At 50.9% G+C, this 231,405-nt stretch overlaps 82 protein-coding genes across 82 annotated transcripts; 37 read left to right on the forward strand and 45 right to left on the reverse strand.

Moving 5' to 3' along the window:
• Positions 1–3,431: 3,431 nt before the first annotated feature.
• Positions 3,432–5,557, reverse strand: AtWU_05943 (arginine--tRNA ligase; the record flags this gene model as incomplete). The annotated part of the gene is made up of 4 exons (XM_035501053.1): positions 3,432–3,438; positions 3,492–3,905; positions 3,959–5,253; positions 5,333–5,557. The coding sequence occupies 4 exons, from the start codon at positions 5,555–5,557 to the stop codon at positions 3,432–3,434; spliced, it is 1,941 nt and encodes a 646-aa protein (XP_035356946.1).
• A 562-nt stretch (positions 5,558–6,119) lies between these two features.
• Positions 6,120–7,211, forward strand: AtWU_05944 (phosphatidylinositol phosphate kinase family protein; the record flags this gene model as incomplete). Its single annotated transcript, XM_035501054.1, has 2 exons — positions 6,120–6,392; positions 6,453–7,211. The coding sequence occupies 2 exons, from the start codon at positions 6,120–6,122 to the stop codon at positions 7,209–7,211; spliced, it is 1,032 nt and encodes a 343-aa protein (XP_035356947.1).
• Positions 7,212–7,475: 264 nt separating this feature from the next.
• AtWU_05945 (cytochrome b5 reductase family protein) lies at positions 7,476–8,583 on the reverse strand (the record flags this gene model as incomplete). Its single annotated transcript, XM_035501055.1, has 4 exons — positions 7,476–7,625; positions 7,683–8,302; positions 8,373–8,515; positions 8,579–8,583. The coding sequence occupies 4 exons, from the start codon at positions 8,581–8,583 to the stop codon at positions 7,476–7,478; spliced, it is 918 nt and encodes a 305-aa protein (XP_035356948.1).
• A 657-nt stretch (positions 8,584–9,240) lies between these two features.
• AtWU_05946 (GIG1 family protein) lies at positions 9,241–10,332 on the forward strand (the record flags this gene model as incomplete). Its single annotated transcript, XM_035501056.1, has 2 exons — positions 9,241–9,355; positions 9,710–10,332. The coding sequence occupies 2 exons, from the start codon at positions 9,241–9,243 to the stop codon at positions 10,330–10,332; spliced, it is 738 nt and encodes a 245-aa protein (XP_035356949.1).
• Positions 10,333–10,739: 407 nt separating this feature from the next.
• On the reverse strand, positions 10,740–14,575 carry AtWU_05947 (chromosome segregation protein SMC; the record flags this gene model as incomplete). Its single annotated transcript, XM_035501057.1, has 5 exons — positions 10,740–11,032; positions 11,087–12,984; positions 13,051–14,261; positions 14,312–14,471; positions 14,538–14,575. 5 exons carry the CDS (start codon positions 14,573–14,575, stop codon positions 10,740–10,742), a joined length of 3,600 nt encoding a protein of 1,199 aa, XP_035356950.1.
• A 376-nt stretch (positions 14,576–14,951) lies between these two features.
• Positions 14,952–16,655, forward strand: AtWU_05948 (serine/threonine-protein kinase RIO1; the record flags this gene model as incomplete). The annotated part of the gene is made up of 1 exon (XM_035501058.1): positions 14,952–16,655. The coding sequence occupies one exon, from the start codon at positions 14,952–14,954 to the stop codon at positions 16,653–16,655; it is 1,704 nt and encodes a 567-aa protein (XP_035356951.1).
• Positions 16,656–17,867: 1,212 nt separating this feature from the next.
• On the reverse strand, positions 17,868–19,508 carry AtWU_05949 (autophagy-related protein 17; the record flags this gene model as incomplete). The annotated part of the gene is made up of 1 exon (XM_035501059.1): positions 17,868–19,508. The coding sequence occupies one exon, from the start codon at positions 19,506–19,508 to the stop codon at positions 17,868–17,870; it is 1,641 nt and encodes a 546-aa protein (XP_035356952.1).
• Positions 19,509–21,098: 1,590 nt separating this feature from the next.
• Positions 21,099–23,232, forward strand: AtWU_05950 (F-box/WD repeat-containing protein; the record flags this gene model as incomplete). The annotated part of the gene is made up of 2 exons (XM_035501060.1): positions 21,099–21,449; positions 21,529–23,232. The coding sequence occupies 2 exons, from the start codon at positions 21,099–21,101 to the stop codon at positions 23,230–23,232; spliced, it is 2,055 nt and encodes a 684-aa protein (XP_035356953.1).
• A 472-nt stretch (positions 23,233–23,704) lies between these two features.
• AtWU_05951 (mannosyl oligosaccharide glucosidase family protein) lies at positions 23,705–24,789 on the reverse strand (the record flags this gene model as incomplete). Its single annotated transcript, XM_035501061.1, has 2 exons — positions 23,705–24,693; positions 24,765–24,789. 2 exons carry the CDS (start codon positions 24,787–24,789, stop codon positions 23,705–23,707), a joined length of 1,014 nt encoding a protein of 337 aa, XP_035356954.1.
• A 2,146-nt stretch (positions 24,790–26,935) lies between these two features.
• AtWU_05952 (ATP-binding protein) lies at positions 26,936–30,256 on the forward strand (the record flags this gene model as incomplete). The annotated part of the gene is made up of 2 exons (XM_035501062.1): positions 26,936–29,126; positions 29,187–30,256. The coding sequence occupies 2 exons, from the start codon at positions 26,936–26,938 to the stop codon at positions 30,254–30,256; spliced, it is 3,261 nt and encodes a 1,086-aa protein (XP_035356955.1).
• Positions 30,257–31,211: 955 nt separating this feature from the next.
• AtWU_05953 (uncharacterized protein) lies at positions 31,212–31,839 on the forward strand (the record flags this gene model as incomplete). Its single annotated transcript, XM_035501063.1, has 2 exons — positions 31,212–31,675; positions 31,725–31,839. The coding sequence occupies 2 exons, from the start codon at positions 31,212–31,214 to the stop codon at positions 31,837–31,839; spliced, it is 579 nt and encodes a 192-aa protein (XP_035356956.1).
• A 1,904-nt stretch (positions 31,840–33,743) lies between these two features.
• Positions 33,744–34,302, forward strand: AtWU_05954 (uncharacterized protein; the record flags this gene model as incomplete). Its single annotated transcript, XM_035501064.1, has 2 exons — positions 33,744–34,229; positions 34,285–34,302. The coding sequence occupies 2 exons, from the start codon at positions 33,744–33,746 to the stop codon at positions 34,300–34,302; spliced, it is 504 nt and encodes a 167-aa protein (XP_035356957.1).
• Positions 34,303–35,508: 1,206 nt separating this feature from the next.
• AtWU_05955 (uncharacterized protein) lies at positions 35,509–39,751 on the reverse strand (the record flags this gene model as incomplete). The annotated part of the gene is made up of 4 exons (XM_035501065.1): positions 35,509–36,541; positions 36,594–38,274; positions 38,424–38,522; positions 39,352–39,751. The coding sequence occupies 4 exons, from the start codon at positions 39,749–39,751 to the stop codon at positions 35,509–35,511; spliced, it is 3,213 nt and encodes a 1,070-aa protein (XP_035356958.1).
• Positions 39,752–41,890: 2,139 nt separating this feature from the next.
• AtWU_05956 (uncharacterized protein) lies at positions 41,891–43,296 on the reverse strand (the record flags this gene model as incomplete). Its single annotated transcript, XM_035501066.1, has 2 exons — positions 41,891–42,968; positions 43,028–43,296. The coding sequence occupies 2 exons, from the start codon at positions 43,294–43,296 to the stop codon at positions 41,891–41,893; spliced, it is 1,347 nt and encodes a 448-aa protein (XP_035356959.1).
• Positions 43,297–47,518: 4,222 nt separating this feature from the next.
• cpdS (putative serine carboxypeptidase (CpdS)) lies at positions 47,519–49,333 on the forward strand (the record flags this gene model as incomplete). Its single annotated transcript, XM_035501067.1, has 5 exons — positions 47,519–47,693; positions 47,748–47,893; positions 47,950–48,370; positions 48,437–49,159; positions 49,236–49,333. The coding sequence occupies 5 exons, from the start codon at positions 47,519–47,521 to the stop codon at positions 49,331–49,333; spliced, it is 1,563 nt and encodes a 520-aa protein (XP_035356960.1).
• A 421-nt stretch (positions 49,334–49,754) lies between these two features.
• AtWU_05958 (putative lipase) lies at positions 49,755–52,174 on the reverse strand (the record flags this gene model as incomplete). Its single annotated transcript, XM_035501068.1, has 3 exons — positions 49,755–51,966; positions 52,021–52,105; positions 52,168–52,174. 3 exons carry the CDS (start codon positions 52,172–52,174, stop codon positions 49,755–49,757), a joined length of 2,304 nt encoding a protein of 767 aa, XP_035356961.1.
• An 829-nt stretch (positions 52,175–53,003) lies between these two features.
• On the reverse strand, positions 53,004–54,507 carry AtWU_05959 (battenin family protein; the record flags this gene model as incomplete). The annotated part of the gene is made up of 4 exons (XM_035501069.1): positions 53,004–53,511; positions 53,570–53,623; positions 53,675–54,284; positions 54,369–54,507. The coding sequence occupies 4 exons, from the start codon at positions 54,505–54,507 to the stop codon at positions 53,004–53,006; spliced, it is 1,311 nt and encodes a 436-aa protein (XP_035356962.1).
• Positions 54,508–55,145: 638 nt separating this feature from the next.
• On the forward strand, positions 55,146–55,565 carry AtWU_05960 (succinate dehydrogenase assembly factor 4; the record flags this gene model as incomplete). The annotated part of the gene is made up of 1 exon (XM_035501070.1): positions 55,146–55,565. The coding sequence occupies one exon, from the start codon at positions 55,146–55,148 to the stop codon at positions 55,563–55,565; it is 420 nt and encodes a 139-aa protein (XP_035356963.1).
• Positions 55,566–56,390: 825 nt separating this feature from the next.
• On the forward strand, positions 56,391–58,070 carry AtWU_05961 (serine/threonine protein kinase; the record flags this gene model as incomplete). The annotated part of the gene is made up of 3 exons (XM_035501071.1): positions 56,391–56,682; positions 56,753–57,124; positions 57,181–58,070. The coding sequence occupies 3 exons, from the start codon at positions 56,391–56,393 to the stop codon at positions 58,068–58,070; spliced, it is 1,554 nt and encodes a 517-aa protein (XP_035356964.1).
• Positions 58,071–58,236: 166 nt separating this feature from the next.
• On the reverse strand, positions 58,237–59,384 carry AtWU_05962 (hydroxymethylglutaryl-CoA lyase; the record flags this gene model as incomplete). Its single annotated transcript, XM_035501072.1, has 2 exons — positions 58,237–59,046; positions 59,130–59,384. The coding sequence occupies 2 exons, from the start codon at positions 59,382–59,384 to the stop codon at positions 58,237–58,239; spliced, it is 1,065 nt and encodes a 354-aa protein (XP_035356965.1).
• A 281-nt stretch (positions 59,385–59,665) lies between these two features.
• Positions 59,666–61,055, forward strand: dph1 (2-(3-amino-3-carboxypropyl)histidine synthase; the record flags this gene model as incomplete). The annotated part of the gene is made up of 2 exons (XM_035501073.1): positions 59,666–59,813; positions 59,902–61,055. 2 exons carry the CDS (start codon positions 59,666–59,668, stop codon positions 61,053–61,055), a joined length of 1,302 nt encoding a protein of 433 aa, XP_035356966.1.
• A 221-nt stretch (positions 61,056–61,276) lies between these two features.
• On the reverse strand, positions 61,277–63,520 carry AtWU_05964 (uncharacterized protein; the record flags this gene model as incomplete). The annotated part of the gene is made up of 1 exon (XM_035501074.1): positions 61,277–63,520. The coding sequence occupies one exon, from the start codon at positions 63,518–63,520 to the stop codon at positions 61,277–61,279; it is 2,244 nt and encodes a 747-aa protein (XP_035356967.1).
• Positions 63,521–64,668: 1,148 nt separating this feature from the next.
• Positions 64,669–66,246, reverse strand: AtWU_05965 (ankyrin repeat domain-containing protein; the record flags this gene model as incomplete). The annotated part of the gene is made up of 2 exons (XM_035501075.1): positions 64,669–66,080; positions 66,138–66,246. The coding sequence occupies 2 exons, from the start codon at positions 66,244–66,246 to the stop codon at positions 64,669–64,671; spliced, it is 1,521 nt and encodes a 506-aa protein (XP_035356968.1).
• Positions 66,247–66,708: 462 nt separating this feature from the next.
• Positions 66,709–68,108, reverse strand: AtWU_05966 (putative MFS monocarboxylate transporter; the record flags this gene model as incomplete). Its single annotated transcript, XM_035501076.1, has 2 exons — positions 66,709–67,803; positions 67,860–68,108. The coding sequence occupies 2 exons, from the start codon at positions 68,106–68,108 to the stop codon at positions 66,709–66,711; spliced, it is 1,344 nt and encodes a 447-aa protein (XP_035356969.1).
• A 668-nt stretch (positions 68,109–68,776) lies between these two features.
• AtWU_05967 (dienelactone hydrolase) lies at positions 68,777–69,639 on the reverse strand (the record flags this gene model as incomplete). The annotated part of the gene is made up of 3 exons (XM_035501077.1): positions 68,777–69,133; positions 69,189–69,444; positions 69,497–69,639. 3 exons carry the CDS (start codon positions 69,637–69,639, stop codon positions 68,777–68,779), a joined length of 756 nt encoding a protein of 251 aa, XP_035356970.1.
• Positions 69,640–72,389: 2,750 nt separating this feature from the next.
• Positions 72,390–72,999, forward strand: AtWU_05968 (uncharacterized protein; the record flags this gene model as incomplete). Its single annotated transcript, XM_035501078.1, has 4 exons — positions 72,390–72,436; positions 72,501–72,590; positions 72,684–72,841; positions 72,908–72,999. The coding sequence occupies 4 exons, from the start codon at positions 72,390–72,392 to the stop codon at positions 72,997–72,999; spliced, it is 387 nt and encodes a 128-aa protein (XP_035356971.1).
• Positions 73,000–75,227: 2,228 nt separating this feature from the next.
• Positions 75,228–78,820, forward strand: AtWU_05969 (uncharacterized protein; the record flags this gene model as incomplete). The annotated part of the gene is made up of 9 exons (XM_035501079.1): positions 75,228–75,351; positions 75,431–75,446; positions 75,535–75,557; positions 75,616–75,733; positions 75,789–75,888; positions 75,954–77,400; positions 77,452–77,548; positions 77,602–78,387; positions 78,448–78,820. 9 exons carry the CDS (start codon positions 75,228–75,230, stop codon positions 78,818–78,820), a joined length of 3,084 nt encoding a protein of 1,027 aa, XP_035356972.1.
• A 648-nt stretch (positions 78,821–79,468) lies between these two features.
• Positions 79,469–81,208, reverse strand: AtWU_05970 (cyclopropane-fatty-acyl-phospholipid synthase; the record flags this gene model as incomplete). Its single annotated transcript, XM_035501080.1, has 4 exons — positions 79,469–79,651; positions 79,724–79,832; positions 79,894–81,017; positions 81,092–81,208. 4 exons carry the CDS (start codon positions 81,206–81,208, stop codon positions 79,469–79,471), a joined length of 1,533 nt encoding a protein of 510 aa, XP_035356973.1.
• Positions 81,209–81,737: 529 nt separating this feature from the next.
• On the reverse strand, positions 81,738–82,769 carry AtWU_05971 (F1F0 ATP synthase subunit 5; the record flags this gene model as incomplete). The annotated part of the gene is made up of 4 exons (XM_035501081.1): positions 81,738–81,851; positions 81,908–81,997; positions 82,057–82,371; positions 82,602–82,769. The coding sequence occupies 4 exons, from the start codon at positions 82,767–82,769 to the stop codon at positions 81,738–81,740; spliced, it is 687 nt and encodes a 228-aa protein (XP_035356974.1).
• Positions 82,770–83,205: 436 nt separating this feature from the next.
• Positions 83,206–84,292, reverse strand: AtWU_05972 (Mob1/phocein family protein; the record flags this gene model as incomplete). The annotated part of the gene is made up of 4 exons (XM_035501082.1): positions 83,206–83,447; positions 83,539–83,672; positions 83,731–83,824; positions 83,899–84,292. 4 exons carry the CDS (start codon positions 84,290–84,292, stop codon positions 83,206–83,208), a joined length of 864 nt encoding a protein of 287 aa, XP_035356975.1.
• An 899-nt stretch (positions 84,293–85,191) lies between these two features.
• AtWU_05973 (putative intracellular protein transport protein (Sat1)) lies at positions 85,192–87,765 on the reverse strand (the record flags this gene model as incomplete). Its single annotated transcript, XM_035501083.1, has 3 exons — positions 85,192–86,069; positions 86,124–87,167; positions 87,234–87,765. The coding sequence occupies 3 exons, from the start codon at positions 87,763–87,765 to the stop codon at positions 85,192–85,194; spliced, it is 2,454 nt and encodes an 817-aa protein (XP_035356976.1).
• Positions 87,766–88,458: 693 nt separating this feature from the next.
• rrg9 (mitochondrial ribosome assembly protein RRG9) lies at positions 88,459–89,313 on the reverse strand (the record flags this gene model as incomplete). The annotated part of the gene is made up of 1 exon (XM_035501084.1): positions 88,459–89,313. The coding sequence occupies one exon, from the start codon at positions 89,311–89,313 to the stop codon at positions 88,459–88,461; it is 855 nt and encodes a 284-aa protein (XP_035356977.1).
• Positions 89,314–91,153: 1,840 nt separating this feature from the next.
• AtWU_05975 (WD40 repeat domain-containing protein) lies at positions 91,154–94,373 on the forward strand (the record flags this gene model as incomplete). Its single annotated transcript, XM_035501085.1, has 4 exons — positions 91,154–91,690; positions 91,743–92,014; positions 92,074–92,901; positions 92,963–94,373. The coding sequence occupies 4 exons, from the start codon at positions 91,154–91,156 to the stop codon at positions 94,371–94,373; spliced, it is 3,048 nt and encodes a 1,015-aa protein (XP_035356978.1).
• Positions 94,374–96,147: 1,774 nt separating this feature from the next.
• On the forward strand, positions 96,148–97,301 carry AtWU_05976 (short-chain dehydrogenase/reductase; the record flags this gene model as incomplete). The annotated part of the gene is made up of 3 exons (XM_035501086.1): positions 96,148–96,226; positions 96,285–96,563; positions 96,625–97,301. The coding sequence occupies 3 exons, from the start codon at positions 96,148–96,150 to the stop codon at positions 97,299–97,301; spliced, it is 1,035 nt and encodes a 344-aa protein (XP_035356979.1).
• A 65-nt stretch (positions 97,302–97,366) lies between these two features.
• AtWU_05977 (bZIP transcription factor) lies at positions 97,367–98,298 on the reverse strand (the record flags this gene model as incomplete). Its single annotated transcript, XM_035501087.1, has 2 exons — positions 97,367–98,085; positions 98,181–98,298. The coding sequence occupies 2 exons, from the start codon at positions 98,296–98,298 to the stop codon at positions 97,367–97,369; spliced, it is 837 nt and encodes a 278-aa protein (XP_035356980.1).
• Positions 98,299–99,044: 746 nt separating this feature from the next.
• Positions 99,045–100,148, forward strand: AtWU_05978 (NAD(P)-binding protein; the record flags this gene model as incomplete). The annotated part of the gene is made up of 1 exon (XM_035501088.1): positions 99,045–100,148. One exon carries the CDS (start codon positions 99,045–99,047, stop codon positions 100,146–100,148), a length of 1,104 nt encoding a protein of 367 aa, XP_035356981.1.
• A 621-nt stretch (positions 100,149–100,769) lies between these two features.
• AtWU_05979 (uncharacterized protein) lies at positions 100,770–102,096 on the reverse strand (the record flags this gene model as incomplete). Its single annotated transcript, XM_035501089.1, has 5 exons — positions 100,770–101,198; positions 101,284–101,571; positions 101,622–101,719; positions 101,799–101,957; positions 102,003–102,096. The coding sequence occupies 5 exons, from the start codon at positions 102,094–102,096 to the stop codon at positions 100,770–100,772; spliced, it is 1,068 nt and encodes a 355-aa protein (XP_035356982.1).
• A 36-nt stretch (positions 102,097–102,132) lies between these two features.
• On the reverse strand, positions 102,133–104,257 carry AtWU_05980 (uncharacterized protein; the record flags this gene model as incomplete). The annotated part of the gene is made up of 13 exons (XM_035501090.1): positions 102,133–102,320; positions 102,370–102,515; positions 102,571–102,698; positions 102,755–102,980; positions 103,027–103,062; positions 103,118–103,169; positions 103,228–103,312; positions 103,359–103,437; positions 103,583–103,737; positions 103,791–103,933; positions 103,999–104,049; positions 104,104–104,157; positions 104,209–104,257. 13 exons carry the CDS (start codon positions 104,255–104,257, stop codon positions 102,133–102,135), a joined length of 1,392 nt encoding a protein of 463 aa, XP_035356983.1.
• Positions 104,258–104,917: 660 nt separating this feature from the next.
• On the reverse strand, positions 104,918–106,677 carry acuM (gluconeogenesis transcription factor RDS2; the record flags this gene model as incomplete). The annotated part of the gene is made up of 6 exons (XM_035501091.1): positions 104,918–104,969; positions 105,025–105,221; positions 105,284–106,038; positions 106,089–106,228; positions 106,377–106,512; positions 106,656–106,677. 6 exons carry the CDS (start codon positions 106,675–106,677, stop codon positions 104,918–104,920), a joined length of 1,302 nt encoding a protein of 433 aa, XP_035356984.1.
• Positions 106,678–108,080: 1,403 nt separating this feature from the next.
• On the reverse strand, positions 108,081–109,091 carry AtWU_05982 (uncharacterized protein; the record flags this gene model as incomplete). The annotated part of the gene is made up of 5 exons (XM_035501092.1): positions 108,081–108,233; positions 108,294–108,401; positions 108,462–108,626; positions 108,680–108,764; positions 108,832–109,091. 5 exons carry the CDS (start codon positions 109,089–109,091, stop codon positions 108,081–108,083), a joined length of 771 nt encoding a protein of 256 aa, XP_035356985.1.
• An 834-nt stretch (positions 109,092–109,925) lies between these two features.
• AtWU_05983 (basic helix-loop-helix domain-containing protein) lies at positions 109,926–111,326 on the reverse strand (the record flags this gene model as incomplete). Its single annotated transcript, XM_035501093.1, has 2 exons — positions 109,926–111,208; positions 111,263–111,326. The coding sequence occupies 2 exons, from the start codon at positions 111,324–111,326 to the stop codon at positions 109,926–109,928; spliced, it is 1,347 nt and encodes a 448-aa protein (XP_035356986.1).
• A 1,467-nt stretch (positions 111,327–112,793) lies between these two features.
• AtWU_05984 (uncharacterized protein) lies at positions 112,794–114,637 on the forward strand (the record flags this gene model as incomplete). Its single annotated transcript, XM_035501094.1, has 4 exons — positions 112,794–112,849; positions 112,945–113,056; positions 113,196–114,377; positions 114,515–114,637. 4 exons carry the CDS (start codon positions 112,794–112,796, stop codon positions 114,635–114,637), a joined length of 1,473 nt encoding a protein of 490 aa, XP_035356987.1.
• A 1,126-nt stretch (positions 114,638–115,763) lies between these two features.
• Positions 115,764–116,689, forward strand: AtWU_05985 (cytochrome c oxidase assembly protein; the record flags this gene model as incomplete). Its single annotated transcript, XM_035501095.1, has 4 exons — positions 115,764–115,954; positions 116,008–116,077; positions 116,140–116,581; positions 116,640–116,689. 4 exons carry the CDS (start codon positions 115,764–115,766, stop codon positions 116,687–116,689), a joined length of 753 nt encoding a protein of 250 aa, XP_035356988.1.
• Positions 116,690–117,357: 668 nt separating this feature from the next.
• Positions 117,358–118,713, forward strand: AtWU_05986 (replication factor C subunit 5; the record flags this gene model as incomplete). The annotated part of the gene is made up of 6 exons (XM_035501096.1): positions 117,358–117,444; positions 117,510–118,132; positions 118,196–118,364; positions 118,418–118,516; positions 118,575–118,630; positions 118,689–118,713. 6 exons carry the CDS (start codon positions 117,358–117,360, stop codon positions 118,711–118,713), a joined length of 1,059 nt encoding a protein of 352 aa, XP_035356989.1.
• A 612-nt stretch (positions 118,714–119,325) lies between these two features.
• On the forward strand, positions 119,326–119,958 carry AtWU_05987 (WD domain, G-beta repeat family protein; the record flags this gene model as incomplete). The annotated part of the gene is made up of 4 exons (XM_035501097.1): positions 119,326–119,375; positions 119,441–119,499; positions 119,562–119,708; positions 119,864–119,958. 4 exons carry the CDS (start codon positions 119,326–119,328, stop codon positions 119,956–119,958), a joined length of 351 nt encoding a protein of 116 aa, XP_035356990.1.
• A 74-nt stretch (positions 119,959–120,032) lies between these two features.
• Positions 120,033–120,871, reverse strand: AtWU_05988 (mitochondrial 54S ribosomal protein uL16m; the record flags this gene model as incomplete). The annotated part of the gene is made up of 3 exons (XM_035501098.1): positions 120,033–120,211; positions 120,284–120,751; positions 120,814–120,871. The coding sequence occupies 3 exons, from the start codon at positions 120,869–120,871 to the stop codon at positions 120,033–120,035; spliced, it is 705 nt and encodes a 234-aa protein (XP_035356991.1).
• A 338-nt stretch (positions 120,872–121,209) lies between these two features.
• Positions 121,210–124,629, forward strand: AtWU_05989 (replication factor C subunit 1; the record flags this gene model as incomplete). Its single annotated transcript, XM_035501099.1, has 5 exons — positions 121,210–121,296; positions 121,380–121,401; positions 121,457–121,544; positions 121,598–123,963; positions 124,016–124,629. 5 exons carry the CDS (start codon positions 121,210–121,212, stop codon positions 124,627–124,629), a joined length of 3,177 nt encoding a protein of 1,058 aa, XP_035356992.1.
• Positions 124,630–125,474: 845 nt separating this feature from the next.
• Positions 125,475–128,161, forward strand: AtWU_05990 (Sin1 family protein; the record flags this gene model as incomplete). The annotated part of the gene is made up of 3 exons (XM_035501100.1): positions 125,475–125,497; positions 125,603–126,070; positions 126,136–128,161. 3 exons carry the CDS (start codon positions 125,475–125,477, stop codon positions 128,159–128,161), a joined length of 2,517 nt encoding a protein of 838 aa, XP_035356993.1.
• A 2,284-nt stretch (positions 128,162–130,445) lies between these two features.
• Positions 130,446–132,080, forward strand: pkaC (cAMP-dependent protein kinase catalytic subunit pkaC; the record flags this gene model as incomplete). Its single annotated transcript, XM_035501101.1, has 4 exons — positions 130,446–131,228; positions 131,297–131,550; positions 131,611–131,985; positions 132,053–132,080. The coding sequence occupies 4 exons, from the start codon at positions 130,446–130,448 to the stop codon at positions 132,078–132,080; spliced, it is 1,440 nt and encodes a 479-aa protein (XP_035356994.1).
• Positions 132,081–133,066: 986 nt separating this feature from the next.
• tim13 (protein translocase subunit TIM13) lies at positions 133,067–133,434 on the reverse strand (the record flags this gene model as incomplete). Its single annotated transcript, XM_035501102.1, has 2 exons — positions 133,067–133,243; positions 133,312–133,434. The coding sequence occupies 2 exons, from the start codon at positions 133,432–133,434 to the stop codon at positions 133,067–133,069; spliced, it is 300 nt and encodes a 99-aa protein (XP_035356995.1).
• Positions 133,435–134,034: 600 nt separating this feature from the next.
• AtWU_05993 (legume-like lectin family protein) lies at positions 134,035–135,287 on the forward strand (the record flags this gene model as incomplete). The annotated part of the gene is made up of 6 exons (XM_035501103.1): positions 134,035–134,136; positions 134,191–134,214; positions 134,269–134,339; positions 134,404–134,485; positions 134,535–134,795; positions 134,847–135,287. 6 exons carry the CDS (start codon positions 134,035–134,037, stop codon positions 135,285–135,287), a joined length of 981 nt encoding a protein of 326 aa, XP_035356996.1.
• A 251-nt stretch (positions 135,288–135,538) lies between these two features.
• On the reverse strand, positions 135,539–136,564 carry AtWU_05994 (uncharacterized protein; the record flags this gene model as incomplete). Its single annotated transcript, XM_035501104.1, has 1 exon — positions 135,539–136,564. One exon carries the CDS (start codon positions 136,562–136,564, stop codon positions 135,539–135,541), a length of 1,026 nt encoding a protein of 341 aa, XP_035356997.1.
• Positions 136,565–137,111: 547 nt separating this feature from the next.
• On the forward strand, positions 137,112–138,443 carry AtWU_05995 (PRCC domain-containing protein; the record flags this gene model as incomplete). Its single annotated transcript, XM_035501105.1, has 1 exon — positions 137,112–138,443. The coding sequence occupies one exon, from the start codon at positions 137,112–137,114 to the stop codon at positions 138,441–138,443; it is 1,332 nt and encodes a 443-aa protein (XP_035356998.1).
• A 331-nt stretch (positions 138,444–138,774) lies between these two features.
• On the reverse strand, positions 138,775–153,583 carry AtWU_05996 (AAA family ATPase midasin; the record flags this gene model as incomplete). Its single annotated transcript, XM_035501106.1, has 2 exons — positions 138,775–145,581; positions 145,637–153,583. The coding sequence occupies 2 exons, from the start codon at positions 153,581–153,583 to the stop codon at positions 138,775–138,777; spliced, it is 14,754 nt and encodes a 4,917-aa protein (XP_035356999.1).
• A 302-nt stretch (positions 153,584–153,885) lies between these two features.
• Positions 153,886–156,820, forward strand: AtWU_05997 (chloride channel protein; the record flags this gene model as incomplete). The annotated part of the gene is made up of 7 exons (XM_035501107.1): positions 153,886–154,028; positions 154,090–154,628; positions 154,682–154,785; positions 154,837–154,989; positions 155,039–155,153; positions 155,200–155,291; positions 155,342–156,820. The coding sequence occupies 7 exons, from the start codon at positions 153,886–153,888 to the stop codon at positions 156,818–156,820; spliced, it is 2,625 nt and encodes an 874-aa protein (XP_035357000.1).
• Positions 156,821–157,427: 607 nt separating this feature from the next.
• AtWU_05998 (CTD kinase subunit gamma) lies at positions 157,428–158,244 on the forward strand (the record flags this gene model as incomplete). The annotated part of the gene is made up of 2 exons (XM_035501108.1): positions 157,428–157,586; positions 157,666–158,244. 2 exons carry the CDS (start codon positions 157,428–157,430, stop codon positions 158,242–158,244), a joined length of 738 nt encoding a protein of 245 aa, XP_035357001.1.
• A 509-nt stretch (positions 158,245–158,753) lies between these two features.
• AtWU_05999 (uncharacterized protein) lies at positions 158,754–159,808 on the forward strand (the record flags this gene model as incomplete). Its single annotated transcript, XM_035501109.1, has 2 exons — positions 158,754–159,241; positions 159,307–159,808. 2 exons carry the CDS (start codon positions 158,754–158,756, stop codon positions 159,806–159,808), a joined length of 990 nt encoding a protein of 329 aa, XP_035357002.1.
• A 741-nt stretch (positions 159,809–160,549) lies between these two features.
• Positions 160,550–162,200, forward strand: AtWU_06000 (YagE family protein; the record flags this gene model as incomplete). The annotated part of the gene is made up of 2 exons (XM_035501110.1): positions 160,550–162,068; positions 162,124–162,200. The coding sequence occupies 2 exons, from the start codon at positions 160,550–160,552 to the stop codon at positions 162,198–162,200; spliced, it is 1,596 nt and encodes a 531-aa protein (XP_035357003.1).
• Positions 162,201–163,064: 864 nt separating this feature from the next.
• Positions 163,065–163,988, reverse strand: AtWU_06001 (uncharacterized protein; the record flags this gene model as incomplete). Its single annotated transcript, XM_035501111.1, has 2 exons — positions 163,065–163,520; positions 163,602–163,988. 2 exons carry the CDS (start codon positions 163,986–163,988, stop codon positions 163,065–163,067), a joined length of 843 nt encoding a protein of 280 aa, XP_035357004.1.
• A 523-nt stretch (positions 163,989–164,511) lies between these two features.
• Positions 164,512–165,686, reverse strand: AtWU_06002 (putative mitochondrial phosphate transporter Pic2; the record flags this gene model as incomplete). Its single annotated transcript, XM_035501112.1, has 5 exons — positions 164,512–164,563; positions 164,622–164,745; positions 164,812–165,462; positions 165,525–165,530; positions 165,596–165,686. 5 exons carry the CDS (start codon positions 165,684–165,686, stop codon positions 164,512–164,514), a joined length of 924 nt encoding a protein of 307 aa, XP_035357005.1.
• An 849-nt stretch (positions 165,687–166,535) lies between these two features.
• AtWU_06003 (F-box and WD repeat-containing protein) lies at positions 166,536–167,730 on the reverse strand (the record flags this gene model as incomplete). The annotated part of the gene is made up of 5 exons (XM_035501113.1): positions 166,536–166,861; positions 166,944–167,143; positions 167,209–167,426; positions 167,512–167,558; positions 167,649–167,730. 5 exons carry the CDS (start codon positions 167,728–167,730, stop codon positions 166,536–166,538), a joined length of 873 nt encoding a protein of 290 aa, XP_035357006.1.
• Positions 167,731–169,689: 1,959 nt separating this feature from the next.
• AtWU_06004 (putative C6 transcription factor) lies at positions 169,690–171,436 on the reverse strand (the record flags this gene model as incomplete). Its single annotated transcript, XM_035501114.1, has 3 exons — positions 169,690–170,490; positions 170,552–171,262; positions 171,377–171,436. 3 exons carry the CDS (start codon positions 171,434–171,436, stop codon positions 169,690–169,692), a joined length of 1,572 nt encoding a protein of 523 aa, XP_035357007.1.
• A 910-nt stretch (positions 171,437–172,346) lies between these two features.
• AtWU_06005 (F-box/WD repeat-containing protein) lies at positions 172,347–174,535 on the reverse strand (the record flags this gene model as incomplete). The annotated part of the gene is made up of 4 exons (XM_035501115.1): positions 172,347–172,538; positions 172,614–173,325; positions 173,387–174,033; positions 174,113–174,535. 4 exons carry the CDS (start codon positions 174,533–174,535, stop codon positions 172,347–172,349), a joined length of 1,974 nt encoding a protein of 657 aa, XP_035357008.1.
• Positions 174,536–176,665: 2,130 nt separating this feature from the next.
• AtWU_06006 (Mn(2+) transporter ATX2) lies at positions 176,666–178,009 on the reverse strand (the record flags this gene model as incomplete). Its single annotated transcript, XM_035501116.1, has 3 exons — positions 176,666–176,849; positions 176,904–177,875; positions 177,960–178,009. 3 exons carry the CDS (start codon positions 178,007–178,009, stop codon positions 176,666–176,668), a joined length of 1,206 nt encoding a protein of 401 aa, XP_035357009.1.
• A 582-nt stretch (positions 178,010–178,591) lies between these two features.
• Positions 178,592–179,611, reverse strand: AtWU_06007 (3-hydroxyacyl-CoA dehyrogenase; the record flags this gene model as incomplete). The annotated part of the gene is made up of 1 exon (XM_035501117.1): positions 178,592–179,611. The coding sequence occupies one exon, from the start codon at positions 179,609–179,611 to the stop codon at positions 178,592–178,594; it is 1,020 nt and encodes a 339-aa protein (XP_035357010.1).
• Positions 179,612–180,397: 786 nt separating this feature from the next.
• On the forward strand, positions 180,398–182,111 carry hat1 (histone acetyltransferase catalytic subunit HAT1; the record flags this gene model as incomplete). The annotated part of the gene is made up of 4 exons (XM_035501118.1): positions 180,398–180,413; positions 180,491–180,766; positions 180,837–181,101; positions 181,151–182,111. 4 exons carry the CDS (start codon positions 180,398–180,400, stop codon positions 182,109–182,111), a joined length of 1,518 nt encoding a protein of 505 aa, XP_035357011.1.
• Positions 182,112–182,273: 162 nt separating this feature from the next.
• AtWU_06009 (similar to An02g04090) lies at positions 182,274–183,059 on the reverse strand (the record flags this gene model as incomplete). Its single annotated transcript, XM_035501119.1, has 1 exon — positions 182,274–183,059. The coding sequence occupies one exon, from the start codon at positions 183,057–183,059 to the stop codon at positions 182,274–182,276; it is 786 nt and encodes a 261-aa protein (XP_035357012.1).
• An 874-nt stretch (positions 183,060–183,933) lies between these two features.
• Positions 183,934–184,441, forward strand: AtWU_06010 (U6 snRNA-associated Sm-like protein LSm4; the record flags this gene model as incomplete). The annotated part of the gene is made up of 3 exons (XM_035501120.1): positions 183,934–183,936; positions 184,004–184,195; positions 184,271–184,441. 3 exons carry the CDS (start codon positions 183,934–183,936, stop codon positions 184,439–184,441), a joined length of 366 nt encoding a protein of 121 aa, XP_035357013.1.
• Positions 184,442–184,803: 362 nt separating this feature from the next.
• Positions 184,804–186,943, forward strand: AtWU_06011 (pentatricopeptide repeat protein; the record flags this gene model as incomplete). The annotated part of the gene is made up of 2 exons (XM_035501121.1): positions 184,804–185,442; positions 185,501–186,943. 2 exons carry the CDS (start codon positions 184,804–184,806, stop codon positions 186,941–186,943), a joined length of 2,082 nt encoding a protein of 693 aa, XP_035357014.1.
• Positions 186,944–188,456: 1,513 nt separating this feature from the next.
• Positions 188,457–188,879, forward strand: AtWU_06012 (uncharacterized protein; the record flags this gene model as incomplete). The annotated part of the gene is made up of 1 exon (XM_035501122.1): positions 188,457–188,879. The coding sequence occupies one exon, from the start codon at positions 188,457–188,459 to the stop codon at positions 188,877–188,879; it is 423 nt and encodes a 140-aa protein (XP_035357015.1).
• Positions 188,880–189,654: 775 nt separating this feature from the next.
• On the forward strand, positions 189,655–191,478 carry AtWU_06013 (putative phosphatidylinositol-3,4,5-trisphosphate 3-phosphatase; the record flags this gene model as incomplete). The annotated part of the gene is made up of 3 exons (XM_035501123.1): positions 189,655–189,657; positions 189,731–189,815; positions 189,881–191,478. The coding sequence occupies 3 exons, from the start codon at positions 189,655–189,657 to the stop codon at positions 191,476–191,478; spliced, it is 1,686 nt and encodes a 561-aa protein (XP_035357016.1).
• Positions 191,479–192,104: 626 nt separating this feature from the next.
• Positions 192,105–194,768, reverse strand: AtWU_06014 (putative phospholipase A2 (PlaA); the record flags this gene model as incomplete). The annotated part of the gene is made up of 1 exon (XM_035501124.1): positions 192,105–194,768. The coding sequence occupies one exon, from the start codon at positions 194,766–194,768 to the stop codon at positions 192,105–192,107; it is 2,664 nt and encodes an 887-aa protein (XP_035357017.1).
• A 358-nt stretch (positions 194,769–195,126) lies between these two features.
• Positions 195,127–197,146, forward strand: AtWU_06015 (EXO70 family protein; the record flags this gene model as incomplete). The annotated part of the gene is made up of 3 exons (XM_035501125.1): positions 195,127–195,410; positions 195,472–195,689; positions 195,753–197,146. 3 exons carry the CDS (start codon positions 195,127–195,129, stop codon positions 197,144–197,146), a joined length of 1,896 nt encoding a protein of 631 aa, XP_035357018.1.
• Positions 197,147–197,426: 280 nt separating this feature from the next.
• Positions 197,427–199,391, forward strand: ade13 (adenylosuccinase ADE13; the record flags this gene model as incomplete). The annotated part of the gene is made up of 9 exons (XM_035501126.1): positions 197,427–197,478; positions 197,557–197,643; positions 197,710–198,437; positions 198,506–198,622; positions 198,679–198,751; positions 198,805–198,883; positions 198,946–198,952; positions 199,010–199,067; positions 199,141–199,391. The coding sequence occupies 9 exons, from the start codon at positions 197,427–197,429 to the stop codon at positions 199,389–199,391; spliced, it is 1,452 nt and encodes a 483-aa protein (XP_035357019.1).
• Positions 199,392–200,601: 1,210 nt separating this feature from the next.
• AtWU_06017 (uncharacterized protein) lies at positions 200,602–202,210 on the reverse strand (the record flags this gene model as incomplete). The annotated part of the gene is made up of 5 exons (XM_035501127.1): positions 200,602–200,628; positions 200,684–201,108; positions 201,186–201,491; positions 201,589–201,791; positions 201,909–202,210. 5 exons carry the CDS (start codon positions 202,208–202,210, stop codon positions 200,602–200,604), a joined length of 1,263 nt encoding a protein of 420 aa, XP_035357020.1.
• A 4,858-nt stretch (positions 202,211–207,068) lies between these two features.
• AtWU_06018 (PDK/BCKDK family protein kinase) lies at positions 207,069–208,599 on the forward strand (the record flags this gene model as incomplete). The annotated part of the gene is made up of 4 exons (XM_035501128.1): positions 207,069–207,180; positions 207,278–207,426; positions 207,487–208,478; positions 208,536–208,599. 4 exons carry the CDS (start codon positions 207,069–207,071, stop codon positions 208,597–208,599), a joined length of 1,317 nt encoding a protein of 438 aa, XP_035357021.1.
• An 859-nt stretch (positions 208,600–209,458) lies between these two features.
• AtWU_06019 (uncharacterized protein) lies at positions 209,459–210,524 on the reverse strand (the record flags this gene model as incomplete). The annotated part of the gene is made up of 3 exons (XM_035501129.1): positions 209,459–209,908; positions 209,981–210,144; positions 210,266–210,524. The coding sequence occupies 3 exons, from the start codon at positions 210,522–210,524 to the stop codon at positions 209,459–209,461; spliced, it is 873 nt and encodes a 290-aa protein (XP_035357022.1).
• Positions 210,525–211,655: 1,131 nt separating this feature from the next.
• AtWU_06020 (SKN1/KRE6 family beta-glucan synthesis-associated protein) lies at positions 211,656–213,895 on the reverse strand (the record flags this gene model as incomplete). The annotated part of the gene is made up of 6 exons (XM_035501130.1): positions 211,656–211,707; positions 211,762–212,239; positions 212,300–212,822; positions 212,875–212,976; positions 213,036–213,216; positions 213,285–213,895. 6 exons carry the CDS (start codon positions 213,893–213,895, stop codon positions 211,656–211,658), a joined length of 1,947 nt encoding a protein of 648 aa, XP_035357023.1.
• A 3,079-nt stretch (positions 213,896–216,974) lies between these two features.
• On the reverse strand, positions 216,975–218,066 carry AtWU_06021 (HD domain family protein; the record flags this gene model as incomplete). Its single annotated transcript, XM_035501131.1, has 1 exon — positions 216,975–218,066. One exon carries the CDS (start codon positions 218,064–218,066, stop codon positions 216,975–216,977), a length of 1,092 nt encoding a protein of 363 aa, XP_035357024.1.
• A 703-nt stretch (positions 218,067–218,769) lies between these two features.
• AtWU_06022 (uncharacterized protein) lies at positions 218,770–219,335 on the reverse strand (the record flags this gene model as incomplete). Its single annotated transcript, XM_035501132.1, has 2 exons — positions 218,770–219,029; positions 219,089–219,335. The coding sequence occupies 2 exons, from the start codon at positions 219,333–219,335 to the stop codon at positions 218,770–218,772; spliced, it is 507 nt and encodes a 168-aa protein (XP_035357025.1).
• A 681-nt stretch (positions 219,336–220,016) lies between these two features.
• rpL3 (60S ribosomal protein uL3) lies at positions 220,017–221,866 on the reverse strand (the record flags this gene model as incomplete). Its single annotated transcript, XM_035501133.1, has 7 exons — positions 220,017–220,272; positions 220,328–221,001; positions 221,104–221,260; positions 221,333–221,390; positions 221,479–221,510; positions 221,586–221,594; positions 221,832–221,866. The coding sequence occupies 7 exons, from the start codon at positions 221,864–221,866 to the stop codon at positions 220,017–220,019; spliced, it is 1,221 nt and encodes a 406-aa protein (XP_035357026.1).
• Positions 221,867–222,646: 780 nt separating this feature from the next.
• cyc8 (putative transcriptional corepressor Cyc8) lies at positions 222,647–225,641 on the reverse strand (the record flags this gene model as incomplete). Its single annotated transcript, XM_035501134.1, has 8 exons — positions 222,647–224,089; positions 224,145–224,389; positions 224,440–224,596; positions 224,655–224,747; positions 224,799–224,978; positions 225,038–225,120; positions 225,179–225,382; positions 225,467–225,641. The coding sequence occupies 8 exons, from the start codon at positions 225,639–225,641 to the stop codon at positions 222,647–222,649; spliced, it is 2,580 nt and encodes an 859-aa protein (XP_035357027.1).
• Positions 225,642–231,405: the final 5,764 nt, after the last annotated feature.

Here is a 231,405-nt window from a genome sequence, read left to right on the forward strand (position 1 = left end):
GAAGAAAGACAGGGTCCGATGGGTCCCAAAAAGGCAGTAGCGCCCAGTAGTTGGACCAGCGCGCCTTCCCCACTAGGAAACCTTTAGGCATCCGGGTTTTTGCTGCTTTCGGCGTCATCCCGAGACACTCCTTTATTATACTTTCTATTGTTTTCTTATCGATCGCAATAACTATCACCGAGGGTAGGAATTTTCGGCAGTTGGATTCTTGGCCGACGGTTTCTTTCTCTACTGATGAGAAAAAGAGAGCAATTAAGTTATCAACACTTGACATAGCATGGTTCTCGGGAACACCCTCAGGATCGGCAGCATTGGCATCTCGTCGATCCCTAGCCCTACTGCCCTAAGAACTCTCGGCCTCCGCGGCAACCGAGGCGGATACATAAAACCTTCAACCAAGCCCACTGAAACGAGAATGAACCCAACTCCGTAGTTCTCACCCTGAAACAAGCGGATCATGTTGCTAATCCATATCAACCAGGGGTTCGTTCGCTGACAGGTTCTGCACAGGATGCAAACGCCAAGCTTCCATTTCATCCTCGTTCCACCACGCGCTAGGCAATTAGTTTGGCACTGGATCCCCTCCAATATCGACCACTGGACTCGAGGTTATTGATTAATCTCAGGCCATAATTACTGGCTTCTCGGATATTCCGGTGAATAATCTCGGAGATTTTCCCACAACAATAAATAATTATTCCCCTGGTACTAATATAGTGCGTCTAAGATGCTTCAATTGAGGGCATCGGGATACAACCAGTGGGAACTGTCGCGATAACTATTGTTTGCCGTTACCCGACAACATATGACTACCATGTTTTTACCGGCATTGCCGGAGGAGCAACAGTCTGTCAGTCGAGAGTTTGGGCCCACAGGTTTCCTCTAATATCCAGACTGCTTTCCCTGAATTAGGGAGTCATCTTTCCTGAAGCTGTCATTTTCAGCCACCGACTAGTTAATTCTTGACAACAAGATGCTCTACATGGCTAGTGTATTTGACTGAATATGTCGGGGCTCAGCAAACTCCAAGGTAGGACCTCGAGACGAGGGATGGAATGCAAGATAGCTGGTCTGCAACGGTCAATTCAATTTCCGGATATACAGGGACCATAAGGCAATCTCCTTCTAGCATTCTTAACTTAATTGCAGAGACCTTAACTGGCTAGTCTCTCAAGCCTTCCGCTTACAAATGCAAGCCACAATGGATCCCTTGTCGCACCATAAAATAACCGGTCAATCGTCCGTGCTTGGTGGTTATGGCTCTACTATCACACATCCCGTATAGTATACGAGTAGACTCGACCATTGTAATTGACAAAAATGAGCCCGGGCAACCTTGTCAACAACAAAATAGTTATAGACGTCAGAAAATTTGATATTGCAGGCCAGAGAACAATTTGCCTATGAAAGCAAAGCACCCAATACTACCGACTGATGCCGACTAAGCCTCTAATGACATCTGGAATTGCTCCACTAAAAATTCCGCCTCAAGCACTATTGTGCAGCAGCCAAATCACACTACACTCCTTTGCGTATCTTCAATATATACTTCCGGAACCCCATTCCCCACTACCTGACACTAGGTACCTGCCGGCCAAGTTAGCATATTCTCCTTCATCTGGACTAATCAAGGAAAACTGCCCCTGAAGCACACCACTGTATACCCGGATATATATTGAAGCACGCTAGACAGTTACTTGCTATGGATACTCGGGATAAGTACTCTCACCAAGGTATTAAGCGCTAGGAAGCGAAAAGCCCTCTAAGGATATTTGAATGTTCCGTTTACCCGAGAAGCCAACTAATAACCCTCAACGCGAGTCAGACAGTGTCTAATAAGTCAAATATTAATGAATCAGGAACCTGGAAAACTACATGGGGCCAATTTCATTCTGGGTAGCTTGGTCTCCTGGTGGAGTAGGTACTATGCTGTCAATTCCTGTTCCGGACTGCGAGCTGGAATCTGTTCTTACGTGGGAAAAAAAAAAACGTATTTTGTAAATTTCATGATTGAGTTATAGAAGGGCTAAGGGCGTTATCATTATGAGAAGAGCAATATAGGGAATGTATTATAACAATCAATTTATCTGGACACTCTACAGATTCACCGTTACCAGAAATCATAGATAAATTTTTGTGCTAGAAGTCATGTCTGACCTACTTATTTAACTACTAACTACAATAGCTATGCTCGCATAGGACAATAACAGGATAAATGCATGCATATAATACCAAGCACCTGCATATGAGTCTCTTAATCCAGTATATATGTCCACTCTTCCCCTGAATTTCAGTAATTAGATTCATAATATTCCCCAAGAACATATGCCCATTCGACAAGTAGTGATGTCTTTTTCTTGGTATCTGGGTTTACTCCTTTTTCTTCAGAGCTAACTGATGACAGTGAAGCTAAATTTTGCTGTGCACTTAAATGGTGTTTTCACCTAGTATGCTTGGTGGTAGAAAGTAAGTGGGCTTCCGTAGCATCATACTTAAGTATCCATTGAAGCATTGTAGTCTTCCTACTCGTTACATGAGGTTTCTTTACCTCTTATTAGTATCCTTGTAGAGTACTTGATAGTAGTACTTTATCTATGTCGATTATTTACTTGGTAGTTACTACATACTTACAAGTAATGTTCCGTTGGTGTTCACTTTAGGCACATTCACCTCAACCAACATAGTATATATATATACAGCCAGCTATCATGCTCCCAAGTGACCTTTCAAACATGATAAATCAGAACTTCAGGCCGAACCACCGCATGAGATAATACTACCTAATTCCGTTAAAAATACTCTACCATTTCAGATCCACTTGATCATATAACAAAAATCTATACTCATACTTATCCAGAACAAAAAACACTATGACTAGCCTCTCCCCAATGCATACCAACCACGTGATCCAGTCAAGTCCTGAAAGAATAGTTTTACTGTTTTACACGATAACCAATTACTAACCGAAACTCTACTGTAAGAAACCCAAAATAAACTTTCGCAGGAATCCCGAAGATCTGGTAAGACTACGACCTGCAAAATGCAAAAAGCAAAGCCGATCACGTTGACTTAGTCCCCGAGGCCGAGAGGCCCCACTGCTGGTTGTGGTTGTTGTTTCCCGAGGACGGCGTTCTACTTAGAAGTTACATACCCGCTCGGGTGGCTGCCTTGCGGGGATTATGGTTTTGAGTTTCGGTGATTGCTTCAAGGGGATCTAAACACTAGGACGCCGATGTGATCTGATATTCGGACGAGACTGTCGATCAGATCGGGGTTCATGGGGCGGAGTATTATCCCGGCTTAAAGATAACTAATACTTTTTGTTCCTGATACTACGGTGTGATTGATAATCTTTCGGGTGTGATGTGAACGCTGAAAAAGATGCTTGGTATTTGGTCACACTAAATGTATATCTTTTATGGTCGCTTCCATTACATACTAGTGGCTCATTAGTACTGCGTATAACAAAGCGAGAATGAAGCTTGACGTACCGGTTGACAGGGCTAAGACCCAGGATGCGCATACCGTTGTGCAGCACCTGGCGGGCGGACTCGTACAGAGCCATACGGGCCTTCTTGAGCTCGGGCTCGCTACCAACAACCTTGAGCACATCGTAGCTGGAGCTGAGCACGTGGGTCATGCGGAACAGGTAGGTGAGGATGGTAGTGGGCTCCAGAGTGCGGTTCGTGTTGAGCAGCACATCGGGCCACTGGGCGAGGAGACGAGCAAGGTCGGTGGCGTGGGTCTCGGTCAGGAGGCTCAGGTTGGCCGTGTCGAGCTCGTCGACGTTCAGGCCGGACTTGCGCACAATGGAGCAGAGACGGGCGTGGGCGTATTGCAGGTAAGGACCGGTGTCACCCTCGAACGAGGTCATGGCATCCAGGTTGAAGTCGTATCCGTTGATACTGCAAATTCATTAGCAACTGGAGACTACCATGGGGGGATGGGATATACGTACCGCTTTCCGGTCATGTCCTGCACCATGACGGAGGACATACCGAGGATGTCGGCAGTGCCCTCAGGGTCGGCGACCTGCTCGTACTTCTCGGTGTTCTTCTTCATGACTTCGTGCATCTTGTCACGGACATCCTGGAGGATGTCGTCCAAGAACTTGACGGTACCCTTACGGGTGCTCATACCGCGCACCATACCGAAGTTGATGTGCTGGCAGCGGTTGGCCAGATCCTTGTAGCCCATGAGCTCAGTGATCTTGAACAGCTGGGCCAAGTGGAGATCCTGCTGAGCGGCAACGACGTAGATCATCTTGTCGAACTTGTAGGCCTCCTCACGCTCGAGGATGGCTCCGATATCACGGGTCAGGTAGAGAGGAGTGCCGTCCTTGCGGACAATGATGGCCTTACCAAGCTTCTTGGCACCGTGCTTGGTGAAGTCGACGATGACAGCACCCTCGGACTTCTCGGACACACCGGCCTTCTCCATGGTCTGGTAAGCGGAGGTCATGCTCTCCTGCTTGATCTGAGACTCTCCAGAGTAGACGTCAAAGTCAATGTTCAGACGAGCATAGGTCTGTCTGTACTTCTCGATACTGAGCTCACGGAACCGGCGCCAGAGAGCAAGAGCCTCCTGGTTACCATCCTCCATGCTCTTGAAGTAGCGGCGAGCGTTCTCGTCCTCGCTGGCATCGACAAGCTTGGCAAGCTCCTTCTCCTGCTCGGCGGCGTCCTCACCCTTCTCCTTCTTGGCCTTGATCTGCTCCTTGAGCTCCTTGATGGGGCCCTCCTGCTCGGAGACGATGCCGTTGATCTTGACGTAGACGTTGAACAGGTGGTTGATAGGGTCCTTGGTCAGCTCCTCCTCGCTACCGAACATCTTGAAACCATTGGCAAGCAGACCGTACTGCTTACCCCAGTCACCAAGGTAGTTCATCTTAATGACGTCCCATCCCATGACGGTGTAAAGGTTGGCGAGGAAACCACCAATGATGGTACTGCGCAAGTGACCAGCATGGAAGGGCTTGGCGATGTTGGGAGAAGAGAACTCGACGATGATGCGCTTGCGACCCTTGGAGGGGTCGGCGGGGTCGCGCAGACCAACGTTGCCATTGGTACCAAAGGCAGACTTCTCCTTCAAGATACGGCTAACGACGTTCTTGGTGAGGCGCTCCGGGCGGAAGAAGAACTGCATGTGAGGGCCGAAGGCAACGGGGGGAAGGATGAGGTCGGACTCGGGGAACTTCTCGACAAGTTCCTTGCACAGCTCCTGGGGGTTCTTCTTGATCTGAAGGGAGGGGACCTAGAGATAAAATATTACGTTAGTTGGTGTCAAGTGGCCCAATGGAACTCATCCAATTGTGATTTTTATGGTCGCGTACCGGCAACACCAGGTCACCCTTGTCCAACGAGTTCGTCCATGCGATGCGGGAGAAGATCTTCTCCGCGTCCAAGCCGGTGATCTTGGCCAGCTCCTCGGCAATGTGCTCTCTGTAAACGTCGACGGGGTTCAGGGAGGGGAAGCAGTTGGGGAACTTGGAGGTCTCGGAGGTCGACTGAATCGAGAGTCCCTCAACGGAGACAGCGAGGTCGGAGGCGGACGTCATGGCGGCAGCTTTGTTCTTCAAAAGCGACGCAGAGGAAAAAGAAGAGCGCCAGGGGTTTAAAAGAGGCGAAGAAAAAGCACCGCGGGCGCAGGAACAGCGACTATTTTGTGTGTAGTATGAGCGGACAGACTGGAAAATGCCGCTGGAAAATCGGCGTGCCCCGCTTACCAGATGGCGACCCATAAATGGAGGGGAATCGAGAGCCTCGCTTTGGAGGGGGACTTTTTTCTTTGCTCTTTAGCCTCCATTCGGCAATCGCCCATACTGCCCGGGCGGTGAGTACTCCCTCATGACTCATCGAATGTAGTCACGTGATAACCAGATCATCTGACTGCTGCTAGCCCTGATCTCTCCCGTTCCCTCTCAAATCCTCATTTATGTCATGTGAGCGGATATGAGACCACCCCCTTCTCTGACGTCACGGTTCTTTGCAGCGCCAGCAACGCAACCTCGTGTCCCAAACCTGGCCATTCTCCTCTTAATTCCATAACAAGCCTCCATACAGCCATGTCCTACCATCAACAATCTATTCCGTTCTCTATCATCCATATACTCCGCGGCCATGGGTAGTAGTCGTCGTCAAAAGGCCCTATCCAAGTCTATCCAACTCGCCCTATTCCGCGACCCAGCTACCTTTCGGAAGACCCTCATAGGGCGCATCCTAGCCTTCTTTAGCATCTTCTACATCAAGCTCTTCCGATATGGGAGCAATCTGTTTCGAAAGCTGCGCAGCGAGACATGGGAGATCGACGAGAATGAGTACAAGGCGAGCTTCCGAGATGAGAAGAAGACTGTCCCATTGAAGCCAATGGGCGATCTTGGAATGTCAGGATCGGTATGAACACAACCAGAAGATCATGGAAAGTGCGGGTGTACTAATGGAATGCTTTGATAGACCTTCTTCCAGACTTCCAATGGCAAGTTTCTCGTCAAGAGCCTCCCCCGACACTTTGAACATTCCTTCTTCCGTGAGGATCTGCTCGAGCCATACTACGAATATATGAGTGCCCATCGCGATTCTTTATTGGTATGGATTACCGACTATGTGTATGCGCCGTATCAGACGGTCGGGAGCCTTATAGGGTCCACGCCAGCCCATCACATCATCATGGATAATATCTTGTACGGGAAAACCGAAGACCCGAAAGCAGATCAATGGGAGAAATACGACCTTAAACCCATTGACTATTTCTATCCAGAGCGGGACTTGGTGCCAGAGCCGCTGGTTAGCGAAGATACGCTGCGGAAGCTTGCTGACCAATTTGACGACAAAATCCGGCTGTCGCAAGAACAATACGAGTCCCTGAAGCAAGTCTTGGAAGCTGACACGGACTTTCTCCGCTCGTCTAATGCAGTTGATTACTCTCTTTTCCTCGTACGGTTTCCGGCCTCCTCGCAGCCCGAGGTTGTTGGTAGGCATGCTCCGTGGCGCATCGGCGTAGAGTCTGCAGATGGCAAATGGAAGTATCGTGCCGTGTTGTTGGATTTCTTCTGGGCAAGACACAAATTGCACGCCCAAGCCATGACGGGGGTAATTCAGACATTCAATGTCATTGGTCGCCAGGGGCCAATGACAATTACAACGACGGCCGACGAATACCAACAGAAGTTTCTGGCTATGGTGGATTCGATGGTGGAAGTACAGCAGTCTTGATAGACGTAATCATACAATACCTAAAAAGATGTTGTTTGACGCACGCGCGCTCTGCAATTAATATCATGTATGTTGTATCCGAAATGGAAACTCTTGGTCTTCTCGCATTGACTCATGACACCGTTTATCAAGCACCCAGATGACCAACGGTCGGCCCGTAGCGGGCTTTTCTATCGACAATCTATCAATTACCGGAATCTGTGAGGCAGAGACAATCTATGTTATCTGCCAATTCGCTCAAAGAAGTCATCTCTCCTTGCTGCCTTAGAAGCAGAAGATCTGGTCCTCGAGCTTGCTGACGGGACGAGCCTTGGTGTATCCGAGAGACTCGGTAGCCTTCTTCATGGCGCTAACCATGGGAGGAGGACCGCAGAGCAGGATCTTGATGTCGCTAGCGGGGGCAGGAAGGCGCTCCTAAAGGGTTTAGTTAGTGGGCCGTGCTGGAAGACACTGACTGGAGATTCAACAAACCTTGATCATGTCAGGGGTGACGAAACCAACACCACCGGTCCAGCCCTCAGGGGGGTTGTTGAGGACGTAGTAGATGCGGAAGCCGTCGTCCTCCTTGGCCAGCTGCTCGAGCTCTTCCTTCATGAGGATATCGTCGGGGTTCACGTTGGCGAAGATCAAGTCAACCTGGGTGGTGTCGTTTCCACCGTTACGGGGACGGTTGCGGATAATAGCCTTGATGATCTGGTACATGGGAGTGATACCAGTACCACCAGCGATCATACCAATGTGACGGCACATGTTGGGAGTGTACACCATGGCGCCCTTAGGGCCACGGACCTTCATGGTCTGACCAACCTCCAGGGTGGTCAAGTACTTGGAGATGTTACCCTGGGGGTAGGCCTTGACGAGGAGATCGAAGTAACCAGCCTCGTTGTCGGAGGAGATGGGGGTGTAGGAGCGGACAACCTCCTTACCGCCAATGGTGGCGGCAAGCGAGATGTGCTGACCGATGGGCAGACCCAGGATATCGGTGGGACGGGGCAAGGCGAAACGGTAGACGGTGACATTGTGGGAGATGTCGTTCTTCTCCTTCAGGGTGAAGTGCTGGAAGTCACCGGGGTTGAGGACCTTTCTGGGCTCTAAAGAAATTGTTGAGACATGTCAGAAGACCGCAAGCAAAGTCATACGATCAGCGACTCCTGTACGTACTGTTGCTGAAGACCTTCCAGCCGACCAGGACCGCAGCAAGAGCGACGGCAAAGGGGGTCAATTCCTGCTTGAAGAGAAAAGTTCCGGCGACAAAGAGGGCCGAGGGGATGAAGGCCCCGGTGATGTTGTCGGGGGAGAAAGCACTGTTTTGCGACAACTTTTGTTAGTCACCCGTCAATCGCGGAGCGAGTAGCACGCGCACATACCTCATATTGGCAATTACTCCAGCAACCCCTAGGGAACTTGAGAAGAAATAGAAAACAGAAAAAGAAGAAAGGGGGAGGAATGAGAGGGGAAGAGGGAAGAGGAGGAGGGAGAGGAAAGTAATGAGAGGGAGAGGATGTGAGGAGATGAGGAGACAGTCGGGTTTTGTGACGGTAATTTTCGGTGTCGGTCACGGGAAGACAGTCCCGATCGGGCCACTGGATCGGCTTATCGATAAGTTTGTTGAGGCAAAATCAATTGATTATCGATGGAGATAATGATTAAAGTACAAAGGAAAGGAATATGAACTGCCGTCATGAATTGATCATAACAAAGATTACCATAGAATAATCAACAGATATCATGGAAATATTAATTACACCTCCGACGTGCGGAGAAGTCTCACACAGTCAGCATGTGAACAAGCCAACTCATATAGTGCGCGGAATCAGTCCCGTTGGGGATTTGCTTTCCTGGGGTAACCATTCCCGTCTTCGTTCACAATTCCCTCGCTGTTCTTCTTTTTCCTATCTCGACAAATAATTCCGTCCTTCTTAGCTAGCTCAACTTATCCTTCAGTGGAGCCCATCGACTGTCCGCTAGTCTAGTCAATCCTTCTTCCACACAGTCTCATAGACACATCTAAACCGGCCGACAAATAACCATGGCTTCCGAGGAACCTCCGGCCTTTAACCTGACCGAGGTTGATCGTCAAGTCCTCGCGCAGACCGACGAGGAGTTTGTGCTTCATGACTGGGAGGATCTCAAGTCCATCATCGGTAGGTGATTTACACAGTTCAAAAAACCCCTTGGATGGTTATACATACAGTAGAGTGAGAGGCAAAGAGAGAAAGAAAGAGAGAACTACTTACTCCTACTATCCTACCCCTCACATGCTCACCTTCCCTCCCCCGCGCCCTCCTACCATCCATCCATCCATTCCTCGAATCCATCTCGATCATTCCATCCATCCATCAACCAATACCCAATGGTTCCGCATTCCAGTCCCTGACTCTAAACTCTCTCTCTCTCTCTCTCTCTTCCCCTTTACCCCGCAACCCAACCCAACCCAACCCTCCCTACCTACCTACCTACTCCTACTCCTACTCCTAACTAACCCGATCCCCCAACAGCACGCAACGATCTCGGCATCCTAAAACGGAAACCCTCCGATCTAACCCGCTACCTATCCTGGTCACATAAAACCAAGCAACAATACGGCTCTATCACAAACTACATCTGTCAGAAGCGTCTAGGCTGGACTGATACTATCCCCTCTTCCCCATCTCCATCATCCACTACTACCACCCCATCCACATCCACCCCAACTTCCTCCATCACCACAAGCACAGAAACCACCACCACCACCAGTACCTTCCCCTACAAAAACCCCATCCCGTTCGCAGATCCATCCGATTACAAGATCCTGCGCAACGACTGGCCCTACGGTCTCGCGCCGGGGATCTCGCATATTGTAGTGTGGTTGCGGACCCCCGTGGCAGTCAAGGAAGAGAACGGGGACGTGACGGATGAGTCGCGGGCGTTGATCGAGGCGTTTGTGCAAAGGACGTTTGTGGATGCGGTGGTGAGGGATGAAGGGGTGAATGTGGCGGAGGCGAGGGATCGGGTGCTGTGGTTTAAGAATTGGGCGGCGTTGCAGAGTGTCAGGAGTTTGGAACATGTTCATGTTCTTGTTAGGGATGTGTCGGAGAAGTTGTTGATTGAGTGGACTGGGGAGGAGGGGGTCAAGCGGTAGTTCTTATGCAGTTGATGTGGAGTTTCAACGGTACGAAGGATGGGGACTGTTAAGACGCAGTTAGATGAGTGGAGGAGCGAAGACATCATTTACGAGAATAGATCAAGACAGACACAATTGGATAAAACGCCAATAGAACTTGGAAAGAAGAACATAAGATTGGGAATCTCGAATCAATCGAAAAAGAAATCGACCGGACCTGTAGCGTACATCAAAGAGGCGGCAGTATAAACTAAGAAAGCCACACAAGTGTCACCATTCATCGTGCGCTTGTCTCAAATAACATCAGAAGGGAAACTAGATAAGAACAGATAAGAAGCCCATCAAATCATATACGCCTGCAGCCCAACATCCCAGGTCATCATTAAAGCAGCAGCACATCAGTTCGAACTACCACGGCGCTATTTTCACGACTTCTGCTCCTCCACGAACTTCAAGGCTTCTTCTCTCGACACAACGTCAATCGTACTAGCCTTCTGCCGGAAGCTGACGCCGTAGCACTTCTCGGCCACGTGCAACATCTCGGGTCGGAAAGTGGTGCAGATGAATTGGCCGTTGGTCGAGTCGGAGATGGACTTGAGCATCTGGGCAACGGCAGTTCGGTACTGGGCGTCGAGGTTGGCGTCGATCTCGTCGAACAGGTAGAAGGGGGCGGGATCGCAGGCTTGGATGGCGAAGACTAGGGCGAGGGCGCAAAGACCTAGCGATGGGTTAGTACGGAGGATTGATCAATATAAGAACGGTGGTCACTCACTCTTTTGTCCACCACTGAGCTGCTGGATACGCTGCTGTTCATCATGCTTGCTGTTGAAACTGACGCTGATGCCTACTCCAACGTAGTTCTCGACGCTCTCGCGAGCCTCCTCGTCCTCGGAGTCGACTTCGTCGGGTTGCCGAAGGGCGCGGTCAGTCTTACGCTGGATGATCAGACGTCCACGGCCAGCGGGGACGAGCTTCTCGAAGACATTGGCAAACTCGCGGGAGACCTGCTTGAAGGTTCGTTCGATGGCCTCGTCCTTTCGCTGGTCGAGCACGTTGATGAGGTCGTCGATGGACTTCTCGGAAGCTTCTAGTTCTTCCCTTCGGCTTGTCAGCGCCTCTCGCTGCTTGGTGAAGTTGTTGTATTGCTCAAACGCCTTCTTGTTGACATGGGAGTACTTCTTGAGACTCTCGTTGACCTTGTGAAGCTTCTTGACCACGGCATTAGAATCGGTGTTCTTGTACTTGGTAAAAGCCTCGTCTGGGAGGACTCCCAGGTCACGGATATTGGAAGCGCACTCAGCGGCTTGCTTCGTCAAGGCAGCCTTCTTCTGCATGCTCTTCTCCATGCGCCGCTGGTGCTTCTCGATGGACTTGGCCAGTTCTTCCAGCTCTCGCCTAGTCTCCGCATTCCGTTGTTGCAGGTCGCCCACGCGAGCGTTGGCCTGATCGATGGACTCGTCAACCTGCTGGAGACGCTGGCCGAGTTTCTCCAGTGCCTTGTGAAGGCGCTTCATTTCGCGCTGTGTCTCCTTCAGGTTGCCTTGGCTGTCGTCGTCTGCTAAGTCCATGTCCTGGCCGACAAGCTGGTCAAGGCGCGGGTTCAAGTTCTCGCGCAATTCGACCTCGAGGATGGATTTTCTTCCCTCGAGCTCACTGCGCTGGCTGGAAAGCTCCTGGTACTGTCGCCGAAGATCTTGAGCTGTGTTGTTGAGCTCCTCTAAGCGCGCCTCTTCTTCATTGCTGAGCGCTTTCTGGAAAGGCGATGACAGTTCCGCCTCGAACGCGCCAACCTGGTCAGTCACCGCTGCCAGGTTGCCTTCGATGTTGCGAAGCGCCCGTCGCTTCGCATCAAGGTTGTCATTCTTCTTCTGCAGAAGGTCGCGCTTGGCCCGTAGCTCTTGCCGCATAGGTCCACTGCTGTTTTGCACCTGGTGTCTCTGTTGTTCCAGCTTCTGCAGCTCGCCGACCGATCTCGTGATGAGCTGGTCCAGCTGCTCGAGCTCCTTTCGAATCTCAGAACCACGGTTCTTCTTGGTCTCATACTCATCCCTCCATTTAGTGAGGTTCTTCACTGCATCAAGGCGGGATTGTCGTGAATCGTGGAAACCACCGGTAAGGGCACCTCTCTTATCCGAACGGTCTCCCTCAGGAGTGATTGCATTGACACCGTGACTGCGGGCATATTGAGAGGCGACTTGAAGGTTCGGGCAGATGATGGTCTTTCCAAACACGTGAACAAATGCCTTCTCATATTTGGAGTCGTACTGAAGCTTCTCGATCATAGGAATCGTGTCACTTGCCCTGGGCATGTTGATGGGTCGAGATCGTAGTCTGTTCAGGGGCATGAAAGTAACTCTGCCAGCCTTCTCCTGCTGGAGGATCTCGAGCACCTTTGTGGCGGTTTCATCCGTGTCGACGACATAGTGGAACAGACTCTGGCCCGCTGTGACCTCGACAGAGGTCCGGTACCTATCACTAACTTCGAAAAGCTCCGCTAGCGTGCCATACACTCCCTCGAGGTTGTACTGGCGCTTGATTCTCCGGACAGCAGCAATGCCACGGCTCGTATTGTGGTCCATCATCTGGGACAAATTGCGCTCGGCACGCTCCACTTCGTGGGAGGCATTCGACAAGATCGAATCCAGCTTAGCTTCTTCTCTCCACAATTCCCTAGCACATCGTCAGCTAATCACATTCATGACATAGTAAACGGTTAGAGCATCACGGAATACATACTTTCTCTGATCCATCAGCCGGTCTCTCTCATCCTTCGCAGATTGAACTTGCTGCTCGACAGAATGGATCGTGTCGCCTCTGCCATCAATCTGCTTGCGCAAGCGCTCGCTCTCCGGTTCCAGAAGTGCTATGTCGTTTTCGAGTTCCTTGATATCCTCCTGTGTCTGTGCCAATACACCTTGGACAGAAGTGATAGAAGCGTAGTTATCCTTGATCGCTGCTTGCAGCCACTTGTCGCGCTCACTCTTGTTACGGAAGCGAGAGTTACGACCTTGCTTGGCATATAGTCGCTGACGGGCGGTCTCTGCCTCGGTAAGCTGCGTCTTGACAGTGTCCTCCTGATCCTTGGCGGCGTTGAACTGGGGCATCAATTGCTGCAGCTCTTGCTCACGTTCCTGGATGGCACTCTGAACGGCCTTCAGGTCTTCGTCGCGGCGTAGTTTCGAGGCTTGAGCGGCGACTTGATTGTCCGATTGTGATTTTGCCTGCAGTTCCACCTGTGCAAGGGCCTTGGAGGCCTCACGACGCTCATCCTCCAGCTGTGCCTTGTCCACCTTCAGGAACTCAATCTGCTGCTTGCATTCGGCAATCTCAGCATCGATCTGGGCCATTTCCTTCTCTCCTTGGATGAAGCGGTCACGGTTGAGATCGGTGTCCTCGACGCCGGTTTGACGCTGTTCTTCAAGACTGTCCAAGAAACTGGAGATTTCTTGCTGTTCGCGAGAGTAGATTGTGTATTCCAAGCATCTGCGCTCCTTGTCCTTATCCTGGTAGTTTCGCAACTCGTCCTTTTCTTCTTCCAGCTCCGCAAGACGCTCGTTGATGAAGTCCAGTAACTCGTCGATTTTAGATCGCTTGTTGTTCGTTTCGTGCATAATCTTCAATGACTCCGCGCGGCGCGCTTCATATACCTGAGTTCCCGCAACTTCCTTCAAAAGGTTGAGACGTTCAGAGTCCTTCATGTTAGTCAGAGCCGTGACACGACCCTGGGGCACGATGTAGTAGGGGTTCGAACGGGAAAACCCGGCAGATTCGAGCAGGTTCATCACATCGGACTTCGTCGCATTCTTGCGGTCAAGCGTGTATTCGTCCTTCTTCAATCCGATGGTGCGGCGAAGGACCACTTCCGGTTTGCCAGTGGGAAACCGATCGTCAGAGTTGTCAAAGATGATTTCAACGTAAGCCGACATTACAGCGGACCCCGAACCTTCCTATCCTTTTGTAAGCCTCTCAGTATTGTTTCTTGCGACGGGATACGCACGTGAAGAAGGGCCTGGCGTTCCTCTCGGCCCAGGTGGGTGTAAGCATCGCTGAGGACGAATCGAATGGCCGCGAAGAAGTTACTCTTTCCGGAGCCATTGCGACCAACGATGACATTATGCTTCGGAGAGAATGGCTCGATGACCGTCTGGTCCTTGTAGCTGTAAGGCAATTGCTGTCAGCCGGAAGGCGCACTCAAGCATCATGGGTACACTCTTGCAACATACCTTTTAAAGCCTTGAATAATGATTTGTTTAACGTACATCTTGACGAAGCACGCGCGACACGAGGAATCGGGGCAATTACAACAACCCAGTCATCACGCGCCCGAGGCGAAAGATATCAGGAGCCTAGGCCCTGACTAGACGGAGCAGGGTGGCGAGGTGAATGGATGCGCACGGAGGTTGCTGGGGTCGATGCTTGACATGCGACGAAGCTGACTTTGGGGAGAGCCACGCGTTATCGAGGCGATCAGCTCCGGATCTTTTGCACGCGTTTACTTCCATTTGGGAAGCCCGCGGGGTTCTGCCGGGCGGTGAGCCATATGACTGTCCCACACCCAAAAGGTACCCGTTTTTTTCAGATCAATTGCAAGACTTCGCTTCTACACACATTTGATTTTCACCCCTTTACATTCAGTCATGGCTGCTCCGAACGCTGACGCGCAAGCGTCCGGCTTGGCTGATGGCCTAAACCCAGCGCACACCTATATCCCCAACCAGGGATATGTCAACCCCGACGGCTCCCTCCCCGCTATGGCGGGGCAAGACTCTGCGGCGCAACAAAACGAAGACGAAGAGGATGACTACTACGATGATATCTTCGAAGAAGAACTCGATGAAGAAGACTTCACCTCGTCCAACCCCGCCGATCTAACGAAATCCTACAATCGCCAGCGCAAAACGAACGAGCTCTCTGCGGACCCCAACACTCCCAAGTGGACCTTACCGAAGACGAACACCCAGAAACCGTCTGTCAACACTCGCGCCTCCGTCGACGATCAAGTGAAGTCATTGACGAAGCATGCTGGCAAGATCAAGTTGGACGATATGCAGTCAGGCATGGCGACCCGCGGTGATCGGGGTGGCGACAGGGCGGACCGCGCTACCTCCGAGCAGGTGCTGGATCCCCGCACACGTATGATCCTGCTACAGATGATCAACCGAGAGATTGTCTCCGAGATTCACGGATGTCTGTCGACCGGTAAAGAAGCCAACGTCTACTACTCCATCTCATACCCCGATAACGAGGAGACACCCCTCCACCGTGCCATCAAGGTCTACAAGACGAGCATCCTGGTTTTCAAGGACAGAGACAAGTATGTCACTGGTGAATTCCGTTTCAGACAAGGATACAGCAAGAGCAACAACCGGGCAATGGTCAAGCTGTGGGCGGAAAAGGAAATGCGTAACTTGCGCCGTATCTACGCTGCCGGCATCCCCTGCCCCGAGCCCATCCACCTGCGCCTCCACGTCCTGGTCATGGGCTTCGTCGGAAGCTCCAAGGGTGTCGCCGCTCCTAGACTCAAGGACGTTGAGTTCAATATCCCCGATCCCGATGCCAAGTGGCGCGAGATCTACATGGAGTTGCTCGGCTACATGCGCGTGATGTACCAAACCTGCCACCTGGTCCACGCCGATCTGAGTGAATACAACATGCTTTACCACAAGAACAAGCTCCACATTATCGATGTCAGTCAGAGTGTCGAACACGACCACCCCCGCAGTTTGGAGTTCCTGCGTATGGATATCAAGAACATCAGCGACTTCTTCCGCCGCAAGAACGTCGACGTCCTCACCGAACGGGCTGTCTTCGAATTCGTCATCTCCAGCGATGGCCCTACCACCGTCACACCCGCAGAGCCAATGCTCGAAGCCATCGAGCACCTCTTCGCCACCCGCAATGACAACGCCGAGGGCGACACTGAAGTCGACGCCGCCGTCTTCCGTCAACAATACATCCCTCAAACCCTGGAACAGGTGTACGACTTTGAGCGCGACGCCGAGCAAGTCCGTGCCGGTAAGGGCGACGACCTCGTTTACCGGGATCTTCTCGCAGGCGAGAAGAAGAAGAAGGCAGAGGGCCACGATGAGGATGAAGAGGAAGAAGGCTCCGAAGCTGGCTCTGACGGTGGCGTATCTGTTGATGAGGGATCCGACTCGGAAGACGGAGAAAAAGATCCTTTTGCGAAGAAGGCGCCCCGCGGTAAGCGATTCGAAGATAAGGACGAGAAGCGCGACCACAAGCAAAAGGTCAAGGAGGAGAAGCGCGAGAAGCGCGCCAATAAGATGCCGAAGCATATGAAGAAACGTCTTGTTTCTTCGTCTTCGAGAAAGAAGAAATGAGGGATGAAGTTGGATTGAACGCTATTTTTTGCTTTCTGATATGCATGCAGGCATTTATTGGAGATAATTGGGCTACTATGGGAAAAACACAAAAGTCGATTTCATTTATTTCTGTTTTCGTTTTGGAATGCACATGATCTCATGATGTTTTATGACCTTTCATTGGGTGGGTATTGGTTCGTTGGATGCATATATATCTTCCAGTTTATACTATGAGCATATAGATCTGCATATGGGGGTGTACGAAATGCAAACTTGATACGTCGGATTGATTCCAGCACCGGTGTAATTGCCTCATTTCGTTTCTGAATACAGTTGAGTAGTCTATTTCATCAAGGACTGGAGAGGCCTTATCATAGTCACATTAAGGCCGCTGGCTAGTTTCGTGGTGAGGGAGTATATAATGGTAATCAATAGTTTTTAAAGTTTCAAAGTCGTTACTAACAAATGTACATATTTGGTTATCAATGATTATTAACTAGAATAGATATTTGAAACGTGTATTATTCATATGTCTATTCAAGTGGGTTGGGGTACCACCAGTACTCATGGTAGTAATGCCCATCATTGATAAAATATATATCACGGAACTTTGATGAAATGGGTCTATAACAGCAAGGAAAAACACAAGTTACTATAATTTTAACATATATATTTCTATACAGTATATAATACTAGTCACGACAAGACAGCGATCACATAGAGTTGCCTAAAACTATCTTTTACCATACTGCAACTGTACCGCAACGGGTGGGTGATACTACACCGTGGTTATCATCAAACGGCCACTACAGAATAAAGGTTGCTCAACAACAGTTTTAGGTTCTAGGTAGAATGCCCGGTCTGCTTATTTTCTATAGACTGGAAGGAAAAGTAACATGGTTCAATGTAAGATTCTAATATTTGATCAGTTACATGGTTGATTGGACGACCTATCAGAGCTCTCTTTGATCTTCATTCCAGTCCATTGCCAACTGCCAAATGGAGATACACGGTAGCACTTACGTCCTGAGCGAGTCATTATGATGCGCCGGAGTATGTGTCTAACGTATAATTGATCCACTTTACTGGCAAGAGGCATGGCCGGTATCGGATAGGACAAAGCCTGTATGTGTGTTCATCATCTAGGTCATCTACTAGTATGTTTCATGACTGCCAAGAAATAACCAATGGCAATCATGGGATTGACGAGCTCTCAGATACCACAAAAGACTACATGGCTTGTCTATTCCTCGCCTTGAGGCGATGAAGAGCCTCTTCAACCAGGGATTTGGGGAGATGTGGAATAATTTCTCCCTCCTCTGTGCTTTCAGAAGGTACTGGCTGGGGCTCATTGGGTTCAGCAGCTGGCTGGTCTGGTGCATCCGGCTGTTCGGGAGAGACACCCTTAAGGTTACCCCCGGATATGCGTCGGAATTCTATTCGCATCGGCTCGCGGCCGATACCAGGCCATATGTCGGATGGCAAATAGTCCCCTTGCTCGACTCGGAATGTTTCGCGAGCATTGACATCCTCTTCGTACAGCTGATCCAATTTGTGTTTCGTTTCTCGAAGCACCTTTTCCACACGCTGTCGTACGTGCCGTCGGCGTGCCACTTCCAGAATCAAGCCATCATAGGCTTCTAAAAACCCATCGTAAAGGGTGTTGAGATCGGACAAGTCTGCTAGCCCACCGTTGATACGATCGTGCTCTTCGCCCCATACACGGGTGAAGCTGTGTGCCTGAGCAATATAACCCGGTAGACGCGCAGTTGCAAGAGACGACAGGTGTCGGAAGACGCCAGTAGTAGCATTGTAGATGGAGAGAAGAACGTCACGTTGAGACAAGACGTTCTCAAGTATAGACTCCATGTCGCCAATGCGATCTTGGATTTCCATGACCACGTCTTCGGCCTCTGCTGCATCCTTGATCAAGACATTCACCATCTCCTGGTAGTCAGACTCACTCAAGGGATCAAGTGGGGCGTTTAGATTGTCATGAATGCCTTGCTCGATATTCGGGACTCCACGGCCACTGACGGTGACGGCAGCGGGCATATCCCCGGTAATGGATCGCGCGGCAGCTCCACCGCCTTCCGTATGTTTTACAGCAGTTACACAAAGATCGAAATGCTGAACTAAGGACTCTAGCAGATTGGCCATTTCCTGCGCATGCATCTCCAATGACTGTAACATGGGTGGCATTGATGACAATGACGGCAGGCTCGAATTGGACGCGGATGACGATGATGAGGACGAGGAAGCTAACTTGGTAGCTTCTCGGTAATTACCCAGAGCTTGCTTGATGGACTGGAGTTCATCATCAAATGCGGAGTTGGAAGTATCCAGTTCCGCCTGCGCCTCATTGGTGCGATCAATTGAGCTCTTCAAAGCCGCACGAAGCTCCTCAACCCCACGTTCATCCACAAAGTCATGTAAGCTTCGGGGTTCTTCGCCGTCGGGACGAAATGAAGAGTGAACGATTGTATCCCGTAAGGAGTCAAGCGTCTTTCTCAACCGGGCATCAGCCGTGTCCAGGCTTTTCAAGACACTAGCGAACTCCGACCGGCCCCTGAGAGAGACTTCTTCGACTTCAGAGCGGACACTGTATAGAAGCCGCAGTTGATTGTTAAGCCCGCGTCGGAGAAAGCCAGTCCGTGCGGAAATCACGACACTCTCTTCCAGTGCAGAGCGAGCGGAAGTTACAATTTCATTGGCACGCCACACGTGATTGATGGATGACAGGGACCGTTTTGCTGCCACCAGGTGGGAAATGAGAGAATCCAACTGAGGCAATGCGTTACCCTGGTCTCCAGCTGGCGAATCGGGGCCAGACGCATCGCTGCCGGCCGATAATGACCCTGATGCTGACATTTTGGAAAAGGGGCCGGCGTAATTGGCGCTGATTGGAAATTATAGCGAAAGGAGGAATGCTGGCGTGATAGCCTGACAGAATGGCTCAATAATGCCCGATAAAACAGCAGAGTGTAGTGGTTCAGGGCAGAGCCGTTCAACGGCCGGAAGGAGTAAGTTTCGGAGCAACGTTACAGTAGCTATGTCGTAAGAAGTCATAAATCTAGTGCACAATCACCTCATGGGGCTGTAACAATAATGGAATCAGAAAATTTTCGAGTCCTTGATTTCGTCAGTTCTCAGTTTCAAGTGCGATCGACGAGGCCCTGCTGGAAAAAGAAGGATCTGGCGGTGAGTTTGCAGATGACTGGTCAACAAGACCTAGTAAGGTAACACCGGTGTAAGTCTCCGTCGACCGTGCTTCCTGTCGTACCGCCTGCAGTAGCAAACAAGGAAGCCTGCAGAAGAAGCAGGATGGAAGGCAAGAGGGGGGGTTATCGTGCCCAGGACTGGTCTGAGGAGCTGGTGGTTGATACCCAACGCTTCGTCAGTGAGAAGAAGTGTGATATTGTACGAGCTATGGGAGTAATGCCAATCCAGAAAGTCGACGCTAGAATTGGACCCAAAAATACCTGAGCGGAGCAATTGCGCCTCGCAGCAGGGGTCAGAAAGACCAGAGGCCTGAAAATGCGGGATTGGAGAGGGAGGTGACGATAGAGGACGGGATGGATGGAGTTCAGGCAGGCGACCTTAGCGTCTCGGAGAGCCCATGGGAGTTCGGCTCGAGGACCAGCTCGACTGCAGCTCCCTCACTAGCAGACTAGCTAGTTAGCCGATCGTCTGGAGGATCTGAGTCAAAGTCGGGGATCCGCAATTGACCCCGGCGATGGCGACAGCGGCCAGATAGCAATAGTTCGGGGGGGATGATCGCTGGAGAGAAGCACCAGCAGCGGTACTGCTTAGTGGTGCTTAGGGAAAGGCGAGAGATGTTGCGACGGGAGGCGGCGATGGCGCCATCGCTCGCACGTGATTGGACCCAATCGAGACTGGCAGCACGAGTCCATCATCGGCCTTTGCGTGATCACGTCTTTTTTTCCTTCGTTGTTCTTCTGGAATTCTTCTATTCGACATTTATATCTATACTCCTTCCCCAGGATTGTCTGGTCACTTTTCTTGAGATTGGCTGGTCCAGATCAAGCTCCTATCGTTTCTTGTTATCGGTCTATCTACCTACTCTGTACTAACAGCCTTTAATCGCCCTGCACCACTTGCGACCGTCTCCCGCCTCCCGTCCACCCTTCTCCGTCCTCCGCCCCGGTCATTGGCAACTTACTCAACTTTACTCAAACACCCCTCTCTCCCCAGGGTCCTCACCAGTCAACTATCTTGTCACCACCTTCTTTCTCTTTATTTCTGCGCTAGAACCCGTCGCAGAAATAGTTTATCTTGAAGCCATACAGCCTGGTGCTATCCACGACTGCGCTTCTAGCTCGCTGGTTACAGTAGCCGAGGCCACACGCTAGCGGGCGAGTAGCGGCGCTGCGGTTCCAGTGGCACAACTTCGGACTGCCGTCGCGTGGGAGAATTTACCACAGATCTTCAATCAGTAAGATGGAAAGCACACGGTCTCAGGAGGAGAAAGCCATATCCTCACCCCCGGCCTTCACATCGATCTTCGGTGGTCACGCTGACTCCGCGGAGGAGATCGATGCTGATGCCGACAATAGCCAGCTGAAGCCCCACAATCGCAACAACGTAACAGCAACTTCGGCCAAGCTCGTGGGCAAAAGTGTCGCCCCTTTCCTCGCAAAGCACGTTCCCGACCAATACGCCCCCCTCGGATCGCAAAACAGAGAACCTGCCGCCTTGAGCAGCGCAAACTCCCGCTATTGCTATCGACATCGCCCAGACCGTAAGTGTCGCCGGCAGGCCGACGAACCGACAATGGACAAATTGCAAAGGGTATGTCCTCTACCATTTTCGTCCGAAGGACACCGCAAAAAATGTTTGCATTCATGATCGTGGACTAACGGGGGTCTAGGAATTGGAGTCGCTCCCTCAGAGTGATCAGCAGGGCATTGCGCATGTCTGGTCGCTCTTCTCAGCCGCCCCAGCCAAGCACCGAAAACTCATACTCCAGGGAATCATGGCTCAATGCTGCTTCCCTCAACTCTCGTTCATTTCCACCACCGTCCGTGACCTCATCCGAATCGACTTCATTGCCGCTCTTCCTCCGGAGATCTCTTTCAAAATTCTGTGCTACCTGGACACCACTTCTCTTTGTAAAGCCGCACAGGTTTCGCGACGTTGGAGGGCGCTGGCCGACGACGATGTGGTCTGGCATCGCATGTGCGAGCAACATATTCATCGCAAGTGCAAGAAATGTGGCTGGGGACTTCCTCTTCTGGATCGGAAGAGGCTTCGTGAATCGAAGCGCGAGATTGAGCTTCGCGCCACGACCTGGGACGTCAACAGCCCGTCTCCGAAAGAGACTCCTGCGCTCCTTGAGGGTTCTTCGCCTGTCGCCGACAGCAGCATTGGTGCTAGTACTGGTAAACGAAAGCCTGAGCCAAGCGAGGAAGAGACTGCCGTCGTCAAACGCCACTGCCAGTCGCTCGCGATGCGCCCAGAAGGAAGCGAAGATTATTTCAAAACCCGGTACAGACCTTGGAAGGAAGTCTACAAGGATCGTTTCAAGGTGGGCACGAACTGGAAGTACGGACGCTGTTCGATCAGAATCTTCAAGGGCCACACAAATGGCGTGATGTGCTTGCAATTCGAGGACAACATCCTAGCAACCGGATCTTACGATGCGACGATCAAGATTTGGGATACCGAAACGGGCCAGGAAATTCGCACGCTTCGGGGACACGAATCGGGTATCCGATGCCTGCAGTTTGATGACACGAAGTTAATCAGCGGTAGTATGGATGGCAGCGTCAAAGTCTGGAACTGGCGCACTGGCGATTGCATTTCCACGTATACTGGTCATCGTGGCGGAGTAATCGGGCTGCACTTTGACGCTACCATCCTCGCATCCGCATCTGTTGATAAGACTGTGAAGATCTGGAATTTTGAGGACAAGTCAACTTGCCTCTTACGCGGACACACGGACTGGGTCAACGCGGTCCGGGTTGACACAGCCTCTCGCACGGTGTTCTCGGCGTCGGACGACTGCACGGTTCGGCTTTGGGATTTGGATACCAAGTCCTGCATCCGGACGTTCCATGGCCATGTGGGACAAGTTCAACAGGTTGTCCCTCTTCCCCGGGAATTCGAATTTGAAGAGCATGATGTGGAATGTGAGAACGACAACCTCAGCACTGTCTCCGGTGACACCGAGCCGGCATCTCTTCAGGCCACCCTTGGCCTCGAGTCGAATGCAGTTATCTCGCAGAATTCACCATTTGGCCCTTCTTTCGAGTCTGGTCGGACAGCACCGCCGCGCTACATCGTTACTAGCGCTTTGGACTCGACAATCCGTCTGTGGGAGACCAGCACCGGCCGGTGCCTGCGTACGTTCTTCGGCCATTTGGAGGGTGTCTGGGCTTTGGCAGCGGATACCCTGCGTATTGTGTCTGGGGCTGAGGACCGGATGATCAAGATCTGGGATCCGCGAACCGGAAAGTGCGAGCGCACGTTCACCGGCCACTCTGGCCCTGTCACCTGCATTGGTCTTGGCGACAGTCGGTTTGCTACTGGAAGCGAGGATTGCGAAGTGCGCATGTACAGCTTCCAGAGCTGATCTGGGCTTTTTTTTTTCTATATTTATGTTGTTTCTGCTGGCCTTCGGCGCTGGCTTACTTAACGTTCTTCTGACGATCAATACCCTTTAGTAGCGCAAAATTTTTTTTTTGATTGGATGGGTTTGGCTGGCAGAGGGATGGTGCATTTTTTCAAGGACTTATCATGGGGTGCCGGGCGTTGTGACTTCATACTGTGTACTTTACCTACAGAAAGATTAATTTACGGCATCAGTCTACATTTTGCTTGTTCTTAGAAAGATCCTTTCGACTTTCATGCCGCATCGGCTCCCTATGCTATCGTGGTGAGGCAGCATTTCCAGACGCCACTACGTAATCACAATATAGCATGTGATATGCAGAAGAGGAAGTCAAGAAACAGCGTTACAGCATAGTTATATGGCCTTTATCTTCAAGTAACCAAAGTGAGGCATACAGTCATAAATATTCAGCCCGCCATTATCACATAGGTTGCTACCAATCACCATAATCATCGTCATTATTTTCCTGTCTTGCAGTTCTAGACACACCCTTCTTGGGTATGAGTGGTGACGGAGACGGGGATCTGGAAAGTTGACGCTCTATCGCTCTGTTAGATATTCCCATGGGTATCAGGTTCCTCGAAGACAGAGTGACAAGTCTAGACGGGTTCTCTTTGAACACCGGCAGCTCCTTCATTCTCCTGTTACTTTTCATCGGGTTTGTCAACATTATCTTGAAAATAGGGATCAGTGACCGGTCCTCAACCATGCATTTTAGCCATTCCATCACAGTGGCTAGTTCTGCAAAAGTCTTGTCTTTGTCGAACCAAGAAATGGAGTCGATGATGCAGTACACTCTTGTGTCCGCCGGGAAGAGAGACACGAGCGAGTAAAGTGTGTCGCAGAGTGCGTCCAAGTCGTGCTCCTCGAGGTCTCTCAAGTAGTCCCGATTGTTGATGAAATTCAGGTCTAAAATATTCATCTTGAACAGTTTCATCAAGAGCTGCATGGCAATAGAACGGACTAGACCATTCGGCCCGTGCCAGGGATCCAGGGGAGCGGTGTGTAATCCACAGAAAAATTGGACCACCACCTCATCAGGATGGACTTCGATCATGCTAGAGACCAAGGTGGCGCAAAAGACTGAAATGGCGGACACCTTTGACAAGCCAGATGAACTGATGTTCGCGTCGACGAGAATCAGGTCGGGGTGATGGTTCGTTACCCATCGGTGTAACCGTTCATGTCGCAGCAACGATTGGACTTGGCCTTGAGTGGCTGCATTGAACCTACTCTTGTGCACGAGGGCTCGTCTGAAGTCTTCGTTTGGGTGCTGGAACAGGCGCTCTATATCGACTGGCTCGTCTTCAGTAGAGCTAGGTTGGGCTAAAATCTCGCAGAAACGATCCAAGCTGACCACTGCGCCGCGTTTCCGGTTATGGTTCAGTCGTTCTTTCAGCATAGCAATCTCATCATCTTTCTCTGTGAGATTTCATGTCAGCCAAACAAGTGGCTCGGGTGATTGTTTCATCCAGGCCCATATTTTTACTTACGTTTACCCTCGAGAAGGAGCGTCATGAGTTGGTTTTTTAGATTACGCGAGCCTTCTTCCAGGGCGCTCTCTCGCTTGGCGATTTTGCTCTTCGCCTCATCTTGCCCGATGATGAGATTGCATAACTCTTGGTATCTTCTTTCATTATTCTCACTTTCTCTCTTCATGGAGGTGGTGTTTTCATCGATTCCTTTCTTCAGGCACGTGGTTTCCATGGTCATGTGCTCCATGCCAGAGCTGATTTGAGACACCAAGCCATGCACCTCGCCCACCTCGCCACCTACACTCTCAAGCCTCACACCACTCTTCTCAATATCTGACCTCAGGATCTCTGTGTTGCTCTTCGTGGCGCTCACGTCCCACTGAATCATAGTAGTCCTGATGTTAGTATCTTGAGACACCACTGCCGTGCCCTCAATGGCCTGGTCTCGAGCCATGCCAACAGCACGCTCGAATTCCTTGGTTCGATCTGCCACATTTTGCAGAATTGTATCAGGATCGGGAGCAGGTGTCTTGTGCTTGAACTTAGGAATGCGTCTTCGCCCTTAACCATGATCAACAACTTTTACATTCCGGGGACTGATGTACGGTTGCCCACTTACATGTGGATTTCTCCTGCGAGGTCAATAGTATCATATTTTCGATAGAATCCACAACGGTTTGATAGAGATGTTCCGCGCAGGATGCGACTTCCTTGTTGGCTCGAAAGCTCGTTCGTGTTGGATCCGCTCGCATGAGGGCATCTCGCAATTCCGCGAACGTGTCGAATATTTTCTTGCGTTTCTCTGCTGAGTGTTCGGCAAGCTAGCATAGTGAGTCCCAGACCTTGTACAACCCTCAACAAGATATACATAAAACATGTGAGACTAACCTTGAACACCACTGCAAGACCAGTTTTGACTACAGCAAGCCCATACGCATCTGGTATGAGGGCGACCCACCCGTCGAGCATACTACTATAGTCGCCCATCTTGTACCAAATGGAATGCCAAAAACCCTCCTTACGATTGGTATATCGATCTTCTGTGTGATTTATTTTCTCGCACAAGCCATCCCAGCTATCTCCCTGGACACGGATGCCCAGGACGGTGCCTATGTAGATCTTCAAAGCCCTTTCTAACTGTCTGAATGCTTTTGTTAGACTCACATCAGGAAACGCCTCAGGTTGACACAGCAAGAACCGAACGCAGCTTACAAGTAAGGCCGAAACTGCACATATTCCCCCCGTTCCAGGTCGAGCTTAGACGACCCTCCAAACCCGTCATGGATCTTGTGAGCTTCTGAGTCGATGAACGTAGCAGTTGTCGCGACTTCTCTTCTGCCGGGGCTTTCCCAGTTCAAGTCCATTTTGTTTGACCACACATAGATGGAGGACTGAACCGAATGTGACGCTGACTCCCTGATGACTAGTAGGTGTTAATGGTGGGACGAAACTTGAGATAGTGCGTCCAGTACCGAGGAAGGAGAAAGCAGGCCTGCGCTGACTTGAGGGATGTCAACACAATGGCACTGTCAGAAGGCGAGCCAAACCGCTCGATCTACATACGAAAGGTATCGGCTAAATTCTATGGACACAGCCTCATTTTTCGTCCCGCTTATCGCGGCGTTGATCGAAATAACTGGGCTGGGAGCCCGAAAGCGAGCGCTGTGGAGCATGCTCTCTGCATTGATCACGCAGCTAAATACGGAACGAGTATGGTCCTGTCAGCTCCACGATTCAGCTTGTCGATCACCAGCACGTCAATCCGGTGCCACAGGTTCAGCTCTTCAGCTCAGCCATTCTGAGGACGCTATGTGGTTTTGACCGCAAGTGAGATGCGCCGATCGTCGAGAGGAGCCGTGTTATCAATCAAATTCGGATTCTCAGAGGCTCCATAAGTCATCTCCAAAAGTACCCTTTGGACACTCTTCATCCGTGAGATCCTGGTTCAGCCTGACAGCCAACACGCGGCTGCTTTTCCGTTCTTTCCACTACTTAAAGCTGGAGCATTTCTACGATCCGACAATTACTACGACTCGCCCGGAAGAATTCAGTCATAAATTCTCATAAGTTCCAGACAGCTGCCAGCCAGTTTCTTGTTGTTGCAAGTTAACAAAACTGCTGGTGGATCAGTCGTCTTCAAGCCTTTTAGACGGGTTAAAGCAAAACGGTCCTCTTGTCCAATTACAATCATGGCAAATCCAGTCAATGACACTGTGCCGCCAGCCGTCGTCAAACCCACCAGCACCGAGGCCACTAGTTCGGAGGAAAGCCCTTCCGACATGACGAGCCCTGTGGACATTGCTGTCGACTCGAGCAAAGATGATACACCTGCCGACACAACTGTCGCTCCATCAAACGGGGATGACAACATGACTGAGTCTGAAAAGGAGGAAGAATCATGGGAAGACAAGCTACAGAAGACGCCAAAGGTTGTCGACATTAAATGGGTTGATTTCGAACATTTTAAGAACTGCTATTCTCCAAGCGCAGGCTTAGAGATAATCCAAGTCCTAAGAGGCCATCCGCAAATCAACCACGAGATAATGAAAGAATACTATGTGCGGCAGAAGTACCAGAGAAAAATGAAAGGCAGGTTGCCCAAGTCGATCGTGGATGCTGAGTCGAGCTGGATCCAGCGCGTTCGGATCCAATCGCCACCGATTCTTCTTCTGCTCTCGCGCTTGAGCGGACATAATGATAACTGGGCAATCAACAAACCGCGGGTATTCTTTCCACCCTTCCGAGCATTCTACTACTACCTACCCCGGGTGAAGGAGTGTCTAGGAATTCTTGAGGCAAAGTGGGCCAAACTCGAAGCGCAGGGAGACGGGGATCAAGGAGCTGCTACAAAGGCCGAGGCCAAGACCAAAGCTGAGAGCGAAGAAGTAAAGGCGCCAGACGACTTAGACGGCGACACGGATGATGAATTAATTGCTGGTGACGATGCTGGGTCCGTGGATCCGGAAGAGGCCGTCGCCGGACCAGTTGTGGACTCGGTCACTGGACTCAGACATCTTCGACGATATATCAAATTTGTGGAAGCAGAGATCGTGCCGCTCTGGAACCGCGCTGCCGGCACCAGTCAACGTAAGGTTCGCTTTCTCGACCTCTGGATGTCATTCCAACCCGGCGAGCTCCTCTATGCACCCCCTAGGTCAGAGTTCTCGCAGACGTCGGGGACAGCCAAGTCTGCCAATGTCAAGATGTACCAAAGTGCCTGGAGACTTTACTCCATGGTGTTATCACCGATCCAGGATGACTACCTTGATGACACGCGAGTCAATCCCAAAAAAGAATTGACACTCTATGGCTATTACATTGACTACAACGGGTCCTCATATGGACCGGTTCGACACAAGTTCAAGATCCCGGATTATGCTGGGGAGAGAGACATCACGACCCTCGAAGTCTATCCGATGCGTTTTGCGAAGGATTCTGAGGCGATGATGAAGAGCCTTCGAGACCAGGGATCACAATTCCAAAATTTCGTGAGAGAGAGGCACTACTACGACGGATGGACGCTCGTCCATGGACCAACCGGGGATCCTGACTCGGAGCATCGAATAGCCTCCGAGCACATTGATGGTGATGTAATTATTGACTTCCTCGAGGGATACAAGGCAGAGTCTTCTCTGAGTTCACCATCGTTTGACGGTCTAGACTCATTTGATGACACTGACTGGCCGGTAGGAGATGATGAGCTTTATATCAAGCATTGGATAAACGGTTCGCGATCCAAACTTCTCGGGGAAATCACGGAGACTACGCAGCGAGGCGAATGGTTCGGCGACTGGCTGACCAAGCGCCGTCTGAAAGAGGACAGATTTCTCAGGGCATGGGAAGCCGGAACTATGCGACAACTCGGTGGAGATGACCTCGCACTCCTGCCACGCCGCGTCATCGCATATGCTTTTCGCGAGCGCAAGTTCGTTATGGTCGACATTTGCGGCCTGAAGAAGAAGGATCCCGCGCCTCAGAACGTCTTCAAAGATCTTAAGATTGACCGGGATCACAAGCGCATGGTTAGATCGCTAGTTAAAACGCATTTTGCGAAACAAGAAATCCAGAAACAACGACCCAACGCTGGCTTGAATCAGGACTTGATTCGGGGGAAGGGTTCGGGGTTGGTCATTCTTCTGCATGGTGTTCCTGGTGTGGGCAAAACTGCCACAGCTGAGGCTGTTGCTCAAGCCAACAATAAACCCCTGTTTGTCATTACATGTGGCGATCTTGGCTTTACTCCGAAAGAAGTCGACGCCTCTCTCAAGGATATCTTTCGCCTGGCTCATCTTTGGGACTGTGTTTTGTTACTCGATGAGGCTGATGTCTTCCTGTCTCGCCGAGAGGTGAGCGACCTGAAACGGAATGCTCTCGTCTCAGGTAAGGATCCAATTTGCCGCAACCCATATATCATCATAGAATATGCTGACTTTTCCCTAGTATTTCTTAGAGTCCTCGAATACTACAGTGGCATTCTCTTCCTCACTACAAACCGGGTTGGAACCTTAGATGAGGCCTTTAAATCCCGCATCCACGTCAGCCTCTACTACCCACCGCTGGACAAGGATCAGACCCTGTCAATCTTCGAACTCAACATCCGAAAACTGATTGAAATCCAAGAGGCGAAACGAAAGCTGCAAGCTGATGGTGATTCCAGCGCCCTCAGAGAACCGGAGTTGGCAATTAAAAGTAAGTCCATCATGGACTATGCAAAATGGCACTACGACACCCATGAGCAGCATGAGAGATGGAATGGTAGACAGATCCGAAATGCATTTCAGATAGCGTACTCTCTTGCACATTACGAAATGGAGAGAAACTCACAGGACCAATGGGACGAGGATGCCGAACCGAATGTCAAGAAGGCTAGCAACGGTCCCCAGGCAACACGTACACTGGACTATCGGCAGTTCGTTTCTGTCGCCAAGACCATTGAAAGATTCGATGACTACCTCTACGATGCCATCGCCTGTACTAATATGGACAATGCTAGGGACCTTGGCCTTCGAGCAGATGACCACGATCCCAACATGAATCACAGACCTGACTACCGTCCTCAGCCGCCGAGAACTCGGCGTCCGAATCATGCCCCTGCACTTCGTGCCTCACAGCAAAGTTACGGTCCGCCACGACCCGGTCCACCTCGGCGTGGGTACAGCGGCCAAGGTTTGGCGCAGCGGCCTCGACATCCAGGTGCCTCCCGACCAAAGTATCAACCTCCGGGCGAGGATCCAGATCTACAACCAGAACAGCGGCCAGGAAATTCAGCGATGCCGCAGAGGGAGAATGGTCGGCTTCCACCGCGGCTCCATCCGTCGCAGGTTAAGTCCCATCCTAGGCCGACCGGCATGCGACGCGGTGATGATTATTCTGGATGGAGCACACATGAGACCCATACTGCCGCTGTCCCAGATGATGACTATTTCTCGGACGATATGGACGACGGATATGATGAGTATGTGGATGGTCACGATCAAGATTATGATGATGAGTATGAGGAAGGACATTAGGCCTGTACAGCTCAATTACATTTGTCTTGCCGCGACGACGAAACACATTGTACGTGAAGAGTGACTATATGAGGGGCTTACATAGAACTTTCCGATGAGATATACGATGATCTTGTGTGTACTACCATTACATTTTAATAGAAACCTCAGCTGTTCCTGAAGCTGAGATTTACAGACACACTTATTCTCTGCATTGTAGTCTTATCTATAAATAGGCTCGATTCAATCTAAGTCTTTATCAGATAATCTTATGGTATTACGCTGCAATCCATGGAACTTGTCGGATGATACCTCGCACCTGATGACTGTTACAAGCCGCTACAGATTAAGCATGCAGGCTCGTCTTCAGACCTCTCCATTCTATTTACTTCGCTCAGGATTGACTGGTCCCCTGTTTCTTGGTACTACTATATATAATGGTATCGTCGATCCCACCCACTCAATCTGTCAGTTTAATCGATTGACCTATGTCCTAAATATGCTGGTATGAAATCTTCTAGTCCTTCATAGATTACGTGCGGATCTGTTCTACTGACCTATACTCGGGATGTTCCCGTATCCTCCTGCAATGTATACCAGTCACCGTGAAATCATGTATGTACAGCATCACCCAGCCGCGATCACCCCTCAAATTCGCAAAAGACGTCAAAATCACGACTATCATGTTTCCAAAATTTCTATACCCGTCAAGTGGTCACAATGAGCTATACAGAAAGTTCTGTCAACTATAAAACCCGTCCAGATTCCAGTGGGTTTGCTCCAGAACTTCTCCTTCGACAACCACCTCGTTTACTACTATTCCACACTCAACTCGACTTTACTACAACATCCTCACCGACACACTCTTTATTGATATTTATTCTTGATCAAACCTTAACTTCGACTTCTACTTTATCATTTCAACCTACCAACTACTCAACCTTCTATTCCTCCTAATCATCCCCTACCTACCACCATGCCTTCATTCTCATCTACCTTCTCCTCTATCTTCAAGTCCTCCAAGAAGAGGAATCCTACCAACAAGAACTCCTCCGACATTGTGGAGATGACATCTACTTCAAAGGCTTCTAATAAGAAGATCACTACTACTGCAGCCAGTAATGGCAAGAATATCAACAACGTCAATAAGAATACCAGCAAGAGCGACAATAAGATCGCCAAGGACAACTACAACAACATGACCAACAGAAGTTTCGACATGGCCGATAAGAGCCCTAAGAACAGCTATTACAATAATAAAATCTCCGCCACCACTGGTACCAACGCCACCAACAACAGAAACAATATCGGCAACGACTACAATAAAACTGATAACAACATCGCCACCAACGATACCGAGCCAGTCGACCTCGGCATACCTCGCAGAGGCCAGTACATAACCCGCGATGGCATCGACGTCGTGGCAGTCCTTGAGACTTGGTAAGTTCAGCTGACCCTTCTTGTAAAACAGCTGGCTAATATGCAACAGGCATCAAATTTACACTGGATGGCAGATCGTCTCTGCTGAGCTAGAGAGGAAGGAGAAGATGCGCCAACGTCGTCGGTTATGTGAGTATATAAGTCCTTACATAGTAGCAGCGTAGTAAACTAACTGCTGTGCAGAAACGGAGTTACCCGACAACACAGACAGCAGTCGAGGAGTCGATTGGATTATCTTATGTATGGGGATGCTATTTATCTAGTGTAATAGGGATTCCTGTAGGTTTTCGTCCCCATGAGGGTTTTCCTACAGGCTTTTATACCCATTGTGAAGGCAATTTGGTATGTGGTATAGAAGATAGAATTATGATCCTGGAACTAAATATAAATGAATTACTGCCTGTATTCCTCTTTATCTACCAGTAATTTGAGGTGTACCTCTGTATGAGTTGGGTTATGTTTGTAGTCCTCGATAGAAAATTCGTCGATTGAGATTCTCCCACCAGTGTTTCAGTGCTTGTAGGTCATGTTCTGAAGAAAGAAAAAGCATTAAGGATAAGTTTCGAGTCCTACTATTTCTCTGTTGAAAATTGTAACTTTTGTTCTCAATGAGGTCTTTAACCTACAGCTTTGCCATCACTTGTCTTGCAACTAACAGACCAACCAAGAAGGAGACAGAGTATTCCAGGGTTGTAATAGATCCAACCCTCTATAATATCACCACCTATATCTTAGGAACCTGAAATAAGGCGCTTTTATGTTTATAGTGTCAAACCCGCAGCGCCAAATGTCAAAGTCATCTACATCACAATCGCGACACATCTGACTCACCAGGAACAGCTTCACCCTGTCATGACATATTATGGCATCATCACAACGGGATCTCCTATTCCTCATTACGAATCTACATTCCTTTCCTCTCCTTCTCTTTACCATTATACTCTATCCCATCAAACCCACTACTTCATCCGTATCAACCACAAACACATCTAACCCTCAATATACTAAACAACCACCTCGAACTCACCATATACTCCCAACAAAATGAAGTACACAGACGGCCAAGTCACCCACTACTCGTCCCAGATCATCGATCTAGAAGCCAACAAGCAGAGCCCATCCACGGAAAACATCCCCTTGTCGACGTATACCACTGCACCGACTCAGCCTTGTGACACCCCCTGGCCGGGAAGTACACAGGGCCAGACAACGGCTCAGGAACAAACAAAGGCATTGGAAACGAGACCTACCGAATCATTTGGTAAGAAGCCCTCTTGATATTGAGTTATGCAAAAAAGAACATGCTAACAAGCATCTCAGGAGCCGCGGAATGCTGTGGGATCTGTTTCATGCTTTTTATGTACATCATCGGTTTTGCGTCTGTAGGCTTTCTAATGTTTGGGATTTTCTATTGGGCCTTGTAGTGAGTATATACTCCTTTTGTGTGACTAACCGATGAGGTAGAATTTTTTGCTGATGGTGTGATAGTGTGCCTATCTCTGTTACGATGTAGCCAAGACGATGCTTAGAGGTGACTTTGTGGATGAATGATGATTGGGATGGAACGGAGTGAATGTTTGAGTTGCTTGAGGGAGATGGATGACTTGCTGATATGTGTTTGTGATGTTGTTGATTTAGCGAATTTGTCACTTTGGGTTAGTGTTGGATTTGACTGATTTGCTCTTGGAAGAGTCTTTTCTATGTGTTGGTCAGATGTTACTGTTATACTGGCTGTGAGATGTTAGGAGTATCTGCGAGGGAGATGTGAGTTTACTTGTATGATACCCAGGTTACTTGTCAACGACTTCTACATTGACTATTTTGAAAGTGTAGTCTAGTGAAGTATAACCACCAGTAAGCAGCATGTCCCTAACAGCACGGTTCAATACAACCTCACTCTATAATCACATCTCAGCATCCACACCCACAACCTATACCCACCAACTACCAGCCCAGTATCCTCACCTCACTCCCTCCCCAGCCCTACCACCATACCCTATACCCTTCCTCCCCTCCCACTTCCAACACCTACAACCCACCACCACTACCAAACACGACTCTACCAACAATGTCCCCCCCAACTCCGCCAACTCCTCCAACCTTCCAACACCTCCTCGCCCGCCTCGCCCTCGCAAAGCGCCTCTTTCTCAAACCGAAATCCAAACGGCGCCGCACACATCAAACCACCACCACAAAGAAGAAACCCACAACTACCCCTCCCGCACGCGAATACTCCCTCCGCAAACGCCCTCCACCAGTCACCACCCCAACTACCCTCCTCACCTCCTGGCGCGACGAAGAGGACAGCACCGACGACGACGACTACGATCCGCGAATCGAGCGAGCGTACCTAAAACGCAAGAAGCCAGTGAAGCGAGCAAAAACATCCTCATCGGAGAACGGGAACTTGAGTCTGATCGTGAAGATCAAGATCAACATGGAGAGTGAAGCCGGGAAGGCTTTCCTGAATACGTTGGGGATGTATCAGGATGATAATGATGATAACGACCCGATAATCGCTGACGAGGGACTTGGAATTATGGATGATGGAGATGTAGCCATGGGAATGTCATTACCATCATCAGCGTGCAAGCCATGCATCGAGACAGGGCGGCTATGTTCCATAAGCAGCACACATCCCCTGAATGGTCAAGAACCAGACACAGGGATAATAAAGTACCCATGCGAACAATGCATCCAGGACACTATTACCTGTGAACCCATGTCCACCCAACCCACACCTACACTCCCCAATACCCACACAACAACTCTTCCAGAAAACAACACCCCCATAATCCAAACCATAACAACAATAACCACCTCCCTCACCCACCCCATAACCCTAACCCCAACATCCCAAATCTGCTCTTTCTGCCCTTCCATCACCTACAGCCTCTTCGGCCACTACCAACCCCCGCGAACAATCTCCGTCTTACCGATCCTGCCCCGGGGGAACAAATTAGGTGATTACATGGAACTCCACCCGCAATTATCTACTACTACTACTACTGCAGCAACACGCATGTGCGTGACCTGTGCATTGGAACGATTGCGGATAATGCTGTGCGGTACACACACCCCCACATCATCATCATTATCACCATCTTCAAAATCTTCCTCTACATCTGGATCAAATTCCACTTCCGCATCTAAATCCATCTCAACACCAACAACCCACAAAATCCTCCCACTTACGGGCTACGACCCCAACACATTTGACTTCGAGGCCGCGTATGCAAACCTCGCTTCATCATCATTATCTCTATCTTCAGCATGTTCACTACAAACTACTACTACTACTAGTAACACCTGGTGTTCTCTGTGTCCGCATCCTGCATTTTATGGATGTGCGAGATTGCAGAGTAGGGATGTATACCTGGAGGAAATCACAGAGCCTCAGGCGATGGGTGTCGGATGTGGGTTGTTGCTTTGTGAGCGGTGTGAGGTGTTGATGCGGATGTATAAGGGGAAGGTGGAGGATGTGGTGAGGAGGAATGAGGAGGACGCGGTGAAGAATAACTTTACTACTGGTGGGGGTGGAATTGGAGGGAGTAGAGCGGATGTGGGGTTTTTGTTAAAGGGGGAGTGGCTTTGGAGGGTGTTTATGGGGGAGGGGGATTGTCTTCGAACTTTTGCTGGTTCTTAAAGGATTGGATAGTATTGATGGATGCATCGATCAAGGGCATTTGAATTAACTTGATTAAGCCAATATCCGTAGATTAAAGAGTTTCAGTTCGCCACGCCTCGCTAATACATAGAAAATTCCAACGCCGTCAGCTGCAGATACAGTCTTCCTGCAGTCGTAACAATGAACTTCGAGAAATTGCACCGAGTCAAGACACCGGCATCGACTCCTGTCCCTCCAGCGGCTTCCGTCGGGGAATTTGCACCCCGTTTCGCAGCTGCTCCAATTTGATCACTCCCGGTCCTGTGCAGATCCGTCCGGTCTGCATCAGATTGCGCAGGCGTTTGCGCCGCGCCTCGCCACTGCGCTCCTCACCACGCCCGACCCCTTCATCTACCCACTCGACTCGCTGCACCTTGAAGCTCATGCCGTCATGCGAGCCCTCCCAGGCTCGCGACTTCAATCCGAACAACACGCTGGAGTCGTATCGCTCCAACCGGGGAAGAATCAACAGCGTAATATGCAGGTCCTTGTCGTTTGGTGGCACTGGCGGCACCCGGGGTCGCTCGCCATCTTCCGCGCCAACATCTTGCGCCGTTTTAGGTGCATGCTGATACGTGTCCCTGATTTCCAGGTCCAGTAGATCTACATCCACATCCTCACCCCAAGCACCGCGGATGAAGCCAGAGTGGATTGCCGCCGCAACAGGGTCCGAGTCGTCCGTATACACGCCCGTGCCCCAGAGGGCGCGACGCGCGCAGATCTCCTCGCGATGGCTGGTGTCGATGCGGAAACGCGGCACGCGGATTGTAAACGTGCAGTTCTCCTTGCCTTCAAAGCGAGGCAACGGAAGCGGTGTAGTCGTGTAACCGAACTTGGCACTTTCCAAGGTTGCCTTCTCGGTGGGTGCGCCGATCCGGGGCGCATACAAGGTCGAGCCTAGGTGGTGTCGAGGCAGATGGGCGACGCTCGACAGGAGTGGTTCGATAGTAACCACCGTGCGAGGCTCGCGCATAGGTGTGACAGCCGTATTCCCGGCCGGTCGGGGAGCATGATGGTGGTGATGATGGTGATGGTGGTGGTGATGTCCAAGGGCCTGCGCTGCGGCGGATGCGCTGCCTTCCCCGGGCGTGGCCGTTCGATGGAAGAAATTTACCGAAGACAAGGGACGGCTAGAGCCAAGAGCGGCGGCAGCAGCAGCGGCAGCTTCTTCTTCTGGCTTATGGCGATGATGATGATGGCTGTGCACATTAGCATGGGTACTACAAACCTGAAGAATAGGGAATAACGTACTGATGGTGGTGGTGATGGAGATGCCGGCTCCGTCGACCGCGGGCACCTAGGGCGGCCGCCTCGCTCTCGGCGCGACCATCCTCGTCGCGCGACTTTCGCGATCGCTTCCCATTCGCTGAGCTAGGCCGAGCAATCTTGGGATCATCTGTCTCCCCATTGCTGGACCGACCAGCCGCACTGTCGCGTTTGAACGGGCTCGGAGCCATGGGAGTCGAAGGACCACTGCCACCAGTGGTAGCAGTGACCCCTCCCACACCACTTCCAATCCCGGAGAAAACTCGGCCAAGCTCATTTTTAATTCCGGCCTCGCCCGCGGGACCCAGGATCTGAGCCTGGGCACCCTGCACCGCCTGGGGCAGCGGCGATGCGCGCCCCCCTCGCTTCGCATCTAATCCCACCCCGAGAAGGTTACGATGCGCCATGAGTTCATCACTTCCTTTGCGTCGCTGGTCATCCGACGACGCGGAGTGAACGGCCGAGGGTGGGCCAGCGGACGATGTGGGCGGAAACGCGCGAGTCTCAGTCTGCAGCTTGCTGAGGTATGGCGGCTGATCGTGTGACGGAGGAGGCGGCTGATTGGGAGGGGGATGGACGGAAAGCGAGGGCTGTCGCGACCCTCCGAGCTGGGAGCCCAAAGACTTGGTGTAGCTCTGAATAGCGCCAAATCCAAAACCGGCGCCCGCCTCCGGGACAGAGAACCGTTTCGTCTCAGGCGACGGGGGCTGGGACCGGCCCAAGTCCCAGGCAGACGCGCCTTGTTGGCGATGCGCTGCAGCCTCCCGGTCCCCGTAAGGCGGCCCGTACCGTGATGGAGGGTGAGACGCGGCCTTGGTTTCAGCCTCGTGCGCCATCGCACGTTCCCGTTCGCGATGGGCCTGTTCCTCCGCGTGTCGATCCGCATACAGGCCTCCGTACCGGTGATGCTGGGCCTCATGGCCCATATATGATGCTGCTCGCTGATGCGTACCGGCAAATGGACCCTCTCCGGGCCCGGCCACGGCGGCAGGCCGTGACAGCGGACTATATCCAGTGGTGCGAGGCGGCGGTTCGAGGTGCTGCGGCTGGCTGTTGGGACGAGGGGCGGGTCCGCTGAAACTTAAGCGGCGTGGTTCGTTATACGGAGCTTCGGCGGACGATATTTGGGGCGAGGGATGGGTGGAGCTGGGCTTGTCGGGATACTGTGACGATGGCGGGCCGCGGGACAGGCCACCGAATTTCGCCTGTTCTGTCATGGGCTGGGGAACACCGCCGGAGCCGGATCGGTATGGACGCGACGGCTGGTTCTTCGCAAATGTCTTTTCGGGGGTCTGGGAGCGTCGAAAACCTGGGTATTCGAGCGGGGACGGACGCGCTGGCGCGGTCGGCGGGGACATGGCACCGGGGGCCGACGGTGGGTGGGCGTTCCCATACGGGGCGGACGAGACTGGAAGACGCGAAAAGATGGACGAAGAGCCTACATCCCGGCCTGGTCGGTCAGCGTCCGAGCCTAGCATGGACGATATCGACATGCTGCTCCCTGGACGGTGATGAGCCGGGTTGCTGGGAGGCTCACGCGACAAGAAGGGAGTGGACAGGGACGGAGCATTTCCCGTTTGGCCTCTGGAGGGATAGTGTTGGGGTGGTGAGGGAGGAGGCATACGTCGCGGCCCTACTGGCGGCGCAGCGGACTGCTCTTGGACACCTATGATAAGGGAAAAGTCGGAGTTAGCCAATATGTCCGATCAGCATAAACAACAGATACACTGCAAGAGAGAACCAGAGTGGTTGCAGCAAGCAAGATAAAAAGGACATCAGGGGATTGTTGCGCGAGTCCAACGGCCTGCGACTCACCAGGGAACGCGGGACTGCTACTGCTGCCCAAGGACCTCCGGCGACCCTGGTCATGCGACGGGGGAGGATTCATGTCGCATGCAAAGGGGGAGAAGGGAGCTATAAGGGAACGCGACAATCAGGAAAGGGACAGATAAGAGTTCAACCGGGAGGATAGTAGAATTAGGAAAGGTAAGTAAGCGGCAGGGGGAAAAGAAAGGGCCCGAGGGGGCGAAAAGAGAGGGAAGGGAGATGGGAGTGAAGGAGGGAGGAAGATGACGATGGCAGCAGCTGATGGGCGGCGAAGGAAGAAAGAATGGCGCGCGACAAGCAAAGCGAGTTCCGAACTGGGGCAGAACCCGTGACTCTGGGCCTGGACGAGCTCATGTCCGACGCTAGTCCCACCTGGGAAGCGATGCCCTGGCATCCCGGACTAGCCCGGATCGGGCATAGCGTTCCCGAGGCTTCCTGGGCTGGAAGTCGATCAGGCGCCACAGACGCGCCGCCTGCACCGCCCCTGATTGGCTCGCACTGCCGGGCACAAAGTTTGGGTTCCTTGTCGGAATTTGGCAGTGACACTGGGATTGTAGTACGGATAAACAAATGCTGCAGCCGCGCCACACTGCACCCTCGCAGATGGCTAGACTCCGATCAGAGGAGTTTTTTCTTCTTCTTTGCATCTTCCCAGTTCGGACAGCTTCTGCTCCTTCTCGCATCTTACTTGCTTCTAGTCATGCCCCCAGAGGTCCGGTCATCGCGACGCGATCATGGTCTGACACTCCCGCATACCGGGCTCGTAGTCACATCCCAACATGGATAGAATATAAGAAAACAAAAGACCCAGAGAAAGGAGAGAACCGCACGATAGCAGAGCATTATTTGGGGGTTATCGGGCAATTTAATATAACTTGAAGCGATATCACAACCAAAGAAAATGCAAGTTGCCTACCTTCACGATATACCACCCGACGTTCGGGCTTGTTGACGTGACTGATCGGGTAATGAGGGTCTGGACGATGTTCAGGCTCTCGATTGCCCCCGGGAAGACTCTGCTCCTTCAGCGAGACATGGCTCGCTGCTGATGTGTGATACCCATTGCTCTCTGTTCGATATGCCGCGTAGGCGTTCTCATGGGCGTACGAGACGGGGGGCACGGAGGTAGGGACCGAGGAGGGCGGGTAACTGTAGGTTGGGGTGATACCGGATCGAGGCATCTCGGGCTCACGGCGATGAAAGTGGTCATAAAACATGCGTGGTGAGGAAGGGTGTGATGGTGGTGGAGGCCCGTAGGCGCGAGCTGGCGGCGCGGGGGGCGCAGCACGAGGGTCGTGGGCGACGACGCCCAACATGGACGGGTGCGTATGGTATGGATGATGAGGATGGTGTTTCTGAAAATCCATCATCATCTTCAGGGGAGGGGTGGATTGGGACGAATGGGGATTGCTGGCAGCATGAAGGTTTTGATTGATTGACTGGGGGGAAGGAAAGAATTGGGTTGGGGTTCGGGCGCGGATGGATGGTTGTCAGTCAGTCAGTTAAGGTAAGGTCGCGAAATGGCGGTAAAAGTTGAGTTTAATCGACCCCGAACGGGAGGGTGGGGAAGGAAGAAGAAAAACAGAACACGGAGATCTTCAGTCGGATCTGGTAGCCGTTTCAATTCAACCGGTGATAAGGGGAGGGGAGGATATGGAGAGCAAGTGGAGGAAGGGGAGGGAGAGGAATGGATATGAGAAATGGAACTAGAAGCAGCTCCGAAAGCTCTGTGGATGGAGGAGGGAGGAGAGAAAGGATGGAAGCACGCAGCGAAAAGCAGGAGAAGGGGAGGGAGAGAAAGAGGAAAAGACGAGTGGAGAGAGAGGAAGAGAGAGCGAGCGAGAGAGCGAGAGAGCGAGGGAACGGGAAAGGAAGAGAATTAGGGAAAAACGGTGAGCGACGGAGCCAGGGAAACGGCGCAAGAGTTCCCTGTGAGGACACATCGGAGGGCTTTCAAGCCAATCAAGCGCATGCAAAAGAGCTGCTAGTCGGATCGATTTCAATCAGACGAAGCAGAAAGCAGAAAAGGACGAGCTCTCGACTTGAGTGTGGTCGGAGAGGCTGCAAATCCAAGTTGGCCCGATGGGGCCGTCGTGGGAAAGCGGGGAAACCTGGGTGGATCCCTCCTTACAATTAATTCCTTTGGACTTCCAACATACTTCCCTATCTTGAACAATTTCCTCCATATTTTTATTTAGTGTTCGATACATCACGGTTACAACTCTTTTACTTACTACTTAATAACGATGCCCAATCCTTCAACCTGGCCACTCTTCCAACAACCCTCCACCCCTCTCCACCCGATCGCTGCCCGTTGGCATCCATGCCATGCAGCCCGGCGACGTGTCATGCGTCCTTCCAGTGGATAAAATCTACTAGGCGGGTGGGTAACAAAAAAACACTCACATTTAATTATTATTATTCTCCCCCCAGATGTGCAGAATTCCTCACGGACATTCAAGTATGAAGGCGACCTCCAGCATAGCACAGACAATTCGAAAATAATTTTGAGATAAGGGAAAAGGGGAACTAATTAAAAGTCTTACTATCCCTACAACAATGACTGGCTAGTGATTTTCGTTCCCTCCGCCTCAACCCGGCTAGCGACACACAATATACCAAGTATAGTAGCACTATACTTGTACACCCGTGCAGCCCGAAAGGCATGCTGCTGCTGCTGCTGCTGCGACCTGCAGGATGGATTGGCACCCTGAAAGTATCAAGCATGGAGTACAGGCGCAGCAAGCAGCAGGCATGACTAATGACAGCAAGAAATGCCTCTTTTTTTCCCCACCCTGCAATGTCTGAACCTGCCGATCCTGGCCGATGTGACCCTCCTTTCTTATTCCTCAGTCAGCAGTATCAAGTAACTTATCTAGTTACTCTACTTGATTTTTTCGATCGGATCTCATATACTGTTCTCGCATTTAGAATGTTGTAGGTCGTGGAAAAGAAAAATGTAGTACTAATGAGAACAAAGGAGGTCGGGGGTTTTCAACTCACCATACACTCGTAGTAATTACAGAGTACTACGGCATACTTAAGATAAGGAAATCTATATGCAAAATGGGTAGCATAGTATACTAGTCCACACCCCTCGGACGTGTCAGCGTACATTCTTCGGCTTAATCAATCATCCAGTTAATCTTGGCTCTGGATGATTGTAATGCTTAGATACCTGCCAAGGCATGTACTATGAGATCGATGGCATTCCCCACATTACTGATGATTTAAAGTCAAGCTCCCCTTGCATACCCCTTCTTTCACTTCGTTCATGTGGTCGGTGTCATCGCCACTCCTGACCATACCATGTAACAGACTAGTTGAGCTAGCACACTCCTGGGTCTTCAGCATTTACTGACGGAACAAATGTCATGTGCAGTACTGGGTATCATTTGCATTAATTAAAAGCACTAATCATGATCATAGAATAGTTTCTGCCTCACGGGACACAACTACTTGCCCCATGTCCTGGGAGGATGCAGCGGGTGGCTGGCGGCCGGAACGGTCCCCCGCGACCCGATGCTGAAGAATCGCCGCCAGCCCCGGCTAGCACACCCTGTCCAGTCCACCTCGATGAGATCGGCCCCCTCGTTCACCAAGATGCGCCAGATAATGCGGCGCATCCCTTCCGAGTGGCACGGTATGCCTTCGTACCGAGCCAGCAACCCCTTTTGATGCGCGGTTTGCACTTGACTCTGGATCCTTTCGATCTGCTGTCGAGAAAATCGCCCGCGATAAGGAGATCCAATGGTCTCGGCAAAGTTGATGGAGGCACTGTACATTTGGAGCGCCTTGGTCAGAGATGAATCTTCGTCGGAGCGGGGAAAGGTCCCCGGTAAGTTCTGCTCAGAAAATTCCATTTCGTCTTCCGTCGAGGTCTGGACAGCAGCAAACTCTTCGACTTCTGGTACGACTGATTCATCCAAGAAGATACTCTTGCCAACGCTCTCATGGTCAATGGAAAGACCATCAAGGTCCACTTGCTCTTGACCTGTCAGAACAATAGTAATAGGCCCTGGGACAACCTGTGTCCCATTTCGGTGGGTAAGATATCCCCGTTCGCTGAGAAGCGCCAGTTCAGATAAAAGACGAGGCCACACACTGTCTGCAGAGGACCGGATCTCCAAGTACAATTTGAATTGTAGTGAATCCTGTCCAAACAGTCCTGTCGCGACCATGGAGTCGTGGTCGGGCTGAGCTTCAGATAAGCTCATAGCATCAAAGTGGTCCAATAGTGGTTCCAGATACACCTTGCGCAGCGTGGACTCGTTCCTGAGGCTCGACCATGAAGAGCCTACAAGAATGTCATCGTCCTGTAGCCAGATATCGGCCTTGACTCCAGTACAGCCCGCCGCAAGGGAGTACTGGATGGAATTTGAATGAGCTCGTGGGTTGTAGGATATACAAGCAGCTGGCTGGCCTTCAAACTCCGCAGGCCAATGAATAAATCCCGATTGTGCTTTGTACTGCTCGTGTAGGAAAAGATAGGAGACGCCGTATGGCAAAAGCGAGAGAAATTGAATCGCCACTCTACAAGTGAGTTAGTAAGCCCTAATCGCATGCCAGTCGACAGCTGGTGGAAGACATACAAGAACATCAAGAACAAACAGATCAGAGTAAGGGCGCGATCACTCCATCTCTTGTTCACTGCGGCACAGCATTTCCGAAGTACCCAAAGTACACCGGGACAACATTCCGTAGGATGAGAGCGCAACGGATGGTCCTCCAGCAACACCCACGAATAGGCATCGTACTCATCAGCACCGAGCAGGGGCTGGGTGCTACTCGCATCGCGGACGTTGACGTGGGTTGTGGCGGCCATTTGGCGGTCCCAAGTCGCCCGCCCGACCTGCTGCATCTAGAAGGGGGTGGTGGAAGGCGATCGACGGGTAGATACCAGAGAACCCCGGACGGGGAGGTCGATGCGGTGAGTGAGGAGCAGGAGGGACGAGGATGGTCGGATTTAAAAGGGGGCAAAGCGTGACACGAAGGCAGGCCCAGACAGCAAGAGATCCATGGTCCTGTGCGACGCTGGGAGGGCAGAGTTAAGTAACATGCCGACGAACACACGAGATGGAGAAAGTGGATGGGGATGGGGATGATGATGATGTATAGCTCCAGAGCACGCCATTGTCGGCGGCGATGGTTCGGATGTTAGGGAGAAGCACCTCATGGAGATCCCGTCTGCGGTGAAGGGAACACGTCGGTCATGCCCATCATCTTGACTTTCTGACTATTGCTCCGACTGCAGCCGATTTGCGACCTCACTGGCTGAAAAAAGCAGTCCTTGCATTCAATGCATTGATTGCTATTGTTTCCCACGCTTCTTCCAGGGGCATGCTCACATGTTTGTGGTTGAAGAAAGTAGACATGGAAGGATAGAAAGCATCAAGTCTGGGCACCTCGCGGAGCCCCGTTCCGAATATTTGCACCTCTCGTCTTGCGTGAGTTTAATTCAGAAGACCCCATTTATCTTGCGACTAGTGGCACTCCTACGGTAGCACCAGCTCCAATGGGTGGACGGACCATCCAATCATGATGATCCTATCCCCTCTCCCTCATGACGATCATCATCACCCATTGGTGCATCGGTGTGATGCAATCGGATGACTTATTGGGTGCTGCATGCCAATCCCGGCAATTGCAGGCCATCTTCACTTTGTTCATTTTGTATCTTCATCAACGCCCCTCTTTCATCGGATTCTTGCACTGTGAATGGAAACTCGATGACGAGACTAACGGCCGGTTCCTTTGCTGAAGCCGAACCCCGATCGCGTCCAGCAGCTCCGGAAACGGGCCAGGCACAGTAATGGGCATACTTTCCCATCAGATCATTAAACTAAAGCCGCCGTCGCGTGTTAGCGTCGGGTCAATCACCCAGCATTGTTCAAGGGCATGATGCCACTAGCTGCCAAAGCGAGAGAACGCGTCCCAGCTCCCGACCGTGAAAGGGTGTGTGCCACAACGGTCGGTCCGTTGCTAACAAGGATTGGAGAGTGACCACTTAGGGAGAGTCGGTCGCAAATGATAAGATGATAAGTTAGAAGAACAATTTTCGCAGGGCCTCACTACTCCGATCAACAGAGACAAGAGAATAGTCGGCGATCGAACTTCGATCAGCGTGTCTGGTGCGGACAAAATCCAACAATGGGTTGTTCATGTCTAGTCCAACAGAACTGAGAGTTTGAATTATGAAGCGATCCTTAAACCAATAGTTTAAGGTGTTCTCTCGATACGGATAAACCGGCCCCAGTTATCCGACTTGGACGATCTGCCTTTTGAGCCAGACTTTAGAGGTCTAAGCTTAGCAAAAGTCTCGACCGCAGCGCAATGACTTCCTCTACTGGCTTGCGATTCTATGAAGCCGCAACTATCCCAGGGACAACTTGATGACCGTAAAGCGCTTCACGGGGCGCCACCGGGGCTGGATTAACGCAATCAAATGGGAGAAGATAAAAGGCATATTCTTCTTACCCCGTCAAACGTGTCGCGCTTCGGACTTAGATTTTCAATCATCTCCGGTTCTGCGGCGATACGGCATGCACCTATCGCTCCATTTGGTTCATCGAAGTCGTCATGTTGCCTGTCAGTAACAGATATAGTAGACAATTTTGGGTTGGGACTTCATTCAGGGCAGCGGGCTCGAGCGTCACTCGATCTCACACAAATGATCAAGTCCATAGTACTTTCCATACAATAAACCGGCAAGGATGCATACTGCGGTTTCCCCTCAGATAGAAATAAGCCGAGTAAGCTAGCACCATGGGCTTCGTTGCGTATACGGTTCTGTAATCAGCGTAGGATTGCTGGGAGTCTCTCGTTCCGCATCAAGTCAGGAAAAGGTATTTTATGGGCCTTTTCCTGCAGCGTGTTCTTCTCCATAAAGACGTTTTTGAAGCCGAAGCTGCGGTTCAGATAACTTCTGCCCCGGAACTTTCCTGGTCTCAATTTCTTCGGTCGTAAACATCAAGACGGTTCGTATGTTCTAGTTCACGTCAACAGAGCGGCATGCCACCAGCCAGGCACTTCGCCAATAAGTGAACTGCCGATCTAGGGCATTCTTCCCCTACATGATAGACGATCGAGTGCGTACAGCTGCGAGCCAATCGATAAATGCGATTGCTTTTTCCAAGACTCGGGATCGTTTAGAAGTGTGCTTGCTTTTTCACGGAAGACGTCAAATTTGACGAAATGCCCATCATCTTCTACAAGCCTCCGATTATTTGCTTCCTACCGACGCTGTGATTTGGGGAGCTTGGCTGAGCGGCCGGATAGTACATCCTCTCTCCCATGACCTCAAGGCATCAAAATATATTCTGCAACTAGGTTGACCCATTGAAGCAGTTATTAATATCATTGTTAGCGAGAAATCCAGGCTGACACGATACTCGAGACACAAGAATGTCCTTTCCTTACCCCCGCAGGACTAGAGATGTCAGTATACGATGGACGATTCAAAATCTCAAACATCGCAATCGCCCTTTCCATACATAAGAGATAATCAGAGCACTATAGACTGGTAATAAGAAGGCGGTGGGGGCGGTTGGTCAACTCGAGACTAATAGCTCCATGCCTTCAGGTGTCTTCTAAAGAGGAAAATAAGTGATAATATGAAAAGGCCGTGGTTTGTCCCATTCGCAGCGTCATGTGAGCGTAGCAGACTTGCTTTCGCCATCGCTGCCCCCTCCTACTCCTGCGGGTTTCAGACGCTCTCTAAATTCTCGATCTAATTCCCCTCTGTCTATCACTATTACGATGCAATTCCTGGCAGATTAGGTTCAATCTTATTGACAAAGACCGAATCAGATATGTATTGTCTTGAGACAGCTCCTATGATGGCCTGCAGGTCTGAACAGCAGCCAGCAGGGCACAATTGGATTTTGCAGGCATCACGCGCATCGCCTGAAACTGTTGAATATCAGCCAACCACGCTGTCCATCGCTGCATGCAGGCCACAATATCACATTTTCAGAGGTATTATTCTTTGTGACAGAGCCAGTGGATACCCGGATCGCTTCAATGCCTAAATGATGGAAACTTGCAGCCAGTAATGACCAACTTTTACGGAGACGACATCTCGGGAAAGGTTCTGCGTTCACATGAGCATATTGACTTGTTATCTAAGCTCAAGGTATGCTCCCGCAGTATGTGACTGTTGTTGGCCGAGTCCAGCCGGTCCTAACTATGTTTCGGAGAATTGTTTGTATAGTGCGTTGGGAACCATTTTCGTTCCCCATTTTCGCCAGCTCAGCTCGTGTACTACTGAAGCTTACTGTTGAGATAGGTACGATAGGGTTCCACACACTAGGTTCTCGGTCGGTGATTGGTACGCTCGTGGGCCACGGGTTGTCTCGGTGGTTCGTGGGAATAACCCAACCCTAAGGGACCAACAACGTGAAGATTGGGATAATATTGAACCTTTCAGTGTTGGCGGGATGCCTTTGCGAAGCCGACGCGAAGCGTGGTTATGGCGTCATGACAATATGGAAGTGCAGGAAGCCTGCGTCGGTTAGTTAGTATCCCTGCATATCCCCCGACCCGGTATCAGCACATCATAATTTGCCCTGATAATGGCCAGTCACTCGACGTCGTCCTGAGTGAGCAGCTACCGGTAACCTCAAACCTACATCCTGGCGAGTGGATACAGTCCAATTTCCTCGTCATATAGCCTCGTTCCGTGATTCGCAGGCGCGTTCCGCGACTAGATTGCCTAGTCGATGTCAGTATCCAGTTTCCTGCAGATCCGATGCTTCCACCGACCAGTTCAACTGCGGGCCAACGTTACCTCTCTCCAGACCCCGTCCGGCTCTCCGACGGCCTCCTCTTAATCCCCTCTCAAATCAAGCGGAGACCTGCCTGAATAGGGAGAGTTTCTCAATGAGCCCACACGCAATTCCCTCGCTTCTGCATGAGATGGCTCCATTGTTAGCAATGCTGCCTAATGTGCGAAAAGGGCCGTCCTTGCCTCGGGGGAACTACATAAATAGGGACCATGCATGCCCCGACGATGGATGAATTTCTCAAAATCCTCCGCTCAAGTGAGTTCTTTCTCACACTGATCTCTCGAGAGAGTCATCAATATGCGGATTACGTCGGCAATTGCTTCTTTGCTACTGGTCGGCACGGCCACCAGTCTCCAAAATCCTCACCGTCGGGCTGTTCCGCCTCCTCTCACACATCGCAGTGTAGCGTCTCGCGCCGTGCCCGTTGAGCGCCGATCCAACGACTTTGAGTATTTAACAAACAAGACTGCAAGTACGTCATCTCGTCTCCAGCCGCAAATCTCCGTCTTACTAATATCAATTGCAGGATTCCTCGTCAATGGCACAAGCATCCCCGAAGTCGATTTCGACGTCGGCGAGTCCTACGCCGGTCTTCTTCCCAATACACCGACTGGGAACTCCAGCCTGTTCTTCTGGTTTTTCCCCTCGCAGAACCCAGACGCCAGCGATGAGGTTAGTAGTTGTTCCGTTCTCTCGGTCCTGCCTCAGCGGGCTAACAATTGACAAAGATCACTATCTGGCTCAATGGCGGCCCCGGATGTAGCTCCCTAGACGGCCTGCTTCAAGAGAACGGCCCATTCCTCTGGCAGCCCGGCACTTACAAACCCGTCCCTAATCCATACTCATGGACCAACCTCACCAACGTGGTCTACATTGACCAACCCGCCGGCACGGGCTTCTCCCCTGGCCCCTCGACCGTCAACGACGAGGAAGACGTGGCTGCCCAGTTCAACAGCTGGTTCAAGCACTTTGTCGACACCTTCGACCTGCACGGCCGCAAGGTCTACATCACCGGCGAAAGCTATGCGGGCATGTATGTTCCTTATATTGCCGACGCCATGCTGAACGAGGAGGATACAACCTACTTCAACTTGAAGGGTATCCAAATCAACGACCCGTCCATCAACAGCGACTCGGTGATGATGTACTGTACGTTACCCCTCATATACCTCATAATCCACCACCAACACCATCACTAACCACATCACCCACCAGCCCCGGCCGTCCGCCATCTCAACCACTACAACAACATCTTCCGACTAAACTCCACCTTCCTCTCCTACATCAACGCCAAAGCCGACAAGTGCGGCTACAACGCCTTCCTCGACAAAGCCATCACCTACCCCCCTCCCACCCCCTTCCCCACGGCCCCCGAAATCACCGAAGACTGCCAAGTCTGGGACGAAGTCGTCATGGCTGCCTACGACATCAACCCCTGCTTCAACTACTACCACCTGATCGACTTCTGCCCCTACCTGTGGGACGTGCTCGGCTTCCCTTCCCTCGGCTTCGGCCCAGACAACTACTTCAACCGCTCCGACGTCCAGAAGATCCTGCATGTCCCTCCGACCGACTACTCCGTATGCTCGGAGACCGTCATCTTCGCCAACGGCGACGGCAGCGACCCCAGCTCCTGGGGTCCCCTACCCAGCGTCATCGAACGCACTAACAACACCATCATTGGCCACGGCTGGCTCGATTACCTCCTCTTTTTGAACGGCTCCCTCGCCACTATTCAGAACATGACCTGGAACGGTAAGCAAGGGTTCCAGAGTCCCCCGGTGGAACCGCTCTTCGTTCCTTACCACTACGGTCTGGCTGAGCTGTACTGGGGCGATGAGCCCGACCCGTATAACCTTGATGCGGGTGCTGGATACCTGGGTACGGCGCATACTGAGCGTGGGTTGACTTTCAGCTCGGTGTATTTGTCTGGTCATGGTAAGTTCATCTTATCCCCTTGGAACATAGTTTGATGAATATTGAAATGTGCTGACTGTTTTTCCCTTCGTGATAGAAATCCCGCAGTATGTTCCTGGTGCGGCTTACCGCCAGTTGGAGTTCCTGCTTGGTAGAATTGATAGTCTTTCCGCGAAGGGGGACTACACCTCTTAACTTTAGTTGATGAAGATAGATGACAAGGACGTGGTTGGATGGTTTCAGATGGGAATGCGTGCATATATGAGATGAGATGATGTATCAATGAGGGTCTAATGACTTGTACATAAGTAGATCGGTAGGAAAAAGGAAAATATAGGATAGGGTATGCGGTGTATCATGCATGTACACCACGTGGATTCAGTTAAGGGACTTACTACGGTTCCATCCGAATCCCGCGTATAACCGATATTAAACATACAGCCTCCTGTTCGTCATATGATGACTAGTACTGCCTGTATCTAATTCCTACAGTTGCTAAGTCTAAAAACGTTTTACATGAGGTATATTTTGTCGCTAAATGCTCAAGTGTAGTGAGGTATCTATATAAGCTCAAAAAAGTCGATCTCAATGCATACACATCCTCCAAATGCCGTAGCTAAGGCGTCCTGGCACCCTCGCCAATTCCCATCAACCCTCCAGCTATACCATTCATGCGCCGGTCAATCAGGTCTTCCTCGCTGGCAAGGCTATTGATACTTCGGTTTCTCTCCCGCAAAGGAACAGGACTCGGCGATCCAGAGATATATCCGTCTCGAGGAGGGATCGTTAACCTCATGGGTATGGGACGCTGTTTCTTGGTGATTCCTGGTCGCAGAGTTCGCCCTCGGGAGACGCTACGAATGCGTTCCTTTTTAGCATCCTCGCTGTCACCATCCTTGGCAGCGATAGCTTGACTATCAATATCGGTACTGTCGATGGGGGCGCTGGAGCTGCGATGCAGTGGCGTCAGTGGTGTCAATTTCTTGATGCCTATCTCGAGAGGCCTATCCTCGTCGCCGGATGACTCTCCGGTGAGATGGCGTCTATGATTGCGCGAGTTATTTCCGCGAGGAACGGACTTAGGTCCCTTTGGTATCTGTGTACCGTTGGCGAGGGCCTTGGTATAACCAGAGGATGATCTTTTAACCTGCGCGAGATCAAATAGATCTTGAATCCAACTTGCGCAGCGATAGATGTGCTTCCAGCTATCCGGAAAGAAGCCTGCCATTTGCATGAACCCGTGAGAGATTCCGGGCAATAGGGATACCTCGACGTGGTCTTTTGCGTTAAACCTGCGATAAGACTTTTCGAGGCCCAGTTCTTGTCGTTCCTGAAACTGGCGGAGCTTAGCCTGCCTTAGTCGCCCGGCGAAGATGACCGTGTCGTCGACTAGAGGGTCACGTTCTCCGGTGATAATGTACGTCTTGGGAAAGCGTGCTAAGAGGTCTTCGGGAGCCAAGGCTGGGGAGAGTAGGTAGTCCGTATTGAAGTCGGGGCGGTTGTGCGGTCCGATATATAGGATGATCATTGCCCTCATCATCTCAGGGGTTAATATACGATCATTGACGTACGATATCATCGATGAGACGGCCAGCCGTGTTTGGATCTGCTTAGGCTGGTGCTCAGTGATAGCAGCCGCTTCATTTTCAGGAATTTCCATCTTCTGTTGCTGTGCCAACTTCTCCGAGGTCGCGTCAACCAAATTTCCAACTTCCAAGTCTGCATCAGAGAAAGAGTCACGCTGGAAATCTCCGAACGACGTTCCCGGAGAAGTGAACGGCGTCAACCGGTGATAGTCCATATCTTTCCTTCGGAGCACGCTCTCGTTGGTTCGACGTGTGCTTTTCTCTTGGATCAACGCCATCTGCTCTTCCGTCATCCAGCTTTCTATCTTCATGTTTAGCGCGGGATAGGGTAGAACCAGCCCGTCCGGGGGTGGAAGCATGTTTTGTCCTTGCCATCTAGAGGCATGTGTACTGCCGGATTGAAGGATCATAAGTGTAACGCCTGTGGCGAGATTACCACCAGCACTATCACCAGTGATGACGACACGAGGACGAGTCCGTCCGTTGAGGCCCAAGCACCGCCCACGGGTGGAGATAATGGAATGATATACATCATAACACTCGTTTAAAGCATACGGATACGGGTACTCCGGTGCTTTCTTGTAGTCAAGACTCAGTACGGGAACTTTGGTTCTCGCCGCCCAGGCCAGAAGTCGGTCTTCGGAATGCCGAGGGCTCATCGAAACAAATCCACCCCCAGGAATATCAAGGACAATGCATGTTTGATCACGTAGCGCAGTCAATGACCCATCGAAGTAAAGCCATGCATTTGTCGGCTCCTTGTAGATCGAGGACGCTGGTCGCGGGATCCGGATGGCACGCGGAGGGTACCTCGTGAGCCGCGGGCGGCCCAATTTGGCGAGTGTCCAGAGATACGGTGTGGTGCTCTTATTCCAAGACACACGCATGTGCTCTACTGTGAGTGTAGCACGTACCCGGCGAACTTTCTCATCTGCCTGTTCTGCTGCGATAAGGTAATAACCAGAGAAAACCAGAGACGCAATATCTCGTAGCCACTTTGGCTTTATCCCCATTGCCGTCCAGAACCCAGCGTCTAATCCTGTCGCGATCCATGTTGCCCGGAAAAAGGAGCGCGAGTATAGGTTGGCTAAAGGCTCAGGGCACTCAAGGCCGACAATTTTCGCAAAATTGCGGCAAATGTAGAGCCAGAGGAATACAAGGACAGTGGTTTGCCAGACGCTCAGCTTTTTCGAGAGGCGCGACGAGATCTTGCGGATAAAAGGAGGACCATTCTTGTTTCCTCTACGATTGATCTGTCAGCAAAACAGCGGTAAGAGACGAACAATCGAAACGCACCTTAATAGATAGGTAGACCAAAATACAAGTACAGCAAGAACCTGGATCTTCCGGAACTTTGTAGATGGCCGCCCAAGGACGTGATCTGGATGTATATATTAGCAGCAGACTATGACATTCCATGGGGTTCGCTGGGCAGTCAGTTACCTATCATTTTCCCAAGACAACCCCGGGTATGAATCAGGCAGCAGCGGTCTATAAGGGCTTCGAAAGACAATCTATGAAATATACAAGATGCTTAAAAGTATACGGAAGAGAAATAGTGGAAGATAATCAAATGGAAAAATTCATATTTCAACTGTGCACTGGAATGATGGGAGGGGCAGTAAGGAAAGGACAAAGAATGGACAAAAGCGGCGAACCACTGTAAAAGAGGAACAGGTGAGCAGCTGGCAAGCAGAACACTAGCCTGTTTATGATCGAAGGATATCAATAATGGCACAGTTCGGTGACCCAAGTACGGGGTGTGTGGGGGAAAAGACAGAGAGTAGTTAGTTGGTGTAGAGTGAGGGAAACCATGGTTCAGCTGAAGAAACGTAGTTGATGCATGTGAATTCCCCACCAGGGAATGCATGGTGATCCAGTCATCTGGGTAGCGTCAGTAAGCAGCCTTGAATAGCCGGGGTTTTGTGTGGCAGAAGCCCAAAAGCCGGGTTTGGCGTCGATCACTGATGGCCCTCCGCGGTGGCTAGCTGAATGATGGATCATGGATAGCAGGATAGTACGGAGGAATAGTTTGTTGTGGGCGAAGGGAAAAGGCGGAGTATTGCCCGTGCCGGGTCACGGGAGAGCACGGTCACATGCAAATCCCGCCACGAAACAACTCATGTGCCATTCCTCTTCTGGCATTTCCGAAATGCCTCTACGGAAGCTAATGATGCATGAGGGATTCCCATCTATAATATATATCATAGATATTATAGATAAATTATGATGGTATAGCATTTATTCCCCCTTATCTTTCTAGGCTCCTCTACTTCTCCTCATAGTTTCCGGCAATAGTCGCGACCGTGGGCGACCTGCCAATCACACAACCAGACCTCAAACACCATTCCCAGAAATCCCGCTATACAAATTCCGGCGGAATCACTGACAGTTGTCGCTCCGAGTGAGAATTCGCGGTCCTCTTTCGGTACCCGGTCCCCAATTTCGGCGAAAGTATTAACATACACCAGTCCCCCTAACAGCCCTTCCCAAAAGATGATTATAAAGATTATGTACACGCTCGGGATGAAGTCAAATAAGGCGTTCAATGTCAATACGGCCAGATTGATGATCTGCAGCAGTGACGGAAGGTAGAGATCGTGAATGCGGAAAAATGGGGTCGACGATCGTGAGATGAAAACACCAACCTGATAGATCGCATTGTACGCGGGATAGAATGCACGGTAATGCTCGAACGGCGAATCTTTAAGTGGAAACAGAAGGGTTGGAGAGACACCTTGATTGATCGTGTATTCGGCCACATAGACTAGCAGCAGGGGGAGCATACTGTGCGGGAAAAAGTAAGCATGCAAATCGTTGCTTAATGACACTAGCGTGCACTTACAAGGGAAAGAAAAGACCCCTAGCTCGCTGCAGGTTGGCTTTAAATGCCCGCAAGCTAAGAATTTGAGTCGCATCGCTCCCTTTGTTTCGGCTTGAGGAAACTGACGAGCCGAGTAGACCGTGCCGCTCATCCAGAGGGTCATCCCGATCCCGATCCTCCTGGTCAATTGCACGATACTCCACATGTGGAGCAGGCAATGTCCGTATGGGAGCTCTTGGCAGAATGGCGAAGAAGCTCACCACCATGATCGCTGGCAGGCAGGCAGCTGCTAGGAGCGTCGACTTGACACTGAGTCCCATAGAGGTAGTTGCAACGGCGTATGCACCAGCACCGACCAGCCCGGCAGCTCCGGTACCACTACCCCAGGCTGCCAAACTAAACGGGCCGTAGAAGTGCGTCAATGCGAGGAAGCTCAGTTCGCCTCCTCCGCTCGACAAGCTCGCTAGAATGATACCCGCGATTTTGGTGGAGATTGAACCGCCATCTGTATAGGCTGGGCTCAAGGCCACTAAAAGCATACCCAGAGCTGAACATAGCACACAGAATAATACCCGAGCAGGATATGGAACCAAGTGGATAAAGTAGGGTGCAATCAGCTTCGTTCCGAATGAGGGAATGACATCTGCGAGAAGAACAACGCCCTTGGGGACACTAGGCCCTACCAAATCGAGGGCAGCGGACAAAATGATAACATAGAGGACATTGTTGATCAAGCCTATTGGGTTTCACGCATGCCGGTTAGTGAGCCACGAAGAGTTCTTATCAGTTCGCGGAGTCTACAAGACAGCCAACGGCTTACCAAGTAGCCAGAATGCAACACAGACCCTGGGGTCAGCGCCATGAAACAATGCACCGAATCTCTCACGAAATCGGGACCATGAAGAAGACGGGGCTCCAGGAAGAGGCAGCATTGGTTGCCCGTCAGGAGCAGAAGACATAACAGGGGAAGGAAGGAATTCGAATGGTTCTAGTATGCTACAAATAACGTCCCAGAATGAATACAGCAGGACTGATCACAGTTTTCAGTACGATCAGGGAGTAGATAGGCTGCAATGGGGCATTCTCATGGCGATACGGATTGACGGTGAACGTGGTAGTTACTTGGTAGGTACCTGAAGGATGGTAAGCGTGTCACGCTCATCCGCCCAGAAAGAGCGGTCCCACGTGACGCCTTACTCAATGCAGTAGTAGTTGTCGGCACTCGATTCTATCACGCGGTATCGCATATGAAACATGCATACAATGGAAATTAGAGTGAGCAGAACCACCAGACATTCAGACTAATTTCACTTACGAGCCATCAAGGCATCCATCTCTCATGGCTTACTGTCCATCCAGCTCACCGCCGGGGGCGCAATACACCCGGCAGAAAGGCCGACTGCTATCGGGACGATCAGGGCTTATCGGGTAATGCTTTCTGCCATCGCGATTCTTCCTTCTTCCGTCCCGACCTCCGCCACTCCGCATCTTCTTTCTCCAACTCTCCACCATCTTCAAGCAAGACTACATTATACCACAGGGGTTAGCCTCCTCCGATATACCTCTTGATAAAACGGGAAAATATCCAACAATCACAATGTTCCTCCGCACCGCAAATCGTCTCCCCGCCAAATCCTCCCTCCCTCTCCGCGCTTTCTCAACCCGCGCGGCCCTCCTCTCCGACAAGCCTCCCTTCGCATTTGCTAGCGGTCCGGCTCCTCCGCGTCTCCCTAAAGAGGAGCAAGAAATCTTCGAAGAGCTCCAGCGCAAGTCTACCGGCGCCTTCAGCACCCCGCAAATCAACCAATCGCCCGACTCAGAGCCCGCAGTGGCAGCCGAGATCAACGCCACCGGCAAGGGCGAGGAGCTTCATCCCGATGTGAAGTATGGAGTGAAGCCTGAGTTTGAAGGAGAGAAGAACCCCAAGACTGGCGAGATTGGTGGACCGAAGAACGAGCCTCTGAGGTGGGGTGCTGAGGGTGACTGGAGCTATGGTGGACGGGTTACGGATTTCTAGAGACTGAGATGTCATTTCTCTGTTCAATGTCCGTGGATGTTGATATATATAAAATAAGGTGCATGTGGAGGCTGAATTTGGTGCCTGTTTGCATGAGTGGCGTTGGTTATTGATTGTATAATGATTATAGAGCTCTTTCTTCCCCCTCTCCTCTCTCGTCCTGTGCTATATGTGTATATTATCTCGGCATTGAATCATGTTTCGAAAGCCCTTGATCTTGCATGGTCAGTTGTGAATACATCGCTGATTTACTGTCGATGAAGTCTTCTTACATATGTTTCTTTACCTGCTGGTCTACACACAAGATCAGTGCTTTGCAGCGAATTGGGCCGGTTTGTTATTGGCCAAGCAAAGCACGGGAAATTAAATACCAATAGTAAATATATTTGCTGACCAGAGTGTAAATACTCTACTTTCTTATTGAATCTTCAAGGAGTAATTAATGGTGGTCTGCGGGTGTCTTTCGGTCCTGCCTGATTGGTGCATGGCAGCAGTACTAAGAGTACTACATCGGGCCCGGGCTTCTGATAGGGAGCAGGACATAGTAGTCAACAACTAGTAGTAGCAACCACTTCCATATGGGCTAATTATCAGGAGATAGCAAACCACGCGAGACCATGCGCCGGACTTTGCGACGAACAGGAGTCTTTTTATCAGTCATACAGTCTCTGCGATCCTCTCGCTCGCAGCAACGGCAATTATCTGAATGTGGAAATAAATACAGCACTCCGTCGTCACACCCCTTCCTTGATCACCAACCCTCAAAAGAACCTCCTAGTGGGTATACCTCACTCTGTAGCAGAATTATGTCGCTATTAACCATCAATGCAAGAAGACGATCCATACACATACACCGGAGGAAGATGGCTGCATCGCGACAAACTCCAGCGAGACTGTCGCCGCATACAGTTCAACTTCCCTGCCCTCTGTGACAGAGTTATTCATCTAAGTCCAGGTGCAACGAAGGTCGCCAAGTACGAAAAGAAAGATGGTGGGTTCAATAGAGTCTTTATCTTTACCATGGACACAGGCTCTCGTATCGTAGCAAGGCTGCCGACTGCTATTGCTGGCCCTTCATGGTTGACAACCAACTCCGAAGTTGCGACAATGACATATTGTAAGATTGGACCTGACCCTCTATTGCATGATACAACTTGTATAAAGTACTGATAATTTCGATGATATAGTACGATCCAAGCTGTCACTTCCAATACCCAAAGCCCTAGATTGGAGTGACTATCCAGCTAATCCGATCGGCACTGAGTATATCGTCCAGGAGTATGTTGAAGGAGTGCAACTTCATCAGATCTGGCCTCACATGAACTCGGAGCAACACATGCTTTGCACCAAAGCCTTGTCGACGGCAATCAAGCAGATGGCGTCTCTGGACTTCCCAGCTTATGGAAGTCTATACTTTGCTGATGCGCCTCTTGAAGCGCACTTGAAGATCCCCTTCGAACAAGGGTTCTGTATTGGGCCGCACTGCAGTCCAGTCTTCTGGAACAGGGGCATAGGAGAGTTGGAACTCTACGGAGGACCAAGTCCTGACTGCGGTCCTCGTTAGTCTCGTACCCTCATACACTACGCCCAATTCTAACACAGCGTGTCAATATAGGGCGTGACCTCACAAGATATTGCACAGGTCTGATTGAGACCGGCTTCTCTCGACTACCGAATGAAGAAAATGCCAAGCATAGCCTCCCACACCAAGGGTCGATTCAAGATCACGTTCAATTGCTCCGTACAAGCCAAAAAGTGATGCAGAGGCTTATCGAAGATAAGCGCGTCCAGGATGCTGCTGCGCCAGCCCTAGTGCACCCTGACTTCCACAAGAGGAACATATATGTCTCAGCAGAAGATCCTACTGTCATCACTGGCTTAATAGACTGGCAATCAACAAGCATCGAACCTTCTTTCATTTATGCCAACGAGACTCCCGACTTTGCCACTCCTCCTCAAGACATCGAAGGAGAAATATTCGGAAACAGTGAAGGCGAATCCACCTCACTCCAAACAGAGAAAGAGCGGAAAGATGCCTCGATCTGTTATCAGACATACGACGTATGCTTGAAAGGTCTAACCCCTAAACTTCGACCCGCAAGGCTGCTCGATCCGACCTTATTCCGACTCTTCCACTACACCCACACAACCTGGAGAGATAGCGCGACTGCTATCCGTCAAGAACTGATTGAGCTATCGGATCGGTGGTCTGAGTTGGGTTTGCATGGGACGTGCCCGTATTCTCTTACCGACGAAGAACGTAATAAGCATGCTAAGGACTATGAGGACTTTGAAGCGGTGCAGAGTCTCAAGCTGTGGCTCAAACACTCTTTAAATACGAATTCTGATGGCTGGGTTCCGAATGATGTTTGGAATGCGGCTAAGGATGTTCATCGGGCGGCTTATGATGAGTGGATTGAGACGGCGAGGGGGTTTGAGGACAAGGGGGAGCAGGGAATGACGGTGGAGAAGGCGGAGAGGTTGTGGCCGTTTGATGAGAGATAATTTACTATGTATTATTGTAATAGTCTAGCATGATGTTGTTCTACAGCGATGGATGTTAGCGTCGAATGATTAGGGTGTGTAACTTGGTTGAAGATCAGTAAATACTATGAACGATGGCTAAGGTTGCTATGTAACAAGACGATAAAGTTATCTGCAAGCACTGATTTTACTCTTCCATCCGCGCCAATATGGCCTTGCCCGCACGGCTCTCATTAGCCCGGCCCAGCTCCCCACTAATCCAGGATCCAATTTTGGCCATTTCCTCCAAATTGATGCCGGTGTGCATGCCGAGACCATGAATGGTGTGTACAAGGTCCTCCGTCGAGACATTCCCCGTCGCACCCTTGGAGTAAGGACAACCACCAAGACCACCCACACTACTATCGAAGATGCGGATACCATGCTCCAGCCCTACAATGGTGTTGACGAGAGCCTGTCCATAAGTATCGTGAAAATGCAGCGCCAGATCGTTATTCGCAATACCGGCCGCCTTCAGAGCCTGCAGGAGCTTCATAGTACGGGGTGCCGTGCCCATGCCCGTAGTATCAGCCACCGACACCTCGTCGGCTCCCATTTCAAGTAGCGTTGCCGTGATATCAGCTACCTTGGCTGGTGATACATCGGGACCCTCGTACGGGCAGCCCAGAGTAACAGAAACGTAGCCTCTCACTCGGATGTTCTTCGTCTTTGCTAACGAGACAATCGGACGGGTGCGTTCGAGTGACTCCTCGATTGTGCAGTTGATGTTGGCCTTGGAGAATGCCTCTGTTGCTGCTACAAACACGGATACCTCGGTTGTTGTCGGAGGTTTCGTAGCAGAGCCTGTCGTGTCTGCCGGGACGCCTGTGGCATCCATAACTTTGATGAGGTTCTCTAGACCCCGCACATTAGGAACGAGGTAGTTGTAGGCAATGGCATTCTGTGACTGTGGGGGAGTCTGGAGGAGGTGCTCGCAGATCTCTGCAGTGCTGGCCATCTATCATACATATGCATGTTAGTCTTGTAGTCCAAGAAGGAACGGCGTCGTTGCTACTCAATCCGGATGCGGGCTGTCCGTACCTGGGGCACCCATTTCGCTGGGACAAAAGATCCAGCCTCAATTGTAGTTACACCCGTTTTAGCCAGCTTCTCAATAAGCTGGAGCTTTGTCTCAAGTGGGATCGACTTTTTCTCGTTCTGTAGACCATCTCGTGGCCCTACTTCGACGATGCGAACATGGTCCGTGGTTAACCGCGCCTCAGTCGCAAAGCGGCGTCGAGCTGGGGCCGTGCGAAGGGCAGAGAAGAGGCTCATTCGAGGTCGGAAGGTCATCATTTTGGCAATTGATATCAGCTGTGAGACATGTACAAGAAGCTCCTAAGCACTATGGAAGAATATTCAAACCGCGCGACAGCTCCCTGGAAAAGAGGAGGAGAAGTGGTGATGGCAGGATGAACTGATCAGCTCGTCCTGCGGAATGCGGAGAACCGACCGAGGCCGAACGGCGTGACCCCACCTGACCCGCCCTGCTGACTCAGCCTAAAATATCCATCATCCCACTTTGGAGTCACTTTATCGCTGCTCCATATCGCCCTCCATCACACCCATATTACACCATGAACGGCATACCTGAAGACTCCGCGCCATCGAGCGTCCCCTTGCGACAGCCCAAGAAGAGATTCGTCGGTCGCCGAACAGCAGACGCCCAAGCACAGAAGGATGCACCCACCGCACAAAATGTCGAGACAACCAGTATACAAAAGGGTCAGTACCCCTCCATCAGCCAACACTACATGCGTTCACAACTTCACCACCAACTTCCCAACAAACTGACACTATAATCGATATACAGCCGCCCCCCGCCGCACCCCTCGCACCCTAAATCAAGTCCCGCCGGAGATCCTCGAAGACCCCGAAATCCTCGCCGCCATCGAACTCCTCCCACGCAACTACTCCTTCGAGATCCCCAAAACAATCCACCGCATCCGCACCTCCGGCGCCAAACGCGTGGCTCTCCAATTTCCCGAAGGCCTTCTCATCTTCGCTACCACAATCTCCGACATCCTCACCCAATTCTGCCCGGGCATCGAAACCCTCATTATGGGCGACGTGACCTACGGCGCCTGCTGCATCGACGACTACACAGCGCGCGCACTGGGGTGCGACCTCCTCGTCCACTACGCCCACAGCTGCCTGATCCCAGTAGACGTAACCAAAATCAAAACCCTCTACATCTTCGTCGACATCAGCATCGACACCACCCACCTAATCGCCACACTCGAACGCAACTTCCAACCCGGAAAAACCATCGCCACTGTCGGCACAATCCAATTCAACGCTACTCTCCACGGCCTGAAACCCGTTCTCGAGCGCGCAGGCTTCAAGGTCCTCATCCCGCAGATCATGCCTCTCTCCAAGGGAGAAATCCTAGGATGTACATCCCCGACCCTCTCCGCTGACGAAGTCGATATCCTTCTCTACCTCGGCGACGGCCGCTTCCATCTCGAGTCCGCGATGATCCATAACCCGGCTATTCCGGCGTATCGGTATGATCCGTATTCGAGGACGTTGTCCAGGGAGACGTATGTTCATGATGAGATGCACACGCTGCGCCGGGATGCGATCAATACGGCGAAGACGGCGAAGAAGTGGGGGATTATTCTGGGGTCGTTGGGACGGCAGGGGAATCCGAATACGATGGCGATGATTGAGAAGCATTTGAATGAGAGGGGCATTCCGTTTGTGAATCTCCTCTTGAGTGAGATTTTCCCCGGGAAGTTGGCGTCCATGGCGGATGTGGAGTGCTGGGTGCAGATTGCTTGTCCGCGGTTGAGTATTGATTGGGGATATGCGTTTGCGAGGCCGTTGTTGACGCCGTATGAGGCGTTGATTGCGTTGGGGGTGAGGGAGGGGTGGGAGACGGAGAATAACGGAGTGTATCCGATGGACTTTTATGCGAAGGAGGGGCTGGGGAGGACGAAGCCGAGTCAGGCGATTGCGGCGTGAGGTTTATGATGATGTCAAGTGATGTTTTTGCATGATGCATATGAATGACTATAGATGTGATTTAAGTTTGTCTGGGATACAAAAGCTCATGGTTATGGAATAGAATTACCATGTTCTCTTTGCGGAACATGTGGGAAGCATTCGTCTATTTTCCGAACATGTGGGTAATAATAATAATAATAATACATCAATCAAGTACGCTACAGTGCGGCATACATCGTTCATGACCCTTTGACCTCATCCGCACTATCCGTGTTGAGGTCACTGGCACTTCCTCGCCGCAGCGAGAGGATGCTCTTGCTGGCGAACTCGTCCGCCGTCCGCTCCGCCGCGCGCCATCGCGTAACGGCTTGCTCGACATCTTCGAACATTTCCAGCGTATCCTTGATGATACCGCCCTCTTCCTGTTCGGGAACCTGCGTGCTCTCTCTTGACCCGCTATCGCTGATCATAGGGAAGGCAGGCCCAAAGCCACGTTGAGGGATAGGGTTAAACATCACGGCGTTGGCGAACATACGGATCAACTCCTTCTCCAGCTGCGCCGAATTCACAATACCCTTCGGGGGAATAATGTCCTCTGTCTTTTGCAACATAAGGACTGCATTCTTCGAAGGAGTCCCTGTACCCGGCGCCGGTGATTCCCCGTCGCCTGCCGGTGTGCTCGCGGCCTCTGTAGCTGCCGCCAGCGCCCTGCTACCCTGGTGAATCAGCGACTTGATGGTCTTGATATCTTGCGGCCGGTAGATAAGATCGCGGTATCCCGGTGCGTCACGTTCTGTCAGCGGCTTTGAAAAGGTGCCTGCAACCTTGTGCATGCTAAGCTCACTCATGATGGGAGCTCCGGTCCGGGGGAAGTTGCGCGCGCAGACTACATACGACGTCGACTGATTAGGATCAACGCGAGTGAGCTGGCTAAGCTCCGACTGAGTAGGTTCGGCCTCTAGGCTCTCACTCGGAGCACGCTTGCGCTTCGGCCGCCCCCTGCTCGGCCGACTGACCGAAGGACGTTCGGGCTCTGCCATTTCTGAGATACCAGCTGGAGTACTGGGTACTTCATGCTTGATTTTCGCCTGGGAGCCAGTCCCCGTATCCGCTGTGGACTCTTCGTCCCGCGACAACACAGACCTTCCTCGGCTTCGGGACGACGCTGTGCTTCTGTCACGGTCCTTACCGCTAGACAGCGTTCCCCTCTCACTCTTCCGTTTAGTCCCTCCCTTGCTCTCTGCATCAATCGACAGTGTCTGATCAGCGCCAGTTCCATTGCCTTTCGTCTCGGTCCTCCGCTTTCGACGGCGGGGCTCAGGCTCCTCTGGTGTCGGCTCACGAGAACCCGGCAAAGACGGCGCTTTCTCACTGATAGGACTGATCTCCTCAGGCCGTGGCCGTTCGGGCGAACGAGGAGAGTGGGGGATACTCAGCCGTGGAGTCCGCTTCCATGGTGTGAGAGAGCCAGGTGTAAGAACGCCCGTGTCGATCGAAGGCCGGAGAGGCCGCGTGCTCGGTGGCCGCGAAAGGATGGAACCCTGCGCAGGTCCAACCGGGGTCTGGAACGCGGGTGGTGGAATGTTCTGGGCAGGTGTGTGGGCGGTCGCAGGCACAGGTCCTGGAGTTGACGGAGCAGGTGTTGGGCGTGGTCCTTGCGGTCCCTTCTTGTTTTCGAAGGCTGGGGTGGGTGGAGGGAAGGGAGACTGAACCGGTCGCCCAGAAACAGCGGCGTTCGTCGGCTCTGGTTTCGGCTTTGCGAATGCTGGGGGAGGTTGTGGCGTTTGTGGAGGTTTGTTTAGAGACCACTGCTGGAAACTAGCCTGGGGCGGAGGTCGCTGAGGCGCCGGGCTAGCAGCTGGAACAGACTGTCCTTCCTTGGCAGAGGGCTTGCTGGCCAGAACTGGCTGTTGCGGGGTGGAAGGGACTGGCACACTTGCTTTCTGTGGAGCTTGCGAAGGTGTAACAGCGGGAGGGCGTGCGACACCCGGGCTGGGAACTGAGGCATTGGGCGGTCTTGGCGACGGAGCCGGTGGCGCGGCCGCTGGTGCGTGGTTTACAGGGGCATTCTTGGGCACAATAGCTGGTTGTGATGGTGTCGGGAACGCCTTTCCATTCGGGGCTGGTGGCTGCTGAGGCGGCCGACCTGTCGCTACCTGAGGGTTGGGCTGAGGACGAGGTGCCGGTTGTAACGGCTGTTGAGGTTGTTGTTGCGGCAGTGGCTGAGGCTGAGGCTGTTGCTGGAGCTTTGCCTTGTTTGTCGGTGGCAGTTCGACGGGCTGTACCGACGGCGCGGCCAGAGGCTGGGGTTCCTGCGGTGGGCGCGCGACAGGTTGCGCGGGCTGCTTGCTTGAATCCAGCTCCTTCCGCTGCGGTTCCAGTGGAGGCTGCTTAACATCAGCAGCTACCGGCGGGGTCGCAGCTGGCATAGCTTCATCGCGGGGTCGTTGAAGTGGCTTCTGTTCCTTCACATCCACATCCATCGGTTCTGGAGCGGGCTCCTGCTTGGCGGGCGCAATCGGTTGCGCTGGTGGAGGTCTTGCGGAGGTCTCCGAGAGCGCATCGCGTTCCTCCGCCTGTAGCTGATCGATCTCTTTCCTAATATCCCTATATCTCTGCTCTTCGTTCTGAATCTCCCGCGTTACCAGCTCCTTGTATCTGGCATATAGGTGCGACACTAGCCTGGGCACTTTGCTGGCGTGGTTGTAACCTTTGTCCGCCAGTCCGTCCGCTCGAGGGCTGGATATCTTGCGCTTCTTGGGGTTATTGGGGGCCGGGCTCTCAGCATGGTGACCGTTGGGTCCCGCGTTTGCTGAATCCCAGCCATCTCGCATCAGCGTCGCATAGAGATCCTCCAAGGCTTCGGGGCTGAGCCTTGCCGCATCGTAGGCGGCATTCTCTCGAATGAAGGGGTTGTTGCGGAGCACATCGGAGATGGAGACGAAGTTCGCGGGAGGGGATTCTAGGCCGGCGAGAGACTGGAAGAAGAGGAGGGATTCAAAAGGCGTGTAGACCGATAGAGGAGGCATCCCCCATTGCCCGTCGAATCGGCCACTGGGGGGGAAGTATTTGGGGATTGGGGCCACGGTGATAGGAGTAATCGCAGGATTGTCGGCCCGACGAGCTCAGTCCGAAAGGCGACAAAGTCCCTCGTCGTACTACTGGATAGAGTCGTGGGTAGCACCGAAGCAGGATGAGAGACGGATACCTGAGATTCAAGGCCGACAAGACGCGAACGTGAGCGAAAGTCGGGGTAGCGGTTCAGACCATCCGCGCAGAAAAATGAAGGGCGACCGCAAGGGAAAAATCGGAGGGAAGGTCAAAAAGGATGGAGAACGCGATAGAGTCGCGAAAGGGAGGCCGTGGGATTGGAAAAAAAGAAGCTAAATTTGAATTACGTACAGCGGTAATGGGATCGTGAATAAAGAGTGATGGAAAGGATAGGCGAGATGACGGGGACTGGGGATGGATGGCTGAAGGGGACGGACGGGGGGAGGGATAGGATGGGATGGGGATGGGATGGCATCACCTTTGCGGGCAATTCACCGGGAGGAAAGGACTCTGTTTCCTCCAGAATGGGAGTCCCTCCCCTTTCGTTTCTTCCCCCAAACGGGAGCTGGCTGCTCTTGGGTCACGTGGGGGACTGGAATGCCTTTCCGGGCACGCCGGACTTGTTTTCCTGCTTCGGTGTCACTGGCGGCAGCTTTTCCGAGAGCACCCAGTAGTCCCAGCCTTCATCTCTCCTCACCTGCTCTTCCTCCCATCCAAGCCCAATCAGCGCATTTTCCATATTTTGGACTTGTCCCCCATTTTTATGGATCGTGTACCTTTTGCGCTTCATGACATATGTTCGATTTGCTCCGTTTCTCAAGAGCAGCCGAACCATAGACACAGACCGTTGCCGGACGGCTAACATCAGCGGGGCTTGTCTACCCACTGTCGCGCTACGCGGATGATATTCATTTACATCCGCTCCATACTGCAACAGTATCTCGGCAATCTCTTCTTGTCCAGCTATCACGGCCTTTTGCAATGGCGTCCTATGCCGAGACTCCCCATTTGGACTAACTCCAAGTTCCAGAAGCAGCTGCACCATCTGTGATATTCGCTGCCAGGCGCAGGGGCCTTCCATAGCGCTGAGCAGCAACAGTCTACCCTGTTCAGGTGTAAGAGGAGCGCTGAGACGAGCAAACAGCCATCGCACCGCTGCAAACTGTGTGAAGCAAACAGCCAGCCGCAACGGCCTCAGGAGATCATTCAATACCCGGGGATACCGCTCCACAAAGAACTCCATCAGCTCTACATCGCCCCTGCGCGCCAATTTCTCTAATGCTTGCCTGCATACATAAAATGGCTTAGTAGGGTCAGCGTGTTCCTCTTGGTGATGATGCTCAAGCCATAATCCCAGCGCCTCTGTGTTCCGAGATATCGCAGCCATGGCCAAAGCACTCATGGGGATTCTATAGATCCAGGTGTACCACATGGAACATCCATGCTCCACCATAGTTTTAGCGATCTCTCTGTTCCCTCTTTGAGCTGCGACACTTATCGGGATGACCCCAAATCGTAGACATGGCTGCTGTGGATCCAAACCGTTCCGCAGTGCTGTACTCAGTTCCGCACAGTCCCCCCGTAAGATAGCCATACAGGCCAAGATAATCGGCATCGACTTTTCAATCGGCTCATTGAACCTGTCGTTCACTTTATCAATCCACCACTGACATACCAGGCTATGGAACATGTTTGATGGATCGTTGTTCCCCGCTATCGCCACATCAATCAAACCCTCAGTCAATTTATCCTTGTCCTCCAACGCAGGAGCATCCCCCAACTGGTACTCTATCACCTCCTGCACGAAATACGTAAAAGCACACGGTCTGTGCGAATGCTCTCGTAACTTTCGCTGCAGGTAAAGCCGTTTCAGTCGATCAGGAAAAGTACCCCATGGTGATGAGTCCAGTTTCTCTTTAGTCAAGAAAGTAAATAACTCTTCCAGATCCTCGCCATTTATGAGATAGTTGATGATCTCTTCATTAAAGAGGCCTGCTATTCTGTCAGTTTTGATCCTCCTGGGAGAATTACTGGATGGTCGTCACGCACTATTCACTTTTCTCGCACGCAACAACTCCGGCAGATACAGTTGAGGTAGGAGGTGGTGGATGATCTGGCGGAGTATTTCTGTGGGGAGGTATGTCTTTGTAGAACGCATTCTTATCTCAAAGTAATGATGACTTTTGTGGCTTCTGTTCGTTGTTTTCTGGTGTTGAGTCGAAGTACGGGCTGAGATTCTCTGCCCAAGATAAAGAAGCTAGTGCAGAGTAGATGTTAACGTTAACTATATCAGGAATCGGGCTGACATTGGGGCGGAAGGGTCCGTAGTAATTGCTACTAGTAGTAGTCAGCCACAACAGTAAAGTGACCAGTTGGCTACTAGTCAGGGATAGAAGCGATTAATTCCATGTCAACTCCTATTTGATGGTGTTGTGACATGTGAAAATGGCACTGTTCCAAATAAGGCTGACCATGTAGGAGACGTATAGCCACAGACCAGCTGAAGCTACTATACAATGACAACCAACAATCCATCCATGTAAACATCCATCTACACATCCACAACAACTCAAAAAAAACATACATACTTTTATCCTTACTGATCTTCCCTACATAGCAATCACAACCACCCCACCCTCCTAACAACCCAACTCCCACCCCCGACCAACCCCGTCACGCCCGTAAAAACAATCAAACTACCATACCCAGACCCAAACCCGAACCCCAACTCCCCAGCCCAGGGCATCCCCTCCAACAACGCCTCACTCAACGGTCCGGAGACAATATTCCCAACACCCCTACCAGCCGCCAAACAAGCGAACACCATACTCGACTCAGCGGCACCATCCTTCCTGACCACCTCCCTCATAATGCCCGGCCAAGTACTCGTATACGAGCCTGCAAAAAGCCCATACACGATAGCAAAGACAAACAACGGACCAATCGAAACACTAAACCCCCAGATCAGAAACACACCCACGGTCGATCCCACAGTCGAGACTAGAATGCAGGTCGTCACATCCCACCGGTCGATAATAGCCCCCATGACTACGCACCCTACCACGGACGCAACGTTAAATAATATCACCGTGAGAGCTTCCAAACTGCCAGACGAGACGCCGATGGCTCTTGCATATGAAGGTAGGTAGATAGACGGGAGGAAGTACCCCACGGCTTCGATCATGTTGAATAGCTCGAAGAGGAGGAATGTTCCTGAGGTCCAGAGGAATCGGATCTCCGTGAGTCGTGGTCGTGGTGATTGTTGTTGCTGTTGTGCTGGGTCGGTACTATTCCGCAATGCAGGCGGCACTCTAGGCTTAACGAACCAGACTAACGGGGCTGTCAGCACGAAGAGCACGACTGCGAACCCGCGCAACGCTATCCGGAATCCGTATCGATCGAGGAGCGTCTCCATGACGATGGGGAGGATCGCGCCGCCTAGACCGGTGCCGGCCCACATGACGCCGAAGGCGAAGCCTCGGCGTTGGTCGAACCAGTCTTCCATTAGGAGGATGCAGGGCGAGTAGGCGATGCTTCCGCCGATGGCATAGAAGATGCCTTGGGAGATGATCAGGTGGGTGGTGGTTGTGGAGAGGGAGGAGAGGCCCAGTGAGAGACACATGGTTAGGACGCCGAGGGCGCAGCCCAAACGTTGGTAGTGAGGGTAGGTGCGGTAGAGGGTGAAGATTATGGGGAGGTCGAGGTACATTATTCCCTGTTTTGGGGTGCTTGTGTTAGTTTGGGGGGAGAGGGATGAAAAGGCTGACTTACCATTGCGCATGTACCGATGATGGCGATGTTGTTGGAGTTTTGGAACATGGGGAGTGTGCTGTAGTAGTCTTGGAAGACACCGTAGGTGAAGGCGAACCCCCAGACTAGGGCTTCCATGACAAAGCAGGCGGCGAGGAAGAACCAGGCATCTTTGCCGTGATCGATGGGTGGGAGAGAGGCAGAAGACTGGTTTGTTGGATCATGGGGTTTTTCGTTAGGAAAATCTTCCTGGCCTGATAGTCTGACCATGATGGATACTATGACAAAAAAGATAGTATGCAATTGAAAGTGAAGAAGAGCGATTTCCTATATCATAGTATGTTTAGACGGCATGCATAAATGCAGAAAGTATGTAGTCTGGGTAACCGGATTGAACGAGTAATTTCTGTATAAGTATTTCCTATCCCCTATCCTCAAAGATTGAAATCAACAGAAAAACCTATCTTATATTGATCAGGTACTGTGAACTGCGCTTGGGCCATGTCAGCGACGCCCTATCATTGACATGCTCCCGTTCACAGCCCCCATTGGTGGAATAGATGCTAGCGTCTTCTGCATTGTACTATGCTTTTTGCGCAATATTGGCCTTACTATAACTCATAGCTAGCGGAAGTATACTTTTGAATATAGAGAACCGAAGTAGTACTCTGAAGAGGTTATTTCAACGTCAAGCTATGCGGCAAGTGGAAAATGTCCTAGTTCTGCTTTACCTGAGATTGGGGATTTAACGCGAAGACTATCTTCGAGTATCAGTGTTCTATGATAGTGGCGCGTCACATATTTTTTCGAATAAAATCGATTGACATAGATTGAGAAGGTCTAACATTTTTTGATATAAATTGCCATATAGCCTACATTCCATTGAAGTCATCATATCTCCCATTTCAGGTAGGTTATCTTAGACAAAGTCCACACCACTACAAGTGCTCCTTGAACCACTGGACAGCCTGCAAGAAAGCATTCTCCTTAGCATACTGCACCGTGCGGTTGGCAGGGTCTCCACGGACAGCAAAGCCGTGCGCAACGCCGCTGTAAAGGTTGATCTGGTAAGGGAGACCCGAGTCCTTCAGGATCTCTTCGGATTCATGGCGCTTCTCAGCGGGGAAGATAGCATCAGTCTCTGCAGCAGCAATAGCCAGAGGGCCCTTGATGGCCTTCAGCTCCTCCGACTCGACGAAGGAAGGGTGGGCGGTGTATCCAGCATCGATCTGGCCGGGGCGGAGATGGCGCACAACGTACTTGCCACCGAAGCAGTAACCCACGGCACCGATTTTCTGATAGATGTTAATATCTTTCTGAGTCACTTCAACTCACTCGTGGAAGCCATACCTTGCATCCATACTTGGTCCTCATCTCCTTGATGCATGCCTCGATGATGGGATCGACGACCTCGGGAGTATGGGGCTTCTTGTCCTTGTGGTATGCGCCACCCTTCCATGCCATGATATCAAAGCCGTCAGGGCGGTTGAGAGGGATGGCGTCGTTATCGAAGAGGTCAGGCATCATAACGAAGTAGCCATTGGCAGCAAACTGGTCGGCAATGAGCTGGGCGTTGATGAATCGATGGCCGATCACATCCGTGATGCTTCCTTTTGTTAGTTTGATCTGTTTGGGGCATTGCTAAAGGCAGTACATACACCAAGATACCATTCTCGGTGGACTTGTCAGCAGGAGAGCTGGTGTAGATCTCGAAATCGTTGAGCTGCGAGAAGCTACCCTTGGCTTCACCTTCGTGCTTGACGCCTTGGTAACAGCAGCTTCCAGCGGGGAGGGATGCCATGATTGCTTATCGACGATTTATGCTGTGGGCCGAAAAGAAACTTGGAGTATTGAGCTGTGAAAAATGACAGCAATGTTGACCGGAGGGATGAGGGGAAGGGGACTAAATAGCGGGGCATGAGCTGCCACCTCCGACATGCTCGGAGGTACTTATCCGTTATGTCCGAGATGATGTTAATTCCATGGTTAAGCTAGCTTCTCTCAGCCTAGATCACTGAGTAGGATTTATCCCAACATAGACCAGCCACATCTACTGCGAAAGTTGGAAGCGGAGCTGCTCACCGGCATGCCGTCCGTATCATACATTCCCGAGGCTTTGATGCGCAGCAACGCATACAACGCAGATGAGCGAGAAACACAGCTTCTACATCCATACGGTATCACCAAAAGGATCTAATTCGTTTATAGCTACATTGAGAATCAAGCCTACCGTAAAAGAAATATGTTCAAAAATGAAGCCTGGTCAAGGTAAGCTCGGGGCTCAGGTGTGATTAATCCAGTCAAAAATACCAGGTACTCATATTGATAGAGGATGAATGGAGAGTACACTCGCATGGCAGGCCGTCGGTATCACCAGAGGATTGCTTCACGATTAGCTATACATGATTGATGTTACCTTCCACCCGGACTTAGTTTGATGTTTTAGAGACCCTCTTTTGTTGCATCCTTCAGGATTTGCCGTCGGATCCGCGCAGCGTGCGGCATTTTAATAAGACTTACTCGTCACCTGATTCAGTAACCATGATGTTGGCCACATATTCAGCGGGTGTTCTGTGAATCAGGTCACCAAAGTTTTGCCAACTTCCAGATATGTAGCCGCTGCCCTGCTGGATTGGAGGTTCGGCTTCGTGCATGTCTTCGGGCCGAGTTTCTCTTCGTTTTCCTGTACCAAACAAGGGGAAAGGAGTCTATATTCCGAGCAAGGTCATTATGCGATAGTTTCTGGGTGCTCCGTAGTAAGTTTTGTAATAGCAGGCTGCCCATAGTCAGCCCGATGAACTTGGTGAGGAAGAATGTTGTGCAATCCGAAAATAGTTATATGCAGGTACACACGGACGTCTTGCAGCACATCTGTGATATGTAAACCGATCGTCCCAGCTATAAATACTCTGGACCAGGCCTATAGACAGATCAAAGACAGATCGATGTAATATCCCAAACTGAGCATCGGTGCCTGAAACGCCAGATGCTACCAAACCCTTCCTGGAATGCAAAATAGGAGCTAGCTCATTCATACTTGCAGTTGAGCTGACTCCGACTCCGCGTACAAGCCGAGTCCTATTCTATTTCTGGCAAGCAGAACCAAGCTGAGAGGGAAGAATAGGGATCACCGCATTAGTGGCCGCTCTCGTAAGTGACATGCATAATCGCGATGGGCTAAACGGTAAGGTTGCGATCTTCTGGAGCTTGCTTTGCTAGAAATTTGACATGTAAATATCAATAGCTGGAGTGGTGTACCAAAATTGGTGTCTTTGGCAGTCTTTATTGGTCACTACCTATGCGAGTATCTCTAATGGGCACATCCAAGGAAAAAGCAACTCTTCCAAGGCCGATCACGATCAGGATGTGATTAAAAGGGCATGCATAGGAAGACGCGGACGTTGATACTGACAGTCCATAAGCCCGTGTGGAAAGGCCCCGTGAGGAGATAGTATAGTATGGCCACCGTAGTTGCAATGTTTCAGGGTTTAAAATTAAAAACGGCGTCGTGCAACAAGGTGTATAGATTGATGGCACTGGGATCTGCAATAGGAAAGAAGCGAGTGGCCGGGTGGCAATAAAGAGGGGCGGGGGGGTGGCAGCAAGGCAGTCATGGTGAGTGGCCCTCACAAAGACTCAAAACAGGGGCAGATCCGCTCTCACGTGACAGTATAATTTCCCATTGGTTGCGGCTCCGTCATGGAAGGATGGGACGGGATTCAGGGGCACCTTCCAGGCAGAGTGGACGATGCAATTCCACTACCGCCCAACTAGTGAGCAGGATGGAGCTGCACTATTTACCTTCAAAGGCAATCATGGAGCACCCGAACCACCCATGGATGAGTTTCAACTTACCTAAATTGACTATTCTTTGACACAGACCTGACACCCAGCACCCTCCGTCTATCCTTCCATCACTCTCCTTCTTTCTTCGCCATCGCTTCCATCGCCTTTCGACGGCTGCTTCTTTACCTGCGACGAAATTAAAGCCGCGGACGGCCCTGCATCCCACCTCCATCTTTCCCCCCAGCGCTTGCCATCGTCATCCCCGCCGATCGTGCAGCCCCTGTCATTATCCATCCATCCCCATCGGACTCAATAACCCAAAAGTGGTCCCTCCCTACCTGCCCGGTCTCCAGTAGTGCGACGGCGTCCGCAATTTTGCCGATTTCCCCCTCCAGCCATCGCTCGAGTCCTCGCTGCCCCCTTTTATAGTTATTACTTAGATCCCGGCCGGTCCTGGTCTCCGTCATCAAAGCTTCTATATAATCAATTTCTTCGAATCTTCGGTGATTTTTCTTCCTCGCCTTGTCCACTCTCGAATACTCTGAGCGCAAGGTCCACCCCGTCCGTGCTATCATATCCACTTAATAACCCCCTGTTCCGTTCTTGACGCGCGCGCTTCTAAACTCCTTCCCACGTCTTGGACTTCATTTCACATACTCCTTTTCCCCCCCTTCCTAACCTTCTCGCATTCATCTTACCCCCCTTTCGCTTCGATCCTCCATACCAGTGCTCCATAACCAACGCCCTTGACAACCACTAAACAAAATGTCGGACATCGATCAAGAATGGAAGCCCAAGAACCGTCCACAGTCGTTCGTTCTCCTCTCTTGCGACCTTCTTCTCTCCCCAACGTTGGTGTTGACCAAGACGTGGCAGGACCATGGCACAAGCCTTCTCAACCGCGCTGGATAGCGCCTTTTCGCTTGATTCCGATGTCAATCACCTTTCACAGACCATCGATCAAAAGTAGGTTCCACTTGGGTTGTTGATGATTTGCGATCTTGTCTCGCTTCTAAGCTTGTGTCGATGCGGCGAAACTGACAAGCCTGTCAACCATAGGAGACACCAAATGATGATTCAGGAGCGAGAATTAGAACAGCTTCAGGCTAGGATCCGGGAAGCTGAGGAACGCCTCAAAGCCCGACAGTCTTTGGTCCTCGACGGCAACAACACAAGGTCTCCTTCGGCGCAACGAGGGGACCGGTTCTACCAGTCAGGTGAGAATTCCCAGCTGGACAATATCTGCCACGGTCGTCAGTGTTGCTGACAGCGCTTGGTTGCAGCATCCACCTCAGCATCGACATCCCCTACGGATTCCGCCGGCCAATACTCCAGCGGCGACGAACAACAGCGTGGTCAGGGCCGCAACTCATGACTGCCTTTGACGGGCCGGGGTCGGTTATTATCAGCATATAATTTGGGTCAAGGTTTGGGATGGGAGATTACGGATTCGACTTCACTGCTTTCATCTTTTATATATCCTCATTTGGCGGGCATGTTTGGAGAAATCGGTTCTGTTGGCTTGGACGCTCCGTCATTGCTTCCCTCCACCACGTCAACGCCGATCAAGGCTTGGAGGGGAAACAACGCCGGCGCGGCTCACTTGTCGCTCCCTCCCCTGATGTATTGGGTGGTGACCACATCCGCCTCTGTGCGGGCCATCCCAGTCTTCGAAAGTTTTGGAGAGACAGTCGAGCTTGTCGTCCAGTCAGATTTGGCGTTAAATATTGTTTACACAGTCAATATGTTGGCATTTATTTGGTCTTCAAATTTCTGGCATTTGTGTCTCAATATAGCGAAAGCGAAAGACCGGCATCCATGTCGGCCACGTAATGCGGTTGTATTAGGGTGTCATGTTTGAACCTCATTCTTTGCACACCTATATCAGGCGGGTGAGGGGTGGTCAATAGATCAAACTCGATAGCGTGCCGAAATACGCGCAGGTTTCCATGCACAGTGCAGCATATCTGGTGCCAATATAGGACAGCTGTATGCAATATAGAATCTGATATCAGTCAATGAAAGCCGATGCGGTCGCATCGCTGCAAGTTGAAAGCTTCCCACTGGCCTGATGCAGACCGCATCACAAATTGGGCCGACAACGTGTGGCTGCAAAGCGCACATCATCTTGTCAATATTGGACTTGAGGCGAGCATGAAGGTGGGGTAGTTAAGCCAGGCCACGTTAATGCCACTAGCGGAGGATTTTCTTGCCCTATCGCGGGCCATCCGCCAACAGCGTTTGCCCCTTCCCTTGGACTATTGAAGGAATTGTTCCTATTCGGACTGCAAACATCCTCTGCTACTAGCAATGCCGCCACTTGTACTTGTACCGATTTCTTCTCCTCGAGCGATACAAGAAAAGAGGTAAACATACAATGCACCTTCATTTGTTGTCGAAGAGCGTCCGGCTATACCCTTCACGCCTACAGGCCATCGTCTACATCACGTTTCTCTGTACGCAAGAATGAAGTTTGCAGGTTGTCCTCGCTGCTCGGACCTCCAATATGACGCGTCTACCTAAAGAAGAGGAGCGCGGTCGATTCAGCGAAGACCGTACATCTCTGTCTCCCAATGGAAGAATTTCCGAGGGGAGGGTCTGGTCTTCGACTAGGTACTAGCGATGGTTATCAGATGCATGAGAGGACTACTTGGATGATCTGCTGCGAACAGGGCTGCCAGCAAACAATCTCGTCGTCTTGGCGTGGGTGTGACCACATTGACAGCTGCCTGTCCTGACATTAATATTGTCAACAAACTTGACTTTAGTGAGGCGGGTGGGCTGCAGGACATGTTAATTGTTTCACCATCAGCATCTGCAAGCCAAAGTCCGGCGAAGCACGACATTTCTAATAGATGCTGGCCTGTCATCTGATCTGCTAGCCGAATATGGCGATGCCGGGCCTGCATGATGATACCAAACCCGTACTGTACAGTATAGTATGTATGGTATCCGTTGGGTTTGCAGGGCGGCCAGTATAGTGGCCTGAGTCTTGAGGTGGCAACGGAAAAGGGTATCTGAGCGCAGCAGCAGAAGAAGGAAAACATCAACAAGACAGGATGCTATTTTGAATCGTTCAAGCAATTTCTTTCATACCACTCTAAATCAAATTAATCCTCTCGGATTCTATCAATATCGGCCCCGAGTGGAAATGAAAACCTAAAATTGCATTATCAACCAGCTTCACTTCATGATCTCCTCGGGGTAGGACCAATGATGTCAGAATCATCCCCCGGACCTTGGAACTCCCCCCAGACAGAAAGCGCCCGAGCAACGGTCCAGACCCCCCAAAACGATAGATAACTGAGCTCTGAACTGTGAAGTGTCCTGCAGGAGCTGCGTCGGTGCGACCTACCATGTCAGCCACTGGTCCCTGAGCTCCCGGTCATTCCCTGTTCCTCTCTTGCGCCTTTCCCAACCCCTCATCCCGGCCCTGCTCTTCCTTCCCCTTCGTCTCTTATCAGGCTTTTTCTTCCGTCTCTCCTCCCCTCCATATCTCGGACTCCTTAATTCCTTCGTTGTTCTTTCTTCCGCGCAATTGTTTCTTTGGAGCTGGTCTTCTTCTTCATCCACTTGAACAACTCAGCATACCTTAATCCCATCATGGTGCTCATTGATAAGCACGAGTACGTATCCCAAGAAGAGCGTCGCCTGAGAGAGGACCGTGAACACTCGCGGTACTGGAAACGATGGGGGCCGTATGTGGCAGAGAGGCAATGGGCTACTGGTATGCTTCTCTACTACCTGTCTTATCCGAGTCGCGCTGGAAAGTATCTGGACTAATGACCATCCTTGATGCCCCGCAGTTCGCGAGGATTACTCGTAAGTCTTCAATTCATCCACACTCATTCGGTGTCTGGACTAGAAAGCAAGCGACATTTACTGATTCTTCTGTTTCATCAATGATCAGGGAGAATGGAGATGCTTGGAGCTGTAAGTCCCTCAACTCACATGTGTGCCGCGCGGCCAGGGCTGATCAAGTGATGTCTAGACTTCTCTCATGATCATGCGCGGTCTAGGACCTTCCGCTGGGGCGAGGACGGAATTGCCGGTGTCTCAGATACCCACAACCTGCAGAACATTGCCTTTGCATTCTGGAACGAGAAAGAGTACGTTGGGCTACCCCGTGACGACTAATTGGATCTCAAGCTCACCCTGGTCTAGCGACTTTCTGAAGGAGCGCCTATTCGGGTTGTCGAATCCTCAAGGTAACCATGGCGAAAGCATCAAGGAAGCTCATTTCCACGTTGATAATACCCCGACGGTTTGTGCTTCAATTCTCCAAGGTGGACGGATCCCGCGGCCCTTCTGACTCCATTGCGCTCTCAGCATTCCTACATGAAATATCTCTACAAGTATCCCCAGAAGAAGTTTCCGTACAAGGAACTCGTGGAAGAGAATGGCAAACGCTCAAGGCAAGACCGCGAGTATCAGATTCTTGATACTGGAATCTTCGACGACAACCGATACTGGGATATCTTTATCGAAACAGCGAAAGAAGAAGACGATGAGGAAGAACTGCTCTTCCGTATCATCGCCTACAACCGAGGACCAGAGCCTGCCCCGTTACACATCATCCCTCATGTTTGGTTCCGTAACACCTGGTCCTGGGGCTATGAAGATCAGAAAGAGAAACCATCTGTTGAGAAGGTGCATCCCATGATAGCCAAAACATCTCATCATAAACTTGGGGAGCGATATGTGCAGTTCGCCCCCTCGCCGCCTGTTGGTGACGGTCAGGACGATGTATTCCCTCAAATGATGTTCACAGAGAACGAGACGAATAACGAACTGTTGTGGAACACCAAGAACAGTCAGCCATATGTGAAGGACGCCTTCCATCGCCTCATTGTCAATGGAGAAAAGGACACAGTCAACCCTGCGAACAAGGGTACCAAGTTCGGTGCCTGGTACGCCTTCAATGAGGGTGAAGGAATTCCTCCTGGAGAATGCGCTGTCGTTCGATTCAAATTTTCGCGGAAAAGGGGTACATTTTTGGATGAAGAGGTCCTCGATAATGTCATCGATGAACGCAGGACCGAGGCAGACGACTTCTATTACCACATCAGCCCGCTTCCCATGAGCGATGATCTACGCAACATCCAGCGACAGGCATTTTCTGGCATGTTGTGGAATAAACAATTCTATCATTTCGTGTGGGATCAGTGGTCAAATGGTGACCCCGGTCTCATCCCACCCCCACCGGGTAGGAAGCATGTTCGGAACCAGCAGTGGAAGCACTTGTACATGGAAGACATTCTCTCAATGCCTGATTCTTGGGAATATCCATTCTTCTGTGCATGGGATACGGCTTTCCATTGCATTCCGCTGGCCATGATAGACCCTGATTTTGCGAAGAAACAGCTGGACCTTCTCACCCGTGAATGGTACATGCATCCGAACGGGCAGCTCTCAGCGTACGAATGGAACTTTGGTGATGTGAACCCACCGGTCCACGCGTGGGCCACGTTCCGGACATTCAAGATCGAGCGGAAGATGTATGGCCGGCAGGATCTTGATTTCCTGGAACGAGTCTTCCAGAAGTTGTTGCTCAATTTTACATGGTGGGTCAACCGCAAGGACTCTGAGGGTAAAAATGTCTTTGAGGGTGGCTTCCTGGGCCTCGATAATATTGGGCTATTCAACAGATCGGAGCCTCTTCCTACCGGGGGTGTCCTAGAGCAGGCTGATAGTACAGGCTGGATGGCATTTTACTGCCTGTGCATGCTGAATATTGCTCTCGAACTTGCCAAGCACCGGCGGATCTACGAAGACAGTAAGCATACTATATTTTCAAGACTTTCGTCGGCTAACAAAGGACGCACAGTTGCATCTAAGTTTTTCGAGCATTTCATTTTGATCAGTGATGCCATGACATTCAAGTCCGGGGGGCAGGAGACGTCCCTTTGGAATGAGGATGATGGGTAAGCCGTGTCTACCTCTACTTATATATCTATCAATTGCTTACTCTGGGTAGATTTTACTACGACGCAATTTCCTATGGTGATCCTTGGACACAACAGCTTCCCGTCCGGTCCCTCGTTGGCCTGATACCTCTGTACGCTGTTCTCACCCTCGAACCCGAGTTGATCAACAAGTTCCCCTCCTTCAAGAAGCGATTGGAGTGGTTTGTTGAGAACCGGCAAGACGTGGCAGAGCGCAATATCGCCAGCATGAAGCACCGTGGCAAGGATGAACGGCTCCTCCTGTCTCTCGTGAGCAAGAGCCGCCTGGAGCAAATCCTCAAAAGGATGCTTGACGAGACGGAATTTCTTTCCGAGCACGGCATTCGATCCATGTCCAAGCACCATGAGGAACATCCATACTCTATGGAGGTGAATGGCCAGATGTTCCGAGTCAGCTATGTTCCTGGTGAGTCTGACAGCGCTCTCTTTGGCGGTAACAGCAACTGGCGGGGACCGGTCTGGTTATGTGTCAATTTCCTGCTCGTCGAGTCTCTGCTACGATTCTACATGTTCTACGGCGACTCCTTTAAGGTGGAGTGTCCCACGGGCTCTGGAGAGTATATGCATCTGGGACATGTGGCGGAGGAGATCCAGCACCGGCTACAACACTTGTTTGCGCGCAACGACGAAGGTCGTCGTGCCGTCTACAATGGCTCCGACCTTCTCGACTTCGATGAGCACTGGAAAGACTACATGTGGTTCCATGAGTACTTCGACGGAGACACTGGTCGGGGTCTGGGAGCATCTCACCAGTGTGGATGGACCGGGTTGATCGCTAAGATCATTCACGATACGGGGTAAGCTATGCGACACTAATCAATGTCCCTTTATAGTACTTATTCTAACCGACTCAATAGAATCAACTGCCGAGTTCCGCAGACCCCGCGTTCGCCATTCGCAGCAGCATCGCACTACTTTGATGACATCTTTTCACGGACGGCGCGACCACGCGGGAGCCGTCGCCCCAGCGTGCGCCGCTCATCCACCAGCCGGTCGATCGGAAACCGCAGTGACTTTGAGTCTGCTTTTACGGGTCGTAGCACACCTGGGCCAGAATCCGCTTTGGATGACGATGAGAAACTCGGCGAGTCAGGTCTGGGACTTGGAGATGACGAACATGTCTCGCAGTACGTGGAGAGTCAGTTGGAACGTGTCCGCAGTCGGGCATCGATGGGAGCGTATGAGGACGAGTTTGAAGCACAGGCTGATCGAGTCCCGAATGGACATTGAGCGATACACTAGAGGAGGGAGACTTGCACGGGAGATGATATAGTGCGATGATAAGGTTCCATGTTAGTAATGGTTGTGGATACATAGGTTGTAGACGATGTAGATGATTATATATTCGTTGAAACTTCACAACATCATGGGCTAAATACCAGCGTATACTCCCTACCACTATAACTGGGTGTCTCAATTTTGATGACTGCGTTTCCGAAGCACCGAAACTGAAAAATACCACTATTGTGAAACTCCTAAAGTAGTAGTTCTCAGAGAACTCCTAGTCTACTACTAAGTAGTACTGCCAGTACCTAGGAAGATCTATCTCTACCAGAATTCATTCCATTTCATCTAAAATATCTATCTAATCATAACAAATCTTTCTTCCCATATTCCTAATACATACTAACCCCCATCGCAGACGCCAACCACATCCAGTAAGTAAACTGATTAGCGCTGCGAAAATCCTTGAAATGATAGGTCATAGTGCATAAATCATATCTTTCTATCACATTCATATCCAAAGCACCATCTGTCCACCATCCACCTCATATTTCATGAACATATTTCATACATAACGTAACATTACGTATCCGTTCAACCCAATCGCTTATAGATTGGTGATCATCTCACAGAGACGAATCTATCCAAGGTCTTCTAAGGCAGACGGGACTTGCCCGCCTCCCGGCTCTTAGCGAGGGCGCCCATAAGACCGAACTGGCTGGCCAATCCGCTGATACGGTGCGTCGAGTTCAGGTTCTTGACCACCACCATTTGGTAGCAGGTTGCGGAGCCTTGGCGGGAGGCGATGACGGACCAGGCGAGGAAGAGTTCCCAGATCTATTATAGTTGAAAATTGGGGTTAGATGTGTTGCGATGAGATTAAGAAGTAGAGGGGAAGGGTATACGCACTCTGTACCATCTGGGACCGTACTTGGCCTTGATGGCCTCGATGTTGCCGACCCAGTTGCGGTACCATCTCCAGAGGGTGCCCGAGTAGTGGACGCCGACGGTGTCGATACTAATCACAGAGTTGATGTTAGTGTTTGTTTGGAGGACGGGGTTTAGGAATGGTGGCTTACCCCTTGACTTCGAAGCCAGCTCCTTCAAGACACTTCACGTAGTACCAGAGGGGAGTAGAAGCGTCGGCACCACGGAAGATGTACTTGTTCAGATACAGACCCCAGATGAAATCCTCATACTGCCAAGCCTGTCTCAAACCCGAAAGCTGCACATACATGCATCCATCATCGTCAAGCATGTCATAGCATTGGCGGAAGAATCCAGTAAGCTTGCGAATACCGACGTGCTCGCCCATTTCCAGCTGAGTGATCTTGTCGTACTTCGTGCGGGGGATGTCACGGTAATCCATGCAGACAATGCGGCTCTGTTCCTCGGAGATGCCGGCCTTACGGAGAGCATCGTTACCCCAGGCAGTCTGGTTCTCAGCAATGGTGAGACCGGTCACCTTTGCGCCGTAGTTAAGACTGGCGAACTTGGCCAGGGTACCCCAGCCGCAGCCAATGTCCAGCATGGTCTCGCCTTCCTTGAGGCCGATCTTCTCGCAAACAACGGCCATCTTGTTATCCTGCAGTTCCTCGAGGGTTTCTTCACGATCGGGGTCGGAGATGATTCCGGAGGTGTAGATCATGCGAGGGCCAAGGAACCAGGCGTAGTGGTCGTTACCCCGATCGTAGTTAGGACGGATTTGTTCCTCGTCCTGGGCCTTGGTGTGGAAGAGCACATCGACAAAGAAGGTGCCGACGATGAACTTGAACAGGTCCATAGTGAAGGCGAAGCTGGCCCAGTCGTGGCGGTATTCCAGGATCTCGAGAACATCGCCATTGAAGTCAACCAGGCCGTCCAGGTACATTTCCGAAAAGGTCTGCATGGGGATCTTGTTGCGTCCGCTCCATTTCGCACGGTCTTCGTCGCGCTTGAAGGTAATGTAGTGCTCAACGGGGCGACCGGGGAGCTTGACTTTCTCGTTGGTGCGGGGGCTGAAGGTGGAGGTGTAGGTCCAGAAGGCCACGAGGACAGGGAGAACGGTTACGAGAGTGAAGAAGATGAAGGTTTTCTTTCCACCACCGAGCAGGTAGGTCAGAAAGCCAGGGACTCCGATGATGGCGCCGCCCAACAGGAGGTTGGAGAAGCTCTCGTTTCCAGGACCATCTGCTGGCAGGGGAGGATTGTTAATGCTCTTGGCCTTTGGGAAGAAGTCAGCATGGTTTTGGACAGGTGGGCAATACGCCAGCAATGGGGATGGAGGAATTGACTGACATTGGTCAGGGCGATTCCACAGCTCTCGCCGGTTTCAAACTTGGGAGGAGCTTGAGCGGGAGTTTCGATCCATTGGATGTCGTCGGATAGCTCGACATCTTTAGATTTGGTCGTCATGGTCAATTGATACCCTGGTCACGGGTTATCTTGGTTGGGGGACTGGAGACGAGGAGAGGAAGAAAGGACATCTGAAGGGAGGACACTTGTTTCATACGTTAGGATGCCGCGTCGATCGTCCCGTGCCGTGTCCCCAGTTGCCCGCGGGCCCCGAACACAACCAAACTGAATCCCCCTTCAAAGCGCACTTTTCTTCGTAGCTGCTGCATAAATTACTCTTTGATCGGATATTTTAAATGTTACAATAAATAGTACAGTAATTTACAGATATTAGGTATTCAGCTGTCAAACTACTAGTGAGAGCCCGCACAGTATGTATGTTCTGCCAAAATGGGTGATATAAAACTCAATTCTGTCTATTCGACTCCAGAACTAGAGCTCATGCTAGCAAGAAATGTAGAGGATGAATGAGGTAGATCGATTCGGTAGGGGTACAGGGAGTTGATATAAACTAAATATGGAAGCTCAAGAGACGCCTAATGTGAACATGTGCATCCCTCTTGTGTTTTAGGTGGATTCTTTAGGTAATTTACAAAGCGTCGGTGAGGGCCTTGTTGAGCTTGGCAATCTTGGAGGAGACGCTGAGGTCGATGGTGCGGTCACCGATCTCAACAACCAGACCGCCGACGAGCTCGGGGTCGACCTGTTTTGAACATATGAGTATACATAGCGTAAATCGTGATATAAAGGATAATGTACCTTGGTGACAACCTTGAGCTTCTTGCCCTGGCTGAACTCGGATTTGGAAACGGCCTTCTCGAGACGGTTGACAGTCTTGGTGTCGAGCTCCTGTTTCCCAACAATCAGTATAAAGCCCCACAATATAAAATCCCGAAAGAAGAAAGTACCTGAGCACTGGTGATGTTCAGCTCAATCTCACCACGGTGAGCACCCATGAGGGTGGAGAACTTGTCGCAGATACCCTCGAGGAGACCGAGACGGTTGTTCTCAGCCAGAGTAGCGAGGAAGTTCTTGAGGATGTCGCCCTTGTCGGCACCGGCAACCTTCTGCAGCTCCTGGACGATCTGCTGCTTGTCGGCGACAGTGAGGGTAGGGGCGGAGATGATGGTGGTCAGCTTGCGGTCGGCCTTGAGGGTCTGACCGAGGCTGGCGAGAGCCTTGGAGGTCTGGTCGAGGCTGGCGGACTTGGCAGAGGCAGTGAACTATACAGAGAAACGCAAACGATCGGTTAGCCAGGGAGCTTTCCTGAAGTTGTCCAGTTCTGGGATCATGAGGTTGCTAGAACGTGGGAATCTCTGTTTTTGTTTTCTTAGGTCTCCCGTCCGCCTTTTCCCCCTCTTTCTTGTTTCTTCCTTTCTTCCGTGCCATTGAATCAAGGGAACCTCAAGAGCCACAACTAGCAACCAACGGGTAGGAACACGGTATCGCATACCAGAGCGGTGGCATAGGTGCCGTCAACACCGAACAGGGAGACAGGAGGCTTGACATCCTGGGCCGGGGTGGCATAGGTCCTCAGACCGTTGACGGCGGCAGTGCGAGGCACGGAGAACTGCTGGGCGGTGGCACGGAGGCCGGCACGGGCGACGCGAACGGAGAACATGGTGATCTGGAGACGGAGACCTCGAGGAGGAGAGGAGGAGAGATTAAATGCGAGACGGACGGGGCGTCGGGGAGGGGATTGAGCGAGCAGCAACGGGCTGGTGGTTCGTCGTGCTTTGGGATGGACGGGCGACGTCCAACTTCTGCCGGCTAGCGGTCACGTGAGATCCCGCACACGCCGGGTTTTCGGCTATCCACTACTGCGAGTGACTTGATCCTTGAAGATCTTATCGTGATTGCGGTGCTATACTTGGGAACAATTCTCCAGACTTCATTCCTTGATTCGTGTCTCAAAATGCAAATTACAGTCGCACACGCTATGTAACGCCAGACTGCCTCTACGAGTGAAATGCGCCCTCCCGAATGCCAACACCCGAAACGCCATCCTCTCAACCTCTTTTCTTCATGGTCGTTTAGCCATTCGACCGATCTGATCTCTAGTCACTGCGCAGCATGCTATCCACAAGATCTCCCAACGGACCCCAGAAATCCTTCCCGCTGGCCAGACGGTGCTCGTCAATGAAGAGCACGTAATGCTTGAAGCTGGTATTTAAATGAGGCTCCAGTCCGAGATGGACCACAACCGGGTAGTGGTGGCAGTAAATGTGCGCATATACGCGATACATCCGCTTAAAGATCTGGCGCACGAGGCTCGGGAACACCTTGGGGAAGGGAACACCTGTGAGGTAGCATATTATATTAGCGCCTGCTCACTGCAACCGTAGTTTACGTAGTCTGCTCTTAAGGCACTCTCTCAAGCCGTGACTTACCAAGCCTGCTGGGGAAAATCTGTTCGTTGTCGATACTGCTTTGTACCCAACTCATCAGATGTTCGATATATTCTGGGGCCGACATCTTCGTTGGTCGCTTGTAATTTTCCGAATCTTGCCAGAGATATTCGAATCTGGACGTCCATCGTCAGCACTACATTGCCTTGACCGGTATCGGGGATAGCTCCGTACTCATCAGTTGCCTTCATTTCCGGACATGATTGCGGAGAACAGAATTCTGTGATCGCGCCATAGAGCAGGTTGATCTGGTTGTAGAAGTCGACCACTGTTGCACGTTGGACCAAACTGTTAGCATGGCTTTGATGATACGGCTGCTGCAAGCCTTCAGAGTAACTTTACCATTTACTGCAAGCCACTCATTTAAATCCTCGCCTTCTGGAAGCTTCACAGCCTTCCGCAAGCTTCCACTTCCCAGGGTTGCTTCTGCGAACTGTCTCAGTTGATAGCTAGTGGTGCCCTTGGCTGCCGACCGCGGCTTGAAGGGAGCTCGGGTCCGAGCGTTGCTGGGAGGTGTCAGTCCAGCGGGATCATATTTCAGGGCGCGTACTGCCGGGGATAGATATGAGGGGGGCTCAGAGAAGGGACCAGGGAAAGTTTGAACGGTGCCATAGCAAACTGAAGGGGAGATGATGGACGGAGAGGAGGGGAGCGAAGGTTGGGGAGAAGATGAGGATGGCGGGGCAGGCTGTCCAACATCGGACAAAGCAGTAACAGAAAGGATGGGGACAGACATGGTTGTGATGAAGGATGCCATCTCCTTGCGAATTTCTTTTCTTTCCTTCTGGTTCCTCCCTTCAATCAAATACAAAGCCACGGGCGCTTCTCCGGTGTTCGTGGTCAAAAAGAGGTGTTGTGTAGAGTTCCGTTGGAAGAATGCGCCTGCATGCCGATGCCAACCAAGTCAGCGCCTGTCAGTCAAGTTTACGGGCTCAACAGTGAGAAAATCTGGCCAAAAGTGATCCTTAATGTCTTAATGTCTTACCTCTTTAGGGATACCTGAATCAGGACAATAGTAGCACGCGCCGATGATGGGGAAGCAATAGACCGGCCGGCGGAATGAGTGGAGGGACAAGAGGGTAGTAGGAGGCGAAAGTTGGAGTATCAGAGATGGAGCCGCTCTGACCAAGTGCAGACAGGCGCGACAACAATCTCAGGAAATGAAAACAAAGCACAAGGAACACACACAACTGCAAAGGAGGGGCGATGAAGGGCGATCTATATCGATCGCATTTCCGGCCTGCCTTCTCCACGATCCCACAAGCGGAACCTCCCCCCCCCAAGGACCGGATCCATGGGTGCTGCAGCGTCCAGGGTGGCAATCGCCCCGTCCGTTGCCCCGGCGACATCAGCCAGCCGCAAGGAAACCGGTCCTTTATTACATCGTCAAGGTTGTAGTGGATATTCTTCAATCTTATTACGTAGGTAGGCTGCCGCTTGATGGCATAAATTGTTGGAATTGTGAAAAATATTAGATGGTACCTAGGAGTCTTCAAGTCTGCTGTGGCCGTCGTATTCGCCGTCATAGCAAAACAAAACCCTCCGCCGGGTCGGTGAACCATTTAGAAGACGACTGACTGATGGAACAATAGATGTGGCTTGTTAATGAATGCGCCAAGCTATCCCAGACATGATTCATATAGAGTATCCTTCATTCTCCTCGGGCAATCGCTCCCGGACTGTCTCTCCGTAAACCGTGATAGGGATGGCGATTTCGAACGATTCGCAGCCCAAGTTCTCTAACGCGGACATGATGCGCCCGCGATCGTCTTCCGATACGGTTTCGAGCAGCCGCGCTCCCGAAGGGGCTGAACCATCGTGGATACTGCTAGTGACAAACTCGAACCGTAATTCCCACTCATGATTTACCCCCGTGGTTATGACGGTCGGCGTCGCCGATACCGGAACAGCCGGACTGAAAACAACGCGCGTTGCATACAGGGTGTTTTCAAAATAGGAGGCATGGATCTTTCGAGTCGCACGACGGATGCTGGCGTTTGATCGCACCGCTAGATGTCCTGCCACTCTCTCTGAGCTTTCTAATGTCGCCCGCAGGGCGTAGCAGGGAAGTGCCGCGTCTGCAAAGTTGACGGTGGCGATGATGGTTTCGCCTAGCCTGTGCGCCGGACGGTTGAGTACCACGACAGCAATTCGGCGCCCGTCTCGGGCAATCTCAAACCGGTTAGGACTGCGCGAGGAACCGAGCGCCTGGTTGCTTCGGAGAATGGCAAGATCAATAGCGTCCTTGCAAGTGAGGTGCCCGGTAGATGTGTCGCGACTTGCGCGCTTCTCGGGCGTCACTTCAGGCGGTTGCAGTGAATTCTGGCGTGCACTCTGCTCCAGGATGTCATCCACATAGGACAAGAAATCTGGGGCTGACGTCCACGTCGGCCCACTGATGCTTTTGGGCTTGGCTGCCGGCGGCGGGGTAGGGCCAACCTTCTGCACTCGCGCCTCGTCGCGAAGGAGTACATACGGGCTCATCAGGTCATGACCCATTATCTCCCCATGGCCTATTGAAGAGATTAGTGACAGTTTGATACCAAGAGAAACGACGGCAAGCTCACCATTGACGCCGCTGAACACGCGGAAGGGTATACTGATACGGTTGACCCGTTGGGGTTCATGATGGCCACTCGGCCGTTGTGTACCGATGACGAGATTGTAAGAGATCTTAATAGCTTTCCCCTTATGGCTGGCTGGAAGACCCGATGGCAGGGTAAACGTAAAGGAGTAAGACTGCTCTTCTCCCGGTGCCAGTCGTAGGTCCACGAAGAGAAGGGACTGGGTAGTAGACAGCAATGGTATGGACTTCGAAGACGAAACTCCTCGCATATCTCGTAGGCCATCCAACTCATTATTGGAGAGTAAACCACTCAGAGACTCTTCGATCGCATTCCATTTGAAGGCGCCCCAGAAACCGCCGCCTTTGCGGTTCTTATCGCTGTTCATAGCCGGTTTCCCGCTGTTCATACCCGGCGCAGACCCCGCACCACCGACAACACCTTTTCGCTTCACTTCCTCGAAATGTGACTGATGAATCAGCGAACCGTCAACAGTGAAAGATGCACTGATCTGGGCATAGCCCATGAGTAGAGTCTGGCTCTTGGGCATTACTCCCGGAGACTCAATACTCGACATGTGTCGCGCGTGACGAGGGATATTCTGGCGCGGCATCGCCATTGAGTAGTTGGTGTACTCGGATTGCAGAGTTTCTGAAGAATTGTCGCTGACAGAGTTATACTCGTTGCTGCTTCTATGACTACCAGTGAGGCTGGAGGTCGACATGATCCTGGTGAGTTGAGGCAAATGGCCCGGGGCAGCTAATGTGGCCGATTCCCTTCCATTGGGCTTTGTCTGTCCAGGACCCTCTTCGAAGGGTGTTGCGAGAGGTGATAGAGTAGGGCGAGACTGGGGATCAGTCCCCGGCGAAGGTGGAAACTTGAACTCGATGGGTGGTAATTGAGGCCGACGCGCAGGTGTACGAGGTGACTCAAATGAGGGCTGGGAAGTAGGTCCTCCTACATCATCGATGTCTATCCGTGGGTTTCCAGGAGAAGAAGTGACCGGGGACTCCGGGGGTGGAAAGCCACGGTACGTGTTGCGTCCTGCTAGCAATTGACTGTAGTCAGCCTGACGATCGATCAATCCCCGATCGCGCTATTCATTGAAGGTACCTTTTGCAAACGAATCCTCATAGAACTCATTCCTCCTCGGAAGAACCTGTAGACTCGCGGCGCGCCCATGGCCCCTAACCGGCCTCGACCGACTGAACTGCGAGGATGTTCTTGGAGTCGGTTCTCCTGTTGTTTCGCTATCGATAGAAAGAATAGATACTGAGCGTTTGTGCTTTCCACCAGCAGGTGGACCGCTGCGAGGGGTGGACGGGGGCGGAAAGCTGTGAGAACCGATCAACGGTGAGCTCACTGATGAGGACGGGCGATGCGACGGGCTCTTCTTGGATACGCTAGAGTATGAGCGGCGGTGTGGACTGAAGAAGAATTTCTGAGGTGACCTGAGCGAAAACAGTGACTCTGAATGTGAGCTGGTAGCTCGCGATGGATGTCTCTGATGCGAGGACTGCCCCCCGTTCCGGGGTTCTCCGTTCGTCTCCGCAACGTTCTTGAAGGTAATGATACATTCCACATCTTCCCCGGCGAATATCGTTTGATCCTTCCATTTCACGAAAACCTGGATGTCTGAGGGCATGGCGACGATCGCAAGGCCACCATGTGGGCGGGTGACCGCAGACAAGAATCACGAAGGTCCGGGGTAGATGGCGGGTACCAGCCGCCACCAGAACGAGGGCTGAAGTAAAGATTGGCAAATATGATACACTGAGAGAAAGGGTAATCAACGCCAGCTAGGGCATACCATTAAATCGTGTAAGCCATAATCGTTGGAGGATGTGGAGGGAGGAAGGACACAGAGCGGGTGCCATAACGTTCTTGTCGGGGTGAGGACGCGCTGGTGGTGGTTGGTGGTGCACTACGGCCGACGGGAGGGAATTGCAATCCCATGACGAACCACGTAGAGAAGCTGTGCCCCTCGACATATGATAGATATGCTGTCGGACTCCCGGTTAGGATCTTCTTCCAGTCCGGAGAAAAGCAAAGTTGATCTATATCCATTGTCTAGTTCCGGCTGGAGGATCCCTTTATCCCCGCAAATCACTCTCACTTTTGTGAAACTGTATGTTACAAATGACGGCTTCCTGGCCATACAACCTCGGATCGGAGGACTTGAGAAAGCTTTCGGAGAACAAAGAAAAGAAGCAAATTCTCCACAAATTCAATCCACAACGCCTCTTCTATGCTATTTAATACAAACAAGATATATAGCTCGTATAGTACATGTGATAATATACATGGTGACTGCCGGTACAGGCCCGTCCATCATTACTTACGCCTTTCCCCCTTTCTTCTCCTTATTGCCATAGAGCAGTTGCTTTGCGTCTGTCAATTCTCGGGTGCGCTTCGTACTTGGTCGTAGGCCGAGTTCCGATAAATGGCCCCAAATTCGATCATGTCGCTTCTCCCATCTCTTCCGTCGGTCTTCAATTTCGGGCTCAGAAGGCCTCCATTTGCTCTTCAATATCCGCCGAATTGCCTCCGGTGAGACCTTAAATTCTTCCGCAAGAACTGGTGTAGTGAACTTTTCCGGTGCGACCGCGTGAAGGTGCCGAATACCCTCCAGCGCATCGGGAGAAAGCTTCTTTGGAGGGTTCCATCCCTCTTTAAATTTCTCTTTCAGGGCTTGTTTATGAATCTGCCATTTCTCCGGTTTCTTCTGGGCCATGGGATTGGAAGGGGGTTCTTCATGGCGTGAACGTTTCTTCGATCGAGACGATTTGGTAGGCTTCTTATCGGTAAATGTATCGGAGGTAGGTGTCTCACTTATGGAGTCCACATGGCTAGTTTTGGAGTCATCCACTTCTGGCGATGCATTTGCTTCGGTCGATGCAGATGGTTTATTTTCTGGGCTTTCCAGCGGCGCGGTATTAGAAGGAGCTGAGGCGGCGGAGGAGGAGGAGTCATGTGCTGATAGATATGGCGCGGATTGGCAAAGCTGAGGATTGATAGAGGCGCTGAAGTTCCGTCGTTGCGTTTTGCATCTGCTATGAGAAAGAGGCGCTATGGAGAGGATTCTCCGAGATGCGGGACCCTGATGGACGTCCGAGGCGATTTCTGAACGGAGAGCATTTCGCAAGACATTTGGGAGGGAGAGTCTGAGGGATGAAGCGCAGAAACCTGCCATAGTAAAGACTTAACAGAACAAAGTTCCTTGAATAAAAGAGAGAGATGGAAGCTGGGGAAATTCTCCCGGACACTAAGAGACTTGCAACTGCAGAGAGACTTCTGGAAGAGGCCTAGAACAACTAGAGCCTGAGGCATAAAGATCATGTGACCAAGTATTCAAGCCCCAGGGAGGAAGCAGACCTGTCAAAGTAGAAGGAGCGGTGGAGAGAAGCAAGCCTGGAAAGACCAGTCAGTTGCCCTAATAAGTAATAACTATCACAATAAAGAGCATGAGCAGTTCCAGAGCGGAGATTAGTCGCTCTACCCTTTTGGAAGCCATATCGAGGTTGGCCCGATACGATACAACGCTCCACCCATCTATTAATATTAATTATACGCACGAGGATGGCTGTTGAGGGACTGGACAAATATTCAAGATCTAAATGACTAGATGTCTCTAATAATTCGATTCCCTTCTTTACCCGGGTAAGGGGCTAATTGGTGCAAATTGAAGGCGTACACCGTAATATCCCGTTTGATCACGATTGGCCTAAAAGTCAAGGCTACCCAAGCGGATTGTCTGCCTTAATCTCCATCTCTTTGTCCCCTTGTGCCGCACTAGTCGGCGTGCCATACAGCATGTAACAAGTACAACTTTCGTTAGTGCCAAAGGTTACGGACCGGATTGTAACCCGAATTTCATCCTCGCCTTGACTGGCAGTTGCGGTACAAATTGGCTATTTATTTAATATGTTTCAGATAATATTTTCTTCTTCTTTCCACTACCAACTGATAACAGTCCACGCATGGCAGTGGGAAGAAGGATGAATTGGCTGTGTCATGGACGATGATGACTCGCGACAAGTCAAAAGAACCCAGAAGGAATTAGCAGATCCCCACCAAGCCGGGGCCACTTGATGCCCTGTGAGGAGGTCGATCAAGCCTCTCAACTTTCATTCCCAATCTCGCCGGGAGGTTGGCCCGATCAGTGGGCAAGACATGATGGGAGGAGACACATACAACACAGTGGGAAGACGTGGTGGTGGGAGTAACCACCATCTCACCTTCTTATCCCACAGCCGTGACTGGCAGCAGCTCTCGCTTCTTCTCCCCACCGGATCAGGGATGATCGTCTAGGATCTTGGATCAGCTCGACGGGATCTCTCAAGTGTCCCCGAATTTAGCTTTCCCGAAGCTAAACACGACTAGAAGCAGCCCAGCGCCAAGGGTTCGTCCATCATTTTCCGGCTCTCCGCCCGTGGAATGTTATGGTTGTGGTGGTGCTGGTGGTGATCAAGCTGGGAGCTCTGTGTTTATCTGGCTCACCTCGCCCACATTCTGCCTTTGGCTTCGTCAAGGCCTCAATCATCCCTTCCCTACATTCTCTTCTCTCCCTCGCTCCTTTCTCTTGACCATCTGACCTAGTCATTCATTTAGAGCCATTGTATTTATTTTGATTCCTGCCCCCCCTCCTTCGCCGGTCCTTTCGTCCTTCTCCCCGATCTCCGCCGCCTTTTCATTCTGTCTTCACACCAGCCTCTTCGCCGCCATCCACGCACAAGGAGAAAAAGAAAAATCATATACAGAGAACGAAAAGAGACTTTGCTGTCGACACCGAATTCCTCGTCCCTCCCGACCGAAAAGTTCCGTCGCTCATAAGCAAGGCTCCTCGATATTCCACACTTTCTCCTTCCTCGCTTGACCTGCGGCTCTTTCCCCGAAACCAGGGCCGTTGAGAGCCATACAGTATTTTCTGTCGGAAGCAGGCATACAAAAGACATACAAGCCCCCAGCCCACCAATGCGTTCGAAATCCTGTCGACTGAAAGATCGTAATCCCTCGTGAATGAAGCCGACGCAATGACGACCAACTCGTTGAGCGCAAAGAGCAGACCCGCTTCATCGCTTCGCATCACTCCTTCGAATTCTCCAATCCTGAGACCGCCAACGCGCTCTTCCATACACAAAGCACCGTCTCATCAGACAGCCTTGTCCCTGCGGACAGTACTCGGAACAACCACAACTACCCCCCATGGATTCTCGAGTCATGAGCAAAGCAGGTCTTTCGCCCTTTGTGCAGGCTCAGTGGCGGTACTGGTTGAATTGGATGAAAAGGACTGTGTAAATCAACGCTTTTTCAGGGCACGGCCCTCGGCAGCCAGTGTGAATCCAGTTACATCTTTCTACCACCAATCCACGCCGCCTACAACGCCTGACAGTCGAGCAAAATTCTCTTCAAGCCTGAGATCGACCGCCCACAGCAATGCGTACAATGGCTCTCCATGCCATGACACGGCTGATCCCGGTAGTCCCCGTGGTTGGTCTTCCCGCGAGAGAGTTAAGGCGGTTACGTGTACCGCGATCAGCCCTAATGGGGAGTTTCTCGCAGTAGGAGAAGTAAGCCAAGTAACCCTTGTGACGCCGTCAACAATTCACTGACTTCTGCTAGACTGGTTACAGCCCCCGAATCATGATCTTCTCAACAGCGAAAGACACATCTTCGGAAATTCCACTTTCGATCCTTACGGAGCATACATTTGGTGTGCGTGGCCTGGCCTTCAGTCCAGATTCACAGTATCTAGCGACGCTCGGTGATGTGAATGATGGATTTCTTTTCGTATGGACCATCAACCCGAAGACTGGTTCGGCAAAACTTCACTCAACCAACAAGTGCACTTCCCATGTCCGTGACATGTGTTGGATGGGTCAGACATTAATCACGTACGTCCTGGCCGTGTATGCTATATTTTGAGTGGGATATCAACTAACTCGTGTTTTAGTGTAGGAGTCCGACATGTGAAAGTTTGGAGACTTCCAGATGCAAGGCCTGGCTCCCCTCGGTCTCGCCTTACTGTGGAGGTCCCAAGCAGCTCCCCGAGTCAGATTCCCAAAGCATTTTCGGGACGAAATTGTTTACTGGGTTCGCTGGCCGAAAGCACCTTCTCTAGCGTAGCAAGCTTTTCCGATCGGGAGTCAGTCGTAGGCACCGATACGGGGGCTTTATGCTTGGTGGATGATAGTGAGGGATCCCAGAAATTATCCGTCGTTCAATACCTGGATTTTGGCATAACTTCCTTGGCGGTCGACTGGCACCGCTCTTGTATTTGGGTTGGCGGAAGGGGTGGACAAATTCAATCTTTCAATTTTGAGAAGATACGCTCATCGGCCGCTCCCCTGTCTCCCACACTTTCTGGCAGGTCATCAGCAGAGCAGGCGCTCAAGGGCCCTGCAATAATCTGCATCGGTTCTCTGGGGTCTCGTGTGGTAGCGGTGGACTCGACTAATGCTATTGAGATACATTCGGGCGACGAAGTGGGCGACGAAGTCGACCAGAGAACCCCTCAGACCATGGTCTCCGCTCACAGAGATGCGGTGCTTGGGATACGTGGACTCAAAACTCCGAACCAGTATGAAGCTACTTTCTTCACATGGTCTCGCAAGGGCAGCGTGAAGTTTTGGAACTCCCGAGGGAAGTGCAAGGATTCGCGTGCAATCGTTCTGGAACATCCCCCTGGCTGTGATGAGGACATCTCCAATGAGTTGAAAGTAGTACGAGCTACGGATGAGATTGACCTGTTTGTCTCGGGTGATAAATTCGGTGTCCTAAGGTACGTTGCCGTTGTCTGTTAGGGATCAAGATCATCGATTTTGCTGACTAGAGCAACACAGGATGCTGCTAGGCTCATCATGGGAGCCCTTACACGAGGTCCGAGCCCATGGAGGAGAAATCACTGACATTGCTCTGCATACAACACCGGATACGTGCTTGATCGCCAGCTGTGGACGTGACCGCATGGTCCAGCTATTCGAGAGAAGCAATGACAAATTTGAGTTAATCCAAACTATGGATGACCACGTTGGGGCCGTAAACCAGCTCCTCTTCCTTGACAACGGAGAGAAGCTCCTTTCGTCATCTGCCGATCGTACCATTCTCATTAGAGACCGTGTTAGCCGTGAGGTCAATGGCACGCCGATTGTTGCTTACTTGATCACCAGGGTGATCACGATGAAGGCATCCCCAGTGTCCATGACTCTTTCTACAGACACGGATGTCCTTGTCGTATCTACCGCTGATCGATGTATTCAACAATATGACCTCACTACCGGTCGTCAGATCATGTCCTTCCGAGCTATAGATTCAGATGGAAATGATACAGTTGTCATGAACTCTTTGACTGTGACTTCTGATATCTCAAAGCAGAGTTTCTCAAAGCTACTCTTCGGTGTCTCGACCACAGACAAGTCGATACGTGTATACGACTTGGAACGTGGCGTGCTTCTCTCAGCTGAATTTGGGCACACAGAAGGCATGAGTGATGCTTGCCTACTTACAAATCACTCCAATGACTCCACCCAGTCAGATGACCGGATACTCATCAGCTCCGGCCTTGATGGGCTTGTTATGATCTGGGGAGTATCTGTGCTTCCCCAATCATCATCAGAGCCCTTGCCAGTCCTACATAAAGACGATGATGCTCCTGTGAAGGAATTGACACTTGCTAAACCCCCTCTACGCAAGGTTTTGTCTAAAACTGAGCTTGCCGGGCTCCAACGACAGGAAAACATTGCTGTCACCCCCACTCCTGCTCGCGGCCATTCTCCGACTTTCTTACGGAAACTTTCCAAGTTCTCGCTGTCTCCCGCAAAGCACGGGAATACACCACCGCCCACTACGCCCTCGGCGACATCGAATCGTCGCTCCCCCACCTCTAGCGCTTGCCGAGACAAGTCACACCCTACATCTCCCTCTTTGCATACTTCCAAGACGGCAAGCGCAAGGAAGGCTGGCAGTAGTCGAGGCGAATCCCGCCGTTCCTCTCTTGACATTCGTGCTCGAGCCAGACTTTCCGGGAAGAGCGATTTTGGAAGCCTCAACACGTCCACAGAACAAGTGTGTCGTACATTGAAAGCTTACAGGAAGAAGCTCAATGGATCAGTGGGAAATATTCATGCCCAGAAGGAGCTCGAGAGAGAGCTGAACCTAACTCTACGGGCTCTCAACGTTCGAAGTAACAGCAGTGAGAGCGCGGAGACTGAGACTGAAAGCAGCGGAAAGGAGAATGAAAAAGCCCTTGCATGATGCGTTCAAGAGATCCATATATACACCCTGCCAGATACTGTCATCGGTTGTACGCTCGAAAGAGACGCCGAAGGCTTCATCAGGCCTGACGCTTCATCCTGATAGGGTGAGCTAAAAATGGCGGATCCATTGATGCCTGCCTTCGTTCACGCATTTATATCTTCTCGACCTTCGTTCTTTTTTTTCTTCGACTTCCTTTCTTTTTTATATGCCCTGCCTTCTTCGTAACATCTAGGGAATCCAGTGCTATCCTTATAGACATCATTTGTTCTCATGCGAGGGGTCTGCTTGGGTATGATTTCATCTCATTTGCGCATTGCGGGTGTTGGATATTCTGCTTCCATCCTCTTGCATGATATTCGGGGCGCGGGAAGTTCAAGGAGTTTGGGGCGCATGATTTCCAATTCTTTCTCCGAGCCTTCGCTTGCAAGCTGACCCAGTCTGTCCTCACTGAACGTTCAGTGTCTCACCACGCGAGGTGCTCTCTTGCAACCGCCATTGCACCATTGCCCTCTCAAAGATTCCTTCTCTTTACTGTATCTGTTCATTTTCAAGTCTTTTTATCTGCCTTTCTTTTTCATCTACCCTGAATCCTTATTCATCGTTCGGATCTTTACCTACCTTCTAAATGATACCCAAACATTGTCGCTCTCTGCGACAGAAGACTGTACTCTTCTGACTCTTATTTATATGCCGTGTCGAACTTTTATCCAATGTCAATATTGATATGGCTCTGCAGTGCCCTTGAGATAATTTGCTGACATTCACCGCCAGCCCTGGCAAAACTCCCAGTCGCCTCATTTTAAACAATAGCACTATTAGAGATAGAAGATCCGAATAGAGAAATTATTCCCAATCTATCATCTTCTACGACTGATGTCTACTGTACAGTGAGCAGGATTACCGATAATGACAATAGTACTATCTTGGAGTAGTTGCATCTTCCGAGCAGTACGAAATGGTAGCTATTACTAGTATTGAAGGAAATTCCGCTACAGTAGCACCGTAGCTGATACCTTTAAGAGTTGTAATCGCTTTAAAGATAAGTACACAAGAGGATTATGACATGCAACAGTCTCTGCAGTATTATAGACAACATTATCTTTCTCTACTATAATCCCGAACTAATTACTGAAGAGTAGGGGTGGCCAGGTTCATAGTAGTAGCGAGCATTCTCCGGAGACATGTTATGTCTTCACTATACTGTAGAGCCCATGAGAGTTACGGATTCTATTTTAATTATGATCTGAACTTATGTAAGGCTAGCCCTTAGTTCTAACATCTTGCAGTACTAAATCCTGGAGAGCTGTATTCTTTTGTTCGTTCAACCAGGTTCTGCAAATATATATAATCTTAGTTCCTCGATAGAGCCATAACGAAACATTAGTTTTCAATCGAAATGGATAATTTATATATTTCGGGATAACCTGAATTAATTACTAGTCTCATAGTAATTTGGATCCTTTATAATTCTTATCTCCGAACTTTGATGGAAATAATCTAGAACTCCCTCCTTACAGTCCAGGCTGTGCCACCACGGCCCCCATCTCCTGCGCCAAGGCATCTGGCTGACGCTTTTTCAGCCAATCATAACAACGAGATATACATCCTCTTCTACCTCGCATTTTCGCAAGGCCCACTCCTTTTTGAGGTTTCTTTCCGTCTACGGAGTACGATGGATAGGTATAAAAACCCCACCCCCTACAAGGCCGCTTGTCCTAATGGCTTTTTCCTTCAAACTTTAACTGAAAAGACAAGAAAAATAAATCAAATCATGGTGTCTATCACAGCAGTACGGGATAATAACGGCGCTATCCCTCGTCTATATGGATCTAATCTGGTTGCAGTATTTGGTGAGTCCCCATACTCGTTCCCAGACATATACAAAGTTAATACTGAGTCTTGGTGTAGTCGGCGGAACAAGCGGGATAGGCGAATCGACAGCACGCGCATTCATCCGCAATACAACCGCCTCCCGTGCCTATTTGATTGGGCGCGACCAGGCAAGAGCAAGCCGGATTATCGAGGAATTGCGGCAAATCAAACCAGACTCGCAGGTTGAGTTTATCAAAGCGGATGTGTCTCTTCTGCGGGAGGTCGATGAGGTTTGCATGGATATCAAGAAGAAAGAGGATCGATTGAATCTGTTGTTTTTGAGCCCGGGGACTGGGTCGATGAATGGGCCAGATGGTATGATAGCCCGTAAATGATGATTTGTGATGCTTGGTGCTAATTGTTGTCTTTACTTTAGAGACTAGCGAAGGACTAGACAAGAAACTAACGCTCCACTATTATGCCCGGATGCGGTTCGTGGCAAATCTCCTCCCGCAGCTTCTCAAGGCTGGCGAGGATCAACAACAGCAACGGCCTCACCGGCTTTCGCGTGTGGTATCGGTACTTGAAGCCGGAGGTGAAGCAGCACTTCATTTAGACGATCTCTCTCTCAAAACCAACTATTCGCTCCGCAACTGCGCAAAGCATGCGATTACCATGAACTCGGTTGCTATGGAGCATCTGGCTGCTTTGTATCCACAAGTCTCATTCATTCACTCTTTTCCCGGACTCGTGCGGACACGTCTAGACCGGGACCTGGGTGGCATTGCCAAGACTGCATTAAGCGCCTTACTTTTGCTCGGACGGCCATGGGAGACTGGGTTCGAGGAGAGTGGAGAGAGACACTTGTACGCAGCGACGAAATTGCAGTTCGCGCCGCGGATGTGTGGAGACAAGATGGATGCTGCTGAAGGTTCGGATGGGAAAATTGGAAGTGGGTTCTATCGGCTTGATTCCACCGGATCAACCTATAAACCCAGTCGGATCATGCAGGTTTATCGCGAGCAAGGGATAGGAGGGCTCATCTGGGACCACACACTCGGTATTTTTGAGAAAGTCCGCGGCGGGTCGAAACTTGGTGATGAAACGAAGTAGAGCGATGCTCGCTGAATCAAGCACATCTAATCGAGCAGCAACAGTCGAATATTATGCGTATGTAGTCATAGAGCGCTCACATCGAGCTCGTCCAGTCCTCGTCTAGCTCTCCAGTAGTTACTAGAGATCAAAAGCTCCTCGCATCCTTTCATAACCCACGCCCACTTCTGAACGAACAACTCGGACACTTCCCAGCTCTGCGGAAGCCAAGGGTCACCCCACACCATAATGCCAATGTCGCCGTTAGTAGGATCCATCATGTCCTCGCAGAGCTCGCAATCATCAAACCCGTCCCCAGCAGTGATTAGATTATCGCGCATCTGCGGAAACGGGAAACAGTCAAACCAGGGATGATGAGGGACGGAGCATTGAGTAGTGGTGGGCAAAAGATTTAGCGGAACATTTGTCTCTTTATTCTTCTGTTGTAGGTTCCAGCCGGTGAACGGAGAGACAGCCTCATTATCCTCCATTGCGTGTATATTCCACCCCAGTACGCCCATGATATCAACAAACGCACGCAGAACGTTCATCTTGGACAAGGTCAACAGATGATCCAGACACGGATCCGCCGCGTAGTAACGTTCGTAGGCTGTGGCATGGAAGCTCATCATCATGGCTACAGCCTCCGACAGCGACGTTGGCCGCGGAAGCAGCAGTTTCCGCTTGTCTTGGTTTACTGAATCTGGATCTGGCCGTGGGAGAATCAATGCATAGTGTCGTTTTTCCTTACTCCTGGCCTGCTGCAGTGCGATGAGAGCTCTTTTCTGATCACGTTTTCGAGCCCCTGAAAGTGCTACGATTAGGTCTCTTCGAAACAAGAGCCGCGGTAGCCGAAATATACTCCGCAGAGCAACAAGATAGTGGAGTAGATGGACTTACTCATAGCACGTTGGTTTATTCTATTCTGCAGCTTCTTGCGAAGTGCGGCATCGGTGATGCCCGCCCAATTCTCGTTGAGACGAGAGACCCGCTCCTGCGGAGACATGAGAGGAAGCATGACTAGTACTTAGTAGTATAATGGATGACGCGAGCTGAGCGAGTGAGAATTTATGTTCTACAAATGGACTGCAGGAAAAGACGGAAATAGGCAGACAAACTCCGAGGCACCGGGGGGCAAATTTAATTACATAAGAAGCATCAATACTGGTACTGGTACCGTATTTCAGTGCCAAACAGCTTGAAACTTTCCAATATCCAACCATGCCAACCATGCACCACTTACTTACTATAAGCATGCATTAGCGGACCATTGTGTCGGCAGCATATCGCGATACATCAGGACCGACTCTGGCCTTCAATGACACGTATTTCAGGTCTCTGAAGAGGTTTGATATGACTCCAGCGTGTTGAAGTAATATGGCAACCATCTCTCTCACCTCAAAACCACATATGGAAATGGCATAAAAATGATTATTACCATCATGACATCTACCTTCTTTTGAAGATGTTATGAAATGTATGAGATCAGAAGCATAATTATCTACTAATGTATCTGATTTCCGCAGCATCATCCCCATAATCCAGATAACATCCGTCTCCCCAATATACTACCAAGAAAAGGTTCAAGACCCACCGAACCGGTGCAACTGGATGACTGCTCTTTAACCAATCATCGAACAGCAGGGTGTATACAAAAACCACTCATATCAGAGCAATGGCTATATAATAACCTCTTCAATCCTCATGTCCCAGTCCCATGCTTCATACTTCAACCTTCATTAGCATTGATTAGAACACTCCAAGATGACATTCACCCCCAAGACCCCGGCCGCCGAGATCACGGCTTCCTTCCCAGAAGCCGTGCAGGGCAAGACCATCCTCATCACCGGCGTTTCCCCAGGCAGCTTGGGACTCGCAACCGCCGAAGCCTTCGCCTCCCAGTCGCCTGCAAACCTGATCATCTCAGGACGATCCACCGAGAAAGTCCAAGCGGCCATCACCCACCTCGAATCAACCTACCCAGCCACCACCTACCACGCCTTAATCATGGACTTATCCTCCCAGAAATCCGTCCGCGCCGCAGCATCCCAACTCCTGGCCAACACCTCCATCCCCACAATCGACATCTTGATCAACAACGCAGGCGTCATGTCCATTCCCACCCGAACCCTCACTGAGGACGGACTCGAGACGACCTTTGCAACGAACCACATCGGCCACTACCTCTTTACCAACCTTATCCTACCTAAGCTGATCAAGGCCGCTTCTACCACCACCACCACCACCAAAGCCTCCGACTCTGGTCTTGCCCCTCCAACAAGAATCATAAACCTCTCCTCCTTCGGCCACCAATTCTCCCCCGTCCGCTTCACCGACCTCTCCTTCACCAAACTCCCCAACGAACTACCCGAGTCCGAGCGTCCCGACCTCCAGAAAACAGAGTACCTCACCGGCAACTCTCACGCAGACGAGGCATACTACGGCTTCTTCTCCTACGGGCAGTCCAAGACCGCCAATATCCTGCACGCGATATCCCTCAACCAGAAACTACTTGCTAAGTACAACATCGCTGCGTTTGCCGTACACCCCGGCACTGTCGACACGGGGATTGGTCGACATGCGACACCTAGCGAGATTGAGACGGCTCTGCAGAGGGTGAAGGACTTGGGCATGGATCCTACGCCGAAGTCAAGGGAGGTGGGGGCTAATACGACGGTTCTGGCGGCAGTGGATCCGCGTTTGAAGGTGGTGGATGTTGATAGTGAGGATGGACAGGTTAAGGGGGGTTATTTGGCAGATTGTAAGGTTGATGATGGGGGTGCTGTTGCGTTTGCGACTGATAGGGGAATTGCGGAGAGGCTTTGGAGTGTGAGTGAGGAGCTTGTGGGGGAGAAGTTTGATTTTTAGATGTGTGTTGGTTTTGTCTGTTGTTGGTGATTATAGTAGAATAGTAAGTGAAAATCTGACTCTTGATGTTATTCTTGGTTACAGTAGACAGCATAGACAGGTTGAGATAGAATTGCTTCTACCCTTGTAGTATAAAGAGCATTCTATACAGTAGCTCAATTGGAACATCAGAGTTAAAGATTAGGTCGAGGTAGTGGTTTTACACTATCCATATTTAGTAAACTGAAGTGGATCTGGCGATACTCAGGGAAAACTACTTAGCCTCCGATTGGTCGAAAAAGCGTCATCCAGGTGCATTAGCGCCAACTTTGAATCTTGAAATAGAAAACGAAAAATACAGCCCTAAGAAGGTAACAGTCTTACAGTTGCCGAAGATGTTGTGTGTAGAGGATATTAGATTGAAGTCTTGGGATGAGTTGGTACTAAGATGAAAAGAGCGTGTTTACATGGATTAAAGTCTCGAAAGCACATGCATATCAAACTAATACTGATGACATTGCTGTTTTACTTCGGGAAATATATATATATCTTCATACCTCAAAACCCTACTGAATACCATTCTCCCATTCCAATTCCTCCCATAGAATCTCCACGATGTCATTAAATGTGGAAAGCTTCACATCAAGTCAACATCTCCAACTTCCCCCGTAATAATCTTCCCAGTGCACCATCATCTTTTGCCATATTAGCAAGGTTGATTGCCTTTCCCGCCCATCGTCGGCAATCCGCGTCCGCAGCAGCAAGGTAGTAATCTACCGCTCTATTGAATGCTACGGTTGATAGCCATCGTATCTCATCTTCGGGATACCCCGGTAGTGACAGATTGTCATTGTTCCCGGTTTTAGCATGTCTTTCTTGAACTAGTATGAGAGACTGATCGAGAATCGACTCTGCGAGCTGGTACTCTGCTGCGTCGAGGGAGAGTTGGAACAGACAGCGAATGTAGCGGGGAAGGGTTTGGATGATGAAGGTGGAGTTGTGTAGGAAGGGGGATAGTGAGGCGTGCAGGGTGCGGAGCAGGGTCTGCCATGCGTTGCGGTGGATGGTCAGCTTTCACGCACATATATTTGTGTATTTGGAAGTAGAGGGGGTGTGAAAATTGGCTGTAATTGAAAGCTAATAAGTGCATGCATACCTTGACGGCTTGTACTTTGGCTTTTAGGTGACCTTCAGAGCGGAGGATACCGTCTAGAAATACTGAGCTGAGTCTCTCGTCCAAGAATGGGCTAGCTTCCTCGATGATTGTGCAGACACCGGACCAGTTTTTCAAGAAGATAGATGCCTCAAGATCGAGGGCAAGAATGGTGCGGTGCTGGGAAAGCCATCTTTCGTACTGAGCATTAGTGCTGTGTTCGACCGTTTGGCTCTTGAACAGCCCTCGAAAGTGAGCACCAATTCTGTGGATAGCGCTGTAGTGCTTTGTCTGAATGCTACATTAGATCCTATATAGAAGAGCTCTGGCTGAGAGCGAACCTTCTCATCGACGCTGATTTCTTTGCGGGCTTCTATCGCGATTTTGGCTATTTTGAGGGAGTCGCAGAGGAGATAGTGTTCTGATAGAACAATGTGCCCTTTAACATCATGGTTTTGACAAACATCGGCAAACTATGCTGTATTAGAGGAAATCGATTCGCTTCGGGAGTCTCATACTTGCTTTGATAGATATGTCTAGTAAATGCATGACGGGCTCCATTTTGGTCGATCTGAATATTCTGGAAGCAATGCTATAACTGGCCTTGGCAAACCATGCAAGCTCTTCAACGGATAATATGCGGTTGTCCGGTGCACCGCGACTTGCCATGACCAATCCTGGCTAGTCAGTCAACAGCTGCCAGGCTTCTGCGTGAGACTTACCTTGATTCATCAATGTCTGAATCTTGTTCAGTAATGTTTCGTTTTCCCATCCGGAGTTCTCGAGCTCGGTAGAAAGAAGTTGAAGAGCAGGCATATTTTGAGGTCAGCACTAGCAACTCATAATAGAAGATTAGCCATACTGTAACAATTTTCCGACATGACATCCCTTTGCCCCAGAGCACTTCGCGGACTTGAGAAGTTGCTCAAGATTCTCCAGCCCCTGCTGAGTCTTCCCAAGCTTGAAGGCTTCTACTACACAAGACAAGAGGTAAGGAATGGTTTCTGCGTCCCTAAGGAGCGACTCCAGATATATGTTTGCTTTTCTGTGTTAGATTAGATGTCATGATAGCGCTTGAGAATTACTTACATGCGATAGGCTCGCTGCTCTGCAGACTTTGTATGTACATTAGGTACAAGGTTGACGGACATGATCTGCATTCTTCGGGCATTTGATTGAATATATCAATAGCTTGTGAGGCATTCGGGTCATGTAAAGTACACATGAGGAACTGTCTGCTTGGTGTTAGATCTTGTTCTGGGACAGATCTATCAGGGGTGGACTAGCTACCTAAAAAGCTTAGCCTTGTTTGCAGGAGAAATCTGAAACATTGGCTCTTCTAACAAACAAAGACACCATTTGCCTGCTACTGATTTTTCGTCATTCGAGATCGCATTATTGACATGTTTCCAGATGAGCTATATCTCAATGAGCCTAACCACAGTAGCTGGAGCTGTGATAAGGGCTAACGTACGATGAGTGTTGCTTCTGTTGCCGCTTCACTCAACGGCTGTTTATAATGCCTCCTTAAGCTGGCAATTGTCTCCTGGAAGATTCCGAGGCTAGTATTTGCACATTTCTTCGAGTGCATCAATCCATGTACGAATGTTATAAACACTTTCTCGAGTGAAGCTCCGTTATTTGGGAGAAGAATGACCTGTTCGAGCAGTTGCTTGAGCATCATAATGGAGACCTCTGGGCTAATTTATTGTAAGATGGGTAAACGAATCTGATCGATACACTCACGATGTAACAGGCAGCTTCTGTACATAATACATGATGCTGCTCGCAATTTTTAGTACCGGACAGCGTACACGGGTCATACTGGCCCACTTACATTGTGAGGTATGAATCTTCGAGTTCAGGCGATTCAATGGTTCTTCGTAGCACTATCAACCCTTATGTTAGTCAAGATAGGAGGGCAACGACAGGATATAAACCAGTGACCTTGCAAAAAGACGTCTTCATCTAGTTCTTCCTTGCCCAGTAACTCGAGTTGAATGACCTGAACTGGGAACATTCCACCGTAATGCTGTTCGACATTAGCCAATATATAGTTATTGGACTTCATGGCTTACAGTTTTCAGTGCATCCAGGGCTTTAGCAAGAAAGCCATTGGGCTCTTTTTTATCAAGACGAAGACTGGCACGAACTGTCCTGCATGAGGTATTTGCCATGATCATCAATCAGGAGCAACCCACCAGAATTATGGAGTATCAGTAGCTCTTTATTCTTTATTGACAGGACCGGTGACTGGTCCATATGTCTTATGAGCTCACATGCTCTCAATGCCCTTTCTAACCACTTCACGGAATCATCATACTGCTTGCGTGAAAGCGCACAGCTACCGATCTTATAGCATATGTCCATGACACGTTTATGACCCCTGCCATTATCCGATACTGGTATCTTTGAAAACAAGTGTTCTGCAATATCGAGTCTCCCTTGTAGCCATGCCTACATAGATCTAACAGTCAGTCTGATGTAGATTGTGGACGGGTAGACCCTACCAAGTAGACACGAAGCATGTAGTACTCTATGGTATACTGTTGAAGCTTTGAGCCCTCAACGTCACTTTCGGATTTCTCAAGCTTATCTAACCGCACAGCTGCAGTCTCAATTATCCTCTGGCTTAGATCGGGACAGCCGTTATCTATGGCGAATATTTAGAGCTATGTTCATGGGGATGTTGGAGAAAAAAAAAGCATTTGATCTTACCTATGCACGTCGATGCCATGCTGAAGGCTGCCTCTAAGGCCCTGTTGCTTCCTGGGCGATGTTAACTGTCCTTTATGCATACAATAGTTAATGGGTTATACTTACCCGTGCCTCGATATGGTGCGGCATATTCCAACATTGCGTAAGCGAATGCCTTCACTACGCCGTACTCAGTGAAAGATTCTGCGTCGCTGAGAGACATGGAAGTACCATTGCACACCAGGACAACTTCTTCTTTTCTGTCTCTATAGACGGTCATGAGTTGTATGCAAGTATTCCATAGCTTTGTTCCTTCTTGGTCAAACCGGCGCCGAGTCGAGGACGAGGGACTCGCTATCAGCAAAGGAAAATCATTCAGTTGCTGATCCAGTTGAGCCACAGCTCTAACGTCTAAGCCTAGATGACGCTTCTTTTGGTCGATAGCGAGTCGATCGATTAGGTCAGCTGCGAAGTCTGTTGCTTCGTTCTTAGTAGATGAGGCAATAAGAGGTATGGAACGACAGGCAGAAAATGTGTTTCACCTAGAATGACGTCCATCTCTGCTTTTGAGCTGCGATGTGTCATTGATTTAGTCGTTGTTCTAATGGCTTAGAGAAGAGGACTCTAGTCCTGCAGATACTTGGCCGACACCAAAAGCGAAGTACGGAATGACACCTGACCAATCTAGTCCATTTCGGGTTCACGTTACAAGGCCACAATCTACCTTCCCTTGGAAATAAGTCACGCCTTGAAGATGTTATGGTACATTTTTGATGGCCGTTTAAATCAATGACAGAAGGGTATGAAGGGAACAATATCGCGAAGCTCCTCCAATAGGAGGACTAGTAAGCACCAAGAAAGAAGACAGTAACTAGGCGTCAACCCACGCGAGAATTTGCTAGGCAACAACAAAGAAATACGAGGGAAATAACTCCAGGGCTTATTTGGCCTTTCGCTGTGACGGCAGAAAATTCCCAATAATGAGTGATGGGCTAGAACAACAGCAGTCAGCACCGAGCCATTGCATCGTCTGATGATGTCACTCACATGTTATGGGTATCTCTTCGGATTGTAAACGAGAAGCAACAGGGGATTCCATCTCCAGGGGAGTTGGAATTGGGGTTTTTCAGGGTGCAGCTTGTGAGCATGGCTTTTTGCGTGTTGTCAAAAGCAATAGCTCCGAACTTCTCCCAGTAGCTCACTAGCTGGTCTTCCACGATGATCTCGTGGATTGCAAGCTTTCCCTGAATATGCAAGTCATATTAGACGTTGACCACGGAGATTTATGTCTGCAGATATCACTTACGTCTCGGAGAGTCTCAATCGGTACGCCGATCAACTCTGCCATTTCTTTATTGCCACGGAATATTTCACCCGTTCGTCTCCAGCAACAAGCCGGAATAGCCATACTAGCAAAAACTCGATCATATTCCATCAGGCTTCGTTCAAACCACATCTCCACGAGGATGAGTTCAATGTCGGTCAGGCTCTGCATTCGCTCACGGAACTTCGGCCGAAATTTATCTAATTGTCGGAGGATCTTCTGCCGCGAGGCTTGTTGCAAGTGTCGCTCCATATATTGATTGAGCCTGGCATAACCCTTCACGTAGTTGAATGGGCGAAGGAGTCCCGCGTCGTACTTCGCTTTAAGAAGCTTGTTCATCCGCTCCTCTGGCGGGTCGGACCCTGATGGATCTGCTGCGGTCATGTAATAGGTCTCTCTCGCCTTGTCATTGCTCACTGCAGGTGCAGGCCCTTGTAAAGGTTCACCTTGAGCCTGTTGATTAGGTTGGGGTTGCGCAGGTTGAGACTGCTGAAGAAGGCTTTGACTTGAGTTTCCCAGAGTCGCCATAGAATTGAGTAACGACGGATCCGAGTAAATACCCTGCAGCTCATCATTCTGGAACACACCTCCATCGTCCAAAAGGCTATTGCTCAGAAAGTCACCAAGGAGGTTGTACTCGTTGGTGACCTCTGGTGCATTGAACATGTATGAAGGGTGAAACGTGTGCATGTCCTGGAATTGGCTTTGTCCACCAAGCCATTCGTTGTACCCAATCACTTACTAAAGTCAATATGATGCACTAGACGACTTTATAGGTAGGACTCACTTTGCTGTTGAGCATTAAGACCCTGGCCAGAAGAAGCCATGTTGCCTGGCTGCTGCACAGAAGTTACAGAAGCGGTGGGTAGGCCGATGGACCCGTCGGGTAGCATTTGCTGACCTGCAGCTTCTGGGCCGTCGACGTTTCTGGGCATTTGGACACCGGAATATTCATTATTCGAAGAGCCCTCGTCATCGGCAGCCGAATGATCGTTTTCACTCCGCGACCGTTTTGAAGGTTCCCGAGGCTCATCGTGGCAAAGGTGGCCAATATTTCGTTTTATGCATCGCGTACAGGGTCGCTCCTACATTTCCCGCAAAGCAACAACCGTCAGCAACTAGATCTTCGAAGGGTAATTGCACTCCACGTTTCACAGGAATGCGCTGGAGGGTAGAGCTCAGACGGGTCGTACCGAGTCGCAAGTCATATGCTGTGCCACGCGAGCGAATGCCTTTCTGTTAGCAAATTACTCCTCTAGGCGTGGAGCCCAACAAGTATCAAGGGCGATATTTATTCGGGTTGGTTGAAGTGAGGGGCGAGGAAGGTAATCTTGTTTGAGGGGAAAGACTTTACCGATCGCCGACAGTAAACGCATGCTGCAAACGTGGCACTCTAATTAGCAACGTGGTCGAAACAACAGAGGGGAAAGCTGAGTCGCTGCCTTGATCCTTGTAGGATGCATAGCAAATAGCGCCATACCATGATTGACTTTGCGACGTTTTTTGGGACTTGGGTGAGCCCCCGCGGCAGCACCCTCAGTCTTGAGAGACGGTGTATTCTGCGAGTTGTCCTTCGCACCAGCATCTGCCCCAGTGTGTTCCTCCTCTGTCACATCCGGTTTTCTCTCCGCTGTCCCATTGCTGGTTTGTTGATCGGGGCCTGGACCCGTTGACGCCGCACTTTTCTCCGTCATTGATCGCTAGGCGCAAGGTGTTGCGCAGGGTTCGTTTCGCCGTTAACACTGTTGCTGTCGATTGGAACACAAACGGGGAACAAAATGACCGTCTACAGACATTCGACTGGGTGTGAATGGACCGAACAAGCAGAGGGCGAAGGTATCGGGCTGATCTGTAACGTGAAAATGTGAGGGCACGCGCGATGCGATCGGCTCATCGAAGTTCCCCGCTGGTGCGGGACTTGGATCTTTCATTTCCCGGGCCCCTCCGCATTGGGGTCGGCAGCGGCGAACCCGGTTAGTAGCCTCGGAAAAGCATATGAGCGGCTAACCCATGTGTGACACTATCCCTCACGGTGCGAAGCAAAGCAGCCAATATCAGTTGTTCAAGCGAAAAAGTAAATACAGATTAAACAGAATCCTCGTATTTCTGATGTTAACATATAGGACGACTATCTGTCATTGAATTTAGTTACAAGGTTTCTACCTCGGTTAACTTGCATCTAGCATATGCAGCCACATGCTCTTACACTGGGCGGTTTTGCAGAGTAGGCAGTAGAGTCATTTATTTCCTTTCCAAAATCAGGCTTGTATTAAGTATTTTCTGGGTGGCTAATGACCCGTGAATGATGCCCCATTAGCATCACTAGCCACAAGCTTCTTATATACCCACTAGACTTCTTTGCCTGTATTTAACTAGTGGGGGTCCGCCGTCAATATCTGGCTAGACTCCACTTGGAGCTAGAGGATTTCCAGAACCTGAGTCTTGACAAAGAACGAGGTAGAACGCGATGAGGCCCAGCTTGTCCTGAATAGGAGGACCAGTTCTCCGAGGGGCGGGAATTCGTTTAGCCCCATATATCACTGGTGTCCCGTGAGGGATATATACAGTCGATGCGGTAGACCTTCCAGGTAGCGTCAAACTGGCTCGCGATGCCTTGGTCGACCGTAGGATGTCATATGCCGTCCTGTGCATGACTCATATTCCAAGCTGTCTTGAAGACCGGCATGGGCTTGCATCTTCGGATACGCGCTCCACATGTCGTACAAACTGTAACAGCACAATCGTTTTGGACTTGCCATTGATGCAGATGTTTGTGGGTTCAATCTTCGGGCATAAAAGTTAGACTCAATGCTGCATGCGACCTGCCAATTGCGTCCTTCAAACCGGCAACGGGTGCGGTATTGTTTTGCATTGACTTCAGATGCCCAGTCAGTTGTTTCAGGATATTCGAGACCTCTGGGTCATTTTCAAGCTAAACACGGTATGTCAGCAACAGATATCAAGCACGGTTACAGAGGAGCTGAAAACGCACCTCGTCGAACATCGTTTGGGTTTCTTTTCCTCCCGCAAGGGTAAATTCGGACTGCTTCTGGTTATACTCGTCAGGCAAGCTGTCGACCTGCCGCAGAACAGGGTGCTCCTAAAAAAGGTCAGCGTCATCGTAATTCTCTTAACTTACTCGCGTCAAGGCCACACTTACGTTCTTCGATTGCCTCTTCCTCTCCGCTTCTGCTCGCTTCGCATTTCTCTCCATCTCCTGCAGTTGCTTTTTCTCTCTTTCGAGCATAGCTTCTTCCTTTTCGACTTCAGCCTTCAATAGATCAATACTATCAGTCACTGTGGCTAAAGTAGCCTCCAAGGAACACTGCAAACATGTGTCAGTCATATCTTCAATGAGGTTTATAGAGCGTTACTTACATGCTCCTTGAGCGCTGCCTCGTACTCAAAGACAGAGTCTTTCGTGACTGGAGGAAAAGGCATGCGCGGAAGCCGCTTTCCCAGACTATAGCATTGGAAGATTACAGGTCAGTATGATGATTTCCCTCGAGACAGAAGACCGGGAACTATACTTTTTCACGACAGCTTGAACAGCAGCCTGTGCTTCGATGCGTTTGCCCTCGTTCTGCTGTCTTACAATAACTGGACGCTCCAGGGCCCGAAACATATCGCGCACCCTGTCTTGAACCGGCTCCGGAAGTGTGGACCACTTCTGTTTGATGGTCCTTTCGGAGACCTGCCGGACCTGGGGCTTCAAGTAGGCATAAGGCTTGTTGCGCGCCTCACCCCTTTGCTCGGGTCCATTGCTGGAACGCTTCCGCTTGGGAGGCATGTTTGACCTGTAAATTATCCTATAGGTGAGGGATTAATTTGGATTATATAGCTTTGATCACTTTTGATGTAGTTACACCCACATGCCCAGACGGAACCCGGACGTAGCGTCATCATAATAAACGCGCCGTTGGCCCGTTGCTGAGGAGATCACATGATCATACTGGGTATTCCGGGCTGCGCTAAGCCTTTTGGAGCCGGTGGGGCCACCCCCGCGAGTTAAGTAGTAGTTCTGCCCCTGACGGTGGGTTATCGCTGCTATCTACGGAGTATCTATCTCTCTATCTGTCTATCTACTACGGAGAACTACGGTGTATGTTGCGCCATTTGTTGAAGATCCTCTACAATTACCATGTACATGTATCACTGTTTTACGCGATTCATACTACATCCTAGTGGCTAGATATACGATCGTGAAGACTAATGATCCTTGCTTGAATCAATGATTGGGAAGCAACGAAGGCAGAGCACCAATGGAGAACGAGAAGATCTCGCGGGAGAGCTTATACTCCCGGCAGAATGCATGCATCAAACTAGATACTATGTGGTATTTAGGAAATTAAACCATTATCGCCAATCCAAGTGGGTATTATGGGGTGACATGTAATAGGCCGGGAATTTTAATGTGACTGCAACCAGGTGCGTTGGCACATCAAACCCTGGTCGATGTAGAAATCAAGACGGGCGGCCGTAAAAACAAACGCCTGCATAACCGTTTGAACAATGCGCATCCTTCCAGAAGATCGCTGAACTGCTCCAATGTACAAATGGGTGAAGATCAGCCCATGCTTTCGATAGAATAAAAGAGGTGATCATGGTCGCATAATTGAGGTGACTACCGAGGCATCACCAAACCATTCATGGCCTTTAACTCCGCTAGCTGTGCTTTGAGGATGTCATTGCCGCGCAATACTTCTTCCAACCAGTCAGCCGCCTGCGTGAGCATTGCGCTTTTGCTAAAACCACCGCCTTTTAGGCCAGGGACAAGGGTGCACAGATCATCGAACCCTTGTCTGATCAAGTTTCTTCGCTTTTGCTCCGAAAGAATATGATTGCTTCTCTTTTGTTCTTCGGTCAGGTTCTCTCGTGCGGGCTTTGGACCTTGGGAAAGCCTTGGTTTCCGAACGGCGTCATGTGACATTCGCCTTGATGACGAAGCCTTGGACTTTTTCGATTGTGGCCGCGAGCTTTCCTCGTCTGAGTTTTCGTCTTCTTCCTCCTTGACCAAAACTCTTTGCTTCTTCTTGGGTTGGGAAAGATCTTCCATGCTGTCCTTGAACTCTCTGCGCAAGTTGCTGAGTTGCCCAGCCGCATCTGTATCAGTCCATGTTGCATCATAGTTTCCAGTGATGCGCACTGGGCTCGGCGCTCGAGTATTTGCAGCACTGCTTTGGGCTTCGAAGCATGCCAAGTGACCAAGCAGCTCTTTCGTGCGCTGCTCTTCATCTGGCTGATCCGGCGGTGCAATGTATCCTTGATCCACAAAACTTTCATCCGAGCCCCAATGCAGTGGACGAACCTTGGCGGTCTGCTGTTGCTCCGGGGATATCGGTTCACGGACATCGAAGAGCATCTCTGAGGTGTGGTACCCATGGGGTAACCGAGGACGGGATGAGCTGTTGGGTTGTTTCAAGGGCACATGGCTGGGTTGCGGTTGGAATTTGCCATGAGTGGACATTCTGAGGCTGTTGAAATCTATGTCAGGGGATGGGTATGAATGAGATCCTAAGTTGGTATTGAATTCGGGCCCGTGTATCCCATTATGGTATAGCATGGAAGCAGCCGCGAATATATCTGAGTTGGCACTCAGGTTCCCCGGCATTACGTCCATGAGCGGTTTGTCTATGCTGCGATGAGAGAGGGAGGGTTGTGATGAAAGAGAGGTCGTGGACCCTTCGAAAGTCGGGGGGAGGAGTTCGTCTGAGAAGTCGAAATTGGCGGTGCCAAATGGCTTATTTGGTTGACTCTGCAGCCAAAAGTCACTGGAGAGCTGATTGGAGTTCATCGTAGTAAAGAAGTTATCCAGCATCAATGATTCATCTTGATCCAAGAGCGCCGGCCCGGGAGGTGGCGCAGGAGCAGGTTCGAATGGGGTATCTGTAGGGGAGAGAAAAGAATCTAGAGCCCCTCCACATTAGACAGGACGTGGAAGCAGCGAAGAAATACACTTACAGCCAAAGGGGCCAGGCTGCGGACTATTCTGGCCATTATGTGTCCCCGACCTGTTTGGATCCATGGCGATGATGGTGGAGGGGGGCGAGAGAAGGCAAGTATGTGATATCGCAAAGAGACTCGACCAGCATGTGCTAGTCTTGAATGAGAGCGGCGCCGAAAGACAGTGCCAACATGCCTTGACCGGCAAAGCGGATGCAGGGAAAGAGAATAAACCCTTTCAAGAATGCGATGACAATATGGTTTCAGAGAGCTCCAGTGATACCAATCACCAGAAGATTGGAAGCTAGCTAGCTATAGGGGACGGTGGTCGCGGAGGGAAGTATCAACGGTCGATGGTGCCGGGGAAGTACGGGCGAATGTCTGGAGGTCTAGGATACGAAATACCGTCAACAAGACCAAATTCACTTGACGGAAAAGGCATCCCCCACATTGAAACTGACAGTTAGACGGGAGGGTTGACGGCAGAATCCGGGGATCATGGACAGTGGAGAGAGTAACCGTAGATAGTCAGATCGATCATAGCATTTCAGACAGTCAGTCACCACACGAGTTGCTTCTCGTCGCTGGGAATCCGTCGGCCTTTTCAAGGCAATCACATGCAAAATTCTGGCGCTCCGGCGGAGGTCGCGTGACGTAAACTAATTACCATTGATACCCCCAGTTGCCAGCCACACACCAGGATCAGATCGTGTAATTCTGGTTTTCAGACGGTATGAATCGGACCAATTTCCCAGTCCGGGGAGACTCGACCTTATCCGGCCCGATCGATTCCCATTTCTGGTGCCCATCCAATCTATCCATCCACCTATCCACATCTCCATTCATCCACCATGTACACTCACTCTCTGTCTGTCTGCTTTTTATGTTCTTCCCCGCTGACAGGAATTCTTTTCCTTGATCATCCCTCATCAAGGTGAGCCGTAAAACTGCTCCGGCTCCTCCGATCTGGACGATTCGCTACCATTGTGTCTACTGGAGTTCATACTTTCTTGGCTCCATTACACCAGCTGGTTTCCCCAGGTGACGGCTAGCGGTTGGTTGAATAAACCCCAAGTTTCGAGCGTGGCATAACGGGGGATCGTCGCCTTCCGCCTGGTCTGTAACCCCTGAACCACACCTGGGTTAACGGCCATTCCCCTCGTGTCTTGAACGACCGAGGTCGAATTTCTAATAGTCTGTCGCACGGATCCACGGCCGATCCTACATACAAAAAGGGCTGCCCATCACGGAGCACGTACCACTCTGGGTAACTGCCGCGGAGCCAAGTGTTTGTGTTAGTTTCCTATTCTGTCAAGATCTTTGGGCCGGCTAGAAATGCTTGGATTTTAGTGCAGTATGTCCTGCCACAATCCCTTTGATTTTCTGCAAAATTCATTCGTCTCTTTTTGTGGCCATGGTCTCGATTCTGTTAATCGGTGGTATACTCCCAAGATACAGTCTGACACCAGCAAATAGGTTGTTTCATTGTTTCACAACTCAAATCCAGACTTCAATGGCACGGTCATGGACTAAATGAGTTGGATGCACCATGGACTCGGCCACCATAATTCGCCAGCATCAGAGCAATATCCGTGTTCTACGGCCGTAAGTATTCATTATTCCCATTTTCGGCCACTTCCGGGTGACGTCAAGCACATCAACTACGGATCAATAGGCTGCGTCGATACTGACCGTAACAGAATTCTACGCGCATACGCACTTGGTTATTTATCTTCAACTACTCCTAGAGTAATATCCTGTCTACGGCGAATTCGGGGGCATGGCTTAAGCTTCGGAGAGCAGCTCAAGGAGGTATGTTAATGTTACCCTGATAGCATGAAGCCCGCTGCACCTATGCATCGTTCGTGATACGTATACACACATGGAAATTTTCGCTGCCCTACCCGTCTACCATCAGGATAAAGCCGGTGTACTCACTCTAGCTATGCAGTTGTCCACCACATTGACAAGTACTCTACGGCTGGATGCTTTCCCGGCATTCTGTGCTGTACTCGTAGGGGGCTCAACCGTCATTCCTTTGATTCTCTTACGATGTCTTGCGCATCTCGTTCGTAAGCTGGGTTTAAAACCCGGTCGTTCCAATGCATTGATTCACATGCGACTGGCTAGATTTGTTTCTGCGTTACTGTCCGCTTGGTTCAGTTTTCATATTCTGAATCAGAGGCCTATCAGGTTGCAGAGAGCTTGCGACGAATGTCAAGGTGGTACTGATTCAAAAAATGCTGCAGACCAGAGAAAGCTCGGACCGGAGCCGCATGGCCATCCCCAGTTCGCAGGTAGAACCATGGACCTCACTCTTTTCAGCCTTACAAGAGCGGTCGATTTGATGGTCTACATGGGTTGGGCAAATTGGCGGCGATGGCGAAAGTCAAAAAATCAGTGGAGTCTAATGGAGCGTGTTGCTCCTCAACTCGCAGATGCGGGTGTGTTCGCCACGAGCGCAGCGATAGTTATGTGGGCATGGTTTTATATGCCTGAGAGGCTACCAAGGTCTTACGGTAAATGGATAGGAGAAGTAGCAAAGGTGGATGGCCGCCTGATCGAAGCACTTCGCCGTGCTAGGCAGGGTGTCTTTGTGTACGGAAAAGACACCGGGCAAGCATCACTACTTCAGTCCATGTGCAAAGATTATAATTGGCCCGTGGAATGGGGAGACCCTTCCAAGACCATCCCGATACCGTGTGAGATGGTCCACATGGGTAGTGGTCATAGCTGTGAAAAGCATGCTCTGTCTCGATTCACTCGAACATTCAGTTTCGCCTGTGCTACCTACATACCTTTACAGATCATCTTTCGTTTGCGGTCAGTAAAGTCCATGGCATCCCTCAAACAGCCCATAGCTGCTGCCTTGCGCTCATCTGCCTTCCTTGCTTCATTTGTGAGCTTGTTCTACTACTCTGTCTGTCTTGCAAGAACAAGGATCGGCCCCAAAGTATTTCACCGCGGAACAGTAACTCCAATGATGTGGGATTCTGGGCTCTGTGTCGGCGCCGGATGCCTGATGTGCGGTTGGAGCATACTCGTGGAGAACGCACGGAAGCGACAGGAGATTTCACTATTTGTGGCTCCCAGGGCTGCTGCAACTGTTCTGCCAAGATATTACGAGAAACAGGTGAGTTCAAATACTTCCATATCACCCAGTGGTTGCAGAGCTTGGAAGTTGTCACACTCGTCTTGCCGCTCTCTGCGCCATCCCATTCTAGCTTCGTCGAACATTGTACCACTTTCTAACCGTTGTGGCTTATCTAGTATCAACACCGGGAACGTATAGCATTTTCTATCAGCGCCGCCATTCTTCTGACTTGTCTCCAAGAGAGGCCTGATATGGTTCGGGGTGTATTCGGTCGGATCGGTAGAAGCGTGCTGGCGTGATTGCGCTGAGCGAATGGCGATTGCGACCGGACCTTTACATGTATAGACTTATTGTTGTTTCTTTCGTCACTCTCATTGTAATTATACAGAGTATCATTAGCGGTTCTGATATGTATTATTATGCCATCATTATTCGTCGAGGATTGAATGAACAAAAGCAAGCAATCTAGCCAAGTCTGTAGGTTTTTCTCTCTCAGATAAAGCCATAGGCAAAGAATCGTCATCTTGGTCAAGCGCAAATCTCCCGACCAGATAAGATTATCTGATCTCATATTTTTCTCCTGGCCCATCATAGATGCCCGTTATTGGGAAACCGGCACCCCAAATTTGGGAAAGCCCAAGAATAGAAACCTGACGATCTCCTTAGATCTTCAAAGTGTCTAGAAGCTCACCTGAAACAGAAGACAAGTGTTTTAGAGCTAATTTTGACCCTGGGGAAGATCAATCATTCTTGACTTTACATTGGCAAGATAAAGGGGTTTTTGATAGGACCAATATTCGGAGTATCGCTTCATCGGATATTCCTGCTGCCAGGATGATTCTCAACAAGCTCTCTCTGGGTTTGAGACATCATTACATATTACTGGTAGTACTGCGTACCTTAGTATATCTAAAAGTGCTCTAATTGGAACAAAAGGCATGTAGTCACATCATGATAGAACTTCGTTATAAACTTGTGGCATGCTACTATAGTAAGTACCAACTACTAGTACTTACTTGCCCTAGAGGTATATATTACCGAGGCCACACTAGTAGTATCACAGTGGTTCACATCTGCTTGCTAGTAGTCGTTCTCATACAGCCAAGCATCAATGTTATATACAAATAATCGCAATGAGAACCAAGGTGCTTAACTTGTCCAAATCTCCTACATAGACTAAGTTCAAAGCCCCTAGCAAGGTGGAAGAGATGCTGAATCTGGTAGTTTGGGATAGAATGTCCTAAAACAGACAAGTCCCGGCTACCATCGGACGCGCGGAACAAGGAAGGCGGCATTATAGGCGGTATAATACAACCGACAGAAAAGCATTGCCTGATCATATCACGTGCTTCAGGTACCTTATCCCAATCGGAGTTCTAGATGGCATCTCTCCATATCTCCCCGCAGCACATATAATCATTGACGATGTTCTCGCGCCCGATCTCCTCATGGGGTCGGCTTCCTTGGTCGGGCCCCGGCCTCCGCCCGGCCACCATCACAAATACACGATGTGTTGACTCTGGGAGGAGATTCTTCACTCACAATTCATGTCTCCGGCAGAATATCAACGCACCTTTCAATACGCCACAGTCGAAAAAGCGCAATGCGTCGACAATGTATGTTGAAGGATCGCAATGGCATTGGCAGTTTCTTGTCTAATAGGCTATAGGTACTATACAGCCAGTCTTATTCTCGGAACCGTTGCGCTTGCCTATGGCTCCGTCCCTCTGTACAAAATGGTTCGACAACCCTGCCCTTGAATTCTAGTCTGCGGCAGAGGCTAACGGCTTCACTCATACAGATCTGCCAACAAACCGGCTGGAACGGTCAACCCGTAGCTACACACCGTGTAGGTGACGGCGATACCTCTTCCCGCGTCACTCCGGTCACCGACTCTCGTCGTTTGAGAATCACGTTTAATGGATCAGTTTCGGATGTTTTACCATGGAAGTTTACACCGCAACAACGTGAAGTTCGAGTTCTTCCGGGCGAGACAGCACTTGCATTCTTCACAGCGACAAACAAGGGCCCAACGGATATCATTGGTGTAGCGACGTATAGTGTCACTCCCGGACAGGTTGCTCCCTATTTCAGCAAGATTCAATGCTTTTGCTTCGACGAGCAGAAGCTGAATGCTGGAGAGTCGGTTGACATGCCGGTGTTCTTCTTCATCGACCCTGACTTTGCCAATGATCCGGCAATGAAGGGCATTGACACAATTACGCTCTCATATACCTTCTTCAGTAAGTTTCCAGATCAAACCAATGATGAGGTATTATGTGGCTAATCAATGTGAAACAGAGGCGCGATATGATGACAATGGTGTCTTGAAGCCATTGCCGTCGAGCTAATGGCGTGACTGATTGTTATGTACTACATATCAGGAGCCAAGCGATTGGGCTCTCTACGACAACAGACTCACAGTAAAATGCTTTTGGAACGTATATACCCGAATCACCCTGGCCTTGTGACATCCAACGGAATGTCCCAGAGACCTGGCTCGCTCCGATGTGACTCTCCGAGCAAATTCGGAAGACCCATCTCTCCTCTTGCAAGGGCCAATTATGAAAACCTGAACCTAATGGTCCCAAGCACCCCACTGACCATCTTTGTATCATAGATAGAGCATGTACATACAGAGAACTACTGAAGCTTTTCGTATGGAATGGGCGGGGTGACATATCATGTATAGTATTTAGGCGTTCAAACGTGAAATATAAAGGAATCATTGTTATACATCCATCACCTCAATGTAGACAATGGTTTATAGTGTTCCTCTGGCTACTACGTACTTGACCGTCTCGATTGTACTAGATCTACAATGATTTTGCACGGCCGAACGTGATTGGTGAATACGCTGCATAGTCAGCATAGCGCACGGACCGCCAATTAAGCTCGCGTGTCACGCCCGACGCGTCTGCGCTCGGCCTAAGCTATCTATCGGCTCTGAAGGGAAAGCATACTGCTGAGTGAAGACCTAGAAGCCTTTAACTATTGAACTGCACACTCAATTGCAAAAATGGCCTTGCTAGTCGACAAACTGCGGCCGCGGTCGCTAGATGCCCTCACATATCATCCCGAGCTGTCCGCGCGACTGAAATCATTGGTAAGGCAAATCAAGCTCATACTATCCACCTCGAGTGCAATCCTCACATTGATGTTTGTTTCTAGGCGCAAAGCGGCGACTTCCCCCATCTGCTCATGTACGGACCCTCAGGCGCAGGTAAAAAGACACGAACCATCGCGACGCTCAAAGAATTGTACGGTTCCGGAGTCGAAAAGATCAAGATCGACGCTAGAGTCTTTCAAACGACAAGCAACCGCAAGCTCGAGTTCAATATAGTGTCTTCGGTCTATCACTTGGAGATCACCCCATCGGATGTTGGAAACTATGATCGTGTCGTTGTGCAGGAGCTGTTGAAGGAGATTGCCCAGACCCAGCAGGTCGATCTCGCGGCGAAGCAGCGCTTCAAGGTCGTTGTGATCAACGAGGCCGATCATCTTACTCGTGATGCGCAGGCGGCGCTGAGACGGACGATGGAGAAGTACAGTCCCAACTTGAGGTTGATTTTGTTGGCCAATAGCACCTCGAATATTATCGCTCCTATCCGGTCCCGTACCCTGCTGGTCAGGGTTGCTGCTCCGAATGAAGAGGAAATCTGCACTGTACTGAGGAACGCGGCTAAGAAGGAAGGATGGCCTGAGGCAAGCGGGTTGAATAAGAGGATAGCTAAGGAGAGTGGGCGTAATCTTCGTCGCGCACTCCTTATGTTTGAGGCTATCTATGCTCAGAAGTACGTAACAAATTAGTTGTCTATTGGGGTGCCAGGGCTAACTTGATTCGCTTCTGTTTCTAGTGAGAAAGTGACGGATACCACGCTCATCCCACCACCCGACTGGGAAGCTTTGATTGCGTTGACAGCCGAGGAGATACTGGCTGAGCGATCGCCAGCTCGTCTGTTGCAAGTCCGCGCACGCTTATACGACCTTTTGACGCATTGCATACCACCGACTACTATTATCAAGGTTCGATCAGGACGTTTTAGGTGACTGGATTAGAGATTCTAACTGGGATCTAGTCTTTGACATTCAACCTGATCACAAAGGTCGACGATGCTCTAAAGCCTGATGTCATCAGGTGGTCGGCGTTCTATGAGCACAGGATCACTCAAGGCAGCGTAAGGGCTCTCACTTGCTGCATGAATGTCGAAGATAAACGGCTAATATCCTTCGCAGAAAGTAATCTTCCACCTCGAAGCTTTCGTTGCCAAGTTCATGCGCATATACGAAAGGTTCGACCACCCCCAAATACCCCGAATCAGCTCAATTTATTCGCTAACCCGTGCACAGTTATCTTATGGGCATGGAATTTTAAAATCACGAAGATAATAATACCCAACGATTCTTAATGACTTCATTGTACACTACCGGGGGTCGTATCTCATCTGGATCACTATGGGACTCGTAGCTGAAACCCACCCCAGTATTTCTAGCATTATTTACTCCTGTATCTCTTAGATACCATAAAATCAAGATATATCTTGCATTAAACGAATGCACACTGAAACCCTGGTCCCAGCTAACAGGAAGCAAATCAACAACACCCAACTAAGCACAAGCAAAGCACTATACCAAGCCAACCACGAACCACCAACCAACAACTAGTACACCCTCGTATCCCCCAAACCCAAGCCAACGGCATGTGATCAAGCATCAAGATCAACCGAAAACAGCCAGGAACAAAACACGAAGTGGGCGTTAACTTCTCCACAGAACCTTGGTAGAGATGACATCTTGATCGTCTAGATGGCTAGTAGATAGACTACGTCATCATCCCATGGGGTGATGATCCACCACAACCACAACCACAACCACAACCACAACCATATCCCCCGACTTCTCCCCGAGACTCTGAACTACTTACCTACCTTCAAGAATTAATTATCTATTCATCAAATATCGTACATAAGTGAAATCACTTTGAATAATGTCTGGCACTAATCTCATGGATATCGAGCCTGGTGGTGAGAACACGCAGTATGTCTAGCTTTACTACAACTGTTTCTTAAGGTTGAATTTAATGCTAATGGTGGTTGTACTAGGTATGAATCTATCCGGTTGTTTACGGAGACACCGGCGAAGCAGACGGGGCAGTTGGGTGGTATGTTCTACTATCTTCATCTTATCCTATGGTTTTATGGCAGCCGACTAAGTTGCTCGCAGGACACTCCCAACATACCGTCAGCGAGATGAGAACAACACTTGACGACGACCGGAACGGAAACGAGGAGCAGTATAGGGATACGCCCCTGGCACGACAGCTGGAGAAGGGCGAGGGTACGACGGGTCTTACGGGAATCACAGATATAGGTAGGTACAGTATAGTTTGATATTTCTCTTTTTCCTAACTCCGCATATTCATATGAAAATACATCGACACCTGCGACAAAGCGGGAAAGAAAAATAAATAAAACATGACAGATATAGAGAGTCTAGAAGCTGATGATGATGATAATGTACACAAGACCTGAAGCCCGAAACCCCAGAAGAGGGTGCTGCGCTGGCGGCGAAAATCAGGAGAGAACAAGGGTATGGACCTGGTTCGGGCGTCGGGGCTTAGATGTCATGACGTTGTGATTGAACCGGGGTGGATTGACGTGATTGAGAGGTTTGGTTGAGAGAAAGCGCTTTGAATTATTGGGGGGCAGAGGGGCTGGAGGAGGACGAGGTCGAGGTCGGGGGGTTCGGTAGGTCCTGAGTACCGAGGGCTGGGCTTCTGCGTGCGCGTTTGAGGCTCTCCAGAGTCACTCCATTGCCAAGTTTCGTCAGTCCAACGACCGGCGGGTCGCCCTTCTTCACGAATTCCCAGAGGCCTGTCGCAGTTGTATTATTAGTTCACCGTATGTTGATAATTGGAAATATATGATTAAGTGAGAGTAACATACCGGGCAGCTTGTGACCGGCCAGACGGAAGGCCTCCCTGGCGACCTTTTCGTGCAGATCACCCTTGAGCTCAAAGACGATTCTGCTCACGCCAACCTTCGCAGTCCAGTAGTCGAACTTTCCCTTACCCTTACCCATACGCTGTTCATTGCCCTTGGTGTAGACACCGATGTTTGCGCTCACGCGCTTGTACAATGTGTAGTTCATACCCCTCAGACGTCTCTTAATCGTATCCTCTGCAATTTTCAACGACGAAGCGGGCAACCGGCGGTCGTGATCCTTCATCCGCAAACCATAATCACCCCAGACGACAGTGGTACCGCGGGAAGAACCACCAGTTGCGACATGCGGACGACCCTTCGGGGACTTGGATCTCTCAGCGAACTTAGGAGTAAGCCAATCGAGGGCAGGCGAGGTCGTCGAGAAGCATCGCGATAGCGGGAAAGCCGTGAATGGCGTCGACAGACCTACTGTACGGCATCGGAGTCAGGATATAAAAAACTTTTCTTGGGGAGGCTTGCGGGAATCTCACACGACGGCCGGAGGAAGGCCATCTGAGGCCCCGAGAACATCTTCAGCTGCGGACCCATTGTGAATCGTGGCAATCGGCCCTGCTTGGACTGAATGGGGGGACCGGAAGGATGATGGATGGACCGCAGACTGACTTTCAGGCCATCGGCTTCACTCCAGCGCCGATTCCACTTCCCGAAAGGGAAGAAAGTGCTGCGCACGTGCCACACGCGTGCCACCCTTAGGTAAGCCAATTAAGTCACGTCTCCCGCCGGCGAGCTCCAGGCAGCGCGTCGTGTTTCTTGGGAAGCTGCCTGTGCTGTGCTAGTTGGGTGTGCGTCAGCATCGTTTCTGGGTCGCTTAAATATCCTGCTCAACCATTGCGCTCCGGGGCATGCTCCATTAATCATCTGTCGCCATGCCTGCTGATATTCGGAGCTTTTTTGGCGGCAAGTCTAGTCAAGGCTCCAACCCATCTCCCGCAAAGCCCGCGCCGAAGAAAGAGGTATGTGAATCCCCCATTGCGCATAAGCAATTCATGCTGCATGCGAATCGCCGTTGCATTTACTGACGTTGGTACCAAATTAGGAGCCTTCCACGAGAAAAAAGAGTAAGAGAACCGGTTATCAGTTTTGTCCCGCAATATCTTATTGATGCGCGTACAGGGACTAGAAAGGTTGTAGACGACAGTGATGAGGAAGAGGTTGTCGCTACCAAGACCACAAGCCCGAAGGTGAAGGCTCCGAGCAAGCCGTATGTCTGCCCTAATGCGACTCTACCCGCTGTATTTGCTAACATTTACTCAGAAAGCCAGAAGTATCGAAGGGTGAACCCACAACTTCGTCAGACTATTTCGCATCTAGCAAGAAGAGAGGCAGGCCTGCCAAGGAGACCAAGACATCCCAGCCTGCTGTCACCGAAGAACCTGAAGCGAAGCCGTCCCCGAAACCGAAAAAGTCTACGAGCACCGAAAAACCTGCACCAAGACCTCAACGCGGTACACGAAAGGCTACCACAATCGTTGAGGATGATGAACTCGGTGACGATGACATCCATGCGACAGAGTACAAGAAACCAGGCAAGGGGGATGATGATTATGTCGAGGAGGAGGACAAGGACAGCGACAGTGATTTCGAGGAACTTGCGGTAAAGCCAGCCAGTGCCGCCTCCGGAAGACAGGGACGAAAGAAGCAGGCAGCCGCGGAATCGGATGAGGATGTGGTTATGGAGGACCTGCCCAAGCGACCTTCCAGAGCTGCCAAGTCAGCCGCCTCTCAACCAGCGCGCAAACGCAAATCTGAAGTTCTTGAGAAGGACGAGGATTATGACACCAAGAATAGTCCTAAAAAGGCCGCAGAGACGAAAGCCGCTCCCCGTACACCTAAGAAGCCAAGGGCATCTGCAAAAACAGATCGACCTGAAAGCAAGGAGATTCAGGATATATTTGACAGCATACCTACGATCAGACCACCCTCTCCGCCCCGCGAGACTGGTGAAAAGGCCAAGTTCAACTACGCTGCTCACGCACAGCGCTCGCGGTCACCAGTAGCTGGGGGCGCGGACATACCACAGGGAGCGGAAAATTGTCTTGCAGGGCTGTCTTTCGTTTTTACTGGTGTCTTGGACACGCTCGGCCGCGACGAAGGGCAAAACTTGGTGAAGAAGTATGGTGGTAAAGTCACTGGGGCACCGAGTTCCAAAACCAGCTATGTTGTCCTAGGAGCGGATGCCGGACCTAAAAAGCTGGCAACGATTAAGCAGCACAACCTAAAGACAATCAACGAGGAGGGGCTTTTTGAGCTTATCCGTCGACTTCCAGCCAATGGTGGAGATGGCAAAGCGGCAGAGCAACATGAGGCGAAAAAGAAAGCAGAGGAAGAAAAAATTCGCGCGATGGCCGCTGAGATCGACCGCGAGGAGAAGCGCAAGGCGGCGGCCGCGCGCAACACGGCTCCCTCAGGACCTCAACCGCCTTCAAGTTCGCAAAGTACGACGCAAAGCACGAAGACTGACGACCGCCTGTGGACCACCAAATATGCGCCGACATCGATGAATATGATTTGTGGTAACAAAGGTGTTGTCGAGAAACTACAGAACTGGCTTCGCGACTGGCACAAGAATGCCAAAGCTGGTTTCAACAAGCCAGGGAAGGATGGGTCAGGAATGTATCGCTCTGTCATGATTCACGGACCGCCTGGAATTGGCAAGACCACAGCAGCACATCTGGTGGCAAAGCTAGAAGGGTACGATGTCGTGGAGACGAATGCAAGTGACACAAGAAGCAAGAAGCTCGTGGAAAACGGCCTTCTCGGTGTTTTGGATACGACTTCGCTACAAGGCTACTTTTCGGGTGTTGGAAAAAAGGTGGAAAGTGCGAAGAAGAACCTGGTCCTCATCATGGATGAAGTTGACGGCATGTCCGCTGGTGATAGAGGTGGTGTGGGAGCACTTGCCTCTATTGCTAAGAAGACTCACATCCCCCTGATTTTGATCTGTAACGAGCGAAGGCTCCCGAAAATGAAGCCTTTCGATCATGTCACATATGAACTGCCGTTCAGGCGGCCGACGGCCGAGCAGATTAGAGCCCGACTGTCGACCATCTGCTTCCGCGAGGGCTTGAGGATCCCGCCTCAGGTCTTGGACAGTCTGATTGAAGGCACCAACGCGGACATCCGGCAAGTTATCAACATGCTTTCAACCGTGAAATTAGACCAGACAAACCTAGACTTCGAAAAGGGGAAGCAAATGTCTAAAGCATGGGAAAAGCACATCGTTCTGAAGCCCTGGGATATTGTCGGCAAGATTCTCAGTGCGCAAATGTTCTCGCCCAGCTCAAAGGCTACTTTGAATGATAAAATCGAACTCTACTTCAACGATCACGAGTTCAGTCCTCTGATGCTTCAAGAGAACTACCTGAAAACACGACCGGCGTTGACTGGCGCCTATCATGGCAGAGAACAGAAGCTGAAACAACTTGAACTAATGGACAACGCTGCTTCAAGTATCAGTGATGGTGATCTCGTTGACAAGATGATTCATGGTACTCAGCAGCAATGGAGTCTGATGCCTACCCATGCCGTGTTCAGTTTTGTCCGGCCAGCCAGCTTTACGTACGGTAACATGATGGAGCGGCCCGGGTTTACTAGTTGGCTGGGACAGAACAGTAAACAAGGTTTGTGCGATCTGTTGGCTATAATAGTCTCCAGTGCTAACACCGATTATAGGCAAGCTTTGGCGTTACATCAAAGAAATTCAGGGTCATATGCGTCTTCGCGCATCTGGTGATCGAGATGAGATTCGACAACAGTATATGCCGCTCCTCTGGGACAGGCTAGTCCGCCGATTAATGGTGGAAGGCAAGGATAGTGTCGACGATGTCATTGATTTCATGGACAGCTACTTCCTTACGCGCGAGGACTGGGATGCCTTGGTAGAACTTGGGCTGGGACCTATGGATGAATCCAATGTGAAGCTGCAGACACAGACGAAAGCAGCATTCACACGGATTTATAACCAGCGCTCCCATCCTCTCCCCTTCATCAAGGCCAGCAGTATTGCTGCTCCGAAGAAGATGCCGAAGGAGAAGCCCGACATCGAAGATGCCCTTGAGGAGTCGGATGAGGAAGAGGTGCTCGAAGATGACTCGAAGGACAACGACGAGAACGAAGAGCTCGATTTGAAGAAGGATAAGTATGTTCGCGTGCCCAAGAAGGCTGCGAAGGGCGGAGCAGCCAAAGGAAAGAAATCAAAGAAGGCAGCAGCGGGTGATGATGATTTCATCGACGACGAGGAAGAGAAACCTAAGAAGGCTCGAGGCCGGAAACCCAAGGCCAAATGATCTAGAAAACGGGAGAGCGACAGAGTCATCACCTCCAGTTTATGTCCATGTATTATCAGTTCTGTTAGTATAATGAGCGGGCTACTAGCGATGTCACCATCAGCAGTGGATGATTATTGTTTTTGTGTGATTGCCATAGCACTATCTTGGAATGAATTACTCCAATTGTATAATAGACCATATTATAGAATTCCAAGGTTGTACTGTGATCTCTTCATTGCTTCGTATACTGGGTAGTACCCCGCATCTATCCATCGCCGGAACCAAAGAGTTGCACACTGTAAAGAATACGGGAATTCAATACTAAGGTATGTCCCTCGGTAGCTAATTTGCCTTGCATAGACTAGTAACCGTGCAAGCATAAGGGGACCAACCCCTTGGGTCCGACAAAGGAGACGTTGGTTTGTGTCAGAGGAACAACAATAAGGGCAGGCGGGAAAATGGCATGGGCGGCGGCGGTGCGGAGATCGGCCACGGGATCTCCAGGCCATCCATCTTCTGCCCGCGACGGCTGAGCCTGCAAGTGCTTTTGATCCCCACACAACCTCATCGCCGCAGGACGCTCTTCCTCGTCCCTTTGCGTTGCTTATCCCTCATTTCTTACTATCAGGCTGGTCCTGCATTCACATCCCACGGTCGCTCTCTTTCCCTACTACTTCTTTTTCGGCCTGCTCCAGTTCAGCGCATCCATCCATTTCCCCTTGTTGCACCAGCCCGGAGATCATGCCCACTCGAATCCTGACAGCGGTTTCGCTCTTCCTGGCGTAAATGGTCGTTCTTCGTGATTGTGACGAGGCTTACTCTATCTCTTACTACTCATCTCTTTTCTTGCAGCGATTGTAACCATGTCTCTTCTCCACAATGAAGAGTAGGTGTCTGACCCCGCGACCCATCTCGCGTCTCCCCTCCCCTCATCTCCCCCCCGGTAATCGCACACATACAGTGTTGAGTCAACAACTAACCCCAATCTCAGTTTCACAATCTGGCAGTTGCGCACTTCCTATCTGTCGACCATAAAGGACGGCATAGGCGATAGGCTCATCAACGTGAACAACACCGTGCTCAACACGCCAGGATTCCGCGCAGCTGGCTGGTCTTCGGCTTCTACAAACCCTAATACGCAGAGCGCGGCTGCCCACATTAAGCGGACAAATTCACCCCCAATCCCTACTACTACGGCGGTTACCTCGGAATATTACCAGCTTGGTGTTGCCCGAGACGATGCGCAGAGATTCGGCCTGGTGGATGAAGGTGACGATGACGAAGGGGGAATGGTGACTGGGAAGACTAATACAGAGCTGATTGGGCGTCGAAACCGCGGGAAACGAGTCCACCGGAGGGAACGACAGCAGCATGAGCAACAGAAACACAGAGAAGCGGAGGATGATGACAGCAGTGACCTGAGTGATGAGAGCGACGATGATGGGGACAGTGCTCGAAGGTGAGTCAATTGGCTCAAGGGATGCATAGGACCCGCCTGTACAGCCTCATGCTCACAAAATCTAGTGCTGCGAACCAGATCAAATTTACGAAGATGCCCATACGAACAAGAGCTGGATCTTCACCCATACGTTCATCAGACCGCCAGGAGAGTCCTCAGGTTATGGTCACGTCTCCATCACATCCGACAATGGGTACCCATTACCGTACTGGATCATTGGGAACAGCTGTTAGCAGCATAAACGAGCGGCCGCGGCGCGATACTACGACTACAGCCAGCAGCGACATATCTTCGGACAATGACCTGGATGCATCTGCTTTCAGAAGGCGTCAGATTTCGTTCTCTAGCCATGATCAGGTCATAGAACCTGCGAGAAGGAGAAATGGCCCACCGGGCCCTCGGGATCTGGAAGAACTCCATGAGCAAGCCGAGGACTCAGGAGCTGAATCTGTGGGTTCGGCCCTGTCGTCTGATTTTGACGCAACGGCGGGTTCTGCGTCATTACTTGCAGGGGTTGGGATCACTGGTAGCTTAGATTCATCCTCGCCAGTTGCTCTGATGCACAAGCTGCAGAACGGCACTGGCTCACAGACGGCATCCCCGAGGAAGCCCAGAGCCCCAGCGCCAGAGCTACAAGATCTGCCACCTCCGCGGCCAATCAGCACTGTCCAGCCAGTCAGTTTGCTTTCCAAGGCACTTAATGCGCGCAAGAAAGCGCCGACGAACCCGGTGGAGAAATTCGCGGTGCTTTCAGGCAAAGGCTTGACCGATGTCCTGAACATCAAACTCTACCTGCCATTCTCCGCCGATCCTGATGAGCCACTCGATTTGCCAATTGCGCGCGAGTCCAAACTTGCAGAGCAGCCTGCACCGGTAACAGTTGTGGAAGCAATCGGCTTAGCGCTTTGGAGATACAGCGAAGAAGGTCGCGAACCGGCTGTTGAACGCAGCAAGCTTACCGTGAACATGTGGACGCTGCGAATGGTGGAAGATGGCGAAGTCGAATATGATTTTCCCGCTTTAGGTCGAACATCGCCAATTGCTGACTTTACCTCGAATAACAATCGGGCCGCTGGTCGACGGACTCGGGGGAAACAGTATGATGAATTCGCGCTAGTCGAAGCATCCAAGGCGGAATTCGAAGCAAACGAGCGTCAATTCCCCCAGTTCAGCCAGACAGCAGCTTCTGAAGATAGCGGAGAGGCACCTGCACCGACGAGTGCCCCGACAAGCCAGCCGGTCCCGCAAAGCAAGGCACCTCGCCCGAACCCGATTTTGGGACAACCCTTCTCGTCGGCTTTGAACGACAATACATTGACACCCGCGGATCGGCCTGCCGTGCCCACGTCCCATGCCACACCTCGCCTGGGGGTGTCAAAGACACTGAAAATCCGGTTCATCAATGTGGAAGCGTCCACCCAGGTGACGACGCTCAACACGTCTACCGACAGCTACATCGCCGAGATCCTCGATTCGGTGTGCAAGCGATGGGGCCTGGACAAGGGGAACTATCTACTGAAGGTGATGGGATCCAATACGATCGCACCGCTAGACCGCACAGTGGAAGCCCTGGGCAATATCACGGAGCTGGACCTGGTGCGCCGACGATTCGGGCCGCAGTCGCTAACGGGCTCCCCGGGCAGCTCCTCCCCGAACGCGCCGCTCCTCATCGACAGCACCAGCGCGCCCAGCAAGAAGGGGAAGAAGAGCGGACAACGCATGCTACACCCGCTCACGCAGAAGCAAGATCTCATTGGGGGATATTACCGGCGGTACTACGTCTGGCGCAAACAATCCATGGGCTTTACGCAATCCAACCACCGGATCTTGACGTTTGACAACGATTACATGCATATCATGCCGGCGGACACGGGTAAGACAGCGTCGGACACCAAGACGCGGTCGATCAGCTTCAACGATGTCGTGGGATGCAAGGTGAGCCGGCGACACCCGAAGAATTTCCGGGTGGTGGTGTTGCGCGGCAACGATGCCAACGAGCAGAAGCGGTATGATTTTGAGGCACGCAATGCGCTGGAAGCGGTGGAAATCGTGGACGAGATCAAGAAGAACATGGCGCATTATCGCATCTAAGGGACGCATTGCTATTGTTATTTGCTTGCTGTTTTATGAGGGAACCGAGAAGTGGAAGCGAGCCCTCCGACCATTGTTTGGAGGGGGGCGGCGTTGCCATCTTTGCTACTAGGTAGGAGTACATAAGGCCGGGCAGCTTTCGGGTTGGATTTGAAGTTTGCAGCAGCATGGAGCCAGGGCTACGGGGGGATCAACAACAATTGGAACAAACAATTTCTTCTTTCTGCCACAACCCGCGAGAATAGTAACTGTAGATAGGTAGTGGCGGTGCGCATCCCATCCGTAGCGTGTACACTAACAGTGGTATCTCAGGTGCTAAAGTAGGTTAAGTGGATGCAAGCGTCAAGATCAGTTCATAGTGAGCCTCCCGACCAACCAAAAGGCCGCCGGACGGGGGAATTCCTGACCGGTCAGGGGGCAGCTTGATTGGCTTCAAGCCTTCAACAAAGGGCAAGCCAAATGCCCCGAAGGCGGGGCGGTTTCCACTCGCCTTTTTGGGAGGATCCACCGGGGCGGTGATGAAGTCATCTTTCAGCGGTAAGCAATTAACTAACTAGTTAACTAGTAAGTAGTTAGTTAACAAGGCAACCTGTGCTTGCCAGCTGCCCAACATGCATGTTATTCGGGTCTTTAAAAGTAGCGACAGTTTGCATATACCATACATAGATAGATACTTAAGTTGTGAGGGGAAAAAAAAAGATAATATACGGAGAGTGGTTGTTTTGCACCAGCAGTTTCATCTTCCCAGCTTCTCTTACCTACTAGTACTAAGTAGTAGGAGGCTCCTCGTTTCGGAATTCCAAGCCACACACACACCAGATCTGAAAACAGTGTTTGATGATGACCTCATCGGGGCGACTCTGAACCCGGAAATAAGTTTGGGAAACATGGATCTCGATAAGCGAGAAGGTGTGGAAAAGAATGCATCATTGATGATAATGTAGCAATTGAAGGGTCCATGGATCGAGAGGAGTGAGATCGGCTGGACCCGGTGGGTTCTTCGCTTTCTTCTTCTTTACTATTTGCCTGAAGCAGAGTTGGAATACAACTTTGGTATCTGGGGAAGTGTGAAAGAGAACTTGGTTCAGTTATCATCATCCCAAATGTCATGATGAGTGAGTGAGTGAGTGTATTTATGGTACCACTGCAGTTATTATTTGACTGTTTCTTTTTACTGTGGGAAAATTACTGGCCCAGACAAAGTATGTTTTAGCGTTGGGGTGGAGTCGACAAAGTGGTGATGGAGATAGTAGTAAGTAAGTAGCATAGCTTCTTCGACTTGTGGCCGACCGACCGCTTTTAGACATAGGGAAGGGTGAGGTGTTGTATTATCAACTTGCCTTTAAATGGGTAGTTGTTTCGGTTAAGTTCATGTTGTAACGTGGAATAAGCGCATTTGGAAAAGAGAGAATTAAACAAACAACTAACAAGTAACTACTCTCTCTTGATGAAATGGTTGACTGACTGACTGACTCTGTCATTGTCCACTAAGCCCAATTCATGCCGATTCACGCCAATCCAACCCCGCCTCTCTCCTCTCTCTTTCTCTTTCTCTCCCTTTGCTTTCCCTTTTCTCTAATTTTTCCCTCTCTCTCTGTCCATCATACTAATCAGAAAATAATTATAATGAAATAGGATAAATTATTGCGGTGCTTGTGCTCGTAGTTATTTTTTTTTTCCAGCTAGTAGTAGTAGTAGTGCTGGTGGTCACTGCAGCATCTCTTTCCCTCCCCTCTCTCTCTCATCTCCTCTTCTTCTCCTCTCCTCTCTCTTTATCCCCCTCACATCCAGCCATCATCAGCATCATTATCATTGATCCTCCCGCACACCAGCCATACTACTCTCCCTCCCAACCCCAGTCCAATCCATCCTCCCAAGAGGTTCCCACACTCCCCCCGCGTTACACATTTTCCTTTCCTATCCGGTCATCCTTACGGTTGCCCGTCTGTCCAATTGAGTTTCCGTTGACCGCCGTTCGGGACCAGTGTTTTGTTCAGTTCAGTACAGTTCAGTTCTGTTTGGGGGGCTCCGCTGTATCCGCGCCCGAACCCGTCCCAAAGAGAAAAAGCTCGCCGCTTTCCCTCTCCATATTATTATTACTCTTACTGTGTTGCTTCCTTTCCCTTACCCCCCCTCTCTGAGAGCATCTCTTAAAGAGGGGTCGCGTTGATCGGCTATCGCACGCATCGTTCATTCTCCCTTACATTATATTTTTTTCCCACGTGGAAAAGACCATCGTGGGCTTTAACATTTAATCTTAACTGCCTACAGCAGCGTTTTCTCCATGCCTAGTTTAGGAGGTTTGCTGAAAAAACGGCGAACGAAAGATTCGCAGACCCTCTCCAAAGAGCTTGAAGCCGGTTCGGCCCAGACGCAGACGTCACCAAACGCTGCCGAAGACCACCACAACCACAACCACCACCACCACCACCTCTTCCACCACCACCATCAACCCCAACCCGCCACCAATTCTGGCTCTTCTACGAACCCCCCCGCTCAGCCTCAAGATTCCGTTCCTCAACAACAGCCCAATCGGTCTTCGGGTGCAGACAAATCCTCTGACGGTCAGGTAGCCTCCATGCAATCCGCTGTGACGCAAGCCTCGCCGTCTGCCCATCATACCTCTGGCCTCCCGCAGCCCAATGCCAATGCGGCTAGTATACAGAATATAATTCATCCCTCCCAGCAAGGCGCCATGCATTCGGCTTCCAGCGGTCATGCGCAGTCTCACCACGCCGCTCGCAGTGATGCCCGCACCACCAAAGGGAAATACTCTCTGGATGACTTCACCCTTCAGCGCACCCTCGGTACCGGTAGCTTCGGTCGCGTGCACTTGGTGCAGTCGAAACATAACCACCGCTTCTATGCCGTCAAGGTGTTGAAGAAGGCGCAAGTGGTCAAGATGAAACAGATTGAGCACACCAACGATGAGCGCCGCATGCTGAACCGCGTCAGGCATCCATTCCTAATCACGTTATGGGGTACATGGCAGGATTCCCGGAACTTGTACATGGTCATGGACTTCGTAGAGGGTGGTGAACTCTTCAGTCTGCTCCGCAAGTCACAGGTGGGTTAATTCTGACTTGGCCCGCCCGACCAACGTAAAGCTGATGTCTGGTACCTCTTTTCATGTAGCGGTTCCCCAACCCCGTCGCCAAGTTCTACGCGGCGGAAGTCACTCTTGCCCTGGAGTACCTCCACACGCAGAACATCATCTATCGGGATTTGAAGCCTGAGAACTTGCTGCTAGACCGACACGGCCATTTGAAGATCACCGATTTCGGTTTTGCCAAAGAGGTGCCTGACATCACATGGACCCTTTGTGGTACACCCGATTATCTCGCCCCGGAGGTGGTTTCCTCCAAGGGCTACAACAAGTCGGTTGACTGGTAAGGGTTGCCATTATCGATGTTCATGCCCCTTTGGCGCAATTACTGACCGTGTCCAAGGTGGTCCCTGGGTATCTTGATCTTTGAGATGCTGTGTGGTTTCACGCCTTTCTGGGACAGTGGCTCCCCGGTCAAGATCTACGAGAATATCCTGCGTGGTAGGGTAAAATACCCGCCCTACTTGCACCCAGACGCCGTCGATCTGCTGTCGCAACTTATCACGGCTGATCTGACCAAGCGCCTGGGAAACCTCCATGGCGGCTCCGATGATGTCAAGAACCATCCTTGGTTTGCCGAGGTCACCTGGGACCGTTTGGCCCGCAAGGATATCGATGCTCCTTACGTGCCTCCCATCCGCGGTGGCCAAGGAGATGCGAGTCAGTACGACCGCTATCCGGAAGAAACCGAACAGTATGGCATGGCTGGTGAAGACCCGTATGTGCTCCTTTCTCAATCCGTTCCATTCTATGATGAACACATTACTCACTTTTCTCTTCTTCAGACACGGCCATTTGTTCCCAGACTTTTAGTGTGTGCTATGAGTTATGATGGAATGATTGTCTCGTTACCGAGATGGCATCGTGCCATCCGATGATCCTGCGAGCGATGTAAGACAGGACTATCTCGCTAATCCTTTCCCTCGCGCTACCAATGGTAGCATCCACTTCACCATTCGTTGCTTTCCCCTTGACGTCGGTTTGTCTTCGTCTTCGATCGCTGGCCGACTTGCTTTTTGGCTGCCTTTGACGTAGAGCATACATCTAAGAGCTCTGTCATCCTCAGCGTATGCCTTCACCATCTTCCAAAGTATACGTGATGGTCTTGTCTGTTTGCTTTTCCGGTTTCCGGACCGTTGGTGGTCTGCATATAAGCTTACCCTTATACTAGTTCTGGGGAGATCTGATGAGTGGATGATCCCCCGGTGGTTTTATCTAGGTGGGCATTGTCTATATTTCCTCGCGTTATGCCAGGCAGGAGGGTGTTTGCGGTGGTGTTTGTGCTGGAAGCTTCGGGGGGTCCTCGTGATTATGTCGACCGTTGACTGGTGAATTGGTCACCGACGGCACCCGTTTCTTTCTTCCATTTCTCCTGCTTATTCTATAGTCATATTGTGCAAATACTGGGGAGCTACTCTGGGTTATTCTTGATGTCATCTTTCCTTTTATCCCTTTCCCTGTCCCTGTGGAGGCAGTTGTATAATGTACATATTTGATTTGGCCATTGCAATAAAAGTAGTCTTGGATAATTGGACGCTGGTCCCCCAACAGTGTCATCATAAGCATAGCCTGCCATCCAAGGCTCTATCTTTTCAAAACGCCACCGGCAGCCCGAACCAAAACCGTCCGTCCGTATAATATACACACAAATATCATCACACCAGTGGCCACTGCCTCATAACACACCAGTCAATGAAAAAGACCTCTAGATCGGATCACAACATGGCCAAACACATGGTAGAGAAAATGGACCACTCCCAACCAAGCACGGATATCAAAGAAGCGTATATGATAGCAAATCACAGCGCAAGCATCCTCTTCTGCTCGGTGCCCACGCGACGGGTATATGTGCGGCTAACGGTGTTCCAGAAGGCAATGTACTTCTCCATGCAGTCGGTCAGGCAGGCCTGTTCGCCGGCGGACATGGAGGTTCCGGGATTGGGAACGCAGGCTTCGAAGCAGTGTTCGTTGACGTTCTATTAGAGGAGACAAGTACGTTAGCACAATACTGAATTATATTCTCCTGGATAAGGATGTAACGTACGGAGATCAGAGTGCGGGCGTTGCTCATAGCGGACTCGGCCTGGACCTGCTTGAAGAGGGCCTCCTTGACTTCCTTGCTGGAGGAGTCGGTGGAAGGGGAAGAAGAGCCGCCGAAGATACCCATTGTGAAATTTAGTGATGTGTGAATGTGTGTAATAGAGATGTTAGGGTCGTGGTTGTGTGGGATAATGTAATGGTAAATGGATGGATGCAATACGTAGTAATGCAGTATATAGCAGTTGATGAGACAAGATCTTTTGAGCTCCGACGGAGGTGTGGCTAGTGAGCCACAAGGAAAAAGGAAAGTAAGGTTGCTGCGCCACCGCCCCGGCGATGTGGACACTTGGAGTTCTACACTTCCTTCCCATCGCCCAGCTAAGTTATATTATACTCGGCTTTCTTTCTTGCGTCGATCTCTGATCTGTCCCCTCCTCTCCGCTTCTTCTTCTTCCTCTTTCTCGTTGAATAAAGTTCCCCCGGTGTTCGTTCTTTCATTTATCCTCCTTCACACCTCCATTCTCCCGGATCTAGCTCTCTTCTATTTACTCAATTGAAATCCCCCGCTCACCCTTGGTTTTGTTGATGTCCCGGTGACAATTGACGATATCGCCTACTCTTATTAGCTGCAGTCTATCTTTCACCACACCTACATTTATCTTTCTTGCACGGTCGCTTGGCTTGAATCTTGTTTAAGGGTCTACTGTGCGCTTGTTACTCGGCAATCATGCTACTTCCGCGGCTTTCGTCCCTTTTGTGCTGGGCTGGCTTGGCCAGCGTGCCTTTGGCCAGCGCCTACGATGGTGATGACAATGTCAAGAGCATTCCGGTGTGTATGCTACTGTTTCTGGTTATGGGGTGGTCTGCTAACTGTTGGGGATAGCTTCGCACGCACAGTCTTTCACCGGTACGTAGCTTATAGCTACAGCTAAGCTCGCGCATCATGTTAATGTCTTCGCAGCCATACTTGGATTCCGACTTCCAAAGCCGCTGGTTCGATTTTGGTGGTGACACGATAGTTCGCGCCGACAAGTATGTTCGCCTGGCTTGTGGGTAGAAAGGAGTGGGGGAGAGCTTATGCTGAACGACTTCCTAGATACATCCGTCTTACGTCCGATCGTCCGTCGCAGCAGGGATGGATCTTCTCCCGTGTGCCTTTGACCGCGACCAACTGGGAGGTTAGTTGATGCGCTTTCCCTGGGATTAGGATGGTTCTGATATGTGTAGATCGAGGTTGAATTCAAGATCGAAGGGTCCGGCAACTTGCACGGCGATGGTTTCGCCATGTGGCTCACCAAGCAGCGCGCCACCCAGGGTCCTGTCTTCGGTTCGACGGACAACTTCGAGGGTCTGGGTATATTCTTCGATACGTACAAGAACAACCGTCCCGGCACTTCGTTCCCCTACGTCATGGCCATGATGGGCGACGGCCAGACTACCTACGACCAGGCTCACGATGGAAAGGCTAATGAACTGGCTGGCTGTTCTGTAAGTATAGTGTGCAGTGATGGTGTGGATTTTGATCTAACGATGATATAGGCTCGTGGTCTCCGTGGTGCCTCCATCCCTACCAAGGCCCGCTTGACTTACTTCCAGGACAAGTCCTTGACCTTGGACCTGCAGTACAAGTCCGAGGACAGCTGGATCCCCTGCTTCGAGCTGACCGCCCCCGAGTACAACATCGCCATCCCGTCCGTCGCCTACCTGGGCTTCTCCGCCGAGACTGGTGAGCTCAGCGACAACCACGACATCATCTCCGTCAAGGCCCAGAACTTGTACAGCGTTGGTGGCGGCAGCGGCAGCAGTGGCAGCGGTTCCCGCTCGGGCAAGGGCCGCGACACTGGTCGTGTCAAGCGCCGTAAGCAGAAGGGCAGCTGGGGATGGTTCCTGTTCAAGACTATTCTGTTCTTCGCTGTGGTTGTTGGAGGCTATGTTGGGTACACTGCGTACCGCACCAAGCACCGCTACTCGCGGTTCTAGATGTGGCAGAATGAGGAGCCTGAGAGAGAAACAGAACCTGAAACAGAACAGTAAATGTGTCATTTATCCTTGCATAGCCGTGTCGCGTTATATCAGTTGTATCTATCTATGAGCTTGCTTGCTTCTTTGCAACGTGAAAAGTTGACGACCAACCCAGTAAACAAAGTACATAGTAGGGTATCATAACAAACGCCAACCAAAACACTATACACCAAAAGAACTCAATGGGTATAATAACATCACCAACAATACTACTGATTTCCTTTCTTCCTCTCCTCAGTCCACATCTGATCCACAATCTGAAAAACCTCCGTCACACTTTTCAACACCCGCTCATCAATCCCCAACTTCCCATACCGATGCTGAATCTTATCCGGATGCCACCGCACCCTCTCCGTCTTCAACAGACCCAGCAACCCCCCACCACCCTCATCTTTATCCTCTCCATCCTCATCAATCACCCTCGCACACTCCCTCATAAACTCCTCCACCTCCTTCCTCCCCACATCCCTCCTCTCCCCACTCTCAACCGGCCAAAACACCACCTCCTCAAACCTTCCCCCTTCACTTCCACCTTTAACCACCCCATCCAACTCCCCCCAACAAGCACAATACCTCCCCCAAACCCCCCTCCACCCTCTCCTCCTCTTCCTCTCCCTCCCCCTCCTCAAACTCTCCTCGACAGCCCTCTCCCACTCCCCCCTCTCCCTATCCCTCCTCCTCTCCTTCTCTCTCACTCTCCTCCTCTCCTCCCTCATCCTCTCCTCCTCAGCAAGCATCCCTTCCCTCGTCCGCTCCCACATCTTCCGTCGCACATACGCCGCGTACTCCTCCTCATCCATCATCTCCAGCTCGCCATTCGGGCCCTTCGGTACCTCCGGTACTGAGTACGTGTGGATCGGTTGGCCGTAGACCGACTCCCAGTATGCGGCGCCTTCGTCGTCGCCTAGCGCGTCGAAGAGGGATTCACGGAAGGCGGTGCTGGGGGAGAAGCGCGATGTTGTGGGCTGTGATGGGGATGCGGGTGGTGAGGTGGTAGTGTGTTTGCGGCGGTGGGGGGCGCGGTGTTTTTTGCGTTTGGGGGAGGGGGTGCGCTGGTGGTCTTTGTGGGAGGTGGAGTGGTGGTGGCGATGGCGCTTTCGGGAGGGGTCTTTGAAGCGGAATTTTGTGGGGCGGGGGTGTGCGTTCGTGGGTTCGTTGGTGGTGTCGGGTGTAGGTGAGGTTGTGGTTGTGGTTGTGGTTGTGTCGGGGGGTTGTGCTGGTGGTGAGGTGGTCATTTTTGTGGTATGGGTGATGTAGGTTGGAAAATCAGGTTGTTGTGAGGTTGATGTAGTGTTTGTTAGAGCATGGCGATGGGTGTAGAGGTTGTTTGAAGTTGTCTGCAAAAGAAAGAGTATATGGTGAATGAAGATGTAGATGGTGGAGAGAAAGTGATTGATTGGAAGGAGCGACATTCCGAGGGACCTGAGTAAGCCGATCTTATCTTATCTGATCTTGAATATCTCTATATCGTTGATGATGTCATTGCTCTTGACCTTTCTTTCCTATTCATAGTACTGCTATCATTTATTGAATAGTCACTAAAGAGACTAACACCCCCCTAGTTTCTTCTGTATCTCATACTAATCCCCAAACCCCATCGATCGTGGCATCAACCCACTGCACTGAACTTTGCACAGCTTACTAATCCCATACATAACTTATCCGCAATCTCGCCCAACCCGAGAATATCACTTCGCCGCAGCTCCAACCCATCCATCCAACTTTCTCTCTCCCAACCTTCAACCACACATCACCACCACACCCAAAACCTACCTACCAAGCATGGCCCTCGTCGCCTACTCCGACTCCGAAGCCTCGGACTCAGAGCCCGAAGCCACCGTCCCTCAACCCCAACAAGCCCCGAAGAAACCCACCACCACCACCACCACCACTACCGCAACCACAACCACCAGCAACAGTAGCAATAACAACAAACTTGTCGACCGCACCAACCCCCGCAAAATCCGCGTCGCATTACCAGACATCAAGCCCGAACACAACGATGACACCGATAACCCGCGCAAGAAACTCAAATTAGGCGGCAGCGGCAGCGGTGGTGCATTCTCCGGCTTCAATTCATTCCTACCTGCGCCGAAGAAAACCACAACTACTACCGCCAGCAACAGCACAACGGAGAAAAAGGCGCCCGCGCGCAAGATATTCAGTCTAAAGACGGGCGCAGCGCCGGGGTTCGATCGCGAGGCGGACGCGGAGATGCGGAATGAGCGGGCGTTTGGAAACCTAGGTGGTGGTCATAATAATGATGATGATGAGACGATACCCAAGGCGGGGAGCATGAGGGATCAGGAATTGGATTTCGGTAATGAAGACAAGAACAGGGGAGGGGAGGAGACTGTACCGCAGATGAAGAAGCCAGAGGAAGTCAAGTTGAAGGGAAACCCGATGATGTTCAAGCCCTTGTCTGTGGGGAGGGCATCACAGCAGAAGAAGAGGAAGGCTGTTTCGGATCTCATGCCTGCTGCTGCGAATGTACGGAGGAAGGAGGATGGGCTGGCGGCAGCTTCGTCTGCATCTGCATCTACATCTACGCCTGCGGCGGCAGCTGCACCGGCTGCACCAGCACCAAAGCCCAAAATCAGCCTCTTCTCCCTCTCCGCCGACGATGACAACAACTCTACACCCACCACCACCACCACCACCACAGCAACAACCTACGAACCCCTAGTCTACACCCCCCTCAACTCCGCTCCCGCTGGCCCCTCCCCCGCCCCTGAAGACACCACCACCACAGCACAGCAACCCACATACCACCAACCCACCACATCCGACAACACACTCAGCACCATCGCCGACGACCTCAACCTGTCGAAAGCCCAACGACGCCAACTCTTCGGCCGCAACGCACCTGAATCCGTCGCAGCTAGTTCCCGCGTTTTGCACTTCAACACCGACCAAGAGTACGTTACGAACCAGGAGCTGGCGCATACGGAGCTGGCGGCGCAACAACATAACCCTGTCCGGGCGATTGCGCCGGGTAAGCATACGTTGCAGCAGTTGGTTAATGCGGCGAGTACGCAGCGTGAGGCGCTGGAGGAGAGCTTTGCTGCTGGGAGGAGGAATAAGAGGGAGGCGGGGGCGAAGTATGGGTGGTGATTGTCTTAGTAGGTTTGGGGGATGGGGGGGTGTGTATAGTGTAGTGTATGTAGTTGGTGGGGTGGGGTTGCATGGGTGGAGTTTATGAGTACTGTTCGATTGCTTAATGTGGAGTTTGTTGATGGTAGTAGTGCTTTGGGTAAGTATAGTAGTTGATATGGTCAGATAATCCTATGTGATGGTGGAACTACCAATCATAACCGGGAAGACAAAGAAATGGTTAAAATGATTGAAATCTTTCTAAATACACCAAGGCTGTATATACATCTAAACCATAATAAAGCAAAACATGCTAACTTTTTATCTAAACAAACAAAAATGAATCAATGAATCAAGACGACACATCTACCACCTCAGCAAACCATTGCTTCAACGCCGTGGCCAAAACAGCCGGTAACTCCCTGACATCCCTAACAACAAGGTAATAAGGGAACGGGAAACCCTCTAGATATCTCTTCATCCTCAACTTCATCTCCCCACTACCATCATCCTCAAAGCTCGCCTGACTCAGATCCAAAATCGAGCTACCCTTCACAGCATCCACAATGATAAACACAATCATAATGCGTTCCTCCTGTGCCTGGCGCACCAGACGCTGAATAGTCTCGTGGTCTTCACAGATACCATCGGAGATGATCAGCTCCAGCTGCCAGAGGTCCGCGTTTCCACTACCGGGGGACTGCTTCCAGCGGGCCTCGCGGAAGAGGGCGATGGAGTCGGCGATGAGCTTGCGCACGTTTGTGCCGGTTTGCTGGTAGCTGAAGTGCTGGAAGACTTGAGTGCCGGCCTCGGAGGAGAAGGGCTTGCCGAACTCGTGGGCGACGCGGACGTGGTCTTCGTTGCCGAAGCCGAGGACGCAGAGATCGCCGGCTTCGAGCATGCTGAGACTCTTGGCTACTAGGGCGAGGGTTTCGAAGGCGAGTTGGCCGCTACCGCTTTCGAGCATGGACTTGCTGTCGTCGACGGCGAGCATGATCTGGTAGTTACGCTTCGAGGGGATGGAGCGGCGCATCCAGATCTTGTCGCGCTTGTATTGGGAGGCGATGTAGGGGATGATGCGCTTGATGTTGAGACGCTTTCCGGTGCGGAAGTCGCCGCGTAGTTTGGTGGCCAGGGTAGGGGCGAGGATGAGGCGGAGTTGTTCGGTCAGCGAGAGGGAGAGGTCGGTGGTGGCTGACTCGTAGTAGGACCAGAGACGTTGGGCCTCGTCGCGGGGGGTCAGGGGAGGAAGGTTGGAAGAGAGGTGGATGGCGGCGAGATGGGCGTCGACTTCATCGAGCTCCTCGTTTAGTTCTTGTTGACCGGTAGTGTCGGTGGTCCGTTCCTGGGTCTGGGTGTTGCCAGGAATCATGGCACCGGCCATCTGTGACTCGGAGGGAAGACCCTGATCCAGCTGCATCTCATCTTCGAGCTTGTTGTCTGGGAGCTGCTGTTGGTCGTCGTCTGTGACATCCGGCAGCACGTCGTTGCCTTCGGGTTTGACGTCCGACTCGACTCCCTTGTTCTGGTCCAGAGCCTTCGCCTGTTCTTCACTGGCTTGACCCAGAGCTTGGGTGTCTGCCACGTCGTCTTGGTCGCGGAGATGTTCGAAGTCAGCGTCGGCCATGTCTGCGTCCTGGGGCATGGGATCCTCAGTCTCGCCCTCTTCTTGTTTGGAGGACTCCATGATCTCCTTCTGGCGGCGGTGCCATTGTTCGAGAACGTCACCCAGCTTCTTGAAAGCCTGCAATTGAGGGTCGTCTGGGTTTGCATCATTCGCACCACCCTCTTCTTGGTGCCTTTGGTTCTCGTCACCCTCTTGGGCTGCACCGGTCTGCTGCTCCTTCTGGTCGGAAGGATCAGTTGAGCCGTTCTCCTGCTGTGCGTTACCAGACGCGCCCTTCTCTTGGTTCTGGTCTTGATCAGCCCCAAGGCCACCATTGACTGCTTCACTGGGAGCCACTTCCTCTCCGGCCATCTCGTTCTCGTCGCGCTGGGCCAGGAAGTCCTCTTTTTCCTCTTCAGCCTCCTCGCCGGCTTCCTCCGCCTCGTCATTGCCCTCGCCTTCATTGGTCTCGGCGGCCTCCTCGTCCGGCATGCCCTCCTCCGTCTGCTCGGGCTCCTGTTCCTCGGCGCCTTCTCCTTCGTCCATGGCCTCATCCTCGCCAACATCCTTTCCGTCCATTTGCTGCTCATTGTTCTCCTCAAGAGGGGGAAGATCGTCATTCATGCCGTCAAGGCCATCGTCACTCTCATTTTCTTCTTCACCCTTTTCTTCGCCGTCAAGTTGCATCTCGTCCGGAAGGTCCAGGGCCTCTTCTTCCTTTGCCTGAGGATCGGTCACATCCATATCCTCACGTCCAACGGCTTCGCCTTCGTCATCAGGCTTATCTTCACCTTCCTCATCTTCTTCTTCCTCCTCGTTCTCGTCCACCTCACCCTGCTCGCCTTCCTGGGCCTTCTCCTTCTCCTTCTCCTGTTTTTTCTCCTCGGCCGCCGTCTGTTCGTCAGACTCGGCCTGACCCTTGCCTTCATTGGTCTCAGTCTCCTTCTGCTTGTCGTCGTGCTCACCGTCCCACATCTTTTCATCAACTGCCGTAGCATCGAGATCATCAACACTGCCGACTTCCTCGTCAATGTCGCCATCTTCCTCTTCGTCGCCGCTTTCATTGTCTTCCTCGTCGCCTTCTTTCCGCTCGCCTTCTTCGCCCTGCATTTCCTCGTTGTCCATGTTCACTGCGTCTTCTGAGTTTTCGAGGTCCTCGGTAGACTCGCCCTTTTGCTCCTGAGCAAGCTCCGACAGATCCTCGTCATCTCCAACATCTTTGCTGATGTCTTCAGCACCCTCACCCTCTCCCAGACCAGTGCCGCTCTCGAGCTTGCCGGATTTGCTCTCCTCCGTAGATGCTTCTGCGGGACTACAGAAGCCTTCGGAAGCGATTTGAGCGAAGCACTTGGTGAGAATGTAGGACATTTTGCAGGTCTCTCGGTGTACAACCAAGTAGCGATCCACAACATCTTTGCTGATATGGAAGTACTTGTGCATGATAGGCAGCAAGCTCGTCACAAGTGCGACCGCAAATGGAATGCCAGAACCTGAGCCAGCCTGGATGTGCTGCAATTGATCAAGAACAGATTCAAGCGAGGATTTGATGCCAGAGATATGAAGGGCCTTCAAGGATTTGACGAAGAACTCGTCACTCCGCGCCAGAGAACCAGGATTGGCAAGCGAGGAAGGAATCTCCTTCAATTTCTGGAGGCTGACAAGGATTCTGTCAACAGCTGCAACGAGACCCGCATCGAATTTCTCAAGGGATACGGTGGTCTCATCAAGTTCACAGTCTGGAGACATCACGTTGACCTTCACCCAAGGGACTATTTGGCCAAGCACAAAGGTCAGGTCAGGACGTTCTTCAGCCCATCTTGTGAGGTTGCTGCTCAATTGTTCAAGGGATGCAGAAGCCTCCTGGACAGTGTCCCTGTACAACTGCGAGGAGACACCGTGTGGTAGCTGAGGAAGATTACCCAGAGAAGTCTTCAACCGATCGAATGTGCCCTTCCAAGTCTGCAGGCCATCTAAGATGCTTCTCGAACCGATGCCAGAGAACTTGGCGTGCAGACCAATAACAGTGGCGGCAAGTCCAAGTACAGGCGTCAGCCATGCCACTGCCCTCGTTACCTCGACTCTCTCAATCGGGAACTGTGGGTGATCCTTGGAAATGGAAGAGCAGCCTGAATTCCAGAGGTTCGAAACCTTCAGAAGTGTCGACTGTAACGCTGTCAGATCGGTAAGCGCTGGTGAGATCGACGCTCTCTGCTTCCGGGCGAGGAACAACAAGTGTTCGATAGACCCCGAACTCCTGGAAACTTCAACATTACTGAGATCTTCCGCATAGTTGTGTGCCGCCACACGAACGCGAGGAAGCAAGTCCAAGAACCTATGGTAGTACAAGTCGGAACTCTTAGCCAGCTGCGATAGCACAGAGTCGGCTTCCAAGGCTGGACTGGAGGCAAGGATCTGTGCAATAGATGCTTGGGTTTCGATCAAACTGGTACTCGCGCTACGCTTCACTCCCATATCCATGAGTCGCCGCAAGGTATCCGCGTAGAAACGGCGCTTCTGGACTTTGAGATGCTGGACATCCTCTGTATTCTCCTCAGTGAGAGTCTTCGGCGTCCGCGACTTGAACTCCTGGATACTCTCGATGACATCCTTGACAAAGCCGTCGAGATCTTCTGCGACGTCAAACTCGGCGGGAATCGAGGTATAAAGTTGCATCATGCTGCTAGCAGTCGCATCGGGGTTCTTGAATCGCGGGGGTCTATCGGTCCAGACTCCTTCCTTCTGGCACATTGCGAGTGCTTCAGGGAACACGCGTGAGGCTATGACAACATCATTTTGGGTAACTCCGCTGTCATCGTTATTATCCGGCATGTCCTGTTCCACGATGGGTTGCGCCGATTGCCCCAGGGCTTCACGGTATTTGCGGACCAGCTTGAACAACTTGGTATGTGAGCGGCGTGCGCTTTCTTTGAGTGCGACAATATTGGTATCTTTCCAGCTAGCCAACTGAATCTGCTCCTTGATATCCTTCTCGAGGGCTGCCCGCTTCTCCACCAGCTGCTTGTGCACAATAGGTTCGAATTGCCTGTAGCGCACAATGAAGTTATCCAAAGCAGAGATAAGCTGTTTCAAAGCCGGCATATCCTGGACATAGAGCAAGAGCAGAGACTGGAAATTCTTGACAAGTTGTAGGCGCTCACTGTACTGTCCCAGGGTCGTCGAGTTAAAGAACTGCTCCAACGTAGCAGTAATCTCTTGCACGTGTTCACTCATCTCCATCTGGCCGGACTCTGCAATTTGCATGGGGGCCCGAATGATAGCCTCATAGGCGATGAACCACCATGAGCCTACATCCTGGGTGCATTTTTCGTTCTCGATGTCCAGAAGCTTCGCCCACGTGGATAGCTCAAGTCGTCGCCAGCCGATGATCAATGCGGTGATCTCCTCATACACAGACGCAGCCGAATATTCTCTGCTCGCTACGAGCTGCCATTCATGAACAAGTGCATGAAGCTTTTCGACCTTGGTAATGAACTTGGCGACAGGCTCAGTGTGCTTAAATTGGAGAATCTCTCTGCAACACTGGATGACGTCCTCCAACACAGCATGGTCGGGCCAGGCCTTCTGAATCTGAGTGAACCGAGCCTTCGTTGACAAAGTCAAGGTCACCAGCTTCTTTGCTTCGGATATGTTCGCATCCACATAGAAGTTATATTTGGCTGCCGGCTGATTCTGACCTGTGTTGATAGAGTCTTCCAGAAGCAAGAGGACACCTGAGAGCTGATCCTTAGGATCCACATTCGGTACGCTGAGAGTATCCTCTGACCACTTAGATCCCAGTAACAGGGAAGCTTGCTTGACGTAAGTTGACAAAGCTTCCTCACGATCTTCCGATTGGAACAGTTTGGCATGCAATGATGCAATCCTGATCGAGATAGCCTTCGGATCGTAGCGAGCCGGACCTTGGCCTTCTTCCTCCTCTGCATCTTGATCATAGGTGGGGAACAGCTGACGTAGTTCATTTTCATCGACCTCCTCGCTATCTTCCCAAGAGCCCTTGTAGTGGTAGAACTCGGACTTCCTTGCCTCATCTTCTTGATCTTCGCGCAGCTTGGTTTTCCATAGAGCGTGGAACTGCTCGAAAAGGCGGCGTAGAGTATCACGCCCAGCCTGGGTCCGGATAACTCCCGGGTCCGCATTCTCAGCCAATCTCAACGAGGAAAGTTCATGGAACCACAGATCCGTGTTGACGGTCGAGCTGGCTGCCGACCTAAGCTCTGAATTAGGATGGATCATTCCTCCGAGGAATGGCGTAGTCTCCTTAACAGCATTCAGTATCTGAAGGTCACTTGTTTCGCCAGATGGAGTCGAAGAAAGGTAGAGACCCATGTCCAGAATCTGAAGGAACCGGACAACAGGTGTCGTAATGTCATCGTAGGAGCGGTAGTTTGTACTGAGGCGGTGGCTGAGCTGGCGAACATTATCACGTAGCAAACCAAGCATCCTCTGCTTTTCGCCCTGGTTTTCACTGGCCGAAACGATTTGCTCGGGGTGCCTTTCAAGCACCGACTTTACCAGGCTTGAAAACTCCCCATGGAGCAGATTAATCTCGGAGATCGGAGGTCTGCTGACAGAAGATGGAGGCGGTGCCGAACCAAGATCGTGCAGTTCCTTTTGCAAAAGTTCAACCCGTATGTTCGAAGTCTGGCCAGAGAATCCAACCTCGAAGGAAGTGATAGCTTCAGCCTTTGCCGTAAGCTCCGACGAGCGTTGCGTGTGTCGCTTCCTCTGCACAACCAAGCCCAATGAAGGATCAAAAGGCTTATCTGGGACAAAGAGGCGCAGGAAGATGACAGCCAGTTGAACGATTGCGGCTCCAGCGCTTTGTACCGGAGCTTCGCCAGCTTGTGCATCGGCTGCTAGCGAGGCAACCAGCCTGGGAAGGTCCTCTTGTACGAATCGCCTGAAATAGTGTTCTTTAGGCAGGTTCGCTGCCGCCCGAAGTTCTTGCACTGCCGGGCCAGCATATCGACCAGTCTCTTCGACTGCGCGAAGAATGCTAGTCAACGCCTCCAGAGACTGAGGCTCAAGGAACTCTCTGTGCACGAAGACAAGCTCCAGTGTGAGCCTTGCCAGGACCTGCCGTAGAACCTTGAACTGGTCCAAACCAATCTCTCGGGTTGTCAGAGTCAACGCCTGAGAAAGAGTCTTCTTCTCTACCTCCAATGCATTCATCTGGCCCAAGCTCGTAGAGCCAACGAAAGCCAATCTCTCCAGCAGCGATAGTGAGATTGTGCCGCTAATGGCCGATCCGAACACAGAGGGATTTTCGGATCCTGAGAACAACGAAATCTTGTGAAGGAGGTTAGGTATGGGACTCTGGAAACTCGACCCATCCAAGGGCCGTGCAGCACGGCTGGCAAGTAAAGGCAGGATAGCTCGCACAACCTGGTCATCACCAGCTTGACCCTTGCATAGAGAAGCGATATCGTTGTACTGGCACAACGTCTCAAAGCTAGTCGAGAAATAGGGGCGCAGTGTTGGATCGGCGTCTTGAACGCAAGCTGCCAATTCGGCGACCGTTTGCCGGAGGACCTAGAATCCATTAGTTTCAAGTGCAAATGAAACAGCAAAATGCGGAAGAACATACTTGTGTGGGATATCCTTCATCAGAACCGTTCCGGAGAATAGCTTCCTGGCCGGCAATGAGAGAGTTGCGCACCTGGCTCAATTGAGCTAAGTCCAGGTGAGTTTTCGTCGCAACCTGGGTAAATTCAGAGGCAACGCTCTCTAATTCGAGCAGCGACGTCAGTTGGCTTTGCGTCGAAGGGGTTACTGGTCTCCATGACTCCCAAAGCCGTTGCATGCTTAGGCCTGTGGTCAACGCCCAATTCTCTTGGAACCGATCAAGGGCTTGGGAGAACGCGAAAGCAAGCTTCTTCAATGGCGCCCACGTGTCTACTAGCGAAGCGCACAATTCCTTGCCAATCTGTAGATAAATTTGGAATTCACCCTGGTCCAGGTCATGGGCAGCTGTCATTGCGAGTACATCTTTGATGAAGTCGATGATAGCTCGGAGAGCTCGCACCATTTCGGGGGCCTGAAGAACGTCATGGTCGAGGTTCTGAATGAAATCGTACATGGCTTGGCCGCAGTCAGATAGGAACGGGCCAACCGGCTGCGTTGTATCTTTCATCAGAGAGGGTATCCTTCCAGAAGCCAATGACCGCTGGAGGCGACTCATTTGACTTGGCTTGAGCTGTTTTCCTGATTCGTCGGCTTGCAGCAAGTCTTGTCTAAGGCGATGTAGGTCAAGCTTGTATTCTTGCAGGTAGGCTAAAATCATGAGCCACACCAAAGGCACATCTTGGTGCAGGATGGAAGCCAACGGTTCGTTTACCAGAGGGTGAAGAGGCTGCAGCCTTCCTTGAATAGCAAAAGAAGCTCGGCCAAGCATGACTTCCTTCTTGGTGCTCTCGAAAGGTTTGCTTGACGAGTTATCATGTATGGCAGAAACATAGCGATCTAAGGCCAAAGAGAAGGGCTCTCTCGCGATATCTGAGCCGTATTGCGGCGTGAGCTTGAGTGCCCGCTGAAGATATGACAGGTCTGAGAATGAAAGATGGTCGAGGCACACTTCATGGAGGTTGTCGGTATTGCCCTCGCTAGGCAAGGACAAATCCATTTCCCAGACCGACCGAAGGCGGTACAGAGAAGATTGGTGGGTGTATGCAGGCATCGACGTGGCGATAATATCATTGTTATCCTGAGACAAGAAGCATATCTCAACACATCGGTTCCGCATGGCTCGAGACAGCTCACCATGGCGAGGGTCCATCGTCAGGAACAGTCTGAAATTAGGGTGAGGCCTGATGATGCGGGCATTTCCATCCTCAGTGCGTTGCTCGTTCAGGATGAGAGCTCCGTTTGGCTCCGTAAGAGAGTTCAGCCTATCCAGAACCGATGGGTTGCAGAGATTGGCGTTGTCGAGAACAACCCACTGTCCATGTTGAACGGCTTGTGTTAATACTCCCTCGGTCCACTCAAATCCCACCTTCATGCTATCAGACTGCTTAGTGACTGTCAGCAAATGCTGAGCATGGTTGAAAAGCTTCTCCAGTGCATCATGGGGCCATGATTGGCAGAGAGTCTGCAGTGACGAGCATACAGCATCTAACTGGACATCTGGACTTTGTAGTTGCTCGTAAAGTGCCAGGAAAGCGGGAGCTGCAGCCGCCAGATCACTGCCTGCATAGGCAGTGATAACATGGCGTCGGAGGAAGACCGCGATTTGTTGCACAAGGGATGATATTTCTCTCTTGTAGTCGATCTGCTCAAATCCACCAACCAAGTCCATCGTATCAGTATCCGCGCTCAATGCTAGCTCGACTAAACTAGCACCATTCAGGGCAGCAAGCTTTCTAATGAGGGTCGTCTTGCCACAGCCAGATGAGCCCACCAGAATACTAGGCCAAGACTGCTCTATGCACAACATGAGTGACTCTAGGACGGGGAGGTCTCCTGGAAGTATCCTCATTTGGGGGCTGGCTGTCTCCTGCAACAGCAAGTCTCGTTGCATGATCCCGAGTCCGACTTGTACGTACTCCGTTGTCAGATTGTGGTAGTAGCTCTTCGCATGCGTTGAAGCGTCACTGAAAACCGTCTTGTACAACTTGGAGACCAACTGCCGATCTTCCTCGCTCCTAAACCGCTGAGAGATGATAACTTCCAGGAAGCTCTGGGTAGGTATCTGCAAGCTGCCACGGTCTGCCAACTGGAGCCATCTTTGAATGTCTCGCAGGTTAACCTCCCAAGGGCCGCCGATAGCGCCTAACCGTCGCTCCTGGATAGCTTTGTTGAGGAGAGACACGAACTCAACTAGTCCTTCGGTCTGATGAGCAGGACTGCCCGGGAAAAGCTTGGCGCAAATCCTCTTCAAATCAGTATCTGTGAAGCTGTCGGCATAGACCACGGTAAATCGGTTGACAAAAGAAGCAGGAAGACCCTTTCTACCGCCACCTTGATGATGAGGGTTTTGCGCGGCGAAGAGAACAAAGTTGGGATGTCTCTTAAAAGTTTGGTCAAGCTCGGCGACATATACCATTTGACGGTGATCCAAGCAAGCATTAAGACCCTCAAGGACCGACTGCGAAGCCAAGTTCATCTCATCCAACAGGACCCAGTCACCGCGTTGCATTGCCTGTAAAAATGGCGCGTCTCGCCAGGCAAATTGTCCGACGTCACCTCCTTCGACAGGGACGTCTGAGCCGAAAAGATCAGTAAGATCCGTCTGCTCTGAAAGGTTGATACGCGTAAGCGGTTTTCCAAGGGCTCTCGCAAGCGCTGTGACGAGCGTTGTTTTTCCAACACCTGGACTACCCTCAAGCAGAATAGGCTTGGGCAGCTGTAAGCCTCTAGCGATGCGCACAGAGTTAGCGATCGTAGTGGGTGCGTCCATGATGAATTCGGGATCGGGCATTGAGTCGCTGTTCATTGGCAGGCAGAATGGCCCAACACGCAGAGATGAGCCTTCAATATCGACGCTTGATCGCTGTCGATAAATCGCCGATGCATCGACATCAAAAATCTCACGTAGTTTGTCAAGACATAATTGACGGTTGCCATCGAGATTATGCAACGCTGTCGCAAGCATAGCTGCAGGGTTCGCACCCAAAGTGTCTATGAAAACCATAGCTGCACCTTGGACGATGGAAAAGAGAGTGTCCGAGCTTTGGCACTTATTGACAAAGTCAACCCAAGCAAGAAGGTCACGCAGAGAGAGGGATGAAGTGGAAGAGTTTTGGAACACTCCCTTGAACCATTTTGCGAACTGTAGCATCCCCTTGGGTAATTGCTCTGTGCCCAAGTCCAGCTTCCTCTGTAGAATCGGTAGGATGTCCTCGTCTTCGGACAGTTGGGGCGCCCAGATCTCGGTCATTCGATTCCGAAGAGCTGCCGAAAGTTCGCGCTTTCCATAGTCACCACCAGGATTCATTGTAGATAGAAACTGGAATCCTTCGTCGGCAACAACCATAGAATCTATCGGGCCCTTTTCTGCAAGCAATATCGAACGATGAGGCTCGAGAACACTGTTCAATCTTTCCAAGACAGAATCGTCTGCCAGAGAGATTTCATCTAGCAGGAAAAATTGGCCCGTCTTCATTGCAGTTATCAGACTTCCATCGGACCACTCGAATAGAGCATTCGAGCGAGCCACATTTCTCTCAATGCGCGAGACCAATTCGGCATCAGAAGATTGCAGTTGGTCCGCGTTCAAAGCACCAAAGGCTTGCTTCAGTTCCTCGAGAGATCCTGAATGTGCGCTCTCCGGGAAAAGGCTTTGCAAGTCACTGAGCAATTGGCTCTCAATTGCTGCCCTGTTTCTTACGGGTCGTTGAGCTCCTATCAGGTCTCCCGTCTCGAGATTAACGTGGGCATTGACAATCAATAATTCTTTCTTGTAAATCTCTGCAACTGCCTGGCAAAGCTGGGTCTTTCCGCATCCAGTTTCGCCAACAAGCAGAGTGGGCTCATTGTTCTCGATCGCAGTGGCAACGAGTACGAAAAGCCTCCTCATTGCCTTCGTCCACACAACGCCAGGGGCCAGCAGAGCAAGATGGGGGGCACGCTTTTCCATCTCAGAGGAACTGTAAATAACATCCTCGTCGATCTTGACCCTCATCACTTCTTCAATCACGCCCTTCACAGCAGCTCTTTCTTGCGGATTTCGGACCCGCTCCGCGAGGAGCATGAAACCATTAATCGCCAATTGCTCCCGATCATCTGCTCGGCGCAGCGCCCACCGGAAAAGATCACGCAGGGTAGCAAAACTATTCTTTTGTTCAAATAGCCTGTTTGCCTGGCGTAACAAGGACAGCTTCCGGTACACAGAGACGATTCTAGTGCAAAAAGAGGGGGCAATCTGAGACCGCTCTTTCAGAATGTATTCTAACTCGCTCTCCGGTATGTCATCGAAGTGCAACTCCAAGAATCGATTTCGGAAGGCACGCGACAAAACCTTGCGACCACCGTAGAGGCCGGCAGGGTTTTGGGTCGCAAAGAGCATGAAGTTAGGATGAGGGTGCACTACTTCCTGCGTCTCGGGGATGAAAAGTTCGCGGTTGTCATCAAGAAGCCGGTTCATTGCTTCCAGTACGTCAGAAGGGGCCAGGTTCAGTTCATCCAAAACAATCCAGTATCCGTTTCTGAGTGCCTCGACAAGGACACCTTCTTGATAACGAAGTGTCCCGTCATCACTGGAGACATATGTTCCTAGATATTCTTGGAGATCGGTATGCTCATGGTTGTTGATACGAACAAACTTGTTTCCCGATACCTTGGCAAGATATTCGATCATACTCGTCTTTCCTGCAGAGGTCGGGCCTTGGAGCAAAACAGGGAATCGCCGGGTGGAGCTAGCTCTCACCAAGTTCTTCAAGTTCTTTTCGATGAAAGGCGTAATGATGTAGTGAGGCTGCTCTTCGGGGGTTAGGTGACCACGGCGCATCCAGTAATGCTTGAATTGGACATAGTCATTGCCGTCAGTTGGTGGTCGTGGCGTCTGATTCAGAAGACCTCTGGCATTTTTGACATTGCTGAATAAATGTCTCTCGAGAAGTGGTGCTAGCAACCTCTCCGAATCTTGGCTGAGCACAGTCAGGAAGCTCATAGAATAGCCTTCATACATTGCTCGACGCAGCCCATAGACGTGAGCATGATCAGCAACATAGATTAAAGCTCGGACGAGCGTTCTAATGCTGAAATGGGGGCGCTGTCCAGCACCATCAGTGAGTTTGTTCTCGGTGCTGAGCTTCTTAGTCTCCATGTAAAGTTGAGCTAGATCGGGGACGGCTCTGGAATCCGTCATAGCCAAGTCACCAAGGTATTTGTGGATTAAAGCCAGGAGATCATCCAAATCACTGTCCGGCGACTGGACATAAAATTCAGTGAACCGAGACCGGAGACCAGGGGGCAGGTCCTTCTTCCCTGCGTCTGTTGCAGGGTTCATCGCGCCGAAGATGCGGAATTCGGGATGTCCAAAGACTCGTTCCACATCACCAGCCTCAGAAAGTAGTACGGATGGAGAGCCTTCACTCCCATGGTGCAGAAGACTGGCAATATTTTCGAGCGTGTCAGGCGACGCCAGGTTAACTTCATCAAGAAGAACCCACTCCCCGTTCCGCAGGGCCCGAACAATTTTACCTTGAACAAAAGCAAATGCAAACTTGGCATCTCCCTGTGACACTTGAGACTCGAAATCATTCAACTGTGCCGAGAACCTTTCCCATCTCTGCCGCAAGAACTGATACTTTGGTGAATCCAGTTTTCTCTTCTTCGTCGGTTGCTCCTCGGCACCAGGGCTACCGCCGCTCGATTTGAAGACGCCGTCAGCCAAGCGAACGGCTTCATGCCATAAGTTGACTAGGCGTACCCAGTTTCCTGAAGCAACACTTTTACCAACAGACTGGAGGAACTTTTGGTTCTTCTTGGCAGAAAACGTCAGTTCAAACAAGGACACGAACTCGTCATGCATGGGCACAGCCATAGTCCGGATATTCACAGGCTTGAAACCTCCCAGGAGATCAGAGCTTTCACTCTGTTGTGACAAGTTCACAACCGTCAGCTTCTGACGCATCAAGGTAGCCAGCTGCTGAATCACAGTCGTTTTACCAATACCAGTTTCTCCAACAAGGAGGACAGGTTCTGCCATCTGGATAGCAGCCGCGACCTGTTCCATTAGACCTAAAGCAGCCCTTGTGGAGGCAAAACGAGACGAAGCAGCAGCAGCCTTTGATGCCGAACCTCCCGGGACCTTGATCTTGCGACAAACTTCCCTTCCAAGGGTTATGCTGTTTCCCTGGTCTGAATACGTCGGCGTGCGTTCGTGCAGACAAAAACGTGCCCGTTGCGGTGAAATCTGAAGAGCCTCGGAAACAACCAACGCAAGGGTGTCTGCTGTATTCTTCTCGGGAATATATTTCAAGAAGACATCGACAAAATCCAGGAAAATCTCGTCCTCGGCACCCTCCGGCGTCGCTTCGTAGCCAGTCTTAGCACCAAGGCGTTGCAGCCGCCTGTGCATCCGGCTGCAAAGCTTGACAAGATCACGGAGTCCTGGCGTGCGTCCTTGGGAGCTTTTGATTGCAAGACTGCCATGGAAGGAAGCACAAAGCCTTTGGTAGACATCCATGATTGTCCGAACCCGGGACTCAAGCAGAGGGAACTTTTGCGTGATTACCTCACGAACTTCGTCTATGGTTAGAGAATCGATTTGTACTATCTGCCATAGCCTGCTGCCCAGGATGTTGGTGCTTGGGGCGATTTCTTCGCCGGCAATGTTGTAAGACGATTTCATGGTCGCAATGATCTTGAAACCTTCGGCGCACTTGATCCTTTCCCTTCTACTAGCGATGGTCAACTCTCCCCTTTCGATGATTGGCAGGATAAGCCCGATGACTTCAGAAGGGGCACGGTCCAGATCCTCGATCAAGATCCAGCGGCCCTCTCTTGCAGCCTTGGTGAGGACACCAGGCTGCCACGAGAACGATCCTGTGGCAGGAGATGTAGAGTACATTCCGAGAAGACTCTTCGCATCAGTCTGCTCGTTCAAGTGTAGTGTAACCATCGATTCAGACTGACCCATTGTCGCTGCAACATCGTTAATCAATGTGGTCTTTCCGGAGTTGGGCAAGCCGGTCAAGAGTAAAGGCTCAGGAGCGATTAAGGCTGCCGCGATCTTCCGCAAGTTACCCACAGCTGTAGGCGTTCTCACAATTGAGGACGGCGGAGGTGATGTGCCCTGCTGGCGGGGTATGAGCACACCACAGACCTCAGCGGTTCGAGCGGTGAAGTAGTCTCTCAATGCCTCGATTTGTGACAGGCTCTCCGAAGCAGACCTGGAAGATCTTGCAAGTTGGACTTGCTTCTCCAGGACATTCCACCGGCGTTCCTCCCACAACCCGAGGCAGCGGTAGTCGATGGTGATACCTTCCCATTCCCCCTCAATAATGTTGTCTGCAAACTTTGCCCTGATTATATCCTCCGTCGCAGCATCGGCTGCCCTCATGTACATAGCAAAGCATCGAATCGCCAGATAACTCACGGACGGGTCTCCGTGGCGGAACAGGTTCTGGAGTTGTGAAGGCGATACGGCTTTCGAGAAGGTTTCTGTGTCGTAGGAAAGAAGTCGGAAAATCGCTATCAATAGGGCTCGGAGGGTGGCATCATTCATTTGAGAAAGCGTTAGCTCATCGGACGTAGCCAAAGCCGACAGAGGTCCAGCCCGAGACATGGCATATTGGCTTGCAAAGGAACGCAGATATGGCGCGAGCGGAAGTATGCGCGAAAATGCGGATAGAACATCGGTTTGATCGATTTGGGACTCCGACAGAAGCCAACGGGCTGCCAGGTCCACGAAAATCGGTTCGTACAGGCAAAAGAAGCTTTCCGTGCATCTTTGCCTCAACGCGCCCACCGCAAGCGCATTCAGGTACTGAGTCCCCGATGCGGTGCGAATGAGTTCCGCAATCTCATTCGGGAGCTGTTGAAACAGCTGGGACTCGTTAAGAGTCCCCTCGTAGGAGGGTCTAGCATTCATGCTGAGCCCTGCCGCCAAAGGAACTCTGGATGATGAGAGGGGAAAGAAGAAGAGGCACGCCAATTGCTTGCACTTTTTTTTTCTTTTGGAGAACCGTTTTCTGCCGCCGCAATGAGCGGCACCGCCCCACAGCGCGGGCCTTCACCGCCCTGGTCCGGCCGCGGAGGTTCAACTAATTGTGGCACCAGTTGCCGGTCGGGAACGCAATCAATCGCGGAGATCAATCGCTATTCATAGGCACCCGTCGACCATCGTTGTTTGAGATGCCACTTGACACGTCCCTATGATACGTATTATTCGCGATGTCAATGAGTCGACCGGGGCCACAGTCAGAAGCCCAGTCATCGCTGATCCAGCCTTATAGCGACGATGAACCAGCACAGGACAGCAGCAGCCTTGATCCACAGCATCCCGATGTACCTTTAAGCGGCGGGCTACGTGAGCCGTGAGTTTCTGGCCAGCCTAGCACCCGTTTCGAGGAGTCGTGCGCTAACAACTGTACATAGCCTCTCGTTCAAGCGCAAACAGAGACAACAATCGCGCTCGAAATTTCGATTACCTAACTTCTTCTCGAATAGTTATGCTGAGCCTGCGACAAGTACTGGACTAGGCTCGTGGTTTCGGAATGAACAACGCTCGGATGACGCCCAGCCCTTAGGGGAGCCGATCAATGGCAACGGCAATGGGAACTTGGCGCACAAAGACTCGGGCTTCTTGGACTGGTATGTAGAGGGCCCAGGACGACGAGTTGGTTATGACAACCTTACGGCAATCGATTGGATTTTCGAATACACCAAAGAAAGACAAAGGAAGAGGCTCCTCTATGCGAGCGGACAAGGCGTTGTTGGATATCTACGCAAGCTATTGGACGCCAGTAACGTCTGGATCGTGTTGATTGCTACAGGCATATTGGTTGGGATCATTGCGGCTGGTATCGATGTTGCTAGTGATTGGTTAGCAGATCTTAAAACTGGCTATTGTAAAGCCGGCCCCGGGGGTGGCAGGTTCTACTTGAATCGGAGCTTCTGCTGCTGGGGGCATGACGGTGAGCCGCTATTTTCAGATATTCCTGTCTCCTTGCTAACGGATTCCCTCCAGATATCTCTGATTGTTTAGACTGGACACCGTGGAGGAAAGCCCTGGGTGTCTCCTCGCGGGGTGGGGGATATGCTTTGGAGTATACTTTCTACATCCTTTACTCTGTACTTCAACCTCTCCGAACACCATTAAGCAGTGTGTTAATCAAGAAACAGGTGTTCTTCGCCATTTGCGCATGCATTCTGGTTCGGACCTACGCCATCTACGCAAGACATAGCGGTATTCCTGAAATCAAGACCGTCCTTGGTGGCTTTGTAATAAGGCATTTCATGGGGCCTTGGACCCTTGCAATCAAATCGTTGGGCCTTGTATGTACGACCCTGTGCCCATCACTGCATCCTTGCTGACATATCCAAGTGCTTGTCCGTCGCATCCGGCATGTGGCTCGGTAAAGAGGGCCCTTTAATCCATGTCGCATGTTGTTGCGCTAGTGTTATGATGAAGCCATTCCATAGCCTCAATCATAACGAAGGTATTTCTCACGATCCCTTACTGGATTTCTTGGGCTAATTTTACAGCGCGGAAACGCGAAGTGCTATCAGCAGCGGCCGCAGCGGGCGTCTCCGTCGCTTTTGGAGCGCCCATTGGTGGTGTCCTGTTCAGTCTAGAGGTAAATTTCCAAGATCATCAGGGAAAGTTGGATTCTAAATCTGTGAACAGCAACTGTCGTACTATTTCCCGGACAAAACAATGTGGCAGAGCTTTGTTTGTGCCATGGTTGCATCCGTCACCCTGCACGCGCTCAACCCATTCCGCACGGGCAACATCGTCCTTTACCAAGTCAAGTATACACGCGAGTGGCATCGTTTTGAGATGATACCTTTTGTCATTCTTGGTATCGTCGGTGGCCTTTACGGGGCATTCCTCATTCGGTTGAACATGAAGATTGCAACCTGGCGACGATCTCGGAATTGGGCTCGCCCGATCATTGAGGTTGCGGTTGTCGCTCTTTTGAGCGCTCTGATCAATTTCCCGAACTTGTTTATGAGGGCTCAGAATTCAGAACTTGTTCATTCTTTGTTTGCAGAATGTGGGACAGGCACTGTAACTGATGATCCTTTCGGCCTTTGCAAGACGGGCGCCTCGTCAGCGGGTACCATCGCCCTCTTGCTTATGGCTGCTCTCCTGGGATTCTTCCTTGCCTCATTAACTTTTGGTTTGGACATACCCGCGGGTATCATCCTTCCATCTGTTGCTATCGGAGCACTGTATGGACGTGGTTTGGGAATGACCTTTCGGATGTGGCAAGAGGCTTACCCGGGATTCTTTTTGTTCGGCAAATGCGAACCAGATGTCCCGTGTGTGACCCCTGGAATATATGCAATCATCGGTGCAGCTTCGGCACTCGGAGGCGCCACGAGGATGACTGTATCAATTGTGGTCATCATGTTCGAGCTTACTGGTGCTTTGACTTATGTCATTCCCATCATGATTGCAGTCATGTTGTCCAAATGGTGCGGTGATATATTCGGAAAGCGTGGTATCTATGAGTCTTGGATTCAGCTGAACGAGTACCCTTTCCTCGATCACCGTGATGATACAACTCCACCGGACGTTCCCGCTCATAAAGTGATGACCACTGTTGATGATATGACTGTCATCACCGCTGTTGGCCATACGATCGATTCACTTCGTGGCCTCCTCCTAACGACCTCTTACCGTGGGTTTCCGGTCGTTACCGATACGTCGAATCCCATCTTGCTGGGATACATTTCGCGCAATGAGCTTACATACGCTCTCAAGTACTCTACTAAGCCGTCGGACAATGAGTTGTCAGGTGCGACGCAGGTCTTCTTCAGCCACCAACCCTTTGCGGATCCTGCTGAAACCTTGGATCTTCGACCTTGGATGGATCAAACACCCATTACACTCAACAGCAACACCACGTTTTTAATTGTGCTCCGCATGTTCCAGAGGCTAGGTCTCCGCTATGTTCTGCTCGCCGATAAAGGTGTTCTTCAGGGACTGCTGACGAAAAAAGACGTTTGGTCTGTGGTCAGCGGCCCGGACGCCTACAAGGACGAAAGTCTCCGCGAGAGGACATTCAATCCGGGAACTATGGCAGAGGAAGTTGGCTTGCTTGACAGCGATGATAGGACCAGCCTTGCCAGCACTATAGAAAGACGACAGTCGCTTTGAGTGTCTCTTGAGCGATGCATCGAAACATATACTTTTCATCTCATGCTCAATTACGATTTGGATTACTTATTTTGCATGTCGTGATGTGTCGTGATATCTTACTATAAGTTTCGAAATATGTATTGAATTTGGGTAACTCGGAGTTTACAAACGGGATCTTGTTTTTCTTGGTTTTTATGCCTCAGATAGTGGCTTAGGGCAGTATTGTTGTGGGCATGTATCTAGACTTTGCTTCAGTTGTGTAAATAGTACCTTTTTAAAGAACCCACCCGTCCTTTACCCCAAGCTATAAGATTATCACGGAGTAAACACAAGAGAGAATTGATATGCATAAAGCAACAACGGTGATGTCAATTGGTATGCTATAAAGCAAAGCACATGACTGGACAAGCAAATGAACCCCACAATTTCTGCCCGCCTTATCGCATCCCACCGCCTTTTTAATCTCCAATCGGAATGTCCCATTCAGGCCCTCCATCCATCGGCCAGTCTCGATCAATCGCCGCGGCATGGAATCAGTACTTCTAGTCACCTTATAAACTGTCGAATCTTCTTCCTACCTCCACTTCCTCGATATAAACATCCAGACCACGCCCCATCCACCAAGATGATGGTCGATCCCTTCGAGGTGCGCATGCGCTTCACAGCGCAGCTGCAGCACCTGAACGCCTCGGTGACCTCATCCCAAAAAGCGGCGCATTATGCGCTCAAATACCGTGACATGGACGAGGACCTACACTCGTGCATCCTGGAGCAATTAGAAAGAGTGCGCCCTCCCACACCTTCTGTCCAATTTAACTCTCATATACGCAATCAAGCTAACCATGTACTCTCTTTCTCCCCAGAACAACATGAACAACCGCGCCAACATCATGTACTTCATCGAACAATTCTGCGACATGGCCACAAAAGAAGACCACGCGCCCTACGTTCGCATGATTCAACGCGACATCCTCCGCATCGTTGACTGCGTCGCGCCCGCCGATGGCTCCGGCGCCGCCAACGTCAAACACGTCCGACGAGTCTTGAACGGTCTACAGAGCAAGGAAATTCTCTCCGCCGAGACGATCGCGGAGATTGATGCGGGCTTGAAGGATCGGGAAACTCACCCCGCGCATTTGGATCTGGAAGCTGAAGAAGGGGGTGCTGGTGGAGATGGTGGTGGTGACGCGAGGTCCAAGCATGGGACGCCGAGAGGGTCCAAAAGCAGTGGGATGCGTGTGGATAAACGACAGATTGAGCAGCGCATTGAAGAGGATCGAGAACGGAATAAGCGACTACGGGAGAGTATGTGGACGGTTAGTGGGGATGATGGGGATGAGCATGGGAAGTTCTGGGATGAGGCGAGTGATATTGGAGAGGATGATTTCTTGGCTGCGAACGAGGAGGTGATGGAGCGGAGGCAGATGATTGGTGCGAGGTGATGCTGGTGTTGATTGATGATGTGGTCGGGGATTTTAAAAGCATGTACTTGCGATGGAATGGTGTTTTGGCGCTGTGGGTATGTCTTTGCTACGGGGTATTTGGCATGCATGGGCGTTTCAATGAGAATTACATTTACAGGACAATTATTTGACAGCATAGACTAATTTACTTTTTACTTAACACGATGAATTGAAAATGAAGCTAATCATCCTGCTAAACTATGTCCGACCCACTTACAGCCGCCCGCCTTCGGAAAATCCCAGACGCCGACCAAATTTGCTGGATCTCGATCTTGAATTTTTGAACGACTTTTGAGCGCAATAACATTTCTCCATGTTTTTACATGTCACACGGGGGACTTTCTAGATCCTCTATGTTCTCTCATTTTGTGACAGCAGCAAAGGGGTTATTTTCTCGACAGGACTCCGACGAATCCTCTCCCAAAAATCTGCGCCCTACAACTACTACTACCACCTCCTCCGGCGCCCCATCTGAAAATACATCGAAAATGGTCACGGCAACAAGACAGCGGAAATTCCCCGCTGAGAAACAACAACCCTCGACAGAGCCTGAAGTCAATGGATCGAATGGAAAGCGCAAGTCCGAACCCGTGGGCGCTGAGCCCACTGAGACCCAGAGCAAGAACAAGCGGCGGAAGAGAAGCAGTCTAGAGGCGACGACACAGGAATCACAGAGCAAGCCTTCGAGTAACAAGAAGTCGAAGAAGATGACGGAGTCGACTGAGGAGCCTGAGCAGCAGCAGCAAGAGGAGGAAAAGAAACCTTCAGCAGCGCCGGCGCCGAAGAAGCACTTCCGCTTTGATAGCGAGGAGCCGGAAATTCCGGAGGTTGCGGCTATTGAGGAGACTACGGAGGCACAACAGGATGAAGATGATGACAGCAGTGATGATGACGAGGCCCCAGAGACGGTCGATAACTCTGCACAGCTGTCGAAGATGAGGATGGAAGCTAAGAAGCAGGAACGTGCTAGGCAAATGTGAGTGATGCGCGCATTTCTTATTTTTGGTACTATGTCTGGGTATAGTCTGACATTTTACACAGAGAGGAGCAATTGAAGAGGGACAAACGGAAACAATTGGATGAGCTGCGCAAATCCCAGGCGAAGTTGGCGAAGAAGAAGGAAGCTAAGGCCGAGGACCTGTTGTCAGAAAGCACAGAGACTCTTCAAGGAACTACCACGCAAGATGCGCGACGATCGGCCCTCCCCGCTCTTCTTCCCGATGATATTCTCAATGCGGCCCCTGATGTCCGGCCCCCGACACCTCCCGCGGAAGAGAGGTCTATCATGCAGAAGAAGCCCAACAAGCTACGATTCCTGGACAAGAAGGAGAAGCCGCCGAAGGATGCGCGGGTTGGAGATGTTACTATCCGGGTGTTGGATGACGGTGTATCCAAGAATCCATCAAAGACGGTCCTGCCGCCCAAGGCCTCCAAAACCGGGCGCAATGCCAAGCAGAATTGGCTGAACAAATCCCGCAACACAGGCGCTTTGAATGGGTTGAGAAGGACGACTGGCGGTTCCTCGGGATTCGTGCGCAAATAGCAGGTCTTGGGCGCTCTTTTACACCTTCCCGTCTCGAGAATCAATCAAAATATTAATAGAACAATTCTGTGGATCCAACAATGGGCGTAGTGTTACGATGTGCATAACATAGCAACTATTTACTCTTTAGGGTTAGATAAGTTCGAGGGGTTGTTACTGAGCTTTGTAGCAGAGCACTTGCGATACTGCCAATGGGTACCACTGAACCTTTTACCATAATAGGATATCAGACGACAACTGTGGTACAGAGGCATCCCTGATATAAAGAAAAGGTACTACTGTAGTTGTATGCATATTTGACCGGGAGTCGTACAACCGGGTAGAAAGTTGGGGAAGTGTACGATCTACACGCTGCAGATCATTGCTTTCTTTTTCTCGAAGCAGCACCAAACCAGGCCGTCGGGAATATTCTAACGAGGGTTTCATAAATACAGACAAAACTCAATTTTACCAGTAGGGAAAGGAGAGAGAAAAAGAAGAGAGAAAGATAAAGAGGAGGGGCACCGGATTGGGCAGATTGGCAGCCTCTGGCGGGCGCACGTGCAGAGCTTGGAGCTCCATTTGATCGGTTCGACTTTCTTCTCTCCATCAACTTCTCTCTTTCTCTCCCTCTCCCTCTTCCTCCCTCCTGTTCAATTTTATCTGTCCACCATTACCAAAGATCACCCTCCCTGCAATTCGCCATTCATTTGCAGATTATGCTCTGAGCAGTGTCTCATCCCCCCACCCCCCTATCCCACCATGGTTACTACAGAATCCTCTCCGCTCCTCCCCCAGCATCACCTCCCGACTTCCTCCAATACGTCACCGCGAGGAAACCGTCCGCCGCGGACAGTCACCTTCAACCCATTGGCAACTGTCAGCACCTACCATGACTCTACCTCCGCAGATCCCACCTTCCGACCTCTCCAATCCGGCTCTTCATCTGCACCGCATTCTCAGGAGAGCCATTACCGACCGACCGGCCTCTCCGCCCTGAATAGCAAGCTCCGCCGGCGGAACAGCCATGGCGCTCCGTTCAGCACCACAAACACCCCAATCGCTGCAGCCCCCAAAGTCGGACCGCAAAGAACGACGAAAAATGCGCAGAAGCTCAAATTGCTTCCCGATCCTGTGACTGAGGCTGAGGAAGAACTCGGTGGTGATGACTTTCCGTCCGATGTCTATTCGCAGATTGCCCGAATCAAAGAACCTACAGCGAGGAGTCACGCTGCAAAGTTAGGGAAAGCCGACAGAGAGCGTTTGCCGCGAGTGACTGCCTACTGCACGGCCAATTCGTATCGACTAGAAGGCATAATCAAGTTTCTCAAGTCTCGCTCCAAGACCCGCGGGGCCAACCCAAAGCTCTACGACGAATGTGTTTACTCGCCATATGACTACGGCTATGAGGAAAAGCAGAATGGCACATGGGGTCTTTCGAATAATGGAATAAACATGGGGGACGGTCACCCCAGTCAACGGCCGTCTAATGAGCGCCGCTACTCGGACAGTGTGGTTGAAGTCCAGGATAACACAAACTCTCGGCGGGAAGATCTCATAGACCTGCAAGACTCTCAATCCCACGCCACCGATATGGACCATGCTTCGACTACTGCTGTGTCGGACCACCAAGGAGATGTACATCCCGATTTCGACACGACGATCCATACCCCTGAAGTGTTCCTGTTCGATTACGGCACAGTCGTAATATGGGGAATGTCACCTGCACACGAGTCACGATTCCTATCCGATGTTTCCAAGTTTGCCGCTTCCATCCTCAGCCCCGAAGATACCCAGGTCGAGAATTTCAACTTCTACTATGCTCGCGAATATCAAGCCCGGATATACAACGACTTCATCTCTCTGCGCGACCCGCGTAACCACATGATCAAATTGGCCATCTCCCACGCATTGGCCCAATCCGTCAAGACCTCCCTATTCGAAGACCTCGTATCTGAGACCATCTCCAACACCGCACCCCTACCCGCCCAGATCGCCCAGACAGGCAGTGTTAATCTCACCCGGCGCCAGATCAACATGCAAATCGGCGAATTGTTCATCCTACGGATCAATATTCACCTGCAAGGCTCGGTTCTAGACTCTCCAGAACTCATGTGGGCCGAGCCTCAGCTAGAACCGGTTTACCAGGCCGTCCGCAGTTACCTTGAAATGGACCAGCGCGTAAGCCTACTCACGGAACGACTGGACGTGATAGCGGATCTTCTCGCCGTCCTCAAAGATCAATTAACTCACCGCCACGGTGAGTATCTTGAATGGATCGGTAAGCACCTCACCCCCTGCATCAACCTGTTCTAATCAACTAATACACGTCACAGTAATTGTTCTCATTGCGGCAGAAATCCTAGTCGCAGCCATCAACATCGTAGTTGACTTGTACGCTGGCGTGGAGTGAACACTACCTACCCTTTCTACTAACAATTACTACTACTATTGCCTTGTCTACATCACCCAACAACACCCTTCCTATACATCTACAGCCCATCACCACGACACCACACCACACTACACTGAGTGTTCTCTTTCAGTATTCGTTCACTTCAGCGGAGTTAAGGGTTCGGGCATACATCTGTCATTTAAGTGGGAAACAGGAGTGAAAGTGGGAATTATCAAAGCAAAGCCCTCCTTGCATCGCTACGAACAATGCATATCTATCTATATTTAGTATCTAGTATCAGTTCCTCTACAAATAACTTATCTTAAGCTGTATATTACACCCATTGAATGCACCAGAGACGATCCGAATCTACCCTTAACTTATTTAAGCTGAAGTCATTATGGTACATTATGTAGTAGGACCAACCCGTCGGTGCTCTGATAGGACTGTACTGGACTGCACTTTCGTATATGTACCACTAGTATGGCTAATTAATCCATCTGTCTAGCCTTATATCCTAGTGATACCCAGTATCTATGGCAAGGCATGATGATCATCGATGCACATACGGTAGTATTTACTGACTACACATAGCAAAGGATGACTATTCTATAATGAAGCAGGCAGGTATCCCCCCACTTCCCCTCTTACACATACACACAACAATAGAAATGATAACGCTTTTTGCCCATCGTATACTATAGAACACATAAGAAGAGTAAAGAGGGGGATAAAAGATATCCCAAACCCCTAAGACGAAATGAAATATAACCCGACGATGAATAACACCCATTATCACAATAACACAAAAGAAAGTAGAGTAATAAAGTAAAAAGAAAGAAAAGAAAAGTCTAGGGTATGGTTATGGTATAAGTTTGATAATCACCCCTCCCTCTCCTCCTTAGCTTCCTCCTCCTCCTCTTCCTTGGCATCCATATCCATCGGCGTCGTCTCATCCTCCGCACCACCATCACCCCTCTGCTCCGCAGATTCAGGGTTATGGCTTCCGCGATCACTAGTAGCACCCTCCTTATCATTCGCGGACCCGTTACTACCCGGTTGAACGCGGAATGACGAGGTCATATCATCCTGCGACGGGGCGGGGGCTAGTCGCGGCAACGAGGACGACGAATCTCCATTACCGTTATCACCATCAGCTGCTGCTGCTGCGGCGCCAGATTCCGTCGCATCTTTATCCTTGGCGTCTTTCTCCTTCTCTTTATCTTTGCTGTTGCTTTCAGTGTTGTTCTCATTGTTCGCCGCCTCATCCTCCAAATTAGCATCATTGGGCAAGTTGGATTTCCTGGATCGCTTCACGCGCAGAGGCCTTTCCTGGGGCTGTACATAATCACATCCATTACCATTAGCGAACCTTCAAACCCTAAATATACCAAAGAGGTAGAGGAAGGTAGAACTTACAGTAGGCGGCTGCTCATCGGAACTCCCCTCCGTCTCGTCCTCCAGGAACTGCGGCGCACCCGCAGCACCGTTCTTGCCCGTCTCTCCACCCGTCACGGCTGCGACATTCGTCATCATGGCTGATGCCCGGGCGCGCAGTTCCGGGTTCACGCCCGCCTGCGCTTCCTCCGTCATGCCGGTGACTTTGGCCAGTCGTTCCAGGAGAATGCATGACTCGAGGCGCATCTTCTGAATGTATTGCCAGCCGCGACGGTTGCGGAGACGCATCAGTTCATTTTCTTCTTCGATTTCGTTGAGGCGCTTCTTTAGGGCCAGGCATTTGCGTTTGTAGGCGTTTTCGACGCTGGGGGGGTTGGAGGTTGTCGAGGGTTGGCGGGTTTCTTCCATTGTGGTGGTGGATGGTGTGGTGTGGTTATTGAGAAGTAGAAGGTAGGGTTGAGTAGCGCGATTGATGTGTTGTTGTGGTGTTGGTTGATGGTCAAGGGATGTCGGAGGAGCGAAGTGGTTGGGGATGAATTTAGGATGTTCGGAGATGCGCGATTAGGGGGGTAGTTATAGTGTGGGGGCGCGAGTGACTCCGAACAGATAGAAAGATTACCCAGGGTAATTGATGAATGAGAAGGGAATCCCCGAGGTGAATTGGATGGCAGCGAGGCGGATCTGAGAGGAATGGATGGGACGAGAATCAAGTCGGAGCTGAAGCCGAAGCAGAAGCAGAGCCAGTCACGTTCTGCCGGTCGGGGAGGCGGGCGGTCAGCGGAGTCTGGGGTATAACACTACACTACTATACTAGTATTTAAAAGGAGCAACACACTAAAGCTTCATTATCGTCATTATATTGCACTAACTCCTGAAAACTACTGTTCATGAGAAAAGACGGATCTATCCGTACGAATGAGTAAACATATCGCTAATGTCCACCAGTAGTCGGCAACCCAAGGAACACCTTGAACGAGTCGTAACTATATATCTGCGTCAGTATCCAGCCCTCATCCTTATCACAGCATCATCATCACTTACATCAACCATTGGAATCCAGTCAATGTACCCAGCATGACAATTCTCACAGGCAGTCCATTCCACAACCCCGAGAACCCAATGTTGCTATAGATCCTCGACACCGCAGTCATAGCTCCCTCACCAGCTAAACATCATCAGCCATAACCCTAAACACCATAATCGATAAATAATGACAAACAGGATAACTCACCTTTCCGATCCGCATTCAACTTACTCACCATAACATCCGCCGGGTGGCTGACAATGGCACAGAAGATACCCGCAATATAACCTCCCAAAAAGCTGACTCCCGTCTGCTGCAACCCATTGAACTGCTCCTTGGGCTTGCCCAACGTCTTATAAATAAACTTGACCGTCTCCTCAAACGTCGCAAACTTCGTCATGGTATAGGGGATCTGTCTCGCCCACAACGGATACAACCCCTTATACAACCCCGACATGCCCTCCTGCGCCACGATTTTGCTCCATCCCTCGCGCAATGTATGCGCAAACGGCGGCAGTGTCGTCTGCATGCGCACCTTGATGGCCTCCATCGGACAGAGGGCCATATCAGCGAAGAATTCGGCCGAGGCACTGGCGCCAAGGAAGACGACGGTGCGGTTCGCATTCGGGAACAGCTGATCTCCATAGAGGTATTTGAAGTATTCGTAGAAGCCGTATTTACCGGCGCCTTGGAAGGAGTAGCCGACAAAGGTTGGGGTCCAGCCGAAGAAGATGCCGCGCAGACCTTCTTTGGATATGATGGTGCGCCAGGCGGAGAGGTTGGAGGTGTAGATCTTGGGGTCGACTTGACGGCGGCATTTTACAAGGTCGAGGGGAGTGACGGCTGTGTGGGTTGGGCCTGTGGGGAGGAATTGGAATTAGGAATGGTGGTGTGGTTGGAGATAGGATGGTTATACGTACCGCAGGCTGTTCGAGGTGGTCAGTATAGAAGCTTTGTGATGCAGAAGAGGGCTAGATGGCAGACTACTCACCAATGATTCCTCCGAGTGTGCAACTGGCAAAATACTTGGCCGAGTTGGGTTCAATCTTACCCAAGGGGTACTTGGGCTTTTGTGTCGCCATTCTGAGAGCTTATCTAGGGAGGGAAGTAGAGGAGGGGAGCAATGGAAGCTTATCGACGAAAAGGACAAGAGAGGAGAGGGGAGAAATCTACCGAGCAAGGTACGTGAACAATGTAGTATAGGAAAATTCAATGGATGAAAAAGTGTACTATCCACACTACTTATATTTACTTTTGTACCGTGTCAGCCCGCAGGCCATGTCGTCAGAGTCTCCAGCTGGGAAAGGACAAACAAGTCGCGGTCCAGATCCATTAGCCAGTCCAACGGCTAATCGGCACCCGCGCAATGGGCTTTTCTCTGTGCCGGATACGTTCCGATTTGCCGTTTTTCGGAATGAACTTTTTCTTTGTGTGAAACTGAGATCTACATAAGCAGTGAATTATTCACTTTATTGTGTTCCATTCGTCTCTGAGTATTGTGTGTTGTGTCTGCGGCGCCTTGGAGATAGTGCAGATCGATGACGTCAGTGCATCCGGGGTGGCCGGATGGAGTAGGGCAAGAATGTTATGGATCTATTTATCTTCTATAGACATAACAATAGATCATGTAGCAAAATTACCGTTTGGTCGAATAAGACAAGGCAATCTAGGATACGATGAATTCATCGGTGTTTGAGATTAATGAATTACGTCCTACCACTATAACCACTACTCTGCTGAGTAGAACTTATAATCCTGCTGTAACACCTGTGCATGGCAAAAACAAGCTAGCTACACCAACAACGGCATCGAATTGAATGTAGCCTTTAAAGACGACTCTGCACTATCAGGTGTCGACCTCTCAATTCTCGTGGTCTGCTGGGAGGCTTAGCAATACCTCTACTCATTCGAGAGGACGCTCCCTCAGCGTCTTAGACAATCTGGGGCCCAGGTTTCCATCCCTCTGCTTGGGTCCAAACATATGTTCCCAGGATGTCTTGATCGTCCGGAAAATAAGTTAATCTGATTGTTTCAGGACTGTTACGGCGATCTTGTTCAATTGACGCAGACAGCGAGGAAAGTCCACTGCGGGCTGTTGTGATAGGAGTGCCGACGATGTGCGTTCGAGATTCGTTGTATTGAAATTCTTTCAAATATCCATCGGAGAGTCCGAACAGGCGAGGCTCATCGAACCAACGACTGACAGCACACAGTTCAGTGACTTTCGCAAAGTCGCCCGGCTGTCCCAATGGCGTTTCTACAAGGATCTAGTTAACTTGAGCCCACTGGGTGACATTCAAGGTCTCCAGTGAGATTGCAGAGAAGGCCGAAGGACATACTTGTATATTCCTCTCCATCATATGCCTTGTGATAAGTCCAACCGTTTCCGGTTTCATCTTCAAGAAAGTAGACATGGATGCCTTCCGTGTTTATGCACGATGCCGTCTTGCCCGACTCCACTTCGTCGATGAGCTTGATCTCCCAGTCGGAGTCATTAGACTTTCTATGAAACTCATATAAGTTCTGATTTACAAAAAAACTATGTAAATATCAGCGACGGATAACGAAACGGCAGAGAGCGACTGGTCACAACTATATACATACGTCCGGACACAGAATGCCCATTGCCAGTCAATGTATTCAAGGGCAACATCACTATTATGGTTTGCAGTGGTGCAAGGAGTGATATAAGAGACATAGGGTCCGCCTGTACCTATCTCACAGATTGCTTTCTGGACTTCATCCGTATAGGGTCGTGTTTCCCACTGAGAATCTTCGGTGACACCAATTCTTAATTCAGTCAACACCGTAAGGCACACAAGCTAAGCATAGTCAGTTCATCGTTCCATCAGTATTTCCACCCCCCCACCCCCCAAATAATTCAAGGGTTATCTTTGAAATTCTGACCAACTTTGCATGCTTTTCGCTTCCAGGGTCATGGAACCAGCCACAGGCTAGTGAAATAGAAAGTTCGTCTGATTCGTACTCGTTTCTAAACACTCATTCATCCTTGACAAGTTGGTACAGCTTTATTGGCCATTTACGATTTTCATCTTCGCTGTAGAAAACCAGCGCAAAGACGTCCTTGTCGAGAGTAGTGGTGATAGATGATGACATTTTAACCATGTTGGGCCGTAAGTAAGGCTGGTGCGCTCCGTTCTATGAATCTGGGGTGGGACTGGGGTAGCTTGTTAACTTGTAAGAGATCAAGGCAAAGTGTCTTAGTACCATACTCGGATATGTGGGCGATAGGTTGTAATTTAGGTAGCATTCAATGATCAAAGGCAGGCGACGTCATAGACCTAGTACTGCATTCTTTACTGCGGACCAGTCATGACAACCTTGCATGGTGCAACGTGCCTACCGAATCGGGTAGCGGATAGGTGCCTCCTCTCTTTTCTCCTACCATATGTATTTAGAAAGCATTCTACAAGCATCCTACTAAAAACACCAAATTGAACTACCATCTGCTTTGACTTCGTTTCCTTCTTCTTCATTTGCTTAGTATTAGATCCGTTTGCTCCAGCACGGAGCACATGGAGTAGCTTCACTTCTCTCCGCGCACCCAGCCCTATCAACTTGTCTTCACCTGAAGCAGTACTACTAGGAAAATGCATGGCCACCTCTGTGATCAACATGCCTGGCTTGCCGAGGAGGTCGGGCTGATTCGTCCTTGAAGCTGCATATGCACGGAGCCAAAATACCCCGCAGATTCCTCTGGGAAAAGGTGAATATCCCCCACAGAAGACAGTAGTGAGCAGAAGGCCTCAGCTACCACTGTACACGTTGCACAGCATGTTGCGGGATTATCTGATCTCCGCATACAAAGGCATATGCAGACAGCCCAAATCACGGCCTCGGTAGATCCTTCTATTCGCGTTTTAGCAAGTAATCGAACTAAGTGTCTATTTTCCCTGGGGTAATATACTCCATGACATACAAGATATAGCTTGACGAATTAGTAGCAGCGACAACATTGCAGGTGCATAGTGGTGGGCTCAAAGGCAATATACCTATCACTACCCTGACATGCAGTAAGTAGTAAGTAGGTAGGGGATGCAGTAGCTATGCCCGTTCAACCCCACATACATATTTCAGCACCTACTACAAAGCAAGCCCTAGCTACTAACTACCACTGATGCTCAGTGGCTGCCTTACTTCCAAGCGCTCCTACTACATGTTCTTTACACCTCATAGATGAGAAACACTGGAATATATGCCTCATGCACTTTATTGCTGAGCGCTTACTCGAAGGGTCGGCAATTGGGTACCTCTGCCTAGCATTGCAGAGAAGATCAGGTAGAATGGTGAACTTAAATGCATATGTGATCATCTGCAGAAGCAGCCAGGTTTATCAGAGAGAATCTACGGAGCACGTTACTTACCTGGTTGGTGAGTGAAGGAAAGGAATTAGTTTCCAGAGCAAATCGGATTGTCAGGGGAAATGGCTGCAGCAAATTACTCCTGCAGAGTGATAAATTCTTCAATGCTGACCCCCATGTAATGGATGCTACAGGCCGGCCTAGAAGCTCCTATTGTACATTGACCAATGTATGGTACTACTTATATTAATAATGTCACCAAGCGCAGCATATGTATGCACTGATACCCTGGGACACCCGGGAAGCATTTACAGCTCGGTGGGTGTGTGGTTGGTCGAGAGGCACTGATTTATGCTAGGGAGTGGGAAATCGGCAATTTGGGTATCGGTAACTAGTTGCAGCTACCAGGGCAGGTGATAAGAACGTGTGTTTGAGACTGACTGTTTCTCTTTCAAAGATCCGAAGGGAGACTCTACATGAATAGAGCAGCTGGGGCAAAGGACGAATTTTATCCAGCTGTATCAGATAGTGTTATTCCGAGTCATGAATGATGACAATGGTAAGACTTACGTTGCAGAGATCGGCCGGTGGCTTGAGACAGGCCCAAGCCAAGTTCAATTGATTGCGGTCATTTCTTTTCCAAGAAGCAGTAGTTGAATAATTACCAGTAGCAATTATATACATATTAATTTACAGGTATAGTTTGTCCAGCCCCACGTAGCCCCGAGGGATACACTACATGCATGTGTCCTACCTTCCCTACTTACATGACGGACACCTCCCTCACCGGCTGTTCCAAAGAGTACAATTGAGGCATGCTCGACATGACATCCCGCCCATCATAACTCGCCAACATAGTAGCCAGCTTGATGCCAGCTTCCGAGCCCGTCCGGGCCATCACGCCTCGGATCATCTGCGTCTGTTCGGGCGTAGCAAGTCCACACGACAAAATAAACCACAGAGGCCATAGCATAGTGTAGAGATAAAAGGCTCGAACCCGAGACATCCCCTGCTCAGACGGTGGCATCGGGTTTCCGAACATATCGATCTCCCCAAAGCAGAATGGTACACTCCGACAAGAATCGGAGACCATCTCGAGGCTTAGCCGTAGGCCATCTGCCTCATGCTGAGACGCTTCATGCTGAATACCGGGGGAATCACACAGAGAGACCAGTGTTCGGAAGAGATCTGCCAAGACTCTGTGGATGAAGATTCGAAGGACACGGTAGTGGGCCCATATAACCGCAGCAATCATCTCTCGATACGTGAGAACATTCTCGCCCGTGTGTGATTGGGTCTCGAGGGGTAGCCAGATGTCCGATAAGGTTTGGGTCCACTGGAACAGTTCTGAATCCAAGCGTCGGCAGGAGTCGATCCATGACGCTAGCTTCGTGATCCCCGCAGATTGCAAGGAATCTGAAGCAGATGTTGGCTCTGAAATCAGCTTTCTGACCTTGGACGCAATTATCATAAGGGATTGTAGCGGATCTGCGCCGTCGAGACGCTCAACTAGTCGGTCCGAGTCCAGACTGGGTTTTCCCTTCAGCAGGAGGAACTCGATTTGCTGGATTATGCGTTAGCATTCACCCATCCATCATTCAACAGAGGCATCCGAATTGACTCACCATACGAACATACGCATACTTGAACATATCCAGTCCCGCCGCATGTCCCAGCTGACTCTCCCCCCTCAATCTCGTAAGTGCCTCAAATCCCACCGTATGCGCACTGGTAAGCCCATGGCGATCCCCCGAGATATCCTCAAACAAAGACAGAATAACCAACGTCGCAAACGTCTCATCTTTCGCCGCCTCAAGCGGCAAATCCAACGCCTCCTGCAGATGTCGCAGCGCCAACCCAAAGCGATATCTCGCCTGGGTCACAATTCCAGGCACATTAACCCTATTACTGAGGGCCATCAGGGCCGTTGCATCGACAGCTAATCGTAAAGACAATGATGCGGGGTTACCATGATTCTGATCTCGACAATCAGCATACAAAGACGGGAGGAACCCCAGATGTCCCATGCCGCCGACTGCATTGCATTCCACGATGGTGAACTGATCGAAGAAATAGCAAAGTGCTCTTTCTTCCCATGTGGAATCGCTGATCTGATAAGCGGGCAATGTCGCCACTTGCAGATCCTTGCCGCCGCTTAATACATCATGGTTGCTGGGCTGCTGTTTACTTGACGAGGAAGAGTAGACAATGGCCTTGCCATGGATCAGTTGCTGCACTTTGTACGTTTCATTCCGGAAGATCCCATCCGGTCGGTAGCCCGGACATGGCTTGCCGTGTATGCCGCAGTTTCGGCACCCCGGACGGCCTTCATCGCACTGGGAGGCAGCTTAGCGTGGGGTCATACAGATGAACAGCATACCCATTGGGGTGGAATGATATGCAAGGGGCATGATGTGCCATGACATGTCAAGGCTGCAGATCTGTCCTACCTTGATTTTCCGTTTGCGACACAAATGGCACCCTGTACTTGGCTTCCCGCCGTACACCATCTTCGTCTACTTGATAGGGGCCCAGCTGCGGGATAGAATATGCAGTGGAAGCGACATAGATGGGGACGATTTTTTAAGTGCTTTGTCAAGCGAATATATCAAATGCTTGATGGCGTCGTCGCAGCTGGTGCCTTGAGGGATCGACACAAAGAACCGTAGAATACGGGGTCTTGATCTAGAGGGGCCAGTCAGGTGACTTCCATTATCAACGAGAAACAACCCCAACTACAAATACTACAAATACGACCCCACAGCATCACGGCACTTGATCAACCTCATTGGTTTAGTCAAAGCATACGTAGTGATCTATTATAATATCTATTCCTCTCGTCTCAGAACCCTTTCGGGATACTTCTAACAACTGACTATCTGAACAACAAGAAAAACCCCACCAAGGGAGACAAGGCACGCTGGGGTGTAGTCGTGGTGAAAGGTAAGCTGAATGTCTTCGCTTTGTAGGACCAACAGTAGAAACACCAAATCGTCTGTAAATGGTAAATACATCATCTCCCGAGGCGGGTATCATCTAACCCTCGAAAAACAAAAAGTAGAGGTAAACATATCATGAGCCAATCACGGTTCCCCTGAGACTCCTGCAGGTACAACGCATCAAGTAGCCCACCCTTTGCCATTTTGTAACTCCACTCCACGTTTCCCATGAAAACTTCGAGAACAAGACCGGAAAATTGAAAGAAAAGAGATCCGTTTAGACCAAACACCCAGAATGCGAATGCTGATGTTCGATGACCTGGCAACGCTGACCGCGCCTCGTTTGCCTAGCGACACTCAGGTTGGACCAGCCGGGTCGTTGAAATCAGGCGCTAAAACAATAGGTATATAGACGGTAACGCTTGGATTCATAAAGCAGGAAAGAAGGATGTGCTAGTCATTGCGAAGGTGTTATCCCTAGTCAGGAGGCGGGGGCATCCACCATGGTCTGGTCATCGTCACTATTGAGCGGCACACTAGGCGGGGGGTCCGAATAGCGCTCCCTATGTCGGCTGTCGTTACTCGTGGGGTGCAGACCCGGCGTACTGGAAGCACTCTCCACTATCACAGCATCGTCGCCATCTTCTTCGGGTGGTGGTGAGAAAGTCCAGACCTAGAACACATTCATTCCCGGTTAGTCTGTGATAAGATGTAGGAGACAAGGGAGAAATGAGCGAATGTTCCTTACCTCCATCACTGTGCGGCCTGCTCTGCTAGCCATGATCACAGCTTTCTCTTCCTCAAAGGCAACTCGCCAAACAGCCTCTGCCGGTGTCGACAGTTCTCTGAGTAGTTGACCGGTCTGCAAACTCCACACCTTGACACGACCGTCACTACCACCACTGACAATTCTGGAACTGTCAAACTGCAAGCTGGTAACGCTGTTATCATGAGCTGCAAGCCGGTGAATGGGAGCCATCTTGGTCAACGACCAGACCCGAACAGATCCATCAGAACCACCGGTGACCAAGGTATCTCCCCGCATTTGTAGCTGCCCTACTAGGGAGGTATGGCCCTGGAGGATAGCATGGCACTGGCCCGAGTGCGGATCCCAGATCCGCACGCTGGTATCCAAACTGCCGGTGGCGATGCGTCTGCCATCAAACGCGATAGCATAGATTTGGCTGAAGTGGCCCGAGAGCGTCCGTAAGCATCGTCCCTCAGAAATGCTCCAGATGCGTGCCGTAGTATCATAGCTTCCCGAGACTACAAGATCTCCATGAATGGCCAGGCAGCGGACACTAGCTTGATGCCCAACCAGAACGTTCTTGCAGGTACCCGAGGCGAGATCCCATATCCGCAGCGTTGTATCCCGTGATCCCGAGATCGCCGTGTTCTTGTCGGACATTTTGAGGCAACGCACGGTTGACGTATGGCCACGTAAGAGGTAGAGACAGGCACTGTAATTTGATTTGTTCGTCAGTAGTGACCTCCGACTGCAGGCCGTCATAGTTTGCTTACCCGGTCGCCATGTTCCAGACCCTCACTTCTCGGTCGCACCCACCACTCACAAGAATGTCATCCCAGGGAACCATCGCCCATACGCCCATAACATGGCCTTGAAGAGTTCTTTGGTTATCCCCATTGGTATCGTATACATGAATCTTGGCATTGTCTAGCGCGACCACAATATACTTGGGGGTTAAATGCAGGCTTGTGACCACACCCTGGTCGGGTGTGATGTGTCGCTGGGTACAGCGCCCACCCTTGTTCCAGGCAGATTCCACCATGTACTTTTGCTTGAAATGCGATCTGTAGGACAATGGTCGGACCCGTCTCTTGCGTGACGGGTATCCCGACAGGGAGAGCCAGTCTCCCGACAAAGAGCGCGACGAAACGTCGGGCAGACCCTCTCGAGGCTGGAGAGTAGACACATGGGGCCTCCTTTGCAACCCGCTCAAAGATTGAGTACTGGACACAGCATGCAAAGGCTGACCATGGAAAGGGTCGACGAAGTCCCGATCATCCTCCGACAGCCTCCGGGATGCATACGAGTGCTTTTCGCATAGGTTTTTCCACGTAATATCATCATTCAGCAGTTCCCGCCAGCGCTTCGATACTTGGGATGATCTTGCCAACGTTTTCGGGTCATCGATGAATGATAGGACCTAGTGAAGCCAAGCGGGACAGATGTCAGCCTTGTTCGAGCGGTGAGGACATCCGCACCGGAAGAGGTAACCAACTCACCCTCAGACATAGTTCATTTGGGAACACCTGAAACGGATCTTTTCTCAACCGGGGGCTAACATAGCTAGAGACAAAGCTGAGATGCTGGCTATCGCACAGCCCCAATATGCCTTCCAAGAACTTTTGCTTCCGAGCATTGGAGAGAGAAGAGAAATGTATCCGAGCGTTCAGCAAAAAGGCATCGTCTTCCTCGTCGGGGGTCTGCCAGGTGGGAGGTCTTTGATGAGGAGTCGGACTGGGAGCAGGCGTGGGAGGTGACGCAGGCGCTGAGGGAAGCAAGTTGGGGGGAATGGGAGTACCGGTCTTGGTGGACGAAGAGAGCGATCTAGAATGAGTACTGGAAAGTGAGGCGACCGAATCTCTGGCTGCAGATGACTTTGATGGCGCAGTCGCCAGCTGCTCAGGTACGCTGCGCGGACTCATCCCGGTATCTACTGGATGGTTGAGTGCTCGTGGACTGCCGCGGTGAGGAGCGGTTGTGTCATCCAGGGGATTGCGTATTCCACCCGACTAGCCTTTCACACGGTGAACGAGATATCCCTACGCAAACCCCTTGCGACCCTTTCTCGTTCATAAACGGAGAAGGCGTAGCACACAAAACGAGAGAATGGGGTTGCTTTGATCCAAAAGAGAAAACGAAGGCGGAGGGGAAGAGCGAGAGATAAGACGGATGTGGACGATCTCCGCCGGGGCAGGGAAGACGAAAGGTTGGCGGTAGACAAGGGAATAGGGGGGTGGAAAGGGAAGAAGAGAATGGGAGTGTGGGTGGTCGGGTCAGAAGTTTTATAGATACCAAAAATGGCTGAAGAAGGAAAAGAGGGAAGACGAGGAAGAAACGGCAAAAAAAAAAAAAAAAAGTTAGAGAGTAAGTTGGAGGTGAAGGTCACACTGGATGGGGGGGGAAGTTTGGAAGGAGGCCGATGGGGGGGGGGGGGGGAGAAGAGAAAGATGATGAGAGGAGAGACGACGGATTGGTAGGTCCCGTACAGAGTACTGGTAAGTAACTATGGTACTTCGGTACAGCGGACGGAGGAGGGCGGTAAGATCAGAACTACTAATCAGGACTGAGTGCGGCCTTCCCGACGCCATCCAGAAGCAGGCGGAGAAGAAGCGACGAAGGAAAGACAAAGTCTGGATCATGCGATGTCGTGACGGGTCAGGTGCAGCCTTCCTCTTCTTCTTCCCCCGGAAACCCTCCATACCAGCCCAGATTACCCGCCAAGCAAAGCCGATGGCGCTTCTTCTCTGCCCCTGATTCGTGCAGCGGTATCGCTGGAAATCCACCCATAACTCTCCGTTGGTACTAACCCGGATTAGTCAGCTCCCAGAATAAAGTACTTTACTAAAGTTACGATGAACTAGTCCTGACTACTAGTAGTGCTACTGTCCTGGCGCCAGGGCGCTGCTCGTGGTCGGTACCGACTATCCTGACGGCGGCAATGGTATGGAGGTTTGTGAGACAACGAGCACCAACTGTTGGTTAAGTAGATGATAGTTGGTTATAAGTTAACCTCCGCTATGTCCCCAGTGGAGACAGGGCGTCATTGCTCGAAGTCCGTCTCCACGACCAAATATTGCCCCATCCGAACTCTCGAGCCGCTCTGGTCCGTCCTGTCTACGTCTATCTACTGTAGCTCTTACACATCTTCCACGCCATACTCTCCCCTAGACTGGATAGGTGGATGATGGCCCGAGAGACGAGCTCAGCTAAGAGACCAGCAAATAGGACCAGAGTGCCTGTTCCACACTATAGTTTCTCTGATACCTACAAGGATCAATACCACTGTCGTCACAAACTGCTAACTAGACGACGTGAAGTTGACGTGGAGACTCACCCATCTCAAGACCAGGGAAGATTAGTACGTAGTCTACCACAGCGGGACAGTTTCAAAAGCAAGGCACCCGAGCATAATGTCTGGTGCTTCGGTCTAACTTTTCGGTTCCACTGCAAGTCGTAGAAGATATACTGGTCTCAAGGCGGGAGTGGAAGAACGGGCATGCGTCGTACAACCATGGGTCCATGCAGGAGCCTCCAGGAAAAGCTACTAATGATTCAGTCTTGCCGAATAGTTTCATCACTGCCCCAATATGGGGAAGAGGTAATTCTCCGACTTCTCGGCGCACCGTTATACCAACCACATCTAAGCCAAGTCTACGTCAAAGTGATCGCGAGGGAGGGAAAAATGGAAACAAATCAAAACATAAAGAAAAGGACACATGCAATTATGATCAAAGTAAAGGGTTCAACCGCACCGTGCAAATGCTTCAAAATCGTGGCCATGACGTGTGGCGGCGCTGACTCAAGGACAATACAACAAGAAAGGCATAACCCCGCAGGAAATATAACACAAATCGCCGCGGTTCCCCAAGACTGGGAATCCGCCCAGTAACAACTGTCAAAATCTATTACACAAGACAACCTCCACGGCGTCTACAAACACGAATCGTCCGTATTTTAAAAAAACGACGTGTAGCTCACTGACCCAGAAGAGCTAAAGGTAAGAGAAGGAGAAAGAGACATGGTGTGAATCCAGAAAAGGATTTTGATAGTATCTAGTGGGCATGGCCAATCTGCAGGAACAGTGGAAGAACCATGCCAACAACAGAAGCGATCAGGTCCCTCATAGACTTGTCCGATGCTGACGGTGCCTCTCTATGGTCGCCGTATCCGTTGACCTGAGACTCACGTGACGATGAGTTCGGGCTGTTTTCCTGCATCGTGTGCATGGCAACGTATCTAGAAACATCAGTATCACCATGTACCGTAGAAGTTAGGTATGAAAGAACTTACAGGAATGTGCCAGCAGAGAACAAGAGAAGAACTCCGGTTCGCCAGCGGTTCCCAACGTCATCACCTCCTGACCCCGAGCCCATGATCTGCACAAACAAAAATGTCATGAGAGCACCTACAGGAGCAGCCAAACTGAAAATCAATAAATGCGCTCTAGCGGTACGACTAGAAAGGCCCTGCTTCAGTAGCACTGAGGTGAGGCCAAACGATGCGGGGGCTTTGTGAACCATGATGGCCAGGAAGATGATGAAGCTCAGCCCAGTGTCAGAGCTAGATGCACCCAAGGCAATTCCATCGGCGGCAGCATGAATGACAAGTCCAGTTGTCGTTGCAAAGCTGTGGCTTCTCCTGGGGATATTACCGGCATCAAGCAAGCCCCCCTCGCGTGACGGCGACGAATTACGCCGCAGGCCGGAACCCAAATTATCCAGAGAAATGTGATAGGGAATTCGCTCCTGTTTGGAGGATGACGCGAAAACGGGCAGTTTGTCGATGAGGTACATCAGTATAAAGCCACTAATGAGTGCAATTCCTATCCAAGCGTGGGGGGAGTTATCTTGATCGTGATCCTCGCCTGTGTGATCGTCCGATGTATCGTCCTTGCGTCCCACAATTCTGGGCCTTTGATCTAGTGTAGAATGGGTTGTAGGTACCGTGACCGGTGCGGATGGCAGATCGGATAGCACCGATCGAGGCGTAAATTTGACATCCGAGGAATCTGGTCCTTCCAATGTCCTCGGGAAATTGGTCACAGGTACAGCCTGGTGTTGCCAATTGACGGCTGTCGTCGATCGGCTGCTAAGTTCTTTTCGACTGCTAAGGGAGTTTGCGCTGTATAGGGTTTCGACTCCCTCCGGAATAATAACGATCAAAGATGTCCCAACCAGAACTCCCATTCCAAGGGAGGATATCAATCTTAGCTGAGAAGGAGAAAGTGTGAAGGCGAGCGGTAGTGATCCCACGACAAATGATCTATGTGACGCACCGGGGAAAAGCAAATTAGCACTGACAGTTCGCACCGAGCAGGCGACAAGTTCCAAGGGGTAGTCGACTCACGTAACGGCCATCACAATGCTCAATGCGAGCAAAGTGAAGAGTCCCTCCATGATCGGCCTCTTGTTCCAGAGCTTCGTCCGTGCTCTAGAAGGTTTCACTCATGTTGCCAATTCCAAGACCAAGATTCTCGATATACCCCTGATCCCGCGGCAGCGGTGATAGAGTCTAAATAGAAAAGCGAACAAGCGAGCTGGAGGACGAAAATAGGCCCGGAGAAGCAAGTGAGACAGGGGAGACGATGGAGAGCGGGCGGAAAGCAGGTGTTCCAAGGCGGTAGGAGGCAGAAGAACTGAAAACGTGGCGGAGGTGGACGGCCCTGATTATGGATTGATTGCGATTTGCCGCAGTGGGAAAGGCACGCCCCAGTCCGAGGCACGGGAGACCCACTGCCGCCCCAGGGATGGTTTATTATTATCTCTTCGGCTTCATGTTTTTCTTCTTCTACTTACAATGTATGAGGTAAACGCATGAAAAGAATATTGTGGATTTGCTCAATCCATCGATAAGTACATGTTGATGGCTTCCAAGCATCGGTGAACCATCGATTTAGCCAGCCGCCTGGGAGTTTACAGGCCGCAATATTCAAGCTTCCGCGGGCATCAGTTCCGGAAGGGTTATAAAGCCTGTGCTCCTCATACTTCTGGTCCATGGCGGCTGTAATCCTTCAGTTGGATCCCAATGATATCCTTCAGTCGTGCTTCCTTTATCTGGATTTGTTCCGCAGACACCGTTCCATAGGCTTCGTTCACTTGCGCAATGACCTTTTCCTTCCACTCTGTTCTTTCGTCGCCCTCCACGTTGATTCTCCCCTGCCCATCCCAGATGGTTTGCATAGTGCCACCAAGCTTGTTCAAGAAGGAACTTATGCCCCCTTCTCCCCCGCCATACTGATAGCTCTCAAACACACCGTTTCCAGCCCATCTTGGTCCCAAACTGGCCATCAGTATCGTGTCCAGGTCCTTTGCATCTACGACATCTTCCTGAACCAGATAGCAAGCTTCCCGTAGTAGGGCGAAGGCTAACCGATTGCCCACAAATCCTGGAATTTCTTTTCGAATGACCACGGGCCTATGTCTCGACCCAGGTAGAGAGAAGTATTCACGAGCAAATTCCACCCGCTCAGCGGAAGTTTTTGGAGCCGGTACGATTTCGAGAAGAGGCATTATATTCGGTGGATTGAAAGGATGCACAACAAGCAAGCGAGATTTGTCCTGCATCTTGGCTTGCTGAATAGAAGCAGCAATTCCAGAAGTGCTTGTCCAGAAATGCGCAGAAGACGGGGCTACTGCTTCGATCCGGGCCCAGGTAGTTTGTTTCCAGTCAACATTTTCCGGTCCTTGCTCCTGGACAATGGTCGCCGACGCACATGCGCTTTCTAGGGTCGAGTGAATTCGCAGACGGCCAAAAGAGACAAGAGACGCTACCAATGACGTTGATGGTTGAGATTCAGGACTTGACCTAGGGTCGGTATTTGTTGATGGCAGCTCGCTCAAGTAGATCGGTAGCGTCTTATGGATATATTCCTCGAAATCCGGTCTGGTGTCGAAGACATCAACTATGTTGCTCTCACGGGAGAGATGAAGCGCTACCATGGATATGCCGATGGTTCCCAGACCGATCAAGGCTATCCGCTGTGAGCTGTACGCTGACATGTTGATGGTGCCAAGGATATGAATGACCCTGTTGGAGCCGTGGATTTGCGTTTAGATGGTTGTGTAGAGAGCCAATGGTATCAACTGGACAAGTTGTATGACAGTCTGGGGTTTATGTTTATCGGAGCAGCAGTGGCCCTCAATTGCGGGGTGCCAGAGATAACTTGCCCCGCCATTGTAGTTCTTAAGAACTATTACTACTACTAGCAAATCAATGAGTCGTCTAGTATTGGGTCGGGGACCTGGAGCCGAGGCACCGCACCTGATTTTCGGACCACCGATACTCTACATCTTAGAGTACATAATCTTGACTTCGTTCAAATGAATCCATTTTCAAATAGTTCTTGAAGATTCATGTATGCGAGGTTAGTAAGTAGGTTAGTCTCTACGTCGACGTCATATGAGGTTGCCAGTTTGAAGGTACTCTGTCGCAGCCATTCACAGGAGGCCGGCACGACTACTGTGCAGATGATTCTGATGGTGAAAATAAAGTGTCTCGACACATCCTTGGTAAGATTTTTGGAAAGTCAAAAATACATACAGAGCTCTTTCATGTGTATCGTCTCTTCTACACATTATTTCTTGAACTTACAGACTGCGGAGGATTCCTACCGGCGCTAAACCGAAAACGGTTATAGCTAGCTAGCTCCGCGCAACGCGAGATTCGAAAGAGCAACACGCGCCATCTTCCAGGCAATCAATTAAAGCTCCTGCGCTCTCTCACTCAATCATCTCGAACCCAAATTTCCACTATAGTAGCTGGCTATCTATTCGGCAACGGGCACAATGAGTGAAGGCGACTGTAATTATCACCCTTTCGCACTCCATTGTCCTCATATTCCATGTTGCGAGTCGGCTGACTGAATTGGCCTCATTTAGGGACCTGCGACGCCAACGACGCCGTCCATCTGACCATCGTCCAACCCGGCGAGACGAAAGTCAAAACGATTTCCAGCTTTCACCCTCAGTTCACATATCCCATCTTTGGCGACGAGGAGCAAATATTCGGCTACAAGGGGTTGATCATCCGCTTGCGGTTTGCAGCCCATGACCTCCGCCCAAATATCAATATCTCTTACGATGAGAAGTTCAAGCCCGTTGGCGATATTGCCGCTGTCGACCTGCTGAAAACATTGAAACCATGGGTTCCTGAAGGTTGGCCGCTGTCTATTTAGATAAGGGTGATCTGTGTGTCACTTTAACTAACTTGGGCGCATAATTGCAGAGGCCTTCGGTTTACTTCCCGACTATGAAAAGGCTGTCCAGGAGGACGAAGATGCAAAGGACTTCGTACCACCTGGCAAGCTTGTTCACAGCTATGTCACTCGAGACAGAAATTACGAAATCTGGGCCGGCTCTCTCGCTGATCCTCAAGTTCGACGACTACTGGACCGCGCGCAAATTTTTGTATCGCTGTTCATCGAAGCCGGTACACCCTTGGTCACGGATGATCCTGAATGGACACTTGAGAGATGGACAGTCTACTTTGTGTATGCTATCATCCCGTCCTATGTTTTCCCCTAGCTAACGAAGTGGAAGCTATGAGAAAGTGAAACCGCCCACGCCAACAGCCTCCCAGTATTCCATTGTCGGATATGCGACCACTTATCGCTGGTGGTTCTACCAGCGAGACACTACACAGGGTCGCACCGTCGTGAACGATCCATTCCCAGCACCCGAGATCAGACCTGCTCAGCTGCCGGCTCGGCTGCGAATCGCTCAATTCTTGGTTCTGCCTCCTCACCAAGGCTCGGGACATGGGACTCATCTCTACACCACCATCCACGCCGCATGCTTCAAGGACCCAACAATCACGGAGTTGACTGTCGAAGACCCAAACGAGGCTTTCGATGCCCTCCGCGACACTGCCGACTACCACATCTTGTTGCCGGAGTTCCTCGGGCACAAGGTAGACATCAATCCCAACCCTTATGGAGAGCTCCCCAAGAAGCAGCGCCCTCGGCGCGTCCCAACGTCGGCACTGATCCCTACGAAGTTGTTGCATGACATCCGTTCAAAATTCAAGATTGCCTCCACTCAATTTGCTCATATCATGGAGATGTATCTTCTGGGGCAAATACCTGCCAAGAATCGTCTAGCCGGGGGAGCCAATATGTCCCGACTACTAATCAAGAAGCACAATGCCGAGGATCCCAACGACCGCCGATACTACTGGTGGCGCATGCTCACTAAGCAACGTCTCTACAAACGCCATCGGGATCTACTCATCCAACTGGACTCGAGCGAGCGCGTCGAGAAGCTGGAGGAGACTGTGACGAACGTCGAGGAGGGCTACGATGCTCTTCTCAAGGCCTTCAACGCCCGCGAGGAAGCACTGAAGGCTAAAGAAGAGGAGTCCGGTGTGCTTGCAACCCCAGAGTCGACCGCTGTCCTAGGCGAGGCAAGCAGCAGAGATCAGCGGGTAAAGCGGAAGCTCACGGTGGAAGATGAAGAAGATGAAGCCGAGAACGAAGAAGCAGCCAAGCGGACAAAGGTGTGAGCGATGCGTCTAATGTTTCTATATGCATGCCGTTCACCCACCATTTCATTGTAATATTAAACATTATGAAATACCAAAACCACCCTTTTGCCATGATCCATAACCATATCCTGAACTCCCACGCTCCACGATTAGTATTATTACACATGAAGCCATAGTCCCTCATGAATGATAGCTGGGCGGCGGCGACCCCATACTATCCAGGGTATCTATTGTCCCCGACAACGACTTACAATCCACGCTCTTCAAGCTACTCGTCCCCGTCGACAAAGTAACCGTCGCCAACCCGACCGTCGACGACGCCTCCGTATCCGACTCCTCTCCACTTCCACCCTTCCCATTCACACCCACATCCACATCATAACCATCCACTTCCTGATCCACTGCCACCTTAGCCCGCGGCGGTGCACTTTCCCTCACCAACTCTCCCACATACTCCAACGCCTGTCTGAAACCATGTATCTCCGCCTGCATAGTAACAGGAAGAGGAGCATCCGCCACAGCAAACACACCCTCACCCTCATCACCAGACAACCTTCCCATCTCCACATCCCTTTCCCGCACACGAACAGACCCCATCACAACCGCCCCATCATCATAGCTAAACCCCCGATCCTGGCACTGATACTGATAGTAAGAGGTCTTACCCTCCCACCATTGCTTCCATCGATGTCTCCTCGCAGCGGCTTTGTACGCCCTCCGAGCTTTCCGTTCCTCGCGCTGAGCGGCCCGGTCTACTCGGCATCGCTGGCAGCGCATTGTGTTGCTGCCGATTCGGTATGCCAGAGCGAAAAGCGCAATGATGCATATGAGGACGCTCAGGTTGATGAAGTAGTCGCGGAGAGTGAGGGCCGAGAGCTTTGCCAGGAGGGAGGCGAGCCACTCAAATTTGAGGAGGGAGTGGATGTGGTCATTGTGATTGGGGTTATCGTTGTTGGTGGTCTTCATGATGTGGGTGTCTATAAGGGTTGTTTAGAATGTGGGATATGTAGATAGTAGTGAGTGGGGGACCAACTGGCTGCTGTTGAGATTGTAGTGGATGATGGTGATGGTAGAGGAATGGGTGCACCGGCTGCCAGGCGGGTGAAGTTGGTGGTGGTGGTGAGACATATTAGTGTTAACTTTGTTAGTAGCCATTGCATGGTGGTGGTTGTGTGGGAGGTGCTACATGGACGTGGGAAGAGAGACATGGGATGGAGGGTATTATAGGTTCATATAGTTGGTGCAGTTGGGGTGGATTGTAGAGAGTAAGACAGTGGTCATGTAGTAATAGACCGGTAAATAGATACAAACGATGTTGTATTCATGAGCAAACTACCTAGGACAGAGAGTGAGAGTCATACGGGCTTTAGGACAGAGTTAAATGAATGGACATCCTTGGCCCTCGGGCCTCCTCTCCCAAGACCGGAGACAGACGGAGTTTACTAAAGAACCCTGTCTCATTAATTAGTGAGTATTATAGCCAGACACTAACCACAGTCACAACTCTAAAGTAGGGCATGTTACTTCGCTCTTACTGGTGCCAATCCAGATAAGCAGCAGCGCCGGGCGGATCTCGGCCCCATGTTTATCCGGCACTCTCCGTCGTTGTGAGCACCGCTGCTGGGAAGCTCGCGGGGAGCTTTCTTGGATTCATATTTACTCTGACGTCGTCAAGAAGGCTTCTATTTCCCTTTGAACTCCCTCTTCCCTTTTGAGAGAATACGGCGACTCTATTAGAGTCTTTTCATACTTTGCTTTTCACCTCTCACGGAGTTGACTCCATCTGTGTTTCGATCCGCCCACAACGTCGATCCGTCCATATTGATCACAAGATCGCAAGATGGTAATCATCTTTGAAGCCTACCGAAATCCATCATATCTGCTGCGGTTACTGACTCTCCGATGAACAGTTACCTCTCGGTCTCCTGACGGCCGCGCAAGGCCACCCCATGCTCGTGGAACTCAAGAACGGCGAAACCCTCAACGGACACCTTGCCAATTGCGACAACTGGATGAACTTGATACTCAAGGAAGTTGTTCAGACGAGCCCCGAAGGTGATCGCTTCTTCCGGCTACCGGAGGTCTACGTCAGAGGAAACAATGTGAGTCGCTTGCCTGCATCCACCTCGGATCGCATTCAATCCAACCCCTCTGTTCCTCCCTCTAATCGCTTATAGATTAAATACCTGCGAATCCCCGAAGAAATCATAGAGATGGTGAAGGAGCAACAGGCGAACCAATCGCAAAATCGCAACCGCGGGCCGCGTGAGGGTGGTCGGGGTGACCGAGGTCGTGGTGGAGGCCGGGGTCGTGGACGTGGCCGCGGCCGTGGTGGCAGAGACGCTTGAAGTGTTATTGGTTTTCTATCTACGAAAGAATGAGAGAGATTATGAGCGATACCCCGGGGGGCAAGGTTTAGTAGGGATTGAGTTCGCTAGGAAATGTCCGTTTTGACGGGTTAGTCGAGCATGGCCTTGGCGTATCTGGTTGTATTTGTCAATGGGAAAACATGCCACCTAGGCGTCCTTCTTTCTTCCAATATAATTGTAGTGTACGGATTACAAAAAAAAGTCAAAATTCGTTGAGCCTTGTCCGTGGGCTTCGTCTCTGTAACTTTGCATGCATAGCGTCACGGTCACGTGCAGATATAGAGCTTCTTTCGGAGACCGACCAAGTTGTAGAGAATCTTCCGTCATTGCAAGGGCTCGAGATGCCGCGAACGACCCTGGTACTCGATGGACTGTGGTATTGCCTTTGTCCGTCGTTTAACGCTGCGACCTTCAATCGAGCTACACCTTCCTTTACAGCAGGGAGACGCATCCCTAAACATAATCGCATAACCGCTCTACGAAGCTCAATCTCGGATTCTCCGCGAAGATGCCTCACAAACCTTACCCCACGACCGACGGACACAACCATTGAAATTGTCGAAGACAATAGCCACAATACTACGAATTCTTCATCACCCTCCGATCAACAACCCTTCGATCCTGACGATGCAGGCGCGCAAGACAATGTACGCCCAGGGGACCTTTTATCGCCAATGGAGCGATTGACCAAGCCGCCACCGGGCGTACCCAAGTATTTCAAACACCTACCTTCGCAACGTCTAGAAAATAGGCTACAGGAGCGAGTAGCTCGATATCCAAGAGTTCTAAGCGCAACGCAAATCCTGCGTGTTCTAATCCGGGACCGCCATGTCCGCCCGGAGATGCGACATTACCGGGGGTTGATTCTTGCCAATTCGGATCCCGAACGTGGGTCGCCACAGGCTGTTCGCGCATTGCTAAAGGAGATGGAGGAGAATGGGATACCGGCTGATTCGGGGACACTTCATGCAGCGCTACAGGTATGATCTTCGAGTCTGGGAACGAGGCACTTGCTGACGTACTCGCTTTTACTCTCAGGTCCTTGCCGTCCATCCGGATTACCTCCTACGTCAGGAGATTGTGCGCACACTTCGAGACCGATGGCTTCCGTTGAGCCCCGCCGGATGGCACTTTGTGGTCGCTGGGTTGATTCGAGAGCACCAGTTCGAGCTGGCGTTGGATCATGTCGAGCAGATGGAGAGGAAGGGTATAGTCGTTGAGAGTTGGCTGCATAGCCTACTTATATATTACCTTTGCGATTTCGGAGAGTTTGATGAGGTGGTCCGGCTGATGCGCTCACGGACAAGCCAGGGTCTAGACATGAGCTCGGAATTGTGGTTGTACGTGCTGGAGGTGGCGAGCGCTGCTCTGCACTACGATACTACTCGGTACATCTGGAGACAGATGGTGGAGCTGAGATATCTTCATCCTGGTTATCCGCTGTGCAGCAATGTCCTTAGTGTGGCGGCGCGCGCTGGAGATACCGAGCTGGCGGCATCGGTGATCCGCTTCCTCGTCGAGGTCAATGTGCAGCCCCAACTGGATGACTACGAGAAAATGGTGGAGGCTCATGCTGTGTCGGGATCCTTGTATTCTGCATTTGAGGTGCTGTGTAAGATGCATATGGCGGACATTGTGGTTGAGCACCGCTCCACGCGTGCCATTCTTACGCATCTGCTGCAGAGTAGGACTACCCCACGTGGCGCATGGACTATGCTCAAGCAATTGAAGGCCACCAAACTGACAGTGCCGCTTGGCTGCGCCAAAGTGGTGTTGGAGATGTGCGAGCACGAAGCCCTCGATAACCCGTCGGTGGTGTACGAGGGAATCGCGTTCTACAAAGAACTATATGCGCTCTGTCCAGACAAGGCCGACGTTTCCGTCTACAACATTCTCCTTGGGATGTGTCGACGGGCGCGCAATACCGAGGCGGGCATGTTCATCGCGAAAGAGATGGCATCGCTCGGCGTGATCCCGGACCAAGGAACATTTGAGCATCTCATCGTCATGTGTCTGGAAGCAGGCAATTTCGAGTCCGGGTACATGTACCTGCAAGATCTGCTGGGACGGGGGATCCGCCCCGGCGAGGAGACACGAGCTGCCATTCGGGAGCTCTGTTCTCCATCAGAAGATCCATTTGCATCACGCCTCAGGCATCATCCGCAGATCCAGGATGGGTCAGTGGGATGCCTTGTGGACGAGATCAGTAATACTCACGAGCCGCCGGATTCGACGGAGCAGCAGGAAGAGGAGGCGGACGGGAAAGAGGAGTCGTTTCATCGCTCGGGACAGACACCGACCCAGGCAGAGGTGGAACGGCAGGCGTTGCATAAACTCCGACGGGCCGCAGCCAAGGAGAGACGCAAGCGAAAGAGACGACTAGCAGCCATCGCACAGGGGCAAGAAGAGGAAGGCTGGTTGGACTATGAGCCAGGGGGGCTTATTCCTGAGGACCAGCTCGATGCGAAGAGTAACAATTGAGCTGGGGGATAGAAATGGGCAGCTGGAAAGGGGGTGGTGTGTATCCTCCCTTCGTGTATACTATTACTGTATCTAGTGTAGAATCTTGGCCCCTATGCCAACAACCTAAGCGATGTATTTAATTTCACAAGACACAAGCTGACAGGCATCAATTGAGCTACCTGTCAGGAGAAAGACTTGTCCGTGATTACTTGTCAGACTGATGGCCGTGCCACTATGTAGTAATTAAATCAACACAAACGTGCACTGTTTCTGCCCGGAACATTCGGAGAAAAAGGAATGGAGTGGGTGGGGGGAGGGACAAGCAGCAGCCGAGGCCAGGAAGGATTCAAGCCACAGGAACCATCATGCAGCCAGCAGAGAGTCGGGGGATAAGAATCAACCCGCAAAACTTAGATACTGCGTACTAACCCCTGCTCTATGTATAGTTAGTTTAGATTTTTAGTTCTTGGTTAGTGTGGACTAGGAACCCCCATCTGCGACACGCGGGCGCAACATAATGGAACCATACCAGGAACCTCAAACCGCCGTTAGAATTCAATGCCCGGATTTTCAGCCCTGACCAGCGGTTTGAACTGGAGAGAAAAACCGGCATGGCTGGTTTTTGTCCCACTTGTCGGAGAAATTTGAGGGTTTAATTTGTTTTGTGTGGGATATCGCCGAGGGAAGGTTCAGGTTACTCCTGAACTAGATTAACTGTTGGTTCCTGGTTTGTTTGCTGTTGTACTGTGGGAGCCTGGGAGGGTTTCTATTCTTATCCGGGCTGCATGAGATTGGGATCGACTTGCATGGACCCTAGGAATTAACAGTACAGTAGTTTAGGATGTAAGGGAATGGGATGTATGCATGAGTTGTCAATTGATTCCATCGTAGAAGTTCTTTTTGATCATCGGCCAGCACAGACAGCTTTTCTTTTCTAATCTTCGATCTTCCTCGTGTAACCATGCAAACCCACGACAAACCTAGTTAAACTCTTCATAACTTTTTTTGGTCAAAGGGATAGTCATATGGAGAACAAGAGACACACCAACACACACCGATCCTTTTTTAGTTCAAGGGATCGTCGCAGTTGGGCCAATGCTGGTTCGTTTCACCCGCAGCTCCACTTCTTCTTCCTCTCTCACTCCTCTTCTCTCTCTCTTACTCTCTGTTGGGGTCGAAATTAGAAGCAGTTCGGAGTTGCGCTTGTTTCTGGTTCCCCTCGCCACCTGCACATCATCCCCGGCTTATTATAACTATTCGCCTCTGTCCTTCCCTCTCTCTCGCTACGATCTACTATCTATCTACTATCTACTTTCCTCCCTTTTTATACAAAAGTATTGTATCCTTCATATCACCTATTGATAATACTTAATTTCCTCCCTCTTATCTACTATCTCAAGTACCAACTATCGTTCCACCCTCCAACGGTAGACATACATACATACACATCCTCCATTCGCCACTCGGATACTCTACATCAAAACATATTATTACCTTCACCAACCAAACAAAGGAAATATACTCTATCAACATGCAGCTCCTCAACTACCTCCCCGTCGCTCTCACCACCCTCGGCCTCACAGCCTCGGCTTCTCCTCTCCGCCGTGCCGACAGCCCAGCCCTAACCTGGCACGTCTCCAACTTCACCACCGGCTGCTCCCCGGCTGCCTGCACCTACAGCTTCAACATCTACGGCGTCGCCACGGCCAACACCCCCGGATTCAACGCCACCTGCACTGGTAACTCCAACAACACTGCCCTGACTGCTTGTGGTGGCAACCCTCAGGTCCAGTCCCGCATCCAGCCCGCTACCTACCCGGAATGGAACATCCGAGTCGAGCATGCCTGGACTCTGCCCGGCGACATGGAATTCTATGCTTATGGCGAGACCAATGTTACCTCGCCGACACCGAAGTTCACCATTCCTGTCACGGAGGAATATGGTGTTGCTTAAATGCGTCTATAGTGGAATTGGTGGAAAAGGGGTTTGGAAAGCTATAATGACTTGAGGTCATGAAATGGGGTATACTACAGTATAGATGAAGGGTGGAATGAGGGCAAAATACTGGAAATATTTGCGTTTAAGTTTATGTATCATATTGATATGGATTTGATGGGCTGGTTCTTGATGACTGTTTACATTTTGGTTTTCTTTGGGTTCATGATGAATAGGGTTGAGGATCTATAATGTCTGGTTACAGGATGGTCTGGTCATGATGACTGATTGATTGATCTGGGAAAATATATCAATTAGTTTAGTCGGAATCTACAAATATACAAATATACCAACACCAACATACATCACAAGTTTATGTTCCTTGTTACAAGATACTAGTTGTAGTCTGGGAGATAGGATTGATGGGGTTGGAATGTGTCCCGGTGACATCATCCCGACCCTTGCAAATCAATGAATGGCCTTCTTACAATGTTTTCCCCCGACAAGCTTGATCATGTAGCAGCTGCACTGCCTCTCTCCCCTGTCAATCACCCTCATGCTTGGCCTATCTCATCCTATGACAATTACATGGAATATATAACCTTGCACAGGTCTTTCCAGTTTAGCTGGACCATCCATCTCCAAGAATCGCCAGGTTGACCCGTGCGTCATTCGCCTGGCCACCCTGTCTCCGCCACGATCCCCTCACGATTCAGGTCTGTCTTTCTCCCCCTTGCATGTTCCTGAATATCCCCTTATCGGCCTGAGTAGAAATTCCACGTCGCTTGATCTTATGGTAAGCACTACGATTCTTCAGCAACTTCCTATTTTCATTAGTAGCTGACCATGAAATGACTGGAGCTACGTAGGCGTCGATCCTCCGGCAAATCGTTGCCGGCCCCCGGTTACAACATCCTGAAGCTGGTCTAGACTTGTGCTATGTGACTGATAACAGTAAGCCACCAACCCTATCATTCTTCCCAACTACTACTGACTCATTACCTGCTGTGCGCCTACAGTCATCGCAACCTCCGGTCCCTCTTCCAACTACCCGCAACGCGCCTACAGAAACCCCCTGGACGAGCTCGTCAAGTTCCTCGACTCGAAACATGACTCCGACTGGTGTATCTGGGAGTTTCGCGCTGAAGGCACCGGATATCCCGACTCAGAGGTCTACAACCGCATCCATCATTACCCATGGCCCGATCACCATCCGCCCCCGTTTGCGCTCATTCCCGCCATGACGGGCAGTATGCGCAACTGGATCCATCGGCTCGATGAGCCTGACACAAAAGATGAGAAAGCTAAGAAGAAAGACAGAGTTGCTGTCGTTCATTGCAAGGCCGGAAAAGGCCGTAGTGGCACTGTAGCCTGCAGCTACCTGATTAGCCAGGAAGGGTGGAAGGCAGACGATGCACTGCAGCGATTTACCGAGCGGCGAATGCGTGTCGGGTTCGGGGCTGGGGTGAGCATCCCAAGTCAGCTGCGGTGGGTGGGATACGTGGATAAATGGACGAACCAGATGGGAAAGAAGTATATCGAGCGGCCGGTGGAGATCCTCGAGGTGCATGTGTGGGGACTGAGAGATGGAGTCAAGGTCGCGGTAGAGGGATTTGAGGACCAGGGGAAGAAGATCAAGAAGTATCATCTCTTCCATCGGAGTGAACGTACGGTAGTCGATGATGGGAAATCGAAGACGATGCCCTTAGACCCAGTCCCAAACGGACATGCCGATAACAACAACAAGAAACAACCCCAATCCGCTGCGACATTTCCACCCAGAACAGAAGACAGCCCTCACCCATCCACCGATTCACCCGCCAGAACAGACACTCCCCCAAAACACGTCTCCGCCATCGTCTTCCGTCCCAAGTCCCCCATCAGCGTCCCCACCTCCGACGTGAACATCGACTTCGAACGACGCAGCAAGGCCGCCTACACCGGCTGGGCCATGGTAACGTCCATCGCGCACGTCTGGTTCAACGCCTACTTCGAAGGCGGCGACCAGCACGACTCAGGCGTCTTCGAAGCCGAATGGGAGGCCCTCGACGGCATCAAAGGCACAACACGCAAGGGCGTCAAAGCCTTAGACCGACTGAAAGTCGTCTGGCGATACGCCAACCAACCAGGCACCTCCCACCCCGACACAGGAAGACCCATTTCCGAGCCCAAGCCCGGTGAACCAATTCCCGAAACTCAGCCACCGGACTGGCACATTCATGGCACTGGCTCCAACTCTGGTACTGACACCCCACGAGACCAGGAAGACGAGAACACACCTCCCCCACCTCCTTCTAAAGAGCTAGAAGCCGACAAGGACCTCGAATCAGAACAAGACAGCAGCTCAACCAAACATAAACATAAAGACAAACATACTACTAACGAGCACGAGCACGACCACCCCCTCCTCTCAGAACTCAGCACCGCTGCCGCCTCCGCCGTGTCTTCAATACCAGGAATAGGCAAGCAGCTAGGTCTGCGCAAGCAAACCGACGAAAGCAAAGACGTTAGTCTTGCGGGCAGTAGCGAGGACGAGTCGGGGAGAAGTTCAGCTGCGCCTTCGCAGGCGAAGAAAGATACAAAGAAAGAGTGGTCGTCTGTTGACGAGGGTAAATAGCACAGTTACTCTTCTTGGGGGAGATTGGCACAATGTACATGAAGCAACCCGCTGATCTGTATTCACTGTTATATGTATAGGAGGGAGAGTTGACTGGATAGGATCGGTCTGAGTTAAGACACTTTGTATATACTACATAGTACACGCACGATACAGGTATACGAATACGAATGTACTGACAGCGAATGACCAGGTAATTTCCCCAATGGGTGCGTGTATCTGCGTGCTTGATAATGTGTAGGTTTTGGTGCTAAGAACCCCTACGAGTATATAGTTTTATGGAGAAATTGGACATGATAAACAATAATTACCGATAACGAAACGATGCAAATTTAGATAGACTAAGGAAAAGAAAGGGCTCAAGCATATGACCATACATATCGAGGTTATCATATCATATCACACCATACTAGCATATCTAACAGTAGATTATCTACACACACAATGCTTTGCTTTGAACTTGCTAGTAAAAGAAACGGGAAAAAAAAAAAAATGAATAAAATAAAATAAAAGGAAGTGAAGTCCCGCAAACCTCATTTCAACTCCTAATCTCCTCAATACAAACACACATACAACTCCACAGAATATGCCAAACATGCAAATGTGTCAACAGAGTTAATTCAATCCTACAGCGGCACGAACCCCTCCATCCGCTGCCTCGATTCCCGTTCTTCACGCTGTAACCGATCATTCTTCTTCCGCTCGTATACGGCCCGCACCACACGCTTCACTTGATCCTCACCCTGGGCGAAGTTCGCCTTCGCAAGACCGACCACTGAGTCGATTTGTTCCGGCGTGTAGACGAAGTTCCATGTGGAGAGGAAGTCGTCGACGTCTGGGTTGATGGTGCCCGGGTATGGAGTCAGAGGCTTAGCCGGGTCGGAGACGCGGGCTTTGGAAGTATTTTCGGATTTGCGGGCGGGAGTGCGGGACTTGTGAAGGGAGGAGCTGGTGGGCAGCTCTGGGGCGGATGGGTTGGGAAGTAAGGGGAAGTAGACGACGGCGATGCCTGCGTCTGGGCGCATGAGGTGGAAGTCGGATTCGGAGTGATCGGTGTCTTGTGGGTGGAAGAGGCGCTTGGATGGTGGGGGTTCTTGGCCCGACACCATTTCTTGGGTGGTGCCTACCCAGATGTTGCAGTAGTCGAGGTCGGTGGAGGTGGAGGGATGGTTTTTCTTTTTGTTTTGTGCACTTGTGGGTGGGGTGGTGGTTGTGTTGTTTGAGGTAGTATTTTGGTTGGTGGTAGGGCTGTTGGGTTTGCTCTTGTCCTGGGCTTCGGCCATCTTGTTGGCTAGCTCTTTCTGGGAGATGTTCTGGGCCTGACGGAGCGTTTCTTCGGTTTGTTTGAGTTGCTCGTCTTCCCTGGGCCAGCCGGCGCCTATTGGCCAGCCCTTAACACCTCGTTGTCGAGCATATCCGTCTACAACGGAGAGCCAGTTCTCTTGTTTGATATCGGCTGATGCGTCGAAGGCGATGATGACGTCGACGTCTCTGCCAGGTCTGAGGAGCGGGTAGATGGGGAGGTTGTTGCTCATGCCTGCGTCCATGAGCCGGAGATGACGGCTTCGGAAGATGGACTCTGGACAGGACGGTGGCAGCTGATCTTTCATGCCGAGTACGTAGTTTGGTATGGTGGCTGGGTCAATCGGGTGAACTCGTACTAGATCCTTCGTCTTGCCTTGGATGAGGGAGTCTATGCCGCTGAGGCCTGTGATGCCTTTGATGACGGGCCGTATCTCCTTGTAGTAATGAGACAGTGTAGCACAGAAAGCACTTCCCCAGACACCCATCAATGCGGGAACGCGCAGCTCAGGGATGGGGGAGATCTCTTCAGGTTTAACATTGACTCCACCGTGGAAGTGTCTTCCTAGCGCCCATGTCGGTATTCCTGCACTGAGCTCCTCGCAGAAGAATTCGTAGGGTGTAAACTCGAACCACTGAAACCATGCCTCGCTTTTCGACTCTTTAATCAAATCTTCTGGCTTCTCTCGTTTTTCGGGGTTCTCTTGGTTCTCGAGCACAGGAATCTCATGGCGAACAGCCGTATAGATGGGAAGTGGATGAGCTCCGGAAGCGAGGTTGTATCTCTGATTCGATAGCTTCAGATCCCTATCACAGACGCCTAATTCTCCCTTGGGCACCAGCAATCGCGCAGCCAAGAGCATGCCGTATATATCCACCAAGCCAAAATCGGCACCGGGATCACCTTTCAGCTTCTCGACCAAGCCGCTGAGAAGATACTTGTTTGTGGGAGCATTGGTGAGTAGCTTGAGGGCTGCCGGTGGAAAGGCCAAATGGACTCCCAGTCTGTTTTTCAGATGGTCGACCATTTTGTTGAAATTGCGCCCCGTGATGGACGAGTGGTAGAGCGTCTGCAGCCAGCAACTGCCACTTACGCCAGCAGTATAGGTAACACAATCCCATAGGCCAGCTTCTTGAGTCGCGAGGTACGAGCCGGTGCCAGCAACAAGCGCACGCAGACCGCCACCCGAGCCGCACATGGCAATGATGGGAACATCGTCCGGATGTATTTCATCTTCAGGGATGTCCAGATAAGAGGCCAGCGCCGCGGTTGCGTATTTTTGCCGCTTCTGTCTGTACGCCAATTCTTCGTTGCAGAGTGTATCCCCAACTCGAACTTTGGCCTTGCGGAGGATCTCTGGGTTGATGTCTGGGTCGTGAGCTTCGTGCCAGATATCGTCTGCAAGGGAGCCAGGCGCCATGGAGAGCTCGCGCTGGAGCTTCTGCACCGACAGTGGAAGCAATCGGGTCCAGTCCGGAATGATGTAGTTTTTGATGTTGTCGAGCTCAATCCAGTCGGGAGTGCCCACAGCCTGCTTCACCCCCTCGAACTTTTGCAGCACATTCGTCCATATCGAGCCTGCATCATGGTGCGGGTCTTCCTTGGAGCCATGACCCAACGGGTTCCAGTCGGAGCTTCCGGATGATTTATCCGACCGTTTATCAGAGCCCGGGTTTGAGCTTGTTGAGAAGAAGCCTTTTGGGCCGGTCTGCAGCAGCAATTGCTTATTTGACTGAGTTCGGCCACTCGTAGTATAGAGGAGACCGCCGCCTAAGGCAATCAAGAGGGTAGGAGGAACAGTCCAGCGTAAACGCAGTGCCTGGGCAGCCCCCATGTTGCAATGGGTACCGCGTAGGATTGGGGAAGTGGCGGGAAGCAACATGCAAGTGATGAAGCCATGGCGGCCAGGCCACGACGATCGTGGCCGGACTCCATTCTTAAAGCGAAGCTGGAGCTGGAAGACGCGCCGGGAATCTGCCGGAAACATGACGACATGTCACGTGGGGCGCATCCAGGAAATCCTCGGCGCCGCAGACGGGCCGAACTTGCTGGATGGGGATTAGCGCCCCTCTTCTGTCCGGGGGAGATTGAAGGGCCACAAGCTTGCTTCTTGAGCTCCTCTCTCTCGCCTACTAGTATGCTTGCTTCATGAGGCCAGGTGCCTCATCGGCCAGCTGTTCTTTTTGCTGTCCTTCCCCTCTTTCTTCTCTTCTCTTGCCTGACCGCCAGGGTCAAAGACATGACATCATCTCCTTCCGTCGCGAGTGTCTGATTCCGGTTACGAATCCCTGATTGCCTGACACACTAGTGGGACCTGCGCCGATCGAGGTCGAATCCTCACAGCCATGGTTGCTCCCAGGAACGCCGCCTACGCGGAGGAGAGCGCGGAGGTCGAGGTGCTATACGCCAACCTCGAGAAGCTCAAACTCCTGACGAAGAAGATTCAAGGCTCTTTGAATCGCTTGGAAACCGGGGGCAATGTGGTGAAGCATGCGATCGGGCCCATCTACAGCAATACCCAATCGCTACAGATCACCAACAGCAACATAGATAAGGTCAATGAAGCCATTGAACGCCTCCGCCAGCCTCTGGATGCCAAGGGCAAGGAAGAAGGAATTATACGATCAAGGTATGCAGCATCTTCGCGGGTTCGGGCTAATTCAGGGAATGTTTGGCTGACATCCGTTCAGCCCCCAGACCGTCGGTTTGTCGCAATACCTCTCTGCTGTGAAGCGCGTGGAAAAGGCCTTGGTCGACCTCAACTCAACCAATTTACGATCGAACCAAAAAGCTATTTCCGAATTTACTTCTTTGCTGGTGCTTGGAAACTCCCAGCTCCAGGACATGCTCCGCGGCACACTGAGCGACTACGTTAATCCGATCGAACCATTACACTACTTAACTAAAGGTCGGTGTCTAGTACACAATTCTTACTAAAACATAGATACTAATGATTTGCGCCTCGCTATAGAACTCTCATTCCCCTCGCTACCTGATGAGACTGTCGCGGAGTTGGGCCCGGTATGTTCGGCTATCGGCTCTGCAGCGAGCTATGGGCCGCAACGGGGTGATGGCGGAAACCCCGCTCTCAAAATTTACGCCGATATTCGCGGACCATATATCACATCGAGCTTGCAGAACCTGGCCATAGCATCTCTCAATACTGTCAAGCGACGGGCTGCCGACGGTCCCTACAGGCAAGGCACCAACGGTATCGGGATCTATTCCAACGCTTTAGAAAGCTTTATATATGCAGAACATGATATTCTCGTGCGGGTCTTTACAGGTGATCAACGGGGACTGGCCTTGCAGGCAACTTGCCGCTCCGCTTTGGGCGAATATGCGCAGACCTTGCGAGAGCTCAACCAGTATATCAGGGCAAACCTCATGACGGATTGCTTTTTGGCGTTCGAAATCATCGAGATTGTGACTGCCATGTCGTACCGTGTGGAGTCGAAAACAGGGGAGCTGAAAAGCCTTTTCATCGAGGCTCTTAGGCCGGTTCGGGAGACGGCAAAATCGTCGCTTTCGGAGTTATTGGAGGAGACAAAACGCAAGGCCGCAGGGATTACCATGCTCCCGCCAGATGGCGGGTCTGTTCCCCTTGTCAATGAAGTCATGAGCTCCCTTACTACCCTGACGGGCTATTCGGGGCCGCTCGCATCGATCTTGACATCTCTGGGAGATGGAAACTGGCGGTCCACGACCAATGCAGCGCCCACGGCGCCCTTGGATGTCAGCCCGGACAGCATGACCCTTTTATCGCACTTCATACTCGATATGATCGAAGCTCTTATGATCGCCCTGGAAGCTCGAGGCCGAGCACTTCACCGCTCGAAGGCAGTCCAGGGCGTTTTCTTGTCCAACGTATTCTGTACAGTGGATCGCTCCATCCGTCAGAGTTCTGAGTTGGCCCGATACCTTGGCTCTGCCGACAGCATTGCACGAATCGACACATTCCGCAAACGGGCCACTTCGACGTATCTCGATGCATGGAAAGAAACTTCCCACTATCTTCTGGATGTGCAGTATACCTCTCGGGGCTCTGGCGGGTCAGCACGACCGGCATCTGGAGGTGTCGTCGACTCCGCCGCCATTGTTAAATCACTTTCATCTAAGGACAAGGACGCTATCAAAGACAAGTTCAAAGCTTTCAATGCTAGTTTCGATGAACTGGTGGGCCGCCACAAGGCATTGTATATGGAGCGGGAGGTGCGCGGGGTGCTGGCTCGGGAGGTCCAGGCTGTTCTCGAGCCACTCTATGCCCGATTCTGGGACCGCTATCATGAGATCGACAAGGGACGAGGCAAATATGTCAAATACGACAAAGGCAGTTTGTCGGCTCAATTGGCGGCGCTTGGATGAGGAAGGAAATCTTAGATATATACCTACCTTACCTTCTTATATTTTCTAATGTGATAATATGTGTTAAAAAAAAGGCCTCCCCCACGATTTGGGTGTCATGTGGTGATAAGCAACTCCGGCGATAACGTGACCGATAAGCGGAGACCCCGCCGCGTTCATCCACTCCACTAGAAATTTGCTGGTCATCCCGCACAACTTTCGCCTCGCCCCTCCTCCGCCTTTTCCCCTTTTCTTCTTCCCTCAATTCCTTCTATAATCCTCTCAATTCCCTACGGCCAAGATGTCTGCCAGTAACGATGTCTACCAGACCCCTCTCAACTCGCGCTACTCCAGTAAGTCTCCCGATAACACCTCGGGCGACCTTCTGCCCTCATAGTGCGATATCGGACTAACGGGACACCATTCTTCAGGCGACGAGATGAAGTATCTCTTCTCTCCCAGGAACCGTTTCTCTACCTGGAGACAGCTGTGGCTCTGGCTCGCCGAGGCCGAGAAAGGTAAACCATACTGCCCACTGTCGTGCTTTTGTCACCCCGTTTCCGTTGCCCGACTAACCCGCACAGAGCTCGGTTTGCCGATCTCCGACGAAGCCATTGAGCAGATGAAGGCCCACCTCACTATTCAGGATGACGAATTCAAGGTTGCCGCCGAGGAGGAGAAGCGCCGTAGACACGATGTCATGGCTCACGTCCACGCCTATGGTCAGGTCGCTCCTGCCGCTGCCGGAATCATCCACTGGGGCGCCACCTCCTGCTACTGCACCGACAACGCAGACTTGATCTTCCTCCGTGACGGACTCGATATCCTCATCCCCAAGCTTGCTGTCGTCATTGACAAGCTGTCTGCCTTCGCTAAGCAGTACAAGGACCTGCCCTGCCTGGGTTTCACCCACGGACAGCCCGCTCAGCTTGTTACCGTCGGAAAGCGTGCCTCCCTGTGGATCCAGGACTTGCTCATGGACCTGAAGAACCTCGAGCGGGCTCGCGATGACCTGCGCTTCCGTGGTGTCAAGGGCACCACCGGTACTCAGGCCTCTTTCCTCCAGATCTTCGAGGGCAACCATGATAAGGTTGAGCAGTTGGATGAGCTGGTCACCGAGAAGGCCGGTTTCAAGTCTGCGTACATCATTTCCGCCCAGACCTACTCCCGTAAGATTGATGTCGATGTTGGCAATGCCCTCGGCTCTTTCGGCTCTACCTGCGAGCGCATTGGCATTGACATCCGTCACTTGGCCATGCTGAAGGAGGTCGAGGAGCCTTTCGAGAAGGACCAGATTGGTAGCAGTGCTATGGTGAGGAAAAAAAATTCAAAAGGACCAATGAGAGCTACAGGAAATACTAACGTGGTTGGTCTGTGCAGGCTTACAAGCGTAACCCCATGCGGTCCGAGCGTCTGTGCTCTCTCGGAAGACACCTTCAGAACCTCCCCAAGGATGCTCTGGACACCTACTCCGCTCAGTGGTTCGAGCGCTCTCTCGTAAGTTTGCGAGATGGTTCTCGTTATCCGACTTCATTTATTAACGGCATGAACAGGATGACAGTGCTATCCGCCGTATCAGCATCCCCGAACTCTTCCTTTCGGCCGATGCCTGTCTCATCCTTCTGAGTGAGTTTTCAGCGCCTTTTCCACTCATCTCTCCCGATGCTGACAACCGTTAGACAACGTCACCTCCGGCTTTGTTGTTTACCCCGAAGTCATCAGACGCCATGTCAACGATGAGCTGCCCTTCATGGCCACGTAAGTTCCAGACGCCTCTACCCCCATTTTGAAGCTCCAGCTAACCAAGAGACCAACTATAGTGAGAACGTAAGCCTTCCGCGTCCAGAACCGTGTCTTCCAATAATACTAACCATAGCATAACAGATCATCATGGCCTGTGTGAAGAAGGGTCTGTCCCGTCAGGACGCCCACGAGGAAATCCGTACGTCGCGCGGCCCCCCAATCCAGTCCCACACTAGCTAGCCCTAACCTAACAATTTCTTGTGCTACAACAGGTGTCCTCTCCCACCAAGCCGCCGACAACGTCAAGAAGCTCGGCTTGAACAACGACCTGCTCGACCGCGTCCGTCGCACTGCTTTCTTCGCCCCCATCCTGGATGAGCTTGATGCTCTCCTTGACCCCAGCACCTTCGTCGGCCGTGCTCCCCAGCAGGTTGAGAAGTTCCTCTCCACCGAAGTGAAGGAGGCCCTCAAGCCCTACGAGGCCCAGGTCGCCAAGGCCGAGACCTCTGCCCTCTACGTATAGTTTCTTCCCGCACGCGCGCACATATAGACACGTCATGGAGTTATACCGAGCGGGTAGGCCGGACAGGAGCGAATTGGCGTTTTCTTCCTCCACAATCTCCCTACACAAAAGCGAAATCTAGTCATGCGACATGCCAGCGAAATCTGTTCCAAGTACCTTGATTTGACCAAAAACGGATGAAAACTAAAAGGCCGTTTTAGCAGATTCCAGCAGTCTAAAAGACCATGTGTATAGATAATATAATTGATGAAATGATACGAGATGTTAATAATGCATGTTGAATAAATGTTCTCCTTGTTGGTCTCTATGTTTACAGTTTAAGTGACGTTACACGATGTACCTGTCTAGCGGAGAGGTACATACTACATACCCATTGTACTTTCCGTCCCCTTATCGGAAGCCTAGAACGCAGTGGCAGGGAAGTTGGTGCTGCAGCCCCGACGGCCCAACCAGTCGGCTGTGGTAAAACAGAGTTTTGGCAGAACTCAAAACTGTGGGGAGAACGTTTTACTGCAACATTGTATCTACAGGTCCCCAGGCTTTATTCAAAGACACGGTATGCGAAATAAACTACTACTAAGTTCATGTGTGAATCTTTCCGGTTGCGGGTATCTGTGTTCTATAAATTCAGTGTAATGTATTGTGACTGGTTCAATCGAGAAAACATAGACACAGTAGTAGATGATGATGATGATGATGATAAATGTCAATAACGCCTTGGCCATTTAAATACCAGACAAACAAGTGTGATGTGTGGATGAAGCTGCGAGGTTACATGATGAAACAAGATAGAAAGAAGAAAAATGCAGTGAAATAGATATGAGGGTGCGCGATGTAATCAGGTAGAGCGAAAGAAAAAAGAAAAAGAAAAAAAGAAAAAAAAAAAAAAAAGCGAAGAGAAAGAAGGAGGAGAAGAAAGTGAAGAAAAAGTAGTAAAAGAAAACACCTGTCCCATCCATCAAAAGCAATCTGGCTCGGAAATAATACTTCTCATGAGACGTCAAGGTTTGACAGATAAGACAATACAGGACAAGAAAAGCAGCGAAATATAGACACGCTGTCGGTCACTGTTGAGATGAGGCAACATGTATTTCAGAATACCTGAGGGTGATTTGGGTTAAATAGAGCGCACGTTTTAGGGACATCCAATACCGTAGTTAGTTTCGAGGGAACCTTGAAACGGATGGCACAGCACCACTCCGTCATCAATTCAGAGCATAGCCAGCCAGTTGATAACCTAAGGGGCTGTTACTGAAAGTACTTGGTGGCAAAATATGCAGAGCGTCACTCACCATCATCGCTTGTATCAAAGCTACCTTCTCTCCGTAGTGCTTACCATCCCAACTATCAGCTTGAAGGGTCGCATTGTACATTCCCAGAGCATCCAAGCCTCTGTTGCGGGCTTCTTGGGCGGTGTCTTGTGAATACTGCCAGCTGGATGCGTGGATGTTGTCCCTCGAGTCCTTTTGAAGCCCAGGAGCTGTCGGACCTACCCAGAGAAAAGGGGTGTTCCGTCCACTGGCCTGAGCCAGTGTAAGCCATTCATCCATGCTGCTTTTAGCTGTAGACAGGGAATAGGATGTGGAAAGGGAAAGACTCAGGATCACGGGAACGGGTCTGTTCCGGCCAACTCCTCGGGCGACCATTCGACGAAATTTGTCATACACACCCCTTGGGGCAGGAGAACTGGCTGTAGCGAGGAAGGCATGAGGAATACCTGAGAGCAAAAAGCATTGTCAGCAATCCAGCCCAGATGTGAGCATTGATGGTGACTAGGATGCTGGGGGTGCTTACGGGATGAACAAGCGTAAGGCCTGCGAGGGGCACTGCTTCCTTCTTGGGCGTATACCTCATCACTGGAAGTAATCCGCAGAGGTAGGCACGATCTACTGGTGAACTGGGATTCACATCGGCAATCATGGCCATGTCCTTTGTTTATCTCCCACTCTCTCAGGGATCCAGTGGCCAGGTCCTCCCGCAAAAGAATGTTGAAGCCTGCATAGGCATCGGCCAAGGTATCATCACCCACGAAGACGATTCCATCGAATTTCCGAAGAATGTCGCATACTTCGGCGCTAGTGAACCAACGATAAGAGCATCCTGGAGGGGAAGGTCAGTTTGAGTGTCAAGAAGGCAATTGTTGCCCCTCTGGAGCCCCTCCGAGAAGCCGAAGTGTCCGATACGAGAAAAGAAAGACCATCGATTTGGCACTTGCCTTGAGAGGTATACGCAGCGTCAAAGCCGTGACGCCCGCCATTGCTCATGGCGTTGAGCAGGGCATCACGAGATTGGCAGTATGGATTGCTTGAAGCACGTTCGCCATCACCGGGTTGAGGGGGGCTGAAGAGGGACAGGGAAGAAATGTCGCACTCTTGACGACCCACATAGGGAGCCAGTAAACTATGTACAAGACGGGGCCAGATGAGTAATTGGGTCATGGATCAGAGGAAACGATGAGGTCAACCTGAAGGGGGCAAAAACAAGGAAACTGACAGGGAGAGGCATCCAGGGACTTACTCATTCGTGTCTTTGGGGGTGAAAGGCTGTTTGGAAGAGGCGTAGAAGGGGTAGTAGAAGACATCCCGGATCAGCCAGACGATATAAAAGACACCCAACACCCACAAACAAGCCATCAACTTGTACGTGGAGGATCGCCAGGTGACCCTACGAATCAAGCGTCGACCGTTGGGCCCTTCGATCGGGCCGCGTCGCTGTGGAGCATTGCTTTGCTGCATCCCGGAGAAAGGATAGGCAAGAGCTTCGTTCATAGTAGATGAGATTCCCAATGATTCGCTGTGAGAGGCACGACGGCGAGACATATTGGGTTTGTTTACATGAACATGCAGCTGGAGGGGTAGTACAAGGGGGAAGGAAGAGAGTCAGGAAAGATGCATCTGCTGAAGTACCAGAAGCCCTTGTTTGCTTAGGTGACTGACTGCCCAGGGCTAATCCAGTCACAATGCAAGCTGAAGTCTCGGAATCAGGCAGGATTCCCAGCCAACGTAATGGGGCCAGCCAGGGGAAGCACCCCGAGAGGGGGCAAATAGGATAGTAGATAGTATCGGAGTAGGAAGGGAGTGAGGGGGGTTGTGATTTGTGTGGTTTGAGGCCGGAGACAGGCCGTCTTGTCTGGCACGACTCGCCCGAACGGGTAATCAGAGAGGCACGTAGAGGTTGATGGTGATGGGTGATGATGATGGGGTTAGAAGTGATAGTAAGAGTTGTGGCGTTGGAGACACTGACTGCTAATTTCCTAAAGCAGGAAATAAACAATCACCACACGAGAGAAGGAGAGGGGTGGGTAAGATGGGAGGGGGAGTAGCTGAAGAGTGGAGGGAGGCCTTTAGATGTCTCCTTCCGATTGGGATGATATTATTCCCAAGAATTGGTGCCTCTCTCTGTCTCTGTCTCTCTCTCTCTCCACGTCTCTCTCTCACTCTCTTCTTCTTCGTCCTTGCTTTCTTTCTCTCTTTGCTTCGATTCTCTTCTTCTGTTCTCCTAGTCCTAACTGGACGTGACTTTGCTTTCCCTGCCACCTGAGATTTCCTTCAGTCAAAGTCGACGGTTGCCCCAAATCCGTTCCACCAAGTGGCCTCTCGTTCTTTCCTTTTTGAGCAGGTTTCTACTTCCCACCCAGTCCTTTTGCTCTGTTGGTTTGACTGGTTTGCTTTCAGGCTTTATTATTTTCTTTTTTCCCCTTCCTTTCTTTTTTTTTTTCTTTCTCTTCCAATTTTTCCCCTCTTTTTTTTCACTTCTGTCTGTCTGTCTGTCTTGTTTGGTCTCCTCTGGCTTGGCTCACAAGTGGTCCTCTTTTTTTCCCCTGAATATTAACCAATACGAAGGCTCCAATGACAGGACCACACACGCGCACACACAATGGGATCAACAGAGTGACAGAAATATAACCTAGAAGGCAATGGAGGGGCAAGTAGTAATTATGAAGGAGGGGCTAATTGACTGGTTCCGGGCCAGTGAAGGGCAGAGATTCGGCTTCAACAGCATGAGCGCAAAAAAGGCAATGCTGGGAAGGTTTGCGGATCCTCTCTATCGGGTTCCTGCCAATGAGTGAGTGCACAGCAACAACCCAGCCAGATAGTCTGGTAAACGCCTTCTCCAGTGCAATCGGGAAGATTAACAATAAGAATTGCCAAAGGGAAAAAGAAATATGAGATCCAAAACAAGAAAAAGCCAACTAATCATCAAAATCTATGAAAAGGAAAAAAAGAAAATAAAAAAAAAGACGATTAGAAGAATGAATCCCAACGGAAGAGGGATTGAGAAAGAAACCCAGAATACACACACACAAAAATTTCAGAGACCATAAATCAATACTAGTAATGAAATATAATAAATGAGAAAAAAAGGTATGACGAGGGTTTTTGATGTTCGTGCAATGCCGGTTTGCATCATTTTTCTTTTCGCACCCCAAATTTTTTTTTTGTTCCTTTTGGGTTAGAACAATAAACCCACAGGGTAACGGAAATAAAAAACGAACAACTAAAAACCGACACATGCCCTCAATCAAAGCCGCTGGAACAAAATCCTGGGACAAGCCATCCTTCCACTGCATGTAAACAAACTGGTCGATGGATCCATTTTACCCCCTCCCTTCTTGTCCCGATCCATCAGTCCACAGCCCGGGATGAGCTATAGCCATCATCATAACACATAAGAATGGCAACGAAACCCACTCCCGCACACAAATAATAACAAGCCTCGGGGGAAGAAATTGGTCCGTGACATCAAATCGGACACTTTTCACTCACCTATTATGGAAAAGTTTGCCCCTCTAAATCGTAATCACTGCGTTTCCCGACCACTTCGGGATCTGTCACAGATCACACAATCGATAATACAAGAGAAATGGATAAATAATAATAAAAAAAAAATGGAAGAAAAATATATAGTATGATAGTGTGATATATATATAAAAAGAAAATAAAAAGTTGAGGCCCAAGATAAGGTGGTGAGATCAACACCAAATCTGAAACTGAATAAAAAAAAATAACACAAATAAAAGTATCGGTATCCCCCAGAGAAGTCCCGTGGAAAAGAGAAACTGAACTCAGGGTCGACCCAAGAGTTGCCGGTGCTTCCTCGGCGATTTTAAAACGGTCAACTCACACCGTACGGTGAGATGAGGGCCAGTCAGATAACCTGACGGGCAGATACTCGAGGTGACGACTAGTAGTTCTCCGGTTGGTGGGCCAGACAGGTGTCAAAAAAGTTAACGAGACTCCACTGTTCAAGAAGGTTTCGGGCGGAAAGGACATGCGAAGAATTGAATGTGAGACCAGAGGGACGCCAGCTGGAGTTAACTGAACTATGGCCCCGGTAATTGCAAGCTAACTAGGGGAGGAGAGAGCCCCTTTAGGGGACGAACAAGGGCCTTAGTTAGAGCCAGTCCATGGTCACCTTTTTTTTAATGACAGGGGGTGTGGGTGGGTTGTCATCGACGGGGGTATGTGTGTGTGCTGTGTGGGTGTGTGTGTGTGGAAAATCGGGCTCCATCTCTCGCAGACTCACATTTCTTCTTTCTTCGAAAGTGATAGAGCAGAAATGACAGAAGATCATGACGACGCAATGATGGGTAAGGAGTCACCACCTGCCTGAAAGGCTTGGGTTGGGCATCCGTTTTCCATGACCGTTCATCTCAATTTTCTTTTTTCTTTTCTTTTCTTTTCTTCTTCCAATTTTTACTTTTTCTTCTATTTTCTCTCTTCTTGTTGCTCCGCCTCTTTTTCCAGCCCTATGCAGCGGTTTGGGGACTGATAGGAGTTCTCACCGCGTCGCGTCGTCTCTTATCCTCGCTCATCTTTATCAGGACGCGGCCTCGCCTGATTGGCTCTCCCCGTCAGTGGACTAACCATCGGAGATGCACCACGAGGATCTTCGCTGCTGCGGCCGTCGTTTAAATATTCCACCTGGGTCTTTTTGCTTTTTCCTGCTGTTGTGTCCGTCCAGTGACTAAGTTCTAACGGTAATGAACCCAAGTACAAAGCCACGATGTGGCGGTCCAGCAGATGGTTGCCCAGAACTTTCTTCATTTTTTCGTATGCAGGGACAATACGAGATAGAACCACGAGCATACGTCCATAACAATACAATTCTTAGTCTTATTTTATATCATAAGAGGGATGTTGTCCTCTACCACATCTGCACTTTTTGTTTTTCCCTTCATGAGACGATTTGTTTCTAGTTCAGCTTCCCGTCAAGTGTTGCTAGCCATCAACGTGGCAGGTGACTAGAATTCTATTCATCTAGACCCTAATGGGGAGTGGTCACGAGGCCGATCCCAACAGCGATAAACTCCAGCGATAAACTCCCCAGAGAGTTACTGACTACTAATTGGGAGCCGGTGTACACGGTATACATAAGCTTGTTGAGAACCTCATGAAGAACCACGGATCACTGGGGACACCCGCGGGAAGGGGTGAACCTAATCAGGGTGTACCTTGACAAAAGCAGCCAGCTGCGTTTGAAGATGGAGGGGAGAGACAAAGAAGCAAATCCGAGGCTGACAAGGAACAAGGGACTCTAGACCTAACTACTATTACTCTTGCTGGATGGGGTTCTGGCCAGTCGGAGTGTGCGCGTGCCCCGGATTCGAACCAGCCTCGGACGAAGGGGAGATCCGGAGAAAGGTTCAGCTTGACACCGGCAATCCCGTGTGCGTCGACCTATTGCTCGTGACTACAGCTATCTACTAAACTATTTCTTGACTAGTCAATAGTTGACACACACTACAGTGACTACCCAGGCCCGGAGAATATCAGCTTAAGTAAGATGAAGGTGCATATAATGCCACCAGCAGCAGCAAGGGTCACATCGACACATCCCCACAGACACAGTCGGCTGAAAGGGTCTGCGCGATGAGGCAAGAGGGGGAGGTGAATGGAACATGGCCAGCCATGACCAATTTCCTCCGTAGAGGGCAGATCTGCGATGTTGTCTGTCCGCCAGCAGAGCAGAGCAGAACAGGCGATTCACGGAGTATTTGAGCCCGGAGTGTTCCTGCTTTTCCCTAAGACCGGGTGGTGCAATGGGCCTTTTCTTGAATCCTTATAAAAGAGTGGCTCCGAATCGGCAGAGGAAATAGCAACATCCTCGGCCAAGCACGGGATCGCAGACGGCAACTGCCCCCCCACCAGCACACGTGACCCTTGACTCCCCGGGAATTGAGAGTCTCAGTCTCCGCAGCTGCCCATCCAAAAAGAGTCATTCCTCCTCCACCGGTCGGTCTGCCCACTTCCCTCCGCCCGTGCTCTCTTTCCTTTTTCTCTCGACTTTCCCACCAACACCCCCCCAAAAGTGTCTCGATCGGTCTGAAAAGTAAGATCTCTTCTTGGCTATTGTTTGTTCTTTTTTTTTCTATCTATATTGTCCCCGTGGTGGTATATATCTCTCTGTCTCCTGCCCACCCGAGTTCCTGGTTCTCTGCGAGGCACCATTCCGGGGATCTTCATACCGCCCGCCGTTCCGAGCTCGCCTGCGAGCGGAGGTGTCCCTCAACCTCGGTAGTCCTTCTCCCACCTCTCTCACTCCTTACCAACTATCACAATTGACTGACCAGCTATTCGACCAGCTGCTCTCAATAATTTGGAGCGCTTGTATAACTCACATTGGTTGTATCGAGTGCTATTCCAGGCCGTCTGGCCTGATCCTCGCGTTGACATCATGTGGAAGCCGTCGGAGAGTCTGATGAACACCATCAGACATTATGCCAGCTTCCCTGCTACTGGTGTCTCTCTCCGGCAGATGGTGCAGTTTGGAGATAGGCCCTCCACAGGTAAGTCTTCTTGTTTTCTTTTACAAGCACTCCTTTCTTTCTTCCAACTTCTTGAGTGTTCACCCCCGCTAACCTCGTGATCTTTTCCCCTCACCAGGCACCCTCTTTCGCGCCTCACAGTTCCTTTCCGAAGAACTCCCAATACGTCTCGCTCATCGGGTCCAGGATCTTGGAGAACTTCCAGATGGACTCAGTGAAATGCCATCTATCAAGAAGGTCCAGGACTGGTACGCACAGTCGTTCGAGGTATGACTCATACCCGCTGAAGGTTGGTTCTCGGGTGATGACTGACATGTGATAACGTAGGAAATCATCAACCTCCCTCGACCTACTCTAACTCAGGAAGTCAAGACTCGTCTGCTCCGTCCGGGGAGGCTCAACGGAGGCACTTCGAGAATCCTCTCCGAAACAACCCAGAACCCTAGCATCCGTGAAGGACAGTATCGCTCGTCACCCTCGTCCCTGTTGAACGGCAACGGCAACGGCAAAGGCGCCGCCGTGGGCCGAAGATACTATGCTCCTTCTGATGACCATGGAGATTGGCCCCCGGAACTGAATGATTACAATGAACGCTTCGCCAAGACTTTGCAGCATATCAAGCGGAGACACGACAGTGTTGTCACTACCGTGGCTCAAGGTATCCTTGAATGGAAACGAAAGCGCCAACGTCTGCAGATTGATTCCACCGTACAGTCCTTCCTCGATCGGTTTTACATGTCCCGGATTGGTATACGAATGTTGATCGGTCAACATATCGCTTTAACGGAACAAACGCATGTGCGACAACCAAACTATGTCGGTATCATCTGTACGAAAACCAATGTGCGCGAGGTAGCCCTTGAGGCTATCGACAACGCTCGCTTCGTCTGTGAGGATTACTATGGTCTATTTGATGCACCCAAAGTGCAACTTGTCTGCAAGGAAGATCTGAACTTCATGTATGTTCCGGGTCACTTGTCCCATATGCTCTTTGAAACCTTGAAGAACTCCTTGCGTGCTGTCGTGGAAGCCCACGGCGCAGACAAGGATGCCTTCCCGGTCACCAAGGTCATCATCGCAGAGGGCAAAGAAGACATTACCATCAAGATTTCCGACGAAGGTGGTGGCATCCCTCGCTCCGCCATCCCCTTGGTCTGGACGTACATGTACACTACCGTAGAGCAAACTCCTAGCCTGGATCCCGACTTTGACAAGAGTGACTTCAAGGCTCCCATGGCCGGTTTTGGATACGGTCTGCCGATCAGTCGACTGTATGCTCGCTACTTTGGTGGCGATCTGAAGCTGATCAGTATGGAAGGGTGAGTGCCAAGGTCCCGACCAATGTGAACGACCCAATGTGACTAACCACACACTAGTTATGGCACTGACGTCTATCTCCATCTCAACCGGCTCTCTTCGAGCTCGGAGCCCCTGCAATGACAATTACCAGTCATGAGGGATGGTCGTGTCCGGTTCTCCACTTCCCACCGACTGCATCCTTTCTACACAGAACCGGATCCACCACCATCCCAAGGATTGACGCCGATGAACATTCAAAGCGCGCGGATGCGCAATCGGGAAGTTTCCGAACGCAAGCAAGTTGGAGATGCAGCAATTCTACTCAACGCTGAGACGCGTGGATAAAGTAGCTGCAATTTGCTTGGCGCTTACCCTCGCCCAGTCAACATGCCCATGCCGACGCACTAGACTGGGGTACTAGTGGGGACAGAACTTCTAGAGAACTATAAGCCACGAAACCTTGTCATACCATGGCTCAGCATGTGACATGGTCGGCCCCCTTGCAGGCCTTGTGGGTGGAAAGGTGCTACTACCATATTTATACTTGTTGAAAAGTGATGCGCTGGCATTCCCCTGTGTTTTGGGAGGATGTATTGAGATTCAGGCCGCATTTCTGGTCTATTAGATACCCTTTTTGGTACGATGGATCCGCATTGGAAGACACAGACGCTCATGCATTCATTGACTTGAGTCGTATTTTGGAGATCTATCTATACACCACTATAGATGATTGGGCGCCTGTGCCTGCATTCTTCCCTGGACACCATCTTTTGTTGCTTGTTTACTTGCCATTATTTATTGCTATTGGTTATCTTGCATGTTATGCCTGAGTCGCAACCCTCCTTGTATAGTATGTTTCTTACGGATTGACGGAATATGGTACGGTATGGTTTTGGATAGGATTTGTATGTACACAAACGCAGCGCTGAATCATTGTTTGGATATGTGAATAATACACCTAGAATTAAACCCGTAAGAGAAGCTTAGCATCTACTTGGTACTACCCCTCAAACAACCCCCTCCTCCTCTCCCTCTCCCGATACGACGCCGACTGCTGCAACCCCCTCCCCCCTCTCACTCCCCTCCCCACCCGATCCGGCGTCCCCATCCTCCCCTTCATCTTCGACGCCGCCGACCCAGACCCGGAGATCGACCCCGACCCCACCGACGCAGGCGACGACTGCATCCCCCCAGCACCGCTAGCACTGACCGATCCCCCTCGTCCCGCACGCTCCATCATCGGCCTCCTCCACCCCGCATCATCCGTCTCATACACATCCACCACCTGTCGCGGCACAATCATCGCAACCGTCGACGACGACGACGAAGCAATACTGCTCGTGCTGGGATGCTGCACCGTGAACCGGTCTGCGCGGATCGAGGCCGCGGCTTCGGGGTCCTGGGGGGCGAGAAGGCGGGATAGAAATCGGCGGCGAGCTTGGGGGAGGGTCTGTACATTGTTCATTCGTACTGTTTAGTGATGCATTTAATGGGAAGAAGTGGGGAGGGGGGAACTTCGTACCTCCTGATGCGCCAACGCCTGGATAGTCAGTAGTTCCCTGTCTAGGAGGACGCATAATGCGGCGTGGCGGTCTTCGCGGAGGCGAGTGCGTATTTGACGTTCTTGGTCGAGGGTTGTTTGGTAGAGAGTTGGGCCTAGGTTGGGGGTTGGTGTTGTTGGGTAGGCTTGTTGGTTTGTTAGTGGATTTGATTTGATTGTTATAATAGTGGTGAAATCAAGGTGGTTATGGTTGATTGTGAGGTACCTGCTTGCTATGTGCTGTGGTTGGGGGGAGGGAATACTTACTAAACCCCATTATACCCGACTGAGGCCGCGAAGACTGTAACGAGTACTCTACCTGCATATCGTCGTCGTCCTCCGCCGATTCGCTCTCTTCGAGGTCGAGTTCGCGGATTAAAGCGTCTTCGTCGCCTTCGTATACTTGGAAGTAGACCTCTCCCGAGTAGTCGTTTTCGAGGTCTTCGTCTTCGTCATCGTCGGCAATCACGATGGGGTCTCCTTGGCGACGGCCGGGGTTGGGTGTGGGGATGTTGGGGTTGAACATTTTCTTTTCTTTGTTTCTTTTCGTTGAGCAATTGAGATTGAGGCGTGATTGGGGGTAGTGCGTGTGGAGGATGTACGTTTTGTTTGTGTGTGGTATATGCGCAGAGCGGGTATTGTTCAAGTTGCTCCGTTTAGCATGTGATTATGCGTAATGCGGGCTGATAGGAGTCACGGGGATAATTGATGATGGTTGAAAGTGTAAGCTGGATCGCGTATATGTAAGAAGTGCAGAAAGTATGCTGGTATGTCGATAGACAGAGTGGAGGTGCTGTGTGCTGTGGGCGTGTGTTCTTCGTGCTCAAAAGTATTCGGAAGAGCGACACAAGCTCCGCAGTGTATGCATACACTGCACAGGTCGAGCTGTAGAGCAGATCAGAAGAAATGGGCGAGCTGAAGCTGACAGAAGCTGCACGAGTGACTGTTCGGTGTGAAAGTACTGTTCAACCCCGTCCGGCAGGATTAGACAAGTCAATACTCCCGTCGTGCTGCGGTTCGCAAGAAGAAGAACTGGCGCGAAGCTGAATGAAGAGAGAGAGGAAAGAGTGGAGAGGATGACGATGGCGGAGAAGGAATGGGTAGCGCGGCTTAGTCACGGGGCTGCCCTACATGGCGGGTTGACAGGTCACTTTTACGAACCGCTTCACTGCGAAGGATGCCATGACTCGCGATCAGATGGTTCATTGGTATTCATTTCTATCGAGTATCTCTATATGTTCGATCATTACTCGCTCAATGCTCGAACAATCCACGTCCATCCCCCTCGATGCCTCCATCCCAGTCACTCAAACAACCCTCCCATCCGAAGAAGCCACTATACTATGAAGCTAAAGCACGAAACATCCCAGCACGACATGCCAACTGGGTAAATGCGAAGAAATTTGCATAAATTACAAGTGAAGATCAAGATGCGATATGTCAGACCCCAAACCACCAGCTCGAAGGACGAAAAGACGCCGTCAACGCCAAAGGATAATGCCGCTAAAATGACTCGCAAGCGCCTATGACCGGCACCATGAGCATGCCAGTAAGCCGTGCGGTGTTTGTATCAAGAGAGACCGGCTGAAACTAATCTGGTATTCCCAGAAACGCTAGGTAACACTCGAAGATCGAATCCCGCGTCCCGTCGAAAGAATCAGCACCCGTTCATTAATGAATTCATGGGCCAGTCGTATCCGGCATCACCCCTGCTATGCATCAGAAACCCCGTACTACAATGTCCTGGGAATGGAAATGCATACCATGTTGTTACGTTATTGTTAGTATAAGCCTCTGCATGGCTGGCAATATACTCGGTCGTCTCATAACCTGGCGGGTCGCAGGTGACACTGATGTTGTCTGGATCCTGGTATATGCGGATATAATCGAATCTCATAAACCCAGGCATTATGTCGCGGATTGTCTCATTGATTGGAGCGAAACTCCATGCCATACCCAGGTTCATAACTATCGACATCGGCTCCATCGGAATCATCCGCTGTCCAACGTTGCCGTTGGGACCAATAGCTCGCCCGTCTAGGGTCCAGGTCTTATCCTGGCCCACGAACCAGGTCACGTTGCCTACCGCACCCGGGGTATACTCGAATGCATAGACCTGGTACTCGGTCCCATTATACCAGCGGTTGTTGAGGTTGGTCAGGCCAGACATAGCCTGCTGGTACGGCCCGCCCCGATAGGAATTGATCTCGGTGATACGAGGGTCGTACACGGCAGTGTAATCTGCAGGTTGTTAGAACAGATATGACCAGGCACATGCTGTCAGCAGCGTTAGGCACCTACCGTAGTCAGGCATGTACCAGATGTCAAATGGAGCCATTTGCAAACTCTGGGACGCAGTTCCAATGAAAGCGTTTGGGTTGTTGTTCAGAGGGCCTACACTGGCCTCGATCACATCGATTTCCGGGGCGCCACGGGATTTTCCCGGGGTGGGATGATCGGCACCGTCACAAGTGCACGCCGGTAGACGCATGCCTGGAAGAAAATTGATACCATCTGGAGAACTCTGATTCGGCGTAATGCCTGCATCGCATCCGTCGTAGTAGCTGTATGGCCACGTGCCATCCGTGGTCGCAGCATAGCCTGGGCGGCCTAGGTTGCCCATCGCCCAGAACCCGGGCCAAAATCCAGATACATCTCCAGCTCCGGGCAGGGAGATACTGGCTTCCAAGCGACCACCGGAGAAGCACAGCTTATTCCAGCTTTGCACCATTCCCGAACGGTAGCCAAGCTCATGGTTTGTAAATGCATCGAACCGGATCTCCAACGATCCATCTTTCGTCGTGACTGCATCCGGGTCATACCACTATCAATCGGTTAGTCACGATGCATTGATGGAAGACGATATCGGTACTAGCCTCCAGGTCCTGCGTCACACCATACCAGAAATCCATGGCCTGATAATAGGCGTCATCCCCATCATAAAATGTTCGGCCAGGGGTTTCGAATTCGTCAGAGAACTGCTCCGGGTCAATGACTATTCACTATTGTAGCTCGCAGCATCTTCTTCCTGACTCACCACTAACTGCCATTCTTTCCCATCCACTGTCTTCTTTGTCATTGCTGATTCGGGTGTGTCAGGGTCTATCAATCCTGTCCTCAAGTTGGTGAGACCTGATCGATCCCCAACGTCAAGACACAGAGTATCGGCTGGGTCACATGTCGGCACGTATTTTTTTGATATCCCGCCCAGGGCAGTTCTAATGACCAGTCAGTATGCGTCCAATTTGAGCACGGCTCTGAGTCCAGCAAGTCATGGAAGACTCACATTACTGGGTAGGCGACAAATAACACTACAAAGCCCACCGTCATGAGAAGCAGCCCACCCAGATTGACCAAGCCCCGCTTATTCCATACATCGCACACAATGTCCTTGTCGTTTGGATCGGGATTATGCATATAGTCATCCTTCTCAACATCCTCCGGGAACAATAATAAACCTTCTGTTGGCATTATGTTGTACTTTTCCGTCACTGTTTGAGTGTTCACGTCATCCCCTTCACTTTCTGCACGCGAGGGCGCCCGGGAATCTTCGAAACGACTGTACAGGTAGGCTCTGGCATCATAGCTGACGGCCTCTGAGCTCCAGCTCGTCCGTCGCGAGGACCGAATGGACAGTTCGGGAGACCGCAGCTCCTCTCTGACGCGGTAGGGCCGCGGGGGTATTAAAAGCTCGGTTGATTCCTGGGGAGTGGGCGAGCCCCATGTCGTCGGGAACGTGGCTTCAGAGGCCGACTGCACCATGCCGGGGGTCAACGACCGCCCCATCTGCTGGGGCGGTACTGACACGTAGGGATCATCGGAGTCGGCGAATGGGTCATGTTGGCCCGAATTGACACGGATGTGAGGTGTCTCGCGCAAGATCGCCTCTTCGGACATCCTGCGAAATGAAGGTCCGCCTCGGGAGACCGGACTGGACGCTTTTGTATGCTAATTCTGAAGCTCAATGGTGCTTAAGCAGATTGGGTGTCAAGGAGCGGTTACCCAGTATACCAAGATCCCTTCTAGCTTGCTATATCACACGTCCTCCACTTCGCGTCCTTTGTGTTCCACCTGGTCAGGCAGATGCCCACCCTCTGGATACCAGGTATTTCACTGCAAGCCCAAATGTGATTGACGAGGGATGTCAACTGCTTAGTGGTAATGAGTGGCAATGAAGGCGCGATAAATATCGGGTGTGCCAATGCGATAATGAATGTGAAAGTGGTTGTCCGATGCCCGTCTATATCCTAGAGCCAGTGCATATAATCAACCCCGGAGCTGAGCACGAGGATCAATTGATCTGACGAATGGGTTGAACGGATGCGATATGACTTGTAGCTAAGGGATTGTGGGATGAGCGACAGGAAGGTAATTGTGCAGATAAAGAAAGAAGGAGTAGTGAACCGCTGAATCGCTCACAAGCCGAAGAATATCGCGGAGGCAGAAGTTGAGAGAGTGAAAGAAAAGAGAAAGCACGCGAATTGGAACCCAGATGAAGATGGTGACAGAGACAGCCGTGACGCAGGGCTCAAGGAAGGGATGGGCAGCGCACGAAGTGAAGGAGGAAGAAGAAGAAGAAAAATGAAGGTGTAAAGAGAGAGAATGGGAGAATGGGAGAATGGAAGAGAGATGAAGGTGTGTGGCAGCCAGAGTGTGAACAAACAATGTCAATCCCTCGAGTGGGCAAGTTGGTCCTACATGCATGGATGAACCCAAGCTTTTTCTTCCCTAAATTTCCTTGAATTTCCCCTTTTGGCACCAGAATGGAATCACCTTAATTTTCCCTGCTGGGTGACGGCGGCATTACAGCTGCAGGAGGGAGAGTAATTAATTACAGGAGGGTTTGGAGTGCAACAACATGGCGGAATGCATTAAATCAATTTTAGAGTCTAAAATCCCCTGGTGGGATTGCCAGGTCCAGAAAGGGCGGCAGCTGCATGGATGCTGCCTCGAATTGAAGTTATACTGCATCCCCCTCGATCCCCGTCCGTGGCTGCGGTCTCCCTTCCAATAATGTGATGAGCTGCTGCTGCACTCAACGCAGGTCCGGCCCAGTTACCGTATACACTTGCTTACGCAGTCAGTACTCAACTTCCTGATGAAAGGGCCAACTTTCCCCGGCAACCCTTTCCATGACAGATGAGATTCCTGAATGTTGGGAAAGAATCCGGTTGCCCTTGACTGGCGGGAATGACGGGCCCTGAACCATGGAATTCCATTCTGGGCCGAAAATACAAAGTTAGTCAATCTCATCTCGGGCGCATTAGTCCTGTTCGGGACTAGTCAGTACCAGGATGGAACGGCCACTAGTTCTCAAACTGATAACTTACAGTAACTTGCAGTTGCGCGAACTGGATTTAGCGCCGATCATCTGGTATTGTAACTTGGTAATAAACACGCCTTGATCTCTGTCCCTCTCTCCCTCCCGCATTCTTGCCGCCGTTGGCCATTGACGACTACATTCCATCTCTCCTGGCTGCCTAGATTATAGTCTTTGGAGGTGTATAAGATAGGCATCAAAGAATCGACAAGTGGTCCCCTGTTCAACTGACTCCTGCCCTGGATAATCCAACCTTATGATACCCCGTTGCCAGAGAGCACTTACGAGTCTCTGCTATCGGCCCGGACGGGTGTGCTCAGCCATTGCCGATGCCGCACTATTTCCATCAAAGGGATATTATCCAACCTAAATTCGCTGTTCTCGCTGGCTATAAGGTTGGTTCTAGAATTATCAGCCTGGCTGTACAATACGTGTCGACCAGACAGAAAGTCAATCCATGCGCTGACCACCAAACACGGGCTTCGTCGTGATCCAATGGATCCTGTGTAACGTACTATACTCAAAGGTTTGGGGCTAATTCATCTACAAAGCAGCCGTCTCATTGGCGATGTACCTGCTTTCTCGGCTAGGCGCTGAGGGTGGAATAATGGACCCAAGTTTATCACCCATCACATCCTCATAAGTAGAGGTGGAAAGATCCCCCGTATAGCGCTAGGAACTCCTGGCCTGTGCTTTGGCGGTTGTTCATCCCGCATGGACCACATTCCATTATTAGTCAACCAACTGATGTGAAATTGAGTCAGAGCTTTCAAGCTGTTTGATCAGTAGTAGTTGAGTTTGCAACTAAAATTGGCTTTATATTCGTGTGTAACCAAACCAGCCACCAACACGTCAGCTCTGGTCAGATCAGGTACAGCCAAGTCAAGTCCAAAGTCAGTTAAATCATGTGCCATGGCCCTCACTTTGTCATTGAGAAAATATATCAGTTACAGTATAAGCAGAGTATTTACTGCCCTAGTACTGAGGGCGCGAATATCCACGATTTACAGTGCCAGGCGCTTAACTACCCATCAGTTGCGCCTTGAATGCGACCTTTCGCCCACTGAAATATATTTTGGTCGGTACCACGACATATATATAGTAACATTTAGTACTTGTATAAACTTAATACATCTTAGTACCCGCTTATATGTTCCTTTCTGCACCGTACACTATACTCCATTACACTACTACCAACAAGACTATTAATGGGACACCATTAACAACTTGTGCCGACAAGATATATTCCCCGAATACTACACCAAATCAACAGTCTCTAACCAGTATACTAGCCCTGACTAGTACATTTACTAACCCTCTCTTGCCCCGGACTAGGCCCAACCTATTTGGTAGTACTTTATTCCTACTGAAAGCAACCGAACCTGAATAACTGCTCTCATTAACCACCTCCATAGCTAATATATACACAGTAATACATACAGCGATTATCATCGTCTATCAGTATTTAACCCCAAGTCCACCGACAATGCCCACAGCAGTCTGCAAACAACATCGACCACATTCACCAGTTTAAGCCCATCCACCTGAGCAGATAAGCCATACTTTCCTTCTCTCCCCCCGATCTCAATAGACACCTCCGTCACATAGAACAAACCCTAGGCTTCTCGCTGCATATCACCCACCCCAAGGAACATATCAATCATCAATCACCACACACTCACCAGCATGCACAATCACTCCTCCTCCTTTTCCTCCACCACCACCACCACTACCACCATTACTCTTCCCACCCTCCACACCTCTCTCTCCTCCCTCCTCAACCTTAACCTCCACCACTCTTTCTTCATCCACCACCCCCTCCACCACCTCTTCATCCCCCACAACCGCCCACCCCAAACTCGCCACATTCGCCGCCAAAAACCCATCAAACCTCTCCACCACCCCCCTAGCACACCCATCCACCACACACCGAAACCTCCCCTTAACCCTCTCCTTCACACAAACCGCCGTACTAAGCAACTGCAACGACCTCCCCACACCCAACGGCACCCACCCACCCCTCGACGCCAAATTAAAGACCATATACCAGACATCATGACCCCGGGGGATAGCCCTGCACGCGACCCGCCAATTCCCCATGAGCCTATCAAAGCCCGGCCACGAGATCGCGCAGATATTATTGCAATCGTTGTTCAGGAGCACGGGGTGTGTGGTGCTGGGCATGCAGGGCAGGCGGGGCGGGGTGATGCAGTGCATGTTGGGGTCAGTGGCGCAGTCGAAGAAGAATAGACTGTCCCGGTTGTGGGATGAGAAGGGCAGTGGGTGGGGGGAGCATGGGAGGTAGCCGATTTGCAGGTCGTGGAGGAGGTAGAGTCGGATGTAGTGCGCGTGTCGGGTGAGGAGGGTGTAGATGGTTTGGTTGGTGAAGGCGTGGTAGAGGGAGTGGGGGTCCCGGAAGGCGAAGATGTAGGAGGTTGGGTTGGTGATTATGATGGCGGGGTCGATTGTGGTTGTTGTGGGTTGGGAGTTGTTGGATAGGATGCAGATTGGGTGGTTGTTGGCGGCGTCGATGTGCAGGAGGATTTCGGTTTGGTGGTGCTGGTCTTGAACTTGGGCTTGGGGTGGGTAGGGGATGAAGTGGATTTCGAGTCCGGGATGGATTTGGGGTTGGGGTTGGGGTTGAGTTTGAGGTTGGATTTGAGGTTGGATTTGAGGTTGAATCTGGGGTTGGACTTGGTGATTGTTGTTCATAGTTTGATTCATGGGCTGTGCCAGTGTTTGGTTCATGGTTGGATTGTGTGGTTCCATTTTGTGGTGTATGGTTGTTCTTATAGTAATAAGGGTTGGATGGTAGAGGACTGAGATTGTTGAGATTGATGTAGTGCTTGTATGTATGAGAGGAGTAAAGGACGACGACGAAGACGAAGACGAAGACGAAGAGAAGAACGAAGAGAGAAGATGTAACGGAGAAGACAAAAGGGCTCATCTTGTAAAACTTTCTATATACTTAACCTAACACATCTTGCTGCCATATAGGGCATTCTGTTTATAGCCGTGAATGAGCTTTTATGCTCCAATCGCCCGGGTGTCAATCGTTCCGATGCATCATGATGCAATTATTGAGGCATAGTGAAGAGATTCACTCCGGCGCAGTTGTGCGTAACACCAGACTGCATATTGGTGGCGGGTTGAGCAGGTTTAAAGCTGCTATATGGAGATAAATGACTGACCCAGTTATACTAGCTACCGCTAGTGTGAAAATGGCGCTAATGATCAGAGTGGTGAATTGATGAGCGTTAGGGCTAGGACACTACTGCATCTAGGCGCTTCTGGAATGCATGGAAGATTAGCAAATAGTCATATTAGTATTGCTCATATCGATATAAGTAACGTCATTCTCAAAGCATGTTGTTGCCTCGACACACCATCATCCACCCATTACCCAAATTAAACCACCCGTGAAGAATGTAGCAATTCAACCAGATACAATCTAAGTCTCAATAGCCTTAGCCCTCAGCCCAACAACCAATCCCTCTGTCCCATCCAGCGCCAAAACAAAGTACTCCACTCTCGACCTGGCCACCTCAACCCGATAGACCTTCACAGCCGCGCCATCCTCATCCCCCACAGCAGCCCTGACAGCCCTCACCACCCCGGAATACTGATTCTTCGGGTCGAACGTCGAGAATGTCAATGTCTCAATGGAGTTGGAGAGGTCCGCGTCGGGAGAAACAAGGTTGGAGAGAGCAGCTGTTATCACATTTCCATTAGCTCAGATCGATCCAGTATACTTGAAACAGGCAACTCACCTGCATCAGGCCAGATCCCCCGCCCCGCATCGGGCCATTTTAAAGCAACAGGTTCAAACGGCTCATCGGTTTCGGAGACGTAGAAGGCATCGACAGAGGTGAGGGGCGTGGGGACGCGGACATTGGTGTGGATGGTTTGAGTGCGTGGGGTGGAAGAAGTATTGTCTCGTTGAGGCTGGAATTGGCTGGCATTGAGGTCTGCGTTGGCCTTGTTCAGGAAGGACATGTAGTCGTTGTCGGAGGACATGGTGCGAGTGTGAGGAGGGGTGATGATGGTGTTGGATGCTGGTCTTGTGGTTGTGGAGAGAATGTAGAGACTGCGTTGGATATGGGTTCGAGATGTATATTGATGGTAGCGGTGCTGGTGATATGATCGAGTAATCTGGATAGAATGTTGGAGCTGAATTGAAGAGGGGCGAGCAGAAGATGAGGAGGAAATTGAAGCCCAAGGCACGAGGGGATCAATGACGCAATGGCCAGTGCGGCTGAGCGGCCAGCGGCGCAGACTTGCGGCGGTCATCTGATTGGTGCCGGATTGGATAACAGAGGGAATGAATGAATGGATGGCTTCTAGAAGGATAGAGCGGAACAGGGACAGACAAGCAGCCAGTGAAGAGGTCGAAGGATGGATAGCTGGAAGAGCCCCTGGTCTTGGTCTTGAACGGGATATGGTGACCCGATCGAGGAAAATTTGCATCGGAGTCTACGCACACACCATGCCTTGCCTACACGCAGAACCTCCTATGAAGATTTTTCTGAGGTCACCTCTATACTGCACAGATGTTTCTAGGCAGATAACAGTTAAATCCAACACATTATTATTGCTACGTAAACTACCGTGACACCATAGGAAAAAGTGAAAGGTATTCTTCGCTTTTATTGAAACGTAATATAATTTGCACTACACCGAACCATTGCCATAAACACCTTAAGCGGAAGTCTCCAGGTCCTTCTTGAGGGTACCCATGAAGGCGCGCTTCTCCTCGGGGGTCTGGAAAGCACCGTGACCGAACTTGGAGGAGGTATCGATCCACTTGAGCTCGATCTTCTCGGTGGCCCTGCGGCTGGTCTGGGGGTACAGGGTCTTGCGGAGGGTCATGACACGCTTCTTAACACCGGGGACGGAACCCTTAAGGAGAACGAAGTCGTTCTTGACCTCACCGTAGTGAACGAAGCCACCCATGCTAGATTGTGTTGTTAGCGTCAATGCTTCTCAACCTTCAGGTAGAGGCTACTTACGGGGTGATCTGCTTCTTGGAGATGTCGAACTCGGTAGAGGCGTTACCCTCGTCGGAACCCTTGCCAACACGGAAGACCTTGTGGTTGCAAGAGGTACGGTGGTGGTAACCCATCTGACCAGCACGGGCAACAGTCCACTGGACGTGGTTAGGGTGCCAGGCACCGATACAAGCGACCTTACGCAGACCCTTGTGAGTCTTACGGGGAAGCTTCTTGGTGCCCCAACGGCTGGTGACACCCTGGAAACCGTGACCCTTGGTGACGGCGATGACATCGATCATCTCGTCCTTCTCGAAGATGGAGTCGATCTCGATGGGCTTCTCGAACAGGTTGCGGGCGAAGTCAACCTTGTCGGCAACGGAGCCACCGTTGACCTGGATCTCCATCAAGTGGGCCTTCTTCTGCTTGAGGGGAGTCTTGCGGACTTGAGTGTGGGCGAGGACACGGACGACAGTGCAGTACTTCTTGATGCGCTCGAGCTCGCGGGTGATGGAAGCACCGTTCTCCTCGGCGTGCTTCTTGGCGTACTTGGTGAAAGCCTTCTTCTTGCTCTTGTACCAGTTCTTGTAGAAGCGGCGCTTGACCTCGTCGCTCAGGTGCTCAGCCCAGACGGTGGTGAGAGAGCGGAGACCACGGGGAGTCTCAATGTAACCGACAACACCGACAGCGACAAGCTAAAAAATCAAAGTATGTCAGTCATTGAACGGATCCACATCACCAGGCCAGAAGAAAAAATCTTTTCTTCTGCCTTTTTCCTACCAAGGGGTCCAACGTACGGGAGGAGTCTCGATGACGGTAGCAGCCTCGACAACTTCCTTCTTGTGCATCTTGGCACCAGGACGGTCAAGGTCACGGACGACGGTGGTCATACCGGCCTTGTAGCCCATGGTGGCCGTCAGGTGGACGGGCTTCTTGGGGTCATCCTTGGGGAAGCTGCCGAACAGTTCAGTATATGTCCATCAAATCCCAACTTTTTCGTCTCGTCTTCGCAGTCGAAAAACTAACCTCTTGACCTTTCCGCGGTGGCGGGCGGCGCGCTTGCGGGGCAGGTAGGCAAGAGAGCCTGTCGAAATCCAAGTCAGTATACCATCCACACACAAGACCTCGAGATTCCAATATCGCTTGAGAGGTCGCAAAGTAGGTTGACGAACCGTGCCGAGGCGCTTCGTACTTCCGGTGACTCCTGTAAAATAAAATGAATCAGCGACATTATCCCTCGAGGTCAACAATTGCCATAATGCGGCAGGTCCTAACTTACATCTTGACCCTGTTGTCGTTAGTCGTCGAAGTGGTGAGTGAGAGTGTCTATCTCTGAGTTTGCCGAAAGTCGTATTTTGCACGCTTAACGAATGTGGGCTGATCTAAGCGAATTCTTGGCGGCTATTTCCCATTCGGGTTAAGCGACCACGGGACCGAGACCTGAGTGCCTTTCTGCCTCAGGCAGCCACAACCCACGGTCACGAGGTTCCTGCTGTCGGGCGAATCTCCCGGTCGGCAATATTACCAGATCCAGTGCCCTCCTCCAAGTGTCTGCGCCATTGCCCTACTTAGGGTATTCTGCTGCGTGCCCATCCACAATGTTGCAAAGGCCATCCATGCACACTATATACACTATGTTTATGCCGGAATCTACTGCTGACTATGTTGGCCAACGAAACGCGGCAGGCTGCAAGGCTGTACGATCACTGACGGAAAACCGTTTGACCTGGATTTGACCCGACATCCACCGGAGTCCCAGACCCAGAATTAAACGCCCCCGTAAGGACCGTCCCCACGATTGAAACGCACGGTGAGACTTGGCGCTTGGTAGCCTCCGTAGATGCTCGCCGCGCCCATTACCAACTTTCTGGTCTGGCTGATCTCCCAGTCTCATTACAATCTACCTGTTTCAATTACCCTTATCGTTGCCGTACGTGCGAGATAAATTATTATCGTTGGAAATGGAGTAGAATGTAGATCAATGTATTGGGGTTTCCGAGCTGCCCAGGTGAGTATATCACCTAGCAGGAAGTACTCATTCAGACACGCACACAAAATTGAATAGAACTTGGGAAACAAATGACCATCAAGACCGCCCCTCAAATGCCAATCCTACAATACAAACAAGCCTGGGTGGTAAAACAGTACATGAACGGAACTGCCACCGAAAGTCGGAAAAGAAATATATAGACGAATTCAAGGAAACAGAAGGGGAGCAAACGAGGGCAGTGTAACTTCTCATGACGAAAACTTTCATTCGGACTCTTCTTTCCTTAGAGCCGCGTTAAACCCATCGATCCACCTCACATAATACATCAAGTGGTGCCGCACCACAAGCTTCTAAACCGCAGATTCCGGCTTCGCCGGCGTAGGTGGGTTGCCAGCACTCAGAACACCATTGCTGCCGTTGTTGCTCGACCCAGCAGCATGCGGGCTTCCCTTCACCACAGCACTAGCTCGTTTCTCATCATCGTCATCATCGTAGTTTTCATCCACGTCCATCTTTCGCGCCGCAGGCTCATGTGCAGGCGCCTGTTCGCCGCGCGCGGGCTCCTCCTTCACCTGAACCTGAGCGGAAGAGGGTCCGGATGGCGGTCCGTTAGAAGGCGCAGCAGAGCTTTCGGCCATAGGAGGGAGGCTGGGGCCACCAGACGGGTGAGGGGGCATGTGCTGGATAGAAGGCAACGTAGGAGGGTGGTGGGCCGCCTCAGACGGATGGTAGTTCTCGTTGACGCGGCGCTGGTCCTCACGGCGGATTTCCGAAGAACTGCGTCGCTGCATCTCCCCGGGGGAGGGCATACGGTTGGGGGGGGTGACACGACGAGACAGCTGATCATCGAGGCGAGCACGGCTCTCTTCATTGGCGATCTTCTTGGCCGGTCCGGCTTCCGCCTCCCACTCTCGGCCACGCTTCATAGCTGAACCAGGACGTTCTTCACGCTCGCGAGCGGCAGCCTCAGCAGCACTGATAGCAGAGGCCGGAGGAGGAGCACCGCCAGCAATGCCGGCAGGGAGACTAGGGCCGTGGTGATACTGCTGGTGCGGGTAAGTAGAGCCGGGCGATGAAGGCCGTTCATCACGCAGAGGTCGAACCTCCGTGGGCGGGGTGAACGGGCGATGGTAAGGAGGCAGAGCGTTAGCTGACGCAGGGCCATTTGGACCACCCGGAGCAGCGGGGGGACCGGGAGGAGCAGGCGGCAAGGGACCACGAGTAGCTGGCGAGAAGGCCGTCGCGGCAGAAGTACGATCGAGGGCGTTAGGTGGGGGGTTGGCAAGCTGAAGGCCATGGGGCTGTCCGTAAACACCCGGGCCGGTAAGGGTAGTCTTCGGGGAGCGGGTTGGCTGCGCACGCATAGCATCGGGGAAGCCTCTTCCGGGTTCTTGTCGCGGGCTTGGTTGCTGTAGAGAGGCGGGAGCACGGACGGCGTCACGGTGGTCAAAACCATTGGCGGCTTGTGCCTGTGCCTGTGACTGGAGTTCATTGATGCCACGGTTCCAGTCAGCTATCTGTCTTGGTGGAGCGGGAGCCTGCGGGGGTGGACCACCGGTTGGCGCTGGTGCACCCCATTGAGGCGCCGGAGGCGCTCCTACGCCAGGAGCTTGATAAGCCTGGGGATGGACATCCTGCGGTTGAGGAGCGGGAGCGTTGCCCTGACTGGAACCGGACAATTGGCTTTGAAGGAGTTGCAGGCGCGCTTTGATATGGACATTGGTCGGGTCGAGATCCGCAGCCCGACCGTACGCATCAAGTGCGTCCGCAATCTGGTTGTTGCAAGACTCGTACTGCCCACACGTTAGCGGTTCCACCGAACGGCTCACATCGGGCGTGAACACTCACCAGAGTTCCCAGGTCGTACCACACTTCGGAAATGTAGGGATTCAAACGAATAGCACGAGAATAAGCATCCAACGCATCGCGGTACTGATTGATCTGGTAATAGAGTACACCAATCGAGCACCAGAAAGTCGGATTCCGACCGTCGCGGTAAACGGCTTGCTGATACGCTTCATAGGCCTTGGGGTACTTGGCTTGCGACATGTAGCAGCGACCGAGAAGATACCAGCTTTGGGCATCGCTGTTGTCTGATGGGATATGAGCGGAAGAAATGCGTACACCGATGCAAAAGACCTACCTGCGCTGACAGACTTCTCAAGGAACTCAATGGCCTTCTCCTGGCTAGTGTAGTTATTGCTCTGTTGATGGAACAGCCATCCAAGCTGTTGCAGAACCTTCGCGTGGTTGGGATCACGGTCCAGGACCCGCCGGTACGCTTGCTGCGCAGCTTCGAACTGCAAATTCGTTAGTCATCATAATCGTCATTCTTCTCGGTGTTGAGAAAGCCCATACATCCTTCTGCTGTTCATGGACATGGCCGATCTGGAACCAGATGTCCTCTTCCGTCAATGGGCGAGGGGGGTCGGCAACGATGTATTTGAAACACTGATTGAATCAGCACAAGAACGAGACGGTATAGTAACCTTCTGAACATACCTCCAAACTCTGAGTGAATTTCTGCTGCTGCTTGTATATTATTCCCAGTCTGAAGTAGATCTCATTGGCCTTTTCAAAATCAGGGGCCATGCGCATGACCTGGGAAAAGGCCTCTTCGGCGTGATCGAGAGAGCCATAGCGATCGTAAAGGATACCGATGCCATACCACAACTTGGGCTCCTAGAAGAGAAGGAATGTTAGTCATTGCTCTCGCACATCATGCGTGCGATTTCACTAACCTTGGGATCGCGCAAGTGGTACAGAGCCTGTTGGTAAGAGGTATACGCCTCTTGCAGATTATCCATCATCAGATGACAATGACCTAAGAAGCGACTGTTGTTAGCACACCTAAAAATGTAAACGATACCAAGGTTAAGTACCTAAACTGCCCCAAGTTTCTCCACTTGTCGGATCCAACTTGAGAATATTCTGAAGATACTCAATCGCCTTGGGAAATTGTTCCTTTGTCCGCAGAATACACGAGATCGCGTTCATCGCAGGAATTGACCACTGGTTGTGCCGTAAAGCTTGCTCGTATGCGTTCATGGCACCATCCAAATCGCCGATCATTTCGGTAAGGTTTCCTGTGCGAAAACTGTCAGCAGCCGTCGCTTTGCTGAACGGTCGGCGCGTTCTGCTATCGAGACGCAGATGAGCCATTAACTTACCGATCTGAAGCCAAACCTGCTCGTTGAGTGCGGCGATCTTCTGAGCAGTGCTCAGAGGAGGACCTTTCTGGCTTTGAGTCTGCAGCGGCATGTGGCCATTAACCTGGGGGTGAGCTGCGAGATGGCCATGGTGAGGAGTGACGCCCCCGGTGGGAGACGGTTGGGTATGAGCCATCGTGGCCGGTCGACGTTAACACGGAACGCAATATATCCAGGCGTTGACAGGGTGAAGCGTTTAGTTCGCCTTTGCGACACAGGTGATGCAATGAGCGCCCGTGTCACTGAGAGGTCGCACAGTCCCGATGGACGTAGTCGCGCAAACCAGTCACCCAATGATGTTCAAACGAAGCGCGACCGCGTCCGGGAAAACGGTTCCCAAGATAACTGCCGCGCTAGCGAGTCTAGAACTAAACGTCGTCACGACGACGGGGTGCAATTGAAGGAATGCGAAACGGGACGATTCCTAGTCGCTCGTGGTGAGGTAGATGCTGCGAAATTCGAGCGGCAAAGAACGTGCAGGATCAATCAAGTCCAAAATGCAGGTATATGGCTGGGAACGGAACGGAACAAGCGTGTGGAGCGACAATCAACAACTACGGGGAAGGGGGCAAAGGATTGGAAAAGGCACGAGTAAGAAAGAAGCAAGATGAGGCAAAAGCGGGCGGGAAGGCTGAGAGAGTGGGAAGATAAAAGTGAGGGATGGGGAGGAGTGGGATTGGTAGACCAAGGGCCAGGCAGAGGTCAAGTTACGGGGTAGGGGAAGCCAAAGCAGAAAGGGAAGGGAAGAAGAGAGAGAGGGAGAAAGGAAAGAAGAGAGGGAGAGGAAATGGGAAGAGAGGAGGGAAAGGTCGAGGGGCTGGTGGTAGAGGGCGAAATTTGCCAAGCGGCGCTAGTGGTTGTGCAGCTCTCCAGCAGTCAGCGAAACCAAAGGAAAGCACGGAAAAGCTGAGATGGCGGTCGTCCGGCGCCAAGCCGAAGACAGGCAGCTTTACGTCCAGGAACGGCCTAGCGGGTGGGGACAACCTGGAGTCGTGTCCGCGGGTATTTACAGTTAATATTTTCCGGGCGCCCGGAAACTCAGGTGAGCGCCGGAGGATGCATTCACCCAAGCTAGATACTCTTATAAGCATCATGCAGACCACGGCACCAGTGAGATAATAATAAAAATGATTATCTATAAGTAAATTACTGTAAGAAGAACAAATGAGCAGCACGCTATGCTCTTTTACGATATCGCCTATTATTCCAAGTTTAGCCCTCTACTCAAGTGGATTCATGTACGATACTCTGATATGAAGCGATCGCCTTGTCAAGGGCGGAAGACAGCGAGAAAGAATTCGAGAAAGAAGAATAACGATGAGATTAATTTTATACGGATACAAGCGACATAGATATGTACCTCATAACACCCGCCTGTATTCTATGCGTGCAAGGTCACGGGAACTTCCTCAAATTTCAATTCACTGATTCCTTGCCTCTTTTTTGTCGCTTCTTGCTAAACCCAGCTTCTCTCTCTCTCTCTCTCTCTCTCTCCCTCTTTCTAATGAGGGGGAATATGGCAGTGTGATTGTGCTGTGGACAAGGGTTTAGCGTCATGCTGGCAGGTGGGGCGGATGTGATGGTTACGAGTTAAGTTAAGAGCAAATTTAAGAGAAAAGGAAAAAAAAAAAATTAATTTAGGAAATGACATGAATAAGAATAAAAGAAGAAAAGGGAGAAAAATAAAAATGAGCGACTATGAGCAGTAGCCTCAAATTGACTAGAGTGGATAAAATGGAGGGAGAGGAGGGGGGCCACACTTCTGGTGGGACGGGTTCAGCGAAAGGTTTAGTGGGTATGGAGTCGAACCGCCCCGAAACAGGGCAGTGTTTGACGAGGATGCAAGCGCCGGAGCCAGGAAGGCACCTCCAGGGATGGGATGGAGAGGGAGGGGGGGGGGGTTGTGTGGTAAGTCTAGCACGAACCCCCGGTTGTGACTCGCCGATGGGGGCCTGCAGGTGGGCCATGGAACCTAGACCCACCCGGACTGACCTCTCTTCCCCGTGCCCATTTTTATTTTCTTTATTTTATTATTTAATAAATTAGTGCCATATGTACGGAGGGCCGCCAATAATTCCTGACTGCGGCTGTGGGGCCCTCAACCGACATGCTGCGCTACCTGACTGGTGTATGGCCATAAGCTCAACCACCTAAGCTCCCGGCAGCCTAGTCAGGCATGAGGCGTACTCCACACTCGGACCACCTGCAAAGTCCAAATGTTGCAGTCGCCCCCCCTCTCTGTCTGTCTCGCTCTCTCTCCCAATGGCTCACCCAGAAACGGCTTGCTTACTGTGCCCTCCCTCGGTGCCGGACAATACATGCACTTGCGTACAGATGGAGTAGGAGACCCCCTCTACCGTAATGATGAGTCCACGCTCCCAATGCTCGGCCCCATGGTCTTGCCGGCGGCACCCAGCAACGACAGCCGGGTGTGTCAACCAATAAATAACCCAGACCCGAATTCTCCCCCCTCCCCTTCCTTCCATCACAGTGATCCCTTTATGCGCTAAATCAGAGTGACCAGGTGTCAGTGCACCCAGCCAATCCTGCATCTTCCCGACTATGCTCAGCGGTCTGCAGGCGCCTCGACTGCCCACATTTTGGGGAGGGAAGGGTACCAAATAGTTCAAACAAAGGGAAAAGATTTAAGTTTCTCTGGAACTTCATTGTTAATCGGGGTTTTGTGGGAAGAGTAGTGACGCTTAAACTTAGTATTTGCTAGAGCAGGGTAGCGAATCGGGAGGGCTAGTTGCTTTTTCCTCAACTTTTGCCCCTTCCGTCATGGCTCGTTCAGAGGCTTCAGCCGCGGGACTGCCGCAGCGGCAGGCTTATCTAAGCACGCTAGGCCAGATCCCACGCATGGGAAATGCCACCTACCGGCACCAGCCACCAGCCACAGATTCTTAACGGATTCCTTTGAGTGGGCCGTTCCCGATGCTGATCCGTCGGCTCTTCTGTTGGTGTCGATGATCTTGATACATCACCTGGGTGGGCCGATCCTTTGTGTCCTTTTTCCCACATTTTTCTTTTCTTTCCTTTTTTTACAGTACTTCCCTTTTCGCTCTTTTCCCTCTCTCCTACCCTTTTTCGCCCTCCCAATTCATCTCTTTTCCCTCCCCCCCCTTCTTCCGCACTAACTAGCAACCGCACGGGACTACGAAAATAACAAGAAGCCACCTAACAGGCTAACACACTCTCCCTCCCAACACTGTCATTTGCATTAATTCTTCGGAAGGCTACACTCCCCCCTTTGGGACCTTTTTGCAGCTTTGCCATATCAGGGTCCCAATACCGAGCGACTAACTAAAAATGGGCACAGTGGGAGCTTCTAGCGACGGGTGGATAATAAGGTGTGACTTTCACTATTCAGGAAAGGAGTGATTCATGATGAGCGGCTTCGGGCCCCTATTCTCGTGTCGGATCCGAGTGTCTTTTTTCCAAATCAAGTCGCTCCTAAAGGTCGGACCTGGCCACCATCGACAACAATCAAGTTTACTATATATTCATACATCCCCACAAAGCTAGAAGATGGATGGAGTCCGTATGTAAAAAGAGAATTAAAAAAAGAAAAAGGAACTAACAAGCAAGTAATATAGGGGCATTTTTACCCCATACTATAACCCCCCTAGTAGTAGTACCACCACCACCACCCCCTGTCTAGCAACGAGATGAGTGACAGTCACTTCAGCCCAGTGGAGGCAAAGGCAAGGCACGGATTCTCTCCATCTTACATACCAGATCGCAAACCCGGCCGACCGGAGCTGCCACCCACCCAGTTATCCACCCATTCTTCGCAACCGGCATACGGTGATGAATGCCGCCCAGCAATGTACCTGAAACACGATAGCAGGAGCACAAACAATGCATTGACAATGTGGTCGGTATGTGGGTTACTCGGGCAGATTTGTATCGCAAGGGGGTGAGCAACTCAACCCTTTCGACGGAGTACATCGGTTTGTTCTATTCTTGTCCAACGCAGTGCTTGCTTGCTTACTTGCTTGTTTGTCTGCCTGCTTTAAGTACAGCAAAGGAGTCCAAATATGCATGCACATAATTCAGGCTAATCGCTCACGCTAGTAGATAGATAGATAGATAGATAGATAGGGAGCTTCTTTTCTCCCTTCCATTCACCTTCTTCATATTACGAACAACACAAGTCGATAGATAATTGTACCATATCCCAGCACATACTAGCACCAACACCACTTCCTGGGCAACAGGGATTGGATTAATCTGACTAACCATTGTTCCCATTTAATAGATTAATTCCTTTTTTTATTAGCTTCATAGTTACTTGCAGCTTATCATCATCCCCCATGCACGCACGGCGCTTACTTACGAAGCAACTTTTTACCGGGGAGTAGGAGGGCCCTATATGCAACATACAACCCGAACAAGTGGACAGGCAAGTAGGTAAATAAGTAGGCAAGCAGACAAGGCCGACTACAGTAGACACACCGACGCCGCATGGATATTCCTGTATGTAGGTCAAGGAATCTAGAAACTGCAAGCTAGGTAGATACATAAAAGCCAAAAAAACCAAACTAACTTTCCAGATTCCACGACACACACACACAGCAGACACGCTCACCCCCGACATACTCCGTACATATTTCGTTCCACCTGTACGACGCCTTTTGACAGGCTGATCTGATGACTGCCGATGGTTTATGCAGGTATGCCTGCTGCTGCGCCAGTTTGCGCGCACAGGGACCCAGCCAGCGCTAGGGACGAAAAAAGTAAAGCAGGAAAATTGGGGGGAAAAAGAAAATATATAACTATGGGATAAGTGTACAAAGTTATAAGAATTTCTGAATTTGACGCAGGGAAAAATAAAAAAAAAAAAATTCGAAAATTAAAAATGGAAAATGTAAATAAAATATATTATTTTTTCGATGATAAAAACGGACGTGACAGGGCAGGCAACCTACTTACCTACTACTAGTTACTACTGACTGCTAACTGCCAGAAAGAACTAACTGGGTTGTCATGGATTCCCATGAGTCTCGTCTCCTCTTTTTCTTTACCCCCCGAGGCCGAGCGCGCGCGCCTCGCCCCTCTCTTCTCCCCCTTCCCTTCCCTTCCCTTCTCTTTTCCCCGTTCTGCCAACGTTACACAACATCATGCGATCCACTCTTTAGTAGCTGCTGCTTCTGCCGCCGCTTTCACACAATCCTTCTATGTATGTACTTATGTACCTAAGTATGTAGGCAGATAGCTATCCAGGTAGGGATTGCACAACTCTTGCTTTTTCTCCCTCCCGCCGGGTCAGTCCGTCTACCTACTCACCTATCTGTCAGTGTGTCTCACAAGTTCCCAGCCTACTGGCCGGCCCATGTACCAAGCAAGCAGTAGACCACATGTGTTGTATACATCCGCATTAAGAAAAGAAATTCGCAGGAAATAAAAAAGAAAAATGGACAGGTCATCATCATCATCATCGGTCAATATATTCCTCCAACTATATCCATCTGTCATCACATCCACATCACATCTCATCGAGATGCTTCCAGGAAGATAAACCTAATCACTGTACGACTTGAGCGAAACCTTGGGTTTTATTTCCTTCCCCCCCTTCCCTAAACCAACCATAAGAACAGCAACAATAATAGTAATGATAATGATAATATTTAGTAAGTTGATTTAGCCCCCAAAGTAAGTAGCCAGGGTAGTCTAACCATTAACCAACATAAACCCTTTCCAATCTACTAGTTAGTAGAATAGTCTACTTACTAAGGGGATGGTACCCCTCAGGCACAGACCACACGTTTTGGGTCTAGCCGACCAACCGAAAATGTCACCTTCGGCATGGCCCGGCTTCCGGTGACGGCGACGACGACGGTCGGTCAGCCAGCATGCCAGGTGTGGTGTTGGTATTTTATACCTTGGTGCCTTAGCTT

The sequence above is a fragment of the Aspergillus tubingensis genome (assembly GCF_013340325.1).
Source record: "Aspergillus tubingensis WU-2223L DNA, scaffold_7, whole genome shotgun sequence".
Classification (NCBI taxonomy): Eukaryota; Fungi; Ascomycota; class Eurotiomycetes; order Eurotiales; family Aspergillaceae; genus Aspergillus; species Aspergillus tubingensis.